This window comes from Chelon labrosus, assembly GCF_963514085.1.
Source record: "Chelon labrosus genome assembly, chromosome: 10".
NCBI classification, from domain to species: Eukaryota; Metazoa; Chordata; class Actinopteri; order Mugiliformes; family Mugilidae; genus Chelon; species Chelon labrosus.
This window is the reverse complement of record NC_140360.1, coordinates 6,638,939-6,882,731: the sequence shown is the minus strand read 5'-3', so window position 1 is coordinate 6,882,731 and position 243,793 is coordinate 6,638,939. Positions and strand designations below refer to the sequence as shown.

At 43.8% G+C, this 243,793-nt stretch overlaps 7 protein-coding genes across 10 annotated transcripts; 4 read left to right on the top strand and 3 right to left on the bottom strand.

The window, feature by feature from the left end:
- Nucleotides 1-372: 372 nt before the first annotated feature.
- On the top strand, nucleotides 373-8,574 carry fsbp (fibrinogen silencer binding protein). Its single transcript, XM_084553635.1, has 4 exons — nucleotides 373-695; nucleotides 6,000-6,055; nucleotides 6,191-6,359; nucleotides 7,974-8,574. The coding sequence occupies exons 1-4, from the start codon at nucleotides 491-493 to the stop codon at nucleotides 8,345-8,347; spliced, it is 804 nt and encodes a 267-aa protein (XP_084409761.1). The 5' UTR covers nucleotides 373-490; the 3' UTR covers nucleotides 8,348-8,574.
- An 895-nt stretch (nucleotides 8,575-9,469) lies between these two features.
- celsr3 (cadherin, EGF LAG seven-pass G-type receptor 3) lies at nucleotides 9,470-133,016 on the bottom strand (the record flags this gene model as incomplete). Its single annotated transcript, XM_084553707.1, has 37 exons — nucleotides 9,470-13,352; nucleotides 14,413-15,466; nucleotides 16,655-16,849; nucleotides 18,343-18,516; nucleotides 19,348-19,439; nucleotides 20,281-20,378; nucleotides 21,838-21,957; nucleotides 22,062-22,188; nucleotides 23,044-23,123; nucleotides 23,779-23,891; nucleotides 27,066-27,240; nucleotides 30,790-30,996; nucleotides 33,566-33,692; nucleotides 34,706-34,873; nucleotides 35,551-35,737; nucleotides 35,826-36,014; nucleotides 40,936-41,134; nucleotides 49,139-49,348; nucleotides 50,163-50,257; nucleotides 50,371-50,472; nucleotides 51,502-51,685; nucleotides 54,060-54,180; nucleotides 56,347-56,488; nucleotides 68,292-68,460; nucleotides 68,585-68,695; nucleotides 71,028-71,213; nucleotides 72,000-72,169; nucleotides 74,738-74,863; nucleotides 75,331-75,494; nucleotides 80,070-80,227; nucleotides 80,608-80,622; nucleotides 80,913-81,001; nucleotides 81,659-81,774; nucleotides 85,218-85,440; nucleotides 101,839-102,127; nucleotides 104,050-104,393; nucleotides 127,244-133,016. The coding sequence occupies 37 exons, from the start codon at nucleotides 133,014-133,016 to the stop codon at nucleotides 13,325-13,327; spliced, it is 12,120 nt and encodes a 4,039-aa protein (XP_084409833.1). The 3' UTR covers nucleotides 9,470-13,324.
- A 41,575-nt stretch (nucleotides 133,017-174,591) lies between these two features.
- Nucleotides 174,592-184,194, bottom strand: dalrd3 (DALR anticodon binding domain containing 3). The gene is made up of 13 exons (XM_084552651.1): nucleotides 183,958-184,194; nucleotides 182,403-182,710; nucleotides 181,947-182,278; nucleotides 181,048-181,106; nucleotides 180,704-180,805; nucleotides 180,537-180,601; nucleotides 180,340-180,398; nucleotides 180,166-180,248; nucleotides 179,959-180,085; nucleotides 179,531-179,589; nucleotides 179,321-179,437; nucleotides 179,152-179,220; nucleotides 174,592-178,050 (listed from the first exon to the last, which is right to left on the bottom strand). Exons 1-13 carry the CDS (start codon nucleotides 184,189-184,191, stop codon nucleotides 177,931-177,933), a joined length of 1,734 nt encoding a protein of 577 aa, XP_084408777.1. The 5' UTR covers nucleotides 184,192-184,194; the 3' UTR covers nucleotides 174,592-177,930.
- Nucleotides 184,195-186,668: 2,474 nt separating this feature from the next.
- Nucleotides 186,669-206,205, top strand: ap4b1 (adaptor related protein complex 4 subunit beta 1). Of its 3 annotated transcripts, none has more exons than XM_084554151.1 (14): nucleotides 186,669-186,729; nucleotides 186,846-187,036; nucleotides 189,295-189,519; nucleotides 189,610-189,740; nucleotides 191,444-191,591; nucleotides 192,603-192,888; nucleotides 194,734-194,832; nucleotides 199,075-199,186; nucleotides 199,350-199,433; nucleotides 199,558-199,661; nucleotides 201,275-201,482; nucleotides 201,579-201,893; nucleotides 203,180-203,335; nucleotides 205,037-206,205. In XM_084554151.1, exons 2-14 carry the CDS (start codon nucleotides 186,924-186,926, stop codon nucleotides 205,510-205,512), a joined length of 2,457 nt encoding a protein of 818 aa, XP_084410277.1. In that variant the 5' UTR covers nucleotides 186,669-186,729; nucleotides 186,846-186,923; the 3' UTR covers nucleotides 205,513-206,205. The 3 variants fall into 3 exon arrangements, with proteins under 3 accessions (XP_084410277.1, XP_084410279.1, XP_084410278.1); XM_084554152.1 differs by having other exon boundaries at nucleotides 186,709-186,729; nucleotides 186,889-187,036; XM_084554153.1 differs by having other exon boundaries at nucleotides 186,688-187,036; nucleotides 201,582-201,893.
- Nucleotides 206,206-207,505: 1,300 nt separating this feature from the next.
- LOC311494031 (alpha-1,3-mannosyl-glycoprotein 4-beta-N-acetylglucosaminyltransferase C) lies at nucleotides 207,506-217,211 on the top strand. Of its 2 annotated transcripts, XM_084552873.1 has the most exons (5): nucleotides 207,506-207,636; nucleotides 211,451-211,543; nucleotides 211,753-211,903; nucleotides 215,290-215,544; nucleotides 215,628-217,211. In XM_084552873.1, the coding sequence occupies exons 2-5, from the start codon at nucleotides 211,454-211,456 to the stop codon at nucleotides 216,521-216,523; spliced, it is 1,392 nt and encodes a 463-aa protein (XP_084408999.1). In that variant the 5' UTR covers nucleotides 207,506-207,636; nucleotides 211,451-211,453; the 3' UTR covers nucleotides 216,524-217,211. The 2 variants fall into 2 exon arrangements, with proteins under 2 accessions (XP_084408999.1, XP_084409000.1); XM_084552874.1 differs by lacking the exon at nucleotides 207,506-207,636 and having other exon boundaries at nucleotides 210,714-211,543.
- Nucleotides 217,212-217,451: 240 nt separating this feature from the next.
- Nucleotides 217,452-222,118, bottom strand: cfap126 (cilia and flagella associated protein 126; the record flags this gene model as incomplete). Its single annotated transcript, XM_084552755.1, is given in 6 exon segments — nucleotides 217,452-218,481; nucleotides 218,483-218,632; nucleotides 221,472-221,669; nucleotides 221,760-221,834; nucleotides 221,933-221,995; nucleotides 222,092-222,118. Coding segments are annotated over 6 exon segments (660 nt in total). The 3' UTR covers nucleotides 217,452-218,334.
- Nucleotides 222,119-223,152: 1,034 nt separating this feature from the next.
- ccnq (cyclin Q) lies at nucleotides 223,153-229,133 on the top strand. The gene is made up of 6 exons (XM_084553538.1): nucleotides 223,153-223,249; nucleotides 223,349-223,532; nucleotides 223,967-224,150; nucleotides 224,605-224,737; nucleotides 225,047-225,265; nucleotides 228,053-229,133. Exons 2-6 carry the CDS (start codon nucleotides 223,382-223,384, stop codon nucleotides 228,140-228,142), a joined length of 777 nt encoding a protein of 258 aa, XP_084409664.1. The 5' UTR covers nucleotides 223,153-223,249; nucleotides 223,349-223,381; the 3' UTR covers nucleotides 228,143-229,133.
- Nucleotides 229,134-243,793: the final 14,660 nt, after the last annotated feature.

Below are 243,793 nucleotides of genomic sequence, written 5' to 3'. Positions count from 1 at the left end.
AGCAAAGTACATACCAACTCATCCCTGTCATTACCTCATGTCCCTTTTTTGTGCAATACTTTGTGCAACTCCTGTTGGAGTTTTTTTTTTTTTTTTCCAACTTTTGTTTGGCTGATGCAATATGTAAATAAGTCTCTCTTGTCTTTTCTTATTCTATGTTTGTACTTTGCACTGTTGTTCCCTGCCGCTGTAACACCCCATCTTATATCAGGTAGTATGGATAAAAAAATAATAAATAATAACAGAAGTAATAGAGGAGTAGTAACACTTGTTGTAGTAGTAATAGAAGTAAATGTATATGTAGCACAATGGGAGTATGAGAAACAGTATTTCTCTGTATGTTGTTCATTAACATAAGTGTCAATAAATAACTACACTCAACAGCGGCACGTTTCCAGAGAGGCCGTGAACGCACCACGAGGCGGTGGAAGGTAATAGGTTACGCCTGCTGGCCGTTAGGTAGCGGGTCCAGCTAACTTCACAGCTAACTATGCCCGGAAAATGCAAATTCCAGGACTCGTGGCTCGCCAAGGAAATCTACAAGGACTGGCTGGTCAAGGACAAACAAGACATCCACTTCGCGCGGTGCAAGGCCTGCTGTAAATCAATCAAACTTCAGACCATGGGCGAGGCTGCTCTCACCAGCCACGCAGGGGGAGCTGGCCACAAAGCGGCTGTCCGCAAGATGGTGGAAGGTTAGTTTCAACTCAAGGGGCAGGAAGGCATCCCTAAAAGACGAGCCAGGGGTGGCTGGGAAGTATTAATGCATGCATTGGTTGTTTGTTTGTTTGTGTAGCTGGAGTGACTGCAGGTTGTTGTTGTTGTGTTTGGCTGCAACATCAGTATTCTAACATCTGTCCCAGATCAGAACCACAGCTGTCCATGTATTCTCACAAGGCATTTAATAACCAAATAAACTAAACACCTTACAGTTCAGTTAATATCATTAAAAAAAAAAAAAAAAGTTGTGACATTCAGTACAGCCATGTCTCCATTTTAGTTTTTATATATTTTAGATTAAAAACCAAACTAAACCATGTGGAGTCTGCTGAAGTCTCCTGCAGGGTTTTAAATAGTAACACAACACTGTTAAGGCTTGGGACACGCAGCAGTTAGCACGCTATACAGTAATAGCACAGAACTGCATGACTAGTAATAGGTAAGAAATTAGAGGACGAGAGCTCGGTGCCCGAGAAAACAAAGTACAGGATAGGAGCTCGGTGCAAGAGAAAACAAAGTAGAGGATAGGAACTTGTGCGAGAGAAAACAAAGTAGAGGATAGGAGCTCGGTGCCCAAGAAAATAAAGTAGAGGATAGGAGCTCAGTGCCAGAGAAAACAAAGTAGAGGATAGGAACTTGTGCGAGAGAAAACAAAGTAGAGGATAGGAGCTTGGTGCCCAAGAAAATAAAGTAGAGGACAGGAGCTCGGTGCCAGAGAAAACAAAGTAGAGGACAGGAGCTCGGTGTGAGAGAAAACAAAGTAGAGGACAGGAGCTCGGTGTGAGAGAAAACAAAGTAGAGGATAGGAGCTGAGTGCCCAAGAAAACAAAGTAGAGGATAGGAGCTCGGTGTGAGAGAAAACAAAGTAGAGGATAGGAGCTCGGTGCCCAAGAAAACAAAGTAGAGGATAGGAGCTCGGTGTGAGAGAAAACAAAGTAGAGGATAGGAGCTCGGTGCCCAAGAAAACAAAGTAGAGGATAGGAGCTTGGTGTGAGAGAAAACAAAGTAGAGGATAGGAGCTCAGTGCCTGAGAGAAAAGAGTAGAGGACATGTGCTCAGTGCATCGACCCCCAGCAGCCTAGGCCTATAGCAGCAGAACTGAGGGATGGTTCAGTCCAGCCCTAATTATAAGCTTGATTGAAAAGGAAATAGCTAATTGCAGAGCACACAATCCTATAACAGCTTTTATTTGCAAATGTATTGGGAACACTGCATGTTCTGTTTCAAATCAAAACATGAGGAAATATTTTATCAAATTCGCTATTACTTCACAGAAAGTGAAGAAATTAGCAAACTCACACATTTCCTGTACAAACTGGAAAGTGCTTAAAAGGTTTAGCTTTCCTGTGAATCACTCAACTAATATTTAGTTTTTGTGTAACATCCGTTTCCGAGAACCACTTCAGGTCTGTGTTGTGTGGAGTCGACCGACCGACTTTTTGGCACCTGTGAGTGGGTTTTCCTGCTGTGCCATGCTGCCGGTGGAAGTTATTTTATTTAAACGTCTCTCCCCCATAGTTAAATCTAGACTACAGGCGTTCAGTTAGCTATTTATTGTTAATCATTATCTCCTTACCACTGTCTTCTTTTTCCTCTTCCTCTATGTTTTGTCACTCTCAGAGCGATCACCTCTTTTCATTTCAAACTGGTCGTCATTGTCATATTTTACTGCATTTCCGCGACATGCAACAGGATGGAGTGTGCAGAGCTGTGTAGTTTAAAGTTTGTCGGGTCAGCTGGTTGGTCCTGTGAATCCCTCAGGAAGTCTCTGCTGTGCACTCCAGGGCCCGTATTCCTGAAGATTCTTAGATGTTTTCTAAGAATTTCCCCTCAAAGTCAAGAGTAGATCCTGGTAAGGATAAAAGGTATTCCTAAAGAATCTTAGCTCTTCAGAGAGCTCCTAAGCTCCTGAGATCTGTTAAGAGTAGGGAGGAGGACTTTTAAGAGGCTTAGGAGTTTCTTAAGCAGAGGAGAAATCGGCAGAAAGGTGGCATTTATCTGTTGTGCTGCATTTTCCCATGCCTGCTTCTTGGCTTGTAGTGTGACACTGGGGCCAAATCTAACTCTCAAAAACACTTTTATTCTTCTCAGTTGCTGTTCGGTTTGTGGAAGGTTTGAACGCCAACCATCACTGCTTCATACAGGCCGGTTAGCAATCACAGAAACTGATGAAAGCTGAGCCATTTTACCCTCGTTAATACCAAATGGTTGAAAAATGACCAGCATGGTAAATGAATGGAAGCAAATAAAAAGAACGATCAGCATGTGGATACTGTGCAAGTGGGACTGAGTTTAATCACATTTTGTAGGATCATTTTAAGTCTATTGATTTGACAGTCCATTCTATGCCCATTATCACCAAAAGTGTATTTTTATCTAGCTTTTAGGATCAACCAATCACACCTTTTGAAATGATGACTCATACGTAGCAACAGGGTCAACCACACCTCCTCACTAAGATAAGAGTTTGTGTCCATTCCTTGATCAGAGTTCTCTGAGAATGTCCTGGACTCACTTTAAGACTCCTTACTAGGATTTTTTTAGACTACGTTAGGAGCTCTCTGAGAGGATCCTCAGAATCTTTAGGAATACGGGCCCTGGTCAGATCCTCATAAACGTCCAAGAACCAGACGACAGAGAGCTTCTCCACACATAGTCCCCGCTGAGATACAAAAAGGGCCAAATGCCCTTTTCCTCCTCCCTAGTCTACTGCCATAGTTTAAAGTTTGTCGGGTCTGGTGGGGGCCGACTCAAAACCAGTATTGTGAGACTGCAGCAAGATTTCTAATGAAAGGACGCAGAAAATGGCATGTATTTAAATAATCAATCTGAGGATTTTATGCTTGATATCAGATCTTTTTACATCAAGATTGATGTGAATCAGAAAACGTAATCAGCAGAGTGCTAAACACAACATGTGTCTGATCGCCTTTTATTAACCTGGCCTGATAAAATTACAACTACAAACTACTTATCACTTCTTTTTCCTGGTCCTGTAAACAGAATTAAAGAGCTAGTTCAATCCACCACAATCAAGGTGAAAGGAATTCAGCATTAATTAAAAAAAAAAAAAAAAAAAACAGATCACTAAGGTGTTCTCAGAGTAAGACTCAGTTGTGTCTCAGAAGTTGTGCTCCAAGACACTCCAGTGAGGAGTTTTAGTTTCTACCCTGGGAAACGGGACAAAAACGGTCAATTTTAAAGACTTTAAAACTTGTGACATTCTTCTTCTGCTGCACCAACTTCAGTTTATCACAGTTATACTCATGAGGGAGTCGGCCTGGAAGATAACTGAGTAATACCTGGATGATAGGTTATGATGGTGAGGACCCAAAGGCAGGACACAGAGGGAGGCAGGAGCAGGGAACAAATTAACAGGAAACAAAATTACAAAATCAGGAAGAAAAGTTGCTGCACAGTGGGCAGGTAAGATCCACAGCACAGGAGCAACTTCACAGAGGCAGCGTTATATATATAGACTCTCACAGGCTGATGGAAGAACGAGAGGCAGGTGAGACCAATGAGGGGAGGAGCACGCAGACAAAAGACATGAGGCAGGACAGGTGAGAGGAATCAGAGGGGCGGGAACAAACAAAGACAGGAAGTAAAAACTTCAATTAAAATGAGAAAACCGATTAGAACATGAAGAAGGAGACCAAACTTAGACTTTATTGATCTGCAAGACTGATCTGGAAATTGCTTGGTCACAGTAGCTCAGTTGCACAAGATTTTCTTATGTGCTAGTCTACAAGAAATGGAGACAGAAGTAAATGTGCACTATATACGCAGGAAGGATACATGATCAAGAATCAAGAATACTGTAATGAAATTCTGTGCGGTAGCTCCTGGCTTATATATAAACAGCAGAATAAGCACTGTAAGAGTAAAATTAGAGCTGTACAGGTGTATACATATGGGTTGTCAGCAGCAAACCTTACACTGTGCAAACATTGTAGTGACTTTGTAAAGTGTCCATGGCTCTGGGGAAGAAGCTGTCTCTCTGTGTTATTGTGTACAAATGCTTGGGATTAAAACAGAGACCAAAACATTCATTTTATGTAATGAACTGGCTGGTTGTTGATGATATCGAGAATGCCCAAAGTGCAAGCAGGAGGATCGGACACGGAGAAGAGGTCAATCAGGATGCAGGTTTATGTGCAGAGGAGAGTTTGCAAGGCTCTCATTCTCTGTGTGCCCTTAATTCTCACATTTTGTCCTAGTAAGTTGGCCTCCATTCTTAAATCAAGTTTTAGTGAGTCTAGAAACAAGTAAAATGTGCTTAGGGCACAGCTGTTGATATGGCTACAGACTTTTCTGACAGTAAGTTAAGATAAATCTGCTTAAAACTAGTTTTATTACCTAATTAAGGTAACTCAAGATGGTTTTTCTTGAAACAAATCAAATATCACCATCCCTAATGAGTAAACAAACCCCAAAACTAGTGTGACAAGATAAATATACTGAATATAAAGCAATTAAACTAGAACAGATTTTCGTTTTTTGCAGTGTGTACCTTTTCCGTGAAGGAAGAGGTACAAACAGTCCATGGCCCGGGTGGGTGGGCTCTGCCGCGATCCGGCTGGCCCTCTTTTGAACCCGGTTTGCATGGACCGAGTCCAAATCTGGGAGAGGACCCCCGGCAGTCCCCTATGCAGTTCTTATCACTTGATAAGGTGCAAACTGGAAAACAAAAAGGTACCGAAACACAGGATCATGACCCTAAAGTGTCGGATTAACTAATCTTAACCTGGTATATCCAACCAGGATACACCAGGTTGTTGGATATACCATGACCTGGATGACTGAGAACCTTCACAGACCTAATCTTAACCTGGGTCTTAATTACTTTCATTAAGCACGTCTCAGAATAGACCTATGTGTATCTAGTATGCACTCATGTGTCATTTGCACTCATGCATCTGTCTATTAGTGTTGAGTATGGTGCAATTAACCGCTTGTCCTCTGGACGCCCTGGACAGGTTGATGGATTCAAACCCAGAACCTGCTGTGAGGCATCAGTGCTAACCACCACACCACTGTACGGCCCGTTGCAATGACCAGTTTCCACATAAATGTATTATGTACATTCTCTTGCAAGTGAAACTAAATGCATTATATTAGCATGCATTCATTTACACTAGTGTACCTAATGAGTGCATGTGTGAAGGTGTTATATGTACATTCACCAGAGGGGGGCACTCTTTGACTATTTTCCCTGTAAGACAGTCACCTGCAGTCCCTCTCTGTCTCTGTCTCCTTGTGCCTTTCTTTCTTATTAGGAGGCAGTTTGATGGCGATCAGTGCCGCTGGACAGACGAACGGCAGCGTGAATCCGGTAAATGTTTTTAAATTGTTAATTTTAAATCTCTTTTAATTCATTTTAGACGCATAGTCTCACATTAGCAGAACTCACTGAGGTAAACCTGGAGCCACAATGAGGCATAAAGCAACGTCCCACCTCCTTTATCAGGCAGACGACAGCAAGGAGCAAGTGGCCATCTGTCTCCCCCGCGACACCTTGGACAGAATAACAGGCGGCGACTGGTCGGACATCCTCCACAGCCCCACCACGAACCCCACCTCCCACAAATCAGAGCTGCAGGATGAGACATTTCCCACTCCCTACTTCACGACACCAGGTACCCACAGCTCTGCAAGCTGCTCTGGCAAATACTGGTTTTGAATGTAGTCCTACAGGTATCACATTGTTTGATGTGGAACTGAAGCTGGTTTGGATGGAGATGGTGAATGAGAACTCATTAAGGAAAAAGCAGCTAAATGCTGTTTAGCTGCTTGTAGACGGTCCCTGAGGGCTCATCTCTCAGCCGGGTCCACATAGAGACCAGACTAATGTTGTTTGCCGGCTCATTTTAATGGTAACTGGTTTGTAGCTCATTGTACACTGAACCACAGGAGGAAACAATTCTCGTCTGTGTCTTGACCTTTCATAAGGCACTCATACTCGGAAATTCAAAATTTCAACCCTAGAGTGTTATTGTAGGGCATAAGAAGACTTCTTTACTATTGTAAAGAGTCTCCATGGTCTTCGTGGTACCTAATAAAGCAGATATGACCTTGCAGACCACACTGGACCTGATAATGTTACTTGATCTTCTCTGATTGGCTGAATGAAAACCACATGCTTCTAAACCTCAATGAGAGGAACAGGGACGCAATTTAAAATGTGTGCTGAAGTTACCAAATATGGTTCCTCGCCTTATAAAAGGTTAACATAGTTTAGTTAGTCATTGATCCCGGAAGTCCGAAGACCAACCTATCCACTGGTGTAAGTTATCATGTTATAACGTAACTTAATGTTCAAAGAACAACCCTCTGAGTCATTTTAAGATAATGCTGAATACCAGAACCTTCATGAAGACGCAGTTTAGTGCAGGACCGTTACATTAGACTGTTTTCACTGCTGTACCTTATAGGCGGTTTAGGCTTCTGCGTCAGTTTGATGCCGTAGCTATGGCGAGCTCTGATTGGTCTGCTTGGTAGTTTCCGCTTTAGTATTTCCGGCTGCTTCTCCATCTCAACAGTTTTCGTAGTTTTGGATCAATAAAGACGGAACACATCGAGGAAAGGTTGACCGAGGGGGTTCGGAGGTGCAAGCGTTTGCGCGACTCGTCTTCGGCGAAATTTGGGCGAAAGCTTCAGTCGCCATTGTTGAAAGTGAAGCAGGAAGAAGAAACAAAAGTTAACCCGACTGGCAAAAAAAGACGCAACTAGGGTTTGGGTGGTGTTGTTACAGACTGAGCCAGACTGATCAGCACACAAGTATAAATGGCTCACACCAGCGTAGGATACGTATGTAGGTTATGGAGTCTATGTCCTGCAGTACTTTAAATGAGTGTTAACTGAAGTGGCCAGGGAGTATATACCAAATCTGTACCACAGTCAAAAAACATGCTGTCAATTCAGAGGCATTTTACAGCAACAAAACCAACCTGGTGACATATTATTTTTTAATTTTTTTCTCAGAATAAATAAACTATTGGAGATAAAATAAGTCGAACCTTGTTTTTGAGACACTGTGAGGGAGAATGAGCCTCATTATTCCTGCAGTTATGTTTATCATCGACTATATTAGATCTGTATCCAGGCCAACGGGAACGAAAGACGATCCTTCATTGTGACTCAGGACAGAATCACAATGACACTGCAAAAAGAGCTTTACCATATGTGGCTTGTCTTTCGTCAACCATCTCCTGCACGCAAAGCTCCTCCACTGACCTTTCTAAACTCCACAGGCTCTTCCCGGCTCCTTCAGCGCCTCCACCCGTCGGGCGGCGGAGGCGGTTGCGACGCGGAGGCCGTCGCCGGTTGCCACTCGGTTCAGCGCGACCCCGCCGACCTGTCGAGGCTGGAGATCCAGCAGAGGACGGAGGCTATGGAGCAGCAGCAGCAGATGAAGATCCTGGAGTGGGAGAACAGGATGAAGGTGCTGGCGTGGGAGCAGGAGCTGGTGAGGGAGAAGAGGAAAGCGGCGAGGCAGAAGGAGAAGGCCTTCAGGATGAGGAAGGCCTACTACAAGGCCAAGCTAAAGAGGCTGGGGGAGGACGTGCCGCCGTCTTCTTCCAGCAGCAGCGACGACGAGGACAGAAGGCGCGATCAGACTGGTTGATTCTGCTTCGGCATTTGGATTTTCTTTTTAATCAGCGCATGTTTTGTTCTTGACTTGATGTGTTTATATCATGAACTATTTTTATACATTTATAAATGCTGCTTAGAAGGAAGGAGAGAATCATTACAGAAGCAAAAGAATGTTTAAAGTAAAATGAGACTGTTATATTATAATTAATTTGCACATCTTGGGAATCTGTGGTTTGAGTTTATTCAGGTTATTCTGGATTATGGTATTTAATGAACTGAGATTACAACTGATCACTACAAATGTAGAGAATGACATTCCTGAACGGACAATCTTTTGTACCTCACGCCAACATAGCTTCACTTTGTTGTTTCTTTTGCTTGTAGATAATTGTTCATTTTGATACAACAGTGAAACTTGGTCAAAAGACAAAAAATAATAAAAACAAATTGAAAAACTCGACTAAGTGAGACAAGAGAGACGTCTCGCGTGGATGTATTTGGGCACCTGTTGTCGTTTTCATTGTATCTTCATCCATTATAGTAGCTCTGCACGCAATTAAATAGTCCTACAACCAATCAGAGAAATTTAGCTGAAAGGTCCGACTTTACTCTTCTTCTGTCTTTGCCTGGCCCGACTCTCCGGATTATCCTCTTTGCCGGAGCATTGTCAGTTTCCAACAAACTTGACTCCAGACCAACTTTCCGCAACAAAAAAAAACGGGGAAGTTCTTCTGGCTTCCAGGGTACGGATTTGCTTCCATTCAGCCCCAAGACTACTAGTGGTAGGTGATAACCCCTCCCCCGCAGGCGAGGTCGAGGTCAGAGCTCGGTGTAAATCCGTCAGCTTCTTCAGCATGAACTGGAAAAACTGCACGTTATAGGTTTCCTTCTCAAGACTGAGACCACTCTAAGATTTGACTTCATTGGAACCGTCCTAGACCACGAAAATAACCTGACTGAAAACACTTAGATACAGGTAGATGTGCATCAGTCGTTTTTGACGTACTGTTTATTGAATGCAACGTAGACGAGTCCATATGGGAACACTGGGATTATGGGAATCCCAGTCACCATCTTGAAAGCAGTTTTTGACACTTAGAGACTTAAACATTCTGAGACTTATTCTGAGGTTATCAGGATAAGAGGTGCTTTCAGTCTTTATGCTAAACTAAGCACACATTTGCTATGGTACTGTACTTACACAGAGATTATGGAGTTGAACTGATCTTCCCAGCCAACATTTGGGGAAAAAAACATGTTCCTATCCCGATTTGTCACCTGGATTAGTTTTAATCTACATCATATCCCTGTTTTCTCCATTAGTAATAATGTCTGATAGACCTGCAACCAGGCTGAAGTTTAAAATGAGCATTGATCAGTCTTCGTTTGTAGGGTTAAAGGACCAGTGTGTGGGTTTTAGTGACACCTAGTGGCGAGGTTGCACATCGCAGCCGAGTGAGTGCGCAAGTGAGCCTATGGTGGCCGAAGCTTCGTTGGGGCTAAACATGGTGGGGCTCTGTGGACAAGGACCTGCTCTCTATGTAGACCCATTAATCCGCTAATGAAAACATAATAATGAATACTATATTCCCTTTCTGCTCCTACACCTTTAAATTCAAGAAGCCATGATATTCAGTCTCAGCTGGGTGAACCTGTTTTGGGCTGACTGTATTAATGTGGCAGCTACTTTAAAAAACTACTTTAAAAATACTTCAGCCCGTCACGTTGCTTCTTCACCTGAAAGTGTCATGAATATGAAACACCCAACCCTCTTCCTGCGTCTCAAGCAGAATAAATACAAACACACACACACAGAGCCTCGTAGGAATAAGTCTTTTTTTTTTCTTTTTTAATGTCCAACATTTCTCTTGTTTCCGCGATAACAGGGGAACAGCTGTTTCCATCCCGACGGCGGGACAGAAGGCATCTTATAATGAACACACGAGCTAACAAAGACAATCTCCCATCGTTCCTCCTCCTCTCCCTGTCTCTTTCTTTTCTTCCATCTCCAATCCCCAATTGTTTTTTTTAATATTTTTTATTTAATTTAAACCACAATGTCTTAGTCTGAATTCATCTGTATGTCTCCTTTTGGTCCCAACCCTGTTAACCCTTTACTGGCAGCTGTTAATAACCTGCTTTTATGCTTGTGAAGCTGCAGCTTTGCATTTATAAAAGTGGGCAGGGAGGGGGGATATGCATCATAACCGCTATATTTACACCCAGTATTCAGCTTTTAATCTGGATATGTTTGGATACTGAAATTTAAATTTATCAGATTTTAATCTGAGATGTAAATATTTTAATCTCGTAAAAAAATTTGAGTTTTCATCGTCCTCCCGTCTTTGAGTTTTGCTGCTGTGAGAGACTCAGAAGAAACGTCACACGTAGAAAACAATTACTGGACAAAAAATTTAAAAAATCACTCATACTTCCTTTGACAACGGCGTCTCATTCAAAATGGCAAAAAAATAAAAATAGGTAAATAAAATAAATCACCAATACTGTCAATAAATTATCAATAAATAAATCTCATGTCTGTAGATTAAAGGGATTAAGGTCGGTTGAAGAGAAATGAAATTGTGAAAAAATAAAGGGAGATTTATTTTTTTTAGGTGTTCTACTCCTTTAACAGACCGGTGGGTGGTGTATTTTTTTATTTATTTTTAAATTTTTTGGCAATAACACCAGCGGGACAGATAGATATTTGCTTGTCACGTCCCAAAGACATGGGAGTCGACTGATCAGCGGTCAGACCGGGGCGATCTGTGCACTTCTGAATTTTCATCCACTTCACTTTTCCTTCTCTCTGCGACGAGCGACGTCCACGCCTTCCTCCCTGCGCTCACATTTCTAATCAAAGTCGTGGTTTCTGACCCAATTTGTTCTCCTGCCAACCTGATCTGGTTTTGCACCTTGTTTTTATTCTTCTGTTCTGTTCTGTCTCTCTCGTGCTGTATTTTTTTTGTTCTTCAGAAAACCGAGCCTTCTATCTTCTAACCCACAGCAATTTTATTATTGCATAAAATAATAATAAAAAAACATTTACGTTAGGATCCATCCATTCATCGTGTGAGCCAGCCTGCGTAGCTACCTTGAGGCCTGGATTCAGGGCTCCTTGCGGCAACACCTGTAAAAAAGCTGGAGCCGCTGATGGAAAACCCACTTAGAGCCTTTTAGAGCTGACACAGCTGACACCTCCTCTCACCTCCTCCTCCTTTTCCTCTTTGCCGGATCTTGAAATGTACCTCATCTTTGTGTGGCGCTCTAAACTAAAAAAAAAAAAAAAAGAAAACCGAGTGTTCTGGTGGGAAACTCTTCATCTGTGACATGTTTGGATGTTAACCGAGCCCGTTTAGATCTGGAGCCTGTGCTTGTTTCCTGTGAAATTCCTCATACAGAAAACATATTCCAGGGTAATTTCCCCAGAAACTGTCTTCAGCCGAGATTCTGGCTTTGTGTTCGTGTGCTACAGCTGTGCAGGCGGATACCACGCTGCTTTCACGTCTCCAAACAGACATGTCTTCCCTCTTATCTGCTCTCCTACTATATATAAAAAAACATAAATAAATAAAAAATCCACTTCCTTACAGACACCAGACACAGTGGGTTGTATTGTAGATCTAAGGCCTCGGTAATAAAAACAGAGATCCACTTTTGCCTTCTATCACGACACAGTTATTATTAAAAATGACCAGAAAACAAAACTGAATTCCATCTTTTGCCGTTCACACCCTGCAGATGTTATTTCTGTGACGGAAAAGTGGAGAGCGTCGATGTTTCGTACAGGTTTTGAAGTCCCTTTGGCTTAGATTTGCACAGAACTTCTGCAAGAGAAGCTTTTTTTTTTTTACTTTTTTTACTTCACACCCCATATATATCTATAAACGAGTCCCGCGGATGCTGCTGCCGCCGCCGCTGCCGCTTCCCGTGGCGTCCCTTGAGGCAGGTTTGAGTCGTGGTGCATCATCAAAGTGCAGAAAATACCAGAGAGGCAGACGGAGATATCGACCCTCACCCACCGAGCCTCCAGGACGACTAAAGATATGGTCTCGTGGTATCTGATATGGTCCGGTTCAGACAGCACCAGGCACAAAGATACACAGATGACAGAGGTCACATTCAAACACAGTGGACCACGAAACGGCACAATCTCGTGACTGGACTCTAATAGCTGAACCACCACTAACGCTGCACTGTTCTGTAGAGCGATCCCTCTCTGCACAATCATCTCGTTCCGTCTCATAATAAACCCCCTTCTTCTATTTACAATCACTTCCTGACATCTGGATAGATTTCGGTTTTGATAATCTCATCAGGTGCTATTGCCGGACCCCCTGTCGCTATACATAAAGTCGATGGGTGCGGGGAAAAGCTTTAGAGGAAAACGTTTTTTCAGGGAGAAATTTGGGGATATTTTTTTTTTTTCTAGGTAAGGGGGAAAAAATCTCTCCCTCAGCGACGAACGAAGACTCGCACCAACCTCACTCACACAGACAAAATCGCTTTAAATAAAAAAAAAGAAAATAAAAGAAACATCACAAGAGATTTTTCTTCTTCATCTCCAATGAAAAAGATACAAAATGTATAAAAATGTTATTTACAGTCGTTTGTTTTTTTTTGTTTCTTTTCGACGGATCTTCGTCGGGTTCAGGTGTGTGTTTGAAATCTGAGGAGTTCTTATTTTTGTTTGTCTTTAGCAGTTTTTAGGTAGTAGAGGTGGTTGACTCATCGTCCAAGGAACCATCGGAGTTTATTGTAGGCGGCGGGACCCAAAACAACTTGATTTATACAGAATACGCCGCCTACAGACGTAAGCGGCTTCATCAGTGGATGTTTTTTTTTCTGTCTTTCTGTTTAAACCTGTGTCTCCTCTGTGTTTTCTTTTTTTAAGTCCTCCCTCCGTGTCCCATGTCGTCCCAGTGGTTCAGGGCCATCCACGACCTTTGATATTGTCCCTCGTGCCTCCGGTGCCGTTGCAATGCATTGTGGGATATGGAGGCTGTCATCAAGACTGTCCTTCGCTTCTGTTGGCTCTAAGGTGAAGGAGAGGAGAATGAGTCAGCAGCGAGTTTATACAACAGCTCCTCCACTGGTTCTACATTCATTTCCATATAAAGATAAAAACAGACTGCGCCACAACAGAAGAGAACTCTCCCTGCTCTCCCAACTGGAGAGTAGGGACAGGAACTGAAGGAGCTTCAGAAAGTTGAGATAAAAGACATAAACATGGGGACAAAGACAGAAGAAGATGTAAAACAGAAAGGGACGGTAAGAGGATTAAAGGCTGTCACATACTCTGAGAGAAGTTTGTTCTCACTCCTAGGACTCCAGCTTGTTCTCAGCACATCGACCTGGCATAACTTTTTTTATTGTGTGTGTCTGGCAATTATTCAGTGATTGGTCAGAAATTGGAAGTGGGTGTGGCTAATGCGGAAAAGAGGAAATGCTAGCGGCTACGTGGCCGCTAATCTCTCCTGCATGCTGAATAAACGCCGTGGTCTGATGGACGCTATCGTTAAAACGACCGGCCAACATTCAAAAATAGTAATTAAAGTGCCTCTCCTTGTCCATCTCCCACAATGCTTAGCGTGTGTGACGTATGCTGCAGTGGGAGGGGCCCAATGAGGACTTGTATGGGCACTTAAGGTTAGTGTAACATGAAATGATTCAAAAAAGGCAACTGGACTTGAGCAGGAGCTGACTTGTAGAGTTTTTTTGAGAAGATGTAAAACAGAAAGGGACGGGAAGAGGATTAAAGGCTGTCACATACTCTGAGAGAAGCGAGAAGTTTGTTCTCACTCCTAGGACTCCAGCTTGTTCTCGACACATTGAGAGAAGACGTTTCACCACTCAGTAGCTTCTGAGTGGTGAAACGTCTTCTCAAAAAAACTCTACAAGAGTGGTGAAAAAACAAGTCCAGTTGCCTTTTTTGAACCTTTGTTGGATATACCATGACCTGGATGACTAAGAACCTTCACAGACGTAACATGAAATGCTTGTTCTTGCTCACCTAGAGAACAAGAACAAATTCCTCGCTTCTCATGGAGTATGCAACAAGCTTTAATCGGGTCAGGTCCACACATAAGGACTTACTCTGAGTCGGGGGACACTTCAGATATGCTGTGGGAGGTGGCCGACTGGGGTGGGGAGGGGGAGGGTCCGTGGACCGAGCCATTAGGACCAGGGTTGGATGCGGCGGCGGGAGGAGCAAGGACGTTGGAACTGAAGGAAGCCAGGATGGAGGACAGAATGTCCAGGTGTTCGCTGGACGGCTGTCGACCCAGGGGGTTTGGATTTGAACCTGCGACCTGGGAGGCAGTCTGACTGGGGTACCTACACGGAGGAGCGGAGTCCAGTCGTCCTCTGACTTGAGCTGAAGGAGGTAGCTGCTCCTGTTGGGGCTCCTCGGAGATCGGGGGAGGAGGTGAGGAGGAAAGGGGCTGGTCGGGGTGTGAGGGCTGGCGGGGAGGCAGGGTGCGGAGCCACTCCCGACACGGCTGGGCCTGCTGGGCTCCGTTGGTGTCCAGCTCCTCTCTCGACCTGCTGCTCATCAGCGCCCCTCCTAGGTGCTCCCGGGACGAAGCCTGCCGTCGAGTTAGCGAATTCAGCTGCGACCTAGATCCACTGAGGTACGCCTCCATCCCAGCTCCCCCATTTCCACTCAAGTCTTCCCTCGAGGCGTGGAAGCTGCTTGCGTGATGGTTGTCCAGTCTGTCCCTGGATCCTGTCAAGTTCTCCCTGGATGACGAAACCCGCTGATGATCCAAGGCCCCCAAACCTGGTCCTGACCCAAGCCCCAGCTCTCTCCTCCTGGGTAGGAGATCCAGATTGTCCCTGGAACCCCGGGAGTCTAGCCGGTCTCTCGACCCCCCAACTGTCTGCCTGCCAAGAGGATCCCTGGACAGCTGCCTTCGAGCAAGCGAGTCCAGGTGCTCCCTTGAGGAGTAGCGCGAAGCTGGCTGGGAGAGGGAGCCAGATCCTCCACCAGAACCCGCGGAGGCAGAGTACATGCGACCGTACGAGGCCGCGGGAACGCCTCGGTGTCCCAAGGTAGAGGTTCGGTACCAGTTGAGCTCGCTGGGGACCCGGCCCATGGAGGACAGACCCTGGAGCGCCGGAGGACAGCCGAGGCGGTTCTTAAGGATACCTGGAATAAGAAGGAGAAAGATGAAGGGCAAGTTGCAGAAACTTGCAGAAGAAATGAGACTTCACTGCAGCAGGAGGCAAGCAGAAGGAAAGTAAAAAGTCCTTTGACCTTAGCCTCATTGTGAACATGTTATGAATCACAGTAGCGTGTTGGGTCAGGGCGTGTAGCTGGGAGTCCCGAGGGAGGCTTTAAAATGAGTCACAGCTAAAGTACATACAGTGCTTTCAGCCACTTCCTGTGTTTGTGAGTGTGTGTGTGGATGCACATGTGTGTTGTGTGTTAAAACGTTCTCTAAAATGTCACCGCTGCTTTCAGGCTACAAGAGCGATACCCAACTTTGCTTGCATCTCTGCTTCTCAGTGTAGCTTCAGGTGCGTACACGTGCATGTGACAATATTATATGCATGTATATAGAAGTGTCTCGTGCTTTTAGAACCAGGTATCGAGCATAACCGAAGAACCACACTGGGTTCCAGGTATTTTTATGCATCTAGGAGACATTTGGACATTTCCAGTCCTGGAGCAAATCTCCTCCATGAACAGCACATGTGGTGATTGAAGTGTAAATACTGACATGTTGACCGTCACATTGTACTCTGACAAACATGCTCTAATCCTCACATCACAATGCGAAACAAGATCCAGCAAGAAAACTAGGACGGGAATTGTTACAGGGTTAGGGTTAGGGTTAGTGACACCCTAAAGTCTCCTGGAAGCTGTACTGAAATAATGAACCTTTTTTTCTAACACAAATAAACTGGTGATAAAGTCTCCATTATCAAGCCGTCGTTTAAATGATGCTTTGCTGACTCAGCTCACGCCGACATCTCCTCCATCCTCCTCTCGGCAAGGCGTGCCATTTTCATCCCGATGACGGGGGCTGCGTCATTCAGGCAGGATGTTCGTCAGGAAAATGTGATTAGGAAGAGGATGGGTTTACACAATAATAATCAGGCCAGGCACTGACATCTAAAACCTCAGAGGGCACGCTCTGCTTTCAGAAATATGTCTTGGAAAAACAGTGAGTTGAAAGAATCACAGGTAGAAGTCGGTTACGTATTGTTATCTACATTGATTTAGACGTTGTACCTTTGCATCTTCGCTATGACTGTTTTTAGTCAGTTTACAAATGACTAAAAGAATATAATTTTAACATTTCAGAGCACCCTTCGGCTGTGTTTCTCTCACCCTTGCGGTGCCTGTGCGGCTGGGTGAGGCCGTTCTCGTCTCCGCTGGTCAGCGCCGCGTCCGTCTGGTTGTTATTGGCGGCGTCCTTGCTGTAATCTCCCCCCAGGGGGCGCTCCGAGCCCCACTTCTGCAGTGTGTGCGTCTCACACTCCTCCAGAGCTGGCCAGTAGGACAAAAGGTCATTACCATCCAGATCTGTTACGCACAAAAAGAACACACACTCTCCGGTTACTCACGAATTCAGTTTCTGTTTGACGCAACTTGACGAGGAGAACCCTCATGACCTTTCCCAGCTGTCACTGATTTATTATTAAAGCCAGTTATAAAATCTACATTCTTATGCTTCTTTGTTCTGCTTTTTAATGCGACATCGGGTCTTTAGTTGCCGCACGTGCGTCCTCAAGAACACAAAACAGATGTCTGTGACAGTTGTTAGCAGACAAACAGCATACTGTACGCTCGTTATGGAATGACAGCTGAGGAAAATTAAAAGGGTGTCACAGAGTTTCAGATCACTGCAAAAAAAGTCTTTAACGCAAAGTACTTCAAGAAAAATCAGACTTCCCTGTGCACGGGGATCAACGCTCCCTTTTCTGAGATGGTTTAATCAGTTTAATCCAAATGATCAAAGATGAATTTCTGTCTCTAGAAACCACAACCTTATGGCACCATGCATCCCAGGAGCAAACGTTGACAAGCACATCTTGTTCTCAGTTTTTTTCCCCTTTGTAGCATGCTTTTAACAACAACAGATGGTTATTTTCTTTCAGCAGGCCATTGCTTTGCCACAACCAACAGGACGCTATTGGACCGTGACCTTTCAGGAAAAAGCCCAACTCTCTCAGCGGCACTCAGGCACTTCAGTTTGACTGCACTGATGTATTGATCGGCGTGTGCTGACCATCTGGACTCTGGCAGTCGGCTCTGTTCTGGTTTACCCTGAGCAGAGGTCATGTGGTGGTCCAAATGGCCTTATTATACTATCAACTGATTACTTATATGGATTTGCACATATCCAACCTTTTCTCCTTATGAAACCTTTCAAAGAAACTATACACGCATGACATTTATCTCACACTCTTAGAATGAACTCATACATTATGCAAGATGTGTGTTTAGAGGAAGAAAGGTATCGATTAATGACCACTAGCACCGACTTTTCCTCTTACTGTGCCTATACACTAGCCAGGCATAACATTATGACCACCTTCCTAATATTGTGTAGGTCTCTCTTGTGCCTTCAAAACAGTTGTGACTCATCAGAGAATGGACATGGGCCTTCTGAGGGTGTCCTGTGGTGTCTGGTAACAGACTGTTGTTAGTGGGGAGGGGCCTCTGTGGATCATCCCACAGATACTTGATCAGTTTGGGATCTAGTGAATTTGGAGGCCAGGTCAACACCTTGTACTGTAAAGCGTTTTTGTGTGTGTGCCTGTGTCAGGCTGCAATGAAACTATGAAACTGTGTCCTATTAATAATGAATTATACTATAATATTTAAAAACTGTTCAAGGGGAGAAATGTTTGATGCTCAAAAGATGTTTTCAGTGGACTATTCCTATACAAAGATCATCAAGTCAGGATCCTCCTATAATATTAATGATGATTCAACTATCAGTCATGACCAGTGTGTTGACTTTTGGCACAACCTAAATTAAAAAGGACAAAGTGAGGAGACCTCTAGTTTACCTTTTGTGCCGTTGTTGGTGGGTTCGGTGAGCAGACGCTCGCTATGATTGGAGCGTTTGAAGCGCCGCTGGATGCGACCGCGGAGACGGACGTTGTCCTCGCTCTCAGACGAAGGGATGGAGAGGCTGCGCTCCTCCTCCATGGAGAGGTCTGAGTCAGAGTCCGAGTCCTCACCTGGAAGAAGAAAGGGAGGAGAGAAAAAAAAAGGGATGGACTTAAACCCCTCAGGTCAGATCAGCAAAAATATCCCTACCCTCACAGAACACTTTTGAAAAAACCATGGGGAGGGAATGCCATCACATTCAAACAGCAGCTGTTTGTTTGTTGTTGTGTGCGTCATGACTTAGGGACATGATACTTATTTTGGAACAAGCTGTATTTGCTCATCCTTCATTTGATTTATCATTTAGTTAGTTATAGAATTTTAAAATGATCTCATTACTAAAGAACAGGTATCACTTACAGCTCATTTTCTTCCATCATTTATAATTGTGTGTGTGTGTGTTTTCTGAATTGAAGCTTACGCAAAAGAACCCCTGCTTTGCAACTGGTCTTTAATGTGACCCAGGACGTGTTGTGTGTTCACACTACCAGAGGAACGAGGTCAAACGTCCACCTTCAAAATGAGGTCCGAGATTAGATCCCTTAATTGCACCCTCAAAGCGACCTGGGTGTGTCCACATCTGTACTTTAAGCTGCACACTTGTGATCTGATTAACCAGGACAGTTGTTAATGCGAGGTCTGAACAGGGCCAGTAAGTGATGTCCCTCGCAGTCATATTCAACCATGTTTTTATCCACACCTCCTCAGGCATGCCTGATTAGGGCAATTAAGTCCATGAACCACCTAAAGACATGCCACTGCAAGGTCCATGGAGGTGCAGAGGGACGTAACCGGAGGGACTATTTCCCTCTCGTACAGTATGTGCTTATTCTTTAATGAAGCTTGTACTGAGAGAAGAAGAAGAAGAAGAAGAAGAAGCGTATTTGTGGGTCCATGCTTACCTCCGTCTCTGTGGAACATGGCTACATCCAGGTCTGTTGCTCCAGTGTGGACAATGTTTTGTTCCAGAGTCTGACGAGCCAATAGATTTTCTCTGACAGGGAAAGAGAAGAAAAAGCAAGAACATACTGTGAGAACACGCACACACACGCGGGTCAATACAGACTACAAATGGAGCATCAACACACACACACAGTCACGGATTTACTGTACCATGTACTGTACATACACCCTCAGACTTCGAAGCAGACAATCACTGAGCCGTAAAGACGTCAACATCCACTCTCAGAGTACATTAGTGTTGCTCTACATACAGTACAGTACGTTGTTTCACCCAGTCTTCTTTATCTATACCCTACTGACCCACAAAATACACAACAGGGGTTTTATTAGCGAGGGAACTTCTTCCCTGAAGCAGATTCATTTCAAATCGGAGAGTGGCACGGAATCAGCAGAACATGACGAATTCCTATTTGTGTCAGCATTGGTTTCTCATTTTTATGTATCATTTGCCTTTGGAAAGCAAAATAGACTTCATTTATTGATTCATCTTCTGTAACTGCTTGTCCTCTGGAGGGTCGTGGCGGGGCTGGAGCCTATCCCAGCTGTCATTGGGCGAGAAGCAGGGCACACCTACGGCCAATTTAGAATCACCAATGAACCTAATGAGCATGTCTTTGGACGGTGGGAGGAAGCTGGAGTACCCGGAGAGAACCCACGCAGACACAGGGAGAACATGCAAACTCCACACAGAAAGGACCCATGGATTCGAACCCAGAACCTTCTTGCTGTGAGGCATCAGTGCTAACCACTGCTCCACTGTGCCGCCGCAAAATAAACTTGTCAGTTTAAATAAAATCCAAATTCATTCTGGGTTTGCAGGTAAAATTTGTTTAAAAGTGTGCATGTGTGCAAGCATCTGTGTGTCCAGATACCTGGCGGAGCTGACGGAGGAGATGGTGGAGGTTCCCAGGGTGATACGGTGCAGCCCACTCTGCTCCAACAGAGATGCGTTGTGGTAGGGGTTCTGAGCCTGAGCACACAAACACAAAGAGAAAAAAATGATTAACGGCCCATTTTATTTTGAAAAGGAAGAGAAGAAAGTTTTAGGAAAACGAGTCGGGGTAACACAGCATTTGGATGTCATTGTAGGTCACATTTAAACCGATACAGAGACAAGAAAATACCTCTGCATGTAACTGGACAATCCTACACCCAATCAGAGCCATTTTGTTGTAGACAAATTTAACTCCATGGCGCTCAGATGATGTGTATGACTAAGGCCTGGCAGATCTTTGCCGGGGCATAAGCAATTCCCAACTGAGCGACTCCAGACCAACTTTTATCTGCAAACACTTTTGTAGGTAACGTTTATTGGGCTGGGTTTCAGGTTGGCAAAAAATTGCTACTGTCAAAATCCCAGTGTTTCCTAATGTATTGTTTTATATGACTTTCCGTCCATATCTTAACATGATGAAGCCTGTAATAATAATGCTGGTTGTCTTTCTAGTATTTTATCCTTATTGCCAGAATGTGAGCTATTATAATACTAATAAAATAGTTTGTTGGTTGTCACTGTAGTCATAAATAATAGCTGTACATCAGGATATCTGAACGATGGTAATAGGTGGTCGTTCGTACACGTCCATAAACGGTAAAAGCAGTATAGTGTGCATCTAATAATAACATCGGGTTTTGGCCCAGATGGCTCACTGATGTACGGAAAGAGCTTTGGAGGAAAAAAAATAAAATAAGGGGGTTAAAAGGGTCCAATGTACGTACACACACACACACATCCAGGTTACATATAGGGTTCACTGCATACGAGAGAAGTCTTAAAGGAACTTTAACGCACACATACCCACAAACATGGGGGGTATAATAAATGTGGCTAATGTGCAGTGAGCCATGAACAAATAAATGCACAAGACACAGTGAAAGTAGGATAGGGTTTCACGCACACACACGAACGCAGCCACTAAATGGGCAGAGCAGCGCAGTGCTTTTGTAGAAGAAGGGCTAAAGAGCGGCCAGGGCGCTGGTTTGTTATGTTTTATGTGGGTCAGCAGCAAACCCTGAAGGCAGAGGGAGAGGAGGGAGAGGAGGGAGAGGAGCGAGGAAGATTGATGGATGGATAGAGTAAAGGAGAAATGGAGGGCAGGAGGGCTTTTGTGCTGTCTAGTAATGGACACAGTGAGGATGTGCATCTCGAAGGAGAGTGTAGTGAGATAAAACGTAGTGAACGACTTTGGGATCACGCAGCGAGGATCTCAGATTCAATCCTCCAGTCGTTATGGAGCCGTAACGACCATCCTAACATAATGTTATAGTTCATTAAGTCATGATTACAATCATTATTCTTTTTTCTATACTTTGTTTTGCATGCTAACTGCTAATGTACCATTAAAATAAATTCATAGTGTGTACAAAACAAGACATTTTTGGTTTAACAGTCTAATAAAAGCAGTTTTGTTTGTGCATGTGAGACTCACTGCGTTCTGTGGCGGTCTCGGCGTGTCTTCTCCCGGGCTCTTCTTACCCAAACAGGCGACCCTCCAGGCTTCCTGAACTTCTGAGTTGAACACGGTGAAGACGAGCATCACCGACAGACCCTGGGTAAAGAGAGGTAGGCAAAGAGTGAGAGGGACTGCGTACGGCAACCCAGCATCAAATGTGTACGCTCGTATCTGGCCGAGAGCTAAAGCTTTGTTCGTACCTGCACCAAGCAGAGGACGTCAAATATGTAGTAGAAAGCCAGTATGCTGTTGTTCACCGCCATCAGACCGCACAGCCAGGTGGAGGTGGCCACCAGCAACAGCAAGAAGGCGTTTCTGATCGTAGCACTGGGAGGAAAAACAGAAAGGGAGAAAAAGATCAGACTTGGATTCAGAGGGATGAATCTGTGATATGACACACACTCCGCAGCTTAGCCTGACGTCTGTATAGCTCTTTAAGCATAAACATCATCACCAATCAGCCACAACATTATGACCACTAACGGGAGAAGCAAATAACATTGACCATTTTGTGACAACTCAGTGTTCTGCTGGGGAACTTTTGGATCTGGCATTCATTCATGTGGATGTTATTTAGACATGTAGCACCCACCTAGACCAGACCAGGCACCCCCACCCCATAGCAATGACACTCCTTGATGGCAAAACGCAAAAACACTTTAGGAGCAACTAAAAAAAACATGAACAGCACAAGGTGTTGACCTGGCCTCCAAATTCGCTAGATCCCAAACTGATCAAGTATCTGTGGGATGATCCACAGAGACCCCTCCCCTCAAAGGCCCCCATTAACAACATTTTGTTACCAGACACCACAGGACACCCTCAGAAGGCCAATGTCCATTCTCTGATGAGTCACAACTGTTTTGGAGGCCTACACAATATTAGGAATGGTCATAATGTTGTGGCTGATCGGTGTATATCTCGTCAGGCAGTCATATGGCAGAGAGGCCAGACTGATGGAGGTTGGAGAAAAAGACAGTCGGAGAATCTGCAGAATTAGTGAGACAGTTCTTCGGTACTGTCGACCATTCCTTAACCGAGACAAACTTTTAGTCTCTCACAACCAGTTAGTCGTCAGAAATATGACGCACTCTGAAGCCTGAAAGAGCACAAACACTGCACAGGAGGAAACAAATGGACAACATTTGAGAGCAGGAGAGGCGTCGAGGCAGGGGCGCTTACATGACAGGGAGTTTCTTGGTCTCCTTCTGAGATGAGTTGCAGGACATCTTGGCCACGATGGTGAAAATCCCCCCGTTCAGCTGGATAGTGGGAGATCAATACATACGGTGAGGCAACATTTTAATGCATCTGAGCTAATCCAATACTGCCGTTAGCGACATCTGGGCTGAGGATGAACAGATGAAAGGAAATCAATGTGGACAGAATAGGCATCTACGAGGGGAAATAAACATTTATTAAAGGTGAAGCCGTCCAATTCTCATAGATAAATACATTTCTAGTTCTTTGCTCAAACACATTATTGCATACCCGCAAGAAAGAAATAGTGGATGCATAACAGACAGGCTTGTATACGGGTTAGGAATTCTATATTACTAATTACTGAGTGAACGTAATTATTAATTCATGGCAAAGTTGTTAAGTGAGAGGTGTTGGTTTGATGTGGGGCTCAATTAAAATGATGGTCTGGGCTGAGTTCAGGTTGGTCGTCTTTCTGAAATTCATTTGGAGACTGATCTTGTGATTGTGCTAATTTTAGTAGCCACACATGTTATTTGAAGTTTATCTTGGGCTGATAACAAGACTGAGCAGAGTTTAGCTACTTTGCAGCACATTATTATAAAAAAAATGAAAGTGAAACTGCTCATTAACAGTCTACACCACCTTTCTCTTCCATATCCCTGCACTGTGTTTAATTTAAGTACGGTATATCCGACAGGACGGGGAGGCAGTTACCAGTATGACGATGCCGATGGGACCGGCGAAGCTCCAGATGAGTTTGTCGTAGATGGAGATCCAGCAGAAGTCCGGGTTCCCGTAACCCTCTGGGTCTAAGCCAACCGCCAGGCCTGCAGCAAAGACACAAACAGTCACATCAGACAGGAAGATCTGAAGTTCTCTGATGTCCTCTACTGTCAATAACAGGAGATGAGATACCAATCGCAAAGACAGAGGCTGTACCTTACTGGAAGTAGCCAGCTCCTGGTAAACAAGGACTTTAATGATACTGCAGTTAATCGAAATCATTTAAGCTGAGATAAATAAACGTGTTTGCAACAGTACTGAGCTGACGTACATCAACGGCACAGCAGAAATCTGATATCTGTTTTCAGTTTTTCCATTAGGTCGTGCAAAGCCAGGTCTTTCTGACCCAATCTAAGACGCCATCAACTATCGCCTGATGATTTAGCCTCCGGGGGCGGAAGCCAGTCTTCCCGAGCGTATTCCTAGATGACAGATAACGGATATCTGGCCCAACACTTCCTGGTTTGTTGCTCACAGTCTGACCTGCAACCTCACACGTGACACTTACACGTCATGGTTGAGAGACTTCAATGGCTGGACTGTTTAAAACCACTACAGCGACTTTGATTAAGGTATAAGCTAAATTCTGCCTCCTCTGCTCTCTACATGGACTCCTTACTAGCAGGCAATGAAAGCCCCGAAAAAAAAAAAAAAAAACACGATTGACATTTACAAATCGAACCTTCGGCTACAAATTCTGCATATCCAGAAGCGTATATCAGTAAAAAGAGATCATCCATGACCAGACCAGACCTCCGTGCTGGGTCTGGAGGTGGTTGTGTGACAGGTTGAATAATCTTAAATCGATTTTAAAACAACATTTACATGAAATTAGTAATGAAAGAGTGTTAACAACACTGGTTATTCATGCTTTGAAAAGGTTAAAACGACCAACAACGTCTGGTTTAAAGGTTTAAAAGAAATGGGTTAAAAAGAGTCATGCAGAGATTAAAAAAATATATCTGTGTGCTTAAAATTAGTAATTTTGAGAGGTTAAAATGTGTTAAATATGTGTTTATTTTGCATTGCTCATTATTTCTTGTTGCCTGCGATGATGTGATCTGAGATCGACTGCTTTTGTCTTCACCTACATGGTATAAGGTGTTTTTTTCCTCACTCCAGTCAAGCTACTGTTGAGGAAACACCACTAAATCACCATTGTGATTATTATTTCTCCCCACATTCGGGGGAGCAACAGCTGCTAGAAGATTTGTGCCGTGAACCCTAATGCCTTTATTTGTTTCCTGGTTTGGACAACCCTGTCAGGATTTTGACAGTTCTTGGGTGATAAAGAACGGTTAAACTGAATTGCCAGAGCAAGACAGGCAGGACAAGCCCAAATGAAGACGGACAGGCAGATGAGCACACCTGTGAGCCTGAGGACGGGGACATGTGCTAATGTATGCGTCTCGAGGCAAGGACAGACAGCGGCCCATGTGTGTGTGATGGTGACAGAAGCAGCAACAGATAGAGGAGCGTTGACAGCATGATATGAGTCTGGGTGAAAACTGTGTGTGTGAGTGTGTGATCTCGTTTATATTAAGTTGCGGGGGCCAGTTTTTCATGGGCATTTTGTGTTGGGCCCCACAATGTTTCAAGGGATAAAACCTGTGAAGACATACATAGAGCCCTGCGGGTTGAATTTGCAAAACCCTAGAGTGTTATTGTAAGGCATAAAAAAAACATTTTTAGTTAGTTACCAGATAGAGTTCCTTGCTCTTAAGTGGTAAACAAATGCAAACATGTATTTAGACCGTTAGAACATAAGTGCTGATTCAACCACTTGTCAACATACACATTATCACATGAGACAACATTAGGCCTCTTCTTCTTCATGGTACAGTTCAGAGGTGGACCTTGCAGACCACATTTGACCCTGATTCGACCTGAGAACTTTGCGCTGATTGGCTGGGTGAAAACCACATTTTTCTCGACCTCACTGAGAGACACAGGGACGGAATTTAAAATGTGTGTGGAAGTTATCAAGTGTGGCTCCTCGCCCTATAAAGGGTTAACTGCAATTTTTCAATAAAACCAACTGCTATCCCTAAAGTGTCCACTAGTGTCCGCACTCTTTCAGTAAGAGTTGTGGACATAACACAACACTGAGACCGAGAACTAAACTGTAGATGGCAGCAAAGTGATGAAATTTCACTTGTTCTTCTTAAAAAATGTCAGGTTGTTCTGAAAATTTTTTGTAAAAGGTATGCAAGGTTAGGTGACGTACTTTTTTGCACTAAAACAAAGGAAAACATCTTGAGTAGTCATTATTTAAAGGGTATTATGATATTATGTTTCTGGTTCGGCCCGCTTCAGATCAAATTATGTTTCAAGTTATGTGGCGCCCTGAACTAAAATGAGTCTGACAGCCCTGCGAAGTTGTGTTGTTAGGGTTAATAGGCTCCTCCGTCAATTTGGCGCCGTAGCAACGGTGACAGCCCAGACCCTAACGCCGTAGCCTGACGTGCACCTCCCCAGAAATGTAACAACGACTGTGATTGGTCCGCTTGGTAGCAGCGTGTTTCCGCTTTAGTATTTCCGGCTGCTTCTCCATCTCCGCAATTTTCGAATTGATTGTTTTGGATCAATAAAGATGGAAGACATGGAGGAAAGGTTAACTGAGGAGGTTCGGAGATACAAACATTTGTATGACTCGTCTTCGGCAAAATTTCTGCGAAAGTTTCAGTCGCCACTGTTGAATGTGAAGCAGGAAGTAGAAGCAAAAATTAACCCGACTGTATAAATGCACAAGTATAAATGGCTCACACTGGCGTAGGTTACAGCGTCTAGTCCCGGACAGGCTTAAACCGCATTTAAGAATACGGGGCTAGGGAATGAATTATTCCAATGGAACGTCCTCACAAAGACAGAAACACGAGTTTGTGTGTGTTGCAAAGGAAGCAGATCGAAGATATTACTTGCTTACACTACATGTCACGGCTGAAATTACCCGCGTGTATCTCTGCTTTAATATCTCTATATTACAATGCCACTAAAACCCCATTTAATACAAGTGTCAATATGACGGCTTATCTCCCGAGCCAGAGCCGCCGTGAATGTGTGTGCGATGTGTACGTCTGTGCACATACTGTATATGACACCGTGTTGGCACGAATGTGTAACCGCGGCAGAGATAACGCGTTGGCTGACTTATTTTCGACGTGTCACAGAAATCTCGCGTGTCTGCCGGAGAGCGAATGCGATAATACGCGCGTTACCCGTGATGATGGCGGGCACGCCCCAGCCGATGGCGTAGTAGAACCTCATGGCTCCGTAGTTGATGTTCCGCTGCTCCGTCTGCATCCGGTAGATGTGAAGGCCCTCCACGAACATCCAGGCGAAGGTGGACATGAAGAAGTAATGGAGCAAGATGGCGACCACTGTGCACAAGAACTGGAGGGAGAGAAGACAGAGAACGGTTAAAGGAAACAGAAGCAGAAAACTGTAGAGAACAGAGGCAGCATGAAAGAAAAAAATGTGAGAAATTAAGAACTGAATGTGTGGTAATTGAAATGCAGACGTCTTGTCAAAGGACCAACGAGTCTTTATTACAGCAGAGCAGGTGTCAACAATTAGTAACAGCCGTTCCTGATTTAATTACTAATGCGACTAATGAACAGAGTTTATGCGTTAAAGCGCAAAATAACTGATATAAATGTAAATGAACGCCATAAAAATGCTGAATTATTGCAATAACACCCAGGAGTGCCTGTTAACTGTGATTACTGATATGACAGGGAATCATTAATTTACTGTCACATACACTGATCAGGCATAACATTATGACCACCTTCCTAGTATTGTGTAGGTCTCCTTGTGCCTCCAAAACAGTTGTGACTCATCAGAGAATGAACATGGGCCTTCTGAGGGTGTCCTGTGGTGTCTGGGAACACAATGTTGTTAGTGGGGGGGCCTTTGAGGGGAGGGGACTCTGTGGATCATCCCACAGATACTTGATCAGTTTGGGATCTAGTGAATTTGGAGGCCAGGTCAACAACTTGTGCTGTTCTTCATGTTTTTTTGAGTTGTTCCTAAAGTGTTTTTGTGTGTGTGCCTGTGTCAGGCTGCATCCTGCTGGGGATGGCTGCTGCCATCAAGGAGTGGGGGTGCCTGGTCTGGTCTAGGTGGGTGCTACATGTCTAAGTAACATCCACACGAATGCCAGGTCCAAAAGTTTCCCAGCAGAACATTAAATTGTCACAAGATAGTCAATGTTATTCACTTCTCCTGTGAGCAGTCATAATGTTGTGGCTGATTGGTGTATTTTAGGCACTGAAGGGATAATATGTACTGTACTGATGCACATGAAAAGCTTTGTCTCTCCTGGTATAACTGTGGATGTCTGAGGTCAGGCCAATAACATGATCGCACATCATCAGGAAAGAAATTGTGTCAAGGCGTGCAGATAAACTTCAAAATCCTTTCTTCAGTTAAGCGCTGCTGTTCCCTGTGGCAGTAAAACTGAATGTCTCAATGAATAATGCAGAGCATTAGCATTTGAGCTTGCGGAGAAATTACCCTCGGGCAGTGTTCATGAATGTCCAGAGAGGTTTATTTGAACTCTGGAGCCGTTCGTCTTGTTTTGTTTGTTTTGACCATAAGAGAAAGATGCCATTCAAACACAAGAGGCGTTGAATTAAATCACCAAAAACGTCTGAAAAAAGGGCACGTCACCAACTTCTAAGAGAAGTGTGGTGCTGTTTGTCCAAAGTAAGAACCAACCTCAGGAAACAACGTGGACAAGTCTGTGAGTTAAATCAAATGGATTCTGACAGGCGGCTCTCAAAGCTTGGACACATGTAAGCGTATTTTAAGTTGCTGACAGGCATTTCAGATGCCGTATTGTACATCCAAGCTGCCATCAAATAACTGATAACCGTTCCTGTGCTGCAGATATTCTGTGAATAGCGTTAGGGGACGTGTGTCTGACTGTTGTCGGTGGGAATTGAGCAACAAGTGTGTGCTGCTGTTTGGTGAGAGACGCTGATGGGGAACTGTTCTGTAGTCGATGATGTTGACATTGAAGCGATAGGATTCTGTGACAGATGTTGATGAATGCTGACTTTCTGCACTTCTGGTGGGTTTTTCTGAAAAGCCCTACATCATGAATTTTAACCTGCCTGCCTCAACGGTTTTCTACTCGATGTGATCTCCCTCCAACAAATGTTCACTGCATAGTCACATCAGTGCCCATCGGGGGCTATCTGTCAGCGCAGGGGTACTGTTTGGGGAATGTTTTGTTCTTGGCTTGAAACCCATAGATTCCCCCGACACAGGGTTTGTCTTGTCTTTCACCATCTGTCTTGTATGATCGGTCTTTTACCGTAACCAACGCCGCGATGTCACAGGGTATAGTGCAACATGATGGCGGCGCCGGAAACCTGTATCGAAGCTATATTCCTTTTTTTTTTTCTTTGTCATGCTTGTCAGTGGAAACCCCTTGAGCAAATTCTGTTTGACTGACAGCTTCATTTCCACTTCAAAGTACACCGATCAGGCATAACATTATGACCACCTTCCTAATATTATGTAGGTCTTCCTTGTGCCTCCACAACAATTGACTCATCAGAGAATGGACATGGGCCTTCTGAGGGTGTCCTGTGGTGTCTGGCATCAGAATGTTGTTAGTTAGTAATATGACAGATAAAATGTCATATTACTAGGTGAAATAAAGCAAAAAGATGAAAGGGAATCATTTTTAACATGCTGTTCTTCCATGTTTTTTGAGTTGTTCCTAAAGTGTTTTTGTGTGTGTGTCTGTGTCAGGCTGCATCCTGCTGGGGATGGCTGCTGCCATCAAGGAGTGTCATTACTATGGGGTGGGGGTGCCTGGTGTGGTCTAGGTGGGTGCAACATGTCTAAGTAACACCCACACCAATGAATGCCAGGTCCAAAAGCAGAGCAGAACACTGAATTGGTCAATGTTATTCACTTCTCCTGTCAGTGGTTTTAATGTTGTGGCTGACAGGTGCATGGTTGCTTTGAATGTCCTCACAGGTTTTGCTAATTCTTCCTACATGTCACCTGCCCGCCTCAACTCTACTCTCTCTCTCTTTCCACCTCTCCGCCTATTTTTGGAGGAGTCCAAAGATGCTGATGGCCGAGGACACCGCTCTGAACTTCAAAACCACTCTTGAGGAAGCCCACTAGGGCCAGTTCTCGGGTTAAAAGAAGCTCAGTACCAATTCCTAGCAACAGCCTAAAGATGACTAAAGAAAAAAAAAGCAGCGGGCTTGGCAGTAAGAAGGCCAGATGGTGAATCTCACACTCCCACACACGGAACACAACAAGCTACACGAGAAAACACAGAAAGACTAAAATATGCACTTGCGCATAAAGAGACACATGACTGCTGCGAGCTCTAACACGCTCTCCCGAGCATGATGTATATGAATTAGAGAACATATTGTTTGGCTAGAAGTAACCGGTTGCACTGTAAGAGCTGTGGAGTCGACTGTGTGTGAGAGTGTGTGTGTGGGGGGGAATACAGCTTAATTAATTGGATTTCATGCTGAGTGAGCACATATTTGTGTGCGGTACCGCAAGACTCGCTGCTCTTTAAATACACCCACACACAAATGATGTATTATAACACAGAGATACAGGGGTCAGGAGGAAGCAAGAAGAGAGAAAAGAGGCCGACGGATATAGAAAATGTACAAAGTATTGGGCGTAACAGGAACAGGATGCAAAGTAAAAGGAAATCCATGATTATGCATAATAGTGGGTGGTAAGGTGCGAAACAGAGGGTGAGAAGAGGGAGATAAGAATGTAATGTAAATTTTTAGATATTGCTTTGGAAAAATGTTCCAAATCTGCAAATTATGCCTTGCCTCTTCATAATATTACGAAAAAGTGGCACCTAGAGTTACATTGGTGTGAAAAAATGGAAAACAAGCAAGCTAAAGTCGGACAGAGAGACAACCTCCCGTCGGTAAATACCTGCTGCTCAGTCTGATTGACCCCGAGCAAAAACACGAGCTCCGACAGGAACATGGCTGCCGCCGTGTTCGAATGGATGCTCCTGGTGTTGGACTTGAGGCCGCGGAGGCAGGAGAGCACCAGGACGGCGAGGAGGAGGGCCAGCATGGAGAGGCACAGGGAGGTGTATGTGACCAGGGCCAGCGTCTCCAGATCCCCCTCCAGCTGCTGCTCGCAGAGAAAAGACAAGACAAGGTGTTATCGGGTTCATATCAGATGAAGAGGTGGTGGGGCAGAGGAAATGATGGGGGAAACCAGTGGAGGATGAATATGTGAGGGGAAGAAAGTGCACTGCAGAGCACGAACGACAGATAAAATGTCATATTACTAGGTGAAATAAAGCAAAAAGATGAAAGGGAATCATTTTAACACCCTGAAATGCTGCAGGGCGCCTGTCTGCCTTCAGCGTGAATTGACATTACTTATATCAGAGATGTTAAATTGTTTGGAAAGAAAGAAAACGAGCTGAAGAAAAGAAAGCTGCACAAGTCACGATGTTGTTTCATATGAAAAGAGCATCAATGAAAACATCAGGAAAGGTTGTGTCTTTATAATAAGCAAGCCTCTAGGCATCATAAAGCTGCTTTAAATAGACTATTTCTCTATCGCTTAGTGTCTATATAACTTTAAGTTAAGAGTTGGCAAAATGTTCACACAGAAAGGAGTAAAGCTTGGTTTACATATATGTATACTGTATGTAAATGTATTTCTAGCATAGACTGTATATAAATATGAACTACGCATCCTCACTTCCTTGCATTGACCAAACTGACGCTATTTTCCCCGGGGATACGGGCAGCGCCATCTTGCGAGTTTGCAGCCAGAATCTACTTATTTATGTATTCCTACTCTCTCACGGGGCTGCTTTGTGGAGCGGTTGGCATGGGAACTGGTAGTCATTATGAGGTCACATCCTCTTTCTGTAGCGTCAAATATCTAACTACAACAAAACTTATTAGAAAAACTGACACTTGAGTGTGCATCAGCATTGCTACCTAAAATGTCTGAAACAATCCTTGACGTTTACTTTCGTGTTTAAGTTTGCCCCAAGTCCCACCCACTAACATGGAGGGGGGTGGAGCTTATAACCTATACTGCAGCCAGCCACCAGGAGGAGCTCTACTTGCTTTAGCTACACTTTTGAGGCGCTGTTCTGCCGTCCATCTTTATTTACAGTCTATGATTTCTACCTGTGCGCTGGTGTGTCGGCATTGCTCTGTAATCGCGCCACTAAAATGCTGGAGTGGTGACTAATCATCAGCTGAGTTGAGTTTCGCTCTGTGCTTCACACAACGGCGACTGGAACTGAGCGGCTCATATTAGAATTTAATTTAATAAATGTGGATCAACTGTTGCCTTCAGTTAAATCGCTGCAGCACAGAAAAGAGAGAAGGCGTCTAATGGAGTGTAGGAGGCTGAATAAGGGAGAATTTTCTGTGGGGCCGCTGAGACACGAGAACAAGGAAATGGATTTTGGACCGCCGTGAGGCCAGCCTTCTCTTCTGCAACTCATCTACGACAAAAATTGAACACATCTGCATGACGCCTCTCTAGCGGTTAGTTTGACACGACACAGGCCGGGAGTCGACCACACACAACACAGCGTGCTTTCGGTAGAGCGGAGCTTTCTGCTGAATTCACACTATGAGCGAAAAAATAAATAAATAAAAATTACAAAACAGCAGAGAGTGCTCGTTGTCACTGCTGGTGTTACATCAGGTTAGAGATAAACCGGTGAAACAAACACATATGGTTGGATGACGCGTCATTGGAGTGTTGAAAAAAGTCGAAACCAGCCCGCCACTTTTTATCGTTTCAAATCGCTAGCGCGCATTAAAAATGAATTGCAGCTTGCTGTTGTTGTTGTGTTCGCCACAAGTGTGAACACAGCAAAAAAGAAAAGAAAAGGGACATTACAGGATATAAATCTATTTAAGATAATGAATCTCTAAATGGGTCCTGGGGCTGGGGCCTTTCTGTGTGGAGTTTGCATGTTCTCCCTGTGTCTGTGTGGGTTCTCTCCCGGTACTCCAGCTTATTCCCACCATCCAAAGACATGCTCATTAGTTTAATTGTAATTAATAGTGATTCTAGATTGGCCCCGCGATAGACTGGAGACTTGTCCAAGGTCTCGCCCAATGACAGCCGGAATAGGCTTACAGAAAATGAATGAATGACTCTCTAAAGCATGACTAGAGGAATCAAACAACAGACCAATCTAATGCGTATCAGTGAACATGTAAGGCACCACCGGAATTTCATCTGTACAAATCTGGCACTTGTGCAGCATCTCAAATAGACGCCACACTCCTCTTCTCATATCACTGGACCGGTGATAATATTTCCTTTGAAGTCATGCTTAATTTAGTGTAAAAACTTCGGAGAGCTGTAAAACTTAAACTATTCCACGGGTTTTCATGTGTCAAGCTCTGATCACCGACTTGGTATGCCGGGGAGTAACGGTCAACGGTTTAAGTCGTGAAAATGTTCAACAGCCGTAACAAGACTTCCTTCAGCCCCGCAGATGTCAGTCAAGATTTCTCTCCTTAACATTTCATATTTTCACGTCGACCAGATCCCGCAATTACCAGCTAAGATGTCGACCGCAGGTAGCGTTCACAGATGGGAAGTCCATTACACGCCTCGTTATGATTTTAAAGGTAGCGGTGAATTCCTCAGCATTAAAACCTTGACTTAATTTGATTAGCAATATGCGGCTGAGTGACTGATTGCTAACCTCTCTCTGTGAACTGTCCATCAGCACGCCGAACGTGCCCAGTCGGTGGCACTGACAGCGGACGTGGGAGGTGTTCCTGTACACCACCATGCAGTCCCTCACCGTCCAACAACCTCCCGGCTCATGCCTGTAATAGAGACGGGGTTAATAAGGAAGGATGGTATTTGAAATGTGGATTACTGTAAAGACACATGACATAAAAAGACTACTACTACTCTGGGTCTTCATAATCAACAGTAACAGAACAAGTGTTCCAAATTTGTGTTTAAAATGCTCTTCTAGACTAATTTAAAAATTTAAAAAAAAATCCACTTTACACCAATCAGGCATAACATTATGACCACCTTCCTAATATTGTGTAGGTCTCCCTTGTTGCCTCAAAAACAGTTGTGACTCATCAGAGAATAGACATGGGAACTTCTGAGGGTGTCCTGTGTCTGGCAACAGAATTTTGTTAGTGGGGGGGCTTTGCGTCCTATGGGTTGAGGGGAGGGGCCTCTGAGGATCATCCCACAGGATCAGTTTGGGATCTAGTGAATTTGGAGGCCAGGTCAACACCTTGTGCTGTTCTTCATGTGTTTTTTGAGTTGATCCTAAAGCGTTTTCTGCCATCAAGGAGTGTCATTGCTATGGGGTGGGGGTGCCTGGTCTGGTCTAGGTGGTTGCTACATGTCTAAGTAACATCCACACCAATGAAGAACACTGAATTGTCACAAGATTGTCGATGTTATTTACTTCTCCTGGTCATAATGTTGTGGCTGAGTGGTGTAAAGCATCAGTTCAGTAAGTGAATAATTTTAACAGCTATAACAGGACATTCACAGCTATAAAGACATATGCTATAATATTAATTCAGCCACTGAGAACATATTTTTTACTAAGATTACTATGCTTTTCCAATTCAAATTGATTTGAAAGACCCAATATCGATTCATAAAATCGATCAACATCTTCTCATAGAAATCTTGCCGTGGTCTCGCAACGCTGATTTTGTGTGACAAATATCTTGAGACTGATTAGTCCACGTGCCAGGGAAATTAATTTAAAGTAGCTCTGTCAACCTTGTGCATTCAGTGTGCAGCATTACATGCAATCACAAAGAAACGGCATATGAGCGAGTGAGTGTTAGTCTGTACTCACGGACTGCTGTGGTTCCACTGCACGCACAGAGGCTTGCTGCGATTGGCCGTCTCCAGCAGCCGGAACTCCAGCAGGATGGGCTGGTCCAAGTGTCCGCCCACAAACGTCTGGTTGTTGTAGACGGAGATCGTGACCACCGGGGAGTTCATTGTTGGGTGTCTGGGAAGCCTGAGAGGAGAGGAGAGGAGGGGGTACAGAGTTACCAGACATCCACTAAAATAAATCAGACAGAAAAGCAAAGGAAAAAAGAAAGAGAAGAATTAGATTTTTATTCAACACGAGACATAAATGACTGTTTATTGACTCCTACTGAAAACGGGGCAGTTTGTTACGTGGTAATTAAACCCAGAGGAGAGGTGAGGAGGTGAGAGAGAGAGAGAGGGAGAGAGAGGGAAAGAAAAGATGCCATATAAGGCGATATTGAAATTAGCCCCGAATCAGTTACTCTATCGACCGATTATTCAACTGACAACAGTTTATGTCACAATTATTCCTTTGGGTCATTTATCAAGCAAAAACGCATAAAATTATCGAGTTCCAGCTTCTCAAATGTAAAGATGTGTTATAATTTCATCCATCTTATGAGACTGAAATATAAGGGTTGAACACTTTGGCCTCGGGACAAGCCTTTTTGTTCTTGTTTTCCCTTTATTCTTTCATTTTAGATCAATCAAGTTATTGTTGAAAATCAGAGACAAATAAAGATTTTCTGAGCGTAACGCTTATGTAATCAGTGCAGAACACCAGATAATCCAGATTTCTACATTCAGCCTGCATCCCTCGTTAGACGTTTCGAGAGCGGCTGTAATCAGATGTTTATTGTTCTAAGTGCGACTGATTCCCACCTCACTCCCCGCCGGTCCGTGTGGTACTTGGGAGGGAGGGCGGCGCCGAGACTCCGATAGATCAGCATGATGACGATGGTGATCGGCGGCTCGGGCAGCGAAACTGTGCGTCTGGCTGCAGTGTATTCCCCCGTCTGATTGGACGAGATGCTGACCGGGGCCGAAGCAGCGTTCTGAGAGGTCGAAGCTAAAATTGAGAAATCTGGGTGAGTATGTCTGTCGGTTTTCATCCCCATAACGCTCTGAAGACTCTCTTAGTGTGTGGCTGTTCTTACAATCTTTCTCTGTCCGCTCCTTCTCCTTCCAGTTGTGTTGCTGCTGCCGTTGCGGCACCAGGGCAGCGGGGGGCAGTATCACGTGAGTGTTGGGATCCCACAGAGCCTGTCCACGAAACATGGTGGTGTGGTAGCGCGGGAAACGCCGACGCACATGGGTGTGGTTCTCCAAGCGGTCCAGGTTCATGACTGGCGCAGAAACAAGCAGAAACAAACAGAAACAAACAAAAACACATTTTTAGACACAAAGTTCGTAACAGGTAAGCTTCTGGTTGTAAAAGGTATAAATTCAGAACCTGTTCAAGTGTTGCCTCTATGCCAACAGCCTTGATCTTTCACATATTTTCTCAGATTCAGATTCATATTCTTTTTTTGTCCTGTGTTATACATGAAATCTCATCTCTGTATATGACCCATCTATTCACAGTGAGCAGTGGGATTGAGTGCCTAAGGAGCTCAGGGGGTGGGATGACTTGCTCGAGGGCGCCTTGAGGTGATAGCGCTACTTACTCACTTCACCCCTTGCATATTTTTTCCTATCAGTCCTGGGATTCAAACCTGTGACCCTCCAGTCTGGCCTGCTTCTCAGACCTCCAGGCCTGGTCCCAATATTGAGATATAGCCTCCTATTGGATAATTACTGCATGGGTGATTATCTTTCAGCTGGCAACAAGTTATTTAACCCCAACTGATGCACTGAGTAGCTTCTCATTTCTTGAACAACCATCTCTAAAGACACATCCTGTGGTTGTGGAAAAATGTTAGTCTGTTTGAGAAGGGTCAAATCATTGGCATGCATCAAGCAGAGAAAACACCTAAGGAGATTGAAGAAACTATTAAAACTGGGTTAAGAACTGTCCAACGCATTATTAGAAACTGGAAGGATAGTGGAGAACCATCGCATCAGGGTGAGAAGAGAGGCAGATGAAGTGATGCACCCATCATGCCTAGTGTCTACTGTACAAGCCTGTGGGGGCAGTGCTATGATCTGGGGTTGCTGCAGTTGCTCAGGTCTAGGTTCAGCAACATTATGTGTCCAAAGAATGGGGTCAGCTGACTACCTGAATATGACCAAGATGACAATGTCAGGATTCATGGGGCTCAGATTGTGGAAGAGTGGTTCAGGGAGCATGAGACATCATTTTCACACATGGATTGGCCACCACAGAGTCCAGACCTTAACCCCATTGAGAATCTTTGGGATGTGCTGGAGAAGGCTTTGTGCAGTGGTCAGACTCTCCCATCATCAATACAAGATCTTGGTGAAAAATTAATGCAACACTGGATGAAAATAAATCTGGTGACGTTGTAGAAGCTTATGGAAACAATGCCACAGAGAATGTGTGCTATAGTCAAAGCTAAAGGCGGTCCAACAAAATATTAGAGTGTGTGACCTTTTTTTTTTTTTTTTTTTGGTGGCGACTTTTTTTTTTTGTTTATTATTGTACTGGACACTTCACTTTTGCCCAGAGGCCTCCCAAAACCTGTAGTAGCAAAACAAACTGTATTTTATTGTGTTATAATAAATTTTACAAGGCAGCTCAGCAATAAATAACAAGCTCTCCAGCTACAGCAAGCCCATTTTCATTCATTGAATTCATGTATACACGGAGCAACGAATGCTCCTGGAAAAGAAGCTAACCCTGAAGTGATGGGGGGGGGTTCACTCCTCCCACCACCAAACATCAACCCCCCAGGGCTTACGTGTGGATGTTACTTAGACATGTAGCACCCACCTAGACCAGACCAGCCATGCCCAGCAGGATGCAGCCTGACACAGACACACACACACAAAAACTCTTTAGGAACAACTGAAAAAAAAAAAACATGAAGAACAGCACAAGGTGTTGACCTGGCCTCCAGATTCACTAGATCCCAAACTGATCAAGTATCTCTGGGATGATCCACAGAGGCCCCTCCCTTCAAAGCCCCCCCCCCACTAACAACATTCTGTTACCAGACACCACAGGACACCCTCAGAAGGTCCATGTCCATTCTCTGATGAGTCACACTGTGGTCATAATGTTTGATTGGTGTATAACTCATGTGTTTAAATTATATCAAGGCTTAATGTTATGCAGAATGCATGTGGGCGCCCTCATAGGCTCCTAGATGTATTCCTAGAAGTCACTCGCCAGTCTCAGCTCCACCTCTTTGACCACTTTGTAATCAGCTGGGAGTTAGGTGGAGTCAGGAAAAGACAATATAGCTCTGGTCAGAGAAACCCACAATGCCGTCACCCTCTTTATATGCAATAAACGCCCACCGTCTGACATTATGACAAAGGTTTAGTTGAACACTTTCAGAAGAACAGCACTTTAGTCCAGCCATTAAACTCCGAAGCAGATTTCTCTCCATGTCTGACACTGTGCCGCACAAAGTAAGCTGCCGTGCTGAGGCCACTACAAACAGACATTAAACAATTGTCCCATTTATTTATGGTAATCCTACTTAATGAAAGTGGCAATGATGGATTGGTGCTTAACCTGCGGCTCAGATTGGAGACCTTTCAACGTTTCTGACTCATCCATTTTCCTTTTTGCTCTTTAACTCAACAATACACCACCTGTTCAATTTCAAGATTTAGGGCTAACCTGAAGTGGCTGTGTCGATAAACCGTTTTATTACCTGTGGACTTGTGATTTAATATGAAACGTCAATATAAAATCCATAAATACACACACACAGAAGCGGTGGGAGGGAAGGTCTGTGGCATTAAGAGGAAATGAGGTGTTGAACAGGAAGTTCATAGTCAATATTGAGCGTTCAGTAATGAGTGAACACTTGACCCAGCAAATAGAAATGGAACAGCACTCGATACGGAGAGGAGAGAAATAATTCAATAGCACGGACCTGTGTGTTTGTTTTGTTGTGCGGTCAAAATGTGTTTTGTATATTTAAAAAAGTGGTAAATAAGCCAATATCCAATGACCGCCACCAACAATAGATCGTAAAGTGCACTCATATGTTGGACACGAACAGATGGGAGCGTGTCAAGTCTTTTTCTTATGTTGTTCGTCTTTTCCCATTTGGCTGAGCAACTGTCTTGTGTCGTGTTTGTGTGAGTAGGAGTGTGAAATTGTGTTTCAGTCTTGTTCCCTATACCTTCTGCTTCATCTGCTGCCGTCAGTGCCAGGTCTGAACACACGGACCTAAAGCTGGTCGCAGATCAGATCTTATAGCAAGGTCTGAACAGGCCCATAGCCTAAAGTGTGCTCACCCTCATGGGTTCCTACTGGCCTGAGGCCCCAAGAAGTTGCCTGCCTTGCTCGTTGACAAGCTGCGCCTCTGTTCACTAAAATAAACTGGAGAGGTAAGATTGAGCGTCTGCTAACTTTGATGAGTTTTGGGTGTACGGTACGTTAAAGGAATTCCTCCTGAGGGTCTAGCTAAGAACATTAAGTCAAGCGTAAAATTCATTGTCACTGGCTTCACCCCCGCCAAAGCTGCTGCTGTTGCTATCTCGACACCTCTTATTGTTGCGCGTGGTGCAGATTATTTGTTTTCCACACTGCTGCAGCGACAGAAAAATGTGGGAAAGAGGAAAAAGCAGAAGTGACAGGATGCAAGAAACTGAAAAACACCAGGCGGACACACCAACCGTCCAACCTGCAGATGTGTGGAACATAAAAGGGAGAGAGTGTGCAGAGGGCTGTCTAACCATCTTTTCATTTACAGTAAATGCTAAAAAGTTTAATGAACGTGCCTTTGATGAGCCCAGTTTGTCACTAATTTTATGCTCCGGCTCCCTCAACAAACTGAATCAGTCAGAGCAGACGTTAAGCAGACTTTACTCAGTCCCATGTGTTAATAGAGCAGGTCACTGTCTGGAGAATTCAGTGACTGATGGCGTTACTATCGCGGACTGGCACCAAACTGGAAGAATATTCGAACTGGAACGACATTCGAAGACCTCATTTGGGCGGACCTCATGCTCCACCCAAGATCCATTCCTCGCCTATGACAAAGTATTTCCATTGGCGAGACTGCGTGTCATGCACATTCTCACCAGTTGTCCGCTACATGTATAAAAGTGCACCTCTGACTGAAAACGTCTCGTGTGTTGTGGTGTGTATATTTAGCATCTGTTGATATGAATGATGTAAACCAATCAGCCTCAACATTAAAACCACTGACAGGAGAAGACCATTTTGTGACAATTCAATGTTCTGCTGGGAAACTTTTGGACCTGGCATTCATTCATTGATGTGGATGTTGCTTAGACCCAGCCAGACCAGACCAGACACCCCCACCCCATAGCAATGACACTCCTTGATGTACAGCAGCCATCCCCAGCAGGATGCAGCCTGACACAGACACACACACAAAAACACTTAAAGAACAACTCAAAAAAACAAGAAGAACAGCACAACGTGTTGACCTGGCCTCCAAATTCACTAGATCCCAAACTGATCAAGTATCTGTGGGATGATCCACAGAGACCCCTCCCCTCAACCCACAGGACCCAAAGGCCCTCCACTAACAACATTCGGTTGCTAGACACCACAGGACACCCTCAGAAGGCCCATGTCCATTCTTTGATGAGTCAGATCAGGTCATAATGTTATGCCTGATCGGTGTAAAACTGTTTAAATTATATCAAGGCTTAAATTATATTCACAGAGCCCCCTCCTCTCAACCCATAGGACCCCCACTAACAATTGTCTTATGCCAAACACCACAGGACAATCTGAGAAGGCCCATGTCCATTCTCTGATGAGTCCCAACTGTTTTGGTGGCACAAGGCAGGCCTGCACAATATCAGGCAGGTGGTTTTAATGTTGTGGCTGATCGGTGTATGTTGGCCAGGGTTGCAGTGCTCCAGGGTTTGTGTGCATGTGCTGAAAGCATTAGCTGATGTATGCGTGGGAGTGTGAAATCCATCGCTCTCTGAGCCGCTGCCAACTCTCTGGCTGTGCCATCATCATTTGCATTAGCGCCGTTCATCTCCTGCTTTACAATGAGTTATTCTCTCTGATTTCACAGCAGTGATTTACAGTATTATGAGACAACTGTAGAAAATCGGCTGTAAAGATTAAGATTCTATTACCGTTTTATTCCCATTTATGTGGAATGACTGTGGCGACTGTGTGTGTTATTTTAAACTCACCTATGTTGGGTGCGACCAGCGCCACAGGGTTGAGGTAGGTGAGCTTCATGTTCCGGGCCAGATTCTGGGCATACAGTTCCAGCAGCTCCGTCAGCTCGGCTGGACCGCCGGCCGGGACGTGGCTCTGACTCTGGGTGAGAGCCCGCCAAAGCCCAGAGGTACCGGGACCCAACAGGGCGCTGCATCCTCGCAGGATGTTCTGAAAGCAGCAGAAAAATACTTATAAATAAGAAGAAGATGAAGCTTTCAGAGGGAGGCTTATGTTGATTGCCCCGCAAGGACAGAGGCTTGCGCTCATCAGGAAATAAATGTTTAAGAAAGGTTAGATGAAGATGTAAGGCAGAAAATGAAATAAGAAAGAAAGAAGGAAAACATTCAAGCTCCTTTGTCCAACACAGACGCATTTATTCAAACAGTGGAAGGACATTTGATAAAAATAAGATGTGTCTATAACCTGCTGCAGAGGGCTGCTGGTTTGCGTGTTGGCCGTCCAGTTCATGAGTGAATTATACGAGGAAGACCGAGTGAGGACTGCAGAGAGCTGGAACAATCAGTTTCCTTTTTTCAAACTTTCTTTTCTTGCGCGCATACGGGAATGGGTAAACGTAAATACTGGTGAGTGATCAAGTGACAAATTAAAAGTCAACATCGAAACCTGCAGAAATAAAAGGAATCTACTTGGAGAGCACGGAGACCGTCAATGCACAGCGGAAAAGTTTCGGGATGAGGCAAATCACTTGTTTTGGCTACCAGTCGTCAGAAGCCTGAACTGGTTCCTCCACGCAAAGTGCACAGGACAAAATGGGTAAAAAGGTATTCTTACAAAAACAAAATCAGCATGCACCCACACACATTATGCCCATCTCTACCCAGGAGAGATTAGCGTTCACACACCGAATATTAGCATACGTGAGCTCACAGAGTGGCCGCTAGCATTTCCACATCAACCACAGCCACTTCCAATTGTTGACCAATCACAGAACAGTTGTCGGACACCGCACGAGAAAATAGTTCTGCCCGGCTGATGTGTCGAGAACAAGATGCGAGAACTCCCGAACGAGGGCTACAAGTACAAAATGACGTCATTTTGTTCTTGTAGCCCCCAAGGTGAGAACAAATTTCTTGCTTCTTGCAGCATATGCAACAAACTTAACCCCTGATTAGTGTAAAGTGGAGCTGGGGTGGACAGGTAACATCTAGCCAGACAGCTAGCAACCTGTGACCCAAAGTGGCCACGCCCTTAAGTATGTGAGTCTTTATACAATTTCAATTAGTGAGCCAGCCTCAAGTGGCCATTTGGGGAACAGCAGCATTTTGGCATCTGAAAGGCTCCATATAAATAACATTCCTTTTATTCTTATATTATACATCATCACACCTCCAAGATTTTTGTGTAGTTCTGCAATATATAATGCAATTATGATTCTTTACACAGTTAATCTGTCTGTGGTTCTACGATCTACTCTACATGACAGTCAATCTGATGTCAATAAGGTACAATTTTTTACTTTGTCTCGGACAAACCAGCGACTAGTACATAAACTTAGATTCAGGAAATCTGACCATATTTGGAGGTTAAGATTGGACGGCAAAGCCTTTTTGCAGGTACAACCCCCCCACACATATACTCCTTGATCAATTCGACAGACAACACACCAGAGAGACATAAACTCTCTAAATGAGGACAGAGGAAGGCCTCGGTAAAGCCTGCAGCCTGTGGTAAGGCAGCTCTCACCAGGTCTGTGATAAATCTTCTAAAGCTAAACTTCAAACGAGACGAGTCTTGACCCCAATTACGGCAAGTTTTGCCTCTTGTCACTTCTTCCATTTTATTGCTCTTTATGGACTCTCCGTTGGAGCGGGTCCAGACTGCACAGCTTCACAAAAAGGTCCGAACAAAGAGTAATATCGGGGAGAAAGAAAGAGAGAGAGAGAGGGAGTGAGGAAGAGGATTTTGTGCGGTAAGGCTGCAATAGAGCCAATAAAGCACTGCAGTGTCACATGATGCTCTGGGGAGAAACACACACAACAAAACCCACAGACAAACAAGGAGGGAGGAGAACATATGGAGCTACAGAACATAGGGTATTGTTGAGGGGAAGGAATGGGCTCAGAGATATAGGAGGAAGCAGGGAGGAAGGGAAGGTTAGGATGGGATGAAAACTATGAAAACTCTAAAACTATAAAGTGCTGGTATTCAAGAAAGGTTGTTGAGTTGTGGTGAACATTTATTCCTATCTACATTTTAACCAATAGTTCTGAAAAATGATTTCTGTGGTTACCTACACCGATCGGCCACAACATTAAATATCATAATGTTATGGCTGATCGCTGATATTACACCGACACTACGACCACACGAATGCCAGGTCCAAAAGTTTCCCGGCAGAACATTGCATTTTTAGGGCGTATTAGCCCCAGTGTGAATGATTACGAACTCCTAATTTGAAATGTTGACCTGTGACGACACCTACCTGTCACTCAAAGTGGCCATGCCCTTAAGCATGTATAACTATGGGTCTTTATATAACTGTAATTGGTGAACCATACAAATATACACCTCCTCTCTGCAGCTACTTTCTCAATTAATCAGCTATAGACACCAGAAGCAGTTTGTACCCGGCTGTAAATGTTTATTTCAGCTGTAATGTTGGATATTTTAACACGAAAGTCTATGGAGATATTTGAATTTGCCCGTGTTTTTATATTTATTGTTTTACTGTGGTATTTCTGACTCCTTATTAAACTTCTGGATTACGCTATGTTGGATCACCTTTTGCTGAACTCTGTTTGGATTACCGGTTTCAACTGCAGCGCTTTAGGTTAATCCCAGTACATTAAATTACAGCTAAAGTGGACTTGATTATTTCAGGATGCTTCGTCTCCTTGTGCGTGTCCTTCAAAATAGATCTTTCTCCCCTTTTTAAACCAAAGTACGTATAGTATATCTCAAGCCACAGTGGATCAGTAGCCTACATGTAATGAAGCACCATAAATTACTCTCCGAACTACTTCTTGTAACTGGAGAGCATTTGGAACTCAAGGTTATTGCTAAGACTGAACATACGCAAATATTCCTTTATGTGTTGGTGGATCTGTGCAGAGAGAGAGCTCCAGACTACTGTTTATCTAAAGAAACAAGTTGAAAAGCAATTGGAAACGAACAAAAGCACAGAGATGGGAGCCATCTGGATGCAGATGACTGAGAGAGAGAGAGAGAGAGAGAGAGAGAGAGAGAGAGAGAGAGAGAGAGAGAGAGAGAGAGAGAGAGAGAGAGAGAGAGAGATGCTCACAAAGGGTGAAAGAGAGGATGCATGGATGACGGGTTGAAATATAAAATTAGCCCAATGGTTCAATACACAGATTACACATGTATACGCTACTCAAACAACAACATGCTGTCATATATCCAGACGTGAAGCAAACTATTTCTCGTCTTTAAAGAGATTTCTCGTCTCTCCTCACCTTATCAACATACGACAATAAAAAAATAAATAAAAAATCTCCACCTGTTGGTAAAAAAATCTGCCAGTTGTTTTAAAACGAGGATGAGAACTTCAGCCACCGCTGTGTGCTTGAAGGAAATGTGAGCCCTCTCTGCCGGGTATTCAGATAGATTGGATCACAGCTTGAACATGAAAGGTTTTTTTTTTTTTATCTCTTTCCATTCTTTGTCTCTCCTGCAGCCACGGGCCTCGAGGTTACTATGGTAACCGCGCTCTGCATTACCTGCTCGTCTGGCCGGATAGCTGCTGTTTAACCTGAGGTGTCAGGCATTATGAGAGATATATTTAATTTCCACTGCTGAGTAAAAATAAAAAAATAAATAAATAATGAAGTGTCTGTAGCTCCACTTCAGGTAAACCACAGAAACCTTTCACTAATTGACCAGATGCAGGCGGCACGAGTGTTTTGGAGTCTAGAGGGCTGAGGTTACAAGTCAGGCCAGTTGAGGTTTTGGTTCTAGAAACCACGAGACAGCGATAAAAAAAAAGAAAAATCCATTATGGCAACACATAACCGGTTTATTACGCCATAAACCAGCTAACCAAAAGTTAACCCCTAACGGCCATGGCTCTGATTTACCGTCAGATTAAATGTCAGACAGGAAAAAAAGGGGCTTTTATTTTCGCTCACTGTAGGACATCATTATAGCGGAGGCTGTGTGGTCGCCATAGCAACAGCCCTCATCAGGCAAAAAAAAACAAACGTGTATTGATCACACGAAGCGATGTGCTGTGTTTGACGTGAGGCACCGGCTGTGATACCTTAAAAATAAAATAATAATAATGTTGATTAAAAAGAGTCAGGATTTTATGAAACATTCCTACTCGAGCGTGTCGGCATCTCTTTACCTTCAGTTTATTAGCTCCGCCACAGGTGTGTGTTAAATTAGATGAATAGCGGTGATTTTTATTTTATTGTTCTGAGGGAAATGTAGTCATTACACAGTCAGTTTTTTAATAAAAAGAGACTACGCATTACGGAAATGAAATTAAACAGAGGCACATTAAATTATTTTGCTCAAACTGGGAGATTACAACCCATAGCTAGCTACCATTGCTAATCACTGAGTTTAACACTGCAGGGTGTTGCTACCACTGCTGTCATCTGGCTCCCTGTTAGGATAAATTATTAACTACTTCTCTGTGTCAGCTGTGGATACTCAAAAAAAGTACGCACTCCGGCCCCTTTATTAATATGAATGAATCACCTCCTGGTTGCATGGACGGGCTGGAATTAACTCATCAGCTAAAGATTAAAGAGCAGGAGATGTCAGGTATCGTGGGGGTTACCTTCTGAGAGAAATGTCTCATTTTCCTGTACAGCTATTATTTTTTGCGACTATCACATTAGTAGGTCTGGAAGTTAGCTCGCAAGTTTTTGTGGCAGAAAGTCGGTCTGAATTTGCTCCGTTGGGGACTGATTACGCTCCATGCGGTTGGGATTGATGTGGTGATGGACAGAGGAGCAACGGCGACATAGTTATACACAATATGCGAGCGCTGTGGAGTTAACCCTGGGAAGCCTCAAAATTCCACTAATATGGGATAAATCAATGCATGTTTTAATTTAATTAATTTAATAATCTGTTTAGTTAAATTAGAAAAATGTGATGACTGAGGTAAATGACCATATATAGCCGCTGTATCATATTTGATACTATTTACTGTAACATGATGAATGAAGTATTATCATACTTCATTCATCAATAGTATTCATATCAGTATCAAAATTAGTAAGGATTTCCCTGAAAGAAAGTCCATGAAGGCGGCCATTTTGGAAACGGCTGCCAAAAGCATTTTCGTTTAGTTAATACTACGCTCTGCTCTACCTCCACCAGTTACCAAGAAATCTTGGATTATACACTGTACTTATTATTTATTTATTTTTTCCAACTCTCACTGCCCTATGGGATGGCTGCACGGAGCGGTTGGCATGGCAACCTGTAGTCTTTACGATGTCACATGCTGTTTCTGTAGCGTCAAACAACTAACTAAAACGAAACTGGACACTTGAATATGCACCGGTATGTTATTAACTACCTAAAATGACTGAAACCATCCCTGAAAAAAATGTATTTGATGTGCACTTTAATGTTTTAGTTCAGCTGAAGTCCCATCCGCTAACATGGAGGGGGTGGAGCTTATGACCTATACTGCTGCCAGACACCAGGGGGAGCTCTACTTGCTTTGGTTTCACTTTTGAGGAGCAATTCCGCCGTCCATCTTTATTTACAGTCTACGGTGTGCACAGGCATTTATTTTTTCTCCGTATCTGTTGAAACACGGCCCAGAATGAAATCCAAACGCCATATTACCAGATATTCTGATAAGAACGGAGTCTGGCTACGACAGGCAGGTGCGCTGCTGAGGCATGTTAACAATGTGCTTGAATGACAGGTCGGGGTAATAGAAATTTCAATTAATTTTCTCCTCATGAATAAAAAATATATAAAGAATCATTAGCAAGTGGGGTGTCATTCTCATATCACCGTTACTATGGTAACAAGCGATTTGTAAATTACTGACAAACAAGGCAGTAAATTGTAATAGCAAGGGGCGCTTCACTCCATTCGTCTGACACTCACTCGTGATGTATGGGCCACTCGCTTCTTGTCAGCCAAATGTGACATACAAGATAAATATTTATGGAAAACGAAGCAGATGTCTGTTAGCCGCTTCGTGTCAGAGCGTCAACATCCTAACGTGATCCCACCTGCATCCCTCCTCCGTCGCATCCACAAAGACGAGGCTCTGTCACTTAATATGCAGAGATGGCATGCAGCAATATTTCATGAGTTAGTGTCGGCATATCCCCATAGCAACATTACTTCCAATCTCAGAGAAAAAAAGAAAAGGAAAGACAGACAGCTCGTTGTAATCGCTCGTTCTTTTCACAAGGTCTGTGCTCCGTAATGGTGGAGTCAGTGTTTCAATCATGTCAGCGGTATCAAATAACAGCAGCTATTTCACCTCTTCTGGTAGATTCTGTGCAGATTCGCAGCCGCTACGAGCAACAATGCAGAGTGAAAGTCTGGATTAGTCCTTAAAATGTTAAGTTAAAACTTTCTCTCATTATAATATACATGTGTTTTCCTTTTGGAGGCTGTGGCTTGTATGGTTAGGGACATGTGTTCCTATTATTTTGGCAGCCCCATGTTCCTCTACATTAATATAACGTACATTTCTTTAAAGAAGGACTCCTTCAAATCTTTCATGTTGTCGTGAGGAAACCAGCAATTCATGACAGACGCAGGGGCAATAATATCACAAATGCATCTTATACATTCGTTCACATTCGCAGCACAGATATCAGAGACCTGGATACAGATCTATGACAGTAAATAATAATAATATGGACTACACATTAAAAACTGTGCTTCGTAGCAAGATTTAACAGCAGCAATAACGAGGTTCATTCTCCTGCCAGTGTCTGAAACACAAGGTTGAACTTTCAATCATGTTTCTATCACTGTGGAAAGATCAGTCACCAGATTGGTTTTGTTGCTGTAAAATCTGCAGAGATAACATGTTTCCTGTCTTGTAATACAGTTTCGGAACTACACTGACTTGCCAGTTCATTAGGTACGGTAGTAGCAACAAATGGTGCCAATATAAAAGTCCTGCACTGAATCATATCTTCATGAAGGTCCCGGAGTTCAGCATTAGTTTCAAATAGCTGAGAGAACTGCTGATTTAACTGTGTAGATTCAGATTTAGATTCAGATTCAGAAAACTTTATTTGTCCCCGGGGGTCAATTTAAGGCACAAGTGAGCAGCTTAACGTGCAAGTATTATGCAAGTAGTACTACTGAATTGTGTCGGGTTGTACCGACACATGTTACTATTATTTTGACAACCCAATTTTGGACTAGACTAAAAAGCAGGGACACTTCAGTGTTTAATTCAATCCAGTTTAACAGCACCAACTACATCCTCCAAAATGATTATCCAGTTGAGGATTTAGTGCAGTGAATCAGTAAATTCTAAATGAGTAAATTAGAATGAGTCCTAAGTGTACCTAATGAACTGGCAAGTGATTGTATATAATAATAAGCATTGATACAGTGTGTAACAGCTTTTGAGCATTCAAACTCATTCAGACTAACTGACTTTGCTTGGAGACCCTCTCCTAAATCTACTTTTCCAAAAATGCTGACACGTTTGATCGACAATGGCAGTGAAGTCTGCCAGCGAACGGAGCAGGCATTGATGAAGTTACATAAAATGTTCAGATTTTCACACATAAAAAAAATAATGTAACTCAGCGAACCGATTCTTGGCGTTCACACCTCTATCCAACACGTCCTTCCAACAACCTTTTCACAGCATCATTTCAGTTTTCCTTTCACCAATATCTTTGCTTTAAATGTGACATGTTGCTAGTTTTAATCCCAAAAATATAAAAGACTAGTTATTTTTGATGAGTTCCTATAATCACAGCCTGGAGAGAGTCTACTCTGATGTTCTTTTCCAAAACTCCTGTACACTAGAAGCTTGATCACACAACAAGAAAGCTAGAATCATAGCAGCCAACGCACAGCAATGGTTAAAAACAATACATTTGTTTCACAACGTGTCGCCACTCATCACAATTCTCTCTCTCCCCTTCCTGCTATTGGCTAATTGGCTAAGACACACAGACGCAGACAGAATCAGCAGGTGAGGGTAAAGGACAATCGAAAGACGTCGTTATTTACCTCAGTGAAGTGAGCGTCCTGAGTGGCGGTGAGTCCAAAGCCGCTCTGCTGGGTCTCAAACGTTAGCAGGCGGGACAGCAGCCGCTCAGCTATCTGCAAGTCATTGCCGTAGAGGCGGGCGGTAGCCTCGGTTACGTCGCGGAGCTGGTGGGCAAGCTTCTTCTCCATGATGGTGTTCAACTCGGTCTCGTTACGCTCCAGCGAATCAAGCTGCAGAAATGTACAGACGCACGGAAAAACGTGACAATCCAATCCTTGAATGTGAGACATGTGAATAGGTACTAAAGCGTCTAGTTTAAAGGGTGTCATATGTACTATATGCACAAATGTGTGGGCTGTTTAGTTGTACATGATAAAGTCAAACTTAAATCTGTAAAGGTTCTCAGTCATCCATGTCATGGCATGTCTAAAATAAAGCCAAACTGGACTTTCTTAAAGACGTTTTACAAGTTAGAACTGAAGAAGCTACTTGAAGGACACCTCCAAGAAACCCTTGTCTCAGCTTTATTTTTTATATTTCAGACTAAAGCATTACTGCTTGTAGACTCTTGTGTCTACTCCTTGTAGGTAGGCAAACCGGTATAAATAAAATAAGTCACACAGAAATCATTTATGTGTGGTTCTTGTTTGCATCTCGGCTGTGGAGTAAAACTAAGCCATGTGGTTTCTGTTCCTGTTGTAGTTTTGAATGTCATGGCTGCAGGACTAGACATTCTGCTACACAGTTATTCCATTTGTACACTCAATGGTATCTTTTATTTTATTTTATCCTGTGCTACATAAAAGCAGACTCTTATTGTACCAAACACCAAGAAAAAATCCTTGAATGTCTGAGCATACAACAAATCTTATTCTTCCCTCTGGTTCAGTTGCTGTTGGATTCTTTTGGCTCTATTCCATTTTTAAAGTTCCTCGTTATTTTCCATATGTGGTTTAGGAGATTTAGCATTTCAAAACAGGTACACATTTTGGGACCATGAAGACCATTGGTGTTTCATTAGATCAGAGTCAGTGTTGTACATACAGCAACGTTGAGCTCCACAAACGGAGGCGAGGTGCAGTTGTAAAGGTCCGGCTCCAGCCATCCTCTCTCCACGTCGCAATGTCTGATGGCTGCACCTGCACGGAGAAGAAACAGCAAGCGTCTTTTCACAAGAACATTGCACAATAATGCGTTATATTATCATCCAACGCAACCATATCAGTGTCTTTTAATGCGGCTGTGTTCGTACCGACAGAGCCTTTGGGGCAGGGCACTGCAGCCGGCAGGTTAAACTTGGTCCGAGGCCACCAGATCCCCTGAGTGATGGTCTTTGGACAACCGTCATAAATGACTGCAAAGAGAACATAATTTCAAACCAGCCTCATCAGTTCGACAAACTTCTCCATTATAAACGCGACAAAACATCAGCGTCGCAAAATGGTTTTCTTTTGGCTCGCTGTGAAGAAAATGACTGGGAGCTGATAAAATACCGGCTGTAAATTAAAGTAATTACAAGTCAGGAGAAACTGGAAAGGGATAAAGCTGCACAGATGAGAATGGGGAGGGGAGAGAGAGAGAGAGAGAGTTGTTCAATTGAAGATGAAAATAATTAACAGTTGCTTTGTGCTTTCCGGCTCGGGCACGGGTTTGACAAACACAAGCATTTATGAAAGACGGAAGAGTGAAGGAAGTGAAATCCTGTGATTAAACAGTGATGAGTAAATATGCTAGAAGAGGTTCCTCGTTATTTTCATTCACGTCTCTTTCTTTTTCATCTCGATAATGTGCTCTGTTTGAAGAATAGATTTAAATCTATCTATAAACTGATGCTCTACATCTCAGGAATGTGTTTTCTGCAGTTCATCATTGGCCTATTGACAATTCTGGTAGTTTTCAGAGACACGGAGCTATAATACTAAATCCAGGTTCAAAGAAATTACTTCAAATTCTGATCATTTTTCAATCAGCTTGGTTCCTTTTGACAATGAACCACAGAGGAGTTGCAAAATAGGGAGACGTTTCAAAATAAAGTCATTTTCAACTGACAATTCAGTCCTTGCTAATAATGTTTTTCTCTTTTTGCATGTAATTGTAACCCCTCCAGTGAGGAGAGTTACTGCTACTTTGTAGAAATTTCAGTTTATGGTGTTTGTGATGCATCTGCAAAATTAATGTAGCCCCCTGTTGTGTAATTTCAAAACAGTGAGACGCATAATCTCCACAATTTTAAAAAAACATAAACCAACAAACATGGATTAGTACAGAGTCCTGCTGTGGTGTGATCATCCGGGCACGGGTTAAAAGACAACCACACGATCAAACATAAATGAAATGAATAAATTAACGAGAGAACGTGAGAATATCAGCGTCTCGTCCTCACCTTCACAGCCTGAATTTGTGACCTCGGCGAAGGGGTTGTCGCACGAGTTGCACTGGCGTCCGATCACACCGGGCCTGCACTGACACTGGCCCGTCTCCGGGTCACATGAACGCGAGAAGGAACCCACCGGGTAGCAGTCGCACGGCAGACAGGTGTCAGAGCCCCGTGGACGGTAGTGAAACTCCTGAGTACACACACACATAAAGGTACGAGCGTAAAATGTCACGATGCCAAGAATAGTGTTGGTTAAAACCACCAACCGTGTGAATAACATCGATGATCTCATTAACCCGGGTCCTGGCATTTAAGTGGGTTTTAATCTGATATGAACATTGGTGCACAGCCCATGGCAACGGCAAGAGGGTGACCCTTGCATCCCGGTTCTCAAGATAAGCGATGCACATGCCCCCGGCCATCAACGTGGTGTTAAAGATAACAGGATCATCTTCTTCCATTGCTCTGTGGTTCAGTTCTGATGCACACATGTCAATTGTAAGAGCTTTCAGCAGTGGACAGGGGGCAGCGTGGACACCCTGACTAGTCTGCAGCTACTCAGCCCCATATAAAACACCATTTTCAGCAGTTTGAGCTGCAGTAGCTCGTCTGTTGGATTGGACCACATGGGTCACGCCTTCTTTCACATGGGTCACGCCTTCTTTCCCCATGTTCATCAGTAACCCTTCACCACCCATGACCCTGTCCCCAGTTCTTCTAACATGTTCACCTGCTGCCTAATATATCCAACCTACTGACAGGTTATTCTCACATGTCATAATGTCAGGTCATAATGTTATGGCTGATGAGTGCACATCATACAGTGACAAAAAAGGGTACACTGGCATGATAGAAACATAAATGCAAGGGACAACAAGACATGCACGATGGGTAAAATGAAATAAAGTAAGGTAGTTTTAGTCTACAAAAGACTGTGTTGAAGCAAAAGAACTGCTACAGCACCACATCGCTCATTAACGGCCCACAGCTCACGTGAACCGAGGTGCGACTGGTGGTGAAAATGCATGGACGGGATTGCCAGGATTAAACTGTTACATGGCTCAGAGGTGGTGGATAGGTTAATAAAGATAGCTCCCTTCACACCTCTCTCAGAGCAGCCTGGTTTGAGAAGCTTTCGGAGTCTTTAGCGGTGTGAATTTTAGATGGCCCTGAATAAAACCTGGATCTCTGCACCAGTCAGACAGTCAGTCAGCACTGAGGAAGCCTCTTGGAATGAGAGGTGAAAGTCTGCAAGAGCCAAAAAGAAGTCCAATTTCCTTCTACTCAAGTGGCTTCTATTTTGTCAGGCCCAAATGCACACTGTAATACTTGGCTTGACCTGAATGGTATGAATGTGGGCTGCATAAAAGCATTCTTGTGGACTGTGACACCACAAAGAGTATTCATAGAGAAGCTAAGAACCTCTTAATCTCACATATCCTGCCTATATATATATATTCCCTGCCAGCTCGGAGTCAATATCTAACCCTTGGATTATAACTGTGAGCATGTGTCTACACATCTGTGTTTGTGTGTCCTGTGCAATATGAGGCAGGTTTACATCTAAGGTCAGGGATTAAAGATCAGGGTCAAAAGATCAGATTACAGCTGAGATCAGAACAGGGTTAAACATGCCTGATCTACACAAACACAGCCATGCACATACAATCATACATCATACATCATACATCTGGATTAGCTGTTGATACTATCACCGCAAAAGGCTGTTACATACTCGGCGAGAAGCGAGAAGATTGTTCTCGCAGCTTGTTCTTGACACATCAACGGGGCAGAACTTTTCCGGCAACTATTCTGTTCTTATTCCACCCAGATAATTTGATCAGCTGATCAGATGAGTCAAGAATCATGAGAAAATTGGACCGAAGCCTCGGATACGTGGTCTGCTTTGTGATGTCTTGGCTGCTAGACCGGAGCAGCAGACCGTAGCAGACCCCGGGCCCCCAGAGAAAGTACCAACAATTGCGTCCTTGCATGCTGTGTATGCAGGCATCGGCAGCAGCAGCCAAGCATCATTATAGATGAACATCTACCCATCAGAGTCAGCCGTCCCTATCAGGACAACAGAAAGGCCCAAGCAGCACGAGTCTACCTCTGTGGAATTTAACTAAATTGAATTAAGGAGTAAATCAATAGAAACTCTCTCTTTTTGTTCTTTCTATTAGCTACTGGAATTTATTTTCATGGCTTCAGTATAATTTATTTTCAAACTTGTTGCTCATTGCACCTTTTTCACAAATGCAGAAATTTTAAATTTTTCTTTTATGACAAAAACAAATTGGTTTATTCCACAGGAAAGCATGGCTTTATGTGTCATGCTTTCATGCTTTTCATGTGTACAACTTTCTATCAACTATCCAGGTTTAGTATTCTTGAGTAACCCTTTATTTGAACCACCACCTAATGATCCAGTCCTCCATCAACCTTCAGCTTCACTTTATCAACATCTTACCATCAACCTTTCCATCTGCACTAAGAGCCAAACGCCAGACATGATCCCATGTGCTGATATCTAAATTACTATTCCATGTGTGTCCCCTGGTTACCTTGCAGTGACAGTGTCCACTGGTCTTGTTGCAGTCAGGGTCGAAGCCTTTATTGGTGTCACAGTGACACGGTCCACAGGACGGAGATCCCCACCAGCCTCTAGGACACTGGTGATCAATCCTATACACACACACACAAACAGGTGGAGTCAGTGATACAAGGAGAACGGTAGCAACAGAGCCTGTCAAAAACTTTAATTGGTTCTTTAAAGGAATCACTCTTCCCTCTCGGTTTCTAACCAATTACAGAGGAGAAAAGAAGTTAAAGAAAAGAAAGAAACACATCGGTAAGGAATGGAGGAAGCGACCTGATGGGAATATTGATTGGAAGGAGAAAGGGAACACAAGAATAATGCACCTTACACTTAAAATGTCATGGAAATCAGGTATAATTATCCAATGTTCAGAGATTGTTGCAATAAAACACATTTCCTTAATTACTTTTCATTTTTTGATAATGCACTAAAATGACCAACAATAATATCCTAAACAATAGCTTCTCTCCTGCCTATTGCGACAATGACATTAAGCATAGATTTGCTCATCCATCCATTATCTCTAGACGATTATCCATAAAGGCTTGCGGTGTACTGGAGCCTACGCCTGCTCTCATTAAGTCTGGACAGGTCACCAGTCTATCACCAGCTAACCATGCACACCACGTCCAAAGAGATGCATGGTCTTTATTTAACTCATTATCTTTATTGCACTGTACAGACAGTTTTGGATGTGTGCAGGGAGGGGGGAGAGTTAAATACAAATGATCGTTGAATATTAGGATTGCCTCTGTTGTTTATTTTTGGCTGCTTGAAGGGATTAAAGGGGGGAAATGCTCGGTCTAATCATAATTTAGGGATGCAGGCGTGTAGAAGCAAAAAAAGTGGGACTTCATAGGAGACTGCACCAGCTGTGCTCTGCTGTTAGTAGGAGTCATTCTTAAAAGAGACATTTATTCAATCTAAAAACTCAGTGATGATTAAGCTAATACACTAGTGAAAACATTCTAACAGGGCCAGTGGCGCAATGGATAACGCGTCTGACCACGGATCAGAAGATTCTAGGTTCGACTCCTGGCTGGCTCGCCAATTCTTAAATTGCCCCCGGGGACAAATACAGTTTTCTGAATCTGAAGACAACACAGGACACCCTCAGACGTCTTGAACTAAATCTTAGCTTCATGAAGGTTACAGTGTTCAACATTCATTTAAAAGAACCTAGAGTTGTTGATTCAACTGTGTTTTCATTGTTGAGGCTGTGGTTTGTAGTATAATTGAATTGTATCGTGTTGTACGAACACATGTTCTTTTTTATTTTGACTGCCTAATTTTGGTGATACAGCACAACAAATTTTGTGTTTAATTCAGTCCAGTTTAGCTGCCAAGTGAGTGTATGTTAAACTGCGCAAAGCAAGCGTGACCCTGACCCGACCCCATGCCTCCTTCCTGCCTCTGAAAATCCCTTCAGCTTTAGATTTGCTCGTTGTGTGAGTCTCAGACGTTCAGCTTTGATCTTGTCTAGAGTGAGAGTGTTTTTCACAAAGATGTCTGCTGCAGACGAAATATAGTCTGCAAGTCTGTCTTTTAATTTCCCCTGACATCTCTCTCCTCTACCTCTACAGCTGTGTAAGATATCCTGTTTCTTCTCTATCCACCAAACCAGGAAGTGAGCCAGGTCTGCTGAATGATAATAACAATGATAATGGATAAACAGATATGGATTCTAAAGTGTGAGGATTTGGTGATTTTGCTGATTTCATGACACAAATTTGGACTTTCCTCATATCCAAAGCTAAACATAAATGCCAAAACATTAGATACTCTAGTGAATCCATTCTGATATAACAGTCCTGCACTAGATCCTCCTTCATGACTGTTCTAATGTTCAGAGAATGTTGAAACAGAGACATTTGACATGAATAGGATTGCCAGAATAATAGGAACATGTGTCGGTACTACACAACACAAGCTCTCTCAGTTATTTGAAACTGATGCTGAATACCAGAACCTTCAAGAAGATAAGATTTAGTGCAGTACTGTTATGTCAGAAGGTATACGTGTTCACTACTGTACCTAATCAACTGGCAAGTGAGTGTGTGTTACCACTTTATTTTTGCATTCATCAAACATCGAATTACAAGCAACACTGGAGATGTGGGGCAACAAGTCTGAACCAAAGGTTACCGGGCACACAAACACATAACTGAGCAGAGATTAGATGTGTTTGCAATTAAACTGTAGTTCAGAGTCAGGTGTCTGTGTGCCTGCGTTCATGCGGTTTTTGTGTGTACCTGTGTTGGCAGTACTGCCCGTAGTGGTTGTCTCCACAGTCGCAAATGTATCCGTGTGAGGAGCTGGGCTTCCTGTGGCACTGAGCCTCGTTTTCACACGGATTCAGATGGCAAGCGTCCGTGCAGCCTTTCCCGTAATAACCTGAGAAGGAGAGAGAGTACAAGTTGAAGACAAATGGCATCAGCATAAGGTGCAACGCGGTCTCCAAAAGAAGGTTAACATAGACACTCAGTGTAATGATGATACTGGACACCGAATTTCCCATGGGATAAATAAAGTAACTATCTAACTATCTATAAATATATATTTAAAAGCATATGGACAGAAATCAGATGGGTAAAGTTGAGGTGGGCATTTGTATCAATACATACATACATACATAAAGGTGACGCCAGCATAAAACATTAGAATACAAATGAAATGTGTATTAAGACCATTTTCGAGGCTGGATTAAAGTGAAAATCTCGAAGAACTTCATTTAAATAAATGTTTCTGTCAATGAATGAGGTAACGCAACAGAAATGAAGACTGTAGCCCACTATTTGCCACATAATTCTTACTTATCAAATTACGGACATCGCCGGAGCGTGTGCAACACGTGGAGAATGGAGTTCTGTCACTATGAATGAGAAGCTTTATTACTCCACGGCTTTTCTATATATCAGTATAACCATTCAGAATATCAATATTGAATATTCTGGTCTTATTTTTAATAGATTTAATAATGCACTGAGTATGCTATCCAAACAATAAAAGACTTAAGATATAACAGAAAAAAAGGACATGTTTTGTCTAAATGGCTTGCAGGTATTATCAGCCACAATTGAAATTTTAATAAGCAGAGGAGAGCTCTATTTTCCCTCCCTGAGCCACACATAATATAACCTGTCAGTTGACAACTAAACGTCAACAGCGATTATCCCAAATGCCTTTCTTCCGATGCACTCCGGCTGGGTGAGGCACCGGAAAACAAGCCACAACCGTTCTTTACAATACTCCCAACTCCCCGAAGCACAACACAGCACTTCCTCCAGATGAGAATGACCTCCGCCTCGAGAGGAAAAAGCCTTAAAAACAACAGAAACAAGTACAAAGGTTAGCACTGAGGAAATATCCCAAAAATGCCTTTCCAGGGTTTCCCATACAATGTTAATACTATGGCGGCCTGCCAGGGTCATGCTCTCATAACGAATCAGAAATATTTTTGCACGTCTCAAACAAACCAGGTGGAGCCAAAGCAAAGCTAATTTGAAAAGTCATTGCAGAAAAAGTTTAAACTCCTCTTATCTCTTGAGTAAAAACCACACACAGCACGTTCCAATGCCGCTAGACGTGCCACTCCAACGTGCGCCGATGCCGTCATACACTTCAAAACAATCCCCCAGACACTCCACAGCCTCTTATATGTTAATGCAGGCCAGCACATAAAACCACTCTTTAATCTAATGACTAAAGCAGAGTGCTTCACGCACACTTTGGTGTGTATTTAACACAAATAGAGGAGGCCTCTCACCCAGCCCTGCTTTTAATTTAAAAAGAGAATAATGGCGGTATTTAGTCTTGAAAATAACTTTAACAGCCACATCACAAAACCCTACTTTCCTGTTGGACAATGTTTGTAATAATATATTTAAACTTCATGGGATTTTGGCCAGATTACAGCAAGTATACAAGTTTTAGGGTCGTAACACACAGAGCCAACAGTCGGCACAAGTCGGATCCCTGTTGCTAGTTTTTTATCCGATCCAGCATGTCGAATTGGAGGCGGAAGAAAGATATCACTCAGACTGGTTGGTCATCTTAGAGAACCAGAGCACAATAAGAGACAAAACAACAAGACGACAAGGATTGAAATACAACACGATCATCTAAAATCAATAAGCTGTAGACCAACTGATCAGCATGACTCAGGAGAGGCCAGCTCTGTACAACGATTTCTACCTAGCTTCCTAGCTTCTAGCTTCCTAGCTTCTGCTGGGAAACTGTTGGACCTGGCATTCGTGTTGATGTTATTTAGACATGTAGCACCCGCCTAGACCAGACCAGGCACCCCCACCCCATAACAGTGACACTTCTTGATGGCAGCAGTCATCCCCAGCAGGATGCAGCCTACGAAAAAGGTTTAAGAACAACTCAAAAAACATGAAGAACAGCACAAGGTGTTGACCTGGCCTCTGATCAAGCGGCATCACTGTGGGATGATCCACAGAGACCCCTCCCCGCAACCCATAGGACCCAAAGGCCCCCCACTAACAACATTCTGTGACCCAGACACCACAGGACACCCTCAGAAGGCCCATGTCCATTCTCTGATGAATCACAACTGTTTTGGAGGCACAAGGGAGACCTACACAATATTAGGAAGGTGGTCATAATGATATGCCTGATCGATGTAGGACCTTTTTCATATTTTTAGCAATTATGTGCTAGCATTACCTTTGTGAAAATGTGACTTGACATATCAAGGAAACAATCTATGGCTGACAATGTGTGGTTTCACAGCTTTCCAGATTCAGGTTTATTTCTGTCTATAATGGAAAGAAATCACTCACAATCAAAACGCTCAGATCAGCACTGAGCATTATGTGAAAAGGATAAAAGATACCGCATTTTATTCAGAGAATTCCACCGATCAACAACAAAAAAAAAAGCCTCTGCCTTCACCTCCCCGCCCAGAGCGGACAAGTTGGGCTTTCAGACTCCCTTTTTAATTTAACAGCACTGAACCGAAGGACGTCTCTATAGATCGAAGTGTGACTGCGTGTGCAGCTTATTGCGCTCTGCATTCATTCCCTCTGGAGCCAACAAGAGCTGTGGCTCCACATGTTTGTCTATAGAAAATACAGAAGACACTCTGCTTTCAAGGTTGTGGCCTTGGCTCCGGCTTCAGACTACACACTATCTTTTCCGTTGATTCCTGTTTTCTGTTCTAAATCTAAGTTTTTCTCTAGCTTATTCTGCTCTTAATGAAATTACAAACCCACACATACTGTAATCTGCAAATAAAAACACAATGCCTTTTTTCCTCCATCTCAACCTTCGTACAGTTATTCTTTCATAGCAGCTCCATTTGTCTTTCACCTTCTTGCTTGAAAATACGGAATTACACAAACAAAGATAATTGCAGCTGTTACCCGTGTTTCCCATTGTTCATTTCACAATTTCGCTTCGCATACAAACAAACACACACAGTCACTCATACAGTAGGAATACAACAGCACACAAGCACATGAAAAAATGTCTTCTCTTGTTTGTTCTCTCATGATCCTCTACTCTAAGTCTATAACTCCACTTCTGTCCCTTTCTCTCAAACACTCAATCATCCTCTATCAGCCCTATACATCTTTACAATTTCACCATGGCAACTGACAGAGCGAGGAGACGACGGCCTTGGCTGTTTTCAGACGCCGATAATGACGCCGGCCTTGTCAAAACAACACGAGACAGAGTCAGAGAGAAAGACAGAGAGAGAGAGGGGTTTGAGCCTGGAAGAACAAAAGAAGAGCATTTCACATGTTTCATGACTTTCAGAGGCAGGGTCCGGGAGTTTGTTTGAAAAGTTAAGCCTATCGAGCCATCCAAATCGAGTGTGACTCTCAGCTTCTTGTCTGACTTAAGAGTAACACAGCATCAGCTTCACTTCTCCGCAAGACTACAGTTGGTTAGACTAGTGAGTCATCTGCTCAGTGAACCCATTCAATCTCTGTGTATCCAACTGTCTTTGTTGGCAGAGGAAAACAGGTCCGTGTCAAAATATCCAGCAAAAATGTGACGGTGGTTGGTTGAAACAAAATGAAAGAATGTAAGGTGTTAATGATGTTGTGTTGTAGCTCACAGTGATGAACCACAGATCAGGCTGAAGCTTAAAACATGTCTCCGCCCTAATCTGGTGTAGCCATATTCTCATCAGGTTATGAGTCTAAAATACCTCTGCATGGAACTGGATAGTCCTACAACCAAAAGGGAAAGGTCACATTGATATGTGAGTGAAAAATTACCCATTTCTTTACTTCATATATTATTTAATTTGTCCTTTGCAGTGTGTTTCTTGTTGGTGCTAATGAAGGCCACGAACCCAAACGCATTGGTCTAATAAAGTTGTTCCATTTACTACAAGCACTGCTGGAGTCTTCCAAACAATGTTTTGGGGGAAAACACTGGACATGAAAGTCAAAAAAGTCAGTTGAACTTTTTTTAATGTAATAAAATAATTAAATTAGTTGTAACTTACTATGTCAAGAGAACATACGGTATGCCTTTCAGAGAACTGGTTTATCAGTAACTGCAGGATGGTCAGTCATGTCTCTTCAGTTTCCACCACTGAGGTGGTGCAATAACCACAGTCAAAGCCAGAAGTGTCCGATTAGATCGTCTCCAGTACTGATTAAAAGTTTTTGTACCTTTAAGAACTATTTAAACCCTAACTCCTCGCCAGTTAGAGATAAAGAAGCTACTTGGATGAAACATCCAAGTAGTACATGATTGTACTAGATGATTCTACTACAATCTTGAAACTGTCGACTGAGTAATCATGAACTTTCTTCAAATAGTAGATTTAAATGTTGATAACATACTCCCTATATACAAAGTCTCCAAGGTGTCTTTCTACTTTTCGTTTCCAATCTGACCAACAGATGATATTCCTAGGTGAGGAGTCATTTGTCACGGAAAACAACTTTACCCTGATTCAGCACATTGAGGATCTGGCAGCTACAGCGGGTTAACACAGGATATACAGCATGAAACTCATAAATCTCTTCCTCTTTCTCCCAGAGGGTACGAAACTCAATATACAGCAGCTGCACATCACGCCCCAAATCAACAACCTCATACAATGCACAGCTTTGGAAAACTCCATTTATGCAAATATGTATTTGGCACAAAACTTTACATCTTTACAAAAACAGGAAACACTGATAGATGGCTGCTTTCAGCGGTAATGCCAGTCATAATTGTTTCTGTTCCCACACTATATTTTCTGCATGTGTTTGTGTTGGTTTTGAACAGCCGGGGGAACTCAAGAGGGAACAAATCAACACAACAGTCATTTATCATATTAAATTGAAATTTGTGGAGTGAATGTGCCTGTAGCTGCTTGCAGCAACTGTCGCATAAACACACATGCAGGTAAACATTGACTGCATTTGCTCAGAAACACACCAACACACAGACAGAGAGCGAGGAGTTGAGGATACAGATGTGTTTTATCCTGCAGATCCACATCCCAGTGTGCAGGCTGAGCGAGAGAAGTTGTGTGCTTTCGAGGGGGATGAATTGCACGAATCAGAGGTGCTGTCAGTTTTAGGAGAGGCCCATTAAGCTAGTTTCAGCAGCACGCCAAAACACACAAACACGCACATGAAAGGGAATTATTCAGAGTGCACCTCGCTCTTCTTTTTTTTTTTGGTCTCTGCTTTTATTAAACTTTGATTTGTCTCGCACTCATTGTATAACCGCCTCCATTTTTAATGCTCATTGAGCTGATGAAATGTAATGTTAATGAGAGCAAGGATGTGTGTGTGCGCGTGTTTACAGTAAATAAATGTATGCTATGTGTGTGTGTGTGCGTACATGTCTGATTTTATCTGGGTGTGAAAACCTCCGTGTGTGTGCTGCATGCTAATAAGTCAAGGCTTTAGCATTAGCTCGCGGGCTGCTGCAGGATGCTACAGGGATAGCAGAGCCTCCCCGCTTCCTCCCTCATGCTGTCAGGCCTGAGGCTCTCTCACTTTCACACCGTATCCTCCATCCCCATGCAGCACACACAGCCATCCCCTCTTTCACTCGCTCCACCTTCGCTTTAATCGTACGCTCTCCTTCTCCTCAACTTTTCTTTCTTTCTTTCTTGGAGAACTTTCTCCTATCATCTGAAAAGAAGACAGCAGCCTGTGCGCAGGATGAATTTAGTTGGGTTGTTTGGTCAGACGTGCGGCTGAGTCAGCTTGTTAAAGGTGCTGAGGTAGTCTTAACTTACAGATATTTGCAGCTGAAATGTACAAAATACCACGGGTCGTCGACTGTATTTGAATTGGCAACACCATTGCTGCTTTTCCCCACAAACTAAAACCGCACTGACTGATTGTGTTGTTCGTGGCTGTTATCCTAAACCTTTGCTTGATTTGTGGCTTTTTTACTGCCAAGTCTTTCATAACGTCTTCCTCGGGATGAATAGTCTCATCAATGTTTTATTTTTAAAAATGTATATTTTTTTATCAATTCAGAATTTGCAAAGCAACTAAAGCTGTCAAAATGTGTAAGATGTCCTCGGACATGCAGAAGAATGAAGCAGAAAGTAGCAGAGACATAACTATGCATAGTAAATTTGAGTGAAACACAGAGTTATAGCTTATCCCGTGTGAATGCGTCACATGAAACACAGATGACGTCCACAGGTAAAACTAGTCCTATTGATTGAGAGCCTGCTGCAGGAGGTCGTAACACAGATCGTTCATATTTGTAGTTTTTCCGGAAAGGGTGGTGTGTCTTCAGGAGCCAACGGTGGAGCAGAAAATGCAAGAATTCCAAGGTAGGTCCAACCCTTTTCTTGATTTTTCTTTTTTTCTTTTTCTTTTTAAATGTAATTGATGTTATTTTGATGTTGCATTACTGACTTGCAATGTTTTTTTAACGTTAAAGGTGTTTTCAGTAGTAATCCAGTTTCCTCCATTGTTTCTGCATACTGTAAAACATTACAGCCCCATGAAGTTATGTGACTGTTTTTCTTCTCTATAAATCCAATCGTCATGACAAGTTTTTGATATTTTTTTACAGGTTTTCTAAACTTAAACTTAAACTAATCCCTTGTCTTGACTTCTTGTGAGTTTTGTTTGTGTGGTCAATGTTCATTTAACTCAAGTTTTAAGTTGTGATAGGGAAGGAGGTGATATGATTTGAATACTGGGAAATACAGAGGCTGCCATCATTTTATGGTGTAAAAATATTGGCACCATAAGTGTAATGGAGGGGTGAATTTTAGAAGCTGTTTCTCTGCCAGGAATGAATCTCAAAGTGGCTGTTTTAGGTGAATCAAATTTAAATTTCCTCCTCTCTAAACGACCTAAATAAAATAAAATGTTAAATTTCTGGCAAGGTGTGAGCTGAATCTGTCTGAAGTTTACACGAACTTTAAAACTTGCCATTAGTTGACAAGATGAGAAATCTAAGTAGAAACAAACAAGTTAAACTGTTCTTAACTTGGAAATGTGAGTTGAAATAGTAAAATGGATTGTGAGTTAATTTGACAAGATAAAATAAGTTTTATTCAATGGATAATGTAACCTAATAAGCTGATTAAACTCACAGAATCACGTTGATGAGCTTCTTGAGTTTAAACAGAGGTTTTCTTCAGGTTGAGTTAACTCATATTTTTAAGTCAGCAGGTGAACTTTCCTTTCTAAGTTTTACTGACTTGAAATGTTTTACAGTGCAGATGCAATGGATGGAACATCTTCAGATATGACTGTGTGTAATAAATAATAGTGAGTGTCACAAATACTTATGATAACAGAAACTCAAGAAGCAGAATGAAGGTTACTCATGCTCAGAAATAGGATACTTTAATGACACACTGATGCGAAATTGTTTTTCATTCGTTGTTTTCCCTCTTAATTGGCCATCTAATCTCCTTTCTAGTTGTTAGCTTAATCATAAATAGAAATAATCTCCTTTAATCATCTCCGCTCAGTTAGCTCCCGCCTGTTCAATCAATACCGGCAGAAGTGAGCTGCAGCTGCCGACAGTGCTCCTAATAAATATCACGTATCACTCCTCCATCTCCTCCCGTGCTTTCACTCTTGTGTTTGTCTGCTGCGTGCTGCTGTCCCGTTAAATTAGTGTCTCTGTGTACATGTATTCCCTAAAGGTGTCTGCAGTGTTTTCAGGCTGTTTGAGTTGACTTTCTCGTGGCCTCTTTTTTTTTTTTTTTTTTTTTAAACTTCGTGTTTATTTTACTTTGCATCTTTCGGTTCATTAATCATTAACATTTTCAGTCTCTTTGTTCCTCCTCTGTGTCTTTTTCTTTCTATACGTTTTCCTTTCTCTCTTTTAATCATGATTTTTTTCATCCCCCATATTAATTGTGCCTCATTATATCCCCCATACCAAGGGGATTTTTGGAAGCTAGCCTGCAGTCGGTGTCTTTCTTTTGGTCTCAGGTGGACGAGGACTCATTATGCGAACCCAAATATCAGCTTAACCCAGTTACAGCATTGGCAGACACCTACGCAGATATGGACACATTATAATTATTCCCCTCTCTCTCTCTCTTAGTCAGCTGGCCTCCCTTACCCCCCCCCCCCCCCCTTCTCTTTTAGAGCCAATGTCCAGACTGATTCCTCTTGGCTGTTTCAGTTTATTTAATCCTATAAACTATAGTCGCTCACGTGCCAGATCATCGGGTACAGCAGTGAAAACAAACGCATTCCAATATAACAATCCCGCACTGAATCCCTCTTTAGGACGGGTGCAATGTTCAGTTTGGGAGCTGTTGCACGGAGATGCACTTCATGTAGTTCTGACACTGTCATCGAATAGTAGGTGACGGCGGGGGGGGGAAAGATGAAAGCCACTGTGAAGAATACCCCCCCACAAGAGATGAGCTCCTGTTAAACTACTGTTCAGCACACTTCCTCGTGAAATTCATCTTTCATCATTCTTTCTGTAAAAAGTGACGCGTACAGCACAGCGTTTTCTTTTTCTTTTTCCTCACAGCAGACAAGTCTGATGTGATTGCAGTAATGGCACAATGTTACTCCAGGTCAATACTAAATGTACACTCACTGGTCAATTTCTTGGTGAAAACGACTGCATCCTAATTTAACAGTCCTACACTAAATCCTCTTTCGTGTCTGTTATAATGTTTATTTTGGGGGATGCAGTTTAACACAACACAATTCAATAGTACTTCAAACCACAGCAAATTCAGCTCTCTCAGTTACTTGAAACTAATGCTCAATACCATAAGTCACAAGGTGATGAGGTCAGTTCTGTATTTCATTTCTAAGTCTTGCATAGCAATAAGACTGGCATCAGTGATTCTTATAGTGATTAGCGTGTTACGGCATTCAGTTAATCTTGATTAGAGGTTAAAGGTGACTTTGCTCTGATAATTTTCAGATTTTAATTTAACATTTTTAATATTTAATTGAACCTTGCTGCACAACTCGGCTACGACATCTTCATTCAAGGAGTGGCATATTACTAAATGTGTAAGGGTTGAATTTACAGCAGCGTGCAACAGGTTATGAATAGGGATGCACCGATCCGACTTTTTCAGCCCCGATACCGATACCGATGCCTGGGCTTTGTATATCTGTCGATACCCGATACCGATCCGATACCATAGAGAGCCGAAGTCCCGCCCTTCTACTTCCGGTCCATGGGACCCATCTTTCGAAAAAATATGAACGGCAGTCTATGGCGAAAGATAAATTATTTTCTGGTCCCGATCGACTTGTGCCTTGGATTATACATATATTGTTTTTCAGAATAAAAAATGATTTTACATGTCAAGAATGTCACAGTTTGTCGCAAGATAGTTAAGTAAAACGCTATGGAAAATACGTAATTAAACGAACTACAAGTCCAAGTCGCTTACATTACGTCACCACATTTTCCTTCCACTCTTCGGTTCTGTCTGTCCTTCTGTTAAGTTACAGTAAAAGATACAGCTAACGATGCCGGTGTGTTTTGTGCCGGAATGTCCCGCATGCTGGCGCGTACAGAACCGACCAAAACTCCCTTCGTGCTCCCCTACAGCTCTCAACATGACCCGATTTATAATGATTTTCACCTCGTTTGATGCTTCTGCCTTCGTCCTGGAAGAAGACGGTAAAGCTCAACAAGGAGACATCCATAGTTCTCTAGTGAAGTACATTGTTCGAGATGAGAGATGTAGTTCACTAAGCGATCTCATAGAAAACCTAATGTTGTTCAGCTTATTTACGTCAAATAATTTATCTCTTGACGTGAAAAATTATCTTTTAAATTCACACACATCATATGTGAAATTCATGCCACAATTCGAACGGGACCAAAAAACAATTATGATCTCTCCATAGACTGCCGTTCATATTTTTTCGAAAGATGGGTCCCATGGACCGGAAGTAGAAGGGCGGGACTTCGGCTCTCCATTGTTGAATGCAAACAGCCGTCAAACTAGTTGGCATGGCAAGCCTGAAATATCTCCACACAGCCGACTCTTTGGCTCGCTCCATGTTGCTTAAATGCTCCAACTCGTTCTTATTCTTCGTCTTCTGTTTAATGGCGGATCATATCTTCACGACATATACCGCCACCTACTGGACTACTACACAGGACCTCCAACTCGTTCCAGCATGCGACACACGTGCTGCTAGGATCTGCTGCGACGGAGGAAAAAAATAAAAAATAAAAAATAAAAAACTGGATTTGCCCTTGGATCTGTTAATTTTTCCGATCCCCGATCCAGCTATTTTGTCAATATCGGGGCCGATATCCGATCCCAATATCGGATCGGTGCACCCCTAGTTATGAATAGTACAGAACCTTAAAAGTCCACATGGAGCTGCTAAGGGAGCGTATTTACATGTTTTCCTGTAAAAATTGAGTTAAGGAGGCTGCCAACCTCCCAAAAGTCTACTCTGATTGACCAGCTTCAATGTTTAGAGTTTAACTGGATGCAAAGTCAGTATATGCCCCCAAGTGCAGAATGAGTCATCGACGTTTTTAAAAAGTTTTGCAGGAAATTAGAGACTGTACAATACCATGAATACCACCCACAAATCAACATTTTAGTCTTTGTTAGGCCTGATCTGGGTGTATAGGTGACCTATAGTGTAACAGATATCATGTGAAAAACACTTATTAACACAAGTTATTACTGTTACTAACCTCCTTCAATGCCTTTGTTCTCACTGCAGCCATGCAGCAGAACTGCTTGTGCATTTATATATATGAAAATATAAGCAATGTTTCCTAAAGCCAACAGACAAAGCTGAAACAAGTGTAATTGAACTCCCTGGATTTTCTTGAAAGTTAGACTTACTGGATTTATTGTATTTGAGAGACTACTCTGGATGACGTATTGCTGGTCGGATCTTTTGAGTGTTTGATTTGTGCACCATTAAGGCTGTTACATACTCTGTGAGAAGCAAGAAGTTTGTTCTCACTTCTTTTTGGGAGTTCTCTCAGCTTGTTCTCCTCTCATCAACCGAGAGGAACTTTTTTCTCATGTCGGGTCCGGCAACTATTCTGTGATTGGTCAGAAACTGGAAGTGGGCGTGGTTAATGTAGAAAAGCAGAAGTGCTAGCCGCCAGTCTATGAGCTCCCAGATGCTAACATTCATGGTGTGACCGCTAATCTCTCCTGGGTAGAGATCGGCGTACTGTATGTGGGAGCATGCTGAATGAACAGCATGATCCGACGGACGCCATCGTCAAAACGACTGGCCAACATCCGAAAATAATAAAAAAAGTGCCTCTTGTCTATCTCCCACATCTCCCACAAGGCCCTATGAGGACTTCCCCGGAGTTCGGCACTTGATTCTCTCGTAAATACCTTGCCAAAACGAACTTGGTTCTTCTTCTTGCAGCCCTAGGAAGGAGAACGAATTTCTCGCTTCTCGCAGAGTATGTAACAAGCTTTATCTGTGAAGGCTCGCAGTTATCCAGGTCACTGTATATCCAAAAAACAAAGCTCAAACAAGGGCGCCAAGACTTATAGGATTTCCTGATGGTGTTTCATCCAAGTAGAGACTTGGGGTTCTTATTACGAACATCTGTGGGTGAAAAGAATTTCCCCTTGAGAACAATTAAGTCTAACTAACCACCTTTTTCTGAAACCGGCTGCATTCTGGATACCCTCATGATATCAAGTCAATTAACCACAGACAACAACATTTCTCTGCGTTCCTTCAACATCTTCAACTTCTCCTGCAAAACCAACATCATCTCTCTGTTCACTCACCTGGTTCACATATACAGGTGTGCCTCTCCCACTGGTCGGAACAGCGGCTGTGAGCTGGGCATGGAGATGAGACGCATGGGTTGCCAACAGTACACCCAGTCTCCACTTTGACGGTTCTGGACGGTCGGGGCAGGGCAGGGGAGTCCGGCCGCACACCCAACCGAATGCCCTGCACACGGAGAAGGAGAGGTTCTCGTTCGTTCACGCTTTAAAATCTCTCATGTGGTGATATTTAAAGCTCCCATGCACCCGCCATTCATTAAACATTAAAAATGCAAGCCATCCATCCTCACCTGTATGCATCCTCTTATCCCGTTCTGAACCTCTCCGGAGCCCAGCACTCCTCCCACATGCAGATGTTTCACCTTCAAACCATGAATCTCATTACCCACTATCACTGTTCCCTAATGGGGAGATAAAGGTGGAGAGAGGTAGAAGGTGTTACGGCGGGTTGATGAGGACAGGAAGGGCAAAAGATTATTTTTTATTATTAATTGGTGGAGGCAATCTCAATGCCTGGAGAAAGGTACACAAGAGACGTAATGTAAGATTATTTGACCACATACAAGAAGTCAGTAATTTATCTGATTTGGAAACATCAGAAAAATGAGTTACGAACAAATGAGCAACGACAGTAGCAAGGGGTTTGGAAAATACCATAGACTGTATATAAATATGGACAATGCGTCCCCACTTCCTTGCATTGGCCGAACTGACGCTATTTTCCCGGGGATACTGGCAGCGCCATCTTGCGACTGTGGAGCCAGAGTCTAGATTCTGATGACCCAACCACACTTCAGACTTACTCGCGTTTCCATTTAATTAAAACTACACTCTGCTCTACCTCCACCAGTTACAAGGAAATGTTGGATTATACACTGTACTACATTTACAACTGTCTTTAAACTATCCTTTAAAGAAAACTATTTGACGTGTATTTTAGTATTTTAGTTTGGCCCAAGTTCCATCCGCTAACATGGAGGAGGCGGAGCTTATGACCTATACTGCAGCCAGCCACCAGGGGGAGCTCTACTTGCTTTCACTTTTCCTTTGAGGAGCTGTTTCACCGTCTATCCTTATACAGTCTATGCAAAATACATATTTTAATTTCCCACTATAGTGACGAGGCCCATCTCAGGCAAACAGGGATGAAGGTAAGTGGACTGTGTGCAGGAGTAAATCATAGAAATATTAATGTACAATCACTGCAGAGAAGGTCAGCGCTCGTCTGATAACGCTGACAGGAGTGCGAAGCGATGCTGACAGGCAACTTAGCTCACAACAGCCATCAAAAACAAAATCAATGAGCCCGATTCAGCAGCGGTGGATGATGTTAAAATGTAGATACGTTTACTGATAGTACGTGCACACATGCCAAACACTTTCACAGTTAATTACTGCTTAATTATCTAAGTGGCGGCTATACAATGTTTAGTAATTTCATGTTTAAAGAATCGTTTTTCTGCACCGTTTACTCAGCGTGCTGCTAAGGTGATAAGAAGATGGCAGATAATTTAAGGATGAAAATCACGTTTTACTGTAAAATAACCACAGATGAGAATAATATTGAGGCTGTGTGTCAGTGTGTGTGTGTTTTCTGTGCTCACGTTACACGCACACACGGATCAAACGGACATCATCCAGTAAAATCTGACATAATAGTAATCCATTGGAGATTAGGGAAAGTAGGATTAGCAGCCTAAAGGACGTCTTTCAGTTTCTGATGCCATGCAGGGTTATAGGAAAACCAATGTATGTTATAGGCATTTGTGTGTGTGTGTGAATGTGTCTGTGTGTTTGTCTGAGAGTATATTGAAAGTGAGAGGGAAAACATAGTAGAGTGATACTGTCAATGACTGTTAAGATATCTCCCTATTAAACCCCAGATTAAACTTCAAGGAGATCAAAAAATGCCATTTAATCATATATTTGTATATACACCGATCAGGCATAACATTATGACCGCCTTCCTAATATTGTGTAGGTCTCCCTTGTGCCTCCACAACAGTTGTGACTCATCAGAGAATGGACATGGGTCTTCTGAGGGTGTCCTGTGGTGTCTGGCAACAGGATGTTATTAGTGGGGGGGCCTTTGAGGGGAGGGGCCTCTGTGGATCATCCCACAGATACTTGATCAGTTTGGGATCTAGTGAATTTGGAGGCCAGGAATGCCCAAAAGTCCAAAAGTTTCCCAGCAGGACATTGTATTGTCACAAGATGGTCAATGTTATTTACTCCTCCTGTCTGTGGTCATAATGTTGTGGCTGATCAGTGTATGTCTCTAGTCACTGGTTCAGAATTTCACTTAGGGAGGTTTGTAGTAATTAGACTAAATAATGTTGTCCATCAGATTTCAAACATCCAAATTAAATCAAATCAAAAAGATTTACAGCCGGAAGAAAAAACCTTTTCCAACTGAACACAGTCAATTAAGATTATGAATCTGTTACGGGTAGCCCTGGAAACGAAGGAAACCAGAAAATGACAGTGTTGAGGGAAATGTTATTGATTTAGTAAAGCAGATATGATGGAAACTCTGTTATTCATTTACAGCTGGGGGAAATCAGGCGTCTTTTAACTACTTTTACAACATTTTAATACTATTATTTAAGGATTTAAATTCGCTGGCCTCAGAAATACCACCATAATGATCCATTTATGAATGTCTCTCCTCATTGCCAGAACGTTTATTTATCTTAACAGCCTTCACTGAGAGGCTCACATCATGTTTATTACCTGGTAGAGGCCGAAGTCGAGTCGCAGCGTGGCCACGTAGCGCGTCTCGCGGCCGCTGCGGACATCTCGCAGCTCCAGCTGGAGGTCGTGCCACCGGCCATCTGCCACTTGAACCTGATCCAGCCGCAGTCGCACCGGCCTGGTTGAGCCGCGTGTCACCAAGAACACCAGCTGACCGTTTATCACCTGAGAGAGATGGAGGCAAAACAAAAGAACAGGAAAACAACATTAGATAAGAAAGGGAAGACATGGTTTACTATGTTTCTATCGTCGTGCGTTTGTGTGTGAACGTCTAAGCGTGGAATCGTCTTGGCTGCATTCCCGCTCAAGATTCTGCCGAATCAAAGCTCTCTTTTGATGCAGCGTTACAAATCTAAACTATGTAAAAGCTGTGTCATTTGAATGTTTACGCCACATACAGTCGAGGCGTATCCTTTAGCATCAAAACGCTAAATACATGCACATTAGCAGTGATTTCCATAATCAGTGTGACTGATGCTGCTAACACGTTTAGCAGCCCACGCAATATTTTTACATCCTTTGCCACCTGCTGAGATCTGGCTTTAAATGTGCAGCCTGATTTAAACCTTAAGATCAAACTGTTGATGGAACTAAAGAGGAATAAGAGCTAGCCATTTATGTTTTAGCACAAATGCAGCTAAAGCCTTATTAGCTTCTGGCAGTGATGAAAGGAAGGAGAAAAGACCAAGCAGAAAAATCTCTTTGAGCACATTTTCTTATATTCATAGAACACTTTTGTACCTACTGGTACTCTACCTTGGTACCAGGGATCAAACCAGACAACACTCTACCTACTGGGCCACAGCCGTCTGTTGCGTTTGGAAGGTAGCAATAATCTTAGCCAGAGGCTCATTAGCAAAAGTATCCCAATTAAGGCCATTTGTACCAATAGTACTGTAAAAAAAAATGTATGTATTACAGTACTAATGCAGTACTAGAGTCTGTACCCACCTGGAACACCAGGCTGGTATACTGGCCGGCCTGGGCGTGCAGCAGTGTCCCCTCTCGCGCCCTGGTCCTAAACACCAGGCCGAGGTACCAGGGCGTGGAGATGGTCACGTCATTCTTCAGGTCCCACCAGAGGGCGCTGTCACCCAGGAAGCGATGTGAATGCGTCATCACTGAAGTAGAAGGGCAGAGAAAAACTGCGCATTAAAAAAACAAAAAAAGCAAAAACAGAAATACCCACAACGGCCTCAAGATGTCACCGTTACTGATCATTTTTGACCATAATATCTTGAATTGCATAATTCGCGATTTTGACGATTCACCATTACAGTTTTCTCGCTGTGGTCAGTTGTCAAACAAAGGCGTAAACTTCTAGCCTGAAAGGTAGCCCGAACTTTTCCAACCCACAAAATCTTTCGGGGGTTGACATTTGGTCTGGGACGTTCGTTAATGTGTGACCTTGCGTTCTTGCGAAACATCATCAGTCGTTGGCTAGGTACTGTCCCAACTCAAAGAAGGCATCTGACCAAGTGCAGTTCAAATATCCAAAAGTGTTCTCAGTCCGCCCATTTTATCCAGGATAGCCAGCAGAGGTCGGTCATTTTGACTGACAAGGTCATAAAAATCTCGTCACACTATATTTTTACCCGTCACTTTAATTTTTTTAAATGATAATAAAGACATATTCAGTAGCATTTAATTTTCATTAAAGTTTCATTAACTTTAAGTACTTTTTCAGAACAGTATTGACTTTAAATGGTAACAAAAAAAACAAAAAAAAAACAAAAGTCCCGTTATGTTTGGAACGCAATCGACAAGAGCCAATTAATAAGGTCACTCGCCACCAAGTGGTCAGGGGTATGAATTGCAATCTGTCAAAATGACGGATGGCCTTCAGATTTTTCCGTCACATTTAAAAAAAAAAAAAAAAGGTCAATGACGGAAAATATTTGGTTAACGTGACCCCTGATAGCCAGGTATCCCAGAGTCTGGCTACTCCAGGCAAATGAAAAAGTAGATAAAAGAGGTAAGTCACGTCAAATACTGAAAGGTTCACAGGCCCAAGTCTGGGATTACATGTACACCCATTACTGAGACGTAATTTAATCCCACAAGCACGTTTGACGACATAATTTCCCCTCAGACCTGAACGTCTGGGTTCGCAATCAAAACACGTCAGTCCTTATAAATGAGTGAAACTTGCCTAGAGTCCACTTGTCCTAAAAACCATCCACTTGGGAAGACAATCACTCAGTTATATACAGGAAATAAAGCGTTTAACAAATAGCTGAGGTTTTGTACGTCTTCACAATACGTTCACATGCAGCAGGTCGACACTCACTCAACCCTCCATCAATCCATGTACATGTGTTCAACTTATACAGTTGCTTTACCGACACTGTTAAAGGTTACCATTACTCTACTTATGTGACACTTTGGAAACACAGCAACGTTTTTGTATTCCCTATAACTGTGGCTAGACCAATTAAAATTATGATTTGCTGTTATTGCTATGATATCGTATGCACTCGCTTGCCAGCTAATTAGATGCACTAGTGAAAATTAATACATTCTAATTCAACAGGGGGTCGTTACAAATCCTAGCAATTTGAGTTTCAGTTGGACACCACCCAAAGATGCTCCTACTAATAAAACCCCAACTCCCCAACTACTTGGATGAAGGGAATTACGTCTTCAAGGAAAACTCAATCCCTGTTGTCTGTGCTTCAATTTGTGTTTTAGTGCCATCATGTTATATATAAAAGCTGAGCTATCACCATGGTGATTACGGCCTATTCAGAGGATTTTACTGCTTGTGTCTGTGTAAAAAAAAAAAAAAAAAAGGGTAGGCAAAAATAGATGCGTTTGGACAGCAGGGACCTTTCCAAAGTCCCGAGTCCAGGGTCTTTTTAGGTCCTGCTTCAGGGTGTGTGGGTGCTTTCTCAGGACAGAGAGAAACCTCAGTGACATAAATGAACATTCACTGGTCAACTACATGAATGCAGGACCAGCACCGACTGTTATGTGTTGCGGGAACCCAAACGCAGAACCCAAATGCTGGGACTTGGACAGAATAACAAAAGTCAGGTTAATGATTTTACAAAAGACGTCGAAAAACAAAGATGCTGCAAAGATGAGACAGGAAAAATAGAAACTAGTCCAACCCATCATGCCTAGTGTTTACTGTACAAGCCTGTGGGGGCAGTGCAATGATCTGGGTTTGCTGCAGTTGCTCAGGTCTAGGTTCAGCAACATTATGTGTCCAAAGAATGAGGTCAGCTGACTACCTGAATATACTGAATGACCAGGTTATTCCATCAATGGATTTTTTTCTTCCCTGATGTTCACAGGCATATTCCAAGATGACAATGCCAGGATTCATGGGGCTCAGATTGTGAAAGAGTGGTTCAGGGAGCATGAGACATCATTTTCAAACATGGATTGGCCACAACAGAGTCCAGACCTTAACTCCATTGAGAATGTTTGGGTTGTGCTGGAGAAGGCTTTGCTCAGTGGTCAGACTCTCCATCATCAATAAAAGATCTTGGTGGAAAAATTAATGCAACACTGGATGGAAATAAATCTGGTGAAATTTCAGAAGCTTATGGAAACAATGCCACGGAGAATGCGTGCTGTAATCAAAGCTAAAGGCGGTCCAATGAAATATTAGAGCGTGTGACCTTATTTTTTGGCCAGGCAGTGTATTATATTCTGTAGGGACAACAAATCTAGCCGCTCACCGTGGCTGCAGTCTTTTCCTCCGTATCCTAGAGGACAGTCACAGGAGAACGTCTCCCAGCTCACCCTGCACGTCCCTCCGTTCTGACAGGGGTTGGACTTACAGTAGGGGAGTTTGGCGCTGCAGCCTGCAAGAAGCAACAGAGATCACCGGTGTTTTATTTGTTTTTTGTTTTTTTTAAAGTAAACATCATTGATGTGCATCTTTGCAAATGCACACATTTAAATCATAAATCATGATGCATGTCGCTTTCAGCTGCGTCCAACGGTCTACAGCCACCAATGTGCATATTCATCTTTAAAGACTAACAGTGTTATTGTGATAATTTTTGTCTTTTTTTAGACCAGTGCTGTAGGAACTACAACACAATCTACATCTAAGTCATCATTTTAATTATATTAATTATATTTTGGGGGATTAATAGCTAGTTATCAGTAAAAATCCTTTCAAAAGTTGTTTATAGCACACACAATTGAAAGATATGTTTAAACTAATTACTGTGATTTGCATCACCCAAACAAGAGCCAAAATGGAGAATATGCTAAATGATCTGTTATGTGTTTAAGAACAACTAATCTGGTTTGCAACGCTGACCAGGGATCGTTCCGTTGTTGGCAATGAACCCAGCGAGATCCAGCGGCTTGTTGTCGATGTGCAGCTCCTTCATGCAGCCGATGAACTCCCGGGTGCCAAAGGGGAAGTTGTCAGGCACGTTGGGAACTCCGCCCAGGAACAGCGGACCCGTCAGGTCCAGGGACCTAAGACACGGGAAGATAAAGAAGGGAGAGGAGTAAATAAAGCGGAGAGAGGAAAGGAGGTTAGGATTATCCCTTTGAGGACGGAGCGGAGGAGGGAGGAGATGGGATGAAGGAAGAGAGGAAAACGTAAGAAAATGAAAAGAAGGGATTTAAACAAACCCCGGGATTAAATGTGTCATCGGAGGTAAACGCCAAAAGGAACATGAATCAGAGAATAACAGCGGATGGCGAGGAGACGTTAGATGGTGGTGTCGTGTTTTTCGGGTGAGAAATTGGAAAAAAAGAAAAAAGAAGAGAGGAAGAGACAGACGGAGAGACAGATGAACAAACAGGAGATTAAATGTGAGTTACAGCAAATGTCAAGAGAGAGAGAGACTGAGAGAGAGTGAGAGAGAGTGAGGAGGGGACAGTAAATATCAGTTTAGAGAGCAACATTATCTTTTTTTTTTAATGATTCGATTGTGAGCTGAGTTTTCCCTTCCTGGATCGATTCAACAGACCTCAGTGGAAAAGCACTTGAAGGGCAAAAAGTCCCAGAGCCAAACAAACATGGGATTAACTGCGAGTTAAAGCAAATATCAAAAGGGAAAAGTCATTAGAAGAGGATGTCAAGACGGAGTGAGAGGAGGGGCGAGACGCTAATGGGGAGGAGAGCGTGTTCAAGCGCTAGTGTGTGGCCTCCCTCTTTGATCGTCTCCGCTCTCGGCTCCGACGGAGCAGCGGCCGACGTGATTAGAGCTTACGGAGGCGAGGCCAGGCATCAACGCTACGACAAGCTGTCTTTCTTATTGCATATGCTCTGCTGCATGTGCGTGTGAGTGTGTGTGTGAGTGTGTGTGTGAGTGGGGGATATACACTTGCTGCTGTGTTCGAAGGTCAAAGAGACAATGCCCAACGAACCGGTGCATTTAAAACTTGGATTTAAACGAATCTGAATGTTCTGAGTCGTGAACTTAAAAACGCTGCAGAAAGAAGCGACCAGCAGAGAGAGATATACTGTACATGCATCTTAATATAACAGTCCTGCACTAAATCCTACTTTACGTCTGCTCTAATGTTCAGTTGATGTGGAAACAGCGTCGGGAAGCTGGTGATTCAACTGGATGATCATTCTGGAGGTTTGTGGTGCCGTTAAACTGGATTAAATTACACAATGTAATGTTTCTGTTAATTAGCCTTTAGCCCGCTGACTACAATGGTACAACACAATACAAGTAAACAGAAAAAAGAAAGCACTGTTGAATGTATAGCTCTCTCAGTTATTTGAAGCTAATGCTGAATACCAGAACAATCATGAAGGTAAGATTTAGTGCGGGACTGTTTTATTAGAATGTTTTCACTAGTGTACCTAATGAACTGGCAAGTGAGTGCATTTCCATGGGGTATGAATGAGCGATTATTAGCGATTAATACGTTTTTATAACAGCTCTTATGCAGTTTTACGGTATACTTGCTGATCATTACTCTCTTTTGCCAGACTGGTGCAATGACAGCCCTGAAAGCACATGATAATATGTCAACCTGCAATTTTAGGTGTCTCCTAGCTTGTATACATATATATACACCGATCAGCCACAACAATAAAACCACTGACAGGAGAAGTAAGTAACATTGACCATCTTGTGACAATTCAGTGTTCTGCTGGGAAACTTTTTGACCTGACATTCATTGGTGTGGATGTTACTTAGACATGTAGCACCCACCAAGACCAGACCAGACACCCCCCACCCCGTAGCAATGACACTCCTTGATGGCAGCAGCCATCCCCAGCAGGATGCAGCCTGACACAGGTACACACACAATAACACTTTAGGAACAACTAAAAAAAAACAAAAAAAACATGAAGAACAGCACAAGGTGTTGACCTGGCATCCAAATTCACTACATCCCAAACTGATCAAGTATCTGTGGGATGATCCAAAGAGGCCCCTCCCCTCAACCCATAGGACCCAAAGTCTTTCTACTAACAAGACACCACAGGACACCCTCAGAAGGTCCATGTCCATTCTCTGATGAGTCACCACCGTTTTGGAGGCCTACACAATATTAGGAAGGTGGTCATAATGTTATGCCTGATTGGTTTATGTCTTTGGTTGTTTTGTTTTATCAGACCCATGAGCCAAAACATGTCAGTTTAATGCTTTTGTTGCTTCAAGTGTTTCAACTTGACCTTTTCGTATTTCTTTTTCCTCCTCCACACACCTCGGCATTAGATGAAGTCTCACCATAAATACGATTCCTTCCACAGCATTACAGCGAGTGCAAACAGACAGCACGAAGACGTCAGAGAGTCGAGGCTCGTTAAACCCTTCAGGTCTCCGCAGTCACCTCGCCCGATTGCTCCCTGAAAATCCTCTCCCACAGATGTCAAGCGTTTTTCACGGTTTTAACAGATTAGGCTGCTTAAATCTGCATTAGATTACGCACATTCTTCCGACCTGTGATCAGCTTACAAGCTTGAATACACCATTTTTGAAAGTTTAGTGCTCTGATCAGCGAGACTTGAATGTTAAATTAAGTGAACACAGACATTAAAGCTGAGCAACTGTGATTATGCGCACCAGCGACTGCACGTGTCACCTTTGGGGATCCTTGGTTTTGGAACAATTCAGAATGACTGAGACCTTATGAGGAGATCAACACGGGGCATCTGCTGGAAACATGACTTCCTCTATATGAGAAATGGATAATAATTAGTACGAATCAAAATTTTTCCTTTCTGTTTTGTGTATCTCTGAATATAAACTAACCCGGCCATCAAGGAGTGTCATTGCTATGGGGTGGGAGTGTCTGGTCTGGTCTAGGTGGGTGCTACATGTCTAAGTAACATCCACACCAATGAATGCCAGGTCCAAAGGTTTCCCAGCAGAACACTGAATTGTCACAAGATGGTCAAAGTTGTTTAGTTCTCCTGCCAGTGGTCATAATGTTATGCCTGATCGGGGTAGTAACGCTATCCCAATTCACTCGGCGTGATTCATCTTTTGACACATCTATCAACCTCCGTAACAGCTGCCAGCTGGCCAAGTGTGGACCTACACACATCGACCGGCTTTATTAGTTCTCTACTCTGGGAAAATTGACTTTGAGAATCTGTTAAGCCTCCGATCAGACACAGATTATGGTTAATGAAAGTTGTCTTTGCAAAGAAGCCGGTACATCCTGTGCAAACACCGCCCACAGCTCCAGGTCAACGATTAATCACAGACTGCTACACCAGATGTAAAGACAGATTTATGGAGCAATTTCACTTTCAGGAATTTAGCCAAATACTTTTTTCTTTTTTTTTTTTAACGTCACAAGCTCTTTTCAGTCGTATTCAGTCCATTAGCTGATCATAAATGTCAGAAGGGACAAATGACGCCGTGCTATAATAGCACTGACACACTCCAAGCCGTGCCAGAGACAAAGCATTAGAGTATAACAATGCATTTCATGCCATGTTCCGCTTCATTATCTCACAGAGGAAACAAGAAATTCAAAAGGTAAATAGTTTATAGGGAAATGGGTGAAATGGACATTGTGTCTTTTACTAGAAGTTTAAAACTTTAGAATTTATCTGAAAAGAATAGCAACAGACAGTAGAAGTGGGGAAATAGAGCTGATGGATGACGTGCAACAAACAAAGGTCAGGGAGTCCAACTGGAGACTCAAGGCTCATTTAAAATACTGTGGGACTAGACACCGTAACCTACGTACGTAGCCAACACCAATGCAAGCCATTTATACTTGTGCGCTCGTCAGTCTGGCTCACTCTGTAACAACGCCATCCAAACACTAGCCGGAGCTGTGTCTTTTTTGCCAGTCAGGTTAATTTTTGTTTCTACTTCCTGCTTCACTTTCAACAATTGCAACTGAAACTTTCGCTGAAGACGAGTCGTACAAATGTTTGTATCTCTGAACCTTCTCAGTTAACCTCAGTGTGTTCCATCTATACTGATCCAAAACAATCGATTTGAAAACTGCGGAGATGGAGAATCAGCCGGAAATACTAAAGCGGAAACATGCTACTGCCAAGCTGACCAATCACAGCTCTTGCAGCAGTCACCGTGATCTGTAGCTACACTTCTGGGGAGGTGCATGTCAGACTACGTCGTCAGGGTCCGCACAGGGTCTGGGCTGTCGCCGTAGCTACAGCATGAAATTGATGCAGAAGCCTAAACAGCCTATCACTGGTTGTGTGGTATGTATGCAAATCACAGTGTTGTTGGGTGCTGACTACTGCATCTGACTTAAACTGCTGCAAACACCAAAGTAAAAGTGATGAGCAGTGGGAGATATTTGAATTTCTGAATATCCTTCTCATCATCACCTAAATAATAGGTGTATACAGAGAAAAAAATACATCTGCACTGGATGGTCTTTTAACCAATCAGAGCCATTTTGTTGTGAGCAAATTAAACTCAGTCCTCTGGTGACGTCTCAGGTGACAAGCTCCAGGTTAATGCTGCAGGCCCTACAGTCCCAATGCAACTATAAGATGAATCATCATCATTTCAGAGAAATGCATTCTTCCAGATATGTGACGCTTTCAAGTCTGGATGGAGATGGAGAGCTGAAGGAAAGAAAACTCACTTCTTGCTGCTGGTCTGTTTGCCCTGCGCAGCACAGCTATAGTTCCCAAGCTGCGTGCCGAAGCGAAGCGACAGGGACGTATCGCAGTCGTCGACGCTCACCACGGCAATCTTCTCATCCGACGGGCCCTGGGCTTCACCGCTCATGCTGCGCTTGGGCTGAATGCACACACGAGATTGAATGTTACAAAACAGAAAACGAAAGAAGCGCACTGTGACACCAGTCAGCATGCAAGAAAAGAAACATGGCAGCATTTACTGGTGTCGCTGCAGTCAGACACTAGCCCAGATAGTAGCAGAGAAGCATTTACACTACTATCATATTTGTTAGGAAAGAAAGGGGGAAAATTTGAGTTAGTATGACGAGAGACAAAACACCGCAAGTGGGTAAGAGGATAAACTCAAAGCAGACAGACAACACAGTCACTCTCCACTTTGTCTGCTGGTGAAAAGAAAAAAAACAAAGAACAAAACGAGAGAGCAAAGAGAGACAGGAGCGAAGGAAGTGTATGTGCACTCTGACACACACTCATACTCACATAGCGTATAGCCGGCTGAGGAAAATGAAAGAAGAGATGAAGAAAATTAAAGGAGATGTGCGGCGAATGAAACGGTGACAAGTGAACGCCCACACACCAACACTCAAACTGCTCTGTCAGCACAAAGGCTATTAAAAGTTTTCCCGCCGACGCCTTCAGAAGCACAAATAATAGCAAGTGAAATGCAAAGCAACATCACAGAATCACTTCAGGAGATTAAAAAGACATCAGTTAAATAAATGTATGATGAAACATGAGATGAAGAATAAAGACTGGGGGTGGGGGGGGGGGGGGTCGAAACCCACCTTGTTGTAGTAGTGGATGTGAACCGTATGCCAGTTTCCATCGCTCACGCCGCCGGGCAAGAAGGGACTGACCTGAGTGGATGATTCACCTGCAGGAAAATGCGGGTAGTTGTTTGCAGATGTTACATTGTATTATGATCTTTAAAATGTTTATTTCTGTTTTATCCGTCCACTTCCGTCCATACGTCTGCATGCACCAAATCTACAAATAATAAGATAATCCTTTATTTTTCCCATTGTAATATAACCGTCCTGCGCTAAATCCCTGGTTTATGGCTGTTCTAATGTTCACTTCTGGTTTAACCAGCGTCAAAAAGGTGGTAATTCAACCAAATGACCCTTCTTGAAGATGTAGTTTGTAGTGTTGTTAGACTGGATTCACAACTTTGTAAGAAACATTTTCAATAAGTTCCCAGATCCTAACTACAAGCTCATGAGTTGCAATTGAAGGCAACATTAACTATCAAATCAAAGTGAACCCAATCAACATAATTACTCTAAAAATGGCCTAAAATAATTGCACCGGTGTTCCTCCAAGTCTGCACCAATCACCTCACTCAACCCACTACATGTCTAATTGTGATCCACCTGCTATAATCCGCTCAGTTCAGACACTGAGCCTAAATAAAATCTCATTAAGGAACGGCAAACAGCCTCCGAGAGACGTCCTTGTGGGAATGTAAATTGACAACCTCTAGAGAGCGTGTTAGCACAGTCACGCCCGGATACAGACACAGACGGAGTACCTGTGGAATACTTGAACACCACTTGTCCTTCTTGGATCTCCAAGGCGATGAAGTCGTGTTTCTCATTGAAGCGTCCGTTATAGAAGAGAAGACCGCTGTTCTCCAGGGTGGCAAATCTAGATGCACACAAACACACACAATACAGGAATATCATGTATGCAATATGGGTATTATTATAATTGGGCTAGTTCCCATGTCCATTCTCTGATGATTCACAACTGTTTTGGAGGTACAAGGGAGACCTACACAATATTAGGAAGGTGGTCATAATGTTATGCCTGACCGATGTACAAGCAAGGTACTACAGTAAATATAGCTTCGATATTTTCAGATGAGATTTTTAGCCATCTGCTTGGTTAATGCAACATTTGACCCTGATACGGCATATAATGCAAAACCTAATTTCACTGGAGAAAACAACAATGACTTCTGCAGACTCCTGTTTAGTTGGGAAGAGTCATACAGCAGATTATTTTCTATAGCACAGAAGTACTCTTGGCAGCAAGATGCAGTTTTTTTTTCCAACTGCATAAACATGGTACTGTCTTCTTGTTTTAGTTTCATTGCTCACATACAGCCCTGCGAAGTATTAATGCAGTTGATACCTGACATCTGTCAGAAAATGGAAATTCAGTGCTCCTCTCCCTTCAGTAAAGTTGGATACAACCCAAACACTAGAGATTTGAAAATAAATCCGTAAGTCCGCAGATGTTAGAGGTCAGATTCAGCTACAGAACAGCAGCCCTGAAGATCCAAGGTTATATATTTCTGCCATATGACCTGCTTGAAGAAGGATATTCCTGCTGATTCCTATTTCACTTTGAGTCGAGAATACGTGCATTTTACATTCTGGGCTTAAATACCAACCAAAGATCAATTTGGTCGTACCAAGAGGATACAAATACAGTAGGAGAGTATGTTATCACCAGTTCAATCATGACAACCTTATACCCCTGTTATCCCATAATGCTGCCACCGTCTTAAAATAAACCCAGGGTTATAAAATAGCAGACATGTGTCTTGCTGTAGTTCCAACAGCACTGAACAGCACCGTGGCATCTTATCTTGTGGAACGTAGATTGAATGTCTACAAGCCACAGGAAAGAGCTGAAAAACAGAGTATCCTGAGACTTGCTAGAGTAAATGGAGAATATAAGTGGAGTCAGTGAAGCCGAGAGGCAAGTGATTAATGTTACTGAAATTAATTATTTGAAGCCAAAAACTGCATAAAAATAAGTAAAAGGTGGAAATTTTTCCTAAAGCAGGAAACCACATGAAGGATGCTCAAGTTTTTAACTTAATAATTTGATAATTTCAAAGTAAGTTGTCACTTACACCCTTAACTAACTTGCTTTCAAATTCCTGTAGAGCAGAGAAGTAATACCTATCATACTTCCACAAGCAGAGTTAAACTCAAACCTTCTTAAAATCAGCTTTTGGGCCTGATGGAAAAAATGATTTAATTTTTATGTGGGAGAAATGTTTCTTATGTGCAAATCAGTCCCAGTAGACAGGTTGCTAAATAAAACATTGACGTCACAGGAACAAGAATGACAGGCTAAGTAAGATCTCTCTGTTGTTGGACACTATTGAGTTTGTCACATAGACTGTATAAAGATGGACGACAGAACTGCTCCAGTATAGGTAATAAGCTCCTCCTCCTCCATATTAGTGGATGGGACTTGGGCCAAACTAAAACACTAAATACATGTCAAATATTTTTCCCCAATGATGGTTTCTGTCATTTTAGGTAGTTAATATAATACTGATGCATGTTCAAGTGTCAATTTTTTTGGATAAGTTTCACTTAAGTGAATTTGTGAATTTTAGTTATTTGTTATGCAAGGAAGTGGCGACACATTGTCCATAGTTATACAGTTTATGGTTTGTCACCATCACGATAGTTAAATAGAAATGAGCGGAGAGTTGTCGACATTATGTACAGTATATAGCTGTCTGCAAAAGAATGAGCCATTCTGACAAAGGATGCAGCAAAGCAAACGGTGTTTAGCAACATCCCCACCTTTCTCAACAACACTTAGAAACTAGTTGTTCTCAGGTGTCCTAGTTGTTACCATAGCACTTCACTTGTATATTGTCTATATACACAATATATTTTGTGGCTGTCTATGGGAGAGAGGTGGAGGCAGCAGAGACAGAAACCATGAATAACAGGATTGATCCCATATAGGAGTCCCATATAAGAAATGTTGAGCGATATCTTAAGACCAAAACCCTTCCATCACACTTCATTCCTTGTTACCATCGGTGCCAAAATCAATGGAACATGTTGTGCTTTTATGCAACAATGATCATCTGGTGACAATACCATGACCGCAATGTCTCATAGCAACCAGACCACAGTGGCCACATCCATCAGCCTAGCAACAACCCCATGGGCACATCACCTTGGCAACTGTCATTAGACAACATCACCCATAGCAACCATCCCGTAACCCTGCCTGACCACTCTGAAGGACCACTTCTGCTCTCCTATAGACAACCACTCAGTGTATGAAGAGGCGAAGGAGTAGCGACAATGGCAGAAGACAAACAAGACAAAGGAGGCAGTCATTGACCTCTACTGTAATATTAACATTAATTTTAGCCCAAGCTACAAAATGGAAAATCCAACACAGCAAGCTCAGGAGCCATTCAAAAGCAGTTTTTAAGGTCAAATAAAAAAAAAGAAGTGAATTCTGAGAAGGCTAAAGGTGTACGAATCTACGACTTCAACTACTTTTGATGCATTAGGTTGGACATATCCCAAAAACCAAGCTGAAACAAGGTTTTCTGAAGACATATCACCACTCATCCAAGTAGCTTCTCCAGATAGAAATGATTGGTGGGGAGTTGGGTTTAAATAGGAACATCTGTGAGTGGTGCCCACCTGAAACTTACACGACTAGGGTCTGTTATCGACCTGATACTTACCTGTAACTGGAGTAATTAGTTTGCAATCCCCAATCAGTGGTACTCTAATGACACACTATTGGGCCGAAACTTTTTGGGGACAGATTTTTAGACGTTTCTATTAAACTCCCACCTCATGAAGTCATGAACTGAAGAAGATACTTGGATTAAATGATGCTCAGAATCACGCAAATCTTTACAGACAGAAGTCTCAACCCTTTCACTAAAAGAGCATGAAGTCACCGCTATGTGTTCTTGAAAGATAAGAACACCGAGAGGAAAGAAAGACAGCCAAGGAGATGTTACTTGGAGTAGTAAACTGACAGATGAAAGAGGAGTGAGAAGAGAAAACGCACTTCTCGCTGGAGAGATGTGGCGGCAGCAGAGAGAGATACCATGCATAATGGGATCGATCTCAGACGGAGATGAAATAACTAGATTAAAGCAAAGAGGAGAGAGACTCGGTAACAGCGAGAGAACTAAGAATCAAAGAGGAGTGGTTATGGATCTCTGTCTGTGTGAGGCTGGATGACGAGAGATGGTAGCTGAAAGGAACAGGGGAAGAAGACACAACTGCGGAAAAAAAAAATATCGAACCAGAAGAAATGAAACTTTAAGAGTCAAAGACCCAAGTCAATGTACTTACGTTAACGAGAAGGAGAGGTGAAATCTCTGCCTGAGGCCCCGAAACATGACAAAGGACTTGGGTGGGAAGGACCGAGCGGTGACGGTGCAGTACGGCCTTTCGTAGCCTCCTGCGGGACACTCACATCGGAAACCCCCACCTGAAAGCTCCCGACAGGTCCCTCCGTTACGACACACACCTGGAACACACCTGCCCTGCCGCCGGTCGAACTCACATCGGTCCCCTGAAAGAAATAAGAAAGAAACCATCATTAGTTCAGATTCTTAATCTATAACGCAGTGATTCAGAACTGGTTTGGATTTTTATCAGGCAGTGAACTCCATTGCCCAGACGATATATGCAAATTAGACTTTGATTAGATGGAGGGAGCAGCAGGGTGCTGACTCCATAAGAGCGTTAGTAAGCGCAACGGTTGCCCAGAACTGAAATCCACCATCCCAGAACGTAAAAATCAACAAAATTACAGTCACAAGTTTCCACCTGAAAGCACTAAGGCTCTAAATATATAGTATCTGGAAGTGTATACGCAGGAGAAAAGGGAAAAAAAAACATCTTTCCTCCTGACTTCAGAATAGCGAGGAAAACAAAAACAACAAGAACAAATCTGCGGACAAGAATAAACACAGGATTTGGCTGCCAGTCAAACAAGCGCCGGTCTAGAGCGTCTCAAGAGGCAGAAACACCCACACAACTCTCACTCTCATACATTCACAATCACCCACATAAAAAGGTCTGGAGGAATACGCGTTCGCTCGGTTTGATTTTCACCTTTCCTTGAGCATGTTTGGTCGCACGCATTGTCTGACATTTGGTAGGAGCACGCATAAAAATAAAAAAAAAATAAAATAAAATAAAATAAAATACACCCACACTGTGCCCTCCATATAACCAGGGCAGACAGGGTTTTAAAGTAGCCTGAAGACAGACGGCTCCTTACGGACCCACTTTACAACCTGCTGATGGCTCCAAACAGAGACACACCAAAATGCGAACACATCAATAATAAATGCTCTCATATTTACTTTCTTTCGTGCCTCTCTCTTCCTCCTCTCTCTCTCTCTCTCTCTCTCCAGCAAAAATGGCCCCACAATGTTAGTATTCCATAAAAAAAATTGGCCCACGCAACTTAATAAAAACAAGACCACACACACACGGATCATTGCTCATGCCCTCGAGGCTGTTGGGTTTTATCATGTCGCTGTCTCTGTTGTCACTATGTTTGTGCTGCTTTTAGATGCCAGAGTAGCTACTGGCAGAATCCTCACAACTTAACGGACACACACACACATTTGTATGGTTATCTTTGAGCCATTCATTGATATAATGCATTCCCTAGCCCCTTACCCTAACCTTAACCATAACCTAATTGTAACCTTTACCCTAAAACCAAGTCTTCACCCTCAAATAGTCTCAGAAAGACACGAGGACCAAAATGTCCTCACTTCGATGGTAACTAGCATGTGGTCCTCAAAAAGATAGCTGTACAAGAACACATACACACACGGCATAAAGCGCTAGTCAATAACAGTCTTCACCTTTCCTCACCGTCATTTGGAAACAAATATTATCTGACACACACACACACACAGACGATCTCTCACACACCACTAAAATGCAGACAGTTGACGGTGAGTCACGACCACACAAACAAATGCACAACAACGCACACAAGACGTAACGCAAAGAGACACTCTGACAGAGAAGCTGTAAAAATGCACACAGTCAGGTTCGATACACACAATGATATTGATGATCTGTGACACCGCATTCAACACAACCTGGAGGCCTAGTATGATATATATCCACTTGCCAGTTCATTAGGTACACTAGTGAAAACTTTCTAACAATAACAGCCCTGCACTATATCTTATCTTATCTTCATGAAAGTTATGATATTCAGCATTCATTTCAAATAACTGAGGAGCTGTTGAGTCAACTGTGTTTTCAATTTGGAAACTGTGGTTTGTAGTACTATCAAACTGTGTCATACCAACACATGTTCCTATTATTTTGGCATTTTTGTCAGTGGGCTAGGCTAAATAACAGAAACACTTTAAGAGTTTGATTCAATCCAGTTTATCAGCGCCACAAACTACATCCTCCTAAATGATCAGTGATCATTTATTGATGCTGATGCTGTTTAACACTAGAACAGCCATGAAAGAGGATTGAAAGCAGGACTGTTATGGTAGAATGTATTTCACTGGACTAACTAATGAAGTGGCAAGCGAGTGTAGTTTGGTCTCCTACTGTGCAATGCCACACTAGCTTCTCCTCTATTAAATGTCCTCTGCACTAATCAGTTGCCTCTCTTGTTAAACTCGTGGTGTGAGCTTTGTAGGTTTCTAAAAGCTGAAAACACTCATCTTCTGATTGCCTCTAGAGACGCTTTTACTGTGATGTTACCTCCATTAAGTCTTCTGTGTTTAGCTACCCGCTTGTTGTTGTACCCTCGTGTCTCCTAGCTTTCGGTTGAGCTCCTCGTGCGTCCCTGTGTTCCGAGTTTTGTCTAGCTTTTGTTTTTTTGGATTACCCTGCATCTACCCTGCAGCGCTTTTTGTCCCTGATTTTGTATATTAAGTCTTTTTGTTTGCAATTGGGTTCTACCACCTTGCCACGCATCACAACAATGAAGGAGGATTTAGTGCAGGACTATTATGTTAGAATGGGTTTGTTTTCAGTAGTGTACCTAATGAACTGGCAAGTGAGTGTGTATGACATATAGTGCATTTAGAGCTTATATAAGAACTGCGTTTGTCAAAGTTAACGTGTTCGTGCAAATTTTTAACGCCGTTAATTGTTTTAACACAGAATCTGTAATATGGGAAATCAGGAAGTGATCAAAGCAGCAGGAATCATGCAATTAATTGCAATAAAATATTTTAATCTATCGACAGAACCGATAATATCTTAAAGTATACACTGGTTGAATAAGCCTCCCTGCCTTCATTTGTCCATCTATCTTTCTCCATCAAGACAAGGCTACATTTCTTAAACTGACTTCTTTTCACACTCACTTTATTCAAATCAGAATTTCTTCTTCCGTCATTCACTCACTTTATCACAGTCTAATTTGTCCGTCCTACTTTTCTTCAACCCTTTACCCAACGCCAACTCCCTGCACAGGCCCCAGGGCAGCTGATATTTGCCAGTTTGGGCTGACAAACATACCCTCTCACACCACTAAATCACCCCGAGGACACACACAAACACACACACAGAGAGCACCCGGTCAAACACTCAGCACATCTTATAATAGCCCAAGGACATTCAAATGATCACATCTGTCTGTCCTTGTTTAGCTTTCCCTCATCCCCTGTCCTCTCTCACATTAAACACATACTTATATGTTAAGTGCACACAACCAGGAACCAATTAAACTGAGAAACCACACACAGATACACTAACACACACACGTATCTGCACCATTTCTCATTTTCCTTTGTCTGTTGCACCCACTCATGCGCGCAGACCATCTCATTAATATTAAAATAAATAAACAGACATTAATACTCATGAATTATGCGCAGAATGAGACTTAAACACAGAAACACATGCATGCAGGTTCAATGTGGACATCCACTTGTGCTCTAGAGTGGCAGGAGTCACAGGACGACATTGACAAAAATAAAAATAAATACAGACAAAAAACGTACAACAACAAGAGTCGCAAATCACAGAAGAAGCGCACACTAATTGCAGGAGGTCAGGCAGACGCGGCTCAACGATCGGCTTTTCATTCCCATCTTTTAGCCCAGACGGTGTGAAGGTGTCCACTTCACTGAGGCACTTAGACCGATCAGCGAAAGGACACACACACACACCTAGAGTAGAACCGAGAGTGTAAAAAGGTCAAACGATTTCTGAATGGTGGGTGTCCGATTCCACGACAGCACTTAAAATTCCACACAAAAACTGCTCCGTGTACACGAACAGATGGTTTTTAATGAGCAGACCAGAATGGAAGCGCACACACACACACACACACACACACACACACACACAAATGCAGACATGACGCTTAATAAACAAATGCAGTTCAGACAAAGAAGTACTCACGCCCCTACAAGAACACAATTGAGCATACACTCATTTACCACAAATTTTATATAACCGTCTTGCACTTATTCTTATCCGCATGACTGTTCGTGAATGGAGTTGACAAAATATTAGAAACCTGCGTCTGTACAACATAATACAATTCAATACTACTACAAACCACAGCCTAGTTGAATCCCTAAGTTATTTTAAACATATACGGAATACCATAACCTTCATTTGGCTAAGATTTGGTGCAGGACTTTTATACTAGAATGAATTGGCATGTGTTTCTTCAATGTGTTTTCATGTGTTATACTTACAGCTTCTTTTCAAAGTAGTTTATAAAATGCTAAAAAAAAAAAATGAAAATAGAGCCTAAGCTGACATCTTCAGTCTTGCATCTTCTTGCAGATTTGGTTAAAAGGCTGAAATTTAGCAGGGATATGATATGACAGTACACGAGAAGTTGGAAACAATATGTCTGTGAAGGTTCTCAGTCATCCAGGTCATGGTATATCCAACAAAGGTTCAAAAAAGGCAACTGGACTTGTAGAGTTTTTTGAGAAGACGTTTCACCACTCATCCGAGTAGCTTCTTCAGTTCTAGGGGACTGGTGGGAAGTCTGAGGTTTAAATAGGAACTCCTCTTGAGAAAACTTGCTCAAAAAACTCTACAAGTCCAGTTGCCTTTTTTGAACCTTTGTTGGATATTGGAAACAATAGATTTATGATTGATGATTTTGGTGTAATAAATACGAAATAGATTTAACTTTCTAACACTTCTGATACATGCCCACTTCCTGTCCACCACTCATAACCCAAAAGCCCAGCCAACACATATTTGAGAACTTGACTCCTCTGTTGCATCCTTCCTTTGTTGCTCAACAGCAAATTCACCTTCTTTATTTTTTCCCTTCTCTTCTCGCTACATCCTCCTCCTCCTCTTCTATCTCCTTCCTCTCTCTTCCGTCTTCCTTCCACGCTGCACCTCTATAAATAAAAATGTTTTGCTTTTAGTTTCTCCTTCCTCTTCATCTCTTGCCACTTCTTCTTTTCTCTTATTCTTTTCTTCCTCTGCGCCTGCCTTAATGCATTCACACCACCCCTTCATTCACGTGGATGTTTTATTCATCAAAGCCGGTATTCTTCAACCACCCCCCCGGCATCTTCGTTCGCTCCGCCCAATCTCCCACCCCGTCAGCCTCCTCCTCCACCTCCTCCTCCTCCACTCCAACACATGGTGCATCCCTAGAGGCCAACACACTCCCAGTTGCTTCCCCCTTCTCCTTCCTCTTGTACTGCTTCTGTAAGCCTCACGCTAGCTCCCATTTTTTCTTCCATGTACACCCCCACAAGTTAAAACACCTTCAAGGGTAACACTTATTTTGAGTTGTGTGTAACAAGCCAGAGAACTTAGTGAAATTAGTAATATTTAGTAAAACATGAATCTCCAGCATTTTCACGTTATTGAATGCAATGTGCATCCATGTCTTCAATTATTAATTCTTTTTATTATTATTTTTTTTACCATCTTACAAATGCTGCCCCAACTACTCAGTCTATATAACACAGACAACAGACTCCAAACTATATCTGTTATCTGTCAATAACCATGCAGCTAATTTCGTTCATTTTCTCTTACTTATGGGATTTGGGAGTAAATACATAAGTGTGATATTCCATTGGCTTTGAACAGCTGGGACACATGACTAGGAATGATGCAGTGAGGTGATCAATCATGGGGTCATGTCGTTTCTGGTGTATCATCCAAAGGAAAGCTGCTGTCATACATTGTCATAGTCTTATTTCTTGTTCCATTATTCACTCTCTACTGAACAAATCCAAGATTTTCATATACATGATATCATCGCCGCTGAGTAGAGTTCTCCACCAATTCGTCATTCCACTTGTTCAGTCTCCTGAAAAAACGTATCAGACTTGATGCGGCAGAACCAAAAATGTTTTATTCTACATGTTTTTCTTCCTAGTGAAAACCTGGTTACCCACAATTATACTCATGGTGCAGTTGTCGATGTTGCAGCTAATGTAGCCTCGAGTTGCCAGCCTGGCTACCGAGGTCTGCAAAGGTCACCTCTTTGTAACTCCAATCAACACGGACGCAGGTGACTTCCTTCACTGACTTTCTCTTTTATTCTTGCTTCAGGCTTCTTTGTTTTTTTTCCCCCTCACATTATTTAACTGTAACCCAGTTCAAACTTAAAGTTCATTTTGCTTCAGGCATTTCTCTTCTTCCGCTCCATCTTCTTCTCTTATTTCCTATTTATTCGTTTCTGTTTCATATTCAGTGTCTGTCCCATCTACACAGGGCTCTTTCCTTTTGAAAATCTCCTTTAAAAATCTGCCACTTTTTTCCCTTTTGGCTTCCTCCTTCCCATTTCTTCATGTGCTCTTTCCGTTTCAGTAACCCCGTTTCTGCTTTCATCTGCCTCCACCTCCGCAATCGTGTTTTTTTTTTCCGCCCTTCTACTTTTTCAAAAAATCTGATCCTGGACAATGATAACCATCACCTTCCACAATGATATTTGATTCTCTTTAACCTTCTCTCTTCACCCTGAAGCCTTTTAACTCATCGGTTAATCTCTCATTTTCTATTCCTCTTTTTGTACCCACCATAACTTTTCCTTCTTTTCTCCCCAATGTGAAATGAATGACGAGCAACTTTATTATCAATCTGCTAAACTCCAAAGGGGCTCAACAAAACTGGACAATAAAGGATTGGAAAAACATTGCATGGCATAAATTTTTGATGGGGCATTCATATGGTAAGGCCATTTTTTGGAGTAAACAACATTAAAGCATGGATCCATCCTGCCTTGTATCAATGGTTCAGGCTGCTGCTGCTGGTTTAATAGTGTGGGGGATATTTTCTTGGCACACTGTGTTCCCTTTAATAACAACTGAGTGCGGTTTAAATGCCACAGCCTACCAGAGTAATGTTGCTGACCATGTCCATCTCAATATGACCACAGTGTAGACATCTTATGGTGGCTACTTCCAGCAGAATAATGCTTCATGTCCACAAAGATAAAACCATCTCAAATGGCTTCTCGATTGTACTGAAATACCTCCACAGATCTCAGTCCAATAGAGAGAACCGGAGAGTCTCATCATGAATGTGTAGCCGACAAATCTGCAGCAGCTGCATGTAGCTATCATATTATGGACCAAAGACTTTTTCCATGAATCTTGTTGAATCTAAACCGCCAAGAATTAAGACAGTTCTGAACACAAAAGGGGGACCAACCTGATACAAGTCCAGATATAAGTATGGTATAACTAACTACTCTGTGGATCATTCCACAGATACTTGATCAGTTTGGGATCTAGTGAATTTGGAGGCCAGGTCAACACCTTGTGCTGTTCTTCATGTTTTATTGAGTTACTCCTAAACCACTTTTGTGGGCCTCTGTCAGGCTGCTGCCATCAAGGAGTGTCGTTGCTATGGGGTCGGGGTGCCTGGTCTGGTCTAGGTGGGTGCTACATGTCTAAGTAACATCCACACAAATGAATACCAGGTCCAGAACTTTCCTAGCGGAACATTGTATTGCCACAAGATGGTCAATGTTATTTACTTCTCCTGTTTTTTTTAACGTTGTAGCTGATCGGTGTGAAGAATCCATAAAGTGTGCATTCACTGCTCAGCACTACTTTGCATGATCCTGAGCTAACAATGAACCTCTGAGTTAACGCATGCGCTTCCTCAAGACCACGCAGGTGCTGTTGAAGTTTCGGTATAACTAATCAGAATTAGTCTGATCTGGTCTCCTATGAACTCTCTGAAAGGGCCGCTTAATCTTGACATTTAAAAGTCATTACAGTTCTAGTAGTTGAGAGTATGAAGCCAGTCTTGATAATTTAGTTGATAATAACCTTTTATAAAAGAGGCTCTTTAATTGAATCCTACTTGACTGGCTGTGGACTAAAATAACTTAAAAATCCTCTTGAGTCTCTCTGTACTTGGGTCGTCGCCCTCATCACGGTGCTTTCACAAATATTGACTGATACTAATGTTACTCTTGCTCCTGCCAGCACTTTAGGCACAAGTGGAAGCTTTGCTATCATCAGAGATTACACCGATCAGCCTTAACATTATAACCACTGACAGGAGGAGAAAATAACATTGACCATCTTGTGACAATACAATGTTCTGCTGGGAAACCTTTGGACCTGGCATTCATTGGTGTGGATGTTACTTAGACATTTAGCACACACCTAGACCAGACCAGACACTGTGCCATCTCCATCTCTGTCTCATCTTGTTGAATTCTTCACTTGATATGAACAGCGGCAGTAAGCACCAACAGCAGAGTCTAAGGTTTGAGAACTAGTTTTCCTTCGCCTCCATCCCTCTCTTTCCACTTTACCCCCCAACTTATCTTCCCAAAACTAATTTAGCTTCCTCCTTCCTTCCTCTCACACCGTTTAATGCATTTATCCCAGTCAACTCAGCAAATCATGTCCCCTGCAGTGTATTTTTTTTCCATACAACATTCACATATCCAAATCAGCTCTATTATGCCTTTAGATCTCTCTCTCTCTCTCTCTCTCCATTTCCTCTCGTTTCTACCCTCCTACTTATTCTGTGCTCACTCCAAAACTCATCCCACATCCTAATCATTCACTCTATTAATGACCTGTGGTACTAATCTTGCTCTCAAGATCCATCCTATATACCATTAGCTCTCTGCCTCCCTCAGTCTCCCCCCCATCCTTCCTGGTTTTATCTCAGCCACAAACCTCGTATCCCTCATCCTCTCTTCAATTTAAATTGCCATTCCATCCCTCACTTCCCAGTCCACTTTTTTTAAACGCATTATTTCTCTAAGCTTCATCCTTTCCATGATATACAGTATGCTTTTTTGCCACTGTGGAAAGTGATGTTAATTCCACCTTTAACGAGTTTTTTCTCAAATATTGCCACAGTGTTATCGGTAAGGAGCATGTCTCTGACTCTCAATTTGTTTTCCACTGTCACTTCTCACAGTGTGTCTTATCTTTAAGAAACTATTTGAGTTTTCAACTTCTCTCCACACGGTAATTTGTTATTGTTGTAAAAAATAAAGTCTTCAAACATTAGCTGTCATGTTAATGAGTTTTGGACATTTGCTCAGTTGGGCTTTTGTTATTTTTTTGTTTTGAAAGCTTCTTCCGTTTCCTTTTGTCTTCTTTCAGCATCACCTTGTGTTTCCTCATTACTTGTGTTTTTGGTTTGTGGATTTTTGGATTACTTTTGTCGGATTCTTTTTGTAATTACCCTGCCTCAGCTCCACGGGGTCTTTTGTCTCAATAAACCGAACTAACAATTAGTCATCTGGCCTTGGCTCTTTGTGTGTGCTGCTGTGCAATTCTCGGTCAACTCTCCGTGTGACACATATTGGTGCAAGGCCGATTGTCATTCCTTAATTCTAAAACGACTCGTGTTTGACTTATTACAGTTTAAACAGTGAAATAAAATCGTTGTAATAAAAGAAAATACCGTCGACTGGATTGGAAGGGATTATTCTTACGGAAAACTGTTGGTGCTAATCAGATTTCTTGGCTTCATGTGGGAGTTGTACATCGCTAAGTACATAATTAGCTTAGATCAGCTTAATAACTAGCTTAGATGATTTCATGGCTCATTACTGCCTTTGGACATTTATTTATTAAGCTGAAGCTTTTTTTCTGCTGTCGAGGTGTTCGATGGAGGTGCTCTAGTTGTGCAGATTGTACAGTCAGCTGTGAGATGGATTCGGTCTTCTAAGCAAAAGGGCCTTTCTGCTGCAGTGTGCGCTAACAGGTACAAGAGTGTAACCGCTGTGCAAGCTGTTGATTCTGGAGCCGTCACAGCATCCTGCAGTTTGAAGCTCATTCCCTGTGGAAATTGCAGCTCCCGGGACAGAGCGCAACATGGGATCTACACCGCCCAACCGGTAGCACATTTACACCAGGGCACAGCGGATCATTAAGGACACTCAACAACCATAACCTGCTTAAAGTGGTGACCCTGTGGGAAGCAGTTCCACTCAGTTGTGGAGAGGCTTAAAAGGAGTTTCTTCTCCCAGGCCATAAACCACTGTAACTCTTCTCCATTAATACTGGTATAGATGTACTTTTTGACTTCTTTTATGGTCCCTTGGTTTTATTACTTATGGTTTTATTTTCAGTTACAGTGTTTCCCAACTATTAAACACTATTTATATAGTATATGAAATATCTGCACGTAAAATAACAGCATGTTTTGTAACAGTCCGCCTTTAAATTACCATAATAACGCGGATATTGGGTTTAGCGACAAACAGCAGCAGCCTGTGCAGTACATGAACGCCAAACATAATGCTGTGGAGACGTGGCAAATGTATGTGAGATTAAATAAAGTATCAGCGGATAAAACGTATTTTAAGAAAACAGTTGACTTTCAATCCAAGTTTGCTAGCTAGCGCTTATGAAGTTAAGCTAGTTCACGATACGTCTGGAGTCTTTTCCTCATGGTTTTGACCAACTCGGTAACATCAATTTTCATTGGTGAACAACACAAATAGCTTCTCATGCTACGTGAGATGACTGTGCCGTTAAAGCAGTTCTTCCCTTTCTGGCATGTTGCACAGCACTTCGTAAAAATCTGAACATAGAGGTAGAGGCGGAAGAGCAGCGCGAGTGAAACGGGTCAATGTTGGCTACAGGACTATTATATTAGCATGTACCTACTTGCTTCTAGATGTCCTTTATACCTTCACCTCTACAAACATTCATCAGGTGCTTCTTCTTCTGTATTCATGACCTGCTTCTTTCATCATCCCCCAAACTAATTCACTCCTCTACCTTCCAATTACTTTATTCTCTCTCTTTCCTTAACCGAACTAGTTTTGTCTCACAGCATATACTTCAATCTCCCCTCACATTTGCCCCTCTCTCCTCAGTTGCTTCTTCCCATCCTCTAACACCTTCTTCAGAAACCTGAGACTCATTGTTTTTCGTGCGTGCGATCCGTTTCCCTCCCCTATCTGTGGAAGGAAATTTCTCAGTGTAAAAAAAAAAAAGCATATCTGCTTTATCACATCCAAAGCTAATCTCGCCACTGCCTACCGCACTTCTTCTCTGCCTCTTTCCTTTCCTCTGTTTCTTGAAGTAAAACATAAATGGCTTCAACACATCCAACAGATTCCCTCCTCTGCTCACCTTCTTATCTTCACAAACGTAATTTAGTCCTCTCTCTCCGTTTCCATCTCATCTCCTCTTGGCATCTCTCGACTCTCCGAGGCGTATCCCCCATGGTATGTCTTACCATAAACTGCATAATACACATCTCTCTTAGTCATTTTACCCTCACTTTGTGAGAACGATCTCTTTCGATCCACCGTTACCGGAAGGTTTGCGTCTGCTCAGCTCTTAACAACAGAGATCCTTTTCTTGTTTTCAGGCTTAATGACCGGTGCTTAGCTGTTGTGTTTTTTATACAGCCATGAGGGCTTTGGATTAGAAATAATGCAGATTTTAAGAATAACTGTTTTGTAGCAGCGAGAAAAGAAGGATTACAGCTTCTCTGCTGCATTTGATAATCTATAGAGGAAGTCACCCTTGATCGAGATGATTTTTTTTAAAATACTTTGTGTGCTTTGACCTAAAGCGACACATCTACTTGAGTCATATGTTCAGATCAAAGTCTGGTTTAAGAGTACTGCTTAATATTATCATTGCTTTATTCTCCCAACAAAGAAGCCCATCATTAACCCAGAAGAGCAGCCTTTACACTACATAATTTACTCTACCAGACTCTAGCAGTCTCATCAGTGTTGTCTGAAGACAGTTTATCTGCTTGGTCTTTGGGTATACAAATGTCTTTCTTTCTCAGGGTTGGTTATTCGGGAAGAAACACCATCACGGCTGTCTCAATCCCATTCTGAACTCATTCTATTAGGCGGTTTATGCTTCTGCGTCAATTTGATGCCGTAGCTACGCCTACAGCCCAGACCCTACGCAGACCCCACCGCCATAGCCTGACATGCACCTCCCCAGAAATTTAGCTACGCATCGCTGCAACGCAGACCGCAAGGACTGTGATTGCTCCTCTTGCTAGTAGAATATTTCCACTTTAGTATTTCCGGTTGCTTCTCCGTCTCCGCAATTTTCAAAATGTTTTTCTTGGATCAATAAAGATGGAACACATGGAGGAAAGGTTAATTGAGGAAGTTTCAGAGGTACAAACATTTGATCGACTCATTTTTGGTAAAATTTTGGCAAAATTTCAACTAAAGTTGCAGTCGTCATTGTTGAAAGTGAAGCAGGAAGTAGCAACAAAAATTAGTGTTTGGGTGGTGTTTTTACAGAGCAAGCAAGACTGATGAGAGCACAAGTAAATGGCTCGCACCAGCGTAGACTACGTGCGTAGGTTACAGCGCCTAGTCCCGCAGAACTTTAAATGAGTCTTAAGTTGCTGTGTGCCAGGGTATAATCAGTTCCCAGCAGAGCAACTTAAAAATAATGTAAGACACCTTATCCCTGTAACACAGAGTATGTCATTTTATCATTTAAACTCTAAGCTTTAAGCTAACTTTGTGAACTCAGTGCTCGGTTGAACAGTGTTTGACCCCTGCTGACAATGTTTCACACTGTTCTCTCAGCACTGTATTTCTGCCACCATAAAGCTGGTATTAACCTTTCTACACAGCAGGCTTTACCGTCTCGTGAGTAACAAGCTTGTAAGTGTCAAACTTTATTTATCCCAGGGTTACAACCAGAGTTGTCATGCAGGTTTGGCCTGAGGTGACCAGTTTTACCTGGATGAAGTATTCACCTGCTGCTGCCTGCTGGGGACTGGATGCCTATTTGTGTACCCTCAGATTGCACCTGACTCAGATCTGTCAGCAGCTGCTGCTTTTGTTCAAAAATATTCCGCCCCTCAGTGGAAAAAAGAAAGTTTCCAGCCTTAGTTTAAAACCCCAGGCTTAGCTCCTGTCTGTGAGAACAATCCATAGAATTTCAGGGGAAACCAATTCAAAGCCACAAGGAGAGTATGAGGGGGGTGGATGAAAATGAATGAGGGGATAGAGCAAACTTGGTCAGGAGATGTCTGGAGATTTCCATGCGTTGCAGAATCAATTCATCCCTGTTTATTCGTCGCCCTCCTTCCCTTCTTCCTCCCACCGGCCCTGGGGCGAACACAAGACACCGCAACACCCAACGCCTACGCAAAAAGAATCACAACAACGGACTACCCAGAAACCATTTGATTTCCTCTCATCCTCCATCCCCCCTTCTTTCTCTCTCTCTCATAGCTCATGGGCGTCCCTCACCCCATTTTCCCCCCTACAGGCCTCTTTCCACGTTATTCTAACTGAATTCATCCGGCACCCTCATCCCTCACACTGCTCGTCTCTCTCCCTTCCTCTCCTTCATCTTTTGAGCTCTACCGTTTTCTCGCTACACCTTTAATGCCCACGCCATTACTCATTTTTGCTCATTTCTTTCAATCCGTCCAATTCTCCCTCATGAATTATCTACTTTCCCTCTCTTTTGTCTCCAGCTCTAAGGCCCCTTACGCTCCCTGTCTGAGCCGGTTTACTGCGCGCCACGCTGAGAAAGATGAGATGAAAAACGTTGGTCAAAATCTGTGTCAGATTGTACAATATCTAATTTACGTCCAAAAGTGAAGTGCATGTCAGGTGAATCACACATGATGACTTAAGACAGAAAAACATGCAATCAGAGGCACGTCGTCTCTCATTAAAATTGCTCTGCTGGCACATTTCTATTTAACCTAGAGTTACGCTTCCAGCGGCCAATTTATTCTGAATCATCTCTTGCAGAAGCTGCAACTCAGGCACTGTCAAGACTTTGATGGTAAATCCCAGGGCAACATGTGGAGAATTCCTCATAGAGGTCACTCAGACTTGGTTGTTTGAAAGTGTTTTCAGTGACAGGAACACAAGAAAACAGCTGAAAATGCTTGCTTCATACAGAACCTTTATTACCATGCTCTGGTAATAAAGGCAAATAAAGACACCAGACATTACTGAGGAAATATTTAACTAATTAACGTCAAGGTGAAGATAAACAGCTTGTGTGCTATCTGTGAGTAAACTTCTTCCAAATTATGTGTCATTCCCCCAAGTCATAACGGACGCATAACAGACAGCTGTTCATGGTTCTGATGCAGCAGTAAGAGTATCTTTGCATCCAGAGTGTCAAACTGAGATCGGACCTCAAGTGCTGGCTGGGGACACAAGTGGAGACACATTTTAAAGCTGGCTACTTGCATCGGATTGCCGAGGTCGGATGTTAATCCTGGACGGGGCTCGTAATCGGGCTCAAATGCGTTTTCAATGCATCCTGAGCGTGTTCAAACCATAGACAGTATAAAGATGGATGGCGGAGCTGCTCCTCAAAAGTGAAGCCAAAGCAAGTAGAGCTCCCCCTGGTGACTGGCTGCAGTATAGGTCATAAGCTCCACCCCCTCCATGTTAGTGGATGGGACTTGGATGGGACAAAATAAAACACTAAAATACACGTCAAATAATTTTTTTTCAAGGATGGTTTCTGTACAGTGTATAATCCAACATTTCCTTGTACTGGTGGAGGTAGAGCAGAGCGTAGTGTTAACTGAACAAAAACCAGAGTGAGTCTGGAGGAAGTGTGGTCGGGTCATCAATATCGCGACTCTGCGTGGCTCCACTCTCAGACCGCACTGCGCAGACTCGCCAGTATCCCCGGGAAAACAGTGTCAGTTTGGTCAATGCAAGAAAGTGGGGACGCTTTGTCCATATTTATATACAGTTTATGGTTCAAATCTGCACTTTAAGGTGGACATTTGTGTTCAGATCACTCAAATTACCAGGTCTGTGCAGGGCTATAATCTGTCTCATCTGTTTAGTTTTGCATGCATGAATACATACATATCTTTCTATTTTTTTTATTTCTCTCCATTGCTTAAACTTCCCTTATTGCCTTTGTCTTTCTCTTACGTTTCCGTCAGACATTATGTTTCTCTCCGACTCCGACTCTCTGTTGCTTTCCACCCTAATTTGTCTCATTTCCAATCTCTCCCCTCATCTCTCTGTCCGTCTCAGTGGGAGCCCGGAAAACACTCTGTCTGTCTCATGAAAGAAAAGTGTTTCTTCATTCCCCTAGCTCTCTTTTGATGCGAAATAAAAGGCAATGTGAAATATCCCCCAGACACGCACACACACAGTGACATTCATAGCATCTACTCTCTCCTACAGCAGCTCAATAGCTGAAGCAGAGCAGCAGTATTAAGGGACAAGGGAAGAAAAAAAAGAAGGAGACCGTTTGAAATGAGTTTGGTGTATTGGGAAGGCGAGGAAAGAATGAAGTGTGTGCGATGGAAAGGGAACAAATTAAAAGAGAGTGGCAGGGGTGGTGAGAGTGTGTAAAAGACTAAGTAACAGGTAGAGAGTTGAGGCGGAGGAAGCTCTCCCAGGAGGCAGAGTGTGTGTGTGTTTTCACGTTGTTCAGCTCAACATGACAAAAGAGTAAAAACAGAGCGGATCAAAAAGGAAGTCAGTGTTGGACAAAAAAACAAAGAGGCGCAGGCAGTCAGTTATAGCTCACCTGGGTAGAACTGCAGACTACATTACGATGCTGCACCCTGCAAACAGCAGTGGTTCAGACCAAAAACTAAAATTTACACTCAATGGCCACTTCAATAGGTACACTAGGGAAAACTAATGCATTCTAATGTAAGAGTCGTGCACTGCAGACTGATAAGTGCACACGCTGCACCCAATTATTTTCTTTTCAAATGCATCTTGTTTTTAAATCTTTTAAATCAGTCTCTTCAGATCTACAGCCACTCCGTTAAAACCAAAGAGAAGGATGGAAATAACATAAAAAAATCAGAGCAATTAAGTGTAACCAGAGCCAAGAGACATGATATATTTTTATATTTTACAGCATACTAAGACAAGCAAGATCAAGAGGATAAATGACTGTTCAGTGTTTAACATTATTTCAGTCACGTAATGATGTGCTAGGCCAACAACATAGGTGTTATTTGCATGGCTTCTTAATACCCAGATGACGTGTTATTCAGTGTGTCATAATCACATCAGACACCTTAACTTATTGTACACATTGGAAAGCAGCACAATAGATTTGAAACACCCACCTCTCTATTCTTATCAGAATGTAAGTCTGTTAACATGCATTTGAATTTCACTATGGAGCGTGTTTCAACCCATGCAGGGAAAAAATAGTCCGGCACACAACTGGATAGTCCTACGACAAATCAGAGCAGTTTTGTAGTCAACAAATTCAACTCCACGGCGCTCAGATGACCTGTATGACTATGTCATCACCACATAAAGAACACCCAAACTACTCGACTGGCAAAGCAGATCTTTGTGGGAGCATCACTTCCTGACAGAGGCATTCCAGACCAACACCTTCTGTGCGAGCATGTCAATGTAGCACACCTGGAGGAACTTGGCGCTTCAACTGACTACAATTACCAGCAACACTGAGTGGATGTCCACATAAGGCTGCACAAGTCCCCAAAAACACCTAGTTGAAGCTAAATTGGTCCTCCGTCACAGGAAAACTTGCACATTCCCCTCCCAACTCACCTGTGTAGTCTTCACGGCAGATGCAGGTGTAGCCTCCCTCTCTGCGGGCACACACCCCTCCATTGAGACAAGGGTTGGAGTAACACAGGTTGATCTCCGTCTCACAGTAGTCGCCCGTGAATCCGACCGGGCAGCGGCAGCGCAGGCCCGCAATGGGGTGGATGGGCCGGAACAATATGGAGGGCGAAGAGATGAAGGGGGCAGAGCTGTTGAAGCGCAGCACGGAGATGCACTTCATGTAGTTCTGGCAAGGCTCCCGCAAACACACGTTGTCATCGAACGGGAGAACCTGGGGTGACGGCAGAGGAAAGATGAAAGATAGAGTACGCTGTGAAAAATACTTCCACGTCAAATGAGCTTCTGTTAAACTACCGCTCAGCACATTTCCTCATGAAATTCATCTTTCGTCACTCTTTCTGAAAAGTGACACACGCAGCGCTGAGGTTTTCTTTCTCACAGCAGACAGTTGGATGTGATCCCAGTAAGGGCAAAGGTGTAACTACTAACATTTAGAACCATTTTTTAATTTAATTTACAGTAAGCCAGGGCAGCAATGGGTCAGATCAAAACAAAATGCATGCTCATTGGCCACTTCACTTGGAAACACTAGTGAAAATGATCAAATGCTGCCTTTAAATGGAGCTCATGAAATTGCAGTGGGAAGTTGTGTACTGTAATTATACATTAAAATTAAATATTAATTGTAAATATTTTTTTACAATTAATTATTATTATAATTAAGCACATTATAATTTAGTCAAATTGCGTTTTCTTTATAATTTTATATAAACTTGCTAACTGTTAGCCTCAGTTCGGCCGCTTGTTGGGCTTGTGGATGGCAACGGTTGCCGGGCAGCGGCGTTCTCACGACTTACGGCTGATGTCACCGCTGTTACCTCTAATGTCGCAACCAACATCGTCGTTACTATGGTTAACATGCTAATGCTAACACTGACAGTAGCGTACTTGTAGTTCGCTGTTACAATACTATCTTACGGATAAAACGTGTGCAAACACCGTCCACTTACTTTCCAACCATCGTAACCCGCACGAGACCAAGCTTTAAGTCGATAAATAAACTGTTCCGAAACGTTTATTTTACGTCCACGCACAAGCAGCAGCTGTAGGATTTTTACAGCCCTGGGTCTTGTCTCCCAGGCTTTATCAGCATGCCCCACCCCCCGCTAATTGATGCAGGCTAGCTATTGGTTAATACAATTATGACCGGATATGAGGATATATTTACAGTCATGAACCAAATCAGGTGTGGTTCGTGGCACTGTTGAATTGTATGGTGTTTTTTGACATTTTAGTCAGTGGGCTAGGCTAAATTAAATTGTTTAATTCAATTCAAAATAACACCACCACAAACTACATCCTCCAAAATGGTCAGGATTTAATAGATGACTGTGAGAATGCATTAAAATTTCACTAATGTACCTATTGCTTTGGGAAGTGAGTGTATATCACTCTAGACATGGAAAAGAAATGTCCCTGCAGTCTTTTCACATCGGTCATTACAAATAAACTAAGCTGAAACTAGAGCAAAAGGACTTGTCAGGTTTCTTGAATACGTTTCATCCAAGTAGCTTCTTCAAGTCTAGCCAGACAATTCTAACTGGATGACTGAGAGACATCAGTGCATACTTCCCGATCCAGTTGCAGTTGAAGTTCTGCTTTATAATATTTTTCTGAAATATTGCTGCTACGGGCGCTGAATCAGATATATTCCAGAGTCTGTGTCTTTTTGACATTAAGAGAATACAGATTCTGTTTGCTTGTGTTTATTTGTGATGTTATTTGTGACAGTTGCTGTTAAAAGAAGCCCTATCGCTTTACTCTGCTGCGCTCTCTCTCCCTCTCTCTCTCACATACACCTTCATAAATCTTTTCATGCTCTGGTTTCACCTGTTCTTTTTTATCTGCACATCTCTCTCTCTCTCTGTGTGTAGAGACGTTCCCGTTTGTGAGAATATGTTATGTAACTGTCGTGTTTGCTGTGTCCAGGTGTGCGTGATTTCATGCATGAGAAAAAAACGGGGTTGGTCATATCTGTGCATCGTTGCATGAAGCCATATGGCTGCTGTGCCATAGCATCTGTATTGCGTTGTCGGATCACATGCGATGTGCTCAGGTGACTGTCTCCAGGTGAGAGCCACGTTACATTATATGAGAAAAATTAGTGATCTCTATTAGCGCATATGGACAAACCTCCATCTGTGTCAGTGACGTCAGCCTCGGCCTGTTCAGGTACAGCTGCTCCTCCAGGGCCTCAGAGGGGAAGAAATGTCCACCCGGCAACGCAGCAGAGAAGCTGACGTTCAGTATCCCTCCCGGCGCCGCGTCCAGGTCGGGCTGGATGTTGAAGATGAAAACGTCTTCGACCGGCACCGACAGCACTGCCGAGACGCCTTCCAGGAAGTTCCCCAGCAGCGGCGACAGGAAGTGCTCCTGGGACATGTTCTGGAGACGGACAGTGACACTGCTGCCTAGCATGTCCTCGGTGATGATGAGGACGCGGAGGACGCACTGGGCTGAAATGCTGTGGACGCCGTCTGAAGAGTCGGAGAAAAGAGAAGGGGAGAAACTGTTAGCTGAATAAAACGGGTGTGTGCTGAATAAAGGGGTTCGGGAAGGAAGTGAAGGGACCGGAGACAAAGGGAAGCTAAAGATAGAGAGGGCAAAGGTGTGAACTTGTGAAGGAGACAGAGATAAATTAAAGATGAGGACGATGCGCATCAGGAAGGACAGGAATAAATAGAAAAAACAGCGGGGACGGATAGAAATGAATGGGAGTCAGAGGTGAAGGGTCACAAAGAAGAAGTGAAAATTTGAGAAGGTCACAATAATGTCAAGAGATATGCAGTTCAGACCTGAGTAATGCACATGCAGGTATCTTACGACATATGTTATCACACACTGCACACACACACTCATTTAAATAGAAGAAAGAAGTAAACACTGAATGAAAATACTGGATCCTTTTCACAGCTGCTCAGTGTCTGACAAAGAACACGACAAGTTACAGCTAACGCTTAAGGACGAAAATTAATTATTTTGTCACCGACGCGAACAAAAATCATGCTGCGGGCCATTAAAAGTAGACCCACTGCCAGGCGGCCTCCAGAGAAACACTCACTCAAGCTTGTTTCAGTCAAACACGCAGTAGTAGCAGCTAATGGTGACTGGCTGTGATCCACTGTGTAAATTAAAAGGTAAAGAGGCTCACATGGGGCACAAACTGCCAGCAGTGTCATACTCAAAGCTTTGACTGAGCACATTGGGTCTTTGCATAAATTGTGGTCATTTAGCAAAAACGTATGTATTATGATATAACCGTCTCACACTAAATCCTCCTTCATGACCATGATAATGTTCAGTGTATACTGAAACAGCATCAGAAAGGTGGTTATTCAACTGGTTGATCATTTTGGAGGAGGAAATCAATCTGTTACTTAACCTACAATACTTATGCAATATTATATTACTTGTCTTGGACAAACACATATCACCTTCCTCAATTACTTTCATTGTCCAGGTAGAAGTTATAAGGAGGTGGTTGAGGTGGATGGTCGGGCATACAAAACACAGGCTTTTTTGTTTCCCTGCACGCCGCTTGTATTGGTTAGGCTACTGAAACAATTTGATCTTAAATAGTTAACCAAAAACAATTATTCTCCTAAGCCTAACCATGTGTGTAATGGCGTAAACCAACCAGATAAAAGGATTAGTCATGCTTTAGTTTCCAGGATCAAATGAACATTTCACAAACACACAGTATGAACATTTTGAACTGCAGGCAAAGACTACTCGGTGTAAACTCTGAAATGTTTGTTGTTGTTGTGTTGTTTTTTACTGTGTGTGTGTGTATTTATTTACTTATGACAGATTTCATTAAGGTGGAGATAGGGTGAAAGTTTTTTAACCATGCAAGCGTTGCGCTAACGGGTGTACTGTGTCACAGTCAATATTTGTGACATGGACAGCTGTGTGTATGTTTTGTCTGTAATGTTGGTCTATGGGCTGGTTGGTCCACATTAGAATGTCTGGAAATTTATAAAATGAAAATACATTTGCAAATTTGGCATTTTCTTTTTTCACCTAATGCCACCATCAAAACAATTGCTTTAATAACTGCAACCCTGATGACGTTCATGTCGCTTGCCAGTTCATTAGGTACATCAGTGAAAAACAAAAGCCTTCTAATATAACAGTCCTGCACTAAATCTCATGAAGGTCATAGTATTTGGCATTAGTTTAAAATAACAGAGAAAGACATTGATTCAACTGTGTTTTCATTGTGGAGGCTTTTAGCCTGGAAGCCAGATCAACTTAATCACCTACACAGTGAACTTTCCGAGGCGGAAAGTTCTGGAGGTCTGGAGTTGCTCTGTTAGGAACTGATTATGCTCCAGCAAATATCTTCCCAGTCAGTCAAATAATTTGGGCGAGATCAATGAGGTGAACTTAGAATCCACTACTGTGTCTCTTGTAAAAAATACTGACAGAGAAACAAGTTTAAAGGACGAACAATCAACTGCCACCAAAGCATTTGTCGAGAATGTCTCAAAATTAGCAGGCATTCGTTTTCATGAGTGTAGCCAATGAACTGGCAAGTGAGTGTGTACATTGTGTTTGGTGCTAATTGGCATATTGTTAGCATAATGACACGTTAAACTAAGATGGCGCACACTGGAAACTTCATGTCTGCTACACATCTGTATTTTCACACTTTCAGCAATAGCATGCTAATAGCAATGCTAACTACACTGCCTGGCCAAAAAAAAAAAGTCGCCACCAAAAGAAAAAGGTCACACACTCTAATATTTCATTGGACCGCCTTAAGCATTCTGCAATGTCACAAGATTTATTTCCATCCAGTGTTGCATTCATTTTTCACCAAGATCTTGTATTAATGATGGGAGAGTCTGACCACTGCACAAAGCCTTCTCCAGCACATCCCAAAGATTCTCAATGGGGTTAAGGTCTGGACTCTGTGGTGGCCAATCCATGTTTGAAAATGATCTCTCATGCTCCCTGAACCACTCTTTCACAACCTGAGCCCCATGAATCCTGGCATTGTCATCTTGGAATATGCCCGTGAACATCAGGGAAGAAAAAATCCATTGATGGAATAACCTGGTCATTCAGTATATTCAGGTAGTCAGCTGACCTCATTCTTTGGACACATAATGTTGATGAACCTAGACCTGAGCAACTGCAGCAACCCCAGATCATAGCACTGCCCCCACAGGCTTGTACAGTAGACACTAGGCATGATGGGTGCATCACTTCATCTGCCTCTCTTCTTACACTGATGCCTCCATCACATCACATGAACAGGGTAAATCTGGACTCATCAGACCACATGACCTTCTTCCATTGCTCCAGAGTCCAATCTTTATGCTCCCGAGCAAATTGAAGCCTTATTTTCCAGTTAGCCTCACTGATTAGTGGTTTTCTTCAGGCTACACAGCTGTTCAGTCCCAATCCCTTGAGTTTCCTTCACATTGTAAGTGTGGAAATGTTCTTACTTTCACTATTAAACATAGCCCTGAGTTCTGCTGTTGTTTTTCTTTTTCTGACCACATTTCTTCCTGGAAGACGATGGTTCTCCACTATCCTTCCAGTTTTTAATAATGCGTTGGACAGTTCTTAACCCAGTTTTAGTAGTTTCTTCAGTCTCCTTAGATGTTTTCTCTGCTTGATGCATGCCAATGATTTGACCCTTCTCAAACAGACCAACATCTTTCCCACAACCACAAGATGTGTCTTTAGAGATGGTTGTTTAAGAAATGAGAAGCTACTCATTGCATCACTTGGGGTTAAATAACTTGTTGCCTGCTGAAAGATAATCACCCATGCAGTAATTATCCAATAGGAGGCTCCTACCTATTTGCTTATTTAAATCCAGTTGGCGACTTTTTTTTTGGCCAGGCACATCTGCAGACCTTCACATCAGGAATTAGATGCGGTTGATAGAAGGTCTGTGATATAAAATAGCCCTGTATTTACTGAGACCCACCAAACCATGTGCAGCAGTAAGAAACGTGATCCTCTTACATCCATATTTGTTCATGAGTGAGGAAGTTGTTTGAGGCCCTGTGCATGAGATTGAACAAGCCACAGAGACAGAGAAAGAAAGAAGGAGGGGCGGCTGTGCTTTCATGCGGAACACATCATTCTCGTTTTCTTCGGGCTCCACACACATACACACACACACACACACACACACACACACAGCTTTGGGTGCAAATTCAGCACAGGCTCTTCTCTTCTCTAAAGCCCATAAAGCACATTCACATGAATCGCAGCAGGTCACGACCCCTCACGAGCATAACGCCCTCCATTTCGTCCTTAGACACAAGATACTGTAGGTTGCATCTACAGCGCATACAACAAAACGCAGAGCACCGTGTGCTGCAAAGTAATTCAGTTCAACAAGGTGGATGTGGGACATAATACAAACGACCGGCGCGTGCACCATCGGGTTGAGCGAGGGTCAACGATAATACGGAGAGAATGGAAGAGCAAGAAAGCTGGTGCACAAAAGAACAAGAGGAAGAAGGAAAGGTGCATGACAGGAATGTACTGTATGGAGGGTGACGTAGAGGGGGGAGACACGGGAGGAAGACACAAACAGAGGGACAGAGAGGCGATGGAGGGTGAAGGGGAGAAAAGGGGGTTCATTAAAAACTGGAAAGGAGGTGATCAAATTGGAGAACGTGAGGAAAGAGTGAGGGCCTTCAACAAGGAAGAAATAAAATGTTATTAACGATAATTCAAGATGACAGCGAGTGATTTATATTTAAATAAAAATAAACAAAAATATAAAAAATATTGAAAGAAAATCTGTGGAAAAATACTGAATAAATGAAGGAGGGGACTGAGGGAGACTGAGTGAAAGAGAATGAGAGAGGAGAGGTATGGAGGCTGGAGGCTGGAGGCTGGGGGTTGGGCCTGGTGGCAGCTGGTTTGATTACCGGATTATGAGGAGCCTCACTCCCCACTGACCTCCAACACACTCGCATACACATGTACACACACACAAACACACACACATTCAGTGTTCAGAGCCCCTTCATAACAAATGAACAGCCAGACGGATGAGTGGCATTATGAAGGAGCAGAACCACCAAATAATCTCTAGGCTAGTAAGAATACATGGGCTATAAAAAATAAATAAATGGATAAACAAGGCAGATAGACAGTTAAGACACATACAGACACATGTGCACGTGACGCGTTAGGGTGAAGTAATTAAACGTCAACTTGTCTTCTGGGGCCAAAAAGCAGCTTCTTTTTTTTTTTTTTTTTATCAGCCGTCTGGATCACAACGCAAAGACTCCGCACTAATTGACACTGATCTCCTATTGTCATTGAAATGAGACAGGGATCTGCGAAAAGACCCGGGATAATCTGCCGGGGTAGCACCCCGGCTACACACAAACACACACACATAAACACACACACACTTGGATGTGTTATGGTGATGTATGTGACACGTTGCTCTCTAAAATTTTGTAGCCTGCGATTTGTTACATTACAAGCTGAATAATCTTTATACGTTGTTGAACAGGCCTGGAGAAGATCTTCAACCTCAATGCTTATACACCAAACTCCAACTCCTTCCCCTTATTAACCCTTTATGGGCCGAGGAACCATATATGGTATCTTCAGCCAGCATTTTAAATTGTGTCCCCGTTCCTCTCAGTGAGGTTTAGAAGCAGCCAATCAGAGAAGATCAAGGCAACGTTCTCAGGTCAAATGTGGTCCACAAGGTCCACCTCTGCATGAACGCTGAGCATAACTGCTTTATTAGGTACCATGAAGAAGAAGTGTCCTAATGTTGTCTAATGTGATAATGTTGACAAGTCTTCTTATGCCCTACAATACAATAACACTCTAGGGTTGAAATTTAGAGTTTCCAAGAATTTCAATGAGTGCCTTATAAAGGGTTAAAATGGCGCGGGGTGGGCTGGAGCCTATCCTAGCTGTCATTGGTCTATCTCCAGAGGTCTCCAGTCTATCGGAGGGCAAGGGTTGAAATACATCATCAATAAATTTAACAATAAAAAGGAACAGTGAAAGAAAATACACATGATTTTAACATTAATTTGTCAGTTCTAAATCACTGGTGGGGAGTTGTTGCTTTATTAGTAACACCTATGAACTCTGGGTTTGAACCATCTGTGTGGAGTTTGCATGTTCTCCCTTTGCCTGTGTGGGTTCTCTCCGGGTACTCCGGCTTCCTCCGACAGTGGAAAGACATGCTCGTTAGGTTAACTGGTGGTTCTAAATTGGTCTTAGTTGTGCATGTGAGCGTGAATGGTTGTTTGTCTCTTTGTGATAGACTGGCAACCTGTCCAGGGTGTACCGCGCCTCTTGAACAATGACTGCTGGGATAGGGTCCAGCCCCCCAACGACGTTCGGAAAATGAATAAACAAACACCTATGGGTGACGATTATTAGGTTGGAGGTATGTGGCTCAGTTAAAAGTTGTCCAGGTGGCCAAAACAGTCACCTTTAAATCTCACTAAATGGAAAGTTTCCGTTTGCTTTATAGAAATAACTAAAGCAGAATTATCGCCAGGCAGCTATAGTTGCCTATTACCTCCTCCATGTCCATGTCTCTTCAGGCTCAAATAACACACCGTGTGTAGACTATGAAGGAATTTGATAATAAAAAAACATTTTTGCAGAGGTTAGTGACCTTTGACCACCAGATTCTGATACTCTCATCACTGAGTTCCTGCCAAATATCGATCTCTTCATAAGAATGCGACAAACATATGAACGGACAACCCCAAATGTTACCTCCACCCACAGCTATTGACAGCAGCAGAGGCATAAAAATGAAAGTGGACTACGTGTACATACAGTAGCTTTACTTTTCAGTGTACAGCCAATAGAGAGGCGTCAGTCTAACTCTCAGAAAGACAGCTTTTAAAATAAAATGCAACTGTTCCTTCAAGCATCAGACCTAGAGCTAAACCACAAACAGCTTTTTAAAAAATGGATGATGTGAGTAATTGTTTTATTTTACAGTCTGATACACTGTTTTGTGTGCAGTAGGCATGCTCTCCCCCTGCAGACTGCGCTTGATAGTTTTCTGACACGTAAAAATAATAAATAATAATAAAAAAAAACTACGCTCTCCTCTGCCAGACAAACTGATAATGCTCCCTCTGAGACACAGCCTTGCAGGAATCTTCTTTAGTGGCCCTCGGGGGACAAGAGTGACAATCAAACGGGGAAATGTGTCAACTCAACAACTCATGTAGACGGCTAAGAGGAAAAAAAAAAAACTGCTTGGAAAGCACGGTAGGCGGTTTTTAGCTTCACTGTGATTATATCCGCCTTCAGGGGTATTATTTTTTTTTTCCCCTGGCAGCCATTAGATCCTCACAGTAAACAAACACAGTCAAATATCTTCATTTGGGCAACAGGGCTTTTCACACATCCAGAGATGTTTGGAGGCTGGAAATAAAAAGCAACAGTTTGAACTGAACCAATTATGAACCAATTATAAACCAGTTAAGATGGCAGACTCTGTCCATTCACTGTCAAAGGCTACGTTTAGATGGACAAATCAGATCAGAGATTCCAACTTAAGTGTTTACCTGAACGCAAAATAAAATGATCTGATCAGATATATGTATTTACATGACCCAAAAAAATAAAATGAATCACTGTAGAACTTCGCGGAGAAAGAGCTTCTGCTGCTGCGGATCATCAAATCCCTAGGACTAAGACTACACACTAACAGACTGGCTTCAGTGGAGTTTTGTATGACAACTGAAAAACTGGGGATCACACACTTAACCACACACCTGATGATTTGTCAAACCAGCTAAAGAGAACAGAACGCATCAAACTCTCGTGCAAACTTTCGCGAGGGCGACAGTTGTGGTATGCCCTGCACCCAACATTATATCGGCACTCATGCTGCTGCCACAACTCGATAAATCTCGCTGTTCACCATTGTTATTTTGATATTCCCGCTACTTCCCGTCATCTCCTGCCTCCATTTCCTGTGTTCCACCCTCTCTTCATCATTGGCTGGCAGCAACAACTGTTTGCAATCGGATCGGTAATCAGTTAACACTACCTGATTGCGTCCAGATCCGGCTCAAAAAATTCAAACCTGTTTAACTGAGCTCAGGTCGGGTCTATTCCCCTCACACACTAACAGATTTTGGTGCCAACTCCCCATGTCGACCGACCCCAACTAGTGCAGACTGGTGCGGACTTTGCCCAACTGGGAATCATGGGAAAAATCTGTCAAAAATGTCAGTGGTTAATGCGGAAAAGGGGAAATGCTCGCGGCTACTCTGTGAGCTCCCAGATGCTAATATTTGCAGTGTGGCCGCTGATCTCTCCTGGGTAGAGATCGGTGTGGGTGCATGCTGAATGAACGACGTGACGATGGATGGACAATGTCGTCAAAACGACTGGCCGACATCCACGGAGCATGCATGGACAAATAAACAGCATAAAGCAGTTGTAGCAAGCTACCTTGATAAAGGAGTATTTAACATCAAGTAGCTTAAAGAAATGAACAATAAGATCAATACAATGAGAACAAAAGACACTTTTCTCTTAAAGGTATGGTAATCTACACCACTGCTCTAACAGAAAACCTACGTAGAGTTACCCATAACAGAATATCTGACTAAATCTTGGATCCAGTGTTAGTATTCTTTCACATCATGAATCCATCCGTCCAGAACTGGCGTTAAGTTCAATTTAAAGGGTTAACACTAGCAACTGGAGCTCCTCAAACAGCGAGGATCTAGAGTTTAAAAGGACATGAGTGCCCTCACTGTCCTTTAAATTCATACCATGGCTTATATGAGACTCTGAGGTGTCAATCACTTTGTCAGACAGTTCCTGTACTCTCATATCTCTGTGACACTGACATTTTGGATCAAACCCCTCCATATCCAGCCCTTCAGGTGTATCAGGTTTATATCAGCGCAATAGAAAAAGGAATGTGAGTAAAGGTAATCCTCCAAGTGAGCCAGGAAGTCATAATTAATGCATGGCCCTATCTCCATGCTACTCCACTGTAGCGTGCATGAAAACAATCAAACATTAATAACTCAAAACAACACAAATGGAAGGTTATTTTGGTGTCTTTAGCACCACAGGACAACAAAGCATTTTGTTAATAACAACTTGGAAGACGCTTTTTCAGGCTTTCACCGCTCTCCTGTGGGCTTCCAGCCAACGCTTTCCCCTTCACGGGTCCGCACTTCAAAGAGGGAGGAGAGCTTTTTTGGCTGGCGTGCATAGAGACTCTAAGAATAAACACACTGATCTGGAATCACCAGTGAGGTCCCACGGATGCGTATGCATGAACACGCCGTGAAAAAAAAGAGAGAGGCTGGCCTCCGATCGGTGCTCGGGCCCTAAGATGCTTTGTGGGTATGCGGTCCCCGGCGTTTTTCAAAGGGCTGAGGGAGTTCAGTGCTATCTCTCTGCGCCAGGTAGCCTGACTAATAGCACACTCAAAGCTTCTTGAATGTCAGAGCATCCCGAGCTCGCTTCCTGGAAGTCCGGATGGAAATAGTCTGCAAAGTAGCGTACAATGGAAGCTTGTGGCTGGAGCTGAAAAGAGCCCCAGAAAGAGGGAGGGAGGACGGGTCACATAGCACAGCCCAGGCAAACGCCACCAAAGGTTTGGAGATGCTGCTCATTTAAATTTCGTCATGATTTGGTGTTAAATTGAAATGAAAGCTGATTAAAAACGCTTGTGGTCACGTGTAGTTGAGAACAAATATCTAGGAAGGTGCTTGCTGTCCTGCAGAAGTTGATGCAAAATCAGCTAGCAGGTTAGCAGCAAATGTAACATCCTAATGAAGGGTTGAGGCCATTGAGACAAGATCAACCCTATTATAAAATTACAAAAAACACTGTGTGACCAACTTAAAAGATACACAATCAGCCACAATATTATGACCACTGACAGGAGAAGTAAATAACATCGACCATCAATTCAGTGTTCTGCTGGGAAACTTTTAGACCTGGCATTCATTGGTATGGATGTTACTTAGACAAGTAGTACCCACCTAGACCAGACCAGGCACCCCCACCCCATAGCAATGACACTCCTTGATGGCAGCAGCCATCCCCAGCAGAATGCTTTTTTATGTACAACTAAGCTACTGTGACCAAGCAATTTCCCTTGTGGATGAATAAAGTTTATCTAAGTCTTTATCTAAGTCTAATGCAGCCTGACACAGGTACACAACAACTATTTGGGAACAACTCAAAAAACCATGAAGAAACCCGTTTTCTGGAGGCCAGGTCAACACCTTGTGCTGCAAGGTGTTGACCTGGCCTCCAAATTCACCAGATCCCAAACTTATCAAGTATCTGTGGGATGACTCCTTCAACCCACAGGACCCAAAGGCCCCCAGTAACAACATCATGTTGCCAGACACCACAGGACACCCTCAGAAGGCCCATGTCCGTTCTCTGATGAGTCCCAACTGTTTTGGAGTGGAATCACAGGCAGGAAGTAAAACTATCTGAAATGCAAATAGATAACCCTATTAGAAAGGAAACAAAATTGGACAATGAAAGGAACCAAACTGAACGTTATGATGACATGACAATACTTCATGGAAAGGGGGCTTGGAGTGATTTAAAAGCCTGATATGCTGTGGTGAAGGTTTGAGTCTAGTCTTTCATTTATTCTCTAGATTCATGTCTAAAAGAAGGCACAGCTTTTCTTCTCCGTTTACAATTTTTTTTTTTTTACTGTATTCAGAAAACCTTTACTAAGCATTGAATTACCTTTGCATGAAGTGGCACTCAACTAAAACTGGGATCAGGGGCATTTATGATCAGCCATTTTTTTTTTTTTTTCTATTAATATTCATTGTGGCTAACACTGCCAGGGGTTAGTAGTTCAAATCCCTACGTTCACACAGTGCTTTAACACCGCCATTGTTAAGGGCTCGACTCAGACTGTATGCACTCGTGTTACTGTAAGGAGTTGGGATTAAAAAAAAAAAAGGTATATTACAACAAGCATGCAAAAACCAAAAACAGCAAAATTGGATTTACACTGAACAAAAGCCGTACGCGTGCGCACCAAAAAACGCCGCCATGGTTCCTTCAGCCCATTACTTCACAGTCCATGTACTCACAATCGCACAGGTTTAAATCCCATTTCACACCGTGTTGTCACATCCCTTTGTTTGGCCTTTTTCCCGTTGCTCCCGTGTGCTCACCGTCCTCGAAAAGCCCTCATAAAATACGAGAGCGGGCTCAATTTTCAAAAAACTGTGTGCAGCTAAAAAAAAATAAAAAAAGGTTTTTAGCTGCGACAATGCCCTCGGGTCCGGAGAATAAATAGGTACAGTGGCTGCAGAACAAATGCTGGCCTTTTTGAACTGTCTGAAGTTGTTAACGGAGTGCAGGAGGGGCTGTTTGAAGCACAGTCACCTAAAAATAATGACTGCACCTCCCCGAGAGAGCGGGACAGCAGGAGAGGCACTCATAGCAAATAAATAAGTAAATAAATTGATAGCGGAAGAAAGAAAGAAAGAAAAAAGAGAGAGGCAGGCTATACATACATACATTAATGCTGGTAAAATAACACAAGCGTTAACAATGGTGTGTGTACGCATCGTTACGAATCACATGCAGCCAGGCGCTGGCTTGACAGCTGATTTCTGCGCTCTGTTTGTTAAAGCCTTTCCGCCCCTGAGGTCTGGGCACTCATTATACTCAGCGTAAAGTAGAACAGACTACACACACACACACATACACACAGCAGCATCAGCAGCCTCAGCAACATTATGGTTTAAACCACCCTTTTACAACACAAGCGCTAATCCTTTACGTTACACCAGATACACTCGACGCTGCACACAAAAAGCCCTCCTGCATGTAAAGACTGTCCCCTTTTAGCTCGTATCACACTCATCCACACCCTCACGTCAATTGTACTTTTGAGCAAATCCGCAGTGACCGCGCTAACATGCAGGCGTGACATCGGTTAGCAGCTGTTTGAAGCGGCCGCCTTCGTCCTAGCGTCTCTGTCTTCCGTTTGAGCCGTGTTCTCTCAAATGCGTAAATGCGCAAAGATTAAAAGGACCGTGCTTTTACTTGTTCATACTTATTCTTCATGTCTGCAGGGAATGTAAACAAGGAGCAGCAGAGTATTGTTTTTGTGTTTTTAATCATTTGGAGCATAGCTTTGTGAATCATGGCGGCCAGTCCAGCACCTGAGGTCGGGCGTGTCTGCGGCCGTTCATCGCCGCGAGGGGCCTTCTGCCAGCAGAAAAGATCCCAAATTTAAAATTTTTCCGAACAATTGCCCTTGTGGGGCTGTGTAATAGTGCATCAGTAATGGTCTACTCAGCACAGTGTGTCCGGCATAAAAGGACGACTGTGAAGCTTCTTTGTATACGCCAATAATTCAAACACATGCAGAGAGGAAGGCGCGCCACTGAATTTAATGTTTGAATTACAATGATTTGCATTAAAGATTTGAGAGCGTTCAACTGAGAGAGACAAAGATTCAACTCAGTTTTATTTATTCATACAGTGCACGAATTATACGAAGTGTCTCAAGGTGCTCCACTGCACCCTAAAGGCTCTCGCTGGCATTGGTGTCTTTTTTTACCAGTTGGGTTAATTTTTGTTTCTACTTCCTGCTTCACTTTCAGCAACAGCGACTGAAACTTTCGCCAAAATTTCGCCGAAGACGAGTCGTACAAACGTCTGTATCTCTGAACCTCCTCAGTTAACCCTGATGTGTTCCATCTTTATTGATCCAAAACAATCAACTCGAAAATTGCGGAGATGGAGAAGCAGCCGGAAAAACTAAAGCAGAAACATGCTACTACCAACTGAACCAATCGCAGCTCTTGTGGTCTGCGTTGCCACGGCACGCAGTTACATTTCTGGGGACAACTGCAACAAAGCACAAACACAAGAAGCCAGTGCATGGGACTGTCGTCTGCCAAGAGTTACAACATTTCAAACTGAACGGGATTTAAGCCTCTGTGGCTTTCTTTTATGTGAAGTACATTTTGTTGTGCTATTTGCTGGGGGAACCAGGGAACTGTCATAAGAAACTGTTGTGTGTGATTTCTTTGTCAGAAAATCTTAGGTTGTATGTGAACAACCATGAAACCTCAACCATATGAGACTAAATTGAAAAAAAAGTCAACTATTTGAAGCTTAAAAGGTACGTTGACTCAAAATGACTACTCTCCAGTCAGATTTTTTATAAGAAATTCAGTGTTTGTCTAGAGTGTTTTAAAGTACTATTATTTGATGGTATTAAGAGGGTTACTCTACTCTGAAAGAATGTAGCTGACAAAAAAGAGGTGTAAGAAGCAGATTTCAGGACAAACTAGCTGCCTAGCTCTCAGCAGGGAACTTGTTCTGGTCCCCTGAAAACACATTATCATCACATGACCAAATGTTAGCTTCCATAGGAAAAAAATAAAAAAAAAATACCTCTGTGCATAATGTTACCTTATTTATCACTATTTTTCAGCTTTTAATTTGGCACTCAAAAGAAATTGTTAACAGACAGAAAGACAGTAATCAAGTGGACCTAATTAGAACAGTGCAGCTCCCAGAAGAAAACGCGAACAGCAGCTTGAATGTAAATTAACTTGGCATTTAAAAGAGACTTGAGTGCATAGATGAAAGCAGGGGAACCGACACCTTATCAGTATGTTTAACTGTCGCATGCTCGACTATGGTTCCACTCTCTGAGTCTCAGAGAACAAAACACATACGGCTCATTCTTTAATCTATTTGCATAAAATAACTAATCCATTTACTGAAGATGACAGCCCACTTTCTGCTCAACACAAGCCTGAAATTGTCAAGCAATTAATGTTGGTGAACAGACGTGAACTTCATCTTAAAACATCAGGATCTCACACAAACCTGAGATGACCCTCCGTTGCTCAATATCTGCTTCTATGACACAGCTAACTTACAGGATATTGGTCAAGAAATACTCGATGTAAAAGCGTGTTGAGGTCATAAGTTTGGGTGTAGCATTGGTGACACACGGCAAGGTGAGCAACCTTGCGTATTTCTGAACCATTTAGCTCCTGACTGGTTATGGACACATCATGCTCCTGACAGGATGGAGAGGCGGAGAGAGAATGAGTAATGTGTTGTAATGGCTTTCTCTATAGGACGGCTGCTACACTGCTGATGAAAGAGCCCCATGCACATGACAACTTAGAAAAACACATGTGCTGCAAATACTCACAAAAACAGCAAATACAGAAATGTGCTGCACAAATGACAAGAGAAATACTGTGTTTCCATGAACCCTCAAAAACTGATTTAAAAAGGCTCAGAATAGGAGTTTAAATATGCAAATGAATTGTATCAATTATTTGGACTGACAAGCTAATACAAAGCAAAAAAGGCATCTTGACTTCAGGATGTTGAAACAAAAAGCAAAAACGAACAAACGATAAAACAACACCACTGTCGAGCAGTAGACGTCAGCAGCTCCAAAAGTCATAAAACTTTGAGGAACAATCACGTCCCAGCAGGTACACCACTTTCTGGGGTCCTCTGGGAACATTTCTGTCGTCGTTTGCACTTCTTTCACACAGCGTGCTTCTGTGTTGTCAAACCCAAAACCGATTAAGACCTTTTCTTACTTCGCCTGTGTTTTGTCTATGTGCATGTGTTTTATGTGCTTATATGTAGGTCAACGTGGTTTCGGAGTGAGCTGTTGTAAGTGCAACATGCAATCCATTTTGTAGACTTTCAAGCCACAGATTCGTGGCTTTGCACTTGGACAAAAATTGTTTGTGTGTAGAATGAAGAAGCAGAGCGAGAGAAAGAAGTTTAGATCCTTTCTTTACCTCTACACGACTTAGCAAGCTACCGACACCTTAAAGTCAGTGTTGCATTGTCCATTTAAGAAATATATATAAATTAAGATGAAACAACGTCACACACAAAAGACATTATTGTTGCTACTACAAACAGCAACAGTGGTAGTTTTGTGGTGTATTACTGTAGTGCATGACTATGAATACTGTGGCACTGTTAATGGGGGAACCTTTTGGCCTTTTATGCTGCAGTCATCAGCTATGAAAGCAACGAGAGATAGGGTACAACATGCAGCAATGGACATAGGCCCAATTAGTAATAACTGAAGAGGTCACTGCAGAATTTACAAAAGAAATAAAATATCTACTTAGTACATTTAAAACATTCTTAATTAGATAAGCTACAAAAACATACTTTAATTTGGTTAATAATCATCACTGACTGAGTTTACATGGTCTTTAGTATCCCGGTTTTGATTGGGTTTTTGAAGTATCCCGTTTTTGTGTTTGTCCATGTAAACACCATATCCCGAATTCAGAAACCAGGTTATGCCCATTTCCTGGTTTCAAGAAACCCGGTTTTGCCACCTGGAGTACTCCGATAGAAGCCGGGATACTGGAGCATGTATACACTGTATCCCGGTCTCCGACATCTGCCCACTATCTGCACAGGCACGAGTGACGCCAGTGACGCACCAGATATACAATCAACATGGCGGCAATGAGAACTTCTCACTTTTGGAGCAACGAAGAGACTGAATTTTGCCTTAAAATAATGAAAGAACTCAACATAACTACGTGTTTAGATGGCAGAAAACACAGAAATGCCGACATATTCAAGTCTGTTGCGGAAAAGCTACGTGACGCTGGTTTTCCACCTCGCACTGTTGAACAAGTTAGGTCGCGTTGGAAAACAAAAGACGTAAAAGACGTAACACACGCATGCGCAGATAGGATGCAGTGATCAGAAAACGGGTTTCTGGTATTTATCATGTATACAGCGATATGAATAACCCGGTTTCTCTGTGTTCCATGTAAACACCATATCCCGGATATGCTCAAAGCCGGGATAAGCCTCAAAACCAGGATACTAAAGACCATGTAAACTCAGTCAATGTTAATGATATACAGGCAGAAGACTGGTAACCAGTATAGTGCCACACACAATGTTGGTATAAATTACACAGACACACATACAGGATCTCATGTTTCTATCTTTGAAAAGACATCCACTGACATAATGCATTCCCTAGCCCCTTACCCTAACCCTAGCTATCTCAGAAAAGTGCCTGACCCGAAACCCTAACAATCACCTATTTGTAACTTTTACAAAAAGGTGTTTTAACCCACAAGAGTTTGTGTGGCCCAGAAAAATGACCTCACAAAGACAACACGGCCCCACAACGTGAGTAATCCGCAAGAGTCTGGTCTCCACAACTCATTAAAAACGAGAACACACACACACACACACACACGTACAGAGCCTTTGAAAGACCAATTATATAAAACCACTTTGGTGGTGAAGCTAAAGCTCTGGGGCATCCGAGGAGTTCAGGGGGCAAACTATGTTTCCATCACAACATGATATTAAAACTGGTTCATGACATTTACGGCAGTGTTTCATTCCTGCAGGTTTTCCTCCGTCTTTATCTCGATTCACTTACAAAACACGGGATCTAATAGAAAAAGGCAATAGACGGACGCACAAATAATAATTTATAACCGTGACCATCAACAACAGGGATGAAATAAGAGAATAGTGTCGGGTCTACTCTTGTCTCATCGTACGTCCATGCTTGTATCACAAGCAGAGTACGCTTTAACTAAAATAATAATAATGAGATAATGAGTGAGGGCGTTTATACTCTTGGGTGTTGACCTTTGACCTGATGTACATGCACAGTAGATGCAGTAATTGCCTTACAAACGAAGCGTCAGGGCGCTCACCCATAATGTGGTATAAATTAATTCATGGTGCACTGACCTGTCTCCACGCTTACTGCAATATTATATGATGAGTCTTTATTCCCGGAACACACAAGTTATTAAACTTGGAGAGTATGGAGAAAAACTTTGGTAAATGTGACAGAAGGACGGAACTGGAACTGGACCATATACTGTAGCTATGTATACACAGTTTACATATCTTAAACAATTCTTTCTACATATTCTTCATATACTTATCCTTCTGTATAGACTGATCAGGCATAACATTATGACCACCATCCTAATATTGTGTAGGTCTCCCTTGTGCCTTCAAAACAGTTGTGACTCATCAGAGAATGGACATGGGCCTTCTGAGGGTGTCCTGTGGTGTCTGGCAACATGATGTCGTTAGTGGGGGCCTTTGAGGGGAGGGGCCTCTGTGGCTCATCCCACAGATACTTGATCAATTTGGGATCTAGTGAATTTGGAGGCCAGGTCAACACCTTGTGCTGTTCTTTGTGTCCTTTTTAGTTGTTCCTAAAGTGTTTTCTGTGTACCTGTGTCAGGCTGCATCCTGCTGGGGATGGCTGCTGAACATCAAGGAGTGTCATTGCTATGGGGTGGGGGTGCCTGGTCTGGTCTAGGTGGGTGCTACAGGTCTTAGTAACATCCACACAAATGCCTGAGTTTTGAGAATAATGTCAGGGCAGAGAGCAAGAAATAAATAACTTAATACATGGTTGTTGTTTTGTTTTTTTTGAGTGAGTAAAAAAGTCCTCACAGCTTGTTCCAAAATATGTATCATCCCCCGAAGTCATGACTCACAGAGAACAACTAGCTGTTCATGGTTCTGATACAGCACTAGGTAGAGATCCATTAAGATACAGCAGCTGTTACAATAGTCAACTATGCTCCAAATGATGACGTGTTTATCTGCATACAGAGCGCAAAACTGAGATGGGATCTCAAGTGCTGGCTTGGGGCACTTGTGGAGACGCATTTTAATGCCACGTGTGAGCACAGGTACTTTAAGCTGGACAGTTGCGATTGGAACGTCCAGGTTGGATGCTAATGCAAGATCTGATCGTGAGCCGGCATCTAAAACAGCAAGACCTTGAAACTGAAGCAACTAAATAGAACTAAGCCTTCATCAATATTATTATTTACGCCTTTGATTTTATTGTGTTACACCAAGGAAAAGGCCAATTTCTGCTGACACTATTGCATCAACCTGCATTTACACAGTGAAGTCCAGTCCGCATCTAAAGCTCTGCTCTAAATGAACAACTCTGAGTCTGCCAGTGCAACCACAGTCTCTGCCGCAGGCTACGAGGCCCAGCTGGGGGTTAGTTTGCTCAAGGGCACCTTGAACTGATGCGGTTCGGGGTGCCAAACTGTGCCACTGCCGCCTCAACCCGCTGACCCCCTAAAGCCATTTTCATGCATGCATGCGCAGGCTTAAACTGCTGGCAGCACGAGCGTGGAAGCAGCGTTTAATCTCCGTGCACCACCGATACAACAATTATCCGGAGGATCAATGGTCAGAAAACAAATAAGACACGGAGAACAAAGAGGAAACAAAAAGTAGGAACGTGAGGGAAGAAAATGTAGACGAGTGTGGAAGTAAGAGAGGAGACGGGTCCCTGCGCTCTCTGCCATGCATAGATATTATTCATTGAGAAGATATGAATACACCCTCAAGTGCAATGCTTTGAGCCACCTGAGAGTAAACACACACAAACATGCACATGCACACAGGGCTGTTATGTACAAGTACAAATAATGCACGAGCAGATACACACCGAGAAAAAATATCCCCGCCGCAAGAAAACACCGCTCAAACACGCACGTACATAAAAATCCGACGTGCTTGTGCCCGCAGACGAACACAATAAGCAACACATTCAACCACTTGAGTGCACACAAACACACACACATATATATATATATATATATATATATACAGAAAGAGAGGGGAAGAAAGCAGGGAGTGGAGGAGGAGCAGAGCTGAAGAGAATTTGCCATGGAAGAGAAGAGCCCGTGAGAGTTATGTGAGGATTACCGGGAAGCGTTAGGGGAAATTGAGGAGCTGGAGGAGAAGAGGACTGATTACTGGATAGGGAAGAGGGGAAAAGGGAGGAAGGAGAAAAGAGGTCGACTGAAGAGATGCTTCAAATGGGCAAAGGAAATAATGCGTGAGGGTTAAGACAGGGGAGAAGATGGTTAATGGAAGAGAAAGGCAAAATGAAAAGATGGACAGATGAAGGGTGAGGAAACAGAAGACGTTAAGGAGCAGAGTTCGTTCATCTGTACGTCCCAAAATGGACAGAATAAAGGAGTGGGAGGAAGTGATGGGCAGAGGAGGAGCGGTAGACACAGATAACACACAGCGCACAATGAAAGTGACAGCTTTGCTCCGAGCCTGACTCTGGCTCACTGTTGTTTCATTATAATCTCATAACTGTCAAATCCTCGAGCGAAGGGGGTGAGGGACGGGGTGAGAGGGAGGCAGAGAGAGGGGGAGGGAGAGAGAGAGAGGGTGAGATACTTTCATAGCCAGAAAAACAGTGGGAGAAACTGGAGATCGACAGAGCTGAATGCCCAGTGGGAGAGGCAGATGGAGAGTGACACGCACACATACACAGATATGTACACAAACCAAAATGTTGCTTGACTGTTCACCTATTCATTCACTCACTCTTAATTAAACTCTACTTAATTCACTCTCTCACTCTCTCATTCACTCCATCACTCACTTTGCGTCTATTTTTTTTTTCAATCACTGATTCATCTTTTTCCTCGCTAGCTCATCAACTCATTCTCTCACTCACCTGACTGCTCACTTATTCATTTGTGGGGTTAGTTTCTCTATCATTCCCTCAATCTCTCACTCACTCATTCACCCACTCACTCACTCATAATCAGACTTCTTCAGCCATTCACCGTCTCACCTATTTGTCACTCATCCGCTCATTTGACCGCTGCTTTCTCTTTCTCTGCTTTCTCTCGCTGGAGTCAATTTCTCTTTCATTCACTCATTCATTGTGTGACTTTTTGTTTACAGATTCATTCTGTCACCGTCATTAGTTTACTCCCTCAGACTCAGGCTTCTTCAACCGTTCACCATCTCACTCATTCACTCACTTATTTGTCACTCATCCACTCATTTGGCTGCTGCTTTCTCTTTATAACTAGCTAGAGTCAATTTCTCTTTCATTCACCCATTCATTCTCTTACTCATTCACTCGCTCAGTCACACACTCACTTGTTCACTCACTCATTTACAGGGTCAGTGTTTCTGTCATTCGCTCATTCATTATGCTACTCACTGACTCTCACTCACTCACTCGTTCCCATTTTCACTCACTAGTTTACTCACTCAGACTCAGGCTTCTTCAACCATTCACCATCTCACTCATTCACTCTGCCACTTACTCACCCACTCACTTATTTGTCACTAATCCGCTCATCTGACTGCTGCTTTCTCTTTATAACTCGCTGGAGTCAGTTTCCCTTTCATTCACTCATTCATTATGTGACTTTTCACTTACAAATTCATTCTGTCACTGCCTGAGTCCAGTCATTGATTCTCTTTTTCGCTCACTCTCTCATCTCTCACCTAGTCATCCAGTCACCAGCACACTCACTCACTTAGTCATCTCTTTCTGATCATTCAACTCTTTCTTTGGCTGACTTGATTCTCGCTCGTTCACGCAGCTCTTCCCTCACTCGCTCATCCAGCGCGACAGTGAAGCGTCGTCTCCCAGCGAAGCTCGTGTAAAAGCAGCGTAAATAAATAGGGTAGCAGGTCACACACACTCCCCAGCCGTCACTCCTCTACCCAGGTCTTCAAAGCAGCAGCACTGCACTCATTTCTTTTGTCTTCGGCTTATTTGCTCTGTACTGTACGGCTTTGATCACTGCCGCCAAAGCAGAAGACGACGCCTTCACTTTAAAGAAAGTCACACAAATAAACAGATTTCTTTTTAAAAGCGAATTAGGATAAAACCGGCTTTTAATTCAAGAGAGTCGCAACCTCAAAAACAACTTGGGATGTTAGCAATATGATAATTAATCCTTTTAACAGGAGCAGAAGCCCTTACATGACGGATGTTCAAAATGAGAAGGTGACGAGAAGATGAGAAGGTGAATCACTGGTGATACAACTTACTCTGTGACAGGATTTATCTGTCAGTCACAGTTATGCCTTGCGTTTCTCTCCTTTTCTTTAATTGTATTAAATTGGTATATTAACTTGGACTGCACTTAACCCAGGTCCTGTCCATCAAACAGTGCTGTTAGAACATCGATCCCCGCTCATGGTGACACAGCTCCTATTCTAGCAGGAACGCAATTACTTAAACAACACATGTTTTAAACCAGCTGCTGGAAACAGTATAGTACATCTTAAAACGAACCGAGAAAGCCCACTAATTATCATCAGCTACCTCGCATTGATTGAAATGCTTCCAAATAGGTTTTCTCCTTCTCACGGTTTCTCCCCCTCTGGGATATTTACTGTCACATTGTCTCGCGGGAAAATTCACACTAAGCGTCGCACATGTGTCATCCTTTTTCTCAAACGCTTCTCACCTCATCCTCTCTTTGAAGCTTCGCTAAGCCGCCGCTGAGCACGGGGCCTCTTTAAATCACATGCTTTCGCGTTAATCTGACTTGAACAGCGGCTCTGTCACTTAACACGTGCACACGCAGCTTCCACCGTAGTGAACAGGGGTCGTACAGACCGGTTGACTAGTCGGCTTGTCGGCTTTATTGTGGAGCTGGTCGGCCCTTGAATCAACTTAAAGATTAGTCCGAGGTCTCCATTTACCCTAGATCCTTGATATGAGTCATTTGGGTGGCTGTTGCTAAGTACATAAGGCCAGTTAGTGGACTCACCAGACACACTGCAGACTCAGACTCATCTTCAGTCAGTAATAAGTTAAATATTGCAATAAACAAGTGGTTAAACACACTGGTATTCGTTATGTGGGTGATATATTTTATGCAATTTGGTTGTTTTTGTTCATATAGCTTATTTTCAGTAGCTATACATATTTGTACTTCTACTTTTAGCATATTTTCTCAAGTGACTCAAGTGAACTGGATCACTTTAGTGAGTGACTCAGACTAACCCGGGTCCATAAAATGAACCGAGTTTACCTCCACTAGTACTACGGCCGCATTCCAGAAAGCTGGGATATCGGATTTATCCCACTTGGAGCACACTAGATGCCACCTCAAAGCGTTCCAGGAGAACGAAGTTGAACATAAACATGGCCGATAAGATAATATTTGTTTTTTTTTCTGAAGTTACTGCTGAAAGCTAACGGTAGACGCTCAACAAACCTCCTCTCTTTTTGTCAGACTCATTCGTTGTTTTTTTGTCAACGTTAGGCTACACGTCATCTAAAGACTTTATGCAGAGAGATTATAGCGACATATCCTCACGCAAAAGTCATGTTGTGTGATATGATGATATCTCAAAAAACAGATAAATGCATCTTATAGTGTAGTAAATTACGTTTTAATATTCACGGTGTGTTTTCTGGAACACAGCATAATTCACTGCTGTACCGTGAAGCATCATGTCCACTAATCACTGATCACGTGACAATGACAACATGGCCGCCGCCTTAGAGAAGACAGGTGAGGATCCCAGTAGGTCGTTGAAGCAAACTAGCAGCAACTGTGTGGAAATACTTGTCGAAAGACGAAGCCCATACTACTGTTACACGTTAGTCCTGAAATACAACAAATATACTACTGCAATGCATCTGAAAAGGCATCCACTCACGCTAGCAGAGAAACGGAGCAAATCCTCTCAACAGCAGTCAATTAACAACTTCGATAACAGAAAGAGGGAGGCTGCACATCAACCGTTTGATGGTGAATCTCATTGTCAAATACATTTCACAGTGGCTTCGGAGAAATTCTGCATTTTAATTTTTACCCTGGCTGCACTATCCCATCTAACAACACGCCGTGAAGTACTATATAAATGCTATTGATGGCGATGATTTATCCAGCTCTTTATCCATTAATTTCAGCTCTGTTGTGTTCTATTAGTTGACATTGTTGCCGTGTTTTTTTGTTTGTCCTTGATGTCAGTGAATGCACCATGCTAGAGAAGGAAGTTATGGTAGAGCTGAGAGTTTGCAGAGCGAGAGCCTCATATTAGTTGGCCTTTCTACTTTCTACTGTGTTTATATTAGTGACATCATCAGCGACTAGTCAACGTCAACAATAGTCGACTTTAAAAAATTTGAAGTCGTGCAACCCCTAGTAGCAAACCTTATTTTCTTGCTTTATCGAGCACAGCCTGCATGCACGTCGACCTCAATGTGTTTCAGAAGTTGAAATTGTTTTAAAAATCGAACTCATTCTCTCATGAGCAAAAAAACTTAGCAACCAAGCAGCGATGCACAAACTCAACCAAGTGTCATTCAGCCTTATCACCCCCTTTCTCACTCCCACACAATCCTGTAGTGTTGGAGTTTTTATCTTCACAGTATTCGTTACACTGAATAGAGCTACAGGGGAATCTAAACTGTCTGCACACACACACACACACACACACACAGTCACACACTCCCTCCCATTGCTCTCTCACATTTTTCCCCTCCGTGGTCTCTTACCCGTGACGGTGATCAGCATGGGAGCCACCAGCGGCCTGTTGTTATCCAGTTTTCGACTCAGCCTGATCTCTCCGCTGGTGTGATTCAGGAGCAGCAGGTGGAGATCATTCCCCCGGTCGATGGTGTAGTACAGCCTGTCTGACACATCGGGATCGTGGGCGGGTACCCTCCCAATCACCCCGCTGGGGAAACTGTTGGACCGGTTGGACACAAAGTTGTTGAAAATGATTTGGAAGTCCTGTAGAGTTGGCCGGTTGTCGTTCTGGTCCACCAGGCGGATCCGGATGGTGGCGCGGCTCACTAGAGGTGCTGATGTGGCCTGGACTACAATGACGTACTCGTTGCGGGCCTCGTAGTCGAGATCGATGAGCGAAGTGAGCTCTCCCGAGAAGATGTCCATCTGAAAGATCTCAGGGATGTTTCCCTCTACAATCTGGTACATGATCTGAGCATTGGCTCCCTCATCTGGGTCGGTGGCTGTGATCTGGGCCACCACGGAGCCCACAGCGCTGTTTTCCTTCACTAAAACCTCAAAGTCATCAGCAGGGAAGACAGGTGCATTATCGTTCACATCTAGGACTGTCACCTGAATGTGGACAGGGGTTCGCTGAGGGGGAACGCCTCGATCCACAGCATAGGCGGTGAGCTCGTAGAACGGCACACTCTCACGGTCCAAACGGCGAACAGTTCGGACGATGCCGGATGTGGGTTCAATGGTGAAATCGCCATCTCCGTCCTCACCGTTTTGGAAGGTGTACTGAACGCGGCCGTTGGCGTGTGCATCACGGTCAGTAGCTGAGATCTGAAGGACGCTGGTGAAGGGAGGGGCGTCTTCGCTCACCGTCCCCTGATATCTGGGGCTGAGGAACTGAGGTGCGTTGTCGTTCACATCATTCACATTCACCTCAACATATGTTGTGTCTGATTTCTGTGGTATGCCGTTGTCTTTAGCGGTTATAGCCAAAGTGTAGGTCATCTGGTCCTCATAGTCAAGCTCTGCCTGGAGCGTTATAGCCCCTGTGGCTGGGTCAATGCGAAATTGAGGGATGTTGTCTTCAAGGAAGTACGTGATTCGAGCATTTTCACCGACGTCGTCATCGGTGGCACTGATCACAACTACGGTGCTCCCAGGTGGCCGGTCTTCATTCACGCTAACGGAGTAGTGGGCGCTCTGGAACACAGGCCGATGTGTGTTGGCGTCAGTGATGTTGATGTGCACCTGACAGGTGTCGTGGAGGGTGCGGTCCGACGCAGTGACCGTTAGAACGTAACGCCGCTCCTGTTTGTAGTCCAGAGGTAGAGCCAGGGAGAGAAGTCCCGCCCCTCCTGCTGTGCTGATGGCAAATCGGTTTCTGGTGTTTCCTCCTGTGATCTGATAGGTCACCGCACTGTTGACATCACGGTCCACGGCTGTGACAGTCACTACACTGGTGCCAACTACTGCGTCCTCATTCAGCCGAGAGTAGTACTCCTTTTGGAGGAACTCCGGGCGGTTGTCATTAACGTCCATCACTGTAATAGTAACACTTGCTGTAGCAGAAAGGGGCGGCATGCCGTAATCCCTGGCCTCCACACCAAAGAAGTAGTGCTCGACAGATTCTCTGTCCAGAATGGACCTGACAGTGACCCAGCCTGTCGCAGAATTGATAATGAAAGGTGTGTCAGAGCTGGTGCCAGTTAACCTGTACTCCAGCCGGGCGTTATCACCAGAGTCTGTATCGATGGCCTGGATGTGGAGGATGGAGCTACCAACTGGGGCGCTCTCAAGCACAGACGCCTGGAACGGCGTGGAGACAAAGATAGGCGGGTTGTCATTGACGTCTGTCACTTGAACACTGACAATTCCCGTGTTGTTGGAGAGAGGTGGGCGCCCATTGTCCTGCGCACGAACACGCAGCGTGTACTCCCGCTCTGACTCGTAGTCCAGTGGAGCCACCACCTGGATCTCACCGGTGACGCTGTCAATGGAAAACTGTCCTCGGCTGTTACCGCTGATGATGTTATAGTGGACAGCAGCATTACTGTCTTTGTCTCGGTCTGTAGCACTCACACGGAGGATCTCAGAGTGAGGCCGCACATCCTCCTTCACTCCCACCACGTAGCGCTTTTCACTGAACTGCGGCACGTTGTCATTTTCGTCCAGCACGGTGATGAAAACTTTGACAGTGGCAGAGCGAGGCCCCGGATCCTTCCCCTGGTCGCTGGCCTCCACCTGCAGCGTGTAGTGTTCATTAGTCTCCCGGTCCACCGATCCACGGGTTGTAATGAGGCCAGAGCGTGGGTCAATCTCGAAGGCCACTCGTGCTATTGCGGCGGTGTCACCGACAAACCGGTAACGAATATTGGCATTGGAGGGGGAGTCTGAATCTGTTGCTCTCAGCTGCAGGATGGGATAGCCTTCCTCTACGTTCTCTCTAATCGTCTCCCTGTACTCGGCCTGCTCGAATATAGGAGAGTGATCATTCCGGTCTGCAACGGTAATGGCCACCATTGTAGTGCCAGAGAGGCGAGGGGAACCGTGATCGGTCGCTGTGATCCGGAAGTAATGCAGATCCATGTGTTCTCTGTCAAGGATCTGAGTGGTGCTGATGAGGCCTGTGTCTGGGTGGATGTGGAAGTAGTCAGTCGACCGACTGTTCATCAGAGGGGCCATGGAGTAGCTCAACCTGCCCGCGTCTCCTGCGTCTGTGTCGGAGGCGGACATGATGATGACTGAGGTGCCGGGGGGCTGGTTCTCGGCTACTTGTACTTGGTAGTTATACATTGAGAACTGGGGCTGCTTGTGGGCTGCACGTCTGGAGCGAGGCCAAGGCACCGAAATCTTCCTCTCCCTTTCTCCCTGTGAGGTATCATCATCTGCTACTATTATCAGCCGTTCCAGGCTCCTCTCTTCCCTTGAACTGTGCCTTTGGTCCTCCTCCCCCTCCGCTTCCCTCTCATCCCCCTCTCCTCCCTCGTGGCTTTCATCCTGGCTCTCTCTCTTCTCTCTTTTGCTATCTGGCTGCGTGATGCTGCTGCTGCTACCCCTATCCTGACCCTTCCCTCCCTCTGACTCTCTCTCCTCAGCGTGGCTTGCCTTTGTTATTCCCTTTTCCATCACCTCCTCCTCTCCCTCTTCTGGTTCTCTCCCTCCCATCGGGCGCGCCTCTCTCTCTCCCTCCCCCACCTGCAATTTTCCTCCCCAAACAGCGGCGGACCCCTCCAAGCCCTCTCCCTCCCTCTCTGCCTCCCTCTCCCCTTCTCCCTCGGCCCCCATCTGCTGCCTATCCGCGTGTCTGACACCTTCGGGCTCCGATGGCACTCGCTTACCAGATTTTAATTGCATACGCGCACGGTCCGATCGCTCGGTGGCTGAACAGTCAGGGGACATGCCTTCATCGCAGCCCGGGTGGACTGCCTCTTTCTGCGCGCCCTCCCACAAATCCTCCTGTCGTGTCTGACCACGCCACGGCGAATTTTCCATCTCAGCGTCATGGCTGTATCCATTTACCTCCTCGCTCCCCACTTCCTCCACCTCCTCCTCCTCCTCCTCCTCCTCATCGTTGTTGTTGTTATTACTGTTCGTGTTGAATCTGCTCCACAGAAACACGCGTTCCTCGGCATTCAGGGGAGCTGTCCGCCGTGCTGAAATCTCAGAGTGGGAGTAAAGCGAGTCGCCGTGCCACGTGGTCAGGTTAACGCGCGAGAAAGACGACAGGTGTTTTACTTTCGTGCGATCGGGCTCGGCTGTTGCTGCGGAGTGAGTCGCGTCTGGCGCTGCACCGGGAGGTTTAACGGGAAACTTTGCAGGCGAGAAAAAGCCTGAGTCACCGGCAGACGCTGCCTCCGAAGTTGCGTTCACTTCTTCGGGAGATAGACGGAGCGGCGCGGATAGTTTTCCACTTTCTGCGCCACAGCCTGTTTGTGTCTGAGTGGGCGTATCGACCGTTTGGCCAGAATATTTTAGCGCGGCGTCAAGAATAGCGCTTTTATCGCGCAGACGCTTTCGGCCGGGCGTCTCTGCGTGGGGTTTAAATTGGATGAGGAGGGGATTCCTCGCAGCTATGTCTCCCTCGGGGACCATAAAGCCGGTGAAACATCCATCCCCCAATTCTTTTCTGTCCAAACAGCCAAAGCAACCGCCGGGATCCTCCCTGCTCTCTCCCCGGGCTGGCCTGCTCTGCCCCCTGGTTGCTGGTACTGATTTCCCCAGCTGAGGCTCATTATCAGTACTACATAAGAGCGTCAGAATCGGAAAAGCCAAATCATTATCCGGGTAATTAGATAAATTAATGTGTTTGTTGCCGTGAATCAGCCCTCCTCCTCTTCCATGCTTTCCCTCCCTACTCCCAGCCCCCTCCATTCTCTGACATACGATCCTGGCATAGTGAGATCTTTCATCAGGTAGAGGGGGTACCCAGCAACTCGGGTTCGCCCTCTCACCGTGGTTAATTACAGCCAGTGCCCCACATCTGCACGCGTCTCCCCCCTCCTCATTTCCTCTATTCCTCGCCCTCCTCTCCTCCTCTCTATTCATAATGCACCCAGTCAACCAGCTATCATCACCCCCCTCTCCGCCGCTACCGGGATCGATAACATTGTGCCTGCCCAAATGAGAACAATTACCGGCCCTCCTGTCCACCCTGGCTGAGCCCCCGCCGTCAGCATCCCAAACCGCCTCCTCCTCCTTCTTCTTCTTGTTGCTGTTCATGTAAACCGGTTGCTTCTGAGTTGTGTCAGTGCAGTCGGCCTGGGGGGAACTACAAGTTGAAAAACTAACAATATAATCCACTTTAGATGCTTGGATGCAGTTTGAATTGTTGGGGGAAACCGGGTGGAATTTGAAGGTGTAGTTTGAAATAACAGCGCGTGGTGAAATACATCCAGAAAGAGAATGAATGCGCAGAGAGGAGCCGGTTGGAAAGGGGCCAGGTGAGGGGTCGTTGGCCGGGGAGAGGGCTTGCTTGTCGGGTCTTGGCCAGTGGACACATCCGGGCGTGTGGGAGCACCGTTCAGCAAGGAGCCTCCTCACCTCACGAGCCCTCTCCCACACCTCTCCCCCTCGCCTCCCTCCACTTCCGGGTGCCCTGGACAGGCCAGATGCGTGCACAAAGGCTCTGGCGGCACCACGTTCGGCGAGGTGTGGCCTCGACGCCGGCCACCCTTGCGCGCACGCTCTAGTCCTTTGTACTGCTCTTTTTTTGCCGTTTTGAACCGGCGAGGAGGTGAAAGCAGGTGAAGCGGGAGGTGAAACAACGCCCTTGCTTCCCATCCTCCCTCTATCCACTCCCTCTCCTGAGCCGACGCCATGGGAGTTCCACCTGCTCCTAATGCCGGGGTGGAGATGATGATGAGGAGGTGGTGGTGGTGGTGGTGGAGCCGGAGGGCCGCCTGCACTCTTCCAAAACGTCCCGACTCCTTTCAGCCTCGCTTTCCGTGTCCACCTCGCCCCATCCAGTTGATATCCTCCCAGCGTCCCTCCAGCGCGCCGCACTCCAGAGCATCCTCCCTCGGTCCGTATCCGCTTTACGGTCCACCTGCTTGGGCGTAGATTCCAGCTGCCCCTCGGCGACTCCCCTGCTTCCTCTCGCTGCTGCTGCTGCCGCTGCTGCTGTTGCTGCTGCTGGCTCACTTTACCGGCGTCTCGGTAGCAGAGGCCCGGGTTCCATGTGTTGGAAACCCCTCCTGTATTCACCGTCCCCGGGGTGAGGGCGAACAAAGGGCCGAGGAGAAGCAGGTGGAGTGCCAGAGACGAGAGCAGGAGCGGGGTGAAGCCCGGTAGCGGTGCAGCCATTTAGTCTCTTCCTTTCTCTGTATCTCCCCTCCTTTCACCCTCTTCCACCTCTGCCTATTCTCTCTCGTTCTCTCTCTCGAGTGCGCCTTCCCTTCTTCCCCGTTACTTCTCTCTCTCTCTCTGTCTCTCTCTCTCTCTCTCGCTCTCTCCCTCGTTCCGGCTAGGTGGCCAGTTCCAGGACCGCCAGCACCGCCCGACACCTTCCCCCAGGCTCCCCCGTGTCTCTCTCGGCCTGGAGAGTTGGCATCTACCCGCTGTGGTCCGTGGAGCTGGGCGTCTGAGCGTTAGGAGCGGCGCGGCAGCAGCATCTCTCCTCCCGTTCATTCACATCCAACATGGCTCACACACTCACGCCGACTGGCTGGCTGGCTTACACACACTATCCTCCCCAGCGTGTGTGTGTTAGCGTCTGTATGTGTGTGCGCGCTCCAATAGCAGCGGCGGCACAGCCCGGTGGTAGACTCCTATCCATCCATCCACACACACAATCACGCTCTCCTCCTTTTTTTTTTTCTCCACCCCTCCCCCTATTGCTTGCATCTATCCGCCTCTCTCTCTCTCTCTCTCTCCCTCTCTTTTCCTATCTCATAATGGTTGGCTCCGGTGCGCAGGGCTGTTACACAGCACCCGCGGCGGACGCCATATCCACACAACTGGAACGGGAGGGAGGAATAGTCGTGCACAATCACACCGTCATCAGCAAATCAAGAATTACAAATAGCCCCCTAGGGTTGTCCCTTTTTCATCAGGGTTGGACAAACACGGTGCTCCCGATTCTTAGAAATCACACTTTAAAAGGTGCAGAAGTGGTTTTGGATGAAATGTATTAAAGTAAATCAGTTAAACTTTCCCTAAAAAAGAGGAAAAACTTCAGGATTTCGGTTTAAAATTAAAATATATTCAGAATATTTGCTTTTCTCAACAGTTTCTCAGCGTCAAATGTTCACCATGTGATATCACCCCTGCAGCCACGCGCACGCCTTATTCCGGTCCGGTGACGTAAGCCTACGGTTAGCCGAAGTGAAAGTGACGTCACCTCGCTTAATGCCACCGATGAGTAATTCAGGGATTTACATTGGCTGTGCTATCCCTCTAAAAAATCTATAGCAGGATTACTGCGATTAATTTCCCCCCAACATGCCCCAATCATGCCAATTTAACACCAATTTACGCATGACTAACTGAGCAGATCAGTTTCCTGATATTTGTAGGGGAGGGGGGAGAAAAAATCTCATTATGCAAATGTGTAGCCTACAGATTTTTTTTTTCCCCCTACTCAATGGAAATTTATAATTTCGTATGAGTGGAGGAGTCTTTTTTTCTTCTTTTTCTAACGACATGGCTGGAATGGGCTTTCTCCCCGTGGATGTGGGTGTGAGGAGGTACACAAGGCGTGTCATCTGCCTACACCAGCTTCCACATCCTTCCCCCTGGGTCTGGCTTTCCTTCTGTCTCTGTTGCGAGTCTGTTATTTGTCTTCGCGGCCAGCGGAAGAGAAGCTACTCCAGTGACAGTAAACCTGTTACTTAGAGCGAAATGTTCTCAAACAACTGAAGATAAAAGAGCTTAGGCTTAGACTTTATTGTCATTCAGGCTAGACTCACACTTAGATAAACTTTCTTCATCCACAAGAGAAATTGCTTGGTCACAGTCGCTTAGTTGCACATAAAAAAAACACTCTTAAGAAACACAAGTATAAGAAAGATTAAATAAAATATATAAATATATATAATATATAAGCAAAACTGTACAGAATTAGCATATGAACAAATGTACAAGAAACAGAGACGGAAGAATATATATCGTATACAAAGGATTAACATTAACATGAATAACACGGTGTTATCTGTTACAGAAAGGTGAGTTGTTGTGCAGCTGGACTGAGAACGGTATGAATGACGTCCTGTAGCGTTCACTGTGTTAGCAGAGCTCCACTGCTTCTCTATTAGTCTGGCGTAGTGGATGAGATGTGTATAGAAGTGCGTATGGTGGTGACAGCAGTGTGCAGTGTGCAGAGTACAGCGTAACATACAGAGTATTGCACATAAACCAAATGATGAATTTAGCAGAGACCATTAAAAGAACTGGCGGCACAGTGGCGAGGTGGTTAGCACTGATGCCTCACAGTGAGAAGGTCCCGGGTTCGAATCCATGGGCCGACTGGGCCTTTCTGTGTGGAGTTTGCATGTTCTCCCTGTGTCTCCGGGTACTCCGGCTTCCTCCCACCATCCAAAGACATGCTCATTAGGTTAATTGGTGATTGGTGATTCTAAATTGGCCGTAGCTGTGCGTGTGAGTGTGAATGGTTGTCCCTTTCTCTATGTTGGCCCTGCGATAGACTGACGACCTGTCCAGGGTGCATCCTGCCTCTCGTCCGATGACAGTTGGGATAGGCTCCAGCAGACCCCCGCAACCCTTAACAGGAATAAGCGGGTACTGAAGATGACTGTTATACTATTGTATATTGTATTGTTATAAATACTTGCTCATTCATGGAAAAACAGCAGCAGGTTGAAGTGGATCTTTCAACTGCTACTAATGATGAATGAACCAGGCTGTCATTCTCTCTGTTAAATCAATTTATTGTATGGTAAAAAATACAGAAAATAGAATGAAAGGATGTCACAAGTGATCTTATCAACGGTTTCAGATGGACTGTAAATCTGTTCGGTAGTCCTATAGAGCCGTAAGGTAAATGTAGTGAAGTAAAAAGCTTGATATTCTCTTCTGAGATGTGGCCATGGAAAAGTAAAAAGTATCGGGAAAAGAAAACACCTGAGTGAAACACAAGTAGCCCAAATCTGTGGATGATAAATCAGTTGAGTGTTCGCTCTGAGATACATCCCAGCAACTGTCCTCACAGCGACAGAAAGACGGAGAGGAGGAATCCTCCAAACTAAAGGTCATTCTTTCATTTCTCACCTCCTTGGTGGTTTAGTCGTGTTGTTTCTGTGTTGTAACTGTTAAAATGTGCATCAGCATCGATGCTGAGGTCGAGTTTATCACGCCTACTATACACTCGCTTGCCACTTCATTAGGTACAAAAGTGAATGCATCCTAAAACACAAGCTGGAATGATTTTGTTTTCAGGCACATTCCTTTTATTATTCAATCAAAGGCCACATGACACTATAGTCAGGCAGAGAAGCTCGTTCAGTGACACGCTGCTGTCTCTGTCCTGCTCCACGGACAGGTTGAGGAGGACGTTTGTCCCTCAGGACTACAACGCCTCCTGTCTATCTGTCTATCATGACTGTTCGAATCTTTAGCTGATGTCAGAAAGGTGGTGATTCAACCAGATGATCATCTTGGAGGATGTAGTTTGTGGTGCTGTTGTTCTGTTATTTAGCCCAGACCACTCACTAAAGTGGGGTTGTCAAAATAATAGGAACATGTGTCAGTACAACACAATACAGTTCAGTACAAACCACAGCCTCCGCAACAAAAACACAGTTGAATCAACAGCTCTCTTAGCTATTTGAAATTAAATAATGAATATTAAGACATTCATGAAGATAAGATTTAATGCAGGACTGTTATATTACAATGCATCCATTATCACTAGAGTGAATGAACCTTAATGAACCTGCAAGGAAGTAAATTATTTAAGAGTGTTGAAACTCTGTGACTTCTTGCGCTAAAATGTTTTAAGCAGTAGTCTGTTTCATTTGGTGGCATATCTTAAAACAACACAGAATTGAAAATTACCCTTAAAGTTGAGCAGATAAACATGTGTTGGTACCACTGAGACGCAGATGTTGCATCAGCTTTGCAGTATCACAGATCTTCCAAACCTTTAAAGACAGTCGTGTTAAACTGCTGCACGCTCAAATGTGCTTGTGCCGCAAATGTGCTGCCTACGTGTCAAAGCGCCACAATAGAAACAGGCTGCGGAATGTATCGAGCTGTCCTCTGCAATTAAGACGAGGTGTAACGGCTACAGTCTAAATTAAAATTAAATGTCAAGAATGACGGCGGCTGACAGCGTGCTTGTGTGTTTTCCAGGCAGCTTGGCCTCCTGCCTGATTTCCTTTTTTTTTTTTTTTCCCCTTAGAGCTGCTAGAAGCTTGGAGCACAGCCACGGCGACATGGTTCTCCAAAATGCATATCCTCCTTTTCCAAAAAAAAAAGATTTGGATGCACAAAAGAAAAGTGCTCCCTCCATCCCTCCATCCCTCCATCCCTCCATCCGTGCATCCTCATGCCCTCGCAGCAGGATTTTACAGCCTTTTTTATTTTTTCCCCCCCGCTGGCTCCGGTACCCTTTACACGCCTTTAGTCAGACAGTGCGATTACTGCGGAATGTAGGTTATTGTGGCACGGGCTGGCGGCGTTAACAGGATTTGGAATGGGTGCGCGTCGCGGGGAGGACGAGAGGCGTCTAGACGAGTCGTGACGAGGCGGCGTGAGGAACAGTGTGACAGGTAGTTACCCGTTCAGGAGAGGCAGTTTAGACGTAATGATAGCTGTTACTTTGCAGCCCGTCGCAGGGAGGTCACAGGTCAAAGTGAGCCACGGAGATGGGCAGCTGGAACCTGACACGGAAACTCCAGGCTGCGTTTAAATCTGTGTTTTTGCTGCTCTGTCTGCAAACTTGCTGTAACTGGAAGGAAAACCATGTAGTGTCTGCACTGGGAAATTAACAGATGAGGCAGTAACGCTGCATAAAAAATGTTGAATACAACGTTATGCAAAAGTTGCATTGGATCTCCTGCATCTTCTGCAGAGACTAGACGTTCTGATTGTAGCAGGACAAGATAGGAAACACACTGGAATTCTGCAGGAATTTGCACGTTCGTTTCCTATTTTTCCCCTCATCCACATATTTTGGAAGACTGTGAAGTAGCACCAGAAATCCTTTCTAGCATTCATTCATATCCCAGCTGTCGTTGGGCGAGAGGCGGGTCACACCATGGACAGGTCTCCAGTCTATCGCAGGGTTTCAGAATCACCCAATGAACCGAACGAGCATGTCTTTGGACAGTGGGAGGAAGAGAACCCACGCAGACACAGGAAGAACATGCAAACTCCAGGGTATATTGAACTTTTTGAGGCAAAAATGAGAAAAAAATTCCACCTTTACAGAAAAAATACAACATTTAGCCAATGAAAATAAAATAAAAAGCCATACAGGGAAGAGGAGGATAACACGGCACAGTTCAAAAACCTTCCCAGTCCACAATGCAGACCATGAGGACCAGTTTAATCCTCGCACGCCCTTGAAAGTCTTTGAGGTATTAATAGCCTCTGGTCTGGGAGGATGCATACAATCCAGACCGTAGTGAATCCACCGGAGGGGTGGGGATTTCTGGCACCAAATAATTCTGGCTCCTGTTCTGGAAGACAGACAGTTAATTACACTAAACGGGAATAACACGAGAATGTGGACATTTACAAAGTGTCTTGTTAGAAAGAAAACCATTCTGCAAACTAAAATATTTAGCCTGTCTGAATAAGTATGATTCTCTTATATAGCATTAATAAGGGCTAATGGGCTGCTAATTGCTTGAAGAATAATTAATAAAGAAGAGGAGATCTGGCAAACACAGCTCTGCAGATATGTTTTTGATCATTGCAAGCCTGCACTAAGGTAAGGTAAGGTAAGGTAAGGTAACTTTATTTGTACCCAAGGGTAGATTTGATTGCAGGTAAAAAGAGTGGCTTTCTTACACACACACAAATAGACAACATTAACGACATTGACAGAAAACAGTGACACAACAGTGGCAACAGTGCTCCAGACATAAAACTATAGATAAAAAGTATACATGAATGTTATTAGTTTCAAAATTCAGTAAATAAAATTCGAGCTGCACGACTTCTTCACCCCTCAGTGTGTTTATTTTCATCGGCATTTCATTTGGACGGGCTGTCTGCAGACTGCATCGCAGACCTTGAGACCTTGAAGAACCCCCCAACGCACCCTCGAAAACTTCTGAATTATAAATAGCTCGGCCCGTCGAATCCAATAAAATCTGATCTCTGCTTCTGCGCGCCTCTAATTAAGTAAACCAAGTGACTCAGCGTGCCACCTTGAATTAAAGTTTGACTTTTTATTATGTGTGTTCATTTCTTCATGTAATAATGACAGGCTAATGGGGGTTTACTCTCAGGCTGCAGTTGCTTCATGTCCACCTTTATTTATTTTAATATTTTTATTTATTTATTTATTTTTTTTCATTCTGAGGAACCGGTCAGATTAATTAGGTTGAGTGGGGAGTCTAATAGATGGCGTGTTGAGTGACAGCGAGGGGTGGGAGCGCTGCGCCGTTTAGAGCTATTTATAATGGATCAGAGGGGCTGGATGGACTATAAACACTAAATGGAAATGACTGGCAGGCAGTTACTACAGCACCCTGCGGAGCTCTGACATCAGAGAGAGAGAGAGAGCGGGCGATGGGATGAGGGAGGCAGCTGGAAGACATGGAACTTGAAAAATGACAGTGTGAGGCTGCTGGAGAGGGTTTTCTTCTGCCCACACCAGCTACTATATGAGAAATGCACAATCCTTAAGCTGGATGTAACATAAGTACAAAAACAGTAGCTTTGACAAATGTGAGATAAGAAACCCTCCATGTCAGAACAGGTTGGTCTGATCAGAAGGAGTTTTCATCCACAACATACATCGATCATGCATAACATTATGAACACCTTCCTAATATTGTGTAGGTCTCCCTTGCCACAGTTGTGACTCATCAGAGAATGGACATGGGCCTTCTGAGGGTGACCTGTGGTGTCTGGCTTTGAGAGGAGGGGCCTCTGTGGATCATCCCACAGATACTTGATGAGTTTGGGATCTAGTGAATTTGGAGGCCAGGTCAACACCTTGTGCTGTTCTTCATGTTTTTTTTTTAGTTGTTCCTAAAATGTTTTTGTGTGTGTGTCTGTGTCAGGCTGCATCCTGCTGGGGATGGCTGCTGCCTTCAAGGAGTGTCATTGCTATGGGGTGGGGGTGTCTGGTCTGGTCTAGGTGGGTGCTACATGTCTAAGTAACATCAACACGAATGAAAGATCCAAAAGTTTCCCAGCAGAACATTGAATTGTCACAAGATGGTCAATGTTATTTACTTCTCCTGTCAGTGGTTTTAATGCCACGGACAAAAGATTAAAAACAGAAAGAACTAGAGGAAAGAGTGAGAAGGAGGTAAAAGTATTAGAGATGACACACATGTCCAAAACCTGTGCATTAAAATCTCCCAAGCCTCCTCAATAATCATCTAACTCCAAATGACATTAAGAGAATGAAACGTTAACAAGCACATGTCCATCATGGACTAGACCAAGACTAGGTTTCTATAGGCAGATGTTGGAGGTACTGCTTTTGCAAAGTAGGAATGATTTAACCGGTTTGTTGTCAAGACGGAGGAAGCAGGAGCAGATTTGCATGTCGATGGAGATGGACCAGAACCAGGTTTGGGGGGAATCCAGGGAAAGGAGGGGTGGAGATGCTGGGAGGAAGGCTGGCGGACCTGGTGGAGCTGGGTGAGGATTCCAGGGAGAAAACGACGGAGCAGGTGAGTAGATGATCCAAGAAGACAAGGAAGACAACAGTCAGTAATCGCAAAGGAAAACTGCCAAGGCACTATGTCACTAAAGGTTAGCAGATGATGTGGCGACGAGTGGAGGACTGAACCAGGATTTATAGACGGGGGGAGAAGATGGCTGGTGAGGCTCCATTGATTGCAGGTGAGCAGGTGAGTGGCTCCAGCTCCGCCCAGCTCCAGACCAACCTCCAGTCAGGAAACACACACACACAGGAAATCCTGACAAAGGTTGAAGTCTGAGGAAATTGTTTCTCAGTGCTCGGCAAACATGCTACGAATCCTTTTAGGAACGTTTTACAACGGGTAAAACGTTACAGCTGCAGGTGGAGAAAGTGATTTTTGTTTCCTCTTCTCTGCCTCTGCCTCTTCCGCAATTACTGACCTGGGTGATTTTCGCATGTCAGCGCAAAGTGTTGGCGCCGGCACTAAAACCCAATGTTAAAACTGATCTTTCAGCTCTCTAGCATCACAGTCAGTTATCAGTTTGACATCCCAGTCATGTGTCATTTGACTGTGACACAACAAAATAAAAAATAAAAGCATACACCGCTGATACATTCACAGCACCTGTGTTTTTAACGGATGCATTTTTACCACAACCAGCCACGGCCCACAGACAGCTGTCGGCCGCGTGACACAAAATAACAAACCGTCTGACTCTGGACGGTTAACAGTCGTGATTCAGCGTGCATCCCGTAATAGCCGAGCACTCTCCTCTGACTCAGAAATAATAAGTAGACCTAATTCAGATGAGGAAATCGTATTCCCAGTTCAGCTGAGGTAACGTGGGTCAGGAGCAGCTGCATCCTGCCGACGATCCGCTGCAACACATGAAAGGTTGCAGCGTTTATGCACACATGAGCAGAATATCCAGCACCGTTCTCTAAACGGGGGAATTATGCATTCATTTCTGCAGAAGAAAGGCTTCTGATTGAGGCGGATCGGGTGTTATTTTGTTTTTTTAACGGTGCAGTGTGACTGAAACCCTGCCTTTTAAAATGCTCTGTCACAAACAATACATGAGAATTAATGAAATAGATTTTTTTTGCAAGCCCTCTAGGAGCTTTTCATTTATTACTCAGCCGTGATATTTACATGGTATTTTCCAGGAAGAAGGGGGGACAGGGGGGGCAATAAAATGTTTGTCTGCACGTTTGAGTTTAGTCCGATATAAGATGTGACATCCCATACAGACTGAAGTACAGTCACAGCTTATTGATGTTTTACCATCAATTACTGACTGTTCATCAGGGATGACACGGGGCATAATGACTGTTAGAGGCCGCTCTGTGCTTGTTTTACAGTTTTATTGTCAGTCAGAAACCTTTGCAAAGCCACAGCTGAGACATATTTAAGTGATTTTTTATTTTTTTATTTTTTTTGAGGAGCAGTGTTTGTGTGTGTGTGTGAGTGTGCGCTTGGCCACTCGGACGGCCTCCATGTGTTGATGGATCAATAACCGGCTGACTCCTCGCGGGAAGTCTCCTCGCTGCCTCGAGCCTCCAGGCAGAGGCCAGCGTGCTTTCTGTCGGTGTGGGTTTCCATGGGAACAGTGGGTGGAATTGTGTGTGCGCCTCTGTGTGTGTGTGTGTGTGTGTGTGTGTTTTTTTTGGGGGGGCGGGGGGGGGGGGGGGGGGGTACACAACCAGTGGATTACTGCTGTGTGTGTGTGTGTGTTTTTTTTTTCATTTTTATTTATTTTTTTATTTATTTTATTTTTATTTATTTGTGGGGGCTGATTGTTCATGTTCATGGATATACTAATGTTGTGGGGACATTTTTCTGAGCCCCACAGACATTTTTTGTTTTAAGATTTATTCGAACAGAGTTTATTTGCTATTACAAAAAAATATATATACATTAAATTAATATTTAAAAAGCAGTCAATAAGAAAGCAGTCATACAAAACAGGTGTAGATTATAAAAACAAATACAATTAAATACTAAAAAATAATTACTATCAAAAATAATTTTGGAAAGTACACTTATAGCCACAGAATAATCCATCTATCTATCTATCTATCTATCTATCCGTCCGTCCATCCATCCATCCATCCATCCATCATCCATCCATGCATCCATCCATCTATCCATCTATCTATCTATCTATCTATCTATCCGTCCGTCCATCCATCCATCCATCCATCCATCATCCATCCATGCATCCATCTATCTATCTATCTATCTATCTATCTATCTATCTATCCATCTATCCATCTATCTATCTATCTATCTATCTATCAAAGCATTGCACGTTGTTATAAAAATAAATTTTGCATTGCATGGTTTTTAGGGTAAATGTGACAATCAGCTTATGGTCTGGATCGGGTTAAAGACTAGGAAATGAATGGAAAAAACTTTCACAGAGGTAGAAACATGGACATGTGTGTGTTTTTAAGTTAAGCAGAGAAGAGGTGACCGCAGATGTCAAGGGAGATGACTAAAAAAGAAAAAAAAAAAAGAGGGAGCTCAGGTTCAAAAAGTGACACAGACACGAGCATGCACAAAGAGAGAGAGAGAGAGAGAGAGAGAGAGGCTTGATCTTTCCAGATAAGCCCGTCTTGTGTCCTCACTGCTTCTCCTCTCTCACATAACACTCACCTCTAATTGCCTGAAGCCCTCGGCCTTTTGCCTCTCTGTCGATCCCCCTCCGCAGGGGGAATACGGAGGGGGTTGTGGACGTGGTGGGGTGTGTAGGCCACAGGCTGTCTATTACCGGGCTTTCCCCCCTTCCAACAATTGTCCCCCCTGTGCAAAAAAAACCCCCAAAAAATCCTGAGCAGGCCAGCAGGTGGCCCCTGGCCTGCTGCTCATCTGTCCAGTTTAGAAGTGATGCATATGTAACAGAGGGCGAGGGTGACGGATGGAGACACCAGTGTGTGTGTTTGTGTCTGAGAGAGAGAGAGAGAGAGAGACATGTCTTGCCATTCAATGACAGAAGAGCCACTTGCTGGAAAAGCCCCCTCCTCCCTCCCTCCCTCCCGTCCTCCCTCCCTCCCTCCACGTTGAACATATGGCGGCAGCTGCCCGGCGCGTGTCCTCATTGTGTGAATTAGAAGACGTGCGCGCTCATGAATAAATGAGCCTCGCCTCTCAGCGGGGACGCGCCTCCGCCGTGATGAAAAGAGCAGAGAATTATGGGAAGTTAAGAGGTGAAGAAGCCTCCCGCGGAGTCACTTCTCCTCCTGTGATCTGGAAGTGTTGATTTAACGGCCCCGCTCCTCATTTCATCGTGAGGCCGTCTGCTCTCCGCTCGTCTTCTCGGTTTGATGCTGCTCACTTGACGTCAGTTAAGCCCAGACGAAAATATGATCAAATAAAGTTGTCTTGACCACGCGTGACCCCCGCGACACGGTGTACCTGCATCAGCGGAGTGGGGGTTTTATTTTTAATCATGAATCTTGATCTGGGGAACACTAATTGGACTAAATATTTCTCAACTCATGAGATCATTTGAAGACTTGCAGCTGCATCTAGCAAAGATCCAACTTCCCGCTCTTCCTTGTCTCGACTTGTGACACAAATCTGCATAAATGATAAATGAATGTCCTAGAACACACTTTAATATCTTCACAGAATCACTGAAAATTTGAAGTATTCATTTATTTATTTATTTATTTAACAAGGAAAGTCCAGGTTATGCTTTGACTTTAGCTGCTGTTGCTATGGTGACTACTAAAAACGACCTCCGCGCTACCTACTACATTGTCAAGGACAGCATGCAATACTACCAATAAAGAAATGTTAAATATATAAATAAATAATGTGACTTCAGCAAAAACTAGTCGTGACTGTGTTTTGTTTTAATGACTGAAACCTTTCGGACGTTTCTGCTAGCGTTAGCATCCACGCTAACAGACTTACCTCCACTTGCCTGTTACAGCATGTTTTGCAAATGCTGTAACAGCTATTTTAGTATTCAGTATTTCTTATTTTTTCAGTTATAGTGTTGTTAAAATGTGGTGGTGCATTAAATGTGTGTTTTATTTGGCAGTCAAATGTTGAAATTGTTGTTATCTTTTACATTCTTTACGGTAATGTTTTTTTAAATTCGCTTTTTTAAAGGAGCTTCACACCGAGTGTAGCTCATCTCATCAGTTTTTCATTGTATCGGGTAAATGGAGCTCAAGCTTTCAACACAGATGGTTAAGTTCAGCCACAACATTATGACCACTGACAGGAGAAGTGAATAACATTGACCATCTTGTGACAATTCAGTGTTCTGCTGGGAAACTTCTGGACCTGGCATTCATTCATGTGAATGTTACTTAGACATGTAGCACCCACCTAGACCAGACCAGGCACCCCCACCCCATAGCAATGACACTCCTTGATGTACAGCAGCCATCCCCAGCAGGATGCAGCCTGACACAGGCACACACACAAAAACAGTTTAGGAACAACTAAAAAAAACCTGGCCTCCAAATTCACTAGATCCCAAACTGATCAAGTATCTGTGGGATGATCCACAGAGGCCCCTCCCCTCAAAGGCCCCAAACTAACAACATTCTGTTACCAGACACCACAGGACACCCTCAGAAGCCCCATGCCCATTTTCTGATGAGTCACAACTGGTTTGGAGGCAACAAGAGAGACCTACACAATATTAGGAAGGTGGTCATAATGTTATGCCTGATCGGTGTATGCCAAAACACCATTTACAATATATTTACTTTTCCACATGCTAATAGGCATACTGTATACCTCAGCCCCGTCTTTGTGTTTCTGCGTCGCCTCTCCTTTTCATCCCTTCTCCCTCCATCACCTTCCATCTACGGTACATGCTTCCTTTGTTCTCCACTTCTATTCCTCTCTCTCTCTCGTTATTACCTCTGGCGTCCAATTGGCCGGCATTGTGGTGGCTCGGACCAAAAAATGCGACGTCGTTAATAATTTGGGGTAGAGATTATGTGATTAGGCTTCTATGTGTGTGTGTGTGTCTCTCTTTGTGTGTGCGCGTGGCCTTGCCCTTTTTTTTTTTTTTTTCCTGGATGTGTGCGATTGTGTGTTGTATCTGGTGGCCACATTATTAGATTCAAATGAGAGCAGAGAGGCTGCATGCATGGAGCAATTTGTTCGCTCAGTTGGTGACGTGTTGCTGAGGCAGAGAAAACCCCAAGAGGATACAATAAATCAAGAAATGTATGGTACCATTTAAAGCTGTGGGAAACGATTTTTCATAATTTTTCAGACGTCAAACCTATGAAGGAACACGTATGGGATTATTTAGCGATCGAAAAAGGTGTTTAACAAACCAGAATCTGGCCCGTGTCCCTGCTTTCCCTCATTGGGAGGCATTCTCAAAGGTCCTGAAAAACAACCCCACACCATAATCCCCCCCTCCACCAAACTTCACACTTGGCACAATGCAGTCAGGCAAGTACCGTTCTCCTGGCAACCACCAAACCCAGATTTGTCCATCAGATTGCCAGATGGAGAAGCGAGATTCAACACTCCAGAGAACACGTCTCCACTGCTCTAGAGTCCAGTGGCGGCGTGCATCTGACGCTTTGCATTGCACTTGGTGATGTGTGGCTTGGATGCAGCTGCTCGGCCATGGCAACCCATTCCATGAAGCTCTCTACGCACTGTTCTTGAGCTAATCTGAAGGCCACATGAAGTTTGGAGGTCTGTAGCGACTGACTCTGCAGAAAGTTGGTGACCTCTGAGCACTACTGTTATAAAACCACTGACTGTTGACTGTTGAATATTTAGTACAGAGGAAGTTTCACGACTGGACTTGTTGCACAGGTGGCATCCTATCACGGTACCACGCTGGAATTCACTGAGCTCCTGAGAGCGACCCATTCTTTCACAAATGTTTGTAGAAGCAGTCTGAATGCATGGGTGCTGAATTTTATACACCTGTGGCCATGGAAGTGATTGGAACGCCTCAGTTATTTGGATTAGATAGATAGATAGATAGATAGATAGATAGATAGATAGATAGATAGATAGATAGATAGATAGATAGATAGATAGATAGATAGATAGATAGATAATTTATTAATTCCAAACTGGGAAATTTCACTGTTGCAGCAGCTATGTACAGGCACTCAGCATACCATGCATAACAAATTTGTAAAATATAAATATAATAGGAAAATAAAAATCTTTATGCTCGATATTTACAAGAATAATAAAATAATTGAATATTAAAAAAATTGCAATGAAATGAAATGAAATGGGGCTAATGAGATAGGACAAAAGATAGAGAAAGATGTTAAGGGAACAAAAAATTGGACAAAAGAGACAGAGATGTGTTTCAGGACAGTCAGTCAGCGCCAGGGAGAGATTGTGATTCATCATGCTGTGTGTGTATGTGTGTGTGTGTGTGTGAGAGAGAGAGAGAGAGAGTCAGAGGGGATGGGACAGGAGAGGAGGGTTTATAGGCCAGCTGTGTGTGTAGTCTTTTAGTCAGTCAGTGACCTAAATCACAGAATAAAAAGAGAGGGAGAGAATGAAAGGAGAGCGGGGGAGAGGGGTGTTTATGGATACAGCAGTGCGGAGGGGAGATAACTTTAGATGGAGTGAGTAAAACACACAGAGGGGAGGAGGAGGAGGAGGAGGAGAAAAAGAATAAGAGACAAAGGTTGTGGAGAGAGGAAAAGAAAAAAGCACGAGGACAAGAGATGTTGACGAGGAAGGAAGGAAGAGTTGGAGGCAAAGAATGAGAGAAGAGAGATGACATTTATGGAGCTGAAATTATGCGCCACAGATATAAATATCCAGGGCTTGTTATTCCTTCTTTGCCTGCTTTACATTTCCAGAGGAAATAAAAAAAATAAAAAAACGACTTCCCAACATCCAAACGGCTTACAACACAAACACACACACAGCTCCCTGCAGCCACGGCTTCACTTCAGAGCCCAGCACGCACAGGGGGAAGAACAAATATCTAAAACAAGCTGTGAACTCGACACATACACGGGAATAATTAGCTGAGTTAGGATAGTAAAGTGTCCTTGACATGGGACGTCACATTAAGAATTTATCATCAAATTAAAGAAGAAATTCATATTTTTTTTTAATAATTCAGCGGCTGGGATGGTGTTAGGGCTCATTATACACACAGATTAGCACTGACACACAACACAGAACGGATCAGAAAGAGACTTATTTTCATTACGCCGTAAACACCATCACGGTCAAATAATTACAGTTTACAGCGAGTCGGAGCAGGGGAGCGCGCTAAGAGGGATCAGAAACAAGGGCAGAGTCCATTAGCATCTCTTCCTTGTTGCTCCAGAGCGGACGCAGCAGCCTCAGCTCCAGCTTCAGCTTCAGGAGCGGCGTGGCACGACGGTGATTCAGACACAGCGTGAGGTTTGACTCTGGTGTTGAGAAAATAAAAGAAAACGTCAATTATTTTTGTTTGAGGCTGAAGCGGTCGTACACTTGAAAGGTGTACTGCATTATTATTAATGGTGAATCGTGCAGAGACTGAAAGTATAAAAGATGGGTTTAACACCAGCATCATACACAGTGATTCAACTAACACTCCGATCATGCATAACATTATGACCACCTTCCTAATATTGTGTAGGTCTCCCTTGTGCCTCCAAAACAGTTGTGACTCATCAGAGAATGGACATGGGCCTTCTGAGGCTGTCCTGTGGTGTCTGGCAACAGGACGTTGTTAGTGGGGGGCCTTTGAGGGGAGGGGTCTCTGTGGATCATCCCACAGATACTTGATCAGTTTGGGATCTAGTGAATTTGGAGGCCAGGTCAACACCTTGTGCTGTTCTTCATGTTTTTGTTAGTTGTTCCTAAAGTGTTTTTGTGTGTGTCCTGTTGGAGATGGTTGCTGCCATCCAGGAGTGTCATTGCTATGGGGTGGGGTGCCTGGTCTGGTCTAGGTGGGTGCTACATGTCTAAGTAACATCCACATGAATGAATGCCAGGTCCAAAAGTTTCCCAGCAGAACACTGAATTGTCACAAGATGTTCAATGTTATTTACTTGTCCTGTCAGTGGTTTTAATGTTGTGGCTGATCTTTAAAATAAAATCAAGTTTGAAATGGTTTCTGCTAATGCAGCGTTCTCTCTGGGGTTAATCCACAGCGTGGGAAGCTGCCAGGTGTGTCTGTACAGAACTGTATAGAAATATAGGTGCCTCTTAAAGAGGATGCTCGATCAGCAAAACCTTTTCCTGGATATCTTCCAGCTCTCAAATAGTTTCAAGTCCCCTGAGAATCGTAAGGTCGTTTCCTTGTTTCCCCTCTGAAGATTTTGCCTTGTGTTTACAATAGAGAATATAGCTGCCTCAGCCTAGTTTGTTAAGTTTTACATCCTTCTCTGAGAATATGAGTCTGCCTGGCGATACAGAGAAGAGGCAATTGAACAGTCCTGCAATCAGTCAAGGTGTTCAGATGACACATACGACTACGTTGGGTCTGTCCATCACTGCGTAGAGTCACACTGAGGTGACATACCCAAGCATCAACCTTCGGGATAGTGAAAATGAAGCCGAAACCTGCAGTTCGTTAAATAATCATTGGAGGCTGGCTCTAAAAAGCGAGTTTGTCTCCATAGTTTAAATGTTCAACTTTGCATAAATAAGGCTGTTGCTGCTTTGAGTGGCAGGCAGGTGTCCTCACAGGTCACTAGCCATCTGCCCGCCTCAGGACCTGGTGACAGGTGGCGGCACTCACACACAGAAGCCATTGCAGGACATAACATAACAGCAGGATGTAAGATGCTTGCAGGCAAGGCGTGCATGGAATATAACAACCAAGTTGGTGGAACAGTGTACAGGAACCAGGACCATGTGTGCAGAGTATAGACTGGAAGTCACAAGGTCAGAGTGGGAGATACCTCCAAAGGTAGTGGAGAACATCTGAGACAAGATCCTGTGGGACCTCCAGATATTGGAAACTGAGAAACTGGTCATGGCTAGTGGTAGATGTAGCAATCCAGAGTGATAACAACATCAGGAAGAAGAACATGAGAAGCTTAAGAAGAGCTGAAAGAGGAACTAGGAAAGATGTGGAGGTTGAAGGCAACAGGGGTCCAACAGATTCCAGGAACAACATCTGAGACCTCCGTCCAGGAGGGAACCCGAGCTTGAAGGAGGAAGCAGACCACCCACAAGGAAGCAAGTGTCTTCTTTTTCTCTAGTTTCTGTTATTCTCAGGTTGCAAGAGCTTGTGGAGAGTGTACCAAAGTTTTGTGCTATTAACTATGCAAAAGAGCCACTGTGTTTTGACAATGCATGTAATTAAAGGGGACGTGTAGCAAGAAGGTAGGACACAAAACACAGGACACACACACAAAAAAACAAAACAAGGAATGGACAAAATAATTTTTAGTTTAACAAAAATTTACTCAAGGTAGTAACAGCGTGAAGAACAAACGAGGATCCGTGACTCAACAGACGACTTGAGACTTGAGATAAAGGCAGGACTAGATCGATACACACAGGGAAACACGAAACACGAAACTTTCAAAACAGGAACAGGAAACGCTAAGTGAACCCACAGAAAATCTTCCTATTCAGATTCATTTAAAGACATTAGCAGCACTAAATGTCTCACTGAGTGACAATCATCTAATTTAAATGAGACAATTAAGCTGTTTGAAAGCTGCTCTGGAGGCAGCCGGGTCAAATGATGCAAACTTAGGTAATAACACACTGTAAAATATTACAGCCCCATTAGGTTATGTGAACGTTTTTCTTCTGTTTAACTCCAATCGCCATGACAAGTTTATGATATTGAATTCAATTTATAAGTTTTCTAAACTTATACTAATCCATTGTGTTAAGTTCTTGTGAGTTTTGACTGTGTGGTCAATGTTCATTTCACTCATGTCTTTGAGTTTTGAGTTGGAAAAAGTGATGGAGGAGGAGGAGGAGGGTGACATGATATGAATACTGGGAAATTTAATTAGACAAGAACTATTACTATAAAATGACGATACCTTTGAAACCTTTGGTCCTAGAAAAAAGGATTAAACCACGGTATTACAACGTCAAATATATTGGCAAGCGTAATGGACGGGTGGATTTTAGGAGCTGTTTCTCTGCCAGGAATGAATCTCAAAGTGGCTGTTTTAGGTGGATCAAATTTTAATTTCCTCCTCTCTAAACGGCCTAAATACAATAAATGTTAAATTTCTGAACGAACAAGCTGTGAGCTGAATCTGTGTGAAGTTTACATAAACTTTAAAACCTGCCGTTAGTCGTCAAGATGAGAAATCTAAGAAGAAACTAAAACATTAGCGCTCTCAACTTAAAATGGCAGCTCATATGAATTTAGTTAAATTGATCTTAACTTGGAAATGAGTTCATTTGACAAGATAAAATTAGTTTTATTCAATGGATAATGTGACTTAATAAGTTGTATTAACTCATATCAAGTTAAAACAAGAAACTGAGGTTTCACTCACATTTTTAAGACAGCAGGTGAACTTTCCTTTTCTACATTTTACTGACTCCAAATGTTTTACAGCGTACAGATCGCAATAATTGATTTGGATAAAAGGAGCCAGCCGAGGGGCACGCTCAGTTTGTGCAATGCCTCGACTGGAGTTTGTCCAAAAAGCAGCCTGTGAACACGGATGGATTTGTAACAGCTCAAGCCAAATCAGATTTGAGTAATGTTTTTGATTGAATGCCTTCATTTATACGATTATACAAATGGTGAAAAGATTGATTGTTAAATGAGCGGCTTTGAAACAAATCAATCAGCTGGATGATATACATCAGTGGGGCAGATTCTGACACGTTCACCTATGGAAGTTTTCCAAATAACAAACTGAAACAAGGACAACTGGACAGGAATAAAAGACTGGTGGGGAGTTGGGGTTTAAATAGGAACGTCTGTGGGTGTTGCTCACCTGAAAATCTACTACCACCACTCTACACTACGAACAACAGAACGCAGTTCATCGTAATTTTGGATGATCCTGCAGCACAAAATTAGCATCCAGTGCCAACTTCTGGTACGAGTGCAGGAAATAATTTATGTGATAATGAAGGTTACACAGGACAACGAGGTGGATGCTTGTCTCTTTTTCTGAAGTTTAAATCCCAGCACAGACCAATGTTAAATTTAAGTTTTATAACATGGGTTCAGAATCCATGGGCCGACTGTGGGCCTTTCTGTGTGGAGTTTGCATGTTCTCCCTGTGTCTGCGTGGGTTCTCTCCAGGTTCTCCAGCTTCGTCCTACCATCCAAAGACATGCTGGTTAGTTTCATTGGTGATTCTAAAGGTGAGAATGTGAGTGTGAATGGTTGTCTGTCTCTCTGTGTTAGCCCTAAGATAGACTGGAGACCTGTCCAGGGGCCTGTCCCCACCTCTCACCCAATGACAGATGGGATAGGCTCCAGCCCCCCTCCCCCACTACCCTCCAGAGGAAAAGCAGTTACAGAAAATGAATGAACTTGGGTTCAGGAACAAGTCCAAGTCTCAAACATCCAATAACCCAGGCATATACCCTCTCTGTTCTTTCTTCCTCTCTTCCATGTCATTGTAGGAACCAGGGGGACACAGAGCCAAAGCCAAAGCTCTGTGTGAGCCTCCATGTGAAGACCATCATCCATCCCTACAGCTTTATTTGTCTTACCCCTTCGACCCCTGTCATTCCATCCCATACCTTTCCTCCCATATTCATTCACCAATTAACCTAACAAGCATGTCTTTGGACGGTGGGAGGAAGCCAGAGTACGCAGACACAGGGAGAACATGCAAACCGGCAGGCAGATGGATTTGAACCCAGAACCTTCTTGCTGTGAGGCATCAGTGCTAACCACCACACCACTGTGCCGCTTCTTTATTACCTTAACCTGGTCAAAATAAACTTCCTTGTACCTACTGAGGTATGGTCTAGTTAGTGAAATGGTATTCCTTTCTCCTCAACTTATCAAGAGCTTCAACAAACAGTATTTTGTCAGCGTTCTGATTATTGAGCCATTTGGTGAATCCGTTGTCGGAAGTCCATAAATAAAGAGGAGGGGAGAGTTTTTGGAAGACACGTTACATTTTCCATGAAACCGGTTCCAGCCTACTGGTGCTACATGGCAGACAACTCATCCCTCTCAGCCAACACGACATTCAGGAGCCCCAGATCGGTTGTAAATTAGCTACACATGGTTACGGGGACAGACTTCCGTGTTGGGCAGAGCGAGAGGCACTCGAGAAGGAAACCTTTACTGCAATTACGCTCATGGCAGTGATGCGGGTTTGATATTTTGCACGGCTCGGAAAAACGTGAAGAACTCCCTCGAAGCCAAAGGCCTTTTCTTTTTATATAACGGCATATTTACATAAAAAAGACATATGCAGCTCCCCTGTTTACCGAAGACATACATTAAAATAAATGACTGTATTTAAAAAAAGAACAGAAGCTGGGACAACAACATCAAACAGCTGAATGATTTTATGCGTTTGATTTCATCTAAAAACACTTGAACAATATGAGGAATGAAAGCTGCTCTCTATATAAACCAGTCCCCTTGACTGCTACTAATACACCGATAAAGCATAACATTATGACCGCCTTCCTAATATTGTGTAGGTCTCCCTTGTGCCTCCAAAACAGTCATCAGAGAATGGACATGGACCTTTAGAGGGTGTCCTGTGGTGTTTGGCAATACAATGTTGTTAGTGGGGGGCCTTTGGGTCCTATGGGTTGAGGAGAGGTCCTATAGGTCCTATAGTGTCCCAGCAGAACATTGACTTGATATTCAATGTTATTCAGTTCTCCTACCATTGGTCATAATGTTATGCCTGATCGGTGTATGTCCCATGTGTCAAAATCTGCTTTCTTGTATGTTTTATATTTTGTACCCCGTGTGTGAATATATTGCAAAAATAGATTTATTTTTCTCTTTTATTTTTATTTTACAGACCCATAATCTACAAAAGGCAGCGGTTTAGTGTAGGCTGCATCAGATTAGTTTATTTACAGCACATTCTCTCTTTTCTGAGTCACACACATCCCATTTGGATTTGGTGCATGGTTCCCCTCTGTCATGCTGTTTTTCCTCTGCCCACATTTCATTCAGCATTGCTTCACATCCCTCCAAACGGCTGCACACAGTGATAACAAAGAGAGAGACATTCAGCAGATCAGACAAACCCAACTGGTAATCAACCTCTAAACCAAATCTGTAATCTGCGTCTAAGCACCACTCAGGACTGGATCCCGTTCAATTTCGATCTGTTTCACTCTGGATTTGAGTCAAACAGCGTGCGTGTTCAGATCAGCGTGGCTTTGTGCAGCTCTGGCTCGGGTTTCTCCGGCACCCAGTCTGTCTGTTTGGCACCGGGTGCGTCAGTCTGCAGCCAGAGCTCAGATGGAAATCACACCAAATTGGATCAATATTTAATACAGGAGGGAGAGAAGTGTCTTATTACATCACAGTATTGGAAACTTAGGCTCCTGATTACCTTCAATGGGATTACAGTAATGCAAAGAGAAAAAAAAGGGTAACCGCGCTTTAACAATTTAATTTCGCCCACATGGTTGGACAAAAATCAGTGGGTGGTAATCAGACTTCATCAGATCAGAGTTTAATCCAGCTGCATGACTGCACATTAACTGGACAGAAAGAGGAAGGTACTTATTTTGTGTGGGATTAATGGAAATCTGGTTACAAACGTTGTACGATATACACCGATCAGACACAACATGTGGATGTTACTTAGACATATACCACCCACCTAGACCAGACCAGACACCCCCACCCCATAGCAATGACACTCCTTGATGGCAGCAGCCATCCCCAGCAGGATGCAGCCACAAAAACGCTTTAGGAACATCTCAAAAAAACATGAAGAACATCATAAGGTGTTGACCTGGCCTCCAAATTCACCAGATCCCAAACTGATCAAGTATCTGTGGAATGATCCACAGAGGCCCCTCCCCTCAACAACACTGTGTCACCAGACTCCACAGGACACCCTCAGAAGGCCCATGTCCATTCCCTGATGAGTCACAACTGTTTTGGAGGCAACAAGGGAGATCTACACAATATTAGGAAGGTGGTTTTAATGTTGTGGCTGATTGGTGTATGTTCTAAAGAAGACTTTACATCCATGTTATATTTAGACACAAAGAACCACATGGTTGGGTGCCAGGAAAGGTCCTTGATTCATTCATTCATTAATTTCCATCTGCTTATCTGAGGTCGGGTCGTGGTGGCAACAGGCTAATTAAGGAACTCCGGACTTCCCTCTCCCCAGCAACACATTCCAGGCGTTCCAGGCCAAGACAAGATCCCTCCAGCAAGTTCTGGGTCAGCCCCTGGGTCTCCTCCCAAATGGACGTGCTCGGAGGCGCCCAGGGGGCATTAGAATAAGATGCCCAAACCACCTCAGCTGGGCCCCTTTGATGCAAAGGAGCACCCCGAGATACTTAACCTCCCTCTATTGGGGCAGGGACACACCCCCAACCCGGACGGAACAATCCACCGTTTTCCAGCAGAGCACCATGGCCTCGGGCTTGGAGGTGCTGACAAACGCCAGGAAAGGTCATGTAACCTAAATCACAAAGGTTTGTACAGTTTTGTACATCTCACATGTGTCAGAATTGACTCAGAACTGACTTGTATCTAGTCACTGAATCACACAGTGACGCAGTGAAATAAATTTTCACTGCTAATACGATGGCTCATTTAATTTCAAGGCCTCTAGTACAACGTTTCCGGGGAGACTTGCATTGTCAAAATGATTTGCAATCGGTCGACTGCATGAATTCATCACAGCTGAACTCTTCATAAAACCTCAGTGTGGATATACTCGGCCCCCTCTGACAGAATCAGCTGGACTTGTAGAGTTTCTTGAAGACGTTTCATCCAAGTAGCTTGTTCAGTGCTAAAGGACTCGTGGGGAGCTGGGGTTTGAATAGGCACATCTGTGGGCATTACCCATCAAAAACTCACAGGAGTGTATCTGGTCGTTAGTGCTTTTCAAGTTCATTGCCGCGTTTATCCAGCACCTTTGAGTAGGTGTGAACACAGGAATCACACTCCATTCCAGAACAAATTAACCAAGCTGAGACCAGTAAGGGAGGGTGGTCTCAGCCCGATTGTTATCTATTCCCAGAACAATTTGTTTCGCAGTGAGAACACATATCATCCACAGATTGACACAACTACTCTACAAATACAAATGTATATGTGATTATACAATCAAGCAGAGTCCCTGATGCATCCTTAGAAGAGTAAGTGTTGGGTAAATAGGTTGAGTGCATGACTCCAGAGCGTGTCTTGTCCTTCTGGGATGTCGGGCAGGAGTGGTGCATCTTCTCAGCATATACTCCTACTTGTAGCTGAGATGCTCCATCAGACTGAACATGGGAACTACTGTTTTTTACAACCTGGACCTTATTTCTGGCATAAAATACGATCGTTTACTCACCCATATAACTGGTGTCATTAGGAGTCGTTAGGAAGATATTTAGATCAGCGTATATCCATATAGTGGGAGTGACTGGGGCACCGAAACGCAGCCTCTAAATAACGCATTATCTGCCACAAAACTCGTTCATTTCACCAATATTTTGTTATCGTACGCTAGTGCTATTCCGGAGTCACCTGTTATCTATTCGCGGACGTGCAGCGGTTTGTTGTTCTTTGGCCAGCTGTTTCTCTCTCTGCCTCCAAATCCTCCTTTCCACGATCTCCTCATCCGTATACTCTGGCTCAAAATGATAAGGAGGTCCATCATAAACAAAGTCGTCGTCCACAACCTCAGAATCGGAAAAATATTCAGCCATGCTGCAAAAAACTAGCAGTAGCAAATTACAGGAAAACAAGCGGCGCTCAGAGATGACATCATCCAGGTCAGAGGTTAGTAGGTCAATGTACAGACCTCTATGATGATAACAGGTAACTCCAGACTCAACAGGGAATAGCACTAGTGTATCATAACAAAATATTGGTGAAATGAACGAGTTTCATGGCAGATAATGCGTTATTTAGAGGCTACGTTTCGGTGCCCCAGTCACTCCCACTATATGCATATACGTGGATCTAAATATCATCCAAATGACTCCAAATGACACTAAAGTTATTTGGGTGAGTAAAAGATCGTATTTTATGCCAGAAATAAGGTCCAGGTTGTAAAAAATTGTAATTCCCCTTTAAAGAGATTATTCACCTCCCTTTTTTTTTTAACAAAGGATATCCAAGTCACCCATCCTTCTATCTCTCGTCGCTCCCTGCTTATCCTCTGGAGGGTGGCACAGATTTAATTTGGCCCAGCAGATCTTTGCCGGAGCATAATCAGAAAGCGACTCCGGGCCAACCACATACATTTTGTGGGCGGGGAGGGGGAGTCGGGCTTTGCTTCCAGGCTAATCCTGCAGTAGCTGCACCTGTGATTTTCCCCCGTCATGAAAATAAAAGACATTCTAATCGGCCTATTACAGCAGACAATTTACATGTATATTTCAATCATTCAGTTGACAGTATGATTGAGATCACTCTTGTTGCTATGGCAGAATGGCAGCCCTACGGGGATATAAAAGGGATGAACTTCCCCTTTTTAACATAATTACTGAATCTATGAACATGACAGGGCCTTGAGACACGCATTAGAACAGAAGAGAGTACCGAGCAGAACAGAGGGAACGTCTCATCTTGCATTCTTCGTAGGTATCCCTGAACCGCGAGACATTAAAGCGCATTTACGTTTCCACATTTACATTTGAGCCCCATTACAGCGCTCAGCCACTTATCATAAGTGCGTTCAGCGGGAGTTTGGAGGGAGTCCAAAGATTATCGTGTTACCGTAAAGCCCTTTCAGACAGATGATTCGTGCTCTGATGCGGAAATAAGCTTTCCTGAATACACTGACAGAAAGTGGAGTCATTTATTCAGCGTTTACAGCATTCAGTGTGATAGTATAAGGTGCCAACCACCTCTCCGGTCATCTCCACATGAGAGGGTTGTCTGGGTAACCCTTTCTTTTCCGTCGTTCACTTCAGCGGTCCAACATAATTCTAGCTCATTCATGTAATTCTTAGTAAAATGGTATAATATGGTTTAATACCACACACTTTAAACAGTTCTGACCTTCATCTCTAGGTCATTGTCGAGCACATTTTACTGACAGTCTGCCATTTCTGAGGCATCACGATCATTCTGATGTATTCACTCTCCAAGTATATAACAGGAGTCAAGTAAAAAATGAAACGGATTGTGCCTCACATGGCTGTTTAACCCTAGCTCCAACAGTGAGCCAATCCCCATACACCTTCATGTTGAAATCTCCAACTTTACAGTAGAGAAAACTTGTTTGCGACCTACAGCAACAACAACAAAAAAAATCAGTTTTGGTCTCTATAGCTAATTTCTCCATCCGTGACAACTGTACGGGGGAGAATTTCTATAGAACTCGCCTGTTTGAATTGTATCAATGATAAAAGCGGTGGAGAATTAACATTCCTGTCGTCCTTCGGTCAAATTTGACCTGTTTTGAATGTCATAGAATTTTATATATATGTGAACTACTGCCCATAAATTCTGAATTCCTGGCTCCAACAAGGTTCAAACTGTTCTCTATCAGAAATGAATATATAATTGTGAGAAAAAGTCTGTGTTCAAAGTGACTATTTTCATCCTCTAATTTGTGGATTTAATGACAATGATTGTACTAAAAGACTTTCTCTTAATTCACACTGTATGTTATGTGTTTGGGGTGGCACAGTGGTTAGCACTGATGCCTCACAACAAGAAGGTTCATGTTCTCCCTGTGTCTGCGTGGGTTCTCTCCGGGTACTCCAGCTTCCTCCCACCATCCAAAGACATGCTCGTTAGGTTCATTGGTGATTCTAAACTGGCCGTAGGTGTGAGTGTGAATGGTTGTCTGTCTCTCTGTGTTAGCCCTGTGATAGACTGGAGATCTGTCCAAAATGAAAGTGGAATTTGGAGGTGGTCTAGGTCCCGTTTGACCTCATTCTGGTCATATTAAAGACCACCTACTCAACAGGGGTGATTTCTGGTTATTAGCATAACAAGCAAGTTTTTCAGGAGGAGTTCCTATTTAAACCACAGACTTCCCACCAGTCCCCTTGAACTGAAGAAGCTACTCGGATGAGTGGTGAAACGTCTTCTCAAAAAACTCTACAAGTCCAGTTGCCTTTTTTTAACCTTTGTTGGATATACCATGACCTGGATGACTGAGAACCTTCACAGACAACAGGGGTGATCTTGAAGCTTCTCATTCATTCAAATCACAATATTTATTATTATTATTCTTTTCTGGGTGTTGGGTATTCAGGGTTTATTCACTGTTTTTCTATCCAATTCGTGTACATGTATGTCCGACAGTGTTGTATGCGATGGAGATGTCAATTTCTCTGCGGGAACCTCCCAAAGGAATCAATAAAGTTGTCTATCTATCTATCTATCTATCTAAAAACACACAACCGCTATTATAAATGATCACCTGAAAAATGAAAACACACCACGGCTATTGTGGCTGAGTGTGACTCTGTGATTAAAAAATTTCTTTATTTACCTTTATTACATGAGATTTTTCAGTCCCGGCTTCAAGCAGCACATGAATGAAATTACCGTGCTCATGGAAGCTTCCAGGGTTCAATAAGTTTTGTGAAGGTGGAGATAAATAAATAATTAATAACAGCGGTGTCTTTCACCTGCTACCCGACAGATTTGATTTTAATAAGTAACTAGAACAAAAAACAAGGACCACATAAAATTGAATTTACATTTAATTTTGCTTCCTCACTTTATTACTTTATGATTTAGCCCACATGACAGTGTAAGGGAGACAAAAATGTTGCAGAGGGGACTGGCTTTATTTCTGTTCTGGTGTCAAACTGTATGTTTTTACTTTAAAGGGGAATTACTGTTTTTTACAACCTGGACCTTATTTCTGGCATAAAATATGATTGTTTACTCACCCATATAACTTTGGTGTAATTTGTATTCCTTCGGGAGATATTTAGATCTGCGTATATCCATATAGTGGGAGTGACTGGGGCACCGAAACGCAGCTTCGAAATAACACATTATCTGCCGTGAAACTCGTTCATTTCACCAATATTTTGTTATCGTATGCTAGTGCTATTCCCCGCTGAGTCTGGAGTTACCTGTTATCATCATCCGGGGTCTGTAGATTGACCTACAGACCCCGGATGATGTCTTCTGACCTGGATGATGTCATCTCTGAGCGCTGCGTGCACCTGCGACGGTCGACTTGTTTACCTGTAATTTGCTACTGCTGGTTTTTTGCAAAATGGCTGAATATTTTTCTGATTCTGAGGTTGTGGACGAACCATAGCTCTAGCGTACGGTGAAGATTAATCGTCTTTATTATATGGGTCTTAAAATCCAGTCAGGAATAACTGGTTAACTAGATTACGATTACCGTGGAGGATTGTTTTGGGAATGCTCGCCTTATGTGGGACCAACTTCTACTACTTATTTCAATCTTTATCCAACTGCTCTCTAATAGCATGTCATTTCAAATAATCTGACGACATACACAATCTGTTTGCAGATTGACAGCATTAGTGATATTTTAGCATTTACACTTGGCCACAAAACACCAAATTACGGTTGTTGTAAAAGCAACTGAGACACTTAAACTTTACCAAAACTGTGCTCACACTCTTTGCTGCATGCAGAAAATACGTATACATGAACCAAGAATGTCCCCACATAACTCTGAAACAACACAAAAGAGGAGTAATTGTCACACTCTCCAGGAAGACCAGAAAACTAGTGCACAAGCAGCTGGTTTCCTCACCTGAATGGATGTTCTTTAGTCATCTCATTAAGCTGGACAAGGGGGGGGACTCTGGCCACTACCTGTTCAGAGTGGATGTTGGACTGTGAGCTGATTGGTATGTAAGCTTGGGGAGAGCTGTACAGTATCCCACCGCCTCAGGTCAGTTTCAAAAGCCTCCTGCTTGCACACACACACACACACACACGCCGAAACTGTGCAGCGCTTTCGGCTCAATGGGAGTTCATTACACACTCCCTCGACCCCCTGCAGCTCCTTCACAACCGCTAACGCTGGATGTGCACTTTGATGGAGTGTGTGTTCACGCGCGTGTGTGTGTGTGATGGAGAACAAGTTAGAGAAAGCCAGTGCATTAGCATAATAGCGCGCCAGCTTGCATGTTTGAAGCGATCATGCGTGTGTGTTTGCTGGCACACAGGTGGACGACGGGACCGAAATAGACAAACCAGAGATGAGATGTGGAGGGAAAAAAAACAAAGCTTAACGACATACGATGTTAGACTAGATGGTGTTTCAAAGCCAGTACAGAAGTTATATCAATGCAAAAGGCAGTGACATGGAAAAAAATGGAGCATGTTTTTATTCTGAGCAGCTAAGAACAAAACCATTCATCATGATCTAAAAACGATTTCTCTAATTCCCAGGGATATTCCTTTAAAGACAGTACAATGCTCTATACCAGGTTCGCAATTTGATATTACCAGTGATCACAGTGAGCTCTGTTCCACACTCTGACAGCTACTGTCTCAAAACAGCGGTTTGATATCACTGCCGTTGTTTCAGAGCCATGATTTGTTGCGTGTGTGGGAAGTGTGCAGCACGTGGTAACGCGATACAAAAAGTGGGCCGAAAGTGGAACACATAATAAGCAATAAAGTCTCCGATGCTCGCTGAAAGCAGACCCATTAGCCTGTTATTTATTTAAATTATCCCTGCACCCGACACTTTAGGAGACCGGCGCCGAGCTATGATAATGACTGGAGGCGCCAATATGAAAAGTAATGTCACTGTGGTGTCACCGCTGCAGAGTTTGTATGTGATGTTCAGTTTGGTGTTATTTTATAGTAGAAGAGTTTAAGGTACCCCTCCCCCACCCCCCAAACTTTTGGGGGTGGGGGAGGGGTCGAGTAACGTGTTCATACGGTTCATACATGTTCATGTACAGCGTCTGAGCACCGTGGAGTTGAATATCACTAAATGGCTCTGATTGGCTGTAAGTATATCCAATTGAAAACATGCACCGATCAGGCATAACATTATGACCACCTTCCTAATATTGTGTAGGTCTTCCTTGTGCCTCCAAAATGGTTGTGACTCATCAGAGAATGGACATGGGCCTTCTGAGGGTGTCCTGTGGTGTCTGGCAACAGGATGATGATAGTGGGGCGGTACTTGATCGTCCATATGATACTTGATCAGTTTGGGATCTAGTGAATTTGGAGGCCAGGTCAACACCTTGCGCTGTTTTTTTGTGTTTTTAGTTGTTTCTAAAGCTGCATCCTGCTGGGGATGGTTGCTGCCATCAAGGAGTATCATTGCTATGAGGTGGGGGTGTCTGGTCTGGTCTAGGTGGGTGCTACATGTCTAAGTAACATCCACACAAATGAATGCCAGGTCTAAAAGTTTCCCAGCTACTCCTGTCAGTGTTTTTAATGTTGTGGCTGATTGGTGTATAATACTTATAAGGATGCAAACCCCTGTGACCATGGTTTAAATCCTGCGTTTGACTAGTTGTTCCACCAAAGACTAGTACCAGTGTGGGATTTGTTGAAGCTTTTCACTACTTCCCCTGCTTTTAACTCTCAAGCCCAAGAAGGTTGTTTTAGACAATTAAATAATATATTTCTAGTTGTAGGCACCACAGTGGAGTAGTGGTTATGCTGGGGTCTTTCCGTGCAGATGTGCATGTCCTCCCAGTGCCTGTGTGGGTTTTCTCTGGGTGCTCCGGCTTCCTTCCACATCCCAGAGGCATGCTTGTTAGGTTAATTGGTGATTCTAAACCGCATGTGTGCATGTGTGCAGCCCTGTAATAGACTAGGGACCTGTCCATGGCGTACCCCATAAAAATGATAGCTGGGATAGGATGTAACCCCCACTGTATCCCCCTAGAGGATAAGTGGTAACAGTGTTGCTCAGTCGGTTTAAAAGTACAGTAATAAAGCACCTCGTTGTAAAAACTGCAAAACACACTGGTAAGATCGAGAGCTGAGTGTGTCTCCTAATGCTGCTGAGATTATTGGCTTTCAGGCTGCTGCTGAACACAACCTCACCTCATCTTTCCATCTTACCGACAGCCGCAGACTATTTAATGCCATTATAACCCAACGGCAGAGAGCAGAGAGAGTGGGCAGGCATGTCGAGGCTGTGACATAATGAAAAGGTCAAAGACTGGATCATTTCCACCACACTGACTACTGCTCTGCTGCCACTGTGTTTCCTACACGCAGTCCACTCGTAGTAAGTCAATATCTTAGCAGAAGCTTCTAAAAACGATAAATTTGCTCAACATGTCACTGTGTTTGTGTTTGTTTTTCTTCTTCGGAAAGAAAGCTCTACTGAACCAGATTCTCATCTGCGGGATTAGCGACTGAGATGGATAATGGATGGCGCACGAGTTGCCCTCTGACCTAACAGTGCATGTGCATGCGCGAGCGTCTGTGTGGCCACATGCACGGCGGCGAAAGAGGCCCGGATACAGGGAAGAGATATGGAGGCATTAAGCGGAGATGGAGAGGAAGAGAGAGAGAGGGAGAGAGAGAGAGAGAGAGAGAGAGAGAGAGGGATGGTGGACAGAGAGAGAGAGATAGAGAGAGAGAGAGACTGGGTCATAGACAGGCCGGGTCTGGTCTGACAGCTGTTGCATCGAGAGTTGATCAGATTAAATCCGAGCATCTCCGCTGTGAGAGGGAGGGACCCAGTTAACTGATTTCCCAAACACACACACACACACACGCACACACACACACCTCTGACCTTCATGTTGGCCAACATTTTAAACAAGATGTTCATCAAATGATAAAATAGCTCAAATCTTCCTCCCCTTTGCGCAGTTTGCTCACGTATATTTTGTTTATGGAATGATAGTTTGGGATTTTCTTTGTTTCTTTAGTTTGGATTTTTCTGTTTTATCACCATTAGTATCAGTTTTGGACATTTATTCACTTTGTCGCCCTGACAGTTTCTTCTGTTGCTTCCTGTGTGAGTTCCTTGTACCAGTGTCTTTCACCTGTGACTGTCTACTCCCCTCTCATCAGTTTCACCTGTGTCCCATTTCCCAATTAGTTCCTTGTGTGTATAAACTCCTGTCCCTGCACAGCTGGTCCTTTGTCAGTTTGTCAGTTTGTCAGTTTGTCAGTTTGTCTGTTTGTCAGTTTGTCAGTTTGTTGCTGTGTGTTGCTAAATACAGCAGTCTCTCGAGTATTTAGCATCCAGTCTTCCTGTTATTCTTCTACTACTTAGGGGCCTTTGTACCCCTTTTTTGAATTCTGGTTTTCTATGTTTGATTACGTTTGATTGGACTATTGTTCAGGTTTTCCTGCCTTAAGACTCCTCCATGTCTGTGTCAACCGCTGGTGATGACCTGGCAAATAAAAAATAAGAAGAATAAGAACAGGTTATTGCATAATATCATATCATATCATATCAAAATTATAATAATGTCTAAAAAGTTAATTGACCTTTTTTCTTTAGATTAAAAACTTATTGTGCACAAGTTATTAAAACAGAACCTTTTTATTTTCAGATATAAATCCCATGAGTCAAATCTGCATTCACCATCCTACCGTCAAGATAACCCACATTTCCGGCCTGTTGTTCTGTCGCATTCTTACATTTAATAATATCTCTTGTATAAATCAGTGTTGCGTGCCGTGTATCACAATATGCACGTGCTCATGATATATAAGCACTGACTGATGTGTTCCCTATAGAGTCTGATCCCTGAAACTGAAAATCGCGAGCTCGCCAAACGTTCTCCCTTGAGGATGGCAGCTATGGATGAAGTCAGACAGGTTCACATCTAACCCAGTTACACAGCTGTGAACGGCACCGCTGCCCTAAAAATACCAGCAGCCATAAAAAGACGTGAAGAGTTTTACCTTCTGAACGTTCAAAGATTATTTTATGGTGTGGACTTATATCTTATATATTATATATGATATATTATATATTATATATTAATTCTCTTTAGAAGTTGCGTAAAACTTTAATTAAAATTATTATAATGTCTGGTTAAGGTTGAAGACTGTTTCTTGGTCCTCCACGGAGGTCTGCATGTGTTGTATACATTATGTACTACCGCTGAGCACTGGAGAGAAATAGTCTGAGATATTCGCATTTAGTTTTAAACATTAGCTGTGAAATCTATTATTGATTTGCTGCTGCTAAGGTCTAGACAAGAGTTCAGTTATTTTCTGTTGTGAAATAAGGTTGGTTTGAGGTGAGTTTAACCCTTCATGGGGCACTCATTGAAATACTTGGAAATTCAACCCTAGAGTGTTACTGTAGGACATAAGAAGAGTAACTATACATGGTTCCTTGTCCTTAGGGGCCTCTTCTTCTTCATGGTACCTAATAAAGCAGTTTTGCTCAGCGTTCATGCAGAGGTGGACCTTACAGACCACACAGGGCGGCTGTGGCACAGTAGGTAGAGCGGGTTGTCCACGAACCAGAGGGTTAGCGGTTCAATCCCCGGAATGTGCCACATGCCGAAGTGTCCTTGAGCATGACACTGAACCCCCAGTTGCTCCCATTGCGTGGCACTGGTGTGTGAATGTGTGTGTGCTTGTGTGAGCGAATGTGAGCGATGTGTCTGTGACTGTAAAAGTGCTTTGAGTGCCAATAGGTAGAAAAGCGCTATATAAAAGCAAGGCCATTTACCATTTGACCTGAGATTGTTGCCTTGATCTTCTCTGATTGGTTGAGTGAAAACCACATATTTCTAAACCTCACTGAGAGGAATGGGGATGCAATTTTAAATGTGGTTCCATGCCCCATAAAGGGTTAATAGGCAGTTTAGACTTCTGCGTTAAGTTGACGTAGACGCTACGGCGACAACACAGACCCCTACGAAGACCCTAATGCTGTAACTTACGTGCACCTCCCCAGAAATGTAACTACGCGTTGCAGAGATGCCGACCGTAAGAGCTGTGATTGGTCCGCTTGGTAGTAGCGTGTTTCCATTTTAGTATTTGGTTGGATTCGGTTGTTTTGGATCAATACAGATGGAACACATCGAGGAAGATTTAACTGAGGAGGTTCGGGGATACAAGCATTTGCATGACTCGTGTTCGGTGAAATTTTGGCGAAATTTCATCAAAAATCTCGGTCGCCATTGTTGAAAGTGAAGCAGGAAGTAGAAACAAAAATTAACCCAACTAGGAAAAAAGACACAGCACTGACTAGCTTTTGGGTGACGTTGTTACAGAGCGAGCCAGACAGATGAGCGCACAAGTATAAATGGCTAGCGCCGGCGTAGGCTACGTGCTTGGGGTTACGTACGTAGGTTATGGCGTCTAGGTCCTGCCGTACTTTAAAAGAGCCTTAAGGCTAATTCAGTTGGTATGAAATGCAGGTTCCTGGGATACCCGACTGTTCCAAGTCCACACAAGTTCCCTTCTAATGCATCCTAGATTAGACGAGTGAGGCAAGAACAAATTCGGGCATTTGGACCGTACTTGATCAGATGCGTACTTTGAATTGGAGGAGGGCAGCAAGCGATGACGTTCACAAGAACACAAGTGTAGACCTGGACGCATGCTGGACGCCCTAGGTCCAATCAGCCAGGCTGACAAGCACAATGTGAGAGAAGCGTGGGCACCATTCCTGCTCAGTACCCCACAACTTTCACACGTGAAATGGAGTCAAAAAGGGTATGTCTGGAAGGATGAAGGCGCAAGGTCACAATGGCAAGACCTTCCTCGACGACAGCAGCACTCCTTTCCTTCAGTGACAAATTCTCTTTTTGATTTATTCCATTTAAACTGTGTGGACTTTTGGTGATCATCACTCGCTTTTCTGTGTCCCTCTCTTTCTTGACCTGCCTTATTTACATCTACGGCTGTTAAACAATCTGAGCAAGCTTTTCTTTTTTTTTGGTGTATGCATGGACTGAAGAGACTGTAATGACACTTTAATAAGAAATGAGCGTGGCTGCGGCCCTTACCCAGAATACAACCTGCACTTGCGGCCTCATTGGATTCTGGCCTATATTCGTGATTGTGGGGGCCCAAAATTGGTTTTATGATGGATTTCTGCCTGGAGGATTGTTAAACAGCAAAGTGGCATCTCTAGAAAGCACTCACAGTTTGATTTTGAGGGTCAGACCTTTCTTTTATTTTTTTTCCCACCAAAGTGAAGGCAATATTTTCTCTTTTCAAACACCATCCTTTCATCTGTGTAAATATGGAAAAACAACGTGATTGGCGGAAGAATGAACGTTTCAGAAGTGCATTTTTCCGTTTTCTTCTTTTACTCTGAAATAAATGGATGGCAGGCTATTCTTTTGCCTTTCAATGCCTATAGGAGAACAGAACAAAAAAAAAATTGCAGTATAATTTCTCCCAAGGACAGAGCATCAGCGCGACTGCTGCCACCCAGCCCCCATCATGAGCCATCGCCTTGGGCAAACAACCACAGTTCACAGCAATTAGATATACCCAGAATCCTAATTTATACGATTCAATTTAATTCAATTCTCAATTTATTCAATTATTGTATAACACAGTCCCTGCCTCTACCTCCCGACCTCCCCTCCTCCACCCTTGTCATGACCAAACCCCCCCCCCCCCCTCCACTCTCCTGCCCCGTCACACACACCCCTGCTGCTCATGACAGACACATTTGCAACCGTTTTGGAAATTAAACGGAGGGCCGCGGTTCAGATGACGCCTCCCGCATGTTGAATCCTTCAGAATGCTGAGTCTCGTGCCGTTGAGAGATTTTTCTTTTTCTTTTCCACGCAGGCAGCCACGGCAATATCCGCAGCCCGCCTCCAGTCTCTCTCTCATCCTCCTGCTAAATCAATTTAAGTGCAGCCCTGCTTCTGCTGATTCCATGTGTGCTTGTTTGCAAAAAAAAAAAAAAAAAAAATGATAAAATGCTATGAGAGCATGCAGGAGGTGAGTGTGTGTCATGCTGCCCTGCCTTCGCTCAAGTGCATGAGTACACCCAGTAAGCATCTTGCTGCAACTCAGCAGGAAAACGTTCCTGCATCGACTGTTTCCCATCAGTCTGAGCGTGCACACCGATCAGCCACAACATTATGACCACAGACAGGAGAAGTAAATAACATCGACCATCTTGTGACAATTCAGTGTTCTGCTGGGAAACTTTTGGACCTGGCATTCATTCATGTGGATGTTACTTAGACATGTAGCACCCACCCCAAAAACACTTTAGGATCAACTTAAAAAAAACATGAAGAACAGCACAAGGTGTTGACCTGGCCTCCGAATTCACTAGATCCCAAACTGATCTAACAGGAAGAAACCCTGAGCAGAAGCCAGCTCATTTGGAAGACACATATTTTGTAGAGCGGGGATTTTTCTTCATTAGTAGAACAAGGAACAGCAAGAAATTCATGAAAAAGGCTTAATATCCCATTTATCAACAGAGCCTTAAAAACTAAAACCGCTGTGAACACTTTGCGGTTGTCTCATCGCATAAGGAATGTTTTGAATTTTTTATTATTTCCACACTGAGGAGTACAAAAATGCAAAACATCCTTCTTCGCAATATGGAGAGCAGGATTTAGCTCATTTTCGTTTCATTTCAGCCCCGAGGCGACGGCTCAAGATATAAATCAAAAAAAATTTGCAAGTCACTTCTTATGTAAAGCGTGTGGGCAGCCAAAAGCGGTGGCAGTTCACCTCCTGTCTGCCCAGACTCCTTTTCCTCTCTCTCTGAGCCCGCCTGCTGACTCAATAAGGAACTCTTGGGCTCTCGGAGGATGAAAACGGCTCAAAATAGAGCGCCTCAGCTTCCACGGCGAAGAGATACGAGCAGCGTGCGGTCTCGAGGAGTCTGTTGAAGCTGTTGACGTGGATGTGTCAGAGGGCTCCAGATGACGAGGGCGTCACGCCGCCCCGGCTGGGTGTCTCCCCCCGTGGGGAGGGGAGATAAATCTGCTGCCTGTTGACTGCTGTTTGAGTTCGGAGGGTATTAGCAGCGTCTTTTATCTTGTGTTTGTGCATCTCGAGTGTGTGGTTAACAGGCACAGACAGCGCGTGCAGTTGTGCGGCAAAGACGTATTGTCTTTCGCAGACTCTTGTTACTCTGAGCACTGATACACCGATCAGCCACAAGATTAAAACCACTGGCGATTCAAAGTCCTGCTGGGAAATTTTTGGACCTGGCGTTCGTTCATGTGGATGTTACTTAGACATGTAGCACCCACCTAGACCAGACCAGGCACCCCCACCCCATAGCAATGACACTCCTTGATGGCAGCAGCCACCCCCAGCAGGACCTGGCCTCCAAATTCACTGTGGGATGATCCACAGAGGCCCCTCCCCTCAACCCATAGGACCCAAAACCTCCAACTTCTGTTTTGGAGGCATGAGGGAGACCTACGCAACATTAGGAAGCTGGTCATAATGTTATGCCTGATCAGTGTATGTCTTTTCTGGATAAAATGCGATGCTTGGATGAATGCAAGCATGTAATTCAGGGTCCTGGGTTCAGCTGGGGGTTCTACTTTCTGTCTACAGAACCTGCAAACAACCTGCAACATATATATTCAATGAAAACTTCTTCTGATGACTTCAGGTGTTTACATATATAAAAAAAGCCAACATAACAAGTACACCACCTTATCATTTGTCTGTTTTCCTTTCTCAGCTGGAAGCAACTTATAATCCAGTGCTTTCAAAGCCTCTCTCTCTCTCTCTTTCCTGCGGCTGTCCCTAAATCCATCCATCTTTCCTTCCTTACCAAACTATTTCATAATCTTTCTAACTCTCCTTCTCTCTCCTTCCCCTCATCTTTTTAATCTCTTCCGCTCTCTGTCTCTGTCTTATCTTCTTTCCTGCTTCCATCACACTTTCCTTCCTCCCTTTCCTTCCCCTCGTCTCTTCTCTCTCGCCGTTGTTTAATTCCTCACCGCCGTCGCCCTCGGTCCGTTTCCACCTCGTGCATTTCCTCCATCCCACCTTCTGCTATCCCTCCTTTCTCTCCCTCCATCAGGCCCTGCTCTCTCTTTCACTCCGTCTCTTTATTCTCAGGGGCGTCCCTGACCCCATTCATTCATCTCTCTCTCTTCAACACAGTGGATCCGCTCTCAGCGATTACTTTACATGCTTCGCTCCCTTCCAACATCCCATCCCTGTGTTTTCCAACCACTTTCACGTCCACCCCCTCATACCCCCCCGCCCCTCTCCCCTTCTCTCGCTCTCCCCCCTCTTTTGTCTCGCTGCAACCTATCGCCCGAGGGGAGTGATTGACAAGCAAGCGGGGGTCTTGTAAAGGGGAGTTTCTGATTGGCGGTGAAGGAGATGAAAAGGATAAAGCCTGCTGGACCTGCCCTGACTGCACTGCAAAAAAAAAAAAAAAAAGGGGATTCTTTTTAATTTATCTTGTCTGAAAGTGCATTCACGTCAAGCATGTTTGAAGTGGCGTCTTTGAACTGTAGCATTTTAGATTTCTGTTTGTTCAGGAGATAACCATCCACAGCCTAGACGGCAGCATGGATGAGAAGGTAGATGGTGTCCCAAATAGAAATAGAACAAATAGAACCAGAATAAAGCGCAGAAGGCATGCAAAAGTCTCCTTATGCTTCTTAAATTACAGACGTTTGCACTGAAATGCCTCCAGGAGCTAACCAGGAGTTGTGATTTACGATAATCTTCTCATCCGGATTATTATTTTTTATCTCACCGGAGAATTTTTCAATTATCAGTGCAGGTTGGGATAGCAGCAGATGTAGTCTCATTTGTTTGCATGGCCCCGTCAAAGGAACAAATAACACACGAGCAACAGAAACACCTGAGAGAGGGTTCATTTGCTCCTCCAAGACAGAAGTAGTTAATTAAAACAGATGCTGTAACCCTACAACCAAGCCTATGGTTGTAAGAATGACTGATACTCGAGGTGGACGGGTTTACAAGCCTTGAGGGCGTGGAGAAAAACAAAAAGAGCAGAGCACGATATAATATAAGCGTCTTTAAGTTGCACTAACACCAGACAAAGAGTGTCCAGAAGCTCATCGGACTCAATAAAAGGTCTTGAGCATTTTTTCTTTAATTTATTTTTTGCAGTGTGTCTAGCTGGGTTCAAGGTTTGAGGGTCAGCCAATTTAAAAAAAAAGAAAAAGAAGAAGAAGAAGAAAACCTGTGTAAACATCGCCACCATGTGGTCAACCTCGTGCAGGGCAGCTATTCCACATCACCGCCGCTCTCCATGGCCTCCAGCCAGTTTGACCTGTGTTTAATGTTACCATGTGAGAGGTCTGTGAAGCACATATGTGCACAGTTCACACAGAGATGGTCAGAACGTAGCCTGCAGAGAAGGCACGTGAAGGCATTTGCTGAGTTCACAGTTCATCCAAAGAAGAGAATGCAGTGCAGCAGCTCTCGATAGATAGATAGATAGATAGATAGATAGATAGATAGATAGATAGATAGATAGATAGATAGATAGATAGATAGATAGATTTACAACCAATAACCAAACAACCAGGGGCGGCACAGTGGAGAGGTGGTTAACACTGATGCCTCACAGCGAGAAGGTTCCGGTTTGAATCCATGGGCCGACTGGTTCCTCTCTGTGTGGAGTTTGCGTGTTCTCCCTGTGTCTGCGTGGGTACTCCAGCTTCCTCCCACCGTCCAAAGACATGCTGGTTAGGTTCATTGGTGATTCTAAATTGGCTGTAGGTGTGAGTGTGAATGGTTGTCTGTTTCTCTGTGTTAGCCCTGAGATAGACTGGAGACCTGTCCAGGGTGGACCCCCGCCTCTAGCCCGATAACAGCTGGGATAGGCTCCAGCAGACCCCGCGACCCTTAACAGGAACAAGCGGTTACAGAAGATGAACGAATGAACCAAACAACCATGTGCAAATGTACAAAAATAATAGTCAGGAGGCAGGAAAGATTTCCTGTAGCGTTCTTTGAGACAACGAAAGTGTCTGATCCTTCTGGAGAAGGTGCTCTGTAGTCTGTCTGTTGTGTGGTGGAGAGGGTGGTCAGGGTTATCCGTGATTGATAACAGTTTGTTCAGAGTCCTCCTCTCCACCACCACTTCAAAAGTCTCCTGTCTTCCTGGTAAAGGATCTCCAGCATCTTGCTGTACACATTGAAGGACCTCAGCTACCTCGGGCAATAGAGTCTGCCGCAGCCCCTCTTGTACACAGCTGTACTGTTGGTCCTCCAGTTCAGTCTGTTGTAGGTATTTGGGATATGTAATCAAACATGCAAACTGATGAATCCTCTGGGTCTTGCAAGTCTTGTAAAATATGCAGGAGGAGGTTTGGAAACAGCTGTGTTGTTGTGCTAGCTGAGCACAAAACAGACCCCGGGGAGCAGATGAATGCCCAGACGGGAAAAACTAACAGTGAGTGACCTCTTAATCACCTGACTCGTGCATCCGTACAAACACACAGCATCCCTCGTGGGACCCGGTTCAAGGACTTAAACCCACCCGTCGCCGACTGTACGCAGATGGGTCGGCAAGGACAGAGAAAGGAAGGAATAAGATACAAGATTAAATGTGGAGGGGAAAGAGTCCTGCACTGAAGCTTCATGAAGGCTGTGGTGTTCACATTTCATTTGTTCCTATTATTTTGACATCTTAGTCAGCGTGCTAGGCTAAATCCTCTGTACACCTCAAGCTACATCCTCCAGGTTAATCATCCAGTTGAATTACTACCTTTTTGATGCTGTTTCAACATCAACTAATCATTAAAACAGTCATAAAGAGCAGTTTAGTGCAGGGCTGCTGTATTACGCTGTATTCATTTTCATCTCTGCACCCAATGCACTGGCAAGTAAGTGTAGAAGTGGCTGTATGAGTATGTTTCTGTGCACATACAGTATAAAGGACTATAAAAGTGTCATTTGTTCGTGCCAGGGGCGACAAATTCTCCAATCTTTCAGCTCATGTCCAGGTTAACGCCGCGAGTCACCGGTGGTCGATTAATTAAAGCTCATATCATTAAGGCCTCGTGTCTTTCTGGCACGGATGCTGATCATAAGAATTAAAGGTCACATGCTCAGTTTGGTGAAGTCTGACTCATCTTCAGGTCAAGTCTACGGCTCTGTAAATGACCAGGAGTCTGATCGGTGACCTTTTCACTAATGAATGACGGCGCTGTTGTTCCGGGAACTCGAGCCGTGGCAGTGTTACAATGAAAAAGCGTGCATGTGAATATTTTACAAATGTTTGTGAAACATTTTGTAAGCGCTCGGGGAAAAAAATAAATAAAGTAGCATTAGCTAAAAATAGAGAAAAGCGTGTGGCTCGGTGAACTATGTCGTCTGGAGCAGTGACAGTTCCAGCTGACTGCAGCTCATTACTGGGGGTTACAGACAGGTTGTGGGAAGGAGGGAGCACATCATTAAACTGCTCCGTGGACGCTCATCATTTGAGGATATGAACGCCCATCAAACCTAAACGGCAACCTGTCACTTTATCTTCAGGCGGGGGATTTTAGTCTGAGATCTTGGGCTCGTCTCAGATTGTTAAACTTTGTGGAGTTGGATCTTCGTGAAATCTTCAGTCAGTCACGATATAAATATATATATATATATAGTATGTATATGTTCTGTCTTGACAAGGATGTATGACAGCGTGGGCGTTGAACCATCCCTCACTCTCCTGTCTGTCTGGGAAGAGATGCATGAAGAGGCTGGCAGTCACAGCAGGAGAAAGTTATCTTGTCCCTGGAAAGATAACTTTTATTTCATTTAAAAAGACAAATTTCTGAATCCAGGCCGACTGGTTCCTTTCTGTGTGGAGTTTGCATGTTCTCCCTGTGTCTGCGTGGGTTCTCTCCAGGTACTCCGGCTTCCTCCCACCGTCCAAAGACATGCTCATTAGGGTCAAAGTACGTGTAATTTGTAGTGCAACGTCTGCATTGACAGTAGAGATGCACGAGGAAATGGAGGGGAAAATATCAGCGAGGGCTCATTTCTGAATATAAAAAGGGTCTCGCTTCATCCTGGAGCAGAAATGTGATAGTTGGGAATCAAACTCATATCTTGAAAAGCAAATGAGTGGCTTGTAATGAGCCACAGATGATGAATGTCATCCTTTTATAAAAGAGAGTGGGGGTATGATGTGCAGGAGGGAGGGAAAAAAAACAAGAAGTAAGGAATCCAAGAGAAAAGAAAAGGATGTTTACAGATAAATGACACTGCACATTACCAGGGCTGTATGTCCAGTGATGGATCACTGTTAACAGCATGGGTTATTGTTGAATCCCTGTAGCCCGGGGCCAGCGAGCAGCAGTGGGGGAATTCATCTATAGAATAACAGTTTCAGCATGTCCATCTGTCTGACACAGAAGTCGGAGACAGGCGCTCACACAGAGAGTCTGCCGTGGTTATTTTAACTCCTGCAGAAAGCAGGCAGACAGATGTGTGTAGGCGAGAGCTTGGCGGTGTTCTTTACGTTCACATGGATGGATGTACATCAGAGACATACAGAGAGTTTCATTAGGAAAGAACATCAGGTGAGACTAGAGTCCATTTTATTTCAGTTAATTACCGCATTTATTGTTTTGTTTTATCAAAAACAGGACTGCACTGGATGCATCATTATTTTTGCCTGGAAGCCAGAACAGCTTCACATTTTTTGCAGCAGAGGGTCAAATCTGGAGTCGCTCCTTTGGGATCTGACTATGCTCCAGCAAAGATCTGGGCCAGGACAATCGTTATTAGAAATATGGAGTTGTCTTGCAGCGTATTAATTTCCAGTTTAAACCCAAGATTTTTTGATTTTTAGTAATCTTAAGAAACACAAGTATCTGTGGATCATCCCACAGATACTTGATCAATTTGGGATCTAGTGAATTTGGAGGCCAGGTCAACACCTGGTGTTGTTGACTTGTGTCAGGTTACATCCTGCTGCCATGAAGGAGTGTCAATGCTATGGGGTGGGGGTGCCTGGTCTGGTCTAGGTGGGTGCTACATGTCTAAGTAACATCCACACCAATGAATGCCAGGTCCAGAAGTTTCCCAGCAGAACACTGAATTATCACAAGACGGTCAATGTTATTCACTTCTCCTGTCAGTGGTTTTAATGTTGTGGCTGATCGGTGCGCAGTATAGAATAAAAGCAAATACAAAGAGTCTCTGTAGACTGTAGAAGGTCAAGGCCTGAGGGGTAAGGGCATGGCAGGAAAAGAAACGCAGCGCTGATGTATGTGTACATACTGCAGATTCTTCTGTTTACAGCTCGATGTAGTTAAAGGGGAACTACCGTTTTTTTTACAACCTGGACCTTATTTCTGGCATATGATACGGTTGTTTACTCAGCCATATAACTTTGGTGTCATTTGGAGGATATTTACATCAGCATATATATCCATATAGTGGGAATGACTGGGGCACCGAAACGCAGCCTCTAAATAACGCATTATCTGCCACGAAACTCGTTCATTTCACCAATATTTTGTTATGATACGCTAGTGCTATTCCCACGTTGAGTCCAGAGTTACCTGTTATCATCATCCGGGGTCTGTAGACCGACCTACTAACCTCTGACCTGGATGATGTCATCTCTGAGCACCACGCGAACCCCGCTCGGCTTGTTTACCTGTAATTTGCTACTGCTAGTTTTTTGCAACATGGCTGAATATTTTTCCGATTCTGAGGTTGTGGACAACAACATTGTTTATGATGGACGTCCTTACAGTTTTGAGCCAGAGTATACGGATGAGGAGCTCGTTGAAAAGAGGATGTGGAGGCAGAGAGAGGAACAACTGGCCAAAGAACAACAAACCGCTGCACGTCCGCGAATAGATAACAGGTAACTCCGGACTCAACGGGGAATAGCACTAGCGTATGATAACAAAATATCTGTGAAATGAACGAGTTTTGTGGCAGATAATGCGTTATTTAGAGGCTGTGTTTCGGTGCCCCAGTCACTCCCACTATATGGATATACGCGGCGCTCCGCTGGAGCTAAATATCTTCCGAAGGACTAAAAATGACACCAAAGTTATATGGGTGAGTAAACAACCGTATTATATGCCAGAAATAAGGTCCAGGTTGTAAAAAAAAACGGCAGTTCCCCTTTAAGCGTTGCTGTAAAAGTGTAAAAAGACAAAGTGAAAGCTTCTATTTGTGCACATCCCTTGCTTTAATACAGAGGCAGTTACATGGATCAGTGAACAACCGATTCCGTGAATAAATCAACATCTTGTAAACATCTCCTCCTCCTCCATGTTAAAAAAAACTAAATAAAAAAAAAAAAAAAAAAAAAGTAAAATCAAGAAGCCATTGATGATCCATTTTTCTACGGGGTCAAACAACAGTTCATGCAGTGTAAAGTCTCTGAGGTGTTTGACAAATACAACAGTTTTGATCCGTCATGAGTTAAAATACCTACTTATAAAATAAGCAGAATAAATAAATTAAAGAAAAAAACAAGCTATGGCACATTTTAACAGACAGTAAGTCACATTTTTTAAATGTACTGAAGGACCACTTTTAAGTCATGAATCATTCCCTGTGTGTGTGTATAAATAACGTTTTTTTTTTTTGGCATAAAACTCATATACATATATTATTTCCATGCATATCCTAACATTCTGGCACAATGCTCTAAACACTACTAATGTACTATTTCTGCCAATGTTATACGAACATCTGTGATTTGTCAAGCAGGATAACTGGGACTAATTGAAGGGCTCTGGATAATCATAGGAACACATGAATTAAGACTCAGATGCAGAATATATCTTCTGTACAGATTTTTTTTTTTAAAACGGACAATAAATATTTGCATGGCATTGTTAAATACAGGGAGGTTAAGATACGTGAGATGGGGTGAAAGCGTCGTAAAAACAGTTTTTCTTCAGGCAGTGACTTAAGACGCGTGTGTTACAGAGGAGTATGGAGGGTACTGAGATCGTTATAAGGCGGGTTTACAAAGTTAAACTTACTATTGTTTAGCCGGGACATCCACACTAAGGTTATTTTGGCACGAAAATCTCTGTCGTACAGCTCAGCATTAGTCGTATAAATGTACTGAATAACGTAGGGCTAGACTACCCCTACCAATAAAATACTTGCAGCAGAAACTTGGTCCGGAGTTGGGAACTGATTAACTGCAAACTACTCCCCCTGTTGGCTGGTTCTCTCATTACACTTGATGTTCTGGGCTAAAATTGTATACATGCTGCACATTATCACGAGTTTGCATATTCTCCCTGTGTCTGTGTGGGTTCTCTCCAGGTTCTCCAGCTTCCTCCCACCGTCCAAAGACATGCTGGTTAGGTTCATTAGCGATTCTAAATTGGCCGTAGGTGTGAGTGTGAATGGTTGTCTCTCTGTGTTAGCCCTGAGATAGACTGGAGACCTGTCCAGGGTGTACCCTGCCTCTCGCCCAATGACAGCTGGGATTCACTCCATTGAGAAAAGTGTGTAAGAACAGGGCTTTTACTACAGTGGAATCTCTGGTTTAATTTGAGTTCCTGGGGGCCTACGTAGTGATCACACTGGTCAAACACGGGATTTTGGGCCGGTTAATCGTTCTCGGGCACAGTTTGAATTGCCCATTGTTGAGTACATCCTAACTTTCACTGGCTGTAGGTCACTCCTGAGCTTCCAAAACAGTTGTGACTCATCAGATAATGGACATGGGCCTTCTGAGGGTGTCCTGTGGTGTCTGGTAACAGGATGTTGTTAGTGGGGGGCCTTTGAGGGGAGGGGCCTCTGTGGATCATCCCACAGATACTTGATCAGTTTGGGATCTCGTGAATTCGGAGGCCAGGTCAACACCTTGTGCTGTTCTTCATGTTTTTTTTGTTGTTCCTAAAATGTTTTTGTGTGTGTACCTAGCCAACCTCTTTAAGCGTATGTTATAAACTCTTCCCAAGCATATTATGTAGTGATAACACTGGTCAAACACTGGATTCTGGGCGGTCGATCATGCTCCGGCACGGTTTGGATTGTCTAGTGTTGAATACGTCTAGACTTTTACTGCAGATGTGAAAGTCGGCATGGCAGTCACAGCAGGTCAGAAATCTTCTCCAGCACACATGGACTGATTTAAGCCTGAAGGAATACACTGACTTTTTTTGGAAATGTGCTTACTTGCTAGAGGATAAGATTTATACCACCACTATCTTCCTAGAGTCTCCAGGAAACTGGACCAAGCCAAGAAACTCCCTTAAAAAGATTTTCACTTTCACCCTTAGGTTTTTATATAGATTAAATATAGTGAGCTCTAAAATGTATCCGTGTTTTAACAAAAGTCCATAGATTACGTTACATTATTGATGGGTAGTGAGGGATTAAAAATAGTCTAATGATGAGAGGACGTCCAGCTACGTTTGAAGAGACACAACGGGCAGGTGAAATCTCGTTATTAGCTGTAGCGTTGCCTAAAAGGTGAGAACGTGTCCGCTAGATACACAACATGTAGGTGGGTGAGTGTGTGGGGGAGGCTGGGGGGGGGTGGAGTTAAACTGAGGGAACGGTGGTGGGGCTATAGCTGCCTGATGGGGGGGAGGTTAAGGGTGTCCAGAGCGCTGTGGTAGAGCTCCCTCAAAGCTCTCAGCAGGTGAAGACGACAAAACATCTGGTTGAAGAGATGAGGTAACGGCTCCTGGGAGGAGGAAAGGAAGGAAGGAAGGAAGGATGGACAGAAGGAAGGAAGGAATTAAGAAGGGATAGAAAAACAGAAGGAAAGAAGCGAGAATGGAATATGTGAGGATGTAAAAAAGTAATCAAAGAATGGAGAAAGGAAGTAAGGAAGGATGGAGGGAAGGAACGAACAAAAGAAGGCGGGCAGGAAGGAAGGAAGAAAGAAAGGAAGGCAGGAAGGCAGGAAGGAAGGAAGGAAGGAAAGAAGGATGGGAAGAAGGATGGAAAATAGAAGGAAGGAAGAAAGAAATGAGTAATGGAAGAGCAAAAGGAAAGAAGGGAGGATGGAATATGTAAGGATGGAAAGAAGTAATGAAAGAATGAAAAAAGGGAGAAAGAAAGAAAGGAAGGAAGGAAGGAAGGAAGAATGTAAGGAAGGAAGGAAGGAAGGAAGGGATGGGAAGGAAGGAAGGAAGGAAGGAAGGGAAGGAACAAAAGAAGGAAGAAAGGGAGGTAAGAAGGAAGAAAAGAAGGAAGAAGGAAGGAAGGAAGAAAGAAAGGAAGGAAGGAAGAATGTAAGGAAGGAAGGAAGGAAGGGAAGGAAGGAAGGGAAGGAAAGGATGGAAGAAGGAAGAATGAAAGGAAGGAAGGAAGGAAGGAAGAACAGAAGGATGGAAGGAACAAAAGAAGGAAGGAAGAAAGAAAGGATGGAAGGAAGGATGGAAAAAAGGAAGGTTAGAGGGAAGGATGGAAAGAAGGAAGAAAAGAAGAAACGAACAAATGAAGGAAGGAAAGTAGGACAAAACAAAGGAAAGAAGGAAGAAAGGAAGGAAAGAATGATGGGAAGAAGGAAGGAAGAATAGAAGGACGGAAGGAATTAAGGAAAGGTGGAAGAGTAGAAGGAAAGAAAGGAGGATGGAACATGTAAGGATGGAAAGAAGTATTGAAAGAATGAAGAAAGGGAGGAAGGAAGAAAGAAAAAGGAAAAAGAAGATATTTTACAAAATAACATTCACAACAACCGTTTACCTAATTCAAAGACCCAGTTTTATGACTAACAGCTGTGTTTAACTGTCACTGATCTAAAACACACAAACATCTAAACAGATGAGAACATCCTCACCCCCAGGACGTGGACTCTGTTGTAGTACGAGCTGAAGTCTTTACTGAGAGACACCAGGAACTTACAGATCTGAGGATCACGAGAGAAAACATTTAGGAGTCACGCAAACAAACATCTGCATCAGCCGATTCTGATTGAAACGCCGGTCTGTCAGTCCACACACTCCCACCTGTTCAGTCTTGATGTTAACTCTGGCCCCGCCCCCTTCACAATCTAGCGCCTGTCCTGATTGGTCCAGCAGCTCGGAAAACGGGATGAGGTAATTGAAGAGGAGGAGCCACTCGCCCTGTCGGTGAGAACGAAGAGAGACAGTATGATAACACGGAACGGCTAGAAAAGACAAAATAAAGAAAAGAAAAGGAAAAGAATAAACCAGCACCTCTTCTTTCAGAGCAGAGAAGTCTAGCTGGGAGGCTTCTGGGATTTCTGGGTACAGACCTGCAGATAAACAGTCAGAATAACTGCATTAAAACATTAAAGCATAGCCTGGCGTAACCGGGCAACAAGCCATCAGGGTTCTCCACTGACAGGAGAACATTGACCATCTTGTGACTATTCAATGTTCTGCTGGGAAACTTCTGGACCTGGCATTCATTGGTGTGGATGTTACTTGGACATGCAGCACCCACCTAGACCAGACCAGGCCCCCCCCCACCCCATAGCAATGGCCAGCAGGATGCAGCCTGACACAGTTTGATGATATGCTCCAGATATGGGAGAAAGTTCTCGCTGTGCTACCGACAAACACCTAAATACAAGCGGTTGTAGTTGGTTTGACAAAAACCCCAGACAAAGTTTCTCTCTCACCCTTCTCCACGCCTCTCTCGTAGCTGTCGAACAGAGTGTGCAGTCTGGCGCAGTTGTACATCACGAACACTCCTCCTCTCGGGCCCTTGGTCGACACGCCTCCTTCCTTCTGGACGTCCAGCGTCACCTGAAAACAGACAGCCGTCAATCACTCTAACCTGAACCAATCAAACATCTCAGCGGCTCTGGTGACTCGCGCTCACTCACAGGACTAGTGTGGACCGTTGACAGCAGCTCAAATCTGACCGTGGCCGAGGTCATGACCTTGATGATGTTATCCCACGTCTGACCTGCAGGGGGGAGACATTTCACTCGCGTTTAATTCGCTGAGTTTACGAAATATAAACACACTGAGCACGTGCTGTACATAAACACACACACCTTCTACTTGATCACCGTACTTCATCTCTGACGCCTCCTTCATCTGGCCTCTTCTCAACCTGGAATAGAAAAATAGTTTTACTGTAATTTCACAGAGCAGAGGTCGACACGAGGTGAGGAAGAGGAGAAAACGGAAAACCTAATGACTGAAACTGCGACAGAAAAAGACAGACGAGGAAAGAGGCGACGTGTCTTACTGCAGGTACTGTGCAGCGGTGAGGTGAGAACCAGGAGTCTTCACGGGCCCACACACAACATGTCTCTGCAGACCCAGAAAGCAGAACACGTGAAAAAAAACATAAAATAACTAAAAGACAGGAACACAGTGTACCGTCGCTGAGGGTGCTAAAATGTGAGCAGTTACCTGAGTGTGCGTCGCTCCGCTGGCTCTCCACAGCATCGCTATCTGCTGCTGGCGGAACTCGTCCTGACAGGAAGTGACATGTAACGCTGTCACCGTGGCTACCTACAAAAGAAGCGGCAAGGATACAGAAATTACTGCTTTGTCGTTTTGTTATTTTTAATTAGACAAAAAGGAAATCAAGCAGTGTGTGTTTATACTACATGTGTTCAACACTACTAATGTTCAGTTGATGCCTTTGTGAAGAGAAGCTTTAGTGGAGGGCTGTTACATTAGAATAAATTCACTAGTGTACCTAATGAACTGGCAACTGTGTGTAATGCAGCCTGTGTGTGTGCTTTTCTCACCGTGCAGTCGGCCGTGCATAGGTCCAGTTGCGCCAGGTGGGAAACGCTGTCTCTGTGGACTGAAACAGGCGCATGCAAAAATCTGTTAGCGGCTAATGTACAGAAGAAAATATCTCTGGTAACATTTTATCAAATACACTTACTCAATTTCAGACAGTAAGTTAAGCAACGTTGCTTAAACACGCTCATCGTTGAAGTAAGTAAGAAGCAAGAGTTAGCTTAGCATCAACTGTGGGAAACACACTCTTGGAACAAACCCATTAGCTTAATTGAGGCATAGACTGTATATAAATATGGACGATGCCTTCCCACTTCCTTGCATTGGCCCAACTGACGCCATTTTCCAGGGATACGGGCGGCACCATCTTGCAAGTTTGGGGTCAGTTTGGGGTCAGAGTCTGCGAGAGTGGAGCCACGTGGAGCCGCGACATCGAAGCCCCGCCCACACTTCCTCCAGACTCACTCGCGTTTTACGCTTAATAAATACTGCGCCCTACTCTACCTCCACCAGTTACAGGTTAATGTTAGATTATACACTCTACTTGTTTTTATTTTTTTTACAACACTAACAGTCCTACGGAGCCGCTTTACGGAGCGGTTGGCATGGCAACTGGTTCACGCCATTATGTCACATCCTGTTTCTATAGCGTCAAATAACTTGAACGAAACCTATCCAAAAAACTGACACTTGAACATGCGTCAACATTATATTAACTATCTAAAATAACAGAAACCATCCTTGAAAAAACACTATTAGACGTGTATTTTAGTGTTTTAGTTCGGCCCAAGTCCCGCCCACTAACATGAAGGAGGTGGAGCTTCTGACCTATACTGCAGCCAGCCACCAGGGGGAGCTCAGAAACTCTCAAAATTAGCAACTAACACTGCCTCTGCCTCACCTGTGCAGGTGCCCAGGCTGGGGTCGTATCCCTGCAGGCCCTCCTCCTGGAAAACCCGCTTCAAGTTCACCCTGAGTGCTCCCTCATTCTCCCCCTCGTCCGCTTTCCTTCCTCCTCCTCCTCCTCCTCCTCCTCCTCCTCCGCTGGTCCGCCTGCCTCTCTCCGTTTCCCTCTCTTTATACTGAGAGCTCTCTAGCGCCTCCTGGATCTTCTCCTCCCGCTCCTCGTTGGTCCAGTTGGCTGGAGCTGTCGGCCAATCGATTCCCAGGGCTCGCAAGAAGGTGATGATGTCGCTGTCTTCAGGAAGCGTGGGACAGTAGGACACCCCAAATCTAGGACATCAATCACATCAATACACTTTATTTACACTGACTGATTGATTAGTCTGTGAAATACTGTAGGTTTGAATCTATTTGCAGCTCCCTCTGTCACCCAGCAATGAACCCTCAGACTTACCCCTGTCTTCTCAGCAGCGCCCCCATGTGGTCAGCCAACAGGACAGTCCTGAGCTGGCCCAGGCTCAGCGAATCAGGCGTGGGTGTCTTGGGTTTGGGGTGCAGCGCGGGGCAGTTGAGCACCACGCAGCCCTGCCTCTGACTCGAGGGCTTCAGGTACTCTGTGGCTCCGCCCGCCAGGACGGCCCCGAAGGCTGCAGCGCGGTCCACCCGCACCCTCAGGCCTTCGCCCATCACCTCCCCGCCAGCCACAGGGAGAACCCCACTGCCACGTAGGGACAGGACTCTGGACATCACTGCTGGGGGGACCTGGGTGGATATATCAATTAAAGACCAGTCAGCCATTACATTATGACCAGGTGAGCCAGGTGAAGTGACTCATTATCAGGTTATTATGCCACCTGTCAGACAGAGATGTTAGCAGAAAAACAAATTGGTGAGTGGAAGGATTACAGAGACTTTGGTAAGGGCCAAACGGGGATGGATAGACAACTGGGTCGGAGCATCTTTAAAATCTCTAGTCTGCTGTGGTCAGTATCAATCAAAAGCAGCCCAAGGAAGGAAAAGTAGTGACCCAGGACCAGGACAAGGGTCATGGACAGCCAAGGCCTTACTGATGCACATGGGGGGAGTAGGCTGGCCTGTGTGGTCTGATCCAACAGACGAGCTACTGTAGCTCAAACGGCTGAAAGAGCTGACGCCAGATCTGATAGGAAGGAGTCAAAACACACAGTGCATCACGGTTCGTAGCTGCAAACCAGTCAGAGGGTGTCCACGCTGACCCCCGTCCACTCATGAAAGCTCCTACAGTCTGATGAGTTGTTTTCTTTTACATCGCACAGTACCACGACGCATGGAGGTGTGAAACAATGTCCAGGTGGTCATTTGTGTTCATACTTATCAGACAATCTCAGTGGAAACATTTCTCGCTTTGCCAAATGCCGCATGCAAATCTAGTGGCATCCTGCAGAGGTGACTGAAAGACAAACACTTCATTCTCCACAACCTCCTTGTTTCATGACCGATCCACATGCATACTGCACAAAAAGGGCCTTCGTTTGCGTTTTGTTTTATGCAAACTCGGATGCAGAGCAGCCAGCTGTGCACGTCCGCGTGACCCACATCGTTTACATCTGCCACTCGTGGGTTAATAATTACCGCTGCAGGCTCTTGGTGTCTGGTCGATGTGGCTGGAATCAAAGTCAGCGGCCTCTTTCGGCTCATCTCACTGAGCCTGCCTCTCTTCTAAAATATTTTTTGGTGGGATTCAAAGTGGGAATCAGCTGAGCAGCCTTTTAAAGCAGATAGTTCCGGTTCTCGTTTCCTATTGGTCGCGTCCGAAACACCTTCAGTCAATAAACAAATATTGGGTGCAGACGAACTACACTGCTGAGCGGAGGAATACAAGGGTAAACTTTTACCTGCAACGTAGAGGCATTTAATATACAAAATGTAAAAGCTTCCGGGTGTGGAAGCTTTTATATTTTGTGTGAAACTTAACCATAATGTAAAATAAAAGCAGGTTAACCAGACAAGGTGCCAGCTGCCAGACCGACCTGTCCGTCCGCATACAGCGTGTTGAGCATCGTGGTCGGAGACAAGAAGTCCCTGCTCCGGAGGTTTTTAGCGCTGCTCTCCTTGAACCAGAGCTTCTCCGGTTCGGGGAAAACCCTGTCGCCGTTCCCTCGGCTCGGCTCGTGGACGTTTTCACGCTTCCCCCGCAGCGCGGAGCTCAGCGCCCGGACCGTAGGGGTGATCCGGAGGGGCGAGAGCTCCTCGGTATTCTCCATCACCACCACCACCACCACCGCTACCACCACAACAACACAAACAGCAGCAGGCTAACAGGAGACTAACACATTCACACTCTGCTCATATCTCCTGTCACACGGGTTGTGTCGGTGCAGGCTGATGTCCCGTGGAGATATTCCAGCCGTGAGGTTGATTACTGGTCGATGTCAGATCTCGGCTGTAAACGAGGTCTGCATCGGCTGTGTTTTTTTTTTTTTTTTCTTCTCACCGGAACTAATCAACGAGGACCGCTGTTTCTTCCGAGGCACATTTTGTGGCGGACCAATATGGCGCCATCTGGTGCTGAGCGGTGCAACTGCGATTGTAACCATATAATTAACATAAATCGTGAATAATAAATAATACAATGAATTAAAACCATATAATTTAATCATATATGGTTAAAAGTATATGAATACACTCACTGGCCAGTTTATTAGGTACACTAGTGAAAATATTGTAATACTTCTCTACAAACAATCACATCACACACTAAACTACCTCAATCCACCCCCTCTATGAGTCTCTGTTGTAAAGAGAGCTATTATTTTTATTCACCAAAATGTGTAATAACTTCAGTACAATAACCTACTACTTTATGTTTTTGTACTTTCACAAATTGCATATATTTTAGCAATGATAGTGTGTACTTAGTATTTATTTCTCCTTCTCTGCTGCTACGTGAAATGCTTAACTTGTGGGGTTTTTTTGTTTTTGTTTTTTTAAAGAAGTTGACTCAGAACTTTGGACAAAAATTCTGTAGTAATTCTGTACCTGTAGTATCTTGTACCTGTGCAAATGGCAATAAAATCTATTATATTCCAACACAACAGTCTTGGATTGAATCTAAAAAGATCCAAATACATTACTCGGGATTCGGGAATATACAAACGAAACAAAAACAGGGGTGCAAGGAGCTCACAAAATCAGAAAAACTGGAGGTCTAGTGGAAAGCTTGCGGAGAGTAGACAGTTGAAGCTGGCTGACAAGCACTAGGATAGGTAAGCTGAAAAACAGGTGCTACCAGATGCGTAAATACGGCTTCAGGCTTGACCGGATTACTGAACGCAGTTGAGTCAGCTGCCCAGGCCCAGTCTAACCCCCCGCAGCAGCTGCAGCTCCAGTCAGCATACCTGGAGGCAGCGAAGAAACACGAGACAGGAACACAATAAGGCAGGCCAGCAGAGGGCAACAAGTCACCTCTTGACTCACAATATCAAATCAACAGTGTTCTTTCTTATTTATTTATTTTTTTCACATACATACATACATTTATTTCCCTCAATATAGACTAAATATTCACCCACACAACACAGCACACCCTTATATAAGTGTTTCTGTTGTTTGTCTTCAATAAAAATAAATAAATTGAATTTCCCAGTAGGATAAAATCACTTAATCAATTGCAGTTGCTCACATACCACACCAGCTCTGCCTGTTTCAAAATGACAAAACCTCCTCGAATAGATTTTCCCCAGAGCCCATCAAACCGTATAAATCCAATCAAACACCTTTAGGGTGAACTGGCAAAACTGACCAGGGGCCAACATCATGTGTAGGGGCTAAAGTTGAGTTTCACAGACTCATTTTATTATGATATTATAGATTGTTATGCTATTAAGTTACCGGTTCAGCCCGCTTCATATCAAATTGGGCTGTATGTTTTTTTTTTTTCCCCAAACTTTATTCAAAGAACAATCAAATAAACAAGAATTCAGTCATACCAGTACACTTGTACAATATTAACAGTACCAGCATAGTTACATGATAGTGTAATAAGGATCAAAGGAAAAAAGAAAGGAAAAAGAGAGATAGAGGGCAAAAATAAATGTGACAGACTTATAATTTTACATATAAAGTTCTAGTTATAACTGTTGTGACAGGTTATTAGTTGAAAATATCTGCATGAATATTCATTATAGATATACATATCTTATTAGTAATTAACTTAAGAGACTTAAAATAATTATAATCAACTTCAATCAAAAATAGCTTAAATGATGGTGATGAATCTTGAAATTTACATTTATGGATGTGAAATTTCCCTAATAAAATATAGAGGTTGACAATAAAACATAGTTTCTTTTCTTTGTATTCAAAATAAGTAATAATGTTTTTGTTTTTTTTTCCCCCTCAATGTTGATTTTATGTTTTGTTTTACACAGTAAATCTGGCTGTATGTGGCCTGTGAACTAAAATGAGTTTGACACCTCAGGGCATAGATGACTGTGTGGCTCAGGCCAGCAGAGGGCAATGTAGGATTAAAAAACTAAAAGAGTCAAATTTAGATAAGATTATGTTTTTTTTGTTTTTTTTTTAATGTTATCGTATTTTTACGTTTTATGTTTTTTATTTAATCTCATGCGCTACACTCCAGTCCAACCGGAGGCGGTAATGCGCCTTTAAGCTGGTTACCAACCGCCATTTAAAAATAACACAAGAAGAAGAAAAAATGCGGAAGTGTCCCGGATGTAAACAGAACTAGTCATCTATGCAGCAGTAACAGTAATGAAATCCGCTTTCTGAAGCGATAAACGGTAACGTTTTGTAAAATAACTACTCTATGTGCTACATAAACCCCCAGTTTAGATGTTAAAACGTCCGTGTGTCCGTGAATGAGCGTTAGTTGTGTCTTTTTTTATCAAATGTACAGGACGCCGAGTTGCTTTTGTGAACTGTCAAAAAATCTAACACAGTCAGGGGCGTCGGTGGTCATCTGCCCGCTGACACCATGCCTTATCTGGGCGGCGAGGAGACGGTGAGGGAGCTGAGGAGAGCCCTGTCCAACCCAAACGTCCAGTCTGACCAGCTGCGCTACAGGAACACCATCTTCAAAGTCATCCGGTTGGTTGTTCCTCCGCACGTTCACGGTGCATTCATTCACCCCCTCCCTGACACACACCTGGACAGTCCCGTGTATTTGAATCTGGGTTTACAATACCTTACTAGTTTTTCTCCACGTTTGCTTGTTGTTGCTGAGGAGTATAAAAGTCCTGTAGAAAGCTGCAGCAGGTCATAACCACGTTAAAAAGGATGTTCTTAGTGCAAAGTTGCATTTGGCTGCTCACAGGTAGCTTTTACTGGCTTTACATTATTGTAAAAAATGCTCTAACTTATCAGTACAATTAGAATGGGAAGGATTAGTCAATTAATAAATTGCTATTATTACAATAATCAGTCATTCCTAAGATAAGTTTCTCCATCTTCAGCTTATTAAAAGTGAATATTTTATGGTTTTCACAGATAATAAACTAGTTGGTGATTCTTTGTTGCTCCACACTTGTATGTTAATGGTTAAGTAGAGATGGGCGGACGAAGCCTTGTGAAACTTTTGGGGCTTCGTCCTCATTGTACCGTAAAAAGATTCGAAGCTTCAAAGCCTCAAAGCCTCAACACTTCCCGTGACATCCGGTGGCCATCTGCAGTTATAGCAGCCACAAACTTCTAAATGATTCACACATTCCAGTTCCAACAAAACAAACAATAAAGTCAGTCTTAAGCAGCTGTGTCTTCATTCATTGTCCACGCTTGAAAGTGTTGGAAAGTGTGTTTCCCCTGTTTTTAAGAGAAGTTCTTTTCCAACGCTGTAAAGCCGGGAGGGAACACCCAGCATTTTGCGTCTCCTTATAATAAACGAAACGGCGCAAATGATTGGAATTTGACAGTGTTTCATTGTGACGTATGACGCCTCAAACGATATCTGATACAAGCCTCGACACAGTGTTTCAAACCAGTCCGCTTCAGTAGAGCGAAGCAGGCTTCAGAGCCTCGGTGTCAAACGTCCCATCTCTAGTATTCAGTATCACAGTGGTTCCCAAACTTTTCACAGCCCGTACCCCTTCAGGCATTTGACCTCCAGCCATGTACCCCCTACTCTCACGCACTTGTAGCAGCTAGAAAAAGAAATGTCTGTGAGCCTGCCGCCGCCCCCACCACCCACATTTAGCATGCATAACATATGGGCTGACTGGTGGTAGCAGTTGAGGAGTCTCTGGAAGAGCAATCTATCCGTTTTAGCCATTTACCCATTTTTGGCGGTTGGCCGGGCGAATTAGTTTACCTCAGACTGATGACTTGACAGCTTAAATGACAGAAAGTTATCAGAATTGTTGACGACGTAATTTAAAGACCCAATCAAGAGCGAGATTTGCTTATGTCTGGGGGGAAAATTAACTGTAGCGAGTATAGCTATTATTCCCCAGTCCAAACTAATGGATGTGACAGTTTTATTTAGCATTGCTATGCTGATGTTAAATCAGATCATCAGCAACAACCAGGGGACAATTCATCATGCCTTGTGGATTTTCTATCTCGCTGTTTTGAATAAGAGCCTCATAGGCGGTTTATACTTCTGAGTTAAGTTGACGCAGAAGCTACGGCGACAGTGCAGACCCTAGCGCCGTAACTGATGTGCACATCTGCACCTCCTCAGAAATCTAACTACGCGCCGCGGCGATGCAGAGCACAAGAGCTGTGATTGATGTGCTTGGTTGTTGCGTATTTCCGGCTGCTTCTCCGTCTCAGCCATTATCGAATTGATTGTTTTGAATCAGTAGAGATAGAACACATAGAGGAAAGATTAACTGAGGATGTTTGGAGATAAGTTTCAGGCGCCATTGTTCGAAACTGAAGCAGGAAGTAGAAACAAACATTTACCCGACTGATAAGAAGACACAGCGCCTCTAAAAGAGCCTTAACTGTGCAGGTCTGAGCCCCGCCTCTCTGTGTGTAATCATCAACCGTTCATCTACAGACAGTTAATCAAATTAACATTGTCAGATTGCTTCCTGACAGAGTTTGCTCTGAGCCACTGTTATTGATAAACCATCACAGACAGAAAAAGCTCAAGGGGCAGATGTGAGATCAGTGTTTTAATCAGATTTTTGGAAAGGGAAGTGAATGAATGAACAGTACAACCCGAAAAAATGCTGTACTTTTATGTTTAAGGATGTATGTTAGTGTTTGTCAGTGTGAGTTTCTAGTTCCTGAGGGCCCCAGTCTGTCATGTCGGCCCCAAACAATTGCCCTCTGTGCCTGTCCCGACCTTGCTCCCCTTGTTGTTGTACACTCTATCTTTGCTCACATTCAACTCTCCATTTCAGGACGATGTCACAAGGCGTGGATGTGTCCGGCCTGTTCAGTGAGATGGTAAAAGCGTGCGCTACAGTCGACGTGGTCCAGAAGAAACTGGTCTACGTCTTCCTGTGTTCCTACGCCACTTTGAACCCCGAGCTGTCCCTGCTGGTCATCAACACCCTGAGGAAAGACTGTCAGGATCCCAACCCCATGGTCCGCAGCCTGGCCTTGAGGAACATGACCAACCTCAGGTGAGCTGCTGCACGAATGGAGTTCAAGCCGTCCCATCCCTGTCTTGCCCTCCTGTTGGTGTTTGACTGTGTTTTTTCTGCGCGTGCCAGGTTACCCAGCCTGATGGAGTACGTGGAGCAGCCTCTGACAGCAGGACTGAGAGACAGAGCGGCCTGCGTGCGACGAGTGGCTGTACTCGGCTGGGCCAAACTGCACAATCTCGTGCCCAGCTCTGAGATAGGTGTGCCTGATTGTTCTTTCTGTTCATCCCTCTCATTCAGAGATCTGACACAACCTGGCCTGCTGTTAGGTGCATGTGAAAATGATGCGATGTTGAAGGTTTTGACATGCAGAGGATAGATAACAAACCAGAATGAGTGAGAGCTTTTGACAAGATTTCGCGAGACCCTGGTGTTACTTTTTTTTTTTTTTTTTTTTTGGGGGTGGGGTCAGGGTTAGCCTGGTCGTTACCATCCTACGTTTCCGCCCGAAATTTGATTTCGGTCTGGCACGGAGTCTGGCCAAATTGCACTTCCGCGGTTCGCGTGTAACCACGCGGTCAGCGCCAATCAGCGAACAGTTGAGTGATGACGCGGAACTCGCCTGCCGAGTTGCTTGTAGTCCAGCGAAGCTTGTAGTTCAACAGCACAGCAACAATGGCGACGGAGGAAGAGACGCTAGAAGCCATCCGCGAAGTTGTCTCAACTCTCGAGAGCATCACGGAATTAAAACCAGAACAAGAGGCTTGTCTTGTCAATTTTATAAATGGCAAGGACGTCGTAGCTCTCCTTTAAACTGGCTTTGGGAAAAGTTTGATTTATTTAACTGGAAGTGGAAGTGGTAAGCGTAAGAGCCTGAACTCCGGCGCACAATATACGTCATTACCAAACGTTGCTGATTGGTTAAGGGAACTCCAATGATTTTAAACCTCAAAATAACCATCCGCCCATTACGGAGACAGATTCCTATTACATTGGGCCAGACTAACGTGCCAGACCGAAATCAAATTTCGGGCGGAAACGTAGGATGGTGACGACCAGGCTAGGTCAGGGTATACTGTCTTAATAAATTATGATAATAACTTAGCTATAAAAAATTCAATAAAAATCATACAGTACATGAAATCTCTGCACGTAGAATAAGATCATGAGTTTTTTTTTCCAGTCCGTCATTAAATTACCGTAATGACGCTAATATTGGATTTAGGTTCATTACGGTAATTTAATAATCTGGCGACAATTAGCAGCAGCCTGTGCATGAATACTACACATAATGCTTTTGAGATTTCTATGGACAAATGTATGTAAGATTAAATAATCTGTAGCGAATTTAACCGTACTAAGAAGCTCTTACAAAGTTAAGATAGATCACATAACGTGTAGTCGTATCCTCCAGGTGGAGGGGGGGGGGAAGAGAAGCTTTCGGGAGCAATAGGAAAAACACAACGCAAGCACAACATTGTTTGAGACGTGCAAAAATATTTCCTAGTCGTTACGCGACCGTGGCGGAGTAAATTAGACCCTGGCGGGCCGCCACAGTATTAATGTTGTGTAAGATAAGATAAGACGTGCCTTTATTTATCAGGGTGAGACAGCAGCATTTGAATAATACGTCCCATCTTATTCAAATCCATAAAACCTGTCCTTTGCCTTTATACGGATGGGTGATGTTCCCGAGACGAAAACAACACTCATAGTTCAGAATTGGCTGTTTACATATAGTAATCAGTCTGAACCAAGCACATGATTTGAATAAGAAGGTAGATTAGTACACAAGTCAATGACGTAGAAAGATCTCACAGACCCAGAACCTCACATGTGATCATCTGTGAGCAAAATGTAGGAATTGGTGATGCCACGGTTAGTGATTTAAAAAATAAAACCCACTCGTAGATACTGAACATTCGCTTCAGATCCACAAAAACTGCGTTCACGATTCTTCCAGATGCTGCGGTGGTGAACGAGCTGTACAGCCTGCTGAGGGACCCGGACCCCGTGGTGATGGTGAACTGCCTCCGAGCTCTGGAGGAGATTCTGAAGGAGGAGGGGGGAGTCGCTATCAACAAGCCCATCACCCATCACCTCCTCAACAGGTTGGTCCTGAATTGGATGTCGGGGACGTTTACACACGCGGTGATATTTTATTCTTGTTCAAACCCAAACCCATGAAATCTAAATTGATATTTGAGTGTTTTTATATGACATACCGTGCACTGTATGTCAATGTAGCAGTGTCTCGCCCAGCAAAAATGTTTTATAATTTGTCTTTTCCTGGAAATGACTCCTTTTTTACAAAATACAACTAAATGCTGTCTCAAAATTTTCTTCCCTTGCATCTCTTCTTCACCCAGCCTTGAAGCCAGACCAGGATAGTTGATCTGGAACTGCTCTTTTGGGGTGAACTGATTATGCCCAGACAAGGATCTGCCGGGCCAATCAAATCATTTGGGAAGGTCTTTATATGTAGTGATGGACAGGGGTGTAACAGCGACGTGGAGTTGAATTCATTTACAACAAAGTGACTCTGATTGATAGTTAATTCAGATAAGCTCACATCAGCGACAACCAGCGAACAATTCAGCAAGACTTTAAGTGCTGTAACATTGTCTTGATTGCATGCTCTATACTAGTTAGTGCATTTCAAATGTTCTTGTCTTAAAAAGTCATGGATTTTCCGTTCATTTGAATCTTGTTTCATTTAATGGGCGCCTCGCTGTGCAGGCCTGAGCCTGTGTCTCTGCGTGCAACCTTCAACCATTCATCTACAGGCAGCTAATCAAATTAGTGTTGTCAAACTGCTTCCTGACAGAGTTTGGATGAGGAAACCAGCACAGACAGAAACAGCTCAAGGGGCAGATATGAGATCAGGTCTTTTAATCTAATTATTGGAAAAGGAAGTGAATGAATGAATGTGTAATACTTCCAAAAAATGCTGTTAAAGGATGAGGTGGCGAGATTTCTGACTCCTTCACCCCGTCTGTGGCAGCAAGCTCATTTCTTCCTCCTGATGATAATATTCTTCTAAAGCGTTTAGTCGTAAAAGCGGCCAACAGGGGTCAGACTGGTGCAGGCTCACAGATATAACTCGGCGTCTGTCCTCACAGGCTGAAGGAGTGTGACATCTGGGGCCAGTGCGAGGTGCTGAGGGTCCTCCAGCGCTACCGCCCCCAGTCAGAAGACGAGCTCTTTGACATCCTGTCCCTTCTGGACGCCTCCTTGGTCAGCCCCCACCCCCCGGTCATGGCCGCCACCCTCAGTCTCTTCCTGAGCCTCTGCTCCACCCTCCCCGCGGTCAGTCTGGCAGCCCTGGAGCGAGTGCGCGGACCCCTGCTGGCTGCCTGTGGGAACGGCTCCAGGGAGACTAGGTTCACTGCCCTCTGCCATATACAGGTCAGTGTGACTGTTGTTTTGTTTTACTGCCGTGGCTGCTGTAAACACATATCTCACATTTAGAGTCCCCAGACCGAAGTCCAGATTTCCACTGGTGTGATGGCAATTAGACGTGTTTCTTGGACCACGAGGTTTTTACTACTTTCAGTAATACCCAGCACGCCTCCATTCTTGCGGTGACTGTCGTGAGAGACAGAGACGGTTTTTGTGATGGCAATCGAAGATTTAGATTTTCGTTGCATTATCTCTGCACATGACGACTGATTGCCTCAAGCATCTCAAAGTCCACTGGTTAAAGGACAAGGCAAGCAGTTACACCCTACACAGAGGAGTCTAAAGCATGGTTTTGTGACACAGTTTTTATCTTTACTACATATTTCTTAAGTTATTTAACCCCAACTGATGCAATGAGTGGCTTCCTATTTCTTAACCATGTCTAAAGACACATCCTGTGGTCGTGGGAAAGATGTTAGTCTGTTTGAGAAGGGTCAAATCATTGGCATGCATCAAGCAGAGAAAACATCTAAGGAGATTGTAGAAACTACTAAAACTGGGTTAAGAACTGTCCAACGTATTATTAAAAACTGGAAGGATAGTGGGGAACCATCGTCCTTCAGGAAGAAATGTGGTCGGAAAAAAATCCTGATTGATCGTGATCAGTGATCACTTAAACGTTTGGTGAAATCAAATCAAAGAAAAACAACAGTAGAACTCAGGGCTATGTTTAATAGTGAAAGTAAGAACATTTCCACACGTACAATGTGAAGGGAACTCAAGGGATTGGGACTGAACAGCTGTGTAGCCTTAAGAAAACCACTAATCAGTGAGGATAACTGCTAGGGAGCATAAAGATTGGACTCTGGAGCAATGGAAGAAGGTCATGTGGTCTGATGAGTCCAGATTTACCCTGTTCCAGAGTGATGGGGGCATCAGGGTAAGAAGAGAGGCAGATGAAGTGATGCACCCATCATGCCTAGTGTCTACTGTACAAGCCTGTGGGGGCAGTGCTATGATCTGGGGTTGCTGCAGTTGCTCAGGTCTAGGTTCAGCAACATTATGTGCCCAAAGAATGAGGTCAGCTGACTACCTGAATATACTGAATGACCAGGTTATTCCATCAATGGATTTTTTTCTTCTCTGATGTTCACGGGCATATTCCAAGATGACAATGTCACGATTCATGGAGCTCAAATTGTGAAAGAGTGGTTCAGGGAGCATGAGACATCATTTTCACACATGGATTGGCCACCACAGAGTCCAGACCTTAACCCCATTGAGAATCTTTGGGATGTGCTGGAGAAGGTTTTGTGCAGTGGTCAGACTCTCCCATCATCAATACAAGATCTTGGTGAAAAATGAATGCAACACTGGATGGAAATAAATCTGGTGACGTTGGAGAAGCTTATCGAAATATATATATATATGTTGTGTTGTATGTGTGTGTGGTGGTGGGTGAATGCAAAAGTATGTACATAGAAGCATGAAAGAGAAAAAGTAGAAAGACGTTGCTAATCTGGAATTTTGTGGATTAGAATATTAATCTTTATAATAGTTGTGCAGAGTATGAGAACAGTCATGGATATGGTGGTAATAGTATAGTAATATGATATGATGATTCTGTCCATGGTTTCTCTGTTGTAGTTATTCTTTGATAAATGACAGTGAAGCATGATAAAACAAAAAAAGGATTATAATTTGACTGGACAACATTATCTGTGTGACAAACCCTCGTCATTTTCCTGAGTGAGTGCACTACTTTCTGCATCGCTGTGCATTAGTTCTTTATTGTCATTATTTCTTTTAGATTTTTGAGCAATGAAAATGTTTTTTGTTGTCTCCTTATAGTTGCTGTTGCGTTCCATCCCTGGCTTGATGGGGGCACACTACAAACGCTTCTTCTGTGGCTACGCTGAGCCGGCCTACATCAAGCAGAGGAAGATGCAGGTGATCCTCATTTGACTCCCTTTTTGCATTTCGCCATCGTTATTGTGACGTTCATTTTCCTCTAAACTGTGTGAGTTCTTTCTCTTCTTTTTTTTTTATATTTTTTTATTACACCAGTTAGCTATTTGTTTTGTAAAATCAAGCTACAGTACACTGATACGTCCCTGTTTACCGGGATCTTTATTTCCGCGTACTCCCCATAAAAGTGAAATGAAAATGAGTTTCCATTAAAATTTGCATATATTTTTGTTAAGGTTTTCAGGGCGAGGTAGGACCCAAATGCTGGACACCAGGCGATGAGGCAGGAGTAGGCTAAAAATGAATTTAATTAAACCAAAAGTAACACAAGGCGCTGTTAAAGAAAAAGCGAAATCAAATCTTCAAAAGGACAAGAACATAACATGACAAGACCAGAGCTTGAAAACACATGGCAGGGAAACAGTATGACACGACAGAGGACAAAGGGAAAGGAAGGACTATATATACAAGGGCAGAGGAGACACAGGTGAAAAAAATCAGGGCGGGGCAGACAATTACACAGGTGGGAAACCACAGGACAGGAAACAAGGAAAAACTTAACAAAATAAAATAGGAAAATCAAAAACACACAAACGACATGAACGAAACTCAAACATCCATTCATCTTCTGTAACCGCTTGTTCCCGTGAAGGGTCGCGGCGTCTCCTGGAGCCTATGCCAGCTATCATCGGGCGAGAGGCGGGGTACACTCCAGAGAGACAGATAACCATTCACACTCACAGTCACACCTACGGCCAATTTAGAATCCGAAACTCAAAACATGAACACAGGAAATCATGACACCGAACCATGACAGTTCTGGTATTCGCAGCTCATGAATAGAAATGTGCTTAGATAACCTTCAGTTTAACTGAGGAACCGCTGTAGCAGTGGAATCGCTAGAGTATTCAGCTTCCATTCAGGAAAAGACACAGTTTTCATTGTGGGTTTTGTGGTGTGGAGTATGTTTCACCTGTCTCTGCGCACGTTGTCTCCAGGTGACCCGCCCTCAGTTCAAAAATATGCTTGCTAGGTTGATTGGTGCTTGTAAACTGGCCATGGGTGTGAGTGTGAATGGTTGAGCGCTATCGCCCAGAGATAGCGCTATGATGGACTGGCTTCCTTTACCCCGCATGCTAGATTTCTAACGAGCCTTTAGATGACTTTGTCAACCTCCCACTGGACTGTCAAGCGACTTTTAGTGAGGAATACCTTCAGTCTAGCCACACTACCATTAAAGCACTGTTTGTGATATGCAGCAACAATGGTTGTCCCTCTGTAGGTTTTTCCAACAGAACTTCATTCATTCAAATTCATGTTTGACACCCACGTGCAGACGCTTGACAGTAATAGGATGACGATATGACCCGGGTTATTGCATTCATGTGGATTTTAAATTTAGAAAAACATTCATTCATCTTCTGTAACCGCTTGTTCCTGTTAAGGGTCGCGGGGTCTGCTGGAGCCTGTCCCAGCTGTTATTGGGCGAGAGGCGGGGGTACACCCTGGACAGGTCTCCAGTCTATCACAGGGCTAACACAGAGAGACAGACAACCATTCACACTCACACCTACGGCCAACTTAGAATCACCAATGAACCTAAAGAGCATGTCTTTGGACGGTGGGAGGAAGCTGGAGTACCTGGAGAGAACCCACGCAGACACAGGGAGAACATGCAAACTCCACACAGAAAGGAGCAGACGGCCCATGGATTCGACTTTCACGCTGTGAGGCATCAGTGCTAACCACCTCGCCACTGTGCCGCGACCAGCTGAACTTCTCAATGTCATTTCTGGGTCCATGGCCATAGGCAGTGATGGGAATAACGGCGTCAAAACAAACAGTGTTACTAACGGCGTTATTTTTTTCAGTAACGAGTAATCTAATTAATTACTATTTCCTCCGTTACAACGCCGTTACCGACAGTTAAATGTGGTGCGTTACTTGCGCTGTCAGCCAGCCACAAGAGCTGCGTAGGTGTTTTTTTTTCCCCCTCTGGGTGGGGTGGGGTGGGGGGGGTGTTGTTTGCACATAACTATAACTAAGTACTTTTCAAAAGTAACGTGCCCAACACTGGCCATAGGTCCCCAACATCTAGGAAGACGTTAGTGGTTCCAGACTTCATCCGTCTGAGGATTATAGACGTTCCTGTCTTAAATCCTTCCCCAGATCTGCGGATTAGTGTCTTGACACAATCCTGTCTTGTAGGTCTACAGGCATTGATTTCACTGATCACATACACCATCAACTCATTAGCTGTTCTGTAACAGTTATGTGCTTTCCTAATCATGTCCAGTGAATTCAGTTAAGCTCAGCTAGCTTGATAGGAGTAAGGACGCACCAGGGAATAAACTGCAAGTGTCATAACAAAGGGTTGTCTGAGTACGTGTACACTGTTTATCTAAGCACTTGGACCGTGCTGGCAGTAGGCAAAACAATGTAGTCAGGTGTCTCGCTCTGTATTCCCCGTACTAGAACATGCTGAAGAAACAAGATTTTAAACATGTTCTAGGTCTACCCCGGGTCTTATTACTGCATGTGAACTTCCCTGGAAAATCACCAGTGGAAAGTAAACAAGGAGAAACCTGGTCAGAACACTGCAAGGAACTATTTGTCAAGGGACTAGCAGCAGCTCTACTCCACACCCCTTGCAGTGTCTGAACTCCTCGTGACCTTCTTGTACACTTTCGAGGACGTCATTTGTGGCTTCCTGTGCTGCATGTCATCAATAAGTGAGGTCTGGAATGAAGACTGACTGGTACAGCTTGGCCTTCTGCCATTGCACAAATGTTCTGACGCATAATTTGCATACTTACTTGCTATTGTTGCATTCAAGTGGAACACGTTTGCCTGTGAGCGATTCAGTATAGATGGAGGTTGTTGGGAACGGCAACGGTATCCTCGCACGAAAAACAAGACGCTAACAAAATGGAGGATTTCAGTTGACTAATAGACCTCCACAAGTTGAATTAAAGAACTTGGAAGAAATGTACAATAGACAAGTGTAGGGAGCATATGTTAGGCCCCTCTGCACCTACACTGGGTGTGCAAGTGTCTTTGGCTTGTGCTTAAAGGGCAATTACTGTTTTTTACAACCGGGACCTTATTTCTGGCATAAAATACGACCGTTTACTCACCCATATAAGTTTGGTGTCATTTTTAGTTCTTCAGAAGATATTAAGATCCAGTGAAGCGCTGCGTATATCCATATAGTGGGAGTGAATGGGGCACCCAAACGCAGCCTCTAAATCACGCATTATCTGCCGCGAAACTCAAAACCAATATTTTGTTATGATACGCTAGTGCTATAACCTGTTGAGTCCGGAATTACCTGTTATCTATTCGTGGACGTGCAGCGGTTTGTTGTTCTTTAGCCAGCTGTTCTCCTCTCTGCCTCCGCATCCTCCTTTCAACGAGCTCCTCATCCGTATACTCTGGCTCAAAACGGTAAGGACGTCCATCATAAACAAAGTCGTCCCCGACAACCTCAGAATCGGAAAAAATATTCAGCCATGTTGCAAAAAACTAGCAGTAGCAAATTACAGGTAAACAAGCCGACCGTCGCCGGTGCGCGTGGCGCTCAGAGATGACATCACCCTGGTCAGAAGTTAGTAGGTCAGTCTGCAGACCCTGGGTGATGACAACAGGTAACTCCGGACTCAACGGGGCATAGCACTAGCATATCATAACAAAGTATTGGTGAAATGAACAAGTTTCGCGGCAGATAATACGTTATTTAGAGGCTGCGTTTCGGTGCCCCATTCACTTCCATTATGTGGATATACGCAGCACTCCGCTGGATCTAAATATCTTCTGAATGACTCCAAATGACACCAAAGTTAAAAAGGTGAGTAAACGATCGTATTTTATGCCAGAAATAAGATCCAGGTTGTAAAAAACAGTAGTTCCCCTTTAATTATTTTTACCAGCCACACACGAAAAGACTAAATAAAGGGCCTTGTTGAAGAGGCCTAGAGGGAACACATCTCAGAGGCAGACGCTCACTATGTCTGACCTTTTTGTTTTCTTTTGAATTAAATAATTCTAACTTCACCGCGTGCCTCCACTTTATGTTGCGCCTCTTGAGCCGGGTCGTAACACATATTAACTCGCTAAAGTACATTTACCGACACATTGGCATCCAAGGTTGCTACTCAAGATTAGCAGCAGCAGCAGCAGTCCAGTACTTTGAAAACGGTAAATATAGTGCTGTTGTCTCTGCAGGTTCTGGTGGAGCTGGTGAATGATGAGAATGTGGCGATGTTACTGGATGAACTGAAAGGATACTGCACCGATGTCAACGCTGACACTGCACAGGCTGCAATTTCAGCGATAGGTAAACACACACACACACACACACTGGTGCTGTTATGTGGTTCGTAGCAGATTACAGTGTAGTTGTAAATTAATTTAAGTGTCTTTAAATATAAACTAGAGCTCTGTAAATATAGTAAAATATGCAAAAGAAATATGTCATGCCTTGTTTGGATTGCACGCAGGTCGTATCGGACGCAGCTACAGTGACAGATGTCTAGAGATCCTCACTGGTCTGCTTGGGCTCAAACAGGATCACATCACTTCTGGTAAAACTCCCACAAATACAGAGAATCATCTCTCATCTGGCAAGCATTACATGTCTCACCATGCTTCTCTCTCTCTCTCTCTCTCTCTCTTCTTCCTCTCTTTGACCACATCCTCTCCTGCCAGCGGTGGTGCAGACAATGCGCGACCTAGTATGGGTGTGTCCTCAGTGTAGCGACACCGTGTGCGCCGCTCTCGAGGGCTGTGAGGACACGCTACAGGATGGCCAGGTTAGATGCCGCCACGCCAGCACGCTTTCCTGCATGTAACAAATGTCACCGTGTCATAAACCGTTCACTGCCACAGAGTATTATCAGCTAGACACCTGCCGTCACGGAATTACTTGCGAAAAGAAATCAATGAGTATACACCAGTCCTTTTGTATGGTATTTTCATTTTTTCATTTTTAAATGCTGAAGTTTGCGTATGACTTTTAAGGAAGTTACCGCCCTGGTCTTTATTTTCAGAAACTAAAAACTACTGCAGACACCCCCACCCCATAGCAACGACACTCCTTGATGGCAGCAGCTTGACACAGGCACACACACAAAAACAGTTTAGGAACAACTCAAAAAACATGAAGAACAGCACAAGGTGTTGACCTGGCCTCCAAATTGACTAGATCCCAAACTGATCAAGTATCTGTGGGATGAAGACCACAGAGGACCCTCCCCTCAAAGGCCTCCCACTAACAACATTGCGTTGCCAGACACCACAGGACACCCCACGTCCATTCTCTAATGAGTCACAACAGTTTTGGAGGCAAGACGGAGACCTCAGCATCATACACAGTCAAGGACACCGAAAAGCAGATGACGCTATAATAGCTAGAATCAAGCAGAGGGGATAAGGAACAAGGTGGGATTCCTCCTTGGAAAGCAAACTCCAAAGGGATTATCTTATCTTAAACGAGTTTAATTTGGCTAATTAGGTAAATTGGAGTAGGAAGAAAGCTGCAGCAAAAGAGAAGCATCAAATGTTTGATGCTTTTCCTTTGCTGCAGCTTTCTTCAGTTTTTTTTTTTTGTGGGTCTTTCTGCCTTTAGTTTGGTCTCCAAGTGAAGTGTGTGTTCGACTGTGTGGAGAGCCGGTGATTTGCCTTTCGTTTTTCTACCTTAATCCTTTGTTGCTTTCACTTTGGGTCATCATTCACTGTGAACCAGTACTACTGGAATCCGTGCATGGATGCTGTTCCCAAAACTGGTCTGGCTGCTTTTTATTTTTTTTGGCAACCTAATTATAGCCTGTGATCCCAACTGCATCTGTCACACAAGATGTTTATCTGGAAGCATCGCTGGCAGTTTATTTATTTATTTATTTTTTAATAATAATATAATTTTTACCTCTTGGTCAGCAATACGCCTTCTTCCTCCCTGCACCTTGGTGATATGTAAACTTGAAATACATCAGTGTAGTGGAGTTAAAAGAGCTTCTCTATTTCTACTTCCATCAGGATGTACACACTCTTAGCGCACTACCTTATGGCTCTTATTGCTTTTTTTTTTAACTGGAAGGCCACACGGCTAATAGCACACAAATGCAGGAGTAGCAAGAGGAAAGAAATTAGAGGATAGGTGCTCGGGGCGAGAGAGAAGAGAGTAGAGGACAGGTGCTTGGTGCACCATCCCCTAGCAGCCTAGGCCTGTAGCAGCATAACTAAGAGATGGTTATAAGATTTATCAAAAAGGAAATTAAGCCTTATCTAAAAAAAAAAAAAAGTAGAGAGGATGTCTGCCTCCTGAACCCAATCTGGGAGCTGGTTCCATAGGAGAGGCGCTCTACCTCCCATTCCACTATTCGTCAGGGACCTTAATCTTCCACTAAGTCTTCTCATCCTTCATTAGGGCAGGCAGGCCTTGCTGTGGTTGCTGGGCGTGTATGGCGACCGAGTTTCCAGCGCCCCCTACACTTTGGAGGTGTTCATCGATGGCGTGAGGAGTGAGGCTTCTCTGGGAGTCAAGATGGAGCTGCTGACGGCCACCGTGAGGCTGTTTCTGTGCCGGCCCGCTGAGATGCAGGACATGCTTGGAAGACTGCTGCACTACTGCATAGGTGTGTGTGTGTATGTATGTATACGTAAAAAGGGAGAGAAAGAGATAAGATAAGATAAGATAAGAAAGAGAATATTAACCCTCTTGTATTTTCCAGAAGAGGAGACCGACATGAGCGTGCGTGACCAGGCCCTTCTTTACTACCGCCTCTTGCACTGTGGAATAGAAAAGACGCGAAGGATCCTCCTGGGACGGAGGTCAGACCCTTCCCTGGGCGTGTTGATTGGCCGCCCCGCGGAGCCCGTCAGCCAGTGGGCCTGCGGCTTTAACACCCTGGAGCCTCTGAAGCGGGGCAACGTGGAGACGGAGCCGACCAGCCGGGGAAGCCCCGAACATGCGACCTTTGGCCCCAAGCCAAACACTGACCTGTCAGACGCGCTGGATTGTAGCCACGCCGAGAAGACACATTCAGGTGAGTGTTGACATTGCGGTCTTTCTGTGAGGGTATTTATCCAGCTGTAAACCTGTCGGGCGAGGAAGGAAAATTCCGCCACGAGCAAAATGTCCTCACCTAATGGAAGGAGTATGTGAGGAATGTGAAAGAGTGAACGCACTACAATCAAAAACATTTCAAATAATGATTTAAACAAATGTACTTATGTAAACTTGTGTAGTGAAGTGATTAAGTCCACCTCTGCTGGAGGAAAGCAACAAAGACCCAACAGTTTTGGCTGATTTTAGCCCCGACCCGGCCACAAACCACCAGCTTTCCGCTTGAATTTCTGAGAGATCATTTGTCATTCCTTGTGCTGTCTTAGCAGAGTCGTCACACCTGTTCAGTTACTTGAACAATGCTAGTGACAGCTGGCTTTTGAAAAAACAACAAGAAATTATAATGACATTCCTCTTAAAACTATCTCCAACAGTCGGTCCACGTCTGATTTATTTGAATCGGTAGTTTGAATCATTTCTGTGGTACCAAGGGACTGTTGTTACTGCTTCACACACACACAACATGACTAATATCTCTGCAGCGGACTACCCAGGATGTTTAGACAAGAATTACATTAATTCATTTGGTTTCAGCTGCTGTTTTTTTTTTTTTTTTCCATAACCCACTTCTTTGGCCTGCAGTTTCCCTTCTCGAACAAAATGTCTTTGCCTAATGGATTGAGCATCTGGCCGACGCGCAAGAAAAGGCAGCAAAACCAATTAAGTCTTGTGCTCGAGCCAAAGAAAATGATAAGACAGCGACTGGAACGAAACTTTACTGTGAGGCAGCAAATTGAGCTAATTTGCATCCTGTCTACGCTGCGGTATAGCACACCACAGATGTACAGAAAAAAAGATTTCTGGTATCCCGATTGCAGTAGATTAAAGAAATTATTTCAAACCATAAAAATCCTTTCAAGTATTTTCAGGAGCCCAGTGAGCCCCATCGCTGGATTTGTGCCAGAGCCGGCTGTCTGGCTAAACTCCCGGCCCCGGTCAGGAACGTTGCTGAGAAGACACAAATATGTTGATTTCCATTCTACTAAGTTGCACCATTTCTGTCAAAGTGTGAGAAAAATGTTTTGGTTCCCAAGGCTAGGGTCCATTTCTGGGAATGCGGTGCCATTTTCAGTCACAAATCTCTTCGCCTGGCACTCATTCCGACTCCCTTCCTCCCTCCCGCCCTCTCTGATCGTGTTCCTTCCTAAGTCCTTTTACGCACTCTCTTGATTCCCTCCTCTCTTCGTCCTTCCTCGTCCTCGCCAGGCTCAGACAGTTCTGGTCGGCGTTCGGGCTCCTCTTCTGATGTCCTGGCTTCCAGCGCTGCGGCCTCCTCCCTGAGTTTGTCCCTCTCCCCGGCACTCAGCCCGGAGGAGTTTGAGCGACTGTGGCTGCAGCGACGGGATTCGCATGATGAACAAGGTAATGAAATGGAAGGTTGAATTGTAAATCACTAAGGCTTCCCCTTCATTTGACGGGAGCTTGATATCCTGCCAGAACTAAATAAGTCTAAAGTCTCAAGCGGTGGAATGTGCCCAAGTACGTACGCTCAGGCACTTTACTTAAGTACAAAGTTGAAATACTTGATTTGAGTCCTGCTTCATTCTTCTACATGTATTGGTGATGCAAATATTGAAGAACTACACTTATTTTGCTGTTTTAGTCTTAGTTAGCATGCCTCTTCAGTGTCGCACGGGGATCACACTGCTCGGCCTCTCCAGGAAACTTATTACAAGGTGCAGGAAATAAGACTTCAATAGTTTAACCTTGGATTCAAGAGGTATAATTCCTGGATGTGGAATAATGGACCATCTGTTTACTGTCCCATAGTTGCTGAGGGGGTCATGTGTTCGGCGGACCAAAGTTAGAGCTGTGACCTCAACGCTAAGTCAGACACTTTTGCTGTTCGTGTAGGTCTTTGCCAAAGCTGCCCCTTGCCTCCAAATTCTCTTTATTACAATCATGGACAGGATCTCCAAGCGCATCCGGGATGTCCTGAATAGGAACCTCAGACTCGCTAATCTGCTTTTTGCAAATTATGTGGCCCTGTTGGATTTATTAGACCGTGGCCTAGGGCACTCGCTGGAACAGTTTGCAGTGAGCACCTGCCGGAAAAGTAGTGGTAAAATCGAGCAAGAGGTGGACGGGTGCGGTAGCGGCAATGCCAGCACTGCGCCAAAACGTTGTGGTAAATTAGACGTAAGGTGAAGCTTTTCATTTACCAGTCGATCTACGTTCTAGTCTTCGCCATTGGTCATGAGCGTGAGGATGCTTCCAGGGCACCTCCCCGTTTACCGGGCAAGGGAAACCTCGGGGTTTGACCCAGAATGTGCTGGAGTGATTATCGTTTGGTCTGGGAACGTCTAGAACGCTTTTGGCTCTTTTACAATCACAGTGACACATTCAACGGATCGCTTACACAATCGCACAACTGCCCCGCTGTGTGACTTGGACTTCAGGGTGACACCGCTGACGTGTTACACTTGAAATTTAATATGTAAACCAGCACTTTTTAGCGTTAACGAATAATACTTAAGATACCTTATCAACTTTTCAGTTCCCCGCATGCTTTACAGAAGCCAGAGACCAAGCAGTGGCAGGACGCAGCTCGTATACGGGGAGTGGGGCACGTTTGCTTGAGGCCAGCGGGTTTGAGAGACAGAAGTCTGAAAAGGGAAGTGGGAAAGAAGCGTGTAGAGGAAGCCAGCAGATATGATCATACAGTATATGCATCTAGATAAAGCACGCGCATGACATATACACACGTAATACAAACAGGACTGCATAATACTACGTGATGCACGATACATTTGAGATTGATAATGTATAAAACAAACACATAACAGCCGGCATTAAGGGTTGAGGGAACCGTTATTGTCACAGGAACGCCACAAACCTGTCGCTCTCATAATGTGTCCTTTTTATCTTGTGATAGCTTATCTTTCGATCTATGGATGCTTGAAACTGTCATAACCAGTAATAAATGACTCAATAAAGGATCTGATTAAAAAACTAGAATAATTCATATCGATATATTCCTTGTTTCATGAAGTGGTGTCCAGTGTTAGTGTTTCCAGTTGTTGACTTTGCTCCTTGTGTTTTTTTTTGTTTTTTTGTGACAAGATACTGAGAAAACGGAAGAGGAAGAGGACTCCGTGTGGACAGAAGAACGTGTCCCGTGTCCAGCAATACCTCACTGCTCCCCGCAAAGCCTCCAGGCAGCTCTGCAGCTGGTCAATATCCAGACACTGGCTTTCACGACACTCAACACCCTCCCCTGGAGGGTTTACCTGTATACGCACACCCGTCGCACACACCCGGCCGACACACCTCGCAGCACGCTCATACTGGGGGAACTGCTCTACACGGGAGATGCAAATCAGATTGCTGGTGTGAACGAAGGCACGGCTTACCGTGACCGAGAGCAGGTGAAAGAGCAAACGGAAACAACGGCTCACGGGCCGGACGGGGGAGAAAGCGAAGAAGAAAACAGAGTAAAGGTTACTCTTAAGCAGCAACCGAGAGATGACGAGGCTCTCAGCGGGTTCACGTCAATCCTTGCCACTGTCCTGCACACGCTGTCCTCTGAGAGAGCTTAAATATACAACACGCAGACATAAACTGTACATGCGCACACCGTATGTCCTTCATAATACACTCTCTGGCCAAACCTGTTCTTCAGTCACAACTGAATAAAAGAGAATGCCTTTTGAATTGTTCTCTCATTGTTAGATTTTGCATCCTGGGAGAACAGGAAGAAGATATGCAGACAAGAAGAAAACCCCTATACTGTTTAGTTTCATTTTAAATGAAGTATTCTGTACAGAGACTTTACCACAGAAGGAAGCTTCAACCGAGGTCAGTTAATCTCCTTAATTTGCCTTTTTCCCTCCAGGATTTAGTTAATGCAACTAAGTTAACAGTAGAGTTTTAAGTTATTTTTGGCCTCAGGAGTTTCGCAAGTTAAACAATGTCATTCTTTCTAAGTTACGTTACTGCGGTTATTGCGGTGGAGAGTGGATTAGATTTTATCAATGACATTTTGTGACGACTAAAGGTGAATGCAGACGCTCGAGAGAGAAACATAATAGAGGATTAAGTGACATAATAAACATGTGCACTACATTGTTATGAGTCTGTTTTACTCTGTGATTTTTGTATGACAGGTGATATTAATGTCAGCACTCTGATGTGTTAAAGTGATAAACAAATGTCAGTGTAATATTTCAGGCCTCTTTTTGTTGTCAATCAAAGACATAGGTGGAATTTATTGTCATTCAAGTCTTACAACAAGTGTACAACAGGCTCCGCACAGTAAAATAAAAATATAAAATACACAGCGGTAGACTAGCCATGTATAAAAGTGGGTATGGTGATTACAACTTCTCTGTTATTTGAGTTATTTTAGCAGCGTGCAGACGAGAGTGATATCTATAGTAATGAAAACTGCAAATAGTCTGTAAATTGTCAGTGACAGAACGGTTGTTTATGCAGTGTGAAGAATATAGGAACACAATTTAAATTTAAAATGGGTGCTGTGATCTAAAAATTGGCTGCATGTAAAACTTGTACAGTATTTTAACTTTTTAAATGTTGGGGTTTGCCTTTGATCTTGAGGAGGTTACTGCCGTTGGTGGTTAGTTTCAGTATCTAAAAATGCTGTTATGTAACGGAAGTGCTGGCCCCCCCCCCCCCCCTTTTTTTTTTTTGTTTTAGCTATCACTTTGCTGATTTATGTTGGGTTTGTTCAAACTGTATAATATGAGACATAACATTACGACCACTGACGGGAGAAGTGAACGTGACGACGTTGAGCATCTTGTGACACATTCAGTGTTGTGATGGGGAAACTTTTAGACCTGGCCTTCATTGGTGTGGATGTTACTTGGACATGTAGCACCCCACCCCATAGCAATGACACTTGTTGGTAGCAGACGCACACAAAAACGCTTTAGGAGCAACTAAAAAAAAAAAAACCTGAAGAAACTGGAACCTGGCCTCCAAATTCACCAGATCCCAAACTGACCAAGCATGTGTGGGATGATCCAAAGAGGAAACATAGGACCCCCTACTGACAGTAGTTAGTAGGGGGTCCTATCAGTAACAGTAGTTAGTAGGGGGTCTGTTGCAGGATACCCTCAGAAGTTCCCATGTCCATTTTCTGATGAGTCACAACTGTTTAGGAGGCAACAATGGAGCCCTACACAATAAGAGGAAGGTGGTCATAATGTTATGCCTGATCTGTGTATTTATAAGTAACTGAACAGGCTATTATTAGACTATTACAGAAGCTGGTTGTTTTTTGTGCATCAGCTTGATGTAAAAAAAAAAATGGGTGGTGTTTTTTTGTTTGTAGGGAGGCGCTTTGATTTTTACTCACCGGTGACGACACACCTGGTTGACAGAGGCAGCACGGCGGCCACCTGGTCCCCGACCTCTCCCCTCCTCTCCAGCCTCCTCCGCGGTACTCACGCCCCATTTCGACGGAGAAAAGAGCTGCGCATAGGTTTAGGTCGAGGAGAATGTGGTATTACCGGTGGCGGTGGCGGCACGCAGTCACGGTTACCACCCCCACCACCCCCCGGCTTCACTACTGCTACTACTACCGCTGCGTACAAGTGTCAGCGTTGGTTTTATCCAGCCGTTTACGACTTTTAACGAGTCGCAAACCCGTTAACTGAAGCAGCAGAGCCGCCGCGCCGGAGGAGCTCCGACGCCGGGAGGTGAGTGAGCGTCTCGGGCTAAAGTTTCAGCCGATTACCGCTAACGTAGTTTATCTTCACCATACAGTTTTCTATATCTCTCCTCTATATCGTTTAAATCGTATTATTTAGGAGGTAATTTGAGTCTTTTACACGGATAAAAATCATGCGCAGCGGCTTTTTTTTTTTTGGTGACAATCGAACGTTAGCCGTTAGGGGGGTTAAGTTAACGGAGCTGAGACGACGGTTGAGCGCAGTTACAAACGGCCGTTTAGAACGGCCGTTACCGGGCTACACAGCTGCTCCGCTAACTTAATTAGTCGAGCCGTAATTATTTTCTTAATAACTAACCCTGCTCACACGGGACACGAGTGTATCCGTGTATGGGTTTATTATAATTGTATGTTTGTTGTCCTATAATAAACGTAGACTTAATTAAAAAAAAATAATAATAAAAAAAAAACGTTATCATAAAGACTTCCACTGATAATGTGATTTATTTATTTTGGAAAAAAAGCCGGAACATCCTCTCTACAGACACACCTGCCCTGAAAATCCGTTACGATATCTGGGTTAGACTAAAATTAGAAGAGAAAAGCCAGCCGCCCTGTAATAATAATAATAAGTGTCAGCCTCGGTACTTGTTGACAAAACAGTGTGTGTGTGTGTGTGTGTGTGTGTGTGTGTCTGTGCTGGCGGAGGACGAACAGTCTGGAAAGACATTAAGCCACGCCACGGACTGTTTTTTTATTTGTTTTAAAACGGGATTTCCTAGACTATGCAGATATCCTTTCCAGTCTGACCTTGTAAGAAGCAGCTGCGAGGGTTTATTGTTGTACGGACACAGTGAGGAAAGGTGTTTCAGTGCCACAGTACACGCCAAACGACATATAAAACAGATAAATAATGCAAAATAAAAGGCTAATCTTAAAAAGCAACATGTGAAAATACAACAGATATGTACACCAGTCAGCCACAACATTAAAACCACTGACAGGAGAAGTAAACAACATTGACCATCTTGTGACAGTTCAATGTCCTGCTGGGAAACTTTTGGACCTGGCATTCATTCATGTGGATGTTACTTAGACATGTAGCACCCACCTAGACCAGACCAGGTACCCCCACCCCATAGCAATGACGCTCCTTGATGGCAGCAGCCATCCCCAGCAGGATGCAGCCTCACACAGACACGCACACAAAAACGCTTTAGGAACAACTCAAAAAAAAGAAAAACATGAAGAACAGCACAAGGTGTTGACCTGGCCTCCAAATTCACTAGATCCCAAACTGATGATCAAGTACCTGTGGGATGATCCACAGATTCCCCTCCCTTCCCACTTCCCAACATCATTCTGTTGCCAGACACCCATGCCCATGTGAAGTTCCCATGTCCGTTCTCTAATGAGCCACAACTGTTTTGGAAGCGACAACGGAGACCCACACAGTGTCAGGAAGGTGGTTTTCAATGCGGTGGCTCGCTCATGGGACGCCTGGCACGCACACACATTTCCCACCTGTCGATTGGAGATTGGAAACGGGCCATAAACCCAGCGCAGAGAGACAAAGGGGAAAGATAACGCTTGCGCAACGGCAGTAAAAAACCATCAGGTGACGTTGGAACAGGGTCAGAGCTGGTTGATATATAAATATCGGAAGAAGCAGTTTGTGGTTCTGCAATACAAGATAATAAAAATTAATAATTGTTGTAAATTCAATAACCCTTCTAATAATCCCTTCTAAAAAAACATGTAAGTATCTTCACGTTTGTTCGGGAGGAATTTGCGGTGATGCCGATGAAGAAGAAGAAGAAGAAGTACCAGAGTCCTGTATGTCTTGTGCTGAAGGAGTTTATTTAGGCTTGTATACGAGGAGAACAGAAGATTCGTCATCACAACATAAGCGCATGAGTCCACCTCAATTCTAAGGGTCAAACAGTAAAGCTCAGATTCTTATACTAGAAAGGTGGGCCGATAGCCTAGAATCTAGACGCGCCCCTAGCGGCAGCAAATTACATTTGCTTCCAGGGTCAGTCCAGTTACTCTCCGTTGACTTGAGATTTCGAAAAATCCAAGATGGACCAGGCCAATCACGAGTCGGTGGGCGGGCTTAACACGATGACGACTGACCTGCGACCATAAGTTCCGTGAATTACGCGTGAATTCCCCGTCCTGCTAGAACTACCAGAGCGATGGCTGCTGCTAGCGAACAACTTTCTTTCGAGTCGGCTTTGGCCGCCGCTCTGAAAGACTTGAAGTTAAGCTTTTCTCTGAGAAAGGAACAAGAAACTGCACTGAGGTCGTTCTTACAAAAAGAAGGATGTATTTGGAGTTTTTCCAACCGGATACGACAAAAGTTTGATCCACAGCTTTAAAATGATTAATGCAGGAGAAACTCAACCTGTAGGCAAACTCATAAAAAAAAAAAAACAGGATGCAACAAGAACTATTTGATATCTATTAGGGTAAGGTTTTTCCACAACACATGCAAGGAACTCTCTTTTCCGTCGCTCTGACTACGCCACCTTCTTCGTTGCTCTGATTGGTTGTAGCGCTATCCTATTGCGTGGAGAGGGAGTTTGAAAGACAACCGTTTATCCCACCCCTCCGGTTGAGCCCCGTCTATGGAGGGTGCCCAGACCCTATATTTAATGTGGGTCTGGCTCGTCAGGCTAGTGGGCCGAGGCAGCAAAGGGGAGATGTGTTAACATCCAATTGGCTGTAGCGCATAAACATGAAGACAAGGATTCACACCAGCTAGGAAATACAAAGTGTCCTCCAGTGACGGAGGGCGTTATCATCTAAAATCTCTACAGCTGTGTCTGTAAACAGCCAGAGAGTGAGATTGAAGAGACAATAGGGCAGATAACTGACCCCAGCAGTAATCTAACATTAAACTATCTATAGGGAAGTGAAATTATTCTCTAACAACGTTTATAGACGCTAGCCATGCGTTGGTGTTCACGTTTAAACCCCAACTCTCCACCGGTGTTTTCAAGTCATTTTAAAAGTGGCCACAGATGAGTGTTTCGGGGGTTTTTCTTTTTTTATGTATCCCACGATTTACGTGACTGAAAAACGTTCTCAGACACACTCCTACACCTACGCGCATGTGTAGCTAATGAACCCACAAGTGTGTGCATATAGTATAATAGACAGAAACAATAGTAATAGTATGAAGAATAATAACCTAGCAAGGGAGAGACTGAATAAAGGAACAAATGAATGCGGTGATGGCCAAAAAGAATTAGCAATTAGGAAACTTTATTTAAACAGTTGGTCACAATGGACTGGAAATTCTTTGTCACAGGTTTAAAGGAGAATTGTGCGGTCGTATTTTAATTTAGTGGTGTGGTTTTTTTTTTTTTATACATACAGCTAGGATGTGGTATTCGAGACTGTTATAACTTTTGATTCAGTCATGACTAAAGGCAGATGCAGCGTAGAATAAGATACAGAGGGAACAACTCAGAATGCCGTATTTTCTTTAATATTATTATTACTATTATCGAATTTCCCACAGGATGAATAAAGTATCTATGTATTTTAACTTTTTAGCATAGCCACAGTGAATGTGTTTCACTAGATCTTAATGTCTAGAGCATCTGACGCACTTCTATAGGTTAAACATCTAAACATCTGTAGATTAGGCTGTAAGCAGGAAACAGGTTTTTTGGTTTTTTTTTTGTGAGAATTGGGTCACACAATACCCACACAATAACCTCTGCCTCAGCCTACTGAAACATTCATTAACTGTTGAACTGCTGAATTATTAACTGTTGTACTGACTGAGTTACACGCCGGCCTAAAGTTTTGCTTGTCCGTGTACGTGATAGGAAATGCGGCGACACTCGAAGAAGAAGAATGCCGTCGTGGCAGTGCTTCTCCTCGTCGTGGGATTGTACCTGTTCAACCAGTCTGACTTGGCTGTAAGAACACGCACGCACATACACGTACAATGACCACAATATGTCACATCTCAGCCCGCTAGGCGCAAACAAAGCATGCACATGCAAACCTGATTTAATCTGTCATCTACAAGAAACCCCTTATGTGATCTGCAGTGTGTTTGGACAACATAGATTTGCGTATTATATGTGTTGTGGTTTTTTGTTTTTGTTCGTTTTTTTCCGTGCAGGGTCTGGGGAGCTCGTCTCAACAACCTCCACATGAGTTAACTTGGCAAGCAGAGAGGCTGATTAAAAAGGAGTCCTGGGTCGAACAGGGGGACTACGTGCACCTAAATGTGTCCTATAAGCTGCTTGCCGGTGCACCATCTACCCAACAAAGTGAGTTGTCCTTTTTTTGTTTTTGGTGCAGTGGTTGCGGTCTTGTCACAGAAGGAGTCTGCTGAAGATATGCAACTCATTGACTTGGTTTCAATTTTTAAATTTAGTTTAGTTTGTTGGAATATTAACAAAGACATTTTAATTCTTTGTGTGTGTTTCACCTTTTCATTTATATCCCACTTCCTGCCCAAATGATCATCGTATCTTGATTAATTTTTCTTAACCATCTTGGAACAACGTCTGTGGCTCAGTAGGTGTAGTGGGTTGTCCACGCACCAGAGGGTTGGCGGTTGGATCCCTGGTGCGTGGACAGTCTTAGCACACACTTTCTGACGGTGATCTCCACGTGGAGTCAGGCAAAAGTCAACAACAAGCAAATAGTACTTAGGCAGACTTCATTCGTTCACAAGGGAAATTGCTTGGTCACAGCTGTAAGATAACTCCATGTTATTAATGTAAGTGCTCATTATCGTACCTTCCTGTATATATATTACACTGCCTGGCCAAAAAAACTCGCTCTAATATTCGTCGTTCCGCTTTTAGCATTCTCTGTGGTATTGTTTCAGCTTCTTCAATGTCACCAGATTTATTTCCATCCAGTGTTGCATTCATTAATCTTTCACCAAGATCTTGTATTGATGATGGGAGAGTCTGACCACTGCACAAAGCCTTCTCCAGCACGTCTCAAAGATTCTCAATGGGGTTAAGGTCTGGACTCTGTGGTGGCCAATCCATGCGTGGAAATGATGTCTCATGCTCCCTGAACCACTCTTTCACAATCTGAGCCCGTGAACATCAGGGAAGAAAAAATCTACTGATGGAAAAACATGTTGCAAAGTTAAGACTACACATTATTCAGATTCAGAAAACTTTATTTGTCCCCGGGGGGCAATTTATCTATCATAATCCTGCACAGATTATCATGCTGTAAAGTTCCTTGTGAGAATTAGTTTTTGGCGTGTCCTCATAGCGTTAGGGGTAAAGGTGCCGTTCGTGGACCTTCACGTGTTGACAGTTGGTTATTGTTGTTTGTTTGCTTGTTATTAGCCGGTGATATGTAATGTCGTGTTGCTTGCTGTTTGCTCGTAACACAGCAACAACTGTTCTTAAGATGAGATAATTGGCAATTTCAATGCAAAAACTGACACAGCTCCTAAACATTTTCGCACGTGACGTGGCTGAATTTGGTCTGAATGAACCACTTAGCAAACATGTTGTGGATATCCACACAAAAATAACATCTTTTTGCTTGGATGACATTTAAACGTCCATACCCACACGGAAAGAACCTATATAAACATATAGGTTCTAATATAGGTTTTGAATATATGTGACAAACATAAAATTGGCCGTTTTCATATATTATATGTACATGTATGTACCTATATGTTCACTTATATATATATACTCCATATATGTACTTATATGTTCACCTATATTTCACCTATATATATGCACCTATATGTTCACCTATATTTCACCTATATATATGCACCTATATGTTCACCTATAAAATTATTAAAATCCACAGCTACATGGCCTACACAAACAAATAAAAGGTACCGGCCAAGGTCTGCGGCCTTTCCTCCATTCCACTAAGTGCTCCTCGGCTTCCTTTTCAGTCCCTTCCAAAAAAATCTTTAACCGAAAAACTGCGGACACAGTCAAGGGCCAAAATACTATGGGCCCCTCTATCCCCACCCTCTGTCCAAGCAGGACATAACAGATGTCCGAGGGTGATATCGCCATGTTTGCTCCCAGCCGCTAGCCGCTGTTTATCTTTGCCGCTTCTGCTAAGCCGCTGCTGTAGAGGGGGCGGTAACTTCCGCTTCCGGCGGAACAGTTCAGAAACTTCCTTGGGAGCAGCAGAGTAGTGAAATGCTTGCCAGTATAAATACCGAAAAAAGAAGCTATGAAAAAAAAGCAATAGCTATGAATCCAATACGTTACTTTTTTTTTCTTGTAAGGGACTTTGGACAAATATGCAGTTATTACCTTGAGAATAAAAAATGTGAGCTAGGCATCATGTATAACAGTTGCATAAGTGAGATATGAGCTACACAATAGGTATGACACCTGCCACTGGGTATATGAGCTATATAGGAGACATACCTTGTATGTACATATAGGGCTTATATGTGGATATAAAGAAGGAATATAGGAGCCCTGTATATGCACATATATGCACCTGAATTTGGCCTAAATGCAGCATATATATGGCACATATATATGCTACATATATATGTGCCATATATATGCTACATATATGCGGCATATATATTATCATATATGTGCATATATAACATATATATGCACAGATAAACTGCATATAGGTTTCATATATGCCCATATATCCTCATGTAGGTTCTTTCCGTGTGGGTGAGGTAAGAGCTTTAGGATGGTGTTCCTTGTCAGAGGACCCAGTTGATCTATAATGGCACAGTCTGATGCCTACTGCAGGGCCTAAGGATAAGATAAGATAAGACTTTATTCATCCCCGTGTTGAAATTAGGGTGTTACAGCGGCAGGGAACAACAGTGCAAGATACTAAAAGATACAAAAAATAGAATAAGGCAGACAAATATGTTATGATACAAAAAATATTTACACATTGCATCAGGTTTTCAGTGGATAATCAGAAGTTGAAACAACCAACTTGTGTAGATTGAGGGTTGAGGTGGTAAGGAGGTTAAATATGATGCTTCAAAACTACGGCTGTCAATGAATCGCATGATTTCTACACTAAACCCACTTTAACACATATGAATCCCACTATATTTACTCTGTTTTACAAACATATATCAGTTTGCATTGCTCTTATTAACATATACGCAGCTCAGAAAGCTCCCTGCTCAGTTCATACCTCACATAGACATTAAATGCAGAAGGCTTTGGGCTTGTTTGGTCCGGCAGGACGTTGAAGCTTCTTTATCCATTTCTGCTTGTTTCTGCTTCCTTTCCTCTTCTGCTTCTTTTGGGATTTTTTGGCAGTTTCTACACCACAGCGCCTCCACAGGGTAAAATGATTTACTACGACCGCACTTGAGACCCTGCTTGATTTCCACAGTGTTGCTGCTGCGTTCATCACTCGCTGATTTTCTAAACTACTGTTTGGGTTGATTTCATAATGACAGAAGGTGCATGACCTAAGCACGTGTTTGCAAAAAAAAAGAAATGCAGTTTGCATTAACATTCCATTAATATTAATGTTAATAACATAATTCAATATTTATAGGAATGCGCACGCCACCCTTATCACTTAGAGAGGCTTTCAGCTTCTTTAGGATCAGGCACTTGAAAGTGTAGTCCTCACAGACGACAGAATTTCTTGTCGTTTCACTGATATAAAACCCCGTCGTCACCATTTCTGTCCTCTCTCGCTGTAGGGTATTTGTCTATCGGGTTATCGTCGGTGAAGAGGAAGAAGGGCAACTATCTAGTTCCCACCTTGCAGTCCATCTTCTCCCAGTCGTCTCCTGAAGAGTGTTCCTCCATGGTGGTGGTAGTGCTGCTGGCGGATTTTGACGTGGCGTGGAGGGTCACTACAGTGAGGGAGATTAAAACCGCCTTCGCCCCGCAGCTGGAACAAGGCCAGCTGTTGGTCATCCACGTTTCTGAGGAGTGGTACCCTCCTCTTACAGGTGCGGCACACGTGTGATTCCCCAAATGTGTTCTTATTTTGGTCGTCGTCGTTGTTGTGATACTGAGTCCGGGTCTCTTGCAGGGATAAAGAGGAATTTCAACGACGCCCCGGATCGGGTGACGTTCCGCTCCAAGCAGAATGTGGACTACTCCTACCTGATCCACTACAGTGCAGGTCTTGGACAGTATTACCTTCAGCTGGAGGACGACATTTCATCTGCAAAAAACTTCCTTACAACCATTAAAACACGCATCGACGAGCGAAACGCAAAGAAGCCCACCTGGGCAATGTTGGAATTCTCCCAGCTCGGTTACATTGGAAAGCTCTACAAATCAGCCCACCTTCCTCTCCTGGCCCGCTTCCTCTTCCTCTTCTACCAGGAGATGCCGTGTGACTGGCTAATGTCTCACTTCCGAGAGCTGATGACGCAGAAGGAGTCAATCATCTTCAAACCCTCTCTGTTCCAGCACATGGGGACTTTCTCCTCCTTCCAAGGGACGTACAACAAACTCAAGGACAAGGACTTTGAGGAGGGCGTTTATGCCAACCCTTCAGCTGAAGTTTACTCCAACATGTCCACGTACAAAACCCACGCACCCAAACTTGCCTGGGACGCCGGGGAGGGATTCTTCTGGGGACGCGCGCCAGAACAGGGAAGTTATCTGACTGTGGTGCTCACGGAGCCTAAAGTAGTAACGGGGATATTAATAGAAACAGGGTCAGGGGGTAAAGACCTCCTGGAGTCAGCTCAGGTCGCGCTGGGCCGCACCGTGCTTGTCGCGGACAAAGAGAAGAGCTGTAAGGAGTTCCAGCCAGTGGGAGCGATTGAGAACGGCAGGTTTCAGATGCAGGACCTGGACAAAAAGTACGGCTCCGAGTCCTCTTGTCTCAGGATACAAGTCACAGCTACGCAGAAGGACTGGGTGATCATTCAGAGAATCAGGATCACAACGAAGCAGAGTACACCTCCAAGCTAAACATTAATGTTCATTTTACCTCCGGACAGATTTTTATTTTATTTTTTTTTGGTATGCAAACTGACGACATGACTTTTGTGCCTTGTTAAACTGTTATAAACTTTTATGCAACGTCAACGTGTGCTCGAAGAAACCGTGAGAAGCTGCTGACAGGTTGAAGAAAACCAGATTACACGGGTGTCTTCAACGTAATGGAAGGATTTACAACGGCTAGTCGGGCATAAGCAATCAAACATAATATGTGTGTGTGACTGTGTGTGTGTGTTTAATAGTTGCTTTGTACGCCGATCAGGCATAACATTATGACCACTGACAGGTGAAGTAAATAACTTTAACCATCTTGTGACAATTCAATGTTCTGCTGGGAAACTTTAGGACCTGGCATTCATTGGTGTGGATGTTACTTAGACATGTAGCACCCACCTAGACCAGACCAGACCAGACCAGGCACCCACCACCCCATAGCAATGACCCTCCTTGATGGCAGCAGGATGCAGCCTGACACAGACACCGTTGTGGAAGTTTTTCCTCTGCCGCTGGTGAAGAATGAAATAGAGACTTCTGCCCGGCCGACAAGATTTTATTGTCTTTGCAAAGAAAGCGAGCGGTCAAAAGGTGAAGCAAGACCCCGAATGTGGGGGAACCTAAACATTTATACCAGAGGAACACCCCTTTTGCATCCCTTCGTCTGCTGCAGGGGTCGGTCTCCTCCAAGAGGTGTTGTCACACCCTTTCGTCTATTGCAGGTATCGACGCCGACCCCCCCCCCCCCCCCCCCCCCCCCCCCCCCCCCGTCGGTGTGTTTTACACTTGGGGTATCCTGCAGGATCTTGCATTTAGGTGCAAAGTCGAGTCCAGACATCACAATCTCCCAAAGACAAAAGGGCCCGGTATCTCACGTTAGGAAGGGGGAGGTTGGTCATCTCTAGTGGCTGAGACAAAGAAATTAAATTTACCATTACAACACACACACACACACAAAATCTGTTTAGGAACAACTGTTGACCTGGCCTCCAAATTCACTCGATCCCATAAGTATCTGTGGGATGATCTACAGAGGCCCCTCCCCTCAACCCATAAGACCCAAAGACTGACAACATTCTGTTGCCAGACACCACAGGACACCCTCAGAAGGACCATGTCCACTCTCTGGTGAGTCACAACTGTTTTGGAGGCACAAGGGAGACCTACACAATATTAGGAAGGTGGTCATAATGTTATGCCTGATCGGTGTATATCAGTCTGGCAGTTTAAGGTTATTCGTGTTCGCCGTCTTCAGATGTTGAGGTGGGTTTGAAGGGAGAAACTCGTGTAAATCCTCGTGGCTGAATCTGTACAACGACTGACTTAAGTTTATTTTTCCACGTGTGAATCTTCAGGTTCGTCAGTAACATGTAGCGAAACTTTCCCAAACACACGTCTAGCCATCAGCTCGTGCGTCCACCCGGGACAGAACAGTGCCTTTATTCTTTTGCAGTGTTTCAGCGACTGTGGAACTCATTACGCCGGTCATCTGACAGAACAATAAGACATTCTGGACTGGAGTGACAACCACAGAGACGGAAGACAGAGGAGACAGGCTGCCAAAGGGCAAAAAAAAAAAAAAAGCTTTCAGTCGGTAATCACTGTGACGCAAACAGAAATATATTTTGAGAAAGTCTTTCTATGTCCATGTCCCTAACAGCCATATTTAGATTGTTCATGAATCACATGCTGGATGCAGCTCTAGTACAATCTCCCAAAGCAGGTGTTGTTGAAGTGTATTTTTATAGGTATTTGTGAGGTTGTTTGATGCTTTAATTAAATGATGTTCACTGGGTGTGTCTCTGCCTGGAGGACAGTGCGCGGCCAGCTGACCTGACGCCCGCCGATCTTCTCTCATCGGTGTCAGGTCCGGCGGGAGTCAAAGTCGGCTCCCCCTCGACTGCCGAGCGCCGGCCCTGCGCTCCGTCCTCCCCCCGTGGCCTCGGTAGTTCGTTTGCCACCGGGTTGCTCGTCCACAGGTCCGGCCGCGGCTGCTTGCGAGTCCTGGTTGCGGCCGGCGGCTCTCGCGGCCTCGGCGTCAGACCGGGTCTGGGACGCCGGTCGAGCTTCAGGTGCATTGTCCGCCTGAGAAGAGTGAGAAAAGGGCGCTTGAGCCACTAAACTGATCCAGACAAGACACGGGGACAGACGTGAACTTGCCAAAAAGTTGAGTTTGTGGCCACCGACACAAACTCTTCCTCAGTTTTGCTGCCACAGTCTTTCATGGTCTGTTATGACCACTAACTTATTGCGGTTAATGTCAACAGACTTGGCATTACGTTAAAGGTGCCTTTGTGTGAGGCTTTTCTATTATTGCTGTTCCTTTGTGTCAGCGTTCACCGTTACACTGTAGACTACAGTAATCACCGCTGACGTCACTGAGTGGTGATTCTTTTGTGTAAAATAACACTGGCCTGTTTGTTTTTACAGCTTTTATTTGTCTGCAAACTACAATAGCTCTACACTTGCGTCTAACTGAATGAATCGACGGGCACAAACGTTCACGTGTGCCGTGTTAAAAAGGCGGGCTGTAACAGCGAAGAGGACATAAACAATAAGACGTGTTGGTGGCATTAATGATGTTGCTCTTGATTTGAAAAAGACAACACCCCAGATTATTGGGACAGGAAACATTTGACTTCTCCCGACGTCTTCTATTGTTGTTTCCGTTTGTTAAAACTGGGTTTAACGCCACTGTAAAGGTCGAAATAGTTTGATGGGCTGGTTTGTGTTTGCTTTTACTCTCTTTCCTGAAGGACCTTTCAGATGATATCAGATCAGGGTTCTTATCAGAACTGTGCTGCAGCACAAAGGCAACAACTGCAATGCCAGTTATTGTTTGCAACAATACCTGTATCAATCAGTTCACCCACTATGAGCTCTACTCATAAGCCAGTAGTCGCCAGAGGAAAGACTGACTGTCCTTAAAAGATCAATTCAGCTTTAAACTTGTCAGAAAAACAAACCCGTGTCCTTGCTCCTTAAATAGTCGTAACTTCTGCTGTAAGGTCTCACCTCCACATGGTTTCCTGTTTTTGTCCGCTCTCACACTAACACTTGAACAGTCCGATTGTGGTTTCATTTCTTTACCAGGTGCTGGAATGTAACCGAGTACCTTTTACACATTTTAGGTACGTATTTAAGTGTTTTACTTGATTACATTAATTTACACTTACACTTGCACTTTGCTAGAATTCTGAAGTAAATACTGTACTTTTTCATTCTGGCAGCTTTTGTTACTGGTTACTCCACCATAGTCATAAATAAAAGCAGTAGACGAAAGAAGATCTGAACTCATTCATTCATTTATTCATCTTCTGTAACCGCTTGTCCTCTGGAGGGTAATACGGAGGGGGGGGGGGGGCTGGAGCCTATCCCAGCTGATGTTGGCCGAGAGGCGGGGTACTACCCCGGACAGGTCGCCGGGCTACCACAGAGAGACAAGACAACCGTTCACACTCGCACCTACAGACAATTTAGAATCACCAATGAACCTAACGGGCATGTCTTTGGACGGTGGGAGGTAGTTTGGGCAAACTGGGGACGGCCCTCTGCACGGCATGCGTCAGTAATATCGCTCTGAGACGTCTGCGAAGGCGTTCACTCATCCAGGTCACGGTATATCCAATAAGACTTGCCTTTCTTAAACCCTTTTTAGATATCATTCTCTAATATATTCAGTATAACCCAACACAGAGAGCCGTACGTTGACTAATAGAACATTTTATGTGCAGGACTTTTAGTTGTAATGAGGTATTTTTCAGTGTGGTATTTATACTTTATACAACACAGGCTCTTGGCTATGATCTAACCAGACCTCCTAACCATCGGGCTTCACGCCAAAACGCCTTCCAAAGACGTCACATTGCCGCCGATTACACTTAAAGCGTTTTTGTTTTCACAGAGGCACAATGCAGAAAGGCGAGCGGAAAGCTGGAGGGGCTTCACACACTGCTCCGATGCGTGATTGCTGAGGAATCGAGAGAGAGCTTTTATTGTTAACAACTACTTCCTGAGGCGGCGTGAGAGGGCTTAGCTCGTTTACAGTGTGTGGCTCCGCGGGGACGCACGTTAGCACAGCTGCTTGAGCTGTGAGTGGATGGAGATTCCAGGAAAACACAGTTGTTGTTTTTGCAAAGCAGCGAGGGTTCGGCGCATGCTGGCGTTTATTTATAGAGGAAAAACTATCCCGCGTGATCACATATGCAAAAAAAAATCTGATGCTATTCTATTAGAATAAACCAAATCACATTTATTTGTGCTAAATGACATGGATCTAATTCCAATAACAATGTTTATGGCCCTTCTCAGAATGCCAATAATGCAGCTACAAACCTTTTACTACCCAACGTATAAGGAAGTGCTCAGTCCCTAAATCCACTAGCCTAGAGTCAGATCCCTCGTCTGGGTTTTCGATTTCATCCACAGGTCTGAGCTCGGGTTTTACTTCTGAGAAGCCGACCACCTAGGGCCACCGCGGGCTGGAATTTCTTTTTCCACAGACAATGACCTCAAAACATCACTGTCAGGAAAACACCTCATCTGCCGCAACGTGACACCTACGTCTCTGCGCCTCTCCCCTGTCCTCTGCTGTAATTAGCAATGCAATTAGTAATCAGGTTACAAAAAAAACAACTCATAGCGTGACTCCAGAAACGTAAAGCGAGTAAATACGATCTGTGTTTGTGGTGGTGATCGCTTCAAGGTTTCTGCTCAAAGGTCAAAGCTGTCAGCCTTTTATGTGGAGATGGAAACTTGCCTGAGCTTTACACAGCTATACTCTGATGACTCAGTCGCACCTTTAAGCACAAAGAACACGGCATCAACAGCTGGAAAACCTTGCATAAACATAAAAAGTGCAGCAGGGGAGTGCTATCGGGACGTCGAGGTGTGTACGTTTGTGTGTGTGTGTTACGGGCCTAACCTGCTCGGACGCGTGCGGCATATCCTTCCCTCTGCTGCCCCTGTGTGACTGAGAGTTGTCAGTGTGCTCTGGGTGAAATCCCCAGGACCTGAGCCTGTTGAGACCCTCCCTGGAGCGAGCCGTGGGGTTGACGCGGTGGGCCGGGACGCCAGCGCGTAGGTCCCAGGTGCCTTTAAAGTCGGGCCATGCGCTGCCCCTCTGCGGCAAAACACACACAAGACACACGGTGATCAAGAGAGGGAAGTCATAGATGATAGAAAGGCCACTTTTAATAAAAGAGTGTCTCACCTTCACCACTCCTGGGAGCAGATGTCCTCTATCATCAGCGATGAAGCCAGTGTGACCCACCTGTGCAGTGGGTCTCTGCAGAGAGAGAGAGAGAGACAGAGGTGTCAAGGATCACATTTTCGGTAAACTGGTTGAAAGTATCAGTACAGTCCAGCAGATATAACGTCCCCAACCTCTTTCAAGTGCTTGGCCTGACACCAGTTCTGCAGCCTCTGCGATTTGAAGGCGCCTTCATACTGAGGATGGAAACAGTAAACTTATGTCAACAAGTAGAGTAAAGTTGAAGAGATGTTAATTTAAATGAGCAGTGTATTTATTTGTTTTTAGATTACCTGGTTTGCCGAGTAACTGGACGACATTTCTGCATCTGCCTACTGCGCACCTACAGTTCTGACTCGTTGCCTAGCAACACAGTCAAACAGACTACTCCTTGGGACACTTGTGTTCGGGGGGTTGGGGCAACGTGTAATGGATCTAAAATAGAAACCACAATCGATGACTAAATTTCCCTGTTTCTTAGTATCTTAAAACCACATGATGGACTGATCATGATGTCCTAATAATTTATAAATGATCTCATATGGTGAGAAATAAAACAGCTTGTTTGTCGCCGCACTTTGGATTACCGTAATTACGGGACAGTTTGCGCTATAAGGAAAATTCCATGGGTTTTCCGAGAGCTGAGGCGTTGCGCTTTACATCCAATATTTGCCATTACGGTAATTTCACTTCCGGTTAGTAACATATACACAGTCAGTGGACAATCTGTGCATTTCAAATATTGTCTCCTTGTTTTAAAAGGTTTATATGCAACAATGTTTTCAAGTTTTGACAATGTTATGTAAATTAAAACCTATTTGGTACCTCTCTTCTAGATGAATAAATAAATAAATAAATAAAATGCCGTAAATTGTTCCTTTTAATTGGGTGACTTTATTTACTTAAATTTAGTTTTTTATTTATTTATTTACTCTCATTTATTATTGATCTTCTTTATTTACGACATGACTTTTCGTATTTTCCTGTGTTGTATCTTTTATTACTGTACTCAGTTGCATTTTTTTTTTTTTTTTTAGTCTGTTTGGACTGTTTTCTTATTTCATATGTTGTATATGAATACTCTGCTCAGTCTAAATATTTTATACGTAAACTTGTTAAGAACGCTAACTGCTCAATTAATTTGTGTTTTGATTTTTGATTTATATATGAAATGTGTTAATAAAGTAAAGTAAAGTAAATTGCTGAGCTTTTACCCACCTTTACACAGTCAAAGTAAGCACACACACACACATAAATAAATAAATAAATAAATAAAAAATGTGTTTTTGCACAAAAGACAACTTTCTTTAGGAACCGAAAACCACTGACCGGAAGTAAACAGTTCTTCCGCCATGCCTGGTAGACATGGAGCGTTGGTTAGCAACCAATGCTAGCATCCTAGAAACTTTGAGCGTATATCTACACCGGCATAGATAAACTTTACAGCACAGGTGAGTGACTTTACACCCGGTTACGGTTAAACTCTGGCACCATGGTCGTTTTCTTGTCTAGTCTCGTAAACACAGTATTTTACTTTTATATCGTACTAGGCAACGTTAGCTGCTCCTTCCGCTCCAGTGGACATGGAGCTCTCGTCCCCGCGGCCTTTACCTGCAGCCCAGGATGGAGCGCTGCCGCCGGCCGGCAGGAGGGACTCCAGCGGGGATTCAGAGGGATGCCCCGGCCGGAGCACGAAAACACACTTCCGCGTCTGTCGCTTCATTATGGAGACAGGTAACATACTGGTGACTCTGAGTGTGTGTCAACAGCTTTATGCTTAAAATAATAAAAAATAGTCATATATGCTTAGAAATAGAAATAAACACACGATGCTGGTCATCCTGCAGTGTGTGAGTCATTTTGACTTATTACACATACTCACATTTAGTCTTCAAATGGTCTCCTACACCTGTCAGCCACTACATTATGACCACTGTCATTAGAAGTGAATAACATTGACCAACTTGTGACCATTAATGTTCTCCTGGGAAACTTTAGGACCTGGCATTCATTGGTGTGGATGTTACTTAGACATGTATCACCCACCTAGACCAGACCAGGCACCCCCTATCACTGTAGTCTGGGTCTAGCAGGCCACTTTACACTCTTGCCCTGGTTTTTATTAACTAATTCCAAACAATGGCTGCTGTTCCCTGCTCGTTGCTCAGGGGTGAAGCTGGGCATGCGCTCGGTGCCCGTGGCCACAGCGTGCGTGCTGTACCACCGTTTCTTTGAGCGGGCCAGCATCCACTCGTACGAACCCTACCTGGTGGCCATGAGCTGCGTGTACCTGGCCGGCAAAGTGGAGGAGCAGCACATCAGGACCCGTGACATCATCAACGTGAGCCACAGGTGAGAGAACAGTGGACGACACACTGCTGCTTCATATTCAGCCTCCTCTAAAACAAACGCAATAAGTCCGTTTATAGATGTTGGATGTTACGTGAGAAATAAAACTGAGTTATCTGCTAAATGTTTTCCTGAATTCGCGATTCAGTGACAAGGCTGTAAAATGTTTTCTGTTTCCAGGCTCTTCTGTGTTTACATATTTTTGTCTTTCTCTTTCTTACGTTGTCGTATTGATCTTTGGATCTAATCTTTCATGTGGATTAATTAAGATATCTTGTGCCGGATAATTCTCACAGTCCGTTTTGTTCATCAGGTGATTCGTTGATTAGTTCATAATTTGTTGGCCTACTTTACTTTGTTCTTTTTCTTTTTTTTTGTGCTTATTATAGTTTGGACTGGTAACCTTGAATGCTCTCCATCTCTATCTTCCCTCCCTCCCTCCGTTCCTCCCTCGCAGGTATTTCAACAGTGGCAGCGCTCCTCTAGAATGTGACAAGGAGTTCTGGGACCTTAGGGACAGCGTGGTGCAGTGTGAGCTCCTCATCCTCCGACAGCTCAACTTCCACATCTCCTTTGAACACCCTCACAAGGTGTGTGTGTGTGTGTGCATGCATTTGAGTGTATCCCTGTCCCCCTTATTTAGCGTTGAGCCTCCTTGTCTGCCTCTTCTACCGTTGCTGTGCAATCTGGGTCAAAGAATTATTTTCGTATCTTTTTTATCAGCTGATCCGATCAAATTAAGCTTTTCATCATGTCTTAATTTAGTTGCTTCACCCTTGCGTTCAGTGAACGTTTACGTCCCTTAGGTTTAAAAAAGTCTACTGCAAGTGAAAGTCTGTCCAAATGATTTTTACGTGCCTGTGACTGTCTGATACTCATCCGCTACCTTCCCTCTGCAGTATTTGCTCCACTACCTGCCGTCTGTGAAGTCGCTCGTGAACCGCCACGCCTGGTCTCGAACCCCTGTGGCTGAGACTTCCTGGGCGTTGCTGAGAGACTGTTACCACGGAGTCATGTGCATCCGCCACACACCCCAGCACATCGCCATAGCCACCCTTTACCTGGCTCTGAACAGCTACGGGGTGGAGCTGCCTGTCGGCGAGAGGGAGTGGTGGCAGGTGCGTATTTGATTTGCATCAGACAAACTTCTAATCTGTGTTCACTGGAATGATCCGATATCAGTGATTCTTTAAATGCTGTGATCAGTCTTTTATTGTTCAACCATCAGCTATAACATTATGACCCCTGGTGGGAAATATTAGGCAGCAAGTGAACATTTTAGAAGCAGAACACATATTCCAAGTGGAAGGATTTCAGCAACTTTGGCAAGGACCAAACTGTGACAGCTAGACGACTGGCTTAGAGCATTTCTGAAACTGACAGATAAGCTCAAACTGTCTTGGGTCCTGCCATTCATGTGGATGTTACTTTGACATGTACCACCTACACTATATTGCCACAAGTATTCACTCACCCATCCAAATAACTGAATTCGGGGGTTCCAATCACTTCCGTGGCCACAGGTGTATAAAAGCTAGCACCTAGGCATACAGATTGCAACTACAAACATTTGTGGTCGCTCTCAGGAGCTCAGTGAATTCCAGCGTGGTACTGTGATAGGATGCCACCTGTGCATCAAGTCCAGTCGTGAAATTTCCTCGCCACCAAATATTCCACAGTCAACTGTCTGTGGTATTATAGCAAAGTGGAAGTGAGTGGTAGACCACGTAAAATGTCAGTGGATGCTGAGGAGCATAGTGCTCAGAGGTCGCCAACTTCTGCAGAGTCAATCTCTACAGACCTCCAAACTTCATGTGGCCTTCAGATTAGCTCAAGAACAGTGTGCAGAGAGCTTCATGGAATGGGTTTCCATGGCCGAGCAGCTGCATCCAAGCCATACATCACCAAGTTCAATGCAAAGCGTTGGATGCAGTGGTGTAAAGCACGCCGCCGCTGGACTCTAGAGCAGTGGAGACGTGTTCTCTGGAGTGATCTGGCAATCTGATGGACCAATCTGGGTTTGGTGGTTGCCAGGAGAACGGTAGACTGCATTGTACCAAGTGTGAAGTTTGGTGGTGTGGGGTTGTTTTTCAGGAGCTGGGCTTGGCCCCTAAGTTCCAGTGAAAGGAACTCTGAATGCTTCAGGATACCAAGAGATTTTGGATGATTCCGTGCTCCCAACTTTGTGGGAACAGTTTGGGGATGGTCCCTTCCTGTTCCAACATGACTGAGCACGAGTTTGGTGTGGAAGAACTTGACTGGCCTGCACAGAGTCCTGGCCTCAACCTAATAGAACACCTTTGGGATGAATTAGAGCGAAGACTGTGAGCCAGGCCTTCTAGTCCAACATCAGTGTCTGACCTCACAAATGTTCTTCTGGAAGAACGGTCAAAGATTCCCATAAACACACTCCTAAACCTTGTGGAAAGCCTTCCCAGAAGAGTTGAAGCCGTTATAGCTGCAAAGGGTGGGCTGACGTCATATTAAACCCTATTAATTAACAAGGTGATGTCACTCAAGTTCATAAACGTGTAAAGGCAGATTAGCAAATACTTTTGGCGGTATTCTGTATCTTGGAGTACTTCCTAGAAGCGGTGAGGTCACTGGTTTCCAGAAGAAGAAGCTGAGAGAACATTAGAAAAAATAATAAAAAGATGTAGTTGTTGGTCACTAAATGATTAATTCAGACAAATATAGACGTGGTTGAAAATCGGCAAAGCGCCCTTTTAACTAGGTGAATCTCTTCTTTCTCTAGTTCTGTGGTTTTATTTTAACCGTTATGTAAATGAAGGTAGATTTTACCTGGAGATTTCTTTGTCAAGTGCACTTGTAATATGCCTTTTTTATATTAGAAACCATAAATCAGAAGTCTGACTACAATACAGCCTCATGCAACGTGTCCCGTAGAGGTAGAGGTCTTGGATTAAAGCAACCAGGTTATTATAACGTTCCCCTGTTGCACGCGTGATTAACCTGGTTACTTAAGTGTCTGTAAATGCGCTGAATGCAGAAGCCTCGAGGATTCATTTTCCAAACAATTACTATTTTCTCATTTGCCACCTGCTGAGATCTCTTCACGCTGGTAGATTTTTACTTCTTGCACAGTTTTCTGCGTCCACCCGAGTAAAAATTTAACCCGCAAAGTCTTTCCTGAGACGAACTCTCGATGATCCGCTGGAGATCATTCACTGGAGACGCTTCATATCGAAGAAGCAGTCCTTTTAGAAAAACGGCTGGTGATCGATAATGCGGCTGCTGTGGCTTGGCGTTGCACTCCCTGACATCTGATGTACAGATTCAGGGAAATGAGCAGCCGCACATAACGCTGTTATGCGAATATAGGCACAAAGCTGGAACAGACATTTTGCTAACAGCATTAGAGCCCTCCATTAGGGAGGCCTAATCCCCTGCATATTCATCTTCCCGTGGCGGTCTGCTTTCATGTTTGAGGCCGTGGATGGCGTCCTGTTTGGAGGAGTTTGCACGGGTAAAAAATAACGGCGTACATGAGTATTGTGCTATAAAGAAGATCACAGGATACTGAATGCGCCGTCTAGTCAAGGTTTGCCTCTGACACTTTTGCACTTTAGCCACCGAGCATAACCCTCCTGACCACCAGTCTGCAGCCGGGCTTCAAAGTTATTAATCTGAGGTTTTTATAGTTTCACAAATGAGGTCTCCTCTTTTGCATCTTTGATCTTCGAAGTCCCCCCTCCCCCGTATCCAAATGCAAATGCTGAGAAGTCAGGATTTGTTATGGTTATCTGCTTCGGTCCTCGAGGCCGTAAAAATCTAGGTTGTCTGAAACGTTTTTTTGTGGATCCTTTGATGTCCGCTGCTTTATTGAGACCAGGTGTCGTCTGTGTTGTGTGTGTGTGTGTGTGTGTGTGTGCCCCCCCCCGTAGGTGCTGTGCGAGGACGTAACCAAAGCGGACATCGACGCTGTGATCTTAGACCTCCTCCAGCTCTACGACATGGAGGCCAAGTGTATCTGAAGGACGCGCCTGCGAGAGCCGCCACAAAAAAAGCTGACGTGAGCGCGAACACGTGTCGTCGACGTCGTCGTCCCGAGCAGAGAAGTGTCTGGGTTCAGGTGTGTTTTGTTGTGTCTGTATGTGAAGCAGAAGAGCTCTCGTCGCTGCCCCAGTTAGTCCCTGAGCTGTGACAAGAGAAGAAAAAACATAATAATAAACAAAACACCTGCACTACCGACTCCTGCCACCGTGGGGAGACATTTCCCGCATTTCTCTGATCTCTCAGCTCTGCAGAATATGGATGTGCTCTGGGATACATCCTCAGCACCAGCCCTCTACGAAAACATCCCGGAAAACATCCTCATACTCCGTGACGTGTTTATAACTACAAATACGTACGTGGATTTTGAGAGATCGGTAAAGCTGCATGGACTTTTTCACCGCTGATGAACAATTAGATTAGATGCAGACGCATAACTCTTTCTAATTTAATAATAATCAAGCAGGCAAAAAAATGTATGGGGTCGTAATCTTCTTCATATTTTAGTTATTTTGCTGAAATCACACAACTTTGATTTATACTGCGTCCAAGTGACATGGAAAATATTTTTTTAGCCAAATACATATATTTCAATTCAACAGTTTCATTACAAAATCGTTTAAGAGATATTTAAAGATGTGTCTTAGGTATTCTTTCGAGCCAGATGATGTGACTTCAGTAGAAACTCACCAGTGAAGTTTTCCCAGACCACAGACATTAAACTTTCTGCTCCGGGAATGGAGGTGTTGAATTCTTTACCCGAGTTCAAACTGTATCCCGACTGGTGACTTTATAAAGTTTTCAGTCATGTGGTCCTGAATGATGTGCTTCTTCTTCTTCTTCTTCTTTCTTTATGGTGCTTCATTGTATTGTACAGTTTGTGACTTATAAATAAAATAATTGTGTTTTTTTTTAAATCTGCAAAGCCTTTAATTTGTTGGTTATCCATGTCCACGTGTAATTTAATTTAAGTAGGAATTATCACGGCTTCATTTAAGGGTTATTTATGTGAGCATTTTTATTTTGTGGTCCACTAGTCATCAAGTGTTTTAGTGGAGCAACAGTAAGTACTTGAATATTGACACAGTGTTTCCCATACAATGTTAATAGCCCACCAGGGGATAATTTACTCAAAACGACTGGGAAATATTTTTGCACATCTTAAACAACGTTGCGCTTGCGTTGTGTTTTTCCTATTGCTCCTGAAAGCATCTCTCTCTCTCTGTCCACCTGGAGGACACGACGTGAACTAGTTTAACTTTATAAGAGTTTGCTAGTACGGTTAAATTCTCTGATACTTTATTTAATCTTGCATACATTTGTTCATAGAAGTCTCAAAAGCATTAAGTTTAGTATTCGTGTGCAGGCTGCTGCTAATTGTTCGCTAAATCATTAAATTACCGTAATGACGCTAAATCCAATATTAGCATCATTATGGTAATTTAATGACGGACTGAAAAAAAAACCTCATGATATTATTCTACGTACAGACGTGTCATGTACTGTATGAATTGTTTATGTACACTGCCTGGCCAAAAAAAAAAAGTCGCCACCAAAAATGCATTCTCTCAATGCATTGTCATTGTTTTGATAAGCTTCTGCAATGTCACCAGATTTATTTCCATCCAGTGTTGCATTAATCTTTCACCAAGATCTTGTATTGATGATGGGAGAGTCTGACCACTGAGCAAAGCTTTCTCCAGCACATCCCAAAGATTCTCAATGGGGTTAAGGTCTGGACTCTGTGGTGGCCAATCCATGTGTGAAAATGATGTCTCATGCTCCCTGAACCACTCTTTCACAATCTGAGCCCCATGAATCCTGACATTGTCATCTTGGAATATGCCCGTGAACATCAGGGAAGAAAAAAATCTATTGATGGAATAACCTGGTCATTCAGTATATTCAGGTAGTCAGCTGACCTCATTCTTTGGACAACATAATGTTGCTGAACCTAGACCTGAGCAACTGCAGCAACCCCAGATCATAGCACTGCCCCCACAGGCTTGTACAGTAGACACCAGGCATGATGGGTGCATCACTTCATCTGCCTCTCTTCCTACCCTGATACCCCCATTACTCTGGAACAGGGTAAATCTGGACTCATCAGACCACATGACCTTCTTCCATTGCTCCAGAGTCCAATCTTTATGCTCCCTAGCAAATTGAAGCCTTTTTTTTCCCAGTTATCCTCACTGGTTAGTGGTTTTATTAAGGCTACACAGATGTTCAGTCCCAATCCCTTGAGTTCTCTTCACATTGTACGTGTGGAAATGTTCTTACTTTCACTATTAAACATAGCCCTGAGTTCTACTGTTGTTTTTCTTAGATTTGATTTCACCAAATGTTTAAGTGATCGCCGATCACGATCAATCATAATTTTTTTCTGACCACATTCCTTCCTGGAAGACGATGGTTCTCCACTATCCTTCCAGTTTTTAATAATGCGTTGGACAGTTCTTAACCCAGTTTTAGTAGTTTCTTCAATCTCCTTAGATGTTTTCTCTGCTTGATGCATGCCAATGATTTGATCCCTCTCAAACAGACTAACATCTTTTCCCCGACCACAGGATGTGTCTTTAGACATGGTTGTTGAAGAAATGAGAAGCTACTCATTGCATCAGTTGGGGTTAAGACTCACACCTATTTGCTTAGTTAAATCCAGGTGGTGACTTCTTGTTTTGGCCAGGCAGTGTATATATAATTAACCATTTGCAGTAAGTAGGAATAATTACAGCTTCATTTAAGGGTTATTTATATCATCATTTTATTTTGTGGTCACTACTACATTGGAAAAAAAAGAATAAATAAATAAATAAATCACGTCTACTACAGATCTCCACTTGTCCTCAAATGTTTGAAAGTTCTTAAATATTCCCTTGGTAAATAGGCCTTGTGATCATATTTGCACCGGTTTCCTTTTATAGTTTGATCTGAAGCAGGTGTTAAATTTAATTCTGTGACATATTAGAAGATGTTTGATTTCTGCAAGATTTCAACAAATGTTAAGATCTTTTTCTGGACCTCCTGTTAAATACAGTACTCCTCCAAGAATACTCCTTAAACTGCACAAAAGTACTAGTTCTGTGCTCTCTACAAAGCTTCCAGATATGTTTAGTAGACGTGTGCTTGGCTTACTTACTTACTTTTTTCCTGTTTATCTTTTAAAATCAGGTCTGCCTCTGTCAGTGTGTGTTTGCACGGCGGCGGCGGCGGCGGCGGTGGCGGCCCAGGACGAGAGTCACAGTCACGTGATCGGCTCTGACACATCTGAGTCTCTCGTTCTCGTCTCGTCCTGTTTGCATCTTTCTCCCGTCCTCATATGTATTCTTCCCCTCCCTTCGCGGGGCGCTTGCGTGCGTCCAAATAGCATTGCACGTGTCAAACATCGTCCCTCGTCCTGACACATTCTCCCTCTCCCTCTCTCTCTCCCCTTCACATCTGTCACTCTTGTCCCAACTCCCCCCTCCCTCCCTCCCTCCCTCGTGTGCCTTCCTGTCATCGTCCCATCCTCTCCCCACTTCTTCTTTGACCACCTTCCACTCATGTCCACCCCAGTCTTCCCTGTGTCTCCCTCTCATTCTCCCCTGCGCCTCCCTTCTCCCTGCCTCCCTCTGTCTCCCTAATGTTATATTAATAATGGAGAGGGTGCGTGTTCAGCCAGGCTCCATGAATTAACCATCAGACGGGAAGGAGTGAGAGGAGCAGGGAAAAGGAGAGCGGCGTGGGTGAATGAGAGAGGTGCGGAAGGGGGCGCAGCGATGGTGTGTGTGTGTGTGTGTGTGTGTGTGTGGAGGAGGAACGGGAGGTGAGGAACGGGGGAGAATAGCCAGAGAAGGATGGGAGCTCATCTTCGGATCACACTTCAACACTCTTCACCCCGCTGCGATAGCCTCTTCTCTCCTCTGTGTGCTTCTGATATGCTTACACATCACTTCAGCCTTTACTCCGGGCTTGAGGGGAAGTCAGAAGGTCACACACACATATCACCATCTGTGTGTGTGTGTGTGTGTGTGAGAGAGAGAGAGCAGGGAGTGTTCACGTGTGTTTATGTAAATAGATGACAGTTCGGGATGCTAGTGTCAGGCCTGGAGTCTGGGAGGTGATTGCCCTTGACCTGATAAAAGCTCCACAGACCTCAGCCAAGCACTCCTAAAACACTCTAAACGCCTAATGCATAGACGCGTGCTCTTAGCGCCGAGGGGTGGAGCGTAAAGACGGAGCGGTCTGCACGGTTCGTCGGCCGCGTGAACAATGAGATGGCGAAGAAAAAAAAAAAAGAGACGGACATTAAAACACGAGCAAACCACGGGTCAAAAGTCGGCCAAGGCCTTTCAAGATCGCCCCCGGCCTTAGAGAGGATGATACAAAGATCGACTGATAAAACCCGCATGAATATTTTAAAATCTATTGCAATATATTCAATATTTATTAGACTTAGGCTTAGATAGACTTTATCGATCCGCAGGGGAAAGTGCTTGGTCACAGTAGCTCAGCTGCACATAAAAAACTTAATAGAAATATATGTGTAAGATGTAAAAAGCTTGACCACAAGAAAAGTCGCCACCAAAAAATAAATAAATAGGTTCACACACTCTAATATTTCGTTACCGCCTATAGCTTTGACTACAGCACACATTCTCTGTGGCATTGTTTAGATAAGCTTCTCCAATGTCACCAGATTTATTTCCATCCAGTGTTGCATTAACTTTTCACCAAGATCTTGTATTGATGATGGGAGAGTCTGACCACTGCACAAAGCCTTCTCCAGCACATCCAAAGATTCTCAATGGGGTTCAGGTCTGGACTCTGTGGTGGCCAATCCATGTGTGAAAATGATGTGTCATGCTCCCTGAACCACTCTTTCACAATCTGAGCCCCATGAATCCTGGCATTGTCATCTTGGAATATGTCCGTGAACATCAGGGAAGGAAAAAATCAATTGATGGAATAACCTGGTCATTCAGTATATTCAGGTAGTCAGCTGACCTCATTCTTTGGGCAACATAATGTTGCTGAACCTAGACCTGAGCAACTGCAGCAACCCCAGATCATAGCACTGCCCCCACAGATTAAGATTAAGATTAAGTGTCTATCGGCCAAGTATACTTGTGTATACAAGGAATTTGGTCTCTGCATTTATCCCATCCGTGAATTAGTGAACACAAAGCACACAGTGAGGTGAAGCACACACTAACCCGGAGCAGTGAGCTGCCATGCTACAGCGGCGCTCGGGGAGCAGTGAGGGGTTAGGTGCCTTGCTCAAGGGCACTAGTACAGTAGACACTAGGCATGATGGGTGCATCACTTCATCTGCCTCTCTTCTTACCCTGATGCCATGGTTCTCCACTATCCTTCCAGTTTCTAATAATGCGTTGGACAGTTCTTAACCCAGTTTTAGTAGTTTCTTCAATCTCCTTAGATGTTTTCTCTGCTTGATGCATGCCAATGATTTGACCCTTCTCAAACAGACCAACATCTTTACCACGACCACAGGATGTGTCTTTAGACATGGTTGTTGAAGAAATGAGAAGCTACTCATTGCATCAGTTGGGGTTAAATAACTTGTTGCCAGCAGAAAGATAATCACCCATGCAGTAATTATCCAATAGGAGGCTCCTACCTATTTGCTTAATTAAATTAGATTTGATTGACAGTAGCCTGCTACCGCTTTAATTTAATTGTTGCCAAACTCTTTTCCTGAAAGAGATCATGCTACGTTTACACAGGCTTATACACCGATCAGCCGCAACATCATGACCATCTTGTGATAATACAGTGTTCTGCTGGGAGACGTTTGGACCTGGCATTCATTCATGTGGATGTTACTTAGACATGTAGCACCCACCTAGACCAGACCAGACACCCCCACCCCATAGCAATGACGCTCCTTGATGGCAGCAGCCATCCCCAGCAGGATGCAGGACACAGGTACCCAAAATCGCTTTAGGAACAACTCAAAAAAACATGAAGAACAGCACAAGGTGTTGACCTGGCCTCCAAATTCACTAGATCCCAAACTGATCAAGTATCTGTGGGATGATCCACAGAGGTCCCTCCCCTCAAAGGCCCCCATTAACAACATCCTGTTACCAGACACCACAAGACACCCTCAGAAGACCCATGTCCATTCTCTGATGAGTCACAACTGTTTTGGAGGCACAAGGGAGACCTACACAATATTAGGAAGGTGGTCATAATGTTATGCCTGATTGGTTTATGCTTCAGTTTTTTCCTTTTTTTGCCTTTTTCCTTGTCTGTGAAAAGGAACGAGGAGTTTACAGCATGCGATAAGGGTCAGGTCAACGCGGAGTTGAACTATGGATGCCTTAACTGACCCGTGTGCTGAGTTCTGTCCCCAGGTCTCTCAAAGGACTTGATCACATTTAAAGAGGGATTATTTTGCAGCTGAAATCCCTCGGCAGCGATGCACTGACTCACTCTAGGGTACGCACGTCGCTGCGGCAAGCTCAGACGAATAGCAGCCCTCAAGTTACCGTTCAACGTTAAAGCTGCTGCAAAGAAGTGAAGGCGCGTGGCTGAGTCTGGTACAACAGCATGGAGAGGTTCCGCTGGGTGTTGGTAAAAAAGATGCTTCGCTGTGATCGGTTTCTAAAGAGAGTCTTCTATACACCATGGTCAACTCTTCGAGAATTTTAAACTGTAAGACCAACACTATACCGTAGTGACAAACAGCTTTGCATTTCCATAACTGGCTACATACACCGATCAGGCATAACATTATGACCACCATCCTAATATTGTGTAGGTCTCCCTTGTGCCTCCAAAACAGTTGTGACTCATCAGAAAATGGACATGGGCCTTCTGAGGGTGTCCTGTGGTGTCTGGCAACAGAGTGTTGTTAGTTGGGGGGCCTTTGAGGGGAGGGGCCTCTATGGATCATCCCGCAGATACTTGATCAGTTTGGGATCTAGTGAATTTGGAGGCCAGGTCAACACCTTGTGCTGTTCTTCATATATTTTTTTAGTTGTTCCTTAAGTGTTTTTGTGTGTGTGTCTGTGTCAGGCTGCATCCTGCTGCAAGGAGTGTCATTGCTATGGGGTGGGGGTGCCTGGTCTGGTCTAGGTGGGTGCTACATGTCTAAGTAACATCCACATGAATGAATGCCAGGTCCTAAAGTTTCCCAGCAAAACTGAATTGTCACAAGATGGTCAATGTTATTTACTTCTCCTGTCAGTGGTCATAATGTTGTGGTCATGCAACAACCATCTTTGTGTGGTCTTTGCTTATGCATTATATATGTGACATGCTACTGTATATATTTTCATCCACTACGGTATGTAAAGCATTTGTGGCTCGTGCATGGATGCATGCACGTTTTGCAGTGCACATTATTTTGCTGCTCTAGCAAATGACTTTGATGCAGAAGTGTGTCAGAGCACGCTCACTGTTCCTTTTTAAATTTTCCTTGATTCCACTTTATTTTCCAGATGATGCGTTTAAAAGTCGAAGGAAGACAGTTTTAGTGCATATTTGTGGAAATAATAAAAGAGATCAGTGCACATCCACAAAGAAAGTACGTCTAATATATCCTTCTTTTTTTTTTAGTTGTTGTTGTTGTCTCTGCCTCTGGGAGATGGGATGGTGCCGAACAGTTAGAGATAAGACGAGGGAAAGATAAAATCAGCAACAAAGCCTTTCATCGAGATGTGTGCGTTTGTGTGTGTGTGGTGCGTGTGAATGTGTGTATATGTGTGTGCCTTGCGTGGACGGACGAGTCTGTGGTCCATCTCCTAGCAGTGTGGAGGATATCTATTAATAAGTTCATCTGATTCATCTATAAATACATTTCTCCTCTTTCTCCTCACGCTGGTGTGCTGCATAACAAGCTTTGACAGTAGCCAGTTGGGTATAGAGGGAGGGGTGGGGGTGGTGGGGGGCGGTGTATAGGAAAGAGGTTGTATGAAGTGAATGTACACTCTTTGTTCTTCAGCACTATAGCGGACAGAGCCTCTGGCCTTCGCTTTGTTTGGTAGCAGAGAGAAGAAGAAGAAGAAGAAGGGTCCACCGCTCCTAAACTGGGTCTATCCCCCAGACTCATTGTAGCTCATGGGCTTCCAACTTCACTTCATAGAGTTCACATGTCCGCCAACTATCTTCAGATCTCTGTTTGACTCCCCATAAAGTTTTTTGCATCCATTTTTTTTTTATATTTCTGCATTTTTGTGAAACATGGTGCTGGTAATGTCCTTGTCTAGGCCTGTTTTGCTGCTGCTGCTGAATCTGTCCGGGCACAGGAAATCTTGCCACCCACTGACATACCAATGTATTCTGAATTACACCAGCGAATTCTAAAAGGAAATATCAGGATATCTGTCCGCCAACTGATTCCTAACAGAAACTGGGTCATGCAGCAACACTGTGAAACGTTACAGCCCCATTAAGTTATGTGAACGTTTTTCTTCTCTTTAACTCCAATCGTCATGACAAGTTTCTGATATCGAACTCAGTTTAATAAGCTTTCCAAACTTAAAGTAATCCATTGTGTTGACGTCTTGAGTCTTGTGAGATGTCTTCCAAGTTATGAGTTGGAAAAAGTGATGGAGGAGGAGGAGGAGGAGGAAGGGTGACATAATTTGAATATTGGGAAATATAGAGGAGACGCCGTTTTTGCATTTTTTAATTCGATAGAGCGATTACTATTAGATGACGATACCTTTGAAACAAGGCTCTACAAAAGAGGATTAAACCACGGTATTACAACGTCCGCTCTAAATAGCAAGATGTGAGCTGAATCTGTCTGAAGTTTACATAAACTTTAAAACTTGCCATCAGTCGTCAAGAAATCTAAGTTAAAACAAAAACGTTATTACTCTCAACTTAAAGGGGAACTACTGTTTTTTACAACCTGGACCTTATTTCTGGCATAAAATATGATCGTTTACTCACCCATATAACTTTGGTGTCATTTGGAGTCGTTCAGAAGATATTTAGATCCGCGTATATCCATATAGTGGGAGTGACTGGGGCACCGAAACGCAGCCTCTAAATAACGCATTATCTGCCGCATAACTCATTCACTTCACCAATATTTTGTTATCATACGCTAGTGCTATTCCCCGTTGAGTCTGGAGTTACCTGTTATCTATTCGCAGACGTGCAGCGGTTTGTTGTTCTTTGGCCAGCTGTTCCTCTCTCTGCCTCCGCATCCTCCTTTCAACGAGCTCCTCATCTTCATACTCTGGCTCAAAACGTTAAGGACGTCCATCATAAACAAAGTCGTTGTCCACAACCTCAGAATCGGAAGAATATTCAGCCATGTTGCAAAAAACTAGCAGTAGCAGGGGCTCAGAAATGACATCATCCAGATCAGAGGTTAGTAGGTTAATCTACAGACTACGGACGATGATAACAGCTAACTCCAGACTCAAAGGGGAATAACACTAGTGTATCATAACAAAATATTGGTGAAATGAATGAGTTTAGCGGCAGATAATGCGTTATTTAGCGGCTGTGTTTCGGTGCCCCATTCACTCCCACTACATGGATATACGCAGATCTAAATATCGTACGAACGACTCCAAAGTTATATGGGTTAGTAAACGATTGTATTTTATGCCAGAAATAAGGTCCAGGTTGTAAAAAAAAAACAGTAGTTTCCCTTTACAATGGCAGTTGGTATGAATTTAGTTAAACTGATCTTAACTTGGAAATGTGAGCAGAAATAGTGAGGAAGGATAATGTAACCTAATAAGTTGTATTAACTCATAATATCAAGCTGAAACAAGAAATGATCATTAGCTATAACTTAGCTTCTTGAGTTGAACCAGAGGTTTTCTTCAGGTTGAGTTTACTCACATTTATAAAGCAGCAGGTGAAATGTTTTACATTGAAGATAATGACTCCGAGCACACAAGCTGTTCAGCAAATGAATAGTTAAATTTTAACAAAATTAATATTTTCAGTGACTCAGAACCGAAACAAGTTGCTAGAGACGATGGATCAGTTACCAGAAACCTGATACATAAAAAAAAGGGTTCAACTATTTTTGCAACGAACAAACATGGACAAATCTTGCATTTTCTTAAATAAATAAATGCTCAAGTATAAGATTTATGTTTTGTTTGATTGGCTAGGTTGTCTTTGTCTACTTTCAGGGCTTGCGACTTGCATCCGGGTGCAAAACTCCTAAGCAGCAGTGTACGGTGCAAGGCATACACTTTCTGCTCATGTCATAAGAAGCTGCTGCTGCTGCTGCTGCTTCCAGAAATGTGAAAGTCGTCTCCTCGTCTCCTCGTCTCCACTGCCCCAGAGGACCTTTCCCAGAACCACACTGCAAATGGTTAGGACAGCAAATGGAACTGCTTTCACTAACTGGATACACGCTGGATCGAAAATGCGCTCATCAGTTAAGAATACAGCAAAGCAACGTGTTGCAGCATTTGAGAAAATGTCATATAAACAATTGGGTAGACTGGATCTATATGAAGCGAAGTGGAGCGGATATTTGAATTTCTTGAAGGGCTCTTGAAATGGGGTTATGTAGTGGGGAGACGCACATTTTTGTTATTTTTTTTTGTTTTTTTTTTGTTATGGTGGATACTTACATGCCTGCGATGCTGCTTTATATTTCTGTATGAATTTTGTTTTATTTGCTGTAGTAGCTGTACATGAAAGAGCACAGCAATGGGTGCTGGCAACCAGAGAGGGTTTAGCATAGATGGTGATGATTTTATGTGTGGGGGGAAGGGGGGGTTGTTGTTGTTAAAGTGTTTCTGTTGAAATAATGAAAATAAAAAATGTTAATCATAAAAAAGAATACAGCAAAGCAAAACACAATACACATCTGTCCAAGGCACACTCATTACTCCTGTCTGCAAGGTGGCACTCAGCTAAACACTCCTACTGTAATTCACTGCAGTTGTGATGATTGTAATCCACTAATCCAGATGGAATTAATGTAATTTTTAATTTGCAGAGTGCATTCGTCGGAATATTTAATTCGTAATTGTTATTTAAATTATTCATAAAAGTGTCAAGAAACTATTTGGAAAAAGTTATCAACTCAGAAACATTAGTTTATACTGACAAATATTAGGTGAGTCTTAATTACTTTAGAATTTATTGGAGAAGAAATGGCAATTCCCCCAAATTCCATATAGTCTGCTCGTTACTGTGACAGTATCACAGTTTAATTAAAAAAAAAAAAAAAAAATAGATAAAGAGGGCCGGTATTTCACGAAAAACACAAATAAAGATAATAATGATAAAGAACATCACAGGTAACACTAGTATATCAGCTCCAGGGGCATTCTTATACACAATGAGTGCTTCTTTAGGTGCTGAAGGCCGAGGTTCATTTTCAACCTGCTTTGTTGCTCGTTCCTTTTCTCTGGTTTAACGTCTAAATTAAAAATTTAAGTATCAAAGTAGGAACAGCATTACAGGTTCCCTCCCACGTCTTTACTGTGCCTCTCCACAGTCCAAAAATACAATCCTCTCCACGGACGGAAGAAGCGTCTTTGATGAGAAGTGAAACGTCTCCACGAAAAAAAAAAAAAAAAAAACTCAAACAAGTCCAGTTGCTTTTGTTTTTAGTCCTGTTTGTAGACGTAATCCTGTTTACTTACTGTTCTTTTGTCTGGCCCAGAGAACCGTTTTAGTGCCACAAGCAGCAGCAGGACGAGGTATTTTAATATGTACACCGATCCGGCATAACATTATGACCACCTTCCTAATATTGTGTAGGTCTCCCTTGTTGCCTCCAAAACAGTTGTGACTCATCAGAGAATGGACATGGTCCTTCTGAGGGTGTCCTGTGGTGTCTGGCAACATAATATTGTTAGTGGGGGGCCTTTGAGGGGAGGGGCCTCTGTGGATCATCCCACATGATCAGTTTGGGATCTAGTGAATTTGATGGCCAGGTCAACACCTTGTGCTGTTCTTCATGTTTTTTTTTTTAGTTGTTCCTAAAGTGTTTTTGTGTGTGTGTCTGTGTCAGGCTGCATCCTGCTGGGGATGGCTGCTGCCATCAAGGAGTGTCATTGCTATGGGGTGGGGGTGTCTGGTCTGGTCTACGTGGGTGCTACATGTCTAAGTAACATCCACACCATTGAAGAACATTGAATTGTCACAAGATGGTCCTAATGTTGCAGCTGATCGGTGTATAAGCCTGTGTAAACGTGGCATGATCTCTTTCAGGAAAAGAGTTTGGCGACAATTAAATTAAAGCAGTACCAAGCTACTGTCAGTCAAATCTAATAAAACAACACCCTCGCTATACTGGCCAAAAAAAAAGTCTCCACCTGGATTTAACTAAGCCTAGGTAGGAGCCTCCTATTGGATAATTCCTGCATGGGTGATTATCTTTCAGCTGGCTATTTAACCCCAACTGGTGCAATGAGTAGCTTCTCATTTCTTCAAAAACCACGTCTAAAAACACATCCTGTGGTTGTGGTAAAGATGTTTGAGAAGGTTCAACTCATTGGCATGCATCAAGCAGATGAAGATGCACCAATCGTGCCTAGTGCCTACTGCACATCAAGGAGTGTCATTGCTATGGGGTGGGGGGTACCTGGTCTGGTCTGGTCTGGTCTAAGTGGGTGGTACATGTCTAAGTAACATCCACATGAATGAATGCCAGGTCCTAAAGTTTCCCAGCAGAACACTGAATTGTCACAAGATGGTCAATGTTATGTTCTTCTCCTGTAAATGGTCATAATGTTATGCCTGATTGGTGCATATATGGCAATTGGCATTCATTCAGTCTAAAACTGCAATGCTGCAATTCAAAAATCATCATTTGAATTTTGTTGCACACTGGCACACTAGTTGAGATTAGGTTTACAGTTTGCAGGCTGACCTAAATTAACTCTGAATGCTGGGACGAGGACACATTTAACATTTAATATTTAACACTTAATTAATATTTAGGTCATTTGAGCGGAGCCAGCCATGTTTATGATCAATGCATGTCAGTGCTAGTAGCCTTTGTTTCTCTATTCCAGCTGCTAACAGGCTGCCCTACAGCCACACATTAATAAATAAATAAATAGATAAATAAATAAAAAGCGTAGGCTATGCTGCGGTGTGTCTGCTGTCGTCATCACGCAGAAGAGTAGGTGGGGTGGAGGGTGGGGGGGGGGTGACGTATGGAGCTACCCTCTCAACCATCTCTCGCGCGGATGCTGCGACCGAGCTCCTGCGCGCCAGCTCTTGCAGCCGCTCAGCCCCTCCTCCTCCTCCTCCTCCTCCTCTACCTCCTCCTCCTCCTCCTCCTCCAAAGATGTCGCATGAGCTTCTCCTCTCACCGCGGCGTTTCTTTTCTTTTTTTCTTTTCTTTTTCTCCCAGCGCCCTTAACAGTTAACCGAATCCGGTCAAATTAGCGACAGGGAGCCGCCATCCTGGTCCGGGCGCACGGACTGCCCCCACTCCCCTCCCTCTCCACAAGACGGAGGTGTTAAAACCCTCAACCCGGCGCATCCTCTCTCTCTCTCTCTCTCTCACTCACTCTCTCTCCTCTCTCACTCTCTCCCCTCTCTCTCTCTCTCTCTCTCTCTCTCTTCAACCGCCGCAGAACTCCGCCGACCAACCGTCAGGTGACCGCGCGCGCGGAGCGGAATATTCATCAGCACCGTTTCGTCGTCTTTTTCATCCCTCCACTCCTTCGGCACTCCAGGCAACCGAACCGGAGCCGCTGCAGCAGCCCCGGCGTCCCCCCCTTCCTTTCCACCCTCCCCTCTGTATCCTGTCATCCGGTGTGGGACATTCTCCGCTCCACGCACACGCAGATTAACGGGGATTCTGCCTCCGCCGAAGCGCCCGCCCGCTCGCCCGCGCGCTGATGCTGGTGTCCTTGAGCTCGGCCTGCACGGTGAGTCGGTGAGTGCGTGCGTGCGTGCGTGACTGTTATTCACCCCGAGCGCCGTTTTTTTTTAATATAGAGGGAATATGTGTCGCTCACTCTGCTCATTAACGTGATGTGGGTGAGTTTTTATTTTATTTTACCGGGCTTGCACATTATTATTATTTTTTTATTTATTTTTTTTACAGCGTGGCCTAATGTGGCATCTCTCATCCCAGGCCCAGCTATAATAATAGCCCATACAGTAGGGCATACCATAATAACCTGGCAAACAGCGCTATGACATTATGAGGAAGTGTGCGTGCGTGCGTGTGTGTGTGTGCTGGCGCGCGCGAATGTGCTTGCGCGCGCGTGTGTGCAGAGCTAATGATACCTATCCATCCTTCCATCCATCCGCTCATCCATCCCTCAGTTCGTTGATGGAGGGAGATGATGAGATCCAGCATTTTATTTTTCTCCCCCCCTTCCCTCCCGCCGCCACCCGCTCCCCGAACATCGTGCACTCTCCCTCCGCTTGCTCTCTGCCTCCTGCTTTCCTCCACCGGGCGCTAGTAGTCTGTGCATCAGGCTATAGGCTATTGGGTGTCAGTTGCGTTGTTTTGTCTCCGTTACGGCGCATCACACCTGCAGCGCTAAGCTGCGGGGGTGTCGGTTTGATCCGGTAACGATCCGGGGCCGGAGGGACCTTCACAAGTCGCCTGGGCTCGCAGTGGGTGCGAGTTGGGCAGAGCGGGCCGGCTGTGGCCGGGCCGGTAACCTTGCGGAGGGACATAGGGTAGGCAAGTGGCGCACCATTGGCTACACCTCTCTCTCTCTCTCTCTCTCTCTCTCTCTCTCTCTCTCTCTCTCGCTCTCTCTCTCTCCCTCTCCTTCCTTCTTTCTCCCTCTCTCTCCCGGCTTTAATCATGACCTCCTCTTGTTGCTGCGGCCTGGGCTGTACGTTGAGGATGAGCGGTGGAATGAGGCTCGGGCACGTCTGAAGGTGACCAGGAAAGGTCGTTTTGTGTGGGGAAACACACTGTTGCATGGGGGCAATTCCTGCAAAGAAATGTGGCGCTGCTGCTGTTGCTGCTGCTGCTGCTGCTGCTGCTGGTGTGTGTCTGTGTGTAGCTTTGGATGGATGTGGTGAGTGGCTCAATGTGGAGGGACACAGGAACGCCGGCGTGAGAGAGCGTACCTGTGCGAAGGCTGCAGAATTACAGCCGGCACACTGATCAGCCCTCTCCTTCGTTCTTTACAAAGTTCAACCCTCTGTTTTTCGTCAAAAAATATTCTCCCCTCGTCGTCGCCATTATCCCGTTGCACTCGCTGCCCTCACAGTAACACAGATATCTGCGCCCCCGTGTTGGCGGCCCACCTTCAATGGCTCCAGCCTCTGACAGTGTCGAATTCTAAGTGTGCTATTCCCACCGGGCACTACAGAAGTGTATGACTGGCGCTGAGCCATGGACAGGCAGGCAGGAAGGCAGGCAGGCAGCACCTCCAGAGGTGACCCTTCAGATGCCGGAAAAGTAGGACTGCAGGTGCACACATGGGGTGGACGGAGTATAGGCAAGCTCACGCATAGGTGGACTCGCTCGCCTACGATTGGCATGGGAACCACAGACAGGAACACAATGCTGCACACAGACTCGCGTGTGCTCAAGAGTGCGTGTGTTTGTATATATATATATATATATATATATATATAGCTTGGGTTGCACCATCCGGTTTAAATGTGCACACACACACACACACAGACACAAACAGACAAAGCAAAGAAAAAAAAAAAAAAGCCCCAGAGCATATGTAGCCCTGCTGGCCTAG

Excerpts from the sequence above, each read along its gene's own strand:
- fsbp (XM_084553635.1), top strand. The coding sequence starts at position 491 with ATGCCCGGAAAATGCAAATTCCAGGACTCGTGGCTCGCCAAGGAAATC. Across the intron at positions 696-5,999 it reads TGTCCGCAAGATGGTGGAAG|GAGGCAGTTTGATGGCGATC; the intron begins GTTAGTTTCAAC and ends CTTTCTTATTAG. Across the intron at positions 6,360-7,973 it reads TCCCTACTTCACGACACCAG|GCTCTTCCCGGCTCCTTCAG; the intron begins GTACCCACAGCT and ends TAAACTCCACAG.
- dalrd3 (XM_084552651.1), bottom strand. The coding sequence starts at position 184,191 with ATGGAGAATACCGAGGAGCTCTCGCCCCTCCGGATCACCCCTACGGTC. Across the intron at positions 182,711-183,957 it reads CGCTGTATGCGGACGGACAG|GTCCCCCCAGCAGTGATGTC; the intron begins GTCGGTCTGGCA and ends ATATCCACCCAG. Across the intron at positions 182,279-182,402 it reads GCGCTGCTGAGAAGACAGGG|ATTTGGGGTGTCCTACTGTC; the intron begins GTAAGTCTGAGG and ends TTGATGTCCTAG.
- ap4b1 (XM_084554151.1), top strand. The coding sequence starts at position 186,924 with ATGCCTTATCTGGGCGGCGAGGAGACGGTGAGGGAGCTGAGGAGAGCC. Across the intron at positions 187,037-189,294 it reads ACCATCTTCAAAGTCATCCG|GACGATGTCACAAGGCGTGG; the intron begins GTTGGTTGTTCC and ends TCTCCATTTCAG. Across the intron at positions 201,483-201,578 it reads ACTGCTGCACTACTGCATAG|AAGAGGAGACCGACATGAGC; the intron begins GTGTGTGTGTGT and ends TGTATTTTCCAG.
- LOC311494031 (XM_084552873.1), top strand. The coding sequence starts at position 211,454 with ATGCGGCGACACTCGAAGAAGAAGAATGCCGTCGTGGCAGTGCTTCTC. Across the intron at positions 211,544-211,752 it reads TCAACCAGTCTGACTTGGCT|GGTCTGGGGAGCTCGTCTCA; the intron begins GTAAGAACACGC and ends TTTTCCGTGCAG. Across the intron at positions 215,545-215,627 it reads GTGGTACCCTCCTCTTACAG|GGATAAAGAGGAATTTCAAC; the intron begins GTGCGGCACACG and ends GGTCTCTTGCAG.
- ccnq (XM_084553538.1), top strand. The coding sequence starts at position 223,382 with ATGGAGCTCTCGTCCCCGCGGCCTTTACCTGCAGCCCAGGATGGAGCG. Across the intron at positions 224,151-224,604 it reads ATCATCAACGTGAGCCACAG|GTATTTCAACAGTGGCAGCG; the intron begins GTGAGAGAACAG and ends CCTCCCTCGCAG. Across the intron at positions 224,738-225,046 it reads CCTTTGAACACCCTCACAAG|TATTTGCTCCACTACCTGCC; the intron begins GTGTGTGTGTGT and ends TTCCCTCTGCAG.